Source organism: Haliotis rufescens, unplaced genomic scaffold, assembly GCF_023055435.1.
Source record: "Haliotis rufescens isolate VD_foot unplaced genomic scaffold, xgHalRufe1.0.p SCAF_51, whole genome shotgun sequence".
Taxonomy (NCBI): Eukaryota; Metazoa; Mollusca; class Gastropoda; order Lepetellida; family Haliotidae; genus Haliotis; species Haliotis rufescens.
The window spans coordinates 1,372,940-1,602,925 of NW_025964235.1; the positions used below are offsets into that span (position 1 = coordinate 1,372,940).

The following is a 229,986-nucleotide window of genomic DNA, read 5'->3' on the forward strand; positions in this document are numbered from 1 at the left end:
CGTGCTAAGCGAAGTAGTAGATAGATACGACGTCAGCGTGCTAAGTGAAGTAGTAGAGAGACGCTCGACGTCAGCGTGCTAAGTGAAGAAGTAGATAGATACTCGACGTCAGCGTGCTAAGTGAAGTAGTAGATAGATACTCGACGTCAGCGTGCTAAGTGAAGTAGTAGATAGATACTCGACGTCAGCGTGCTAAGCGAAGTAGTAGATAGATACGACGTCAGCGTGCTAAGTGAAGTAGTAGATAGACGCTCGACGTCAGCGTGCTAAGTGAAGTAGTAGATAGATACGACAATAATGAATTATACCCCTTTCATATATTGTGAAACTTAGACGTTAAACTCGTAATATTCCCCTTAAAAAGCATTTTCGAAATCGATTGTTTTCTCTATCACGGAGTGTGTTATGTTTTTGCTGACGTAGTTTATAATATGTTCAAAATTGAATGGTCCTTAATTAACGTGTCGGGTCCAATAACCCTATCTTTTAGACAAACCGCGTATGTGTATTTATATTCACGTAGACAGATTGTCTACAGGACTGCGAGAAGCGAGGGCCTTTAGGTTTGACGTGCTCCGCGTTGTTATTTAGAAGCGGCACTGATCTCTTCATGGCGCATGAGAACCAGCTGACCTCTTATGAAAATATCAGAAGTTTATGATGCAAATTTGTGATTCCTGCGTCAGCATTTATCTCTTGAGACGGTGAACGCTGAAAACAATCAATGCTTGATACCGACACCGTCTGTGGCGATACACAACAACCCTCTCTAGATAATATCGATTGGTGGAGGGGGGGCCTAATGATTCCAATTATAGAAATATTTCCTGACCAAATATTATCCCAGCATGCCATTTTCTGCCTGTTTGTCTCTTTAACTAAACTAGTCACGGACGTAAGTGTTACTCATTACATAAAGCACATCGTCTGAACTTTATTTCTAGTCTATGTTAATCCACACCCAGTTTTGTGGTCTAGGTCGAGTTGCGGCCATGTTAGCTCTCTATGGCAAATATAAAACTGTTCTTCCTTTTTGTTTCAGTGTTCTTCATCGTGGTGGGTATTGCCGTGTTCGCCATCAAGCTTGGTTACAGTTACCACGTGGGCTGGTCCATGGGCTTCGCCATAGTCGGCGCCATCTTCATGTTCGTAGGTGGAATCATGGGCATCCTACAGTTGACTTGCCGGTAGTTCCGTCACGTGATAGACTTTTAACCAATCAGAGCTCGAGGACATGCGGTGGCGGTTCTGCACGGGACTGTTGGTTGTTTGTTCGCTCATGTGATTTGCTTTGACGTTTACACTCAAGCAAGGAGAGGAAAGTGCTCTTATAACCTTCTTCCGTATTGTCAGAAACTATTTTACTATATTTATACTTTTTTCTGCTTTTCTATTGAATTTTGTCTTTGTAGGTAACTTTTAATATGTATTTTTTATCCAAAGAAATGAAGTGAAATACTCATTTTTGTTAATTGAAATAATGTTATAGGTGGACGCGGGTAGCAAATTGAACTGTTTTATCTCACGTTCATCAGGAACACATGACCGTGAAGGGAAACATATTTCTTCACTTGGTCGGAAATTCAGGTCGGGTCTTCCATTGGTCACGCGCCCTAGGTAAATGAGTCGTTTGTTTGAAGATGTTTTTCTTCCCACGACACATACCTAAATCATCAGGTTTGGGACTGCCTGCAGCAGGGCCAAGAACAGTCGGGTCGGGTAAGGCCAGAGGGTAATGCTAAATATGGATTGCTGAATATTAAAACGAAACTTGTGTTTCTGGGAAATATATCGAGCATCATTTATTCAAGCTGTGTGGCTAACCGTATCATGCCTTCTTTTGTATTTTGTGCTTTAATATTAAAATACCATCGTGGCTTCTTTATAACATACGCTGTTATATTTTTGAAGATTCTAAAAAGCGCACACATTATCATATAGATTTGCATTCGTTTCGATAAATCTAAATAAAATAAAAGTGATATTTAATCCTCATGAATTATTGATTGGTCAGGCGTGCATTGACAATTCAACGTGAATTCCAAATTCATATGTCTGTCGGGTGGCACGGCGGGCCAAGTCGTCGAATGCGCCACAGAGTTGCCTCCCTTGCGCACGCCAGAAACCTATGATCGTTGGTTCGAATCAAGTTCGCCCCCGATTGTTTCTCGGCTTGTCAGCACCATAGTCGTGCTCGTGGATTTCACCGAAGTGGTAAACGTCAGGGACATACATGACTTCGGGTTTTCCTCCCCCGTTAAGCTGACACGCCGTAATATAACTGGAATACTGTTCACAGCGGCGTTAAACGCACGTGTCTGTCTTATGAAGAAAACGGAATGAGATTCGGAATACAAAAACTATTTGATTAAGTATGGTAATTTTCCGTGTCTGTCGTAAGCATAATAATGTGGCAACTCTAGATGTGTTTCCAGAGTAACACCTGATGAGTTCCCTATACTTCTGTGTTAAGATTATGTTCACATTTTCACACGTTCATCTTGATAACAGTTTGTATTTTGTATCGTTATATAAGGATGTAAGTTTTCTTCCGTTATATTGGATCTGCTTGTATACTTTGCAATGATTTTTGTTCTTCTATACATTTACAGCTTGTTATACGTTCTTCCCCTATACCACGGGGGTTTCTGTTCTTGTGATCTCGGTTGTAGCGCTTGTCATAGTGTACTAGATGTAGTCAGTCAACACTGATGTACAACCGGAAGTCGGCACTTGTATCTGTCAGTCTCACACCTTGCCATAATTATTTAGATGTGGTGTTAATTGAAAGCAACTGTTGTCCTAACTTTGTGAGTTGAATAAATGTCTTTTGTAATGGTACGCAATGTTGGTTTTGTGCTCTTCTTACTGAAAGTCAAGTGTACTTGGCGAGTTGTCTGTCGTCCGTCCGTCTGTCCTTCGTTTACTGTTACAGTTTCCTTTGAAACTACAAGGCCTACGGGAATTAAACTTGTATGAATCGTGCCAGTTATGGTGTCGACAAAAGTGCTCACAGAATTCTGATCCAACTAACATGGCTCCCATGGCGGCCATATTGAAAATGTCATTTTTGCTCAATACTCTGCCGTTTCTGCATATCTCATAATGACATTGGATATTCAGCAAATGCGTGGTATGAGTTATGACGTGTTTTTTTGTTGGTATATTTATATTTTTAACTTAAAAACGACCATTGACTTTCACGTACCCCCATTTGTCTTGTGTTACTGCATTTCCGACATCTCCTCTGGAACTACAAAGCCTAAAAAGCCGTCTAAAAACATTACAATCCCATAATCAAAGTTTACAAAAGTTTTAAAATCTTAATCTCAAGAAACATCAGTCGCAGAGTGCTCAAACTGTCTGTGAACGATGATGGCTATGAATAAAACTCAAGGTCGTTCAAGGTATCACGGTTTGCACTCACATTAAAACTTTCACACAGTGTTGTAGTTCTGTGTGTGTGTGTGTGTGTGTGTGTGTGTGTGTGTGTGTGTGTGTGCCCACCAGCAATACAGGGTAGCTGATCCCACGTGGTATATAAACCCACCAGCAATACAGGAGAACTGATCCCACGTGGTATATCAACCCACCAGCAATACAAGAGAGCTGATCCCACGTGGTATATAAACCCACCAGCAATACAGGAGAGCTGATCCCACGTGCTATATAAACCCACCAGCAATACAGGAGAGCTGATCCCACGTGGTTGGTATATAAACCCACAAGCAATACAAGAGAGCTGATCCCACGTGGTATATAAACCCACCAGCAATACAGGAGGGCTGATCCCACGTGGTATATAAACCCACCAGCAATAAAGGAGGGCTGATCCCACGTGGTATATAAACCCACCAGCAATACCTGAGGGTTGATCCCACGTGGTATATAAGCCCACCAGCAATACAGGAGAGCTGATCCCACGTGGTATATAAACCCACCAGCAATACAAGAGAGCTGATCCCACGTGGTATATAAACCCACCAGCAATACAGGAGAGCTGATCCCTCGTGGTTGGTATATAAACCCACCAGCAATACAGGAGAGCTGATCCCACGTGGTTGGTATATAAACCCACCAGCAATACAGGAGAGCTGATCCCACTTGGTATATAAACCCACCAGCAATACAGGAGAGCTGATCTCACGTGCTATATAAACCCACAAGCAATACAGGAGAGCTGATCCCACGTGCTATATAAACCCACCAGCAATACAGGAGAGCTGATCCCACGTGCTATATAAACCCACCAGCAATACAGGAGAGCTGATCCCACGTGCTATATAAACCCACCAGCAATACAGGAGAGCTGATCCCACGTGCTATATAAACCCACCAGCAATACAGGAGAGCTGATCCCACGTGCTATATAAACCCACCAGCAATACAGGAGAGCTGATCCCACGTGCTATATAAACGAACCAGTTTTGGATCTGTTCTGCGATGGAATCTCTACGGGGAGACAAACGAGGGGTACTGGGGTGCTATTCTGCAATGTAATCTCTGCGGGTATAGAAACTTCAATGGGCAGTTGAGTGTACCTTTCTCGATACACGAAACGAAGAGAAGGGATGTTTTGCGATCTACACTTTTACGGAGAAAACAGTGTGAATGTCATTCAATTTTCACACAAGAGAGTCACAGATTTACCTTTTTTTATACTAAACTTGTCAGTCTCAAAACAACTTCGCATTATCAGATTAAACATGGACTTGGTATTATAAACCAAAATTGGGAATCAGTTTGCAAACCATGTGTTGAGCAGACAAGTAGACGCTGTGCAACAAAAACAGATGCAGCACACACACAGGTGGCTGCGGTGTCTCCAAACACGTGTTTGAGCTCACTCTTGGAGAGACGCCGTCCAGCCCAAGTACAGTCAATGGGACATAACTCCGCATAGCTTCGCGCAATATTCATCGCTTAACAAGCAAGTCAAGTCAAAGCCTATGGATTCCGTTCTGACGGTAAATACGTCAGTCTCGCTCCCTCATGATGTGATATCCGGCACATGTGCAAGGCACGTTGAGTAATGTGTCATACGCGCTGGTTTATGAAGAATCCAGTCTGAAGTCTGCTGCCAGGAGTGTTGTGCTAATGATAGGTACATCAGCGTTTAAAATACCCGCCTGCCCGACAGCCCGAGACAGTCTATTTTGCTGGCGGACGGTCAGTTTTTAAAAGTTGCACGCCTGATGGTCGGGAGTCAAAGCTACTAAGTTGACAACTCACCAGTTTATTGTTATTTTCTGAGTGCTATTCTTATGTTTACCCATCAAGCTGTTACCAATGTACAGTTACGCGTGCGTTATCTGAAAAGTAACAAAATACTGAGTAATTAGATTAAAAATACAGACTGAAAGTTAAACTACATCAATAAATAAACACAAATATGCTGCACGGAAATTGCAAGCAATACATTTAATAAACATGAGAATCTTTAACTTCGTGCTTTGATATCGTGCTGTATTTGAACTGGCCTGTATATTCGTACCGCACGTGCAATTTGGGCGAACTGATCGTTGTAGTCGGTACATTTGTAACAATGCACGTGCTTAGATTTATGCATGAACCAAAATTTGCAATGTGTCAGTAAAGTGTCAAATCGTTACAGATAATCTGCAGTTAAAACAATAGAGTGACGTCATAGCTGTATTTTAATTTTGAATACTGACATGTTTTGGAATTGTGTGGTCGGATCTGTTCTTTGAAAATCTCCAGCAGTGAGTTTCACCACGTGGACCTTCTCACACCTGTTTCACTTCTGGATTTCTCTTTTACATGAAGCTGACGCATACACTGGAACATGCATATGTAGTCTACACCCATAACTGGGGTCACCCAGCTACCTATGATTGTCTGCTGTGTATACGAAACGCTTGACTGACTGCCGACATTCTTTATGGAATAAATTGTTTTAGCAATATTCCAGCTGTATGACGGCGGTCTGTAAATAATCGAGTCTGGATCACACAATCCAGTGATTATACCTGGCTAACCCTACGCCCCAACTGATCCCATGGATGCTAGATTGCATTCAGGTCTGGGCTTTGAGAAGGTCTAATGGCGTTGGTCTGGAGATAGCCAGTGACAGCTCGTGCTGGGTGGGTCGGGCATTGTCGTCCATGAAGACGGGACGTGTGGCAAGTGCATGGTTTTCAGTTAAAATGGTGAGGCACAATAAAACCGTCCAATGTGTTATCTTTGTACCTTTGTTCATTTAATGTCCCCTGAACTGTGATCAAATCAAGTTTACAATCAAAGGTGCAACATGCACTATTTCCTGGATGTTGCGCTGATGATAAGATGTCCCCCTTCTGCCTGACACGAGTCCTACCATCAGTGTGGTGCAATATGAACCGACTCTCGTCAGGCCGTTGAATCCTCCTCAATTACCTCAAGTCCCAGTGTTCTGGAGCCTGACACCAGGCTAAACGGTCCAGTATGTGTTGGCGTGAGAGGATTGAACGTCTTATTGGTCTTCTGGCCCTTACTCCTGCTGCCTTCAGTCGACGCCTGATGGCGCTTAGGAACACTGTTGTATGTAGCTTTGACTTTCTGGGATAGTACGCTTAGGCATTTCAGTTACAATCCTTCCAAGGACTGTCAAATTGATAGAACTTTCATTCAAAATTAACAGCAGAATTGCCGTGTAACCCTTTTGTCATCAAACATAAATTTTTCTATAGAGACCCCTTAGGTCTGCATACGGTTCGTAGAAACTCACCCACAAGGTTGGACAGTTAAGGTGACCACCATTCTACAGGCAGATGATTTGTCTACGCACAGATTACAATTCGAAAATCTCTACATTGAAAAAAGAACTCGCAATTACACTTCAAATTTGGCGGTGCAATACTTTGACGAGGTGTCTATAGCTGACTCACTTTCATTGTTCAATTATATAAAAGCGACAAAAGCATTTCCATAGTCATTAACGTTAATGACTGAAAATAACCAGTCTCGATTATCCATTGGCATTAGTAAGGCAAAATAGTAGTGAAACGTATATGAATAGATCACTAAATATCAGAGATGACACCAGGTGTTCATCGCAGTATGGACTGTCCTAACAAGGCCGAGAAACGTCCAGCCCCTGTGGCTACAACCGGAGTCAAACCAGCCAGGCCAGCCTCCCATGAAAGTACAGTGCAGATGACCCCCTGTAGTGGTGCTGTTGAGTGACCACCACCCAACGTGTCTTGCAATTGTGAGAACCCTTGGAGGACCCACAACAACAACAACGACAACAACAACGACAACAACGACAACAACAACATGGTCATGGTCTGGGTGACCTGAGTGACCTTAGCAGCGGTAATAGCTAACATTTTTAGCCCACTAGGCCTTAAAATGATAACTTGTAAGCAAAACCCTTAGAAATGGCAAATTTCTACTAGTCCTGGGGCAGTTTGGCAAGGACTATAGGACTAGTGCCAATTTCTAACGATGCCTTCGTTAGTCAAGCGAGGCTAGCACAGGATCAAGGAAATAGAAAGCATAAAATGCAACCTTAGGTATGATACAAAATGGCTGTCAGAAGGAGAAAACCACCACAGCCTTGTGTATTGCTATAGCACACTAGAGGAGGCAAATACGTGTGTCATTGATTGACAAAGCTGGTGTTGTATCGTATTTATTCAATGCATGTGAAACGACAAGAAGTTGAAATAAAGATTAGAATACCGGGGTCGTAAGAGGCGACCAAGGGGATCAGGTGGTCAGGCTCGCTGATTTGGTTGATGCATGTCATCGTATCCTAATTGTGTAGAACAATGCTCATGACATCAATCACTGGATTGTCTGGTACAGACTCTATTATTTAGACCGACGTCAGATATAGCCGTCAACAAACATTAAACCGAACGTTACATTTTCCTTACACATATCAGAATATCTAATATTAATTGCTAAATAATTGTATTTTACTAATTCAGTAACATGTTTTTATTCATGACTGAATCAATAAATGAAACTATATTTATAATTTGCTCTAAGTATGATGTCAGGCTGCTAACCACTGTATCGCACCCAAGGGGGTAAGTAGGAATGGGCAAGTTTGGTCAACCGAAGTACGGCATGCCCCCGACCACGGATAAACCTGGGCCGTCTAGGGCTTTGAAATAGAATGTAAGTTCAATATTTCCTGTCACCAGCTGGTCACCTACAGCACATATCGTCCTCACGAAAACTTGTGATACTGATTTCTAAAGGTACCCCAAATAATCATATCACTGCTCTAAATAAATCTGCAACAAAGTTTATATTTCCGTTTACTCTATTTTACGCTCACGCAAAGACAAATTTATTTGGTTTCGTTAGTTGTATGGCTCGACTTCCTCTCCGAAACATGAATACAAAATAAATGACTGCTCCCGTAGCAGGGAAAAATAATGGTAGATCCCTAGCTTCGAAGTTCGCGTGGTCTCAATCCATTTTTGCAGATTTCGGTGAAGCTATACACTAATTTTAGTCCACTTCATGAAAAGTAGTTTCCAATAAATTAAAATCTTCACACAAACTTGTCCAGATAAAACATGACTCAAAAATACGAAAATAACAATTTAGCTCTGTGTCACTCATTTCGTCACGTGACAAAAGCTGCAGCCATGATGGTGGGTGTGCTTCTTGTTTCTATTACCTTATCAGACATTTTATTGCTATGTTTATAATACGTTCTCTAATAATTTGACAAAAAATGTATTGTTGTTGTGTTTATAGGACGGAATCGATGACAGTCCTGACCTCTTGGCAGAGGATCATGGAAATAAGGTAAGTGTGAACGCCGGTTTTGGTGGGTAGCAACGCCTACCTGCGACCCAACTAGGAAATAGGATATGCAATAAACGCTAAACCTTCGGTTGACAGGTGCATGCCGTGATCCGCGCATATTAGGTAGATAATTAAAGAAGAGGTCATTCTTGGTTTTGTGTATGTGTTATCAGTGACAGCTTATGACAGGTTTATTGTATGATGCATTTCATTCAGGTTATCGGATGATCACCGAGGTGGGTGGTTTCTGAAGTCAAATATGGATGACTGTCAGTAATATTGACAAAGTGTAAAAAAGTGGAGGTTTGAGAGGCATATTATTATTAAATAAACACAGATTTTATCGAGTGGGTAAGACATTTGCTGTCACTCAAAAAAGATTTCATTATACTAAATTAACATTATTCCAAATAAGCAGTAGTCTCGTGGGTTATTGTGGAATAGTTAATTTCTGTCAAATATCAGAACCAAATAGCACATTTCCAAGCATATGCATACTATTTATTGCTCTTCTATGCATATTTCTATAACAGGTGCCATTTTAGAGAGTGAATTTGTTGTCATCATCTTTTACAAAGTTTATTAACATAATAAACACTGTTCAAGAACACTTGATAAACACTGTTTAAGAAATAAGATCATACTGTACCTATTTTCTGGTCCAATTTTCTTATTAGAAAACTTGTGCATATTTTGTGTCAGTGTTCTGAAAAGGTTTTAATTCCAGTAAATTTCTAGATGTTCTGATATTATTAGACTTAGTCGTTTGATGACAACGAACTTAAAGGGGCACTGATCTAAAGCAAATGTTTACAGTCAAAATGTGCAAAACTTTCACCTAGGAAATTTATTAAATGCCAAAGTATTCAGTTACTTTACAAATTGACTGAAAAATATGTTCATCTGTATTATTATGATTAAGAATTCCAAACATTTTTATGTTTAATATATCACCAAGTCACTGAAAATGTTAGGATTAAAAGTACATTTGGTATATCGTTTGGCTTCTAATCCTAGCATAATTAATCTATTGTGATGTTTTTGACCGTCTTAATAATTTTTAGTCATTCTGTTAAATAAATGGACAGATTGTTCAGTCAATTTGTAAAATGACTGAAAAATCTAGACATTTTATAAATTGCCTGAGTGAATCACATTTTACACATTGACTGTAACATATACACGCTTACAAAGGAAAAGACTTATGAAAACAACGTCTATCGCGCATCGAAGAACTTCCCAACCAAGATGTAAAGGAATAAGAATGATTCTGTTCAATGCTACAGCAAAAGAATGAAAACAAAAGGCAAATATCATAATGACAACCTACCAAAGTTATATATTTTAGGCGGCTTCCTTGTTCGAGGAATGTATCTGTGAATATCCACATAAAGGAACAATATCCCATATGTCTGAAGGTGTACAAAGAAACTTATTTGATGTCACGTGTCTCTTTATTAATCAAATATTTTAAAATATATATATCGTTTCAGGATATTATAACCCATGTTCGTTTCTCAATGGTCAGCTGAGAAAGCCCACGTGACAACTATTTTCATAATATCCACGTTTCTTTTAAAAAAATCCATTGAGTTAGATAACAATGAGCAATCAATCAACATATTATCGGTTAACCCTTTGAACAAGTATGCTGTTTTTACATCTGCACCCCACGCCATGATATGAGTGTATTCCCTTTGCTTTAGTGAACCTACACACTTACTTTGACATATCCACTGTGCAAGATAACTATGATTAATCAATCAATATATTTTCTGTTGATCCTTTGATGGCTAGGAATGATCCATTGATTTACAAAAAAAGTAAATCAACTGATCATTCATCTCTTGCTGGGCTGCCACGTGCATATTACATAACACACATTTCACCTCACTTCAAACATGGATTTAGATTAAATAATTACCCCACACACAAGAAATGCCGAATGGGAAGCTTTATCAAGTAATGTGAGTGGTGCTAACACTCATTATACCTGTAATAAATTCATTAACTGAGCGTAAAGTGAATGACCACAAATATACAAGTGTAGGGTTATACCAGAAAACACAATCTCATTAAAATCAGATGTTAGTTAGCTACTGCTAAACAAAGATCTGAGGACATCCCATTACGGGTCACGTCAGAACAGTACTTATTAAGACAAAATGCTTTTTTTGTTCGATAGCCAGGAGATATAAATTTCAATGATGCCAAACCTCGACTTTACAAAATTGTGAAGCTTAAGTTATGATTCTTAAATGTGGTTCTTTTTGCACCATGCAGTTGTGACAACCTATCAGTACATTTTATACAAATAAAGACAAAAACTGGCACAAGGCATTCAGATCCTTCCGGGTATACAGTCAGCATGCCAATCACTGCTGCTGCTGCTGTAGGGTGTGGCAACAATCAGTGTAAACGCCAGACCCAGTGGTTCCTGGGGGTGGTAGGGTAGGTAGCCTTGTGGTTAAAGCATTTGCTCCTCACGATGAAGAACCGGCTTATATTTCCAACATGTGTACAATGTGTGAAGCCCATTTCTGGTGTCCCCTGCCATGATATTGCTGGAATGTTGCTAAAAGCCGCGTAATTAAACTCACCCTCTCATGCAATCACAGTGATTTCTCCGAGTTTGTGTTTGTTGTTTGTATTCATGTATTGGTCTATCATCAGCATCCCTTGCAGTGTTGGACTTAATCAAGTGACTCGTCCTCGTCTTGAACACTTCCACATGGATCAATGTAGTCCTAATCACAATGTGTACATATTTCTGAAGATTTAATCTATTCTGCTAAAAGAATTGAAATATATCTGAAAAATTGCTCACAAGTCATTGTCGTGAAATATTACAGACAAAATGACAAAACCTAAGCATAAGCTGTTTATTAGAAGTAGGGAAAGACTGATAGATTGATGTTTATTTACCAAGGATAGCCATTCCAGAATGTTCTTTTGTTCAGGTTTCAAATTTGTAATCGAGAATTTCTCAAAATATGTTTTGAAGTGTAGTTACCAATTTAAATTAGTGCCGTAAAGCACGAGAAAGCTGCCTTCTGATTGGTCATTCCATTAGTCGGTCAAACTTCGCGCAAGGTCAGTCCGTAATGGGATGTCCTCAGATCTTTGTTTAGCTGTAGTGAGAACTAAGATCTGATTTTAATGAGATTGTGTCTAGAGGTTATGTCATTTGCCTTCATTTAAAGGGAGGTAACTCAGCCATGGACTATAACATTAACAAACCAAGTTACTGCATTGATAGATTCCAAGATTCCCCGACATTTTCACATCCATTATCTGCTTATACTTGTCCATGTACAGAGTTCCACCTCATGGGTTTCTACGTTCAGCGTCTGTACAAGTAATGGCAATTCATAGTGAGACATATATCCATTAAAAATATCTTTGGTGGAATGAGCACATTTATCTCTTCTTTTCCAGGGTCGATCTGACACTGTGGACTTGACAGACACCTCACTTCTTGTGGACATTTCTGATGCTCTGAGTGAGAGAGATAAGGTCAAGTTCACTGTTCACACAAAGGTTGGTAATGAACTATTTGTTTGGGTGTAGGATTAAGATTGATATGACTTTCTGACATACGAGGAAAAGCCTGTTTTGACAATATGTCCCTACGGTTGGATGCATCACCCAGCATATGGCCATCATGTTAACATCTGGAGTTGTTCGTGTGCATGTTACAAAGCAAGCTCCACCCCATTGCCTGACACCTTCATTTACCTCCCAGATTAGAGTTCAAGGGAGGATTTATTGCTGTGAGGAGCTTTGTTACAAAACTACCGAAGCAGATGTGCTGATGGCAATACTTGACGGATTCTTGTTACGATTGGCTAATGTTGAAATGTGTAAATCCATCAACGGGCATGTCAGATAATTGACGAAGTAAAGGGGGCAACAAGGGTTTTCAGGCTCTTTTTGTCTCCAAATCAAATTATGAAAAATGAAAAGTGGAGATTCAAGCACAAGTTTGTTGAGTGGCATAGTCTAGTCCTGATTCTGAATGTCAGTGAGCCAGACAAGCAAGCCGGTGACTCACTATGCTAGCTGTAGCATCATCTTCTATTGATGTTTTGTTCCAGCCAAGAAAAGAGAAAACTGAATAGTACTTATTTTACTTTCAGACCACTTTGCAACAGTTCAGAAACCCTGAGTTTTCAGTTGTTCGTCAACATGAAGAATTTATTTGGCTTCATGACAGATATGGGGAGAATGAAGAATATGCTGGAATCATTGTAAGTTTTTTTGTGTGTAAATTTTGATTTTAAAATCATTGTTGATGCAACAATAACATGTGTTAATATAACCATGATAACACTAGAAGTTTATCTTCTCATCTTCTAATAATCTGGATCTTCTTGTTTTAACCGCTAACATTGACTGAAGTCTCTTGAAATACATATGTGAGTTTAATGGGAGATAACACAGTGCAATAATGTCTGGTGTAGATCCCCCCGGCGCCACCCAAGCCTGACTTTGATGCCTCGCGGGAGAAGCTGCAGAGACTGGGAGAGGGGGAGGGTACCATGACAAGGGAGGAGTTCACCAAGATGAAGCAGGAACTGGAAGCGTAAGCAAAATCATATTGTCATAAATGATGTACACCCATCACTGCTTTCTGAATCCTGTGCTTGTAAGAGGTGAGTGTCATGAATGATGTACTCCCATCGCTGCTTTCTGAATCCTGTGCTTGTGAGAGGCGAGTGTCATGAATGATGTACTCCCATCGCTGCTTTCTGAATCCTGTGCTTGTAAGAGGCGAGTGTCATGAATGATGTACACCCATCACTGCTTTCTGAATCCTGTGCTTGTAAGAGGCGAGTGTCATGAATGATGTACACCCATCACTGCTTTCTGAATCCTGTGCTTGTAAGAGGCGAGTGTCATGAATGATGTACACCCATCACTGCTTTCTGAATCCTGGGTAGGAGGCGACTTCAATGGATGATTTATACCTAATGCTGCTTTCTGAATTTTTGATCTCTCACTATGCATTCCTTCTTATTTCTCCTTCGATCCTATGTGGAAATGTGCTTGAACAAAGTTTCCAGCTTCTAAAAACAGTTGACCCAAACACACCCAGCATCTGCACGGGTCAACAAATGGGTCACGCACATACTCCTCTCCATTTGTTTCTCAAAAGCTGGGAACTTTGTTCAAGCATGATTTTACATAGGATTGAAAGAAGAAATGCTTAGTGTGAGATGAGATAAGTATTGTGAGGTTGTTCTCGGTACTGGACAGCTTCGCCCGAACGCAACGGTCCCCAACAGTAGTGTGTGGCTGCACGTGGAATCATAGACTATGACGCGTGATCCGATTTCGATTGTAACCAGTCTCGTTATTGTCCTTGTCAAGTAAACGCCTTGTGTTCGTACCTCTGTGTTGTATGTTATGTGGGCTCAAAGACCTTACAGTATATAAACATACAATTTATTGGAAACTTTCAAAATTCTGTGCTTGTAAGAGGCAACTTTAATAAATGTTTTAGACCCATCACTGCTTTCTTATTCTATGCTTGTAAGAGTCGACTTGGTGGATGATTTGCACCTATCACTGCTTTCTGAACTTCATGTACTTGTAAGAAGCAAGTTTAATGGGCTTGCTTATAAGAGAGGACTGGGTACCAATTGGTCACAGTGCTTCCTGATTCATAGCAGGAATGTTGCCAACTGCAGCCCAAACAAATAATCTCTTATCCACCAACATTCTAATGAGGCGCACAGACTGTGCGAGTTCCAGCTGTGTAATTGTGGATGTAAACATGTGTTACAGAGAGTACCTGGCGACCTTCAAGAAGACCGTGGCTATGCATGAAGTGTTCCTGCAGAGGTTGGCAGCCCACCCGGCTCTCCGGAACGATGTCAACTTTGAGGTGTTCCTGGAGTTCGATGGTGATGTATGTGGAATATTTTATGCGAGGAGTTCCTATTCCTGTGCTTATCGAGACATAACAAGAAGGTTTTCCCCCATGTTCATACCAGTTTAAAGTATTTTCATATTTGATTTGTTTAAAGAATGGAATAGATGATTCATTGTTCTTGGCACTGGTTTGTTTCACATGTGGTTGTCATGGTGCTGTATGTTTGGGCTTATTTCTAGCTGAGCGTGCGGGGGAAAAACAAGCGAGAGAAACTAGGTGGATTTTTCAGAACAATAACCAAATCTGCAGACGAGGTGCTGCTGTCATCCCAAAAGGTAAGATGTCCACCATGTATACAGTAATGACAATGTGAAGTAACTTCGGTTGTACGCACTCACTTGATTGGCTGTGTGTCAGGGGAGGCTGCTCATTATATCCACCACTGGTTTGTCTGGCCCACCATGCTACAGCTGTAATATGGCTGACTGGTGTTTAACAACACGCAATAATTGAAACTCTTTCTGTACATGTTCTTTCACGTAAGTGTGTTGATCAAAACTATATTTTATTTGTCATTACTAAAGATCATTTGTGTTTAGAACTTTCTAGAGGGAACAAAGTAAAAATCTTATATCATTTGTTATAGGATGTGGATGACTTTTTTGAAGCTGAAAAAGTATTTTTGGTGGACTACCACGTGAAGATCAAAGACAGCACTGGCAAGTCTGACAGGATGACAAGAACACATAAAAGTAAGTGGAGGCTGGAAGCACTTCACAGTCTGTTGGTTTACTGAAACTGTGAGCACTGGCTTGAAACTGACCCTGCAGCTTTTCTCTGACCCTGAGCCTTTTCTCTGACTATGTAGCTTTTCTCTGACCCTGTGGCTTTTCTCTGACCCTGAGCCTTTTCTCTGACTATGTAGCTTTTCTCTGACCCTGTGGCTTTTCTCTGACCCTGTGGCTTTTCTCTGACCATGTAGCTTTTCTCTGACCATGTGGCTTTTCTGACCATGTGGCTTTTCTCTGACCCTGAGCCTTTTCTCTGACCCTGTGGCTTTTCTCTGACCCTGAGCCTTTTCTCTTACCCTGAGCCTTTTCCCTGACCATGTAGCTTTTCTCTGACCCTGTGGCTTTTCTCTGACCCTGTGGCTTTTCTCTGACCCTGTGGCTTTTCTCTGACCCTGAGCCTTTTCTCTTACCCTGAGCCTTTTCCCTGACCATGTAGCTTTTCTCTGACCCTGTGGCTTTTCTCTGACCCTGTGGCTTTTCTCTGACCATGTGGCTTTTCTCTGACCCTGAGCCTTTTCTCTGACCATGTAGCTTTTCTCTGACCCTGTGGCTTTTCTGACCATGTCGCTTTTCTCTGACCCTGAGCCTTTTCTCTTACCCTGAGCCTTTTCCCTGACCATGTAGCTTTTCTCTGACCCTGTGGCTTTTCTCTGACCCTGTGGCTTTTCTCTGACCCTGAGCCTTTTCTCTTACCCTGTGGCTTTTCTCTGACCCTGTGGCTTTTCTCTTACCCTGTGGCTTTTCTCTGACCCTGTGGCTTTTCTCTGACCCTGAGCCTTTTCTCTGACCCTGTGGCTTTTCTCTGACCCTGAGCCTTTTCTCTGACCCTGTGGCTTTTCTCAGACCCTGTGGCTTTTCTCCGACCCTGAGCCTTTTCTCTGACCCTGTGGCTTTTCTCTGACCATGTAGCTTTTCTCTAACCCTGAGCCTTTTCTCTGACCCTGTGTCTTTTCTCTGACCCTGTGGCTTTTCTCTGACCATGTAGCTTTTCTCTGACCCTGAGCCTTTTCGCTGACCCTGGAGCTTTTCTCTGACCCTGTGGCTTTTCTCTGACCCTGTGGCTTTTCTCTGACCCTGAACCTTTTCTCTGACCCTGTAGCTTTTCTCTGACCCTGTGGCTTTTCTCTGACCCTGTGGCTTTTCTGACACTGTGACATTTCACTGACAGTGGGGCTTTTTACTGACTAATTTGAGATTTTTGTAAAACATGTTTTCGAGGTGTATATCATTTGTCAGTTTCTGAGTAAAGGGGCATGTATTACTTACTATTTGCTTGTATCCTGAAACCCCAAGTTTTTCTCCATGTCGTATATAATGTACAGCGCCCATTAACTTGAGTAGATAAGTACTTCCAAACACTTCCAGTTTACACATCAGCTACCACTCAGTGTTATGTTAACAAATGAAGTCATTGCTTTGTGTTCTTTATTTCAGATGTTGCTGACACATATATTCAAATATCATCCGGATTAGTGCAGCTAGCAACTATTGAAAATACTGAACTAAATAAGTAAGTCATGGAAAACATTTATAATTTCATGTGATCTTCAGCAGCTACCGACTGTTGAAGTGATCATTGTAAAAGTCCTTCAATCCTGATACTGTATGCTTCATTTGAATGTGTAGATGTGATTCCAACTGTTGCCTCTCTTGTGTTTGTTCATGACAACTAAGGATTCTTCTGCCCCATCTGATCCCTCTAATAATCACCTAAATATTTTCCCTTTTCAGAATTTTCACAAAAGTGGCTGAAGCCTTGGAGAAAGCCAGGGTAAGTTGGGACAGGGTGGGACAGGGTGGGACAAGGTGGGACAAGGTGGGACAGGGTGGGACAAGGTGGAACAGGGTGGGGCAGGGTGGGACAAGGTGGGGCAGGGTGGAACAAGGTGGAACAGGGTGGGGCAGGGTGGGACAAGGTGGGGCAGGGTGGAACAGGGTGGGACAAGGTGGAACAGGGTGGGGCAGGGTGGGACAAGGTGGAACAGGGTGGGACAGGGTGGGGCAGGGTGGGACAAGATGGGGCAGGGTGGAACAGGGTGGGACAAGGTGGAACAGGGAGGGACAGGGTGGGACAAGGTGAGACAGGGTGGGACAGGGTGGAACAGGGTGGGGCAAGGTGGGACAGGATGGGACAGGATGGATCATGGAGTGGCATTAAAAGTCTACAGACACTGTTTTAGTGATGTTTGTTGTTTAATGCTGCACTCAGCAATATTTCGGCTATAATTACTGCAGTCTGTAATTTATCGAGTCTGGACCAGACAATCCAGTAATTAACACCATGAGCATTGATCCATGCATTTGGGATGTGAATTGTGTGGATTGATGCTCATGATGTCAATCACGAGATTGTCTGGCTCTTCGTCTGTAGGTATTTGATTTGATAATAAAAGACATGTTAGTGGCATTCTCTTAATACAATTGTGGGATATATGTCAGCACTGTGTTAAAGTCAACGAGTTTCAGTATTCTGTAAGTAGCCTTGTTGTTTGTGTTTTTGTTTGTTTAACCCCCAAACTCAGCAATTTTCCAGCTATATGACGGCAGTGTGTAAATAATTGAGTCTGGACCAGACAATCCACTCACCCACTCAACCACTCAGCTAATCAACTCACTCATGTTAATGTGATTGCGTCAGCTGTCGGAGCAAATACAAACCTGACAATGCAGATTATGTTTTCTAGTTTGAAGATGACACCAATTCACTTTAACACATATCTGTGTCTTGCAGAAACTGGAGGGTCGAGTAGCATCAGACGAAGACCTCAAGTTGAGTGACACACTGCGGTATTACATGAGGGACTCCTCAGCAGCTAAAGACCTCTTGTATCGCCGGACACGCTCACTCGCTGACTACGAAGCCGCCAACAAGGCACTCGAGAAGGCCAGAACCAAGAACAAAGAAGTCCAACAGGTGTGTTCTCACTGTACCTTGTGTTCACGTTGTTCATGACTCTCTATGTACATTGTGTTCACGTTGTTCATGACTCTCTATGTACATTGTGTACACGTTGTTCATGACTCTCACTGTACCTTGTGTTCACGTTGTTCATGACTCTCACTGTACATTGTGTTCACGTTGTTCATGACTCTCTATGTACATTGTGTACACATCATTCATGACACTCACTGTACATTGTGTACACGTCGTTCATGACACTCACTGTACATTGTGTACATCTCATTCATGACTCTCAGTGTACATTGTGTACATGTCATTCATGACACTCACTGTACATTGTGTTCACATCATTCATGACTCTCACTGTACATTGTGTACACGTCATTCATAACACTCACTGTACATTGTGTACACATCATTCATGACACTCACTGTACCTTGTGTACATGTCATTCATGACTCTCACTGTACATTGTGTACTCGTCATTCATGACTCTCACTGTACATTGTGTACATGTCATTCATGACTCTCACTGTACATTGTGTACACGTCATTCATGACACTCACTGTACTTTGTGTACACATCATTCATGACTCTCACTGTACATTGTGTACACATCATTCATGACTCACTGTACATTGTGTACACATCATTCATGACACTCACTGTACATTGTGTACATGTCATTCACGACTCACTGTACATTGTGTACACATCATTCATGACTCACTGTACATTGTGTACACATCATTCATGACTCTCACTGTACATTGTGTACATGTCATTCATGACTCACTGTACATTGTGTACACGCCGTTCATGACTCTCACTGTACATTGTGTACATGTCATTCATGACACTCACTGTACATTGTGTACACATCATTCATGACACTCACTGTACCTTGTGTACATGTCATTCATGACTCTCTATGTACATTGTGTACATGTCATTCATGACACTCACTGTACATTGTGTTCACATCATTCATGACTCTCACTGTACATTGTGTACATGTCATTCATGACTCTCACTGTACATTGTGTACACATCATTCATGACACTCACTGTACCTTGTGTACATGTCATTCATGACTCTCACTGTACATTGTGTACTCGTCATTCATGACTCTCACTGTACATTGTGTACATGTCATTCATGACTCTCACTGTACATTGTGTACACGTCATTCATGACACTCACTGTACTTTGTGTACACATCATTCATGACTCTCACTGTACATTGTGTACACATCATTCATGACTCTCACTGTACATTGTGTACAGGTCATTCATGACTCACTGTACATTGTGTACACATCATTCATGACTCACTGTACATTGTGTACACATCATTCATGACACTCACTGTACATTGTGTACATGTCATTCACGACTCACTGTACATTGTGTACACATCATTCATGACTCACTGTACATTGTGTACACATCATTCATGACTCTCACTGTACATTGTGTACATGTCATTCATGACTCACTGTACATTGTGTACACGTCGTTCATGACTCTCACTGTACATTGTGTACATGTCATTCATGACACTCACTGTACATTGTGTACACATCATTCATGACTCTCACTGTACATTGTGTACATGTCATTCATGACTCACTGTACACTGTGTACATGTCATTCATGACTCTCACTGTACATTGTGTACACATCATTCATGACTCACTGTACATTGTGTACATGTCATTCATGACTCTCACTGTACATTGTGTACAGGTCATTCATGACTCTCACTGTACCTTGTATACATGTCATTCATGATTCACTGTACATTGTGTACACGTCATTCATGACTCACTGTACATTGTGTACATGTCATTCATGACTCTCACTGTACATTGTGTACTCGTCATTCATGACTCTCACTGTACATTGTGTACATGTCATTCATGACTCTCACTGTACATTGTGTACACGTCATTCATGACACTCACTGTACTTTGTGTACACATCATTCATGACTCTCACTGTACATTGTGTACACATCATTCATGACTCACTGTACATTGTGTACACATCATTCATGACTCTCACTGTACATTGTGTACATGTCATTCACGACTCACTGTACATTGTGTACACATCATTCATGACTCACTGTACATTGTGTACACATCATTCATGACTCTCACTGTACATTGTGTACATGTCATTCATGACTCACTGTACATTGTGTACACGTCGTTCATGACTCTCACTGTACATTGTGTACATGTCATTCATGACACTCACTGTACATTGTGTACACGTCATTCATGACACTCACTGTACATTGTGTACACATCATTCATGACACTCACTGTACATTGTGTACATGTCATTCATGACTCTCAGTGTACATGTCATTCATGACACTCACTGTACATTGTGTTCACATCATTCATGACTCTCACTGTACACTGTGTACATGTCATTCATGACTCTCACTGTACATTGTGTACACATCATTCATGACACTCACTGTACCTTGTGTACATGTCATTCATGACTCTCTATGTACATTGTGTACATGTCATTCATGACTCACTGTACATTGTGTACACGTCGTTCATGACACTCACTGTACATTGTGTACATCTCATTCATGACTCTCACTGTACATTGTGTTCACGTTGTTCATGACACTGTACATTGTTTTCAAGTTGTTCATGACTCTCTATGTACATTGTGTTCACGTTGTTCATGACTCTCACTGTACATTGTGTTCACGTTGTTCATGACTCTCACTGTACATTGTGTTCACGTTGTTCATGACTCTCTATGTACATTGTGTTCACGTTGTTCATGACTCTCTATGTACATTGTGTACATGTCATTCATGACTCACTGTACATTGTGTACACGTCGTTCATGACACTCACTGTACATTGTGTACATCTCATTCATGACTCTCAGTGTACATTGTGTACATGTCATTCATGACACTCACTGTACATTGTGTACACGTCATTCATGACACTCACTGTACATTGTGTACACATCATTCATGACACTCACTGTACCTTGTGTACATGTCATTCATGACTCTCAGTGTACATTGTGTACATGTCATTCATGACACTCACTGTACATTGTGTTCACATCATTCATGACTCTCACTGTACATTGTGTACATGTCATTCATGACTCTCACTGTACATTGTGTACACATCATTCATGACACTCACTGTACCTTGTGTACATGTCATTCATGACTCTCACTGTACATTGTGTACTCGTCATTCATGACTCTCACTGTACCTTGTGTACATGTCATTCATGACTCTCACTGTACATTGTGTACTCGTCATTCATGACTCTCACTGTACATTGTGTACATGTCATTCATGACTCTCACTGTACATTGTGTACACATCATTCATGACTCACTGTACATTGTGTACACATCATTCATGACACTCACTGTACATTGTGTACATGTCATTCACGACTCACTGTACATTGTGTACACATCATTCATGACTCACTGTACATTGTGTACACATCATTCATGACTCTCACTGTACATTGTGTACATGTCATTCATGACTCACTGTACATTGTGTACACGTCGTTCATGACTCTCACTGTACATTGTGTACATGTCATTCATGACACTCACTGTACATTGTGTACACATCATTCATGACTCTCACTGTACATTGTGTACATGTCATTCATGACTCTCACTGTACACTGTGTACATGTCATTCATGACTCTCACTGTACATTGTGTACACATCATTCATGACTCACTGTACATTGTGTACATGTCATTCATGACTCTCACTGTACATTGTGTACAGGTCATTCATGACTCTCACTGTACCTTGTATACATGTCATTCATGATTCACTGTACATTGTGTACACGTCATTCATGACTCACTGTACCTTGTGTACATGTCATTCATGACTCTCACTGTACATTGTGTACTCGTCATTCATGACTCTCACTGTACATTGTGTACATGTCATTCATGACTCTCACTGTACATTTTGTACACGTCATTCATGACACTCACTGTACTTTGTGTACACATCATTCATGACTCTCACTGTACATTGTGTACACATCATTCATGACTCACTGTACATTGTGTACACATCATTCATGACACTCACTGTACATTGTGTACATGTCATTCACGACTCACTGTACATTGTGTACACATCATTCATGACTCACTTTACATTGTGTACATGTCATTCATGACTCTCACTGTACATTGTGTACTCGTCATTCATGACTCTCACTGTACATTGTGTACATGTCATTCATGACTCACTGTACATTGTGTACACGTCGTTCATGACTCTCACTGTACATTGTGTACATGTCATTCATGACACTCACTGTACATTGTGTACACATCATTCATGACACTCACTGTACCTTGTGTACATGTCATTCATGACTCTCAGTGTACATTGTGTACATGTCATTCATGACACTCACTGTACATTGTGTTCACATCATTCATGACTCTCACTGTACATTGTGTACATGTCATTCATGACTCTCACTGTACATTGTGTACACATCATTCATGACACTCACTGTACCTTGTGTACATGTCATTCATGACTCTCACTGTACATTGTGTACTCGTCATTCATGACTCTCACTGTACATTGTGTACATGTCATTCATGACTCTCACTGTACATTGTGTACACGTCATTCATGACACTCACTGTACTTTGTGTACACATCATTCATGACTCTCACTGTACATTGTGTACACATCATTCATGACTCTCACTGTACATTGTGTACAGGTCATTCATGACTCACTGTACATTGTGTACACATCATTCATGACTCACTGTACATTGTGTACACATCATTCATGACACTCACTGTACATTGTGTACATGTCATTCACGACTCACTGTACATTGTGTACACATCATTCATGACTCTCACTGTACATTGTGTACATGTCATTCATGACTCACTGTACATTGTGTACACGTCGTTCATGACTCTCACTGTACATTGTGTACATGTCATTCATGACACTCACTGTACATTGTGTACACATCATTCATGACTCTCACTGTACATTGTTACATGTCATTCATGACTCTCACTGTACACTGTGTACATGTCATTCATGACTCTCACTGTACATTGTGTACACATCATTCATGACTCACTGTACATTGTGTACATGTCATTCATGACTCTCACTGTACATTGTGTACAGGTCATTCATGACTCTCACTGTACCTTGTATACATGTCATTCATGATTCACTGTACATTGTGTACACTTCATTCATGACTCACTGTACATTGTGTACAGGTCATTCATGACTCTCACTGTACATTGTGTACAGGTCATTCATGACTCTCACTATACATTGTGTACAGGTCGTTCATGACTCTCACTGTACATTGTGTACAGGTCGTTCATGACTCTCAGTGTACATTGTGTACAGGTCATACTGTTTGGGGGGGGCATGGGTGGCCCAGTCGTCTAAGTTGCCACGATTTGCTGTGCAGAGTTGTGTCCCTTTGGCACGCCAGAAACCTATGATTGTGGGTTCGAATTCCGGTTCGCCCCAATTATGTTTCTAGGTTTGTCAGCACCATACCCGTGCTCGTGGGTTTCACTGAAGTGGTAAATGTCTGAGACCTGCATCACTTCGGGCTTTCCTCCCACATTAAGCTGACACGCCGCGATATGACTGGAATACTGTTAAAAGCGGCATTAAACCCAACTCACTCACTCACATACTGTTTTGGTAGTTCCATTCTGCTAATTGTCTGGTAAAAGCATAAGAAGGTTGTATCAGCAAGCGAGGTGTTTTTGAGCTCTTACCCATGTTCACCCTTTGTTCTTCAGGCTGAGAAAACACAGGAGATATGTTGCAAGAAGTTTGAAAAAATATCTGAGATGGCAAAGAAAGGTATGTGTCAGAATGAACTCTTCCAACATCTGTCAGAATGAACTCTTCCAACATCTGTCAGAATGAACTCTTCCAACATGTGTCATCAGGCCTCAAAGTTGTGACTAAAACGGTTGCCAATGCGACCTAAATTTCAATTTGTCTACTGACTAAAATTCAGAGGTAGCCAAATGGCTACCTTGAAAAATATCTTGTGGTGACTAAATTCTATTGCTTCACATAGATCTACCTTGACACAAGCATAAATAATTTGATTGACATTAATTTTGTGACGCTATTTTCACGATTACCAGTGTTTTCACGGTCCCAATGGTACGCATTTACCGTACTCATCGTTCATTAATATTCCCATATCTCAATGCAGCATTACGAGGAATTCAGTTACGTAAACTCTTTCAACACCAAAGCCTCGAGTCCCCAGACACTGTAGGTCGGTAAGCCGGCCAAGCCGTAGTCACCTCAAAATAGTATATATTATTTTATGAACCTACCTGTCATATCAAGCATTTATTAAATTTGTCACATTTCACAATGTCTGAAATTCGTATTTCATTGCTATTTATAATTTTGTATCGATAGATTAAAAAAATATCCACTATTTCCTGTTATTGAAAATATAATTCTCGGACACACAGTTCACTTCGATAACGGGTCCACATTGATCATGTCAAAGAGCGAAATAAAGACGTTTCAAGCAAATCTTTAATTGTATTATACTAAGTAAAATAACAATCAACAAAAATATTTCTAAAAGTTGTAAAATCGAAGTTATTATTTCGATCTTTTCCTGCGATTGCATGAAATGTCCATGTCAAATGACATCTCAACTTTCGTCACCTCGATTTCTCAGCTTGGACACAATGTTTAATGCCAAAATATATTCATGAAAACTCTTTATCACAGCTCATAACCTAGCGTGATACATCCATGAAGGTCCATATTTTTAATATAGATCACAATTTCCTGCCTCATAACGTTAGGAATAACAAGATTTAACAAAAATCTTTCATCAAAATCTGAAATTCAACACACACGCGGACAGTACCATAGCTGTAGTTTGATTGGCTGCCTCACATGCTCAAATTTGACCAATCACAGACCTTGTAGCATATTTCGACAAGAAAGCATCATTACAAACCAATTTTTATCCAATACAATAGTATGTTATGATCATGTAGATGAATATACAATCTTTGCGGTGTGTCATATGACAGTCTTCGTGGAACATGTTATTCATTAGAAGCTTAGAAAACGGAGGTATTTTTTCATGTTGATGAGCACCTTTTGTCGGAAATAAATTATTTAATTGTTGCTAATTGCTGCTAAGTTGCACACATTTGTTGCTATGTGAACCTGGAACAATATTCATTCCATAATGAAACTGTAACACCATGTACAATACCAGTATTAGCTTTCAATGTCTTATAACTTTGAATAACACAAATGACAAAAATCATGTACAGTTTCCACTAATATACAATTTCAAGCAATTTCAAGTGCTATGACTTGTAAAAATATTATGATAGTTATTTGATAAAAGTTCTTAAAAATGTTTTTGGCTACCTAAAATTTTGGCTTGTCTTGTTAATTTTACAAGTGGCTACCTGGAAAAAAGTACTCGTAGCCATATGGCTACTAGTTAAAAAATTAAACTTTGAGGCCTGGTCACAATGAACTCTTCTTTATGTGTCAGAATGAACTCTTCCAACATGTGTCAGAATGAACTCTTCCAACATGTGTCAGAATGAACTCTTCCAACATGTGTCAGAATGAACTTTCAGTTCTTTGTTTTTATTGTACAAGTCATGACGCTACTGTTGTTTATTACAGAATTAACAGAGTTTAAGACACGGAGAATAGCATATTTTAGGAAAAACATGGTGGACTTAGCAGAGTTGGAAATGAAACATGCAAAGGTGAGAGAACTCGGGGCCAGCAGACGTGTAGACAGTCGGAAGTGTAGAAGTGCAATGATCCATGATCGTCATGCACATATAGTAGGGACAGTGTAACAGAGAATAAACATATAGAGGGACTTAAACCATGTTATGGTTGATGCATAATTTCTATGTGCAGAACAGCCATGGAATTCCAGGCTCAGTATCAACGGCAACGGCACCAGCCTCACTTTATCACAATGGCTGAACAATTAGGAAACAGCTGGTTGTTAGGTAGGCAAGGTGTTCAGTGTTTACTTATCACACTGACAACCAGGGATTAATTTCCCAAATGATCCTGTAAGCTCCTCTATTTCTGGCTGTCGATGCAGGCCAAATAACCGACTAAATCCTCTTCACTTGTTTTTTGCTGATGGATATAGCATAAAATTACAGGAGTTTACTACCTTTTTATCATTGAGGACTGATGCTAGCTTCTCTTCTCCACATACCATAAGTCATGTCTGTCTGGACCCGTGAAGATACAGGGTTGACTAGATCTTCAGCAACCCAGGCTTGCTGTAAAAGGTGACTGTTTGTCGTAAGAGGCAACTAACAGGATCGGGTGTTCAACCCCGCTGACTTGGTTGATGCATGTCATTGTATTCCAGTTGCGTGGATTGATGCTCATGATGTCAATCACTGGATTGTCTGGTCCAGACTCCATTATTTACAGACTGACGTCATATGGCTGGAATATTGCTGAGTGTGGCGTCAAACAAGAAACAAACAAACTACATGTTTTTTCATATTGTTTTCCAGGCTCAAGTCCAGTTACTCAAGAACTGTATCACAGCATTGAAAGAGGAAGCCCAGTGTTGACCTCTCTGTGTCGTGGAGTCAGCCTCATTATAGCTCTGGGTTGCCCCGGAGGAAGTGCTCATCTTGTAAACTTGATAATGACCTCAGCCGCGTTGCATGTTGCTGACTGGCCCCTGTATATAGTGTACATAGTCATCGGTCTGTATAGTAACAGCAAATGCTTCGTCAGTCGATGATCGATCCTCTCTCCTTTATCTGACATGTAGCCTTACAACCAGGAAGTCTTCACTCTAAGAACACAGTCAAACTTAAGCTTGTAATGGACAGATGTGAACAGAGCTATTTCAGAGCAGAACATATTTCCGACTCGAAGACTACATTTGTTTCTCAGCTTGATTATGATTGCTATAGAGTGGAGGGTTACTGTGAAACTATTTTATTCCTTGGAATACAGTGAATAAGATCTTTTATTCCCTGGCACACAGAAATATGATCCTTTTTTTTCTTTGCATACAGTGAATATGACCCACCATCTCTGGTACACAGTTAATATGATCAATAATTCCTAGAGTGAATATGAACTTTTATTCTCTAGCATACAGCATGAACAGTGAATATCCTGGCTGTTGGTTGTTTCTGTCAACACATCTACACACAGCAGTAAACCCGAGAACCCACAGGGAAACAATACCAGGATTATGAACCAGAATGAATTGGTAGCTTGAAATGTACTTCACACTTGTTTTCTTGTATTGTGAAATTGATAACTGATAGCAGAAAATCATTGTATATATGCATATATATATATATACATACAACTAACTATTACTCCAAGCAAGTGGTCAGAATGTTTCCTGGTACATTTGTGTGAAGCTGTCGTCAGCTCATGTTTCTTTGTAATTTGTATATTATGAAATATTTGATTATGGATATCAAAATTGTACAAATGTCTTGACGCTGGTAATAATTTTTAATAAGTTGTTCATGGTATTTTGTATGGCATCATTATAAAACATCTTATGTATGAGTGGAATGAACATTTTTCGTTCTCCTTTTTTATCAGAAATTAATGATTTTCTTCCACATGTTCCCTTTGATATGAACCGAGGGAAGCCGGAGTACAGTCAAGTCAAGAAGGTACATGAATGCTTGGTATTATACAAGGATTTGTTAGAAATGGGTGACCATTTAACTCAGAGAGCCTACAGTTACTGAGGCAAGCTGCCAGCTCTCATGGTACTCGTGTAGAGTTGTGGGCAGGGGAGACTTCACTGAACATGGTGGGGTGGGGGGCGGGGTGGGGTGGGGTACACTTGTCGTGTAGAGTTGTGGGCAGGGGATACTCCACTGAACATGGTGGGGTGGGGGCGGGGTGGGGTACACATGTTGTGTAGAGTTGTGGGCAGGGGAGACTCCACTGAACATGGTGGGGTGGGGGCGGGGTGGGGTACACATGTTGTGTAGAGTTGTGGGCAGGGGAGACTCCACTGAACATGGTGGGGTGGGGGGTGGGGTGGGGGGTACACATGTCGTGTACACATGTCGTGAAGAGTTGTGGGCAGGGGAGATTCCACTGAACATGGTGGGGTGGGGGGCGGGGTGGGGGGTACACATGTCGTGAAGAGTTGTGGGCAGGGGAGACTCCACTGAACATGGTGGGGTTGGGGGCGGGGGGTGGGGCCGGATGGGGTGGGGCCGGATGGGGTGGGGTACACATGTCATGTAGAGTTGTGGGCATGGGAGACTCCACTGAACATGGTGGGGTGGGGTACACTTGTGGGCATGGGAGACTCCACTGAACATGGGTTGGAATCCCTGACTTGTCCTGACTGTGATGTACACAACATACCAAACATGTAGTGTGTAAAACCATGGGATCCTCCGTCAGTTGCAGAGCTGACAACTTGTACATGTTATCGTGTTATTGCCAGAAATGTTACCAAGGCAAGCTGAGGGTCTTAAATGAGTTGACCTAGTTTCCAACTTCATTTGACCTAGTTTCCAACTTCATTTGACCTAGTTTCCAACTCCAACCAACAACTACAGAGATGCACTAAATATGTGGTCATGTTAACTAATAATTGGGGTCATTTTGTAATGAAATTCAGTTTTATAACGTTTGTATTTCGCTATGCTGTCATGGCAAGATAGACAGATGTACACTGTCTACTCACGGCACTCATACTTACACATGACAGTGAGGACACACTGCTGCTCAACATTATTCACGTCATGCTTTCACTCAGTTTAACAACACACCTGCGTCACATCCAGCATCACACTGTCAGCTTAACAACACCTGCGTCACATCCAGCATCACACACTCAGCTTAACAACACACCTGCGTCACATCCAGCATCACACTCTCAGCTTAACAACACACCTGCGTCCCATCCAGCATCACGCTGTCAGCTTAACAACACACCTGCGTCACATCCAGCATCACACTCTCAGTTTAACAACACACCTGCGTCACATCCAGCATCACACTGTCAGCTTAACAACACACCTGCATCACATCCAACATCACACTCTCAGCTTAACAACACACCTGCGTCACATCCAGCATCACACTGTCAGCTTAACAACACACCTGCGTCACATCCAGCATCACACTCTCAGCTTAACACACCTGCATCACATCCAGCATCACACTCTCAGCTTAACAACACACCTGCGTCACATCCAACATTACACTCTCAGCTTAACAACACCTGCGTCACATCCAGCATCACAATCTCTGCTTAACAACACACCTGCGTCACATCCAACATTACACTGCCAGCTTAACAACACACCTGCGTCACATCCAGCATCACACTCTCAGCTTAACAACACACCTGCGTCACATCCAGCATCACACTCTCAGTTTAACAACACCTGCGTCACATCCAGCATCACACTCTCAGCTTAACAACACACCTGCGTCACATCCAGCATCACACTCTCAGCTTAACAAAACGTGCGTCATATCCAGCATCACAATCTCTGCTTAACAACACACCTGCGTCACATCCAGCATCACACTCTCAGCTTAACAAAACGTGCGTCATATCCAGCATCACAATCTCTGCTTAACAACACACCTGCGTCACATCCAGCATCACACTGTCAGCTTAACAACACACCTGTGTCACATCCAGCATCACACTCAGACTCGTGTCATCCTCATCAATGTCAGTTTTTTGCAATTGATTGCCAGTCCACAAGTTAATTATCAGCTTTTGGATGTGGTGTAAATCTTGAGAGCTGCTGCACACCACCAGGCATGGCTGAACACGAGGCACCAGATGGCTGAACACGAGGCACCAGATGGCTGGAACACTAGGCACGGCTGGAACACCAGGCACGGCTGGAACACCAGGCACCAGATGGCTTTCATGCTGTTCTCTTCCTTACAATGTCTGAATGATTTATATAGTTTGGTTGGGGTTTATTTTCTACAACAGTATTTTGTAGATGACTCTTGTATGTAGGCATCTCGGTGGTGTTGCCGATTCCAAGAATGGATTATGCATGAATGTTTTGCAAGTCACTGTGAGAACATTGAATATTATATGCATATATAAGTGTTGACATTCTTTCCCAGCATGTTGTATTTCTTGTGTTTCAATACACCGCAGCAGGTGTAGGTATATCCTCATGTTTACCTCCCCTCTAATTATGGAGGTCAAGATTAGCGGGAAACTGTCTCGGGATTGGTCCATTACCTCTTGGTAACAGATTACAACCTATATTATGTTGTTATTGAATTATTGCAAGATGGATTTGTCTGTGCAGGTGTCCACTTGTGTTGTGGCTATTGTAGGAAGTGACAGGGATAGAGTGAAGAGTATTATTTTGCTGCAAAGCAGTCTTGCAGCTTATTGTGGAGATGTTGTCTTCAAGTTATTGCTACTGTTAACGATACTCCATCATGACTTCAGATGGACTTTATCACCCTCACAAAAGTCTGGCAGAGAAGGAAGTGTTTGTTTTATGATCCAATAAGAAGTCCAGCATTTATGGCAGAGATAAGCCCATCTTAAATACACTTCATTTTAGAAACTATCTGGATGGGGCGTGGCTGGAGAAGTTGGTCAGAGTAGTGATGAACCCTGTTGAGATGCATCAATCAGCAGTAATACTGACCAGTGTATCTTCTTGTGGGCAGACCACGTGGGGATTCCGGGTTAGAACAGGTCCCCAAGGAACTGATGCTGGTCTGAAGGAGTGGTCAGGTTGGGTGACATGGATTGTGTCATCATCATACACCAACAGTGAGGAATGTTGCTTTAAATATTGATCACTGGATTGCCTGGTCCAGACTGGATTATTTCAATGCTGGCGTCATATAGCTGGAATATTGCTGAGTGTGGCATTAAACAAAAACAAAAGTTGTGGGGAGGGATGGGGGGGAATCATGTTTTGTATATATGTCACCATCAGCTGTGATTGACTCCAAGATTATATTTATACGTGGGATCATGTAAACTAGCATACAGGCAAACGATCTGAGATGTTTGGAGCAGACATTGTAGCGCCACCTATATCTGCTTTCTATCTCTTCGTGTTGAGACACTTCTTTAACTTGACTGTGTTGTCACATTTCAGACTTTGGGAACAAATGAATTCAAGTCATGTATGTCTGGTATTCTTTACATCACAAAGTAGGTCATTATTGTAACATAAAGTATTTATATACTGAACGCAATAAATGATGGAAAATATGTGTTGAGTGTGTCATGTGTTGTAGCAACTACTTGAAGAGCATCCAGATGAGGCTATTATTGTTTCATCGTTCATCGTTTCTTTTTTTCTGGGGGCACGGGTGGCCCAGTCGTCTTAGGCGCCATGATTCCCTCTGCAGAGTTGCGTCTCTTGGGCACACCAGAAACCTATGATTGTGGGTTCGCTCCGATTGTTTCTAGGTTTGTCAGCACCATACCTGTGCACGTAGGTTTCACGGAAGTTGTAAATGTCTGAGACCTGCATCACTTCGGGCTTTCCTCCCACATTAAGCTGACACGCAGTGGAATAATGTTAAAAGCGGCGTTAAACCTACTTGAAATACACAACAGTCTTCTCACACATTCATCATCCGTGTACATGACTTAAACAGTTAGTATAAAAATATCAAAAATTGCGGCTCATTTGAAAAGAATATTGATGCCTAACTGATGTCGAAGGTTACTAGTCAGGATATTGAATCTCACCTGATATATGAGTGTCTCTTGATATGAAACACATCATCATGAGTTGATAAAACTCTGAGGTTTGCCAAGGAGTTGGAAAATTTTATCGACAAGTGTTGATATATTTTATATCAAAAGACACGAGAGAGTGAGATACTATTTATCATGCAACTTCAGTGGGATTGGTTGTAACTTTTGATTGTGACGTCATTGTTCGATTCCCCACATGGGTACAATGTGTGAAGCCCATTTGTTGTCTGTGGTAACTAGATTCCAGATGTTTCATGATCACAGTGTCCATGATATTTGCCTGTTTTCATTGACTTGTTTCACAAATGACTGGATTTCAAACAATGAAAAAGTCTGTAGTAGTGGCATGATGTATTAATATCAAATATTGGCAACAAAGCAACACAATTAAAATCTTATAATATTATATAGTACATCACAGCTTGGCTTCAGTATACACATAAAAGTGTTCATGACTTGGAGGACTTGGGTGTTGCCACAGCCCTGGTAGACCGTGGGGTTCTGATGTCGGTCATGCTCTTAGAGGCAGGTCTTGACCCGGACGTGGTTGGTCGAGAGGTCAGACTTTTCTCTGTGTTTGACTGGCGACTGGCTCTCAGGTCGAGACTCGGGGGGTGAGGTGTCCCAGGTGACGCGTGGTTTGCAGCGGCTACTGCTTCGACTGCGCTGCGAGCTCGGTGTGTGCTGCCCGTCGCGGGTCTCCGGGCGGAGGATTTGCTTGGTCGCTGGCCACTTCTCGTTTCTGTAATGCATGTTTAGGGTCACACAGTGATGACAAGTGAGTGAGTGAGATATTATTCAAGGTCACATTGGCAGTTTTTCAGCCATATCATGACAGAGATGACAAGAGGTAGAAGAGTACCAATAAGTGAAGACAAATTAATGGGGCATGTTGTTGGCAAATTCCTAATCTATTACAAGTTTAACATGTAAATAATGTGACTTTTTCTGAACAAATCAATTGATCAATAATACCGACAATATTGATAAACATTTGAGGACAGACAAGAAAATGTAACCATTTATCTTTCATCAAAATACATGTATGCCCAAGATGATATATGAAAAGATTTATGAAATATTGTGAAAAGGAGTGTGATATAAGTATTTGTTACGTTGAGATTGGTCCTGTGAATTAAACAAATGTTAGATGAACATGAGGATGTAAAGAAACCGAACATATCAATTGTACAAACATCCAAACTGGAAGGAAAACTGTTAAAGATTAAGAAGACAATTTGTCAACTTTTGAGTGAGTACTTCTCACATACTTGTAGATATACCACCAACAGAATATCAAGGGACACTTGTTCAGGAGAGGCACCTCAATCCGAGGGAAACATTGTTTGACAATAACTAGAAAACTGTTTCCAAAACAAGCAGCCCCTTAACCAGTATTTCCTGTCACATACCATTATATCCCGTGTGTGGAGATGTATGTCTTCTACAGCCTCAAACACAAATATAGCATGTGCTCGCATTGAAAGTAGGTCATGATGACCTACTACTGTTTTCATAAGACGGGCATTTAGAAGTTGGAAGAACATCAATACATGACACTTCTTTATTCCTTGTCTTCACTTGTCGTACATAAGTATTTAACCACTACAAAAAAAACTTTAAAATATCTGCATGTAACACCATTTTAGTGAAAATGGCAGACCTACTTTGAAAATGACCTTCACTATGACCCTGATGTCTAAGAACAGGATGGATTCAACTACAAAGAGCAGTAATGGCAGTGGCAGTGGCGGCGGGAGCTGTCAAATTCTGCCTAAATCTTAAAGATTGACATGGGGCTGCTTAAATAGGCCTGAAAGATGTCAGACCTGTCACTAATAGCCGTATGAATTAAACTCATTTCACCATCCCCATATTTCTGCAGGTAGCATATTAGTGAATAAATATGACATCTCAACCAACTGGCTCATCCATTACAAACAAACTTCTTCATCACCCAAAATGTTACTTCAATGTTACTTCAATGTCACTTCAATGTTACTTCAATGATTAATTGGTGTTAAAATAGTTTTACAAGAGGCTGTTTTTTTCAATTTTTTATTTCAATTCATATTATTTCAAAGTTTGTAGAAAAACTGTAATCCTGTATGGACCCAGACTATAATACATTTTGTCCCAGAACAGCTTGGTGCCTGGATCAGGTGGTCAAAGTTGCTGACTGGTATGGAAACAAGTATTAACACTTGCATACAGCTGTAATACTGCAGGTATGGAAACAACTATTAACACTTGCATACAGCTGTAATACTGCTGGTATAGAAACGACTATTAACACTTGCATACAGCTGTAATACTGCTGGTATAGAAACGACTATTAACACTTGCATACAGCTGTAATACTGCTGGTATAGAAACGACTATTAACACTTTCATACAGCTGTAATACTGCTGGTATAGAAACGACTATTAACACTTGCATACAGCTGTAATACTGCCGGTATGGAAACGACTATTAACACTTGCATACAGCTGTAATACTGCTGGTATAGAAATGACTATTAACACTTGCATACAGCTGTAATACTGCTGGTAGAGAAACGACTATTAACACTTGCATACAGCTGTAATACTGCTGGTATAGAAACGACTATTAACACTTTCATAGAGCTGTAATACTGCTGGTATAGAAACAACTATTAACACTTGCATACAGCTGTAATACTGCTGGTATAGAAATGACTATTAACACTTGCATACAGCTGTAATACTGCCGGTATAGAAACAACTATTAACACTTGCAAACAGCTATTGTACTGTTGGTATGGAAACAACTATTAACCCCTTCATACAGCTGTAATACTGCTGGTATGGAAACAACTATTAACACTTGCATACAGCTGTAATACTGCTGGTAAAGAAACGACTATTAACACTTGCATACAGCTGTAATACTGCTGGTATAGAAATGACTATTACCGGTAACACTTGCATACAGCTGTAATACTGCTGGTATGGAAACGACTATTAACACTTGCATACAGCTGTAATACTGTTGGTATGGAAACAACTATTAATACTTGCATACAGCTGTAATACTGCCGGTATGGAAACGACTATTTACACCTTGTAACAGCTGTTGTTCTGCTGATTACAATGTAAGACAATCAACATGGACACGCTGTAACAGGAGGAGTAGCAGGAGAATGCCAGACATGGCCAACGGAGGAATCATCATTCTACAGATCAGAGACCTTTACACCTTCAGCCGGTTAGGGGACAGACCATCTATTATTCTAAGGGGTGGGGACGGACTGGGGTGTGTGGGCTGTGGGCTGTGGGCTGTGGGCTGGGATTTTTGTTAGAAACAAAATATTTTAAAGACATTGTTCTCCAAGACTTACTTTACAAAAACAGGAGCCAAACAATTTTCTTTTCACAACAGGGGGCGTGGGTGGCCCAGTCGTCTAAGGTGCCGCGATTCGCTGTGCAGAGTTGCGTCCCTTGGGCACGCCAGAAACCTATGATTGTGGGTTCGAATCCCGGTTCGCCCCGATTATGTTTCTAGGTTTGTCAGCACCATACCCGTCCTCGTGGGTTTCACCGAAGTGGTAAATGTCTGAGACCTGCATCACTTCGGGCTTTCCTCCCACATTAAGCTGACACGCCGCGATATAACTGGAATATTGTTATAAGCGGCGTTAAACCCAACTCTCTCACTCTTTTCACAACACATTTTTGCCAGGACATCCCACTTGAGGCCAGTTTTTTGGTCAAAAAAATCCCAGTAACTCCCAAGAATAACAAATGGTCGGTCCCTAAAGCGTGATTAAACAAACACCTTCACCACACTCTCCCTCTCTAGGAATAAACATAGTCGAGTCTTGATGGCCCACAGTCTCGTATAGCAATGACTTACCCATTGTTTTTATAGTAACAGAATCAAGGTGTTGTATATATTAACAGAATCAAGGTGTTTATACGGTAACAGAATCAAAGAGTTGCAAGGTGAATCAACACACCAATAAACAGACAATGAGAATGTTTATCCATAAAGAGTAACCAATAAACACAAAGTGAGCAAACACAAGCGTCAAGTGTACGTTACCTGGAGACTCGCTGTTTTCCTGTTGTTAGTGCACAAGAAGGACATTAGTAGGAGGTGCATGCAACACACATGCAGCTGGTGCAGGGTAGCATGCTCATACACGTGCACATGAAGGGAGGACTACTGTCAGCACATGCACCCACACGCACCTGCACAACCATACACAGACACACACACAGATGGACACACACAGAGACAGAAACACACAGTCACACAGAGGGAGAGAGAGAGACACACACACACAGTCACACACATACAGAGAGAACTGACACACACACACACACACACACAGACACACACAGTCACACACACATAGACAGACACACAGTGAGAGAGACACACACACAGAGTCACACACATACAGAGAGAACTGACACACACACACACACACACACACACACACACAGAGACACATACAGTCACACACACAGAGACAGACACACACAGTCACACACATACAGAGAGAACTGACACACACACACAGACACATACAGTCACACACACAGAGACAGACACACACAGTCACACACATACAGAGAGAACTCACACACACACACACACACACACACACACACACACACACACACACACACACATACAGTCACACAGAGACAGACACACACAGTCACACACATACAGAGAGAACTGACACACACAGAGGAGAACTGTCATTGTGTGTACATAAATATGCATACACATCACAAGTTTACACACAGACACATGTAAAGAGGACTGTCAGTATGCAGGTACTAGTTATTCTATACTACAGTGAAAGTGCTCCTCGCGTGCATGAGACTGTCAGATCAGATCAACATATTTTAGTGAAATATTCCAAAGTGTTACACTTGTTCAAGGTGAAAATACATAGAGAGATATTACTCGAAACAATCAGATATCTATGTGCACTTTGGCCTGGTTACACAAAGTCGCTCTCATACCATGTCGTGTTTTAGTTCGCAAGTAAATCAGTGTATGTCATGCGCTATCTCAGGACCCATGAAAATCCGAGTTAGAATAGGTCTTCAGCAACCCATGCGATTAATTGGATCAGGAGGTCAGGCTCATTGACTTGGTTGATGCATGTCATCGTATCCCAATTGCGTGAATTGATGCTCATGATGCCAATCACTGAATTGTCTGCTCCTGTCTCGATTATTTACAGACCGCCATAACATAGCTGGAATATTGCTGAGTGTGGCGTTAAACTACAAACAAACAAGCAATGCATCAATGAAACAAAGGTACATGTATTGAAACAGTACGGGAGAGTGTGGACCAGCCACTGCACCATGCCTGGTTCAACACAGACCTCTCACAAACACGACACTTTGATAGACTTTGTGTAAACTGGCCTGCAACCTACATGTTTAGGATCTGACAACAGTTAGACAGTGCCGCTCTACAACGTGCAGAGTCTTGCAGCATCAGGACCAACACCCACCTCGCGGTCGGCGGCTGGACACATTGTCCAGGAAGTTGGCCAGAACGCTGAGCTCGTCAGTCAGTCGCCCTGTCACGTCGGAGATGGTGGTCTCTCGGTTCTCGGTCTTCTCCAGCAGACGTCCGAACGCTTCGACTGTGTCCTTGTCTCGGTCAGCAAACAACTGGGGCATCACACAAGATAGGTTATCATGGGTCTCACATACACAACTTGGGTGACACAAACAGTTACAGGTTATCTTGGGTCTCACATAAACAACTTGGGTGACACAAACAGTTATAGGTTATCTTGGGTCTCACATAAACAACTTGGGTGACACAAACAGTTATAGGTTATCTTGGGTCTCACATAAACAACTTGGGTGACATGATCAGTTATAGGTTATCTTGGGTCTCACATAAACAACTTGGGGTGACACAAACAGTTACAGGTTATCTTGGGTCTCACATAAACAACTTGGGTGACATGAACAGTTATAGGTTATCTTGGGTCTCACATAAACAACTTGGGTGACATGATCAGTTATAGGTTATCTTGGGTCTCACATAAATAACTTGGGTGACATGATCAGTTATAGGTTATCTTGGGTCTCACATAAACAACTTGGGTGACACAAACAGTTATAGGTTATCCTGGGTCTCACATAAACAGCTTGGGCTACACAAACAGTTATAGGTTATCTTGGGTCTCACATAAACAACTTGGGTGACATGATCAGTTATAGGTTATCTTGGGTCTCACATAAACAACTTGGGGTGACACAAACAGTTACAGGTTATCTTGGGTCTCACATAAACAACTTGGGTGACATGATCAGTTATAGGTTATCTTGGGTCTCACATAAACAACTTGGGTGACACAAACAGTTACAGGTTATCCTGGGTCTCACATAAACAATTTGGGTGACATGATCAGTTATAGGTTATCTTGAGTCTCACATGAACAATTTGGGTGACACAAATAGTTAAATTACTGTCAGAAATGCTTGAAAAATGCTTTTCTGGCTTCATTTAAAAAATACGAGTTATGGGGCTATGAAAATGTACATTGCATCAATGTACTGTTTTAGGAGTATCTATAGTAATCTCTGTCATAAGTTTCAGATTTCCTCCTGTTACACGTCATCATCATGACCTACATCACAAAGCAAACAAACACGACATCCGCCTAGGTTAATGTTCAGAGCAAAACTGTCATCCAGGGAGCACTGACAGAACCAGAGGCTTCCTGCTCCATGTGACAAGAGTATGTGTGAGAGAAGCCATGGCTTGTGTCTGTACATAGATAGCCAGTCGTACCTCCTGCATGGTCTTGTCTGCCTCCCAGCTGTTCACCAGGGCCTCTGTAACACACATCACACTCACAGTTGCGTCTTGTTACCACAATGTTCTAAATCTGAGATCATTAAATTGAAAAAAACTGTATTTATAACCATCCCCTCTGCAAAACTACTGCGTCGTAAACATATCTAGATGTAATAGATTCCGCTCCCTAATATACATCGAACATTCTCATACAATGCTCCCTCTTGTAACCGCATGGCGATCATTCCGGTGATCAGCAAATGTGCACGCCAACCTTATGAACTATATAAACTGTTCTAAAGACTGACAGTGTTTGTTATGTGGAGTCACCACACTAGAACTAGAATAGAAGTCAACAGTTTGAAACTAGTGGTCAAAATCATCCTCAAGTACACACTGAAAGTGGATGGGTTCCCTTCCACGAGTAAAATTATGTTTTCATTTATTTCCTGTCATCTACTCTTTTAAGACAGATCATTCCTCCCTAATGCCTCATTTCTACTTAGATTGCTCAACTGTTATATGTAAACCATTTCGCCAACATTCACACACCCTGTCCGTGTACCGACTCGCACTCCTCCACCTCAACAGTGACTTCACACACCCCAGCAGTGACCTCACACCTCGCACCCCCCCCAGCAGTGACCGCACACACCTCTCCCATAACCAGCAGTGACCTCACTCTCCTCATCCCCCAACCTAACAGTGACCTCACACGTCTCCCCCAACCAGCAGTGACCTCACAACTCTCCCCCAACCAGCAGTGACCTTACACTCCTCACCCCCTACCCATGCAGTGACCTCACACACCTCACCCCCACCCCAGCAGTGACCAAACACTCCTCACCCCCAGCCAGCAGTGACCTCACACTCCTCACCCCCAACCTAACAGTGACCTCACCTCCCTCCCCCAACCAGCAGTGACCTCACACTCCTCACCCCCAACCTAACAGTGACCTCACACCTATCCCCCACCCCAGCAGTGACCTAAAAATCCTCTCCCCCACCCCAGCACTAACCTCAAACACCTCACCCCTACCCCAGCACTGACCTCACACCCCTCTCCCCCATTCCAGCAGTGGACAGACTGATGTGATCTTGAGTCCCTACCTTTAGACTGGACAAGTTCTTTCTGTAGCCGCACTGTGGCCTCCTCGTTGATCTCCATCTGAGACTGGATGTCCACAATGTCAGCCTCCAGCTTCTTGCAACTCTACAGACAGGTAGTCAGTGGTCAGTTAAGTCAGTTGGGTTTTACAGGATTGTGAAAAGTTTTGATACAGCTTAATGTGAGGTCATACAGATCACATTTACAACTCATTAGCCTGGGTATGGTGTTGATAAACATTGGTTCATAACTAGGACAAGTCGGTGACTCACCACTCATCTCCTGAAACCTGTGACTCACCAATCACTTCTTGAAACCTGTGACTCACCACTCACCTCCTGAAACCTGTGACTCACCACTCACCTCCTGAAACCTCTGACTCACCACTCACCTCCTGAAACCTCTGACTCACCAATCACCTCCTGAAACCCATGACTCACCACTCACCTCCTGAAACCTCTGACTCACCACTCACCTCCTGAAACCTCTGACTCACCAATCACCTCCTGAAACCCATGACTCACCACTCACCTCCTGAAACCTGACTCACCACTCACCTCCTGAAACCTGTGACTCACCACTCACCTCCTGAAACCTCTGACTCACCACTCACCTCCTGAAACCTCTGACTCACCACTCACCTCCTGAAACCTATGACTCACCACTCACCTCCTGAAACCTGTGACTCACCACTCACCTCCTGAAACCTCTGACTCACCACTCACCACCTGAAACCTCTGACTCACCACTCACTTCCTGAAACCTCTGACTCACCACTCACCTCCTGAAACCTGTGACTCACCACCTACCTCCTGAAACCTGTGACTCACCACTCACCTCCTGAAACCCATGACTCACCACTCACCTCCTGAAACCTGTGACTCACCACTCACCTCCTGAAACCTGTTAACCACCACTCACCTCCTGAAACCTGTGGTTTTCCTCCATGACTTTCTTCAGCTTGCTGCCCTCCCGGTAGATCTGTTCCTCGGTGCCCTGCATCAGCTGGCAGTGAGTCTTCATCTGCGTCAGGAACTCCGCCCGCAGCTGCTTCAGGTCTTCCCGCAGCTTCATCTGTACACAGTCATCAGCTGCATTGTAGCTAGTCAACTAGAGCTATACAGTCATGTCAACCATCTGTACACAGTCATCAGCTGCATTGTAGCTAGTCAACTAGAGCTATACAGTGATGTCAACCATCTGTACACAGTCATCAGCTGCATTGTAGCTAGTCAACTAGAGCTATACAGTGATGTCAACCATCTGTACACAGTCATCAGCTGCATTGTAGCTAGTCAACTAGAGCTATACAGTCATGTCAACCATCTGTACACAGTCATCAGCTGCATTGTAGCTTGTCAACTAGAGCTATACAGTGATGTCAACCATCTGTCCTTGTTTTCATCATCCTCAATGTGACATTTGAATCCAGACATCAATTTACCTAAAGCTACAGACTAAGCTGTCCTATTCCTCAACAATCAAATATATCACTCAATTGTTTACTGGGATAATCAGATATTTCAGATATAAAACTAAAATATACTTGACATATTATGAGAATAATTTTTGTGTACCGTGATGAGATAAAAATATCTTTATTAATAGTGGAGTACAAACTACATGTACAGTCAAATAATGACTTGATCTATTGGTTTATCCAGGTGACACTGTGGTCTCATACTGGATCTCCCCTTGTCTCTACAGATGACTTGATCTATTGGTTAATCCAGGTGACACTGTGGTCTCATACTGGATCTCCTCTTGTGTCTACAGATGACTTGATCTATTGGTTAATCCAGGTGACACTGTGGACTCATACTGGAGCTCCCCTTGTCTCTACAGATGACTTGATCTATTGGTCAATCCAGGTGACACTGTGGTCTCATACTGGATCTCCCCTTGTCTCTACAGCTGACTTGATCTATTGGTTAAGTCCAGGTGACACTGTGGTCTCATACTGGATCTCCCCTTGTCTCTACAGATGACTTGATCTATTGGTTAATCCAGGTGACACTGTGGTCTCATACTGGATCTCCCCTTGTCTCTACAGATAACGTGATCTATTGGTTAATCCAGGTGACACTGTGGTCTCATACTGGATCTCCCCTTGTCTCTACAGATGACGTGATCTATTGGTTAATCCAGGTGACACTGTGGTCTCATACTGGAGCTCCTCTTGTCTCTACAGATGACTTGATCTATTGGTTAATCCAGGTGACACTGTGGTCTCATACTGGATCTCCTCTTGTCTCTACAGATGACTTGATCTATTGGTTAATCCAGGTGACACTGTGGTCTCATACTGGATCTCCCCTTGTCTCTACAGATGACTTGATCTATTGGTTAATCCAGGTGACACTGTGGTCTCATACTGGATCTCCTCTTGTGTCTACAGATGACGTGATCTATTGGTTAATCCAGGTGACATTGTGGTCTCATACTAGATCTCCCATTGTGTCTACAGATGACTTGATCTATTGGTTAATCCAGGTGACACTGTGGTCTCATACTGGATCTCCTCTTGTGTCTACAGATGACTTGATCTATTGGTTAATCCAGGTGACACTGTGGTCTCATACTAGATCTCCCCTTGTGTCTACAGATGACTTGATCTATTGGTTAATCCAGGTGACACTGTGGTCTCATACTGGAGCTCCTCTTGTGTCTACAGATGACTTGATCTATTGGTTAATCCAGGTGACACTGTGGTCTCATACTGGAGCTCCCCTTGTCTCTACAGATGACTTGATCTATTGGTTAATCCAGGTGACACTGTGGACTCATACTGGAGCTCCCCTTGTCTCTACAGATGACTTGATCTATTGGTTAATCCAAGTGACACTGTTTTCTCATACTGGAGCTCCCCTTGTCTCTACAGATGACTTGATCTATTGGTCAATCCAGGTGACACTGTTGTCTCATACTGGAGCTCCCCTTGTCTCTACAGATGACTTGATCTATTGGTTAATCCAGGTGACACTGTGGTCTCATACTGGATCTCCCCTTGTCTCTACAGATGACTTGATCTATTGGTTAATCCAGGTGACACTGTGGTCTCATACTGGAGCTCCCCTTGTCTCTACAGATGACTTGATGTATTGGTCAATCCAGGAGACACTGTGGTCTCATACTGGATCTCCCCTTGTCTCTACAGATGACGTGATCTATTGGTCAATCCAGATGACACTGTGGTCTCATACTGGATCTCCCCTTGTCTCTACAGATGACGTGATCTATTGGTTAATCCAGGTGACACTGTGGTCTCATACTGGATCTCCCCTTGTCTCTACAGATGACTTGATCTATTGGTTAATCCAGGTGACACTGTGGTCTCATACTGGATCTCCTCTTGTGTCTACAGATGACTTGATCTATTGGTTAATCCAGGTGACACTGTGGTCTTATACTAGATCTCCCCTTGTCTCTACAGATGACTTGATCTATTGGTTAATCCAGGTGCCACTGTGGTCTCATACTGGATCTCCCCTTGTCTCTACAGATGACTTGATCTATTGGTTAATCCAGGTGACACTGTGGTCTCATACTGGATCTCCCCTTGTCTCTACAGATGACTTGATCTATTGGTTAATCCAGGTGACATTGTGGTCTCATACTGGAGCTCCCCTTGTCTCTACAGATGACTTGATCTATTGGTTAATCCAGGTGCCACTGTGGTCTCATACTAGATCTCCCCTTGTCTCTACAGATGACTTGATCTATTGGTTAATCCAGGTGACACTGTGGTCTCATACTGGATCTCCCCTTGTCTCTACAGTTGACTTGATCTATTGGTTAATCCAGGTGACACTGTGGTCTCATACTGGATCTCCCCTTGTCTCTACAGATGACTTGATCTATTGGTCAATCCAGGTGACACTGAGGTCTCATACTGGATCTCCTCTTGTCTCTACAGATGACTTGATCTATTGATCAATCCAGGTGCCACTGTGGTCTCATACTAGATCTCCTCTTGTGTCTACAGATGACTTGATCTATTGGTTAATCCAGGTGACACTGTGGTCTCATACTGGATCTCCTCTTGTCTCTACAGATGACTTGATCTATTGGTTAATCCAGGTGACACTGTGGTCTCATACTGGATCTCCCCTTGTCTCTACAGATGACTTGATCTATTGGTTAATCCAGGTGACATTGTGGTCTCATACTGGAGCTCCCCTTGTCTCTACAGATGACTTGATCTATTGGTTAATCCAGGTGCCACTGTGGTCTCATACTAGATCTCCCCTTGTCTCTACAGATGACTTGATCTATTGGTTAATCCAGGTGACACTGTGGTCTCATACTGGATCTCCCCTTGTCTCTACAGCTGACTTGATCTATTGGTTAATCCAGGTGACACTGTGGTCTCATACTGGATCTCCCCTTGTCTCTACAGATGACTTGATCTATTGGTCAATCCAGGTGACACTGAGGTCTCATACTGGATCTCCTCTTGTCTCTACAGATGACTTGATCTATTGATCAATCCAGGTGCCACTGTGGTCTCATACTAGATCTCCTCTTGTGTCTACAGATGACTTGATCTATTGGTTAATCCAGGTGACACTGTGGTCTCATACTGGATCTCCTCTTGTCTCTACAGATGACTTGATCTATTGGTTAATCCAGGTGCCACTGTGGTCTCATACTGGAGCTCCCCTTGTCTCTACAGATGACTTGATCTATTGGTTAATCCAGGTGCCACTGTGGTCTCATACTAGATCTCCCCTTGTCTCTACAGATGACTTGATCTATTGGTTAATCCAGGTGACACTGTGGTCTCATACTGGATCTCCCCTTGTCTCTACAGATGACTTGATCTATTGGTTAATCCAGGTGACACTGTGGTCTCATACTGGATCTCCTCTTGTCTCTACAGATGACTTGATCTATTGGTTAATCCAGGTGACACTGTGGTCTCATACTGGATCTCCCCTTGTCTCTACAGATGACTTGATCTATTGGTCAATCCAGGTGACACTGTGGTCTCATACTGGATCTCCCCTTGTCACCACAGATGACTTGATCTATTGGTCAATCCAGGAGACACTGTGGTCTCATGCTGGATCTCCCCTTGTCTCTACAGATGACTTGATCTATTGGTCAATCCAGGTGACACTGTGGTCTCATACTGGAGCTCCCCTTGTCTCTACAGATGACTTGATCTATTGGTCAATCCAGGTGACACTGTGGTCTCATACTGGATCTCCCCTTGTCTCTACAGATGACTTGATCTATTGGTCAATCCAGGTGACACTGTGGTCTCATACTGGAACTCCTCTTGTCTCTACAGATGACTTGATCTATTGGTTAATCCAGGTGACACTGTGGTCTCATACTGGATCTCCCCTTGTCTCTACAGATGACTTGATCTATTGGTTAATCCAGGTGCCACTGTGGTCTCATACTGGATCTCCCCTTGTCTCTACAGATGACTTGATCTATTGGTCAATCCAGGTGACACTGTGGTCTCATACTGGAGCTCCTCTTGTCTCTACAGATGACTTGATCTATTGGTCAATCCAGGTGACACTGTGGTCTCATACTGGATCTCCCCTTGTCTCTACAGATGACTTGATCTATTGGTCAATCCAGGTGACACTGAGGTCTCATACTGGATCTCCTCTTGTCTCTACAGATGACTTGATCTATTGATCAATCCAGGTGACACTGTGGTCTCATACTGGAACTCCTCTTGTCTCTACAGATGACTTGATCTATTGGTTAATCCAGGTGACAGTGTATTCTGTGTACATCACATGTGTACTCACCTGGGGGGCCCCCATGTCCTCTTTGTCTCGCTTGCTCTTCACTATTGCATCTTCTAAGCTCATCTTCTTGTTCTTAAAGGCTGAAGCACACAAGACATTCATCAAGTCAATCACAACACAGGAGTGTCATCAAGTCAATCACAACACAGGACATTCATCATGTCAATAACAACACAGGACATTCATCAAGTCAATCAAAACACAGGATATTCATCAAGTCAATCATAACAGGATATTCATCAAGTCAATCACAACCCAAGACATTCATCAAGTCAATCATAACACAGGATATTCATCAAGTCAATCATAACACAGGATATTCATCAAGTCAATCACAACACCAGACATTCGTCAAGTCAATCACAACCCGAGACATCATCACGTCAATCATAACAGAGGACAACTAGAAAGTGTTTTTACTCGTAAAAACATATGTCTCCCCCCACTCCCCTAACCCCCATTATTCGTTTACTTCACGTTAAACCCCATCTCTTCATTCCCACCCTCCATTACTAAATAACAGAGACAAAAATAGAACTCCTAGAAATTTCAAACAACTAATGGGCACCACTTCAGCGTCTAATCAACACCACTAATCCCTCAATCATTTACCCACCTGACAGTGTAGTCATCTAAGTCGCACAGTTTTCTTGTTACTGAAGTATTTGTAGAAAATCCACTTAAAGTACTAATAGAGTTTGGACACAAATATATTAATATCCCCAACATATCAGAAATGATGTAGCAATGTTATATGGCACAAAGGAAAGTCTCTGTGATGTTATTGCCCGTGTATCTGACTCTGCAGGTCTTCTACACAATGACATATGTGATGTCATGGAAACTGTAATAGCAAGGCACCACACCAGCTCTCTGATGTGAAAGATCCTTGACATAAATATGGTCAATAACAGTTTCTTTCCTGGTAGTGGACACTTCAATCAGCTGCGTGAAGGGTTCTTGCAGAAGAGGTTGCGCTTTGTTTGTATTGAGGTCAATGTTGAAATATTAAACGGTTTCTGAGTTATGGTCCGGAAACCAAGCTTACCCCCATTCAAAGTCTATGTTCAAGTTATCTCCATGGAAACTAGAAAAAAAAAAAATGTCAAAAATCTCTAAATAGCAAAAGGCACCACTTCAGTGCTGGGTTAATGTGTATACAAAGTTTAGCGAAAAAATATTAAACGGTTTCTGAGTATGGTCCGGAAACCAAGCTTACCCCCATTCAGAGTCTATGTTCAAGTTATCTCCATGGAAACGAGAAAAAATAAAAATGTCAAAAATCTCTAAATAGCAAAAGGCACCACTTCAGTGCTGGGTTAACGTGTATACAAAGTTTCGCGAAAAAATATTAAACGGTTTCCGAGTTATGGTCCGGAAACCAAGCTTACCCCCATTCAGAGTCTATGTTCAAGTTATCTCCATGGAAACGAGAAAAAATAAAAATGTCAAAAATCTCTAAATAGCAAAAGGCACCACTTCAGTGCTGGGTTAATGTGTATACAAAGTTTCGCGAAAAAATATTAAACGGTTTCCGAGTTATGGTCCGGAAACCAAGCTTACCCCCATTCAGAGTCTATGTTCAAGTTATCTCCATGGAAACGAGAAAAAATAAAAATGTCAAAAATCTCTAAATAGCAAAAGGCACCACTTCAGTGCTGGGTTAATGTGTATACAAAGTTTAGCGAAAAAATATTAAACGGTTTCCGAGTTATGGTCCGGAAACCAAGCTTACCCCCATTCAGAGTCTATGTTCAAGTTATCTCCATGGAAACGAGAAAAAATAAAAATGTCAAAAATCTCTAAATAGCAAAAGGCACCACTTCAGTGCTGGGTTAATGTGTATACAAAGTTTCGCGAAAAAATATTAAACGGTTTCCGAGTTATGGTCCGGAAACCAAGCTTACCCCCATTCAGAGTCTATGTTCAAGTTATCTCCATGGAAACGAGAAAAAATAAAAATGTCAAAAATCTCTAAATAGCAAAAGGCACCACTTCAGTGCTGGGTTAATGTGTATACAAAGTTTCGCGAAAAAATATTAAACGGTTTCCGAGTTATGGTCCGGAAACCAAGCTTACCCCCATTCAGAGTCTATGTTCAAGTTATCTCCATGGAAACGAGAAAAAATAAAAATGTCAAAAATCTCTAAATAGCAAAAGGCACCACTTCAGTGCTGGGTTAATGTGTATACAAAGTTTCGCGAAAAAATATTAAACGGTTTCCGAGTTATGGTCCGGAAACCAAGCTTACCCCCATTCAGAGTCTATGTTCAAGTTATCTCCATGGAAACGAGAAAAAATAAAAATGTCAAAAATCTCTAAATAGCAAAAGGCACCACTTCAGTGCTGGGTTAATGTGTATACAAAGTTTCGCGAAAAAATATTAAACGGTTTCCGAGTTATGGTCCGGAAACCAAGCTTACCCCCATTCAGAGTCTATGTTCAAGTTATCTCCATGGAAACGAGAAAAAATAAAAATGTCAAAAATCTCTAAATAGCAAAAGGCACCACTTCAGTGCTGGGTTAATGTGTATAAAAAGTTTCGCGAAAAAATATTAAACGGTTTCTGATTTATGGTCTGGAAACGGTGGGAACGCCGACGCCGACGCCGACGCCGACGCCGACGAGAACCGTGCCAAAAACAATATGTCTCCCTCCATTCTGGGGGAGACATAATTCATCAAGTCAATCACAACACCAGACATTCATCAAGTCAATAATAAAAGAGGTCATTCACCATGTTAATCATAACCCAGGACATTCACCATGTTAATCATAACCCAGGACATTCATCAAGTCAAACACAACACAGGACATTCACCATGTTAATCATAACCCAGGACATTCATCAAGTCAATCACAACACAGGACATTCACCATGTAAATCATAACCCAGGACATTCATCAAGTCAATCACAACACAGGACATTCATCAAGTCAATCACAACACAGGACATTCACCATGTTAATCATAACCCAGGACATTCACCATGTTAATCATAACCCAGGACATTCATCAAGTCAATCACAACACAGGACATTCACCATGTTAATCATAACCCAGGACATTCATCAAGTCAATCACAACACAGGACATTCACCATGTTAATCATAACCCAGGACATTCATCATGTTAATCATAACACAGGACATTCATCAAATTCAATCATAACACAGGACATTCACCATGTTAATCATAACACAGGACATTCATCAAGTCAATCACAACACAGGACATTCATAAGTCAATCACAACACAGGACATTCACCATGTTAATCATAACCCAGGACATTCACCATGTTAATCATAACCCAGGACATTCATCAAGTCAATCACAACACAGGACATTCACCATGTTAATCATAACACAGGACATTCATCAAGTCAATCACAACACAGGACATTCACCATGTTAATCATAACCCAGGACATTCATCATGTTAATCATAACACAGGACATTCATCAAATTCAATCATAACACAGGACATTCACCATGTTAATCATAACACAGGACATTCATCAAGTCAATCACAACAGAGCACAGTCATCAAGCCAATCACAACATTGGACATCCATCAAGTCAAACATAATACAGGACATTCATCATGGCAATCACAACACAGCACATTCATCAAGTCAATCACAACACAGATTCATCAAGTCAATCTCAACATTCGACATTCATCATGTCAATCACAACATTGGACATTGCTGAAACAATGCTACATAAAATCATGTGTGACAAAGAGGAACATCCTCCTCAATTGTTTGTGACAATCAGTTCATGATCATATGTCATCACATTGCTGTTGGCCTCTTTGCAAACATGGAACACAATCAAACAACAAATTGGCGTGTCAGCATAAAGGAAAAATTAGGATTCATAATAATTTCATCCACATCCGGTCCCCGATGGGAAATGTTAATAACTTAGAGGTTAGGTACGAATTTCCATCCAAGTTGCCTGCCATCTCACCAACAACGTCCTTCTTCATCTTGTCGTAGCCCTCTGACCTCTCCTCAAACGTCACCTCCAGCTGCTGAAACACTGGCATCTTCTCACTCACTTCCTTGGACTTGTTCACTTGGTCTGTCTCCATGGAAACTATCTCTTCCTGTAACAGAGTGAGTGAGTGAATCTCTGTATCCTTGTTACACCTGTATCTTTGTTACACGCGTATCACTATGTTACACCTATATCTTTGTTACACGTGTATCACTATGTTACACCTGTATCTTTGTTCCACCTGTATTGCTATGTTACACCTGTACTTTTGTTACACCTGTATCTTTGTGTTACACCTGTATCACTATGTTACACCTGTAGCTTTGTAACACTTGTAGCTTTGTATTACAGCTTTACCTTTGTGTTACGCCTGTACCTTTGTGTTACGCCTGTACCTTTGTGTTACGCCTGTACCTTTGTGTTACACCAGTATCTTTGTGTTACACCTGTAGCTTTGTGTGACATATATAGATATAGGGTCTCTACCTTGATCAAGGAAAGAGTATTGCTTTCTATCTGTTCATTTCCCTTGATGAAAAACCACCCAGTCATTTATGTTATACCTGTATGATATATATATTTGTTATACCATATGATATATACATTGGCGCTATACATTTACAATATATTTCTGTTATACATTTACAATATATTTCTGTTATACCTTTACAAAATATATATTTGTATTATATCTGTAAGATATTTAGATTAGTGTTATACCTGTACGATATATTTGTTATACCTGAACGATATATTTGTTATTCCTGTACGATATATGTGTTATACCTGAACAATATATTTGTTATTCCTTTTCAATATATTTGTTATACCTGAACGATATATTTGTTATACCTGAACGAAATATTTGTTATTCCTGTACGATATGTGTTAAACCGGAATGATATATTTGTTATACCTGTAAGATATATTTGTTATACCTGAACGATATATTTGTTATAACTGTACGATATATTTGTCATACCTGTACGAAATAATATTTGTGTTGTATACCTTTATGATATACCTCTATGTTAAATAAATTGTCTTATACTTGAATGATATAGATTAGTGTCATACCTATACGATATATAGATAAGTGTTATACGTGTATGATATATATACCAGTGTTATACCTGTACAGTATGTAATTGGGTTATACCTGTATGATATACAGTAAACTATGGTTATAACGAACTCAAAGAGACTACAAATTTTAGTTTGTTATAACCGTAGTTCATTATAAGCATAAATACAGCAAATCGCTGGGACCAAAAACCAGTTCGTTATATCCGCCAGTTCGTTATAAGCGTGTTTGTTATAAACATAGTTTACTGTATATATATTAGTGTTACACCTGTATGATATTCATGTTATAACTCTAAGGTATCCCTGTTTTATGTACCATACAACCTTTATACAATCACTTCCGTCTTAATGTCCATTCCTGTTCTTGCTGTTATTTAAGTTTTTGTTTTGGTAGTGTCACAGTAGTGTTACAGTGATATTATAGTGATGTTACAGTGATGTTACAGTGATGTTACAGTAGTGTTACATAATGTTAATTGCTGTGTTTAAATGCTCCCAACCGTGTCCTGCTGTATACAATACACCACTGTCACCTGGCCACCATCTTACCCTCAGGTCCTTGCCTTCTTCATAGAACTGTGCTGGTGTCTGGTATACAGGAGGTGTATCAGTACAAGGGGGTGTATCAGTACAAGGGGGTGTATCAGTACAAGGGGGTGTATCAGGGGATGTATCAGTACAAGGGGTGTATCAGTACAAGGGGTGTATCAGTACAAGGGCGTGTATCAGTACAAGGGGGTGTACAAGGGGGTGTATCAGTACAAGGGGGTGTATCAGTACAAGGGGGTGTATCAGGAGGTGTATCAGTACAAGGGGGTGTATCAGTACAAGGGGGTGCATCAGTACAAGGGGGTGTATCAGTACAAGGGGGTGTATCAGTACAAGGGGGTGTATCAGTACAAGGGGGCGTATCAGTACAAGGGGGTGTATCAGTACAAGGTACGGACAGTCCGTGTTTACATACATCCCAACTAATACTTGATAAAAGTCATCTTGCAATGTACACTGCTATTGGTATACAAAACAGGCAACATGTATAGAATTTCAGTAACAGTAGTATCTTCATTAGGCAATAATACATTATCCGATTTTCTTTCCTGTTTGCCTCACTAACCTATAGTCTAGATACTTTTATGAAAATAAATCGCCTGACATTATTTGATTGTCCCCAAGTACCTACAGATGAAGAGCCAGACAAGCTTGTGATTGACATCATGAGCATCAATCCATGCAATTAGTATCCAAATGCATGGATCGATGCTCCTGATGTCATTCACTGGATTGTCTGGTCCAGACTTGATTACTTACAGACTGCTGAGTCGGAATATTCCTGAGTGTGGCGTTAAACAACAAACAGATGAAGAAATAACAATGTGTTTCCCTTCTATCTTCATGTTGTTTACCACAGCATCCCTGCTTCCTCTCTGTCAACAGTGGGTGAACACAGATACCTGTCTTCATCAGCTTGTTCACAAAATATACATGAAAACTAAACCTGCCTCTTGCCTCAATTATTGAATACATTTGAATGAAAATATACTCAGCATCAATATTGCAGGTTCACCTAGGTATGTACAGTGGTATAGCGCTCTGGTGAGCCACTCTAGAATGGTACACCGCTCTACAATGGAATGCCGCTCTAGAAAAGTATGCCACTCTAGAATGGTATGCCACTCTGTAATGGTATGCCGCTCTAGAATGGTATGCCATTCTGGAATGGTATGCCGCTCTAGAATGGTATGCCGCTCTAGAATGGTATTCTGCTCTAGGAAAGTATGCCACTCAAGAATGGTATGCAACTCTGTAATGGTATGCCGCTCTAGAATGGTATTCCGCTCTAGAAAAGTATGCCACTCTAGAATGGTATGCCACTCTGGAATGGTATGCCACTCTAGAATGGTATGCCGCTCTGGAATGGTACGTCGCTCTGGAATGGCATGACACTCTAGTAAGGTATGCAACTCTAGAATGTTATGCCACTCTAGAAAAGTATGCCACTCTAGAATGGTATGCCGCTCTGGAATGGTATGCCACTCTAGAATGGTATGCCACTCTGGAATGGTATGCCGCTCTAGAATGGTATGCCACTCTGGAATGGTATGCCGCTCTAGAATGGTATGCCACTCTGGAATGGTATGCCACTCTAGAATGGTATGCCACTCTGGAATGGCATGCCGCTCTGGAATGGTATGCCACTCTGGAATGGTATGCCACTCTAGAATGGTATGCCACTCTGTAATGGTATGCCGCTCTAGAATGGTATGCCACTCTGGAATGGTATGCCACTCTGGAATGGTACGACGCTCTTGAATGGTACGCCGCTCTGGAATGGCATGACACTCTAGTAAGGTTTGCAACTCTAGAATGTTATGCCGCTCAAGAATGGTATGCCACTCTGGAATGGTATGCCGTCTAGAATGGTATGCCACTCTGGAATGGTATGCCACTCTGGAATGGTATGCCGCTCTGGAATGGTACGCCGCTCTGGAATGGTATGCCACTCTGGAATGGTATGCCACTCTGGAATTTTATGCCGCTCTTGAATGGTATGCAACTCTGTAATGGTATGCCGCTCAAGAATGGTATGCCACTCTGGAATGGTATGCCACTCTGGAATGGTATGCCGCTCTGGAATGGTACGCCGCTCTGGAATGGTACGCCACTCTGGAATGGTACGCCGCTCTGGAATGGTATGCCGCTCTGGAATGGTATGCCACTCTGGAATGGTATGCCACTCTGGAATGGTATGCAACTCTGTAATGGTATGCCGCTCTGGAATGGTATGCCAATCTACTATGGTATGCCCCTCTGGAATGGTATCCCGCTCTAGTATGGTATGCCACTCTAGTAAGGTATGCCACTCTGGAATGGTATGCCGCTCTATGCCACTCTGGAATGGTATGCCGCTCTAGTAAGGTATGCCGCTCTGGAATGGTATGCCGCTCTAGAATGGTATGCTGCAATGTCATGATGCCATGGATGTCCACAATAACAGAGTCAGGAGAAGAAATAACATCAAATACATCAAAATTATTGTGATAAATATTGACCAAACTTATTAGATAATTAATGCAGAATCCCTTTGTCAAGTCAATTTTATTTCAAACTTCGGTTTGAGAAAAAAAGATCAAGAAAATGATTCAAACTCCGATTATTTTACAAAGCATGTTAGACATTGAGAACAGACCCAAGACTTGTTATAGAGAAAGAGAGACCCCCTCCATTATTCCTCAACAGTTGTTGTAAGGCTTGACTTGTCCCATGTACTCACCTCTCTACCTAAACAGCCACACCCGAAATATAACCGACACCCTAATGACACATATAGCTGAAGTTGTATACACCCACCCACATGAAATATACCCAACACCCTGACGACACACATAGCTGAAGCTGTATACACCCACCCACATGAAATATACCCCACACCCTGATGACACACATAGCTGAAGATGTATACACCCACCCACATGAAATATACCCCACACCCTGATGACACACATAGCTGAAGATGTATACACCCACCCACATGAAATATACCCAACACCCTGATGACACACATAGCTGAAGTTGTATACACCCACCCACATGAAATATACCCGACACCCTGATGACACACATAGCTGAAGTTGTATACACCCACCCACATGAAATATACCCCACACCCTGATGACACACATAGCTGAAGATGTATACACCCACCCACATGAAATATACCCCACACCCTGATGACACACATAGCTGAAGATGTATACACCCACACACATGAAATATACCCCACACCCTGATGACACACATAGCTGAAGATGTATACACCCACCCACATGAAATATACCCCACACCCTGATGACACACATAGCTGAAGATGTATACACCCACCCACATGAAATATACCCCACACCCTGATGACACACATAGCTGAAGTTGTATACACCCACCCACATGAAATATACCCGACACACTGATGACACACATAGCTGAAGTTGTATACACCCACCTACATGAAATATACCCCACACCCTGATGACACACATAGCTGAAGATGTATACACCCACCCACATGAAATATACCCCACACCCTGATGACACACATAGCTGAAGATGTATACACCCACACACATGAAATATACCCCACACCCTGATGACACACATAGCTGAAGATGTATACACCCACCCACATGAAATATACCCCACACCCTGATGACACACATAGCTGAAGATGTATACACCCACCCACATGAAATATACCCCACACCCTGATGACACACATAGCTGAAGTTGTATACACCCACCCACATGAAATATACCCGACACACTGATGACACACATAGCTGAAGTTGTATACACCCACCTACATGAAATATACCCCACACCCTGATGACACACATAGCTGAAGTTGTATACACCCACCCACATGAAATATACCCGACACCCTGATGACACACATAGCTGAAGATGTATACACCCACCTACATGAAATATACCCGACACACTGATGACACACATAGCTGAAGTTGTATACACACACCTACATGAAATATACCCGACACACTGATGACACACATAGCTGAAGTTGTATATACCCACCTACATGAAATATACCCGACACACTGATGACACACATAGCTGAAGTTGTATACACCCACCCACATGAAATATACCCCACACCCTGATGACACACATAGCTGAAGTTGTATACACCAACCCACAAGAAATATACCCGACACACTGATGACACACATAGCTGAAGTTGTATACACCCACCCACATGAAATATACCAAACACACTGATGACACACATAGCTGAAGATGTATACACCCACCCACATGAAATATACCCCACACCCTGATGACACACATAGCTGAAGATGTATACACCCACCCACATGAAATATACCCCACACCCTGATGACACACATAGCTGAAGTTGTATACACACACCTACATGAAATATACCCGACACACTGATGACACACATAGCTGAAGTTGTATACACACACCTACATGAAATATACCCGACACACTGATGACACACATAGCTGAAGTTGTATACACCCACCACATGAAATATACCCGACACACTGATGACACACATAGCTGAAGTTGTATACACCCACCTACATGAAATATACCCGACACCCTGATGACACACATAGCTGAAGTTGTATACACACACCTACATGAAATATACCCGACACACTGATGACACACATAGCTGAAGTTGTATACACCCACCTACATGAAATATACCCCACACCCTGATGACACACATAGCTGAAGTTGTATACACCCACCTACATGAAATATACCCCACACCCTGATGACACACATAGCTGAAGTTGTATACACCCACCCACATGAAATATACCCCACACCCTGATGACACACATAGCTGAAGTTGTATACACCCACCTACATGAAATATACCCGACACACTGATGACACACATAGCTGAAGTTGTATACACCCACCCACATGAAATATACCCCACACCCTGATGACACACATAGCTGAAGATGTATACACCCACCTACATGAAATATACCCCACACCCTGATGACACACATAGCTGAAGATGTATACACCCACACACATGAAATATACCCCACACCCTGATGACACACATAGCTGAAGATGTATACACCCACCCACATGAAATATACCCCACACCCTGATGACACACATAGCTGAAGATGTATACACCCACCCACATGAAATATACCCCACACCCTGATGACACACATAGCTGAAGTTGTATACACCCACCCACATGAAATATACCCGACACACTGATGACACACATAGCTGAAGTTGTATACACCCACCTACATGAAATATACCCCACACCCTGATGACACACATAGCTGAAGTTGTATACACCCACCCACATTAAATATACCCGACACCCTGATGACACACATAGCTGAAGATGTATACACCCACCTACATGAAATATACCCGACACACTGATGACACACATAGCTGAAGTTGTATACACACACCTACATGAAATATACCCGACACACTGATGACACACATAGCTGAAGTTGTATATACCCACCTACATGAAATATACCCGACACACTGATGACACACATAGCTGAAGTTGTATACACCCACCCACATGAAATATACCCGACACCCTGATGACACACATAGCTGAATTTGTATACACCAACCCACAAGAAATATACCCGACACACTGATGACACACATAGCTGAAGTTGTATACACCCACCCACATGAAATATACCAAACACACTGATGACACACATAGCTGAAGATGTATACACCCACCCACATGAAATATACCCCACACCCTGATGACACACATAGCTGAAGATGTATACACCCACCCACATGAAATATACCCCACACCCTGATGACACACATAGCTGAAGTTGTATACACACACCTACATGAAATATACCCGACACACTGATGACACACATAGCTGAAGTTGTATACACCCACCTACATGAAATATACCCGACACACTGATGACACACATAGCTGAAGTTGTATACACCCACCCACATGAAATATACCCGACACACTGATGACACACATAGCTGAAGTTGTATACACCCACCTACATGAAATATACCCGACACCCTGATGACACACATAGCTGAAGTTGTATACACCCACCTACATGAAATATACCCCACACCCTGATGACACACATAGCTGAAGTTGTATACACCCACCCACATGAAATATACCCCACACCCTGATGACACACATAGCTGAAGTTGTATACACACACCTACATGAAATATACCCGACACACTGATGACACACATAGCTGAAGTTGTATACACCCACCTACATGAAATATACCCCACACCCTGATGACACACATAGCTGAAGTTGTATACACCCACCTACATGAAATATACCCCACACCCTGATGACACACATAGCTGAAGTTGTATACACCCACCCACATGAAATATACCCCACACCCTGATGACACACATAGCTGAAGTTGTATACACCCACCCACATGAAATATACCCGACACACTGATGACACACATAGCTGAAGTTGTATACACCCACCCACATGAAATATACCCCACACCCTGATGACACACATAGCTGAAGATGTATACACCCACACACATGAAATATACCCCACACCCTGATGACACACATAGCTGAAGTTGTATACACCCACCTACATGAAATATACCCGACACCCTGATGACACACATAGCTGAAGATGTATACACCCACCCACATGAAATATACCCGACACCCTGATGACACACATAGCTGAAGTTGTATACACCCACCCACATGAAATATACCCGACACACTGATGACACACATAGCTGAAGTTGTATACACCCACCTACATGAAATATACCCCACACCCTGATGACACACATAGCTGAAGATGTATACACCCACCCACATGAAATATACCCCACACCCTGATGACACACATAGCTGAAGTTGTATACACCCACCTACATGAAATATACCCCACACCCTGATGACACACATAGCTGAAGTTGTATACACCCACCCATATGAAATATACCTGACACCCTGATGACACACATAGCTGAAGTTGTATACACACACCTACATGAAATATACCCGACACACTGATGACACACATAGCTGAAGTTGTATACACCCACCTACATGAAATATACCCCACACCCTGATGACACACATAGCTGAAGTTGTATACACCCACCCACATGAAATATACCCCACACCCTGATGACACACATAGCTGAAGTTGTATACACCCACCTACATGAAATATACCCGACACACTGATGACACACATAGCTGAAGTTGTATACACCCACCCACATGAAATATACCCCACACCCTGATGACACACATAGCTGAAGTTGTATACACCCACCTACATGAAATATACCCGACACCCTGATGACACACATAGCTGAAGATGTATACACCCACCCACATGAAATATACCAGACACACTGATGACACACATAGCTGAAGTTGTATACACCAACCCACAAGAAATATACCCGACACCCTGATGACACACATAGCTGAAGTTGTATACACCCACCTACATGAAATATACCCCACACCCTGATGACACACATAGCTGAAGTTGTATACACCCACCTACATGAAATATACCCGACACACTGATGACACACATAGCTGAAGTTGTATACACCCACATGTACAAAGTCTGACTTACCTGTGTCGATGCATCCCTGACTTCAGCAGTTGTTTTATCCTGAGAACACTACGTATGTGTATCACTACATCACCTTCAGCCTACTGGGGACTACATCACCTTCAGCCTACAGGGGACTACTTTACCTTCAGCCAACAGGGGACTACATCACCTTCGGCCTACAGGGGACTGCATCACCTTCAGCCTACAGGGGGCTACATCGACTTCAGCCTACAGGGGACTACTTTACCTTCAGCCAACAGGGGACTACATCACCTTCGGCCTACAGGGGACGAAATCACCTTCAGCCTACAGGGGACTACATCATCTTCAGCCTACAGGGGACTACATCACCTTCTGCCTACTGGGGACTACATCACCTTCATCCTACTGGGGACTACATCACCTTCAGCCTACAGGGGACTAAATCACCTTCAGTCTACAGGGGACTACATCACCTTCAGCCTACAGGGGACTACATCACCTTCTGCCTAGTGGGGACTACATCACCTTCAGCCTACTGGGGACTACATCACCTTCAGCCTACCGGGGACTACTTTACCTTCAGCCAACAGGGGACTACATCACCTTCAGCCTAGTGGGGACTACATCACCTTCAGCCTACAGGGGACTACATCACCTTCTGCCTACAGGGGACTACATCACCTTCAGCCTACTGGGGACTACATCACCTTCATGGTTACTGGGGACTACATCACCTTCAGCCAACAGGGGACTACATCACCTTCAGCCTACTGGGGACTACATCACCTTCAGCCTACAGGGGACTACATCACCTTCAGCCTACAGGGGACTACATCACCTTCAGCCTACTGGGGATTAAATCACCTTCAGCCTACTGGGGACTACATCACCTTCAGCCAACAGGGGACTACATCACCTTCAGCCTACTGGGGACTAAATCACCTTCAGCCTACAGGGGACTACATCACCTTCAGCCTACTGGGGATTAAATCACCTTTAGCCTACTGGGGACTACATCACCTTCAGCCAACAGGGGACTACATCACCTTCAGCCTAGTGGGGACTAAATCACCTTCAGTCTACAGGGGACTACATCACCTTCAGCCTACTGGGGACTACATCACCTTCATGGTTACTGGGGACTACATCACCTTCAGCCAACAGGGGACTAAATCACCTTCAGCCTAGTGGGGACTACATCACCTTCAGCCTACAGGGGACTACATCACCTTCAGCCTACAGGGGACTACATCACCTTCAGCCTAGTGGGGACTATATCACTTTCATGCTTACTGGGGACTACATCACCTTCAGCCTACAGGGACTACTAGTTGTATGAAGTGTATCAAAACTCCAAAGCTCACATTCTGTTAATATTATACATGATTTGTGTATATACCACAGTCATCTATAATTTTAAAATAACTAAGCAAATTCTAGCCGCCATCTAACACTAATTCAAACTAATGTTGATCTACATTCTGTATTCAAAATGGCTGACGTGAGGTTGCGGGTAGAGAATTCAAGACATAAATGACCTGACTCAAGTTTGTCACAAGAACACTTTTTGTCATGTATGATACACGTGACCTATAAATGATAATGAATGAGGACAACTCCCATCCAGTGCTGGCTGCTACACTGATCTACTGATCAAACTGCAAGTATGTTACATATTTTTCTTTATAGTATAAAAGATGAAACCAACATGTTTGTATAATAAACTATAAAAACTATAATCGTATGATGTATTTCTGTCATCAGGACATGATTGCTGACATGTTTTTGAGAAGATGTGCAAAAATGTTGGCCCTATCTGACCTGGCCTTGACCTTACCTCCATTGTTGTTTTCTTTGCATGCATGGCTGAGAACATGTCTTTATACTTCGCTTCCAGCGTGCCCAGTTCCGCTTGCATTTTGTGAATCTCCTCCTCATCTTTCCGTATGTCCTTCTGAATCTGGGCACCCTGTAACCAACACAGAATATGAAAGTTCAACACAACGTGACACACCACCTCCTTGTCTGAACTCCCCGTGGGGATACTGGATGAGAACAGGACCCCAGCATCCTTTGTTGGTTGGAAGAAACAACCAAATGGATGGGTGGTCAGACTTGGTGACTTTGTTGATGGTATGTCATCGTACCCAATGGTGTGGATCACTGTTCACAAAATCAATCCCTGGGTTGTCTGGTCTAGACTTGATTATTGACATTATTGTCATATGTCTGGAATATAACTGAGTGAGGCGTCGAACAACAACACAGTGTGTCTGAACATCATAGCGAAGTACACATCAATCTGTCATTAAGTACGTCGGAATTCATTGACAGTTCCTCTGTCTGGTGCCACAGCTTACCTCGTTAGCAAGCGCCACATGTTTGGTCTTGCCCTCCTGGATCTTCTGGTTGACAGACTGCATGAATCGCTGCTGTTCTGTCTTGAAGTCTTCCAGGTCCTTCTGTACATTGTCCTTCTGGCCCTGCATGTTCAACCTGAGGACACGATCGGGATCAGGTGTTCTCATTGTGTAGTTCCATACCAGCACATGGAGTCAAACTATCTTCCTACAGCTACATCAACATGCATGTCAACACCATCATCATCCACACAGCTACATCAACACACATGTGAACACCATCATCATCCACACAACTACATCAACACACATGTCAACACCATCATCATCCACACAACTACATCATCCACACAACTACATCAACACACATGTCAACACCATCATCATCCACACAGCTACATCAACATGCATGTCAACACCATCATCATCCACACAGCTACATCAACATGCATGTGAACACCATCATCATCCACACAACTACATCAACACACATGTCAACACCATCATCATCCACACAACTACATCATCCACACAACTACATCAACACACATATCAACACCATCATCATCCACACAACTACATCAACATGCATGTCAACACCATCATCATCAACACAACTACATCAACACACATGTGAACACCATCATCATCCACACAGCTACATCAACACACATGTCAACACCATCATCATCCACACAACTACATCAACACACATGTCAACACCATCATCATACACACAACTACATCAACATGCATGTCAACACCATCATCATCAACACAACTACATCAACACACATGTCAACACTATCATCCACACAGCTACATCAACATGCATGTCAACACCATCATCATCCACACAACTACATCAACACACATGTCAACACCATCATCATCCACACAACTACATCAACATGCATGTCAACACCATCATCATCCACACAACTACATCAACACACATGTGAACACCATCATCATACACACAACTACATCAACATGCATGTCAACACCATCATCATCCACACAACTACATCAACACACATGTCACAATCATCATCCACACAACTACATCAACACACATGTCAACACCATCATCATCCACACAACTACATCAACACACATGTCAACACCATCATCATCCACACAACTACATCAACACACATGTCAACACCATCATCATCCACACAACTACATCAACACACATGTGAACACTATCATCATCCACACAACTACATCAACACACATGTCAACACTATCATTATCCACACAACTACATCAACACACATGTGAACACCATCATCATCCACACAGCTACATCAACACATATGTCAACACCATCATCATCCACACAGCTACATCAACTACACCCACCACCCATCCAACTCCATCCCACCCCACCACCCACCCCATCCAACACCACATCCACACCCATCCCACCCCACCACCCACCCCATCCAACACCACATCCACACGCACCCCACCCCACCACCACACCCACCCCATCCCACCCAGTGAACAGTTACCTGTCCTTCTTCTCGTTGTTGAGCATCTCCCTGAACTCCTCGAGCTGCTTGCTGAGCTGCGCCACCACGGCCCTGTCACACAACACAGTACAGTCACTACCTACAACTTGCTGCTCCGTGGACAACTACGGGCCAACTTAAATGGGACGGTTCAATCCATACACCACTGGAATTGCCTACTGAACAAATTGAATACTCACCACCAAAAGAAATGCAAATACCATATTTGTTGGTTAAGATATGAAGAATTACTAATATTCAAGAGATACCAGATTGGTTCGATACACAAACGAACATACTGGTATGTTGTGTGAACCGACAGTTATGAACACATCACATGTGATGTCATAGATCCAGGACTCGAGATGCACCGTTTGTCTTGTGCAGGATTAACGTGTGAAGCTTGGAAATCATGTGCAGCATATTGTGATAAGCAGAAAGACACTCCGTGGTAACACTTGCCTGATTGTTAGTTTTGTCATTAATTAGCCCACACTGGAAACAGTGTATATCATGTTTGTTTCAGTGGAGCAGTTAACGATGACTGACCCCGACTACACAGAGATTTTAGGGATTTAGCATCTGTTCACAATGACCCATGGCTACAACATAGAGGTAGATATTGGGCCACGTACAAGTTCCGATATAGTTATTTGAAAAAGGAGGGGTGCATACAACATATTATGTTAGTTGAAATCTACAAATGACTTGTTTGTATGTTTCTAAATGGGGGTGGGGACACTCCGCCCATCTAGCCCTGCTGGTAGGACGTACTTGTGAGATTCTCCCAGTGTCTCCATCTCCTCGGTCATGTCTATGTTCTCCGCCTGCATGCGACCGACCTCCTCAGCTTTCAGGGCCAAGTTTTGCTTTGCTGTCTGTAATCTTCAAACAAATTGAAACATAAAACTGTAAGTATTTTGATAATGGATTTTCTACCATACAAACTACAACTACTCACAGTATATCACGTAATACACACTTCTCACAGTATTTCACCCAATACACAATACTCACAGTATATCCCCTAATACACAATACTCACAGTATACCACCTAATACACAATACTCACAGTATATCACTCAATACACACTTCTCACAGTATATCACCTAATACACAATACTCACAGTATATCACTCAATACACACTTCTCACAGTATATCACCGAATACACAATACTCACAGTATACCACCTAATACACAATACTCACAGTATATTACTCAATACACACTTCTCACAGTATATCACCTAATACACAATACCCACAGTATATCACTCAATACACACTACTCACAGTATATCACCGAATACACAATACTCACAGTATACCACCTAATACACAATACTCACAGTATATCACTCAAAACACACTTCTCACAGTATATCACCCAATACACACTACTCACAGTATATCACCTAATACAAACTACTCACAGTATATCACCTAATACACAATACTCACAGTTTGTCCACCTAATACACACTACTCACAGTATATCACCTAATACACAATACTCACAGTATATCACCTAATACACACTAGTCACAGTATATCACCTAATACACACTACTCACAGTATATCACCGAATACACACTACTCACAGTATATCACCTAATACACAAAACTTACAGTATGTCCACCTAATACACAATAATCACAGTATATCACCTAATACACAATACTTACATTTAGTACTAACTGCTAAATGACTTTATCGCGGGTATCCAAACCATTGGCTAATTACGCCCGTAACCCAATCACCCCTTGTAACTCAATCACCCCCGGGTCACCACCCTGCACCGTGCCCGGGGAATAATCCCGCGCAAGCATCATCCCGCCTTTGTTATAGTCCATCCATAGTCTCTCTTCAAGTACACACGTGTTTTGCTCTATCTAATCGCTTTCCTGGCGCTTGTTTTGCGCCAGTAAGGATATTATCTCCACAGGTTAGTGTTTCTTTTCAGTACATAGGCAAGCTGGGCAACAATGCTATCTCCGCATATCGCGTGGCCGTGGGTGTGGGGTAGCACTCTGGTGCTTTGTGGTGGGGTTCTTGTGGGCTACACTGCTAGTAACAAATTAACTTGCTTCCAAATTAATACTCGTGCTTAAGGCTACCTGCTTTTCAGCGGGAACCTTTCCGGGGTTTCCTGCTTCTCAGTGGGAACCTTGTCTTTCCCGACTTTTCAGCTGGGGAATCGTAAAATAACATACGTTGGGGCAAACAATTGCCACGTATATGGGCCCGGCGGCGGAAGTCTTCTTGTAAAGCGGTAGCTGACAGTTGGGTCCGCGGTGGTAGTCGCACAATGGTTTTGCTAATGGGGCAAGGCAGTGGGATCTGCTTTGGTCGGCTACCTGGGGCCGGGCAGCGGTAGTCTGACTTAGGCCAGCAGCGGTAGCTGCTTTTGGCAGCGTGGTAGTTGCCAAGCAATGGTAGCGTTTAAATATGCTACCGTGGGGGCCGGACAGCGGTAGCAGTCTCAGGCCAGCAGCGCTAGCTGCAAATCGCCGTTGGACATGCAGTGGCCATGGCAACAGTAGCATTTTGGTATACACAACTAGCAGCTTAGTAGCCCACTAGTACCTGCACACCCTCGGCCATTTAACCCAATCTCATCTTGTGTTTTTATTATAGGCACGGGCATCCACGGCTCGATGGCTCGGTGGCTCGTGCCTCTCCTTGGCATATCGCGGGATAATTACAGTATATCACTGAATACACACTACTCACACTTTGTCCACTTATACACACTACTCACAGTATATCACCTAATACACACTACTCACACTATGTCCACCTAATACACACTACTCACTGTATGTCCACCTTATACACACTACTCACAGTATGTCCACCTAATACACATTACTCACAGTATGTCCACCTAATACACACTACTCACCGTATGTCCACCTGATAAACACTACTCACAGTATGTCCAACCAATACACACTTCTCAGATTGTGTCCACCCAATACACACTACTCAGACAATATCAACCTAATACACACTACTCACAGTATATCCAGTTCTCCAACCCGGGCTGCGTCTGCTTTCCCCTTTGCTTGTTTCTCCCTCAGGTCTGGCAATGAGAAATACTCCAAACTAAACAGATGTATTCATGAAGAAATCCTAAATAGTGGCACCTGCTAATGTTCTAATGTGATATACACATGAACATATCACAGACAGGGGCACCTGCTAATGTTCTAATGTGATATACACATGAATATATCACAGACGGGGGTGTTTGTAGGAGGAGTGTTTGTAGGAGGAGAGTTTGTAGGAGGAGCGTTTGTAGGAGGAGTGTTTGTAGGAGGAGAGTTTGTAGGAGGAGCGTTTGTAGGAGGAGTGTTTGTAGGTGTGTTTGTAGGAGGAGTGTTTGTAGGAGGAGTGTTCGTAGGAGGAGTGTTTGTAGGAGGGGTGTTTGTAGGAGGAGTGTTTGTAGGAGGAGTGTTTGTAGGAGCAGTGTTTGTAGGAGGAGTGTTTGTAGGAGGGGTGTTTGTAGGAGGAGTGTTTGTAGGAGGAGCATTTGTAGGAGGAGTGTTTGTAGGAGGGGTGTTTGTAGGAGTTTTTGTAGGAGGAGCGTTTGTAGGAGGAGTGTTTGTAGGAGGCATGTTTGTAGAAGGAGCGTTTGTAGGAGGAGTGTTTGTAGGAGGAGCGTTTGTAGGAGGAGTGTTTGTAGGAGGGGTGTTTGTAGGAGGAGTTTTTGTAGGAGGAGTGTTTGTAGGAGGAGTGTTTGTAGGAGGCATGTTTGTAGGAGGAGCGTTTGTAGGAGGAGTGTTTGTAGGAGGAGTGTTTGTAGGAGGAGTGTTTGTAGGAGGAGCGTTTGTAGGAGGAGTGTTTGGAGGAGGAGTGTTTGGAGGAGGAGTGTATTGAGGAGGAGTGTTTGAGGGAGGCGTGTTTGGAGGAGCAGTGTTTGTAGCAGGAGCGTTTGTAGGAGGAGTGTTTGTAGGAGGGGTGTTTGTAGGAGCAGTGTTTGCAGGAGGAGTGTTTGTAGAAGGAGCGTTTGTAGGAGCAGTGTTTGTAGGAGGCATGTTTGTAGGAGGAGCATTTGTAGGAGGGGTGTTTGTTGGAGGAGTGTTTGTAGGAGGAGTGTTTGTAGGAGGAGCATTTGTAGGAGGAGTGTTTGTAGGAGTTTTTGTAAGAGGAGCGTTTGTAGGAGGAGTGTTTGTAGGAGGCATGTTTGAAGGAGGCGCATTTGTAGGAGGAGTTTTTGTAGGAGGAGCGTTTGTAGGAGGAGTGTTTGTAGGAGGCATGTTTCTAGGAGGAGCGTTTGTAGGAGGAGTGTTTGTAGGAGCAGTGTTTGTAGGAGGAGCGTTTGTAGGAGGAGTGTTTGGAGGAGGAGTGTTTGGAGGAGAAGTGTATTGAGGAGGAGTGTTTGGGGGAGGCGTATTTGGAGGAGCAGTGTTTGTAGGAGGAGTGTTTGGAGGAGGAGTGTTTGGAGGAGGAGTGTATTGAGGAGGAGTGTTTGAGGGAGGCGTGTTTGGAGGAGCAGTGTTTGTAGCAGGAGCGTTTGTAGGAGGAGTGTTTGTAGGAGGGGTGTTTGTAGAAGGAGTGTTTGCAGGAGGAGTGTTTGTAGAAGGAGCGTTTGTAGGAGCAGTGTTTGTAGGAGGCATGTTTGTAGGAGGAGCATTTGTAGGAGGGGTGTTTGTTGGAGGAGTGTTTGTAGGAGGAGTGTTTGTAGGAGGAGCGTTTGTAGGAGGAGTGTTTGTAGGAGTTTTTGTAAGAGGAGCGTTTGTAGGAGGAGTGTTTGTAGGAGGCATGTTTGAAGGAGGCGCATTTGTAGGAGGAGTTTTTGTAGGAGGAGCGTTTGTAGGAGGAGTGTTTGTAGCAGGCATGTTTCTAGGAGGAGCGTTTGTAGGAGGAGTGTTTGTAGGAGGAGTGTTTGTAGGAGGAGCGTTTGTAGGAGGAGTGTTTGGAGGAGGAGTGTTTGGAGGAGAAGTGTATTGAGGAGGAGTGTTTGGGGGAGGCGTATTTGGAGGAGCAGTGTTTGTAGGAGGAGTGTTTGTAGGAGGAGTGTTTGTAGGAGGGCTGTTTGGAGGAGGAGTGTTTGTAGGAGGAGTTTTTATAGGAGGAGCGTTTGTAGGAGGAGTGTTTGTAGGAGGCATGTTTGTAGGAGGAGTGTTTGTAGGAGGAGTGTTTGTAGGAGGAGTGTTTGTAGGAGGGGTGTTTGTAGGAGGAGCGTTTGGAGGAGGAGTGTTTGGAGGAGGAGTGTATTGAGGAGGAGTGTTTGGGGGAGGCGTGTTTGGAGGAGCAGTGTTTGTAGGAGGAGTGTTTGTAGGAGGGGTGTTTGTAGGAGGAGTGTTTGTAGGAGGAGTGTTTGTAGGAGGAGCGTTTGTAGGAGGAGTGTTTGTAGGAGGAGTTTTTGTAGGAGGAGCGTTTGTAGGAGGAGCGTTTGTAGGAGGCATGTTTGTAGGAGGAGTGTTTGTAGGAGGAGTGTTTGTAGGAGGAGTGTTTGTAGGAGGGGTGTTTGTAGGAGGAGCGTTTGTAGGAGGGGTGTTTGTAGGAGGAGTGTTTGTAGGAGGGGTGTTTGTAGGAGGAGTGTTTGTAGGAGGCATGTTTGTAGGAGGGTTTTTGTAGGAGGAGCGTTTGTAGGAGGAGAGTTTGTAGGAGGCATGTTTGTAGGAGGGGTGTTTGTACGAGTGTTTGGAGGAAAGTGTTTGGAGGAGTGTATGGAGGAGTACTGGAGGAGGAGTGTTTGGGGGAGGAGTGTTTGGGGAAGGCGTGTTTGGGGAAGGCGTGTTTGGAGGAGGAGTGTTTGGTGGAGGAGTGTTTGGGGAAGGCGTGTTTGGAGGAGGTATGTTTAGAGGAGGAGTGTTTGATGGAGGAGTGTTTCGAGGAGGAGTGTTTGGGGGAGGCCTGTTTAGAGGAGGAGTGTTTGGAGGAGACGTCCAGGAGGAGATGGTCCCACGTACAGGTGCTGCTACTCACTAGCTTGTAGGTCCATCTTCTCCATCTCCAGCTCCTTCAGTCTCTCTGCTTCTTCCCCAACCTCTCCGTCAAACTGGAAACAAGCAGTTTCACACAAATCAACAAGATGTGACAATAAGTGGGACACATAAAAATCTCATGGATTATTTCAACAACATCATGTGATGGTTTGAACACCACAGCGTGTGGCTGCTTGGTGCCCTTCATGGCACAGACTTACACAGCTTAATCAACCAGCTTCCTACAAACCTGCTCTATCTTGCTCGCTAGTTTCTTCTCATCTTCAGCAAACCCCTTCTGCTCCTCCTCACTGTCCTTAACAATCTTCTCCCTGGAAAACATCAACACCAACATCACAACAAGGACATCTCTTCCACCTTACTCACAAGTCTCTATCTCTCCTGCTGTCCTTCACACAAGTGTCAACACATACATCCCCGAGGTGTCTGGGCTGAATCTGTACCAGGCCACTACCCGGGACTATAACACATACATCCCCAAGGTGTCTGGGCTGAATCTGTACCGGGCCATTACCCGGGACTACAACACATACATCCCCGAGGTGTCTGGGCTGAATCTGTACCGGGCCATTACCCGGGACTATAACACATACATCCCCGAGGTGTCTGGGCTGAATCTGTACCGGGCCATTACCCGGGACTATAACACATACATCCCCGAGGTGTGTGGGCTGAATCTGTACCGGGCCATTACCCGGGACTATAACACATACATCCCCGAGGTGTCTGGGCTGAATCTGTACCGGGCCATTACCCGGGACTATAACACATACATCCCCGAGGTGTCTGGGCTGAATCTGTACCGGGCCATTACCCGGGACTATAACACATACATCCCCGAGGTGTGTGGGCTGAATCTGTACCGGGCCATTACCCGGGACTATAACACATACATCCCCGAGGTGTCTGGGCTGAATCTGTACCGGGCCATTACCCGGGACTATAACACATACATCCCCGAGGTGTGTGGGCTGAATCTGTACCGGGCCATTACCCGGGACTATAACACATACATCCCCAAGGTGTCTGGGCTGAATCTGTACCGGGCCATTACCCGGGACTATAACACATACATCCCTGAGGTGTCTGGGCTGAATCTGTACTGGGCCATTACCCGGGACTACAACACATACATCCCCGAGGTGTCTGGGCTGAATCTGTACCGGGCCATTACCCGGGACTACAACAATACATCCCCGAGGTGTCTGGTCTGAATCTGTACCGGGCCATTACTGGGACTTCAACACATACATCCCCGAGGTGTCTGGGCTGAATCTGTACCGGGCCATTACCCGGGACTACAACAATACATCCCCGAGGTGTCTGGTCTGAATCTGTACCGGGCCATTACTGGGACTTCAACACATACATCCCCGAGGTGTCTGGGCTGAATCTGTACCAGGCCATTTCCCGGGACTACAACACATACATCTCCGAGGTGTCTGGGCTGAATCTGTGCCGGGACTACAACACATGGCTCGGGAAGAACGTTAATTAGTTGCCCTCCATTACATAATAAAGAGATCGTCCACATGAATTTCAGGGTTATAATGGAACTGTTTCAGTTCACTGTAGGGTTAGTTTAAGGATCTTTAATACAGGACACTTTTCTCTGGATAACAAGAAGCTTCAGGAACTACATGTATTGAAATCCAAATATAGAAACACAACATTAACAGAGAAAGTTACGCTAGTTCCGTGTTATCGCACCAGCCCCATCACTACACCAGCCCCATCACTATACAATCATTACAATTAACTGGCTTCTCTCTCCTCAATACCATTGGCTTTATGTTTGTACATAATCCTACCTGGTGTAAACAGCTTGTATCTATATTAACTCAATAAGCTCACTCTACATTCACCTGATAAAGGGGCAGGAAGCAGCCCTGAAACCTCGTTACAAAGACTAAAGTTATCCATAAACAATAGTGTTATCATATTCATGGATTCAACTTCTAAATGCCTATGAAAGACCTGAAGGATCTTTAAGGTGAGGTGAGATGAAATGCGGTTTAATGTTGTGTTCAAGATTATTGCACTTATATAGCAACATGCATGCACGTGTGTGTGTGTGGCTGCTTGTACTAATCAGACTGATGCCGATTTTGGAGTGCTAGCCCACTGAGATACCATGCTGCAGTTTAACATGACTACGCCACTCAGACAGAGTATACTGACTCCAAGCCGCCCAGTCCTTGTTGTGGCCCCTTAATGCTGAGCGCCAGACAGGGTAACAACAAGTACCATCTTTGAACCCTGACCTTCCCCTGTCCGGGTGGACACTCTACCACTAGACCATGGAGGTGCTCCTTTAAGTACAGAGTTCCAGCTTGGAGTGTCTGCAGTAGGGGATGGTGAGAGAGTGAATCATTCCTACCCCTTGGCCTGCAGCGCCTTGTTTGTCTTCATCTGCTTGGACAGTCGGGTGCTGAGGTTGTTCTCCTCCTCCTCCAGGCGGGACTTGGTCGTCTCAAACCGACGAATACTCTGCAGCAGGCCACAACAGTTGCAGGGAAACCTTCCTTCAAATCTAATGATTTCATAGTATTACTTCTGACTTATCCCCGTGGGGAGTCTGGGTTAGAATGGGTCCGCAGCAACCTATACTGGTTGTAGGAGGCGACCAAATGGATCAGGTGGTCAGGATTGGTGATTTAGTTGATGGCTTGTCATCGTATCACACAGTATGATCACTGGATAGTCTGGTCTAGTCTCCATTTTTTACTGACTGCCATCATATAGCTGTAATATTGCTGAATGTGGCGTTAAACAACAAACAAACAAACATACTGAATTATCAAAATACAAATGACTTGGTCAAGATTAGAAAAATTACACTTGGATGCTCTACGAACCATATGTGGAGTAGTACGAGGAACCAGTCACAAAAAACTTTATGGGGAAACGGGTTTATGCTCACTGTCCGACAGACGACATTACCATAAATTATGTATATTTTACAAAATGGTCAATGGGCTAACTCCTAAATATCTATCTTTATGGGTCCCACCTATTATATCCAGCATAACTGGATATAACCTTCGTACTTCTAATGACTTCCAGACCAGTGCAGGACGCTTATCCCAGTATAATCGATCTTTTTTGCCATCTGTTATACAAGCTTGGAATGCACTTGATATTAATATTAGAAATGTAGATTCCTTATCTCGGTTTAAGCAATTAATTTCTAGAGAATATAAGCTTACTGCAAATTTTACATCGTTTGCTAGTTATGGCCAGCGGCAATGTCAGGTGATTTTATCTAGACTTAGGCTAGGTTGTAGTGATTTAAAATCACATTTATTTGATAGATTTCTGATTGATAATCCCATCTGTCCATGTGGCCTAAATAGAGAAGATGCTTTCCACTTTTTTCTATCTTGTCCACGCTATGCCAAGTTTAGAATTGATAAATACTTTTTTGTTAACCAGCTCAGCATACATACTATACTCCACGGCAATGAAGATTCATCTTCCTCAGACAATGAATACATTATAAAATCAGTTCACAATTACATCATTGAAACAAACCGTTTTAGGTAAGTTTTGTGTCAACTTAAGAATATAAAATGCATTTGGTATCTTGCTTTCCATTTTATTTCATGTTGTGTTATTCCTTAATGTCTGCTCTATAGACTTCATTACAATCTACATGTATAATGTACAATATTAGGAGAAGCATTAATATAGGCCTTTTTGGCCTGTTTGCTTATCCTTTTTCCATTTTGTAATGCTATTTAATGTACAATCTGAACATTAATGGAAATAAAATACTGTTTAAATCACTTGGTCAAGATTCGATTGTTTACAAGCTGCCATCAAATAGCTGAAATATTGCTGAGTTTTTGTGTTGAACTTACAGAATTCTCAAAAATACAATGACCTATTTCTCTACACAGTGAAACCAAATCAACTCATAATCCTAAGTCCAAAAGAACTTAAGTTTTAGACTCATAAACATTGTCAGAATACCCGTTCACCTACTTTACATAAATCAAATGTAACACTAGTGCTTACAGATATATAATTACCGTATTCGACGTAATAAGGGCCCCGCTCTAATAAGCACCCACGGTGACATTTGCTGATATATTGGTTGGTGAACAATCCCAATTAGCACCCCTTCTGATTGATCAATGTACACAAGACTAATTTATTTGCGTATAATACGCACTCGTGTGCTATATGCACCCTTAAATATGGGCAATAAAATTCTGGAAAAATATATCTGTCGTACATAAACATTTCAGGCTGTCAGCATAACCATGAAATTTATCTTTCTACTCTGTTTTTTTCCACCAAAATAATATTCTTATCAGAGCCCCCTATTTCTAATTTTGAGAGCGCCCTGGACGCTTATTACGTCGAATACGGTAATCTTTTAAAAAATAAACACGACTAATTTGGCCAAGCTGGCTGTGTGAGGTCGTCACCTTCCTGAGTGCGTCCAGCTTCCCCTCACTGTCAAACAGCAGCTCATGGTACACGTCCAGTTCTCTGAAACACACAGGGACAGTACAGCACACGGCGGAGGAAGCTGGCACTGACAGCCAGCCCACTGATGTTGCCTACACGTGCAGGCCTGTGTGGGGACTGATGCAGTAGACATCTACATCCTACTTACATCCCAGGCAACAACTGGCATCTCAATTGTCAATTTACATATTATATGTGTATTTGTTCTCATGAAGTGAATATCTCGTCCCTCTGATATGTAAGGTCTGTGTATTGCTCCTGTGGTGTTTTTATCGGATCACTCACTTCTTTTTGCCCATGTTGTGTTCTCGCTGGTCCCTGGTCTTCTCTGTTGTGTCAGCCTGGAACAGACACAAACCTCAGTCTTGGGCACAACCCACACAGGACCACAAGCATCGGGGTTATCACCTTTGACATCCCATTTTCAAATAGTTGTGCTTCTATCTGTACCCATGTGGAGTTAGTTGTACTTCATTTATCTCCCTGTCACATTATCCAGCTGTCACACCTCCCTGTCACATCATCCATCTGTCACATCATCCACCTGTCACACCCACCTGTCACATCCACCTGTCACATCTCCCTGTCACATTATCCACCTGTCACACCTCCCTGTCACATCATCCATCTGTCAAATCATCCATCTGTCACACCCACCTGTCACATCCACCTGTCACATCCACCTGTCACATCTCCCTGTCACACCATCCACCTGTCACACCTCCCTGTTACATCATCCATCTGTCACATCATCCACCTGTCACACCCACCTGTCACATCTCCCTGTCACATCCACCTGTCACATCCACCTGTCACATCTCCCTGTCACACCATCCACCTGTCACACCTCCCTGTCACACCATCCACCTGTCACACCCACCTGTCACACCCACCTGTCACATCTACATGTCACATCCACCTGTCACATCCACATGTCACATCTACCTGTCACATCCACATGTCACATCTACCTGTCACATCTACCTGTCACATCCACCTATCCCATCTACCTGTCACACCCACTTGTCACGACCACCTATCACATCCACCTGTCACATGCATCTGTCACATCCACTGGTCACATCCATCTGTCACATCCACTTGTCACATACACCTGTCAAACCCACCTATTACATCCAACGGTCACATCCACATGCTACATCAACCTGTCACATCCACCTGTCACATCAACCTGTCACATCCACCTGTCACAGGTACGCTGTCCCGCCAACTCACCACGGCTCTCTTCAGTCTCTTCTTCTCGTGTCTGGCCTCCGTCCTCTCCTGGATCAGGTCCTCCTTCAGCTGCAGGATCCCGTCCTCCAGGTCCACGATCTACACAGAGGACCGGGTCAGCACAGAACTAATTACAAACCTTCATGTACAAAACACTTACACTCAGTAACACCATGAAGTGTAGGTCCTCCTAGGACAACCATGTCCTTGTAGGAAATAACCTCTGATAAAGGGCAGTACACATGTTTAGTCTACAAACTGAGTGATGATTTCACACAACTTTAGTCTTATAACATTTTCAAGAGCATTCTAGAGTTTCGTAATTATGATCATCAACAGTATGTATACAATCGTCACCCAAATACATACATTCTGATTGGCCTGGCGAACTTTGTCTCTGGTCTCATTCAAAGCAATCTGCATGCTGAAAGTTAAATGCATTAGATGCATGATTTCATGATGTATGACATGATGTAAGATTAACTTCCCTCTACAACCTAGACATAGCCTGACATCACAAAGTTGGCATTTCGATCACCGTCTCCAAATGGCAAAGCTCGTGTCACGCGGATACATTAAACTGTTGACAACTGAAGGAAACATAAAAGTGATCTGACACAAGTAATTAAAGAGTTATCCATGTTACACTGTAACCATGCCCCCAAAATCATTCCAAAATTCTGAAATAAATAAATCCTTGGTTTTCAAAGTTATATTTGAAGATATGATTGGCACTAAATGACAAGATGTGGCTGAGTGACCAGAGGTGTCTGAGTGACCGGAGGTGTCTGTTTGACTTGGGTCTCACCTGGCTTTCTCTGCCATCCTCTGGTTCAGCTGTGAGATGATTTCCTCATGCTGCTGACGAACCAACTCTCTCTCGGGGCTGGAAAACACAACTGACACATGACATAAACAATCACAAGATAACACAGTCTCAGTTGTTGGCACTTTATCATAGTCATTTCTGTTCCATCAGCGGGGAAGTGATTGAGTCAGTCAGCGGGTTGGGATTAATACCACCATGAACAGTATTTCAGTTATATCACGGTGTGTCTGTTTCGTGTGCCCGAAGTAATGCAGGTCTTAGCCTTTGGTGAAACCCATGAGCACAGGTGGCATGATCAGGGGGACTTGGGATTCTAAACCACGATCATGGGTTTCTGGCAAGCCTGAAGTACAAACAGCCGGAAAAAAATGGAAATTTTCCAAAAAATTGTTAACTTTTATACCTATCCTATCTCACACTGTGCATTTCTTCTTTCAAACCTACCGTATTCGACGTAATAAGCGCCCCGCTCTAATAAGCGCCCACGGCGATATTTGCTAATATATTGGCTAGTGAACAATCCCAAATGGCACCCCTTCCGATTGATCAATGTACACAAGACTTATTTTTTCGCGAATAATAAGCACTCGTCTGTTATATGCACCCTTAATTATTGGCAATTAAATTCTGGAAAATATATCTGTCGTACATAAACATTTCAGGCTGTCAGCATAAACCACGAAATTTATCTTTCAACTCTGTTTTTTTCACCAAAATAATATTCTAATAAGAGCCCCCTATTTCTAATTTTGAGAGCGCCCTGGGCAATTATTGCGTCGAATACGGTATGTGGATATGTGCTTGTGTTTCCAGCATCTAAGAACACACCCAGCATCACCATGGTCACTACCCATACAAATGGATCACACTCCTTGTGCATAGCGATTCACATGACCTGATCATGTGCTTACCCCTGCCATATCATTCCCTTTCATCAGAACGCCGCGATATAACTGGAATACTGTTAAAAGCGGCGTTAAACCCAACTCACTCACTTTCATCAGAGCTAACAGGCTACAGGAGTTGAGATGCAGGGATGGTCGGATGGGCAAATAGCTGTGAGATAGGATAAGTATAGAAATAAAAAAAATTATTAGAAAATACCATGCATTTATCCAACATTTGGAAGGTGGTGAGCAGATAGCCCAAGCCTGTATTATACTATACAACCGTGAGATGTGCACAAGGAAGCTGGTTCTAAACAGTGAAATAAATTTAAGAATTGACCTTCATTTTGTGTGAGTTCATTGGAGTATGAACCTTCACAGAGTCAGGGCCAAACTGTATGAACGTCGGAGATTATCTACACTAATTCATAGATTGCTGGAGACAGTCACTGTCAGCCTAGACACGGATTGAGTCTATACTACGATAGTTTAAATGTGGGCCGTAGCAAGGATATTCGTGAATAATCATGCAGTCAAGCTCTCTGACATTTCTCAATGCATACTGACATGCTGAGACCAAGATTAAAGGTTCTAAAAGATCAGAAAGAAAACCTTATGTATGTTTTCGTGCTAGGGAATTCCCAGGGGTTTCCCCAGGAATGTGGAAGTAGTCCGTCAGTGTTTACGTCATTTCAAGAACACAGTCTTGTGAAAAACGTATGAACGTCAAATTGTATCGTTCATACACTTATGAACGTCAATTTCGTGGTCATGTGACTGACTTCTCATCCAATGGAAAAGCCGTATATCGTGTAAACTTCAAATTAAAAAATTATATAACATTTAACAAACTGCCTACCGTCATAAACAACAATGACTCGCAAAGGGGAAAACACACCAAAGATGGTGATACGATCTCGATACGAGAATCAGACGTGACAGCATGGGATCAGGTAAAACATGTGGAAAATATCTACTCCTTGCAGAGACTTCCTAGATGAAGACAGAAGTCTCTACACACGAGCAAGTCCCCCCTCCAGCTGGGTACTCCGTCATGGAGCCCGAAACTTAAATAATTAGTAATAACACAGAAATGAAAAAAACACCAAGATTTGATTCTGTATATACATCAGGCTTAGAACAATGAACAAGATCGGGTGTATGCCTCGAGTATCTGCACTGTTTTGCAGTAGATAGCTGCTGTGTCAGGACCATGGGACCCAACTTGATGGAGGCCCTGGACGTCTGTAACGGAGATGTCACGGACATAGTGGGAAGTGATGACTGTGTCTGACTTCCAAAAACAGCCTTCCATAATGGCAGAGAGAGAACAGTTGCTATGTAAGGCCATGGTATAAGCGACTGTTCTTCACTATGAAATCCCAGCGACTTTGTAAAACCATCCTGTTCTCTGACCATTCAAACGAGATTCTGTTAACATTCAAAGCATTAATCTTGCTAACATGTGCAGCAGTTGCAAGGGCCAAGAAAACGGTCTTGTAAGTGATTAACTTGAACTCTTTGCCATCCAGTGTTTCATAATCGACCAAAGTGACAAAGGATTATGTTAAGATCCAAGGTGGGAGGCCGGAAATGGGACGTCTAGTCCGCTGTCGTCATCCACCAAGAGTACTGGTACAGTTGATGCAAGAGGTTCAAGGACCATGGAAGGGGTAGGTTGCTTCACCAATTTCTTGACATTCTTAGTAGGTGTTTTCTTTGCCTTGGAAGAACCCCATGGAGTTTTTTCCAGGTCCTTACATTTTGAAAGACGATCCGACTTTCTTAGCGACATTTATGTAGATAGACACTGAAAGATTATTTTTCCGGTAGTGCACGACCCGGTTCATCCATGTTTTCAGACAGATACACACAACACTACATGCCTTGGAAGATTGTTGGATGCAAGAAAAAAACCAACCAAATTCTCTCACTGGAAAAGTCACACCCAGAGCAGTTAGAAAGAGAAAGATATGGCATAGGTAAGCACAAGTCGTGTAGGTCGCTATGCACGAGAAGAATGTGCATGATCCATTTGTTTAGGTAGTAACAATGGTGATGTTGGGTGTGTTCAGGTGAATTGTTTATAGAAGTTGGAAACTTTGTTCGACAATTTTCCACACAGGATCGAAAGCAGAAAGAAAAAAATGCAAATTGTGAGATAGTATCGGTTTAAAAAGTTCACAATTCAGTAAAAACTACTGAAACTCACACATAAACCTATGACAGTTGTGTCGTTAAGATTGCTGTGTACAGTAAATACTAGTTAGAAAACTACAAGACTTGAGCTCTCAATGAATTCTCCAAGGTGAAGGATAAAATAGCAGAAATGCATGCCGACAGACAGTAGTGACACACATCGCTGGGAACCTACTGCAATATGGAGTTTTCCTTCTCCAGCTCCCGTTGGCGCTCGCCCTGATACACGATGTTCGTGTTGATGTTGTCCAGCTTGTCCTGCAGTTCCTGTTGGGCTTTCGCATTGGACTGACGGGCAGAGTTGACCGCAACTGCAAATAAAAAATATATCTTATAATGGCTTTGTTTAGTTATTATAGACATAAAACATGTTGATATATATATGACAATCAGCCATCATGTAAAATATCAAAGCATATATTGGCCGTATCACACAAAGATCACAAAGGTCATTTATTTATCTTTGAAATAATCCCATCATATCACCTAGTCTCATCTAAGATTTCTAACTATAAGTGTTATATGTGCAAAGTTGTATGTGATGCCTGGAGTTTGTATTGCGTGTAAGGAGCTAGTGTAGTAAAGTCACATGACCTACCATGGCGACATCCATGGATTCGTGAGCAGTCATTTTAATAGTGTCAGTATTCTAAACTTGGTAAGTTCCAGGTACTGTGGTGAGGTGGTTGATGATGTAAGTGAAGATAGCCATTGGAGGTGGACTTGTCACATGGGGATGTTGTAGTAAAGACTACTTTGACTGATACGAAGTGTTTGTTGAAGTTTGAGTTGATCTGAGTTGTCAACAAGTGATCACAATGCCAGGCGGAGATATAACAAAAGCATGTACATCAAACTCACCCATAATTTCTTCTTTGATTTCAGCAGGCAGGAATTGTAACTTGTGACGATTAACACTGGCTTTGATAGTTTCTGTCTCCAGTTCATCATGAAGCTGTTTGCGCTCTTGTTCCTACAATGCAGTCAACAACATGATTGTTGTTGTAGCCCTCTACATGTAAAGCTTAAATACTTCATACCAACAGCCTTCAAGATTTATTCAATAACAGATATAGATGTAAATATGTCTGCATTATATAAACATAAAGACAATTTCCACACTGAAAAACAAACATAGATGTTCACGCTGTAGGTGATGCAGTCAATCATGTCAAAAAGATGACTAACGTTTTATCTGAAAATTGCTACATACGTACGTACGTACCTACCTACCTACCCAACCACCCTACCTACCCACACACCCTGATTTTACATGTTGACTGTAACATATACACATACCTGATCTTTGACTTTGTCTAATCTAGCAAATTATACAATGTACAATAACACTGACTAGTGAAATTAAATTCATATCTGAAATTGATACTTACCAGCTCATGAAGTGCTTCAATAACTTTATCTATATTGCTAACATCACTGTTAAGAAATCCAAATTGTTCTGATCTCATTCGATCTCCTGCAACAACAAAAATATTATTTATTATCATTAATACTTGTCGCAAAATCCATGAATACAAAAAATTGAAGGTATTTATGTAAAATCTGTATGACACAAGTCAATGAAATAGGTCAAATGTTATGCATCAAATTTTATAATAGGGAGTAATTTTTTTTAATATTACACCTCAAAATACTAGATCGAGTCAAATCCTGCTTCACCATTGCCAATTTGGTTCTTTCTTATTATACTTTGAGGGGTGCAATTGAAATCGATTCCTTTAATCTAATGCTTTATGAAAATAAGTCAAACCAAAAAAGGGGCATGACATCTGATATTATTTAGCTTTGTATTCTACTTCTACTTCGATATGCATAGTATGCAGCATACTGTGATATCTAGAGGTAAAACGGCCGATAGGTTATCAAATTATCATCAAGCACTATAAAATTCTACTTTCAACAATTAGATTTCAGGGAATTATTGTAAGTTCTACGTTAGATTCTTGTGAAGCATGGATCTACAATTACCAGTCTCTACGACCTTTCTGCTATAGTAGCATCATTCCAAAATAAATATCATTCCCTCACCAAGTTCCTGAAGCTTCTCCACGGCATTATTTACCCCCGGCACTTCTGTTTGAGATGACATTTTGAAGTAACTGCGTTACGGTTCTTTCAGAACGCCTCGGTCGCCATATGTAAACTATTTTGTTGTCAACCAATCATTTCAAAGGGAGGTAACTATTTGTGATAATAGTGCATACCACTACAGATAATATTGTTGCAAGGGGGCAGATAGGTCGTTATTCACTTAAAGTAAACCAATATATGAAAATTATTAAATATTGGACTAGATTGATATTTCAGCCTGATAATCCTATTTTGAAACATGTTTATGATTATCAAGTGTCCTTGGCGGATAAAGGTATTGAATGTTTGGCTTTTCATGTAAAACAATTATTATCATCATATGGTTTTGGTTCTGTCTGGTGTAATCAAGATGTTCCAAATGTAAATAAGTTTATTGTTTGTTTTAAGCAAAGATGTATAGATATAGATCAGCAAACTTGGTTAAGTAAATTAAAAACATTTCCAAACTTACAATGTATTCACAAATTAAACCATGCATTGTATTAGAAAGACATTTAACATCAATACCTGTTAGAGTATATCAATTTGCTCTTAGTTTTTTCCGTTGTTCTAGCCATAACCTAATGCTTGAAGAAGGTAGAAAAATTGGTCTTTCTAGAGATGAACGCTTATGTTCATTTTGTGTAGTCCGTGTAATTGAAACTGAGTATCATTTTTGCATTGAATGTCAATTTTACTCAGATCTGAGCAATAGTCTTATACCTAAGTATTACCATTCACAACCTTCATTTGATAGATTTTGCACTCTTATGTCTTGCCAAAATGAACATGTTATTAATAAATTAGCTAAATATATTTTTCTTGCTTTAAAGAAACGACGATTTTTTTTCAAATGTATGCAATAATTCAATTGTTTCACTATGTATATCACTTGTATTATCTGGCGCCTGCTATTGTATAATGGGCCGGTGGCCTCTCTACTGAAATATACTCACTCACTACAGAAAATATCGAGGGGTACAGCGCAAAGAAACTTCATTAGTTTGTGATTTGCTTTTCAGTAAATCGTTTTGATCTTTATGTTAAGGGACTTTGATGATGGTTAGCTAAAAGACGTACATCTACGATGATTAAATCTATAGCGTAATTTCTGTATGGCATGTGTGAAAACGGAGTGTGATTAAACACAGGACCTTCAGCCTCGTCTGCGAGTGTGTTATCAATAGTAGTTACATGGTCCTGTGGGTTAAAGGTGCAGTTGATGTAAGAGTTTCAGGAGAGATTCCCTTGTTAAAGCGAAGCGTTTACAGATCAGATTTTTGTATGTATATGAGCGCTGATATCGGACAGAATTTAAAGAATTCTTTAATCAGCAATATAATTTTGTTTCTGTGTTTTGTACAAGAATAGATACGATTTATGTATTCAATATTTCTACCGGAACTGCTAAAGAGAAGAGACTGCTGGAAACCTACAGAGGGAGATCCATGTATGAGTAAAGATTTGGTTTTGGGAGAAGGAACACGTAATGCTTGTTTACGTGCGAAATTAAGGCCTCCATCAAGACTAGAAATGTGAAACGATGGGATATACTTCTAACAGGGCGTATTCATCCCCTGGTTAGTTGATGTCAGAGTTTAGGGGGCGTGTTCATCCCCTGGTTAGTTGATGTTAGAGTTAAGGGGGCGTGTTCATACCCTGGTTAGTTGATGTCAGAGTTTAGGGGGCGTGTTCATCCCCTGGTTAGTTGATGTTAGAGTTAAGGGGGCGTATTCATCCCCTGGTTAGTTGATGTTAGAGTTAAGGGGGCGTGTTCATCGTCTGGACAGTTAATGCTTTAGTTTAGGGGGCGTGTTCATCGTCTGGTCAGTTATAATGCTTTAGTTTAGGGGGCGTGTTCATCGTCTGGACAGTTGTAATGCTTTAGTTTAGGGGGCGTGTTCATCGTCTGGACAGTTAATGCTTTAGTTTAGGGGGCGTGTTCATCGTCTGGTCAGTTAATGCTTTAGTTTAGGGGGCGTGTTCATCGTCTGGACAGCTAATGCTTTAGTTTAGGGGGCGTGTTCATCGTCTGGACAGTTAATGCTTTAGTGTAGGGGGCGTGTTCATCGTCTGGTCAGTTGTAATGCTTTAGATTAGGGGGCGTGTTCATCGCCTGGACAGTTAATGCTTTAGTTTAGGGGGCGTGTTCATCGTCTGGTCAGTTAATGCTTTAGTTTAGGGGCGTGTTCATCGTCTGGTCAGTTGTAATGCTTTAGTTTAGGGGACGTGTTCATCGTCTGGACAGTTAATGCTTTAGTTTAGGGGGCGTGTTCATCGTCTGGTCAGTTAAAGCTTAAGTTTAGGGGGCGCGTTCATCGTCTGGTCAGTTAATGCTTTAGTTTAGGGGGCGTGTTCATCGTCTGGTCAGTTAAAGCTTTAGTTTAGGGGGCGTGTTCTTCGTCTGGTCAGTTAAAGCTTTAGTTTAGGGGGCGTGTTCTTCGTCTGGTCAGTTAAAGCTTCAGTTTAGGGGGCGTGTTCATCGTCTGGTCAGTTAATGCTTTAGTTTAGGGGGCGTGTTCATTGATCAGTTAATGCTTTAGTTTAGGGGGCGTTCTTCGTCTGGTCAGTTAATGCTTTAGTTTAGGGGGCGTGTTCATGGTCTGGTCAGTTGTTGCTTCAGTTTAAGGGATGTTTTCACCTCTTGATCCGGTAGCAGTCATGCGTATATGTAACTGGATATTTCCAGTGGAAAGTTATTCCTGGGAATATTTTTCCAAATAAGTATTTTCCCCTGCTTATATTTTCCAGGCCCTGGTTACCTGGACGAATTAGACCTTGTCTCAGAAATGAACACATTTTAGAGAAAAAAAGTTTTCAAATTAACTTTAAAATTATAATAAAAAGGAGACCAGACTTTCTTCATTTTCAGAAACTGCAGTAATCTAGACCTGGCAAATATTATAGACTTGCATGGGCTGTATTGGACATATTTGTTTCAGGGTCTGTATGAAAGACAATTACCAATTCTAAACCTGGAATCAACACGGGTGTTCTAGAAGTTTAACCCTCAACTTACCAGTTCTTGTTGCTTGATTAGTACTGTAAGTGTTGACTGACACTGTGCACAGCCGTTCTGGTCCATTTTGTAAATAATAATACCTACAAAGCTAGTTAACAAGCAGCTTGAAGCTACTGTGCGTTAACTACAATTGTCTGGCATGAATGAACAAGTGAGTGAACTTGAGATGTATTTCAGTGTCAGTCTGATGTTTGAGTGATGCAGTTCATCCATGTTTACCTCAGTGGTGACATCCACAACAATGTATATGGTGCAGACAAACCAGGAATCAAACTCAAGCTGAGATTCGAACCCACAATCAAGGCTTTCTGGCACAAGCCAACTAGGGATGAACAAATAAGACAGCAACATACAGTTATATATAAAATTTATTTTCAGATTGTAAAATATAGTATAACCATATAAGTATAACAAAAATAACACATCACCATCTTTCCCATATCCCAGTCCACATCCACCTTTATCAGTCATGCAATATTATACAGGATAACCTGATCATGCACCATCACACCATTATATATCATTCACCTGGAAAACATCTTGATAATATATACGAAGAAAAAAACATGTTAATGTTGTCGAGATGGCCACAATGTGTCTAACAGCATAGTTATGGTAGAGCAGATAATCTCCTCTAAATGATGTAATATTTGCCTTAACACAACACAGAGAACCACAATGTTCTGAATCACACTTGAATTTTCTGATACATTTTCAATGGCTGTCATTCCTTACAGAAAGGATTTCTGTGAGCAAATTTTCGAGACACTAATCCTGTGATCATCATTGCTTCAGCTTCAAAGGCAATATGGTTTCAGAGTAGGTGTCAAACATGTAAAAGGTTTATAAGTGATGGACAAACAATCTGACTGCAGAGTGGAACAACAGTGGAAATACAAAGCACTCACCAGCTGTTTATTGCACTGTTAACTAAAGTAAAGTAGAACACCACTTCAATACTCTGAAGATCACATACATAAACATAACAACAAAACAACCACTGACACAAAGGTGACTATTTCTGGTTAACAGTTGCAATTCTTCAAACATCTAATTCAGCAATGAGCACAACACTACACCTTGTTTGAAGAAACAGCGGTTCATATACTGGCTGTGACCTAGGATTGCAATACTGATGACAAAAAAACGTTATAAATCAAATCCTGCATACTGAAATTCCACTGCAGTCGGATACACACAATGATATGTGGCAGCATAGACCATTTGACAAAACTACTTATTTCAGTGAATGGTTTCCTGGGTAGTGTATAACTCCTACAATGCTCCTTCACATCTTAGCAAAAAAAATCAAACATCTGTCTTACATGCATGCGTGTTCAGATATAGCAAAGGTATTACCATTGGCAAAACACTGGGGCCATTCCACTGCGCAAGCGAAAGAATGTTGTTGTTGGGTTTGGCGAGATCCTTACATTTGAAATTCGCTTACATTCCCTTATAGAGATTATTTCCAAAACGTTTGGTAAACTTGACAACGTGTTATATCATGTAGCCGCCATGGACAGTGAACCACAGGCTACATTCCAGATCCATTCCTGTCCTTCCATTACCCCGGACTCCAGGGCTGACTAGAGCAGGGTAAGACGCATCTCTACTGTCAGCTTGATGGATTCTTCGTGAAGCAAGTCCTGCTGTGTCTATAGTTGAGCAGCGCCGCCATCTTCAGGTACCCTGTCTGTAATCCACTTACTCAGCATCTGGATCTCTCTGATGCTCATCTGATGGTCGAGTCCCTCGATGCCGTGGAACTCCCCCTTCACCCCAAGCTCTTTCAGGCGGTCCCATGTACTCTCCCCCCATGTGTAGTCCACCAAGGGGTCCTCCTTACCGTGGCATTGAAACAGGGGAGGTAACTGAGATGCATCCTTCTGCAAGGCCTATGGAAGACAAACAGACCACCTGACATCTTCCATTGTTTACATTATCTCCTTTCAATAATGATCAATACCATGGAATCATTTGCTCCCAGTTTCATTTTGTAGCTGTTTCAAAGACAAAAACATATTTTTCAGCTGAAAGATCATTCATTAAACATTCTTCTGATTCGACAATATATAATAATCAATAGAAGTTATAAACACGATTTTTTCATATAACTATATTTAATCTGTCATGGCCATCGGTTAAGTTCTTTTGAGTTGTAGAATGGCTCATGGGAGGCCACAATGTGTTATGTAGATCTGGCCAAAACTCTCATTTAGAAGAGACATTTTGATCCGCTGCTGTTTTCAAGGTCCTGAGCAATAGAAGTACCGTGCCGCCATGTAGGTGGTGAAAAAGATGGAGTGTCAGGCTAGAGTAGTGAATGGGTTCAGGGTGCTCCATTGTGTGGTGGCATAATGCACTGGACAATCAAGACATTATGCTGATACATGGATGCTGGAATTGTTGCCATAGTTACTTTTGAAACTGTGCCAACGGCTGATAAGATAGCTTTTATTTTAATTTGTGCCTAAACTAGTAAAATCCTAGATATTTTTTATATTTGTATACTTATCCTGCATTACTCCTTAATGCATACCGTATTCGACCCATTAAGCGCCCAGGGCGCTTTAAAAAAGACAGAAAGGGTGGGCGCTTATTGGGGACAATTCAGGTCAAATTGGCGTAAATTCATCAGTAAGCCTTACCGTATTTTCTTTTTTTCCACAGCTGTGTAGAAGGGGGTGCGCATTATACACAAATTAATGAGTTTTGATGTTTTTCCCCCCATGGAAAGACATTACTGTGAGCACGTTACACCGGAAATACCATGTCAACAAATCCATACTGAAGTTCGCAAATTATTCATGTCATTACACTGTCTGGCTATAAAAAGTGTTCTTTGAATATCTGGACTTTTGTTTGTAACTTATTTCATTAATTTTATTCAATATACCTTTAAATATTGTTTTAATTAATTTCGGCGAAATCGTGAGTGAAGCGATCGGAAGATCGCACAACTCACCGTTATTAACAGCAACCACGGTCAGATTACTGCTATTGACGCCTTGAAACGAACTTAGGTTGACAGAGAATGGATACATATGTCATAAATGCCATACTTTGAATCGTTAAAAGTCATATTTGTTTTTGTTGGACGATTCTATGTCAAAACGTAATTCCCGCGATCACGTGCACGGGAGCCTTGACGGTGACTGGTCAGACTGGTTCCATGTAAAAAATAATACCCGGCAATAGCGATCAGCTGCTTCGCTTAGGGTTATTATTATTTTAAATATGTTTAGTAAAAGCTGCATCTAAATTAACAAGATATTGGAATATATTATTCCTGATAAAAAAAATAGTTTCAGATACAACTTTTGGTTCCCGGACAATTTTCATTTAAAACGAAATAATTACTATATAAATTTTCGGGGGGGGCGGGGGCGCTTATTGGGTCGAATACGGTATTACTGCTTGTTCTTGACAGAGAAAAGAGCTGTGTGAACGTCTTTGCTTGAAGAAGTTGCTCCAACTAGCTGAGAGACCAGCCCATCACGCAGCTCCCACGTGACCAAAGGAAGTGACGTAATGGATCCTCACATTACTCTTGAGTCCGAAACATCGGAAGGCATGGTGGGGAAGTAGATCTGCGATGGGTGGGTCCCTTGAGACGCAGTAATGCAGGATAAGTATACAGATATAAAAAATATCTAGGATTTTACTAGATTTTTTACTTATCCTGCATTACTCCTTAATGCATCTTTATCGGACGGAACCGGAGGCGGGCATACCTTCAGATGTGGACTTTCATCTTTTACTCTGTTCCCTAGACAATCCTTGGCTGTGTGGTCGGCTTTGGGTGACCACTCCATGTATGGGAACCTCCAATTCCCCCAGCGGAGCTCTAGTTCATCTTCCGCGCCCACAATCGATGAAAGGGGGGGGGGGATGAGAAACGATCTATCGGGCTGACCTGGGAGCTGATTCTTTGCAATGAAGTCCCAGTACAGGCCCAGATGCACCTTCCGTGTGCTCCCTGCTCAAAGCGGATCCGCGGGATGTCAAGGGTGTGTAGCTCACTGACACGGGCTGCTGTGGCGAGCGCCAGTAGGAAGAACGTCTTTTTCGTCAGATTGCAGAATGACGACTTTTCCAGTGCCTCGAAAGGCGCGTCTCTCAGCGAGGTGTGAAAATGACGTTCAAGTCCCAAGCTTGGGGAAGGAACTTCCCCTTTTGGTCTTCCAGTATGAATGAGCGGACCATTGCCTGGAGTTCCGGGATTTTCGTCATGCGTCAAACTTTCGGAACTGCCAGGACGGAGTTGAGCGCCACAAGGTAGGTCATGACGGTACTGCCCTTGAGCTTATGTAGAGTAGCCTTTGGTTCAGTGCTCTCTGTAAATGGACCAGACGTGTAGACATAACCTGTCTGGTCCTGGGTGTGGCTGTCTGCTGTGAGGGTGGATCAGCAGATTTGGCCAATCTGGGAGTGGTAGTGGGTTGGCGTCGGACAGCTCTCTGAGGTCGACGAACCAAGCCCTTGCTGGCCACCAGGGTGCGACCAAAGTCAGATCGAGGTTCCATGTCCATCTGATCTTCTGGACGACTTTGGGAAGGAGAACAGGTGGCGGAAAAGCGTACGCTTTTAGTCCTTCCCAGCGGACACTGAAAGTGTCGACTGCCCAAGCCAGTGGATCCGGCACCGGAGATATGTAGGTCGGGATCTGGTAGTTCTGGCTGGTGGCGAATATGTCTATGTTGGGGAGACTGTGGTCTCGACAAACAAGAGCGAAGGCGTCTGGGTGAAGTTTCCACTCTGTGGGAGCCACTTTGCCTGGCCGAGGTAGGGCATCCGCTAGGATGTTTTGGCAGCCCGGGATGTGGTGGACCTTGAATTACAGGTGAAACAATCGGAACGTCTGTTGAAGGAGCAAAGTCTAATGAGTCGTTCCTTGGTTACGAAGGCACCATACGATAGAGCCGGGCGTGTCTGAGGGCCAAGATAATCGCCTCCAGTTCGAGGTTGTTGATGTGCCATAGACGCTGATTGGCGGACCACAGCCCCGAGACGACCTCCAGGTGTGCGCCCCATCCTGTAGGAGATCAAGCGTCTGTCCGGGGGATAGTAAAGGTGCCGTCTGGTATGTGAGCGCCACGCCGGGCGTCAAGGTGGTCGTCACCGTAAGGATAGACGCTGTTGTGGTCGTCAAAGTGCTCTAGATTGAGACTGCGACCGTGGGGTCCGACATCAAGGTAGCAGTTGAGGTCGAGGGGTAGTCATCCGAGATGGCCGAGATGGTCTGACATCGTGCGCCGGTGTTTCCTGGCCTGCTGTGTTCTGTGTTTTTTACACACACGGAGGTACTGACTGAAAGCTGTGGGTGAAAGCAGTAAACAGTCTTTACATCGGGGACCCTGGAGGCATTGAGATGTACAATTAAGGCACATGGGGTGGGGATCCCACGCCGACATATTACGCCAGCACTTTGAGCAGGAGGGCATTATATCTGCAATGAAGCAGTTTAAAATCACAATGCGTCCCCGCCCGAGTATGTATGCTATAATTTGTTTATCCCACTGTGTGGGTTTATGAAACAAATATTACAACAAATGTAAGACAACATACAACAAAACCAACAATACTTGCGAGGATACGCCAATCGTGGGGTACCAAGCAAAAAGAATATAGAACGCAAACCAGTTCACTAACTGCTGGCTATGTAAAATATTCAAGATGGCTACTTGGAACAACAAGACACCTGGCATTATGTTTTCTTTTGAGAAAACGCCAGCAAGTGTCTAATAACGTTATGCACATGTTTATCATACAAAGAATGTACAAAATACAAACCGTAGGCACAACACAAAGACAAAAAACATTAACTCAGATAGCAAACACATGAGGGTTTGAATCAGTTTATGTTACAACAAAAAACAGGTCTTCTCTCATCAAGTGACAAGAGTAATATGAGGATCCGTGACGTCACTTCCTTTAGTCACGTGGGAGCTGCGTGATGGGCTGGCTTCTCAGCTAGTTGGAGCAACTTCTTCACGCAAAGACCCTCACACAGCTCTTTTCTCTGTCAAGAACAAGCAGTAATATGCATTAAGGAGTAATGCAGGATAAGTAAAAAATTCAAATTATTGGAAAGCATGTTTCGAAACTTGTAACATGAAGTTTGATTTTGGTAAGCCTAAGGTTTGTAGACTGCAGAATCTCAACATTTGGCTGATTCTGTCACATACTTTGTCCTTGTCATTCAGGACTGCTGTGTTGTCTGTAATACTTTACACACATCATGTTTTCAGTTTGCCTTTTAAAGCAAATGATCAATCTTGATATTTTGACCAATTCCAAACACTACCTTATGATTTAGTAATAAATGTTACACCAAAAACTAATTACAAGTGAAAAAGGTACATATTTTCACCCATTGCGGCATACTTGACACCCCCAACAGCAATTTGTTAGTGTACCAGGTATTTGGCCATCCTGTCTATAATAAGATGGCTTATGCACCCCTGATAAGAGCACATGCAAGGTATTGTGATACGTACTGCATCGCACAGTTGCTGTATCGTCCCAGCCCTACCTTATATACAGATGATTCTGTCTGGAGGAAGCTGGAGAGGTTGAAGATGCCAGCTACATCTCTGTGGAACCGGTAGCCGAGGTGAAGAGACAAACAGCCCCCATTAGAAAATCCACCTGGAAACATTTCACAAGGTGTCTTATTCTTACTTCAAGACAAGGTGTTTTACTCTTACTTCAAGACACGGTGTTTTATTCTTACTTCAAGACAAGGTGTTTTATTTTTACTTCAAGACAAGGTGTTTTATTCTTACTTGAGCCAGTGTGTTATATCATTTCTTCAATACAAGGTGTTTTAATATTATTTCAAGACAAATTCACCATATACAAGGAATGAATGCAACTATTGTGAAAAGTACAACATTGCACAAATACCTAGTGGGCATTTTACACAAATAGTAGTATGACATAGCTGTGTGTGTCATATTGTGTTTATGAATTGACTCAGTCACCGGAAACAAAGGCAGGTAATTTGACTCTAAAAATAAGCAGCATCGCAAACAAACAGATGCTGTAGAAATAGCATGTGGTCGATTGTAAACATGTGTTACCCAGTAGAATTCTGTGTTTGGGAATTCCGGCCTGAACCTCTGCATCTATAAGGTGTGATATCTCGTGACAGACTTCATGCACCGAGTCGTGTTCGGCCACGTGTGGAGACACTGCCAGCCGGTCAAACCACATGTGCATACGTGATCCTCCTGCATAGCTGCATGGTCTTAAAAAACAAGATTTCACAGGAGTTCTACAAACTCAGACAACTCCAGTGATATCTGCATGGGGAGTTTTTAGGGTAATCACTGCATGTTAACTCAATCCATAAAACATTACTTCCAAGTACACTCTATTAACAGAGCCCACAGTTTTTAATCTGCTACTCTGAGTCTGTGACAAACTGCAAGTACTGGTTGACTAGTAATTTCTCCCCAAAATGTAGTTACCTTTGTTTCATATATCACTAATCCAAAATTATTAAACTTTCTGGAGTGAGTGAGTGAATATGGTTTTACACTGCTTTTAGTAATATTCCAGCATATCACACGAGGGACACCAGAAATGGGCTTCACACATTGTACCCATCTGAGTCTTTGGCATGACGAGCGAACACTTTAACCACTAGACGACAGCCCTGCCCCATTTAACTTCTGGAGTCTACCCCTGACTGATCACTAGAAACCTGTTGACAATCAATATGATGAGACACATATCCCCAGCTCACTCCAATCCCAACAGGAATATTTTATTCCCATGTTTGTTCCGACTTAGTATCAACAAATGGAAGATATGATAGTAGAAAGAAGATATTAAATATGGTTCTGCAGATCTGTAGAAAACCCTTGTCACCATGGTTACCTCATTGGCGCTGTTGGAAACACAGTTCTGATGTGGGGGAAGTTGAACTGTCCTCCACACAGAGACCCCAACCATTCTTCAATACCTCGTCCTGTGTCACCTGAAGAGGCAAGGAATCAGAGTCAGGATGAAAACAGAAAACTATTTTGCAATAACATCACCAGAACAAATTTATTATGCTGAAAGTTTACACTATCTTGTATCTTTATGGCACATGTCATGTCAAAATGAAAACTCCCACTTACAACCAGTATAAATTACAGGATCAGTACATGTTTCCGCTACAATGCTTTACTGTAAATACAAACATTAACACTGGAATATATTATGCACTAAATGTGAACGTTTAAACAAGTATTATGGCTAAAATGGATAGAATTATCATAAAAATGCCTGCATTTTATCAGAAATCTACGGGCCACTGTAACTAGCAGTCCGCTTTCTCTAACGATAGGCTAAAATCAGTGACCTCCGTTGTGAGCTTTTCTTCTCTATAATTTGTATTAATAAAATCACAAATGTGGTTTCTTTAAAGGTAATCTCTTGGCACATCACAAAAATCCATAAAGGTTGTTACTGACGGTATACAGTCTCATATTAGGTCAGTAACAACCATCTTGGATTTTTACTGACGGTCTATGGGCTCATATGGGGTTCCTAGTTTTGCTATCTAATTGGTCAGTCTCACTTTTAGGCATAATAACATACAATATGAGTGTAATGATATAGCAAACTATCAATGTATTGCAATTCTTTGCCCTACAATTGTACTTAAACAACTGGAATTTAAAAACGCTGATGGTATTTTTGATACTATGCATAACAATCGATAGTCTCAAAAGTCAGGACATGTGTCAAACAACTCAAAACTACAGTCAGATTGCAATCATGCGGTGTGTTGATTAGCAAGGATTATGATATCAGATGAGACTTATTTCCCTTTGGTTTGAGTAGTGACAGGGAGGAAAATGGCCGACTTTGACATTGTGTGCAATATTATATTTATTTCTACAACATTGATTAAAATAATTATCAAGCCTTGAAGTAGGTTTACTACTACCACAATATTATGGAATAGTTGACAACTATTACTATACTATTGCAATAATGTGGGGTACTTTTGCAATACTATCACATTAGTGAAAATAGCCCCATGTAAAAGTCACTCCTATTATATACGACACATGTTGTCGGCTGGAGAGGACCTATGAAACAAATACTTCAAGTGGAAACAGAACTTAATATAATCTTCAAGAAAAAAATGATAACAGATTGGATACAATCAAGTCTAGTTCAGGCGATATTCCAGCCATATTATCAGGATTATAACAGACTAGAACACGGGTACAGCTTATACAAGGAGGTGCTAAACGGCATTGTATCATTAGGCAAGGTGTTGTTGTTGAATGCTACTAAGTAGACTAGTACACGAAGCCTTTGAGGAGAACGTTGTCTAATGGGTCATATGAACGTTTTTTGACGAATTAAATTAGAGTATTTTCAAAAATTTATGTTCTACTTTTTTCTTGTTTATCAGGGCCAAGAGATCCATAAACCAATTAGTTATCAGTACATTACAGAAGACCGCCGAGCTTCAACAGGATGCTAAAGATTTGCGTTCCCCGCTGATAAACACTCAGGCTACAGAGATTGTATTCTTAAGTTAACGGAAAACCCGGACAATTAAAACACTTAAAATCACTAAAACTATAGTCGAACATAGGGCTCACCAGAACCGTGAAAAAAGATTATGGATGCAGTGCATTTTAAGCCAGTTTGTGAGACGACTCTCGGTCTAAACTTCTGAATCACGGGCGCCGCCATGTTTTCCCATCATACCCGGAAGTTGGCAGTGCGCGTGTTCTGTCAAGCTCTATGATTTCACCAGTCGTAAGTATGTAATGCTGTTTTGACAGGTTTTTCATGTTAATAGCCCGAATTTGCCGTACATTCCGAGTTAAAAGAGTTATGTGCGATAATTTCTCATAAAGGTATGTTCAGAATCTGTTGTGTTTTTGTGACTGATCTAAGTGTTTACTTTTGTAGACAGCGAAACAAATTTGTGGTCTTCCCGCTTTATAACGCCGTGGGTCACCGGTAGAAATACCGAGAATCTGAAGGCATACATGCGACTACTTATGCATGTGCATCTTTGAAGTCATTTAAAAAATATCCTTTTACTTTTCATGGTTGTTATGTCATAGTTTGTTCTGTTTTTATGTACGAAATTAAGCTTCCGGTACAGCAACCGCCATATTGAATTGTGTGTCTATGGTTACTGTAAACTATCAAGCTAAAAATAGGTCAACTCCTACATTCACACATTTCGAGACACCCAACTTTGTAGCATTCATCATTACAAACTTGATGTAATATAGACTTCACTTATATCTAGTGTAAAGTTAAAACAATAAAATAAATGAAATATTCACAGAAAATAACAATTAGGCTATGAGACCTACCTGTTCTCAAATCTTGTTTATTTATTTCCCAGCTGGACTGACTTGCAAAGAGCAACCCTATTGTGGCAATATTAACTGCATACCTAAACATATACTTACAACAGACGTACATGTTTGAAAGAGCATGTAGATGATGTAGAATGTTAACAATATTTGTATTACAACCACTTGTCAATAAGTATGAACGTGAAAAAAATTGTTTATGTTGTAGTTTTGTTGATTTGTCAATCACACATCAGCTAATGAAAACCTTGTCATCACTGCTGTGTCGGTACCTTTAAGCCACACCCCAAGATATGTTTGTTTTGGCAACTGGTTACGGAGCGTGTGATTTCAGCACGTTAACTTTGATATTTAAATAATTTTTACTGATGTTATGAATTGTTTTACCTTTGGAAATTGACTTGATACATTTAGGACAATTGATATTCTAAAACAAAATGCAATAATGTTTTTTTTACTTGCCCTTTTATGCTTTGATCCACCTTCAAATATGTCAATGTCTGTCACGTTGTGAGCTCGATAGCCAAATGTTCGGACCCTTTCTTTTCATGGAGATTGATATTACCTTTTTTTCAATTTATGAATCCCAATGAATCATACCGTGCATTTAGCATGTTTGTATTCCATGTTTGTCAAGTTTACATGTTCCTGTCTCCAACGAGCAGACTCATGTTAATTTCGAACTCTTCATGAAATGTACATCATCTCAAAGAATTTTAGCAAAAAATGTTTATGCACTGCAAACATTTGTACGATTAATTATGACTTTAATCTGGAGGTGCTCAAATACAAGTTATTTCAAAGACAGTGATGAATGTGTTGATGTTAAGAATGTTTACCCATTGAACTGGTTGTTTGAACACTGAGGTTTACAATTTGATATGAAAATAGCATTTTCTCCTCAATCGGGCATTGAAATAGAGAAAGAGATCAATCATCAATTATGTATTTATGTTTGGAACACCCCTACCTTATCAAATGATTATGCATCTTCCCTAGGCAAGCATGTCCACTAGCCTGTATCAAAGCCTAGTTTCTACCCTTGCCACATCAAGGTCACTTTTCTTGACTCGACTCTGGCGCCTCCTCACGTAGATCACGAGTTGTGCCCCTTGTAATGAAAATGTGATTTATCCAATCAGATCGCTGTTCTTATCTGGTATAGCTTCACAAAGATGATGACTACCATAGCAATGGACCTAGTCAATCAGTTAATGAAAACATTCATGATTTTATCCCTAACACAAAAACATAGGTTATCGTTTGGAGGTTTAAAAGATCAAAAAGACACATTCGTGTTAACAAAGACAGGCAGGGGTAATCACTTTCATGCGAAGGTGTACAGTCGTGGATGTTGATTTTGTGAAATGCCGTCTGATTGGACTATCGATATGTGAGATAGTCCAATCATATTTAGCACAGGAAAGTGGGCTTGATGTGGTAAGGGTGGAAACAAGATTTCATAAAAAGTCTAATGGGCACTCTGGCCTCGGGATGATGCTGATGTCACAGTGATGTGTCCAATGAATGTTTTTGTTTTAATTTCTAACACTGCAATGGAGCACTTTGGTAATCCATGCATGAACCTATAGTTGCTCTAAAAGGTTTTGGCAGGTACCAATTAGTGGCACCATCATACTATCATGGCTAATTGTTGAGTAGAATTTCAGTGAACCAAATACTATATATTATTCTAGTTATCTTTCTAGTTATCTTTCTCCAGGATTCCTTGTCCTCCGGGTGGAAACAGTTGGGTTAGATGGGGTTGTGCCCATCACCAGTGCGTATGTGCACTAGCAACTAGTCTGGGTCAACACACAAGGGTGGTGCATGATGGCTGCCAAGGCCACAGACTCGGACACAGGGTCACTGACCCCTTCCGAACAAAGTGATGGCGAGGAAAGAAGTGAACATGACTCGGACTATGAAACAGATGAAGAGGAGGAGGATAAGAACAAAGGGTATGTCTCCAAGTCTCCATCCTGTAATGCTTCAGCCTCTAGGGTCTGTTTAACATGGAAGTGTTCTCAATCTTTGGCTGCAGAAGTAAGTTACATCACCATCATAAGTCGAGATAAATACTTCATGCACCTCAGGATTTAGAGTTTTGGTAATATTGCCATAGCAAAATCATACACAATAGTTTACTTATGTGTCTCTCCAAAATATGAATGGATTCCCTGTTTGAATTGTATTGAGCACAAGGAAGTGTCCTGTTGGATAAACCGTAATGCTTGGCACACTCTATCAGTGCATGGTGGAGTTTATTCTCTGATTTGCCCTGAATATATTGTCTTTCAGTTGTTCATCATTGTTAAGCATGATAAGAGTAATTCAATGATTCCTGATGTTTGCCAATGTTGGTTGTTGTGGCTCCAGGTCCGACTCCTCTAATGTGGTGTGGACAGGGTTTGGCAGAAAGACTCCGGTGATTGTGTTCAAAGTTGAAGGTGTCATGCAGAAAAAGCCAGATCTCAAGACTATAGGAGGTACTGTTGCTAGCTCCAGCTTGTTACGTAAAACTCACGTAGCAGAAACAGTGATCCCAATAGCTTGTTGATGTGTCTATGTCATCATTTGTTGAAATCATGTTCACAGTTTAATATAAATATCAACTCATCAGTAAAGTTATTAGATATTATAATGTCAAGCTATTTGTAATAAAGTGATATGTTTGTCATGTGTTTATTACACACTTGTATCCTATGTAATTAATTCCGATGTATGCGATTGTTTACAGAGCGATATCACTTGGCATTTAAATTTGGGACAACCGAGTGCAAGATTGTCCGAAACATTCTCACCTCCCATGGTTTTCATGAGGTAAGAATTAGTTGTGATATTGTTATAGCATGGTATACATATATAGATCACTGATTCAAACCTGTTTATTTTTCTGTATCTATAATTTTAATAGTTAGCAAGAAGCTTTGCATTTGTCATATTCAGTATAGGAAGTATAAATCCGAGATTTTCACAAGCATGGACTCAAACATCATAGTTTATCTGTACAGCTGTAGACATCAGCAGCAACAGGAACTATCATGACTTGTCTCTCGGGAGGTTTGCGACCTTCTGACCTACACTGACACTGATTCTACATCAACTAATGCTTTGATGCAGTCTGTCATCCACACAGCTCAGTCTCCTTAAAATCAGATTGTAGTTCTCGCTACCGCTACACAAAGATCTGAGGACGTCCCAACGCCAGAAAGAGCTTTTGCAAATCAGAACCAACCAATGAAATGACTGAAGTCCAGTCAACATCCACAAATCAGAAAGTAGCTTTCTTGAACTTTACAGTACTAATTTCAAACTGACGACTGCGCTGTGAAAATATATTTTGACAAAGTTTGATATTCAATTTTTGAAAACTGTACAAGAGAAAATTCTGGAATGTCTAATAGATGTCTGAGATTGTATTGCAGTACTCTCTCCAAGGTAGGGAAGGTCTCTCACGTTTCAAATGTTTATCCCTTTGATAGGCTGTACTGCTGTTGTTCGGAATGCCCCATGTTGGTCCTTTGAGAGTTGCATGATTAGAAAACACATTTGGACTGTCACTTTCGCAATCTCGAAAGCGACTCTCTGATTGGTCGGATGAAAGGTTGTTCTAACGCGGGATGTCCTCATATCTATGTGTAGTGGTAACAAGCACTAAGATATGATTCTAATGAGACTGCAATATGGCCATTTCCACAGCTTGTACATAGTATCAGGGAATAAGTACCAGTATTTTTCAAAGCCAATCACTTGTAATTGTGACCTGCCCTAGTTATAGAAGAATGTACAGTGTGTGAGTGAATCCCGACAGGTCCACCCCAACAGTTCTGACTTCAACCTGCTGTGGACCAACGCCCATCTTAAACCATTCACGCTCCGCAGCATGACCGAGTTCCAGAAGATCAACCATTTCCCCAGGTCAGTGAGATAATTGTGTTTTTTAAAGAGTAAATTGAAGATGTACGAATAAAGATTGCTGTGTCATCATTCAGGGAAATATTTTTAATCAATACACTTTTGGGGTGAGCGTTCAATGGTTGCTAGTTGAATGTATCACTGGAATTTCATTTCAAAAGTATAACAGTTTCATAATCAATCAAGCTTTGTTAGTCTAATCATATCTTTTGTTGTGTATATGGTGGAAAATATACTAAGTCAGAGACAATGAATCTATTATTGTAATGATTTGCTATAACATTTCCAGATCTTATGAGTTAACACGGAAAGACCGACTGTTTAAGAATGTTCAGAGAATGCAGCAGATAAAGGTGAGTGCCCAGCGCTACAGCAGTATATACCCCTATATACCTGTTTTTCGCCCCTTTAAATCTGTCTCCCACCCCTATATACCTGTCTCCCACCCCTATATACCTGTCTCACACCCCTATATACCCGTCTCACACCCCTATATACCCGTCTCACACCCCTATATACCCGTCTCACACCCCTGTATATCTGTCTCACACCCCTATATACCTGTCTCACACCCCTATATACCTGTCTCACACCCCTATATACCTGTCTCACACCTCTATATACCCGTCTCACACCCCTATATACCTGTCTCACACCCCTATATACCTGTCTCACACTCCTGTATATGTCTCACACCCCTATATACCTGTCTCATCTCACCTCATTCACCTCACCCACCTAACCTATATACCTGTCTCATCTCACCTCATTCACCTCACCCACCTAACGGGGAACGGGTGGCCCAGTTGTCTAAGGCGCCGGGATTCGCTGTGCAGAGTTGCGTCCCTTGGACACGCCTGAAACCTATGATTGTGGGTTCGAATCCCCGTTCGTCACCATTATGTTTCTAGGTTTGTCAGCACCATACCCGAGCTCATGGGTTTCACCGAAGTGGTATACGTCTGAGACCTGCATCACTTCAGGCTTTCCTCCAACATTAAGCTGACACGCCGTGATATGACTGGAATACTGTTAAAAGCGGCGTTAAACCCAACTCACTCACTCACTCACCCACCTAACTGATATACCTGTCTCATCTCACCTCATTCACCTCACCCACCTAAACTATACCTGTCTCATCTCACCTCATTCACCTCACCCACCTAACCTATATACCTGTCTCATCTCACTTCATTCACCTCACCCACCTAACCTATATACCTGTCTCATCTCACCTCATTCACCTCACCCACCTAACCTATATACCTGTCTCATCTCACCTCACCTCATTCACCTCACCTACCTAATCTATATACCTGTCTCACCTCATTCTTCTCACCCACCTAATCTATATACCTGTCTCATCTCACCTCATTCACCTCACCTACCTAACCTATATACCTGTCTCTCCTCATTCACCTCACCCACCCAACATATATACCTGTCTCACACCCCTATATATCTGTCTCCACTCAATTCACCCACCTCACCTACATACCTGTCTCCACACACCTCACCCACCTCACCTGCACACCTGTCTCCACTCAATTCACCTACCTCACCAACTTCACTCACCTACATACCTGTCTCCACTCAATTCACCCACCTCACCTACAAACCTTTCTCCACCCAACTCATCTGCATACTTGTCTCCACACAATTCACCCATTTCACCCACCTCACCTGCATACCTGTGTCCACACACCTCACCCGCATACTTGTCTCCACTCAATCCACCCATCTCACCTTCCTCACCTACTTACCTCTCTCCACTCAATTGACCCACCTCACCCACCTCACCTACATACCTCTCTCCACTCAATTGACCCACCTCACCCACCTCACCTACATACCTGTCTCCACTCAATTCACCTACCTCACCCACATACCTGTCTCCACTCAATTCACCCACCTCACCTACATACCTGTCTCCACTCAATTCACACACCTCACCTACATACCTGTCTCCACTCAATTCACTCAATTCACACACCTCACCTGCATACCTGTCTCCACTCAATTCACCCACCTCATCTACATACTTGTCTCCACTCAATTCACCCACCTCACCTACATACCTGTCTCCACTCAATTCACCCACCTCACCCACCTCACCTACATACCTGTCTCCACTCAATTCACCCACCTCACCCACCTCACCTACATACCTGTCTCCACTCAATTCACCCACCTCATCTACATACTTGTCTCCACTCAATTCACCCACCTCACCCACATACCTGTCTCCACTCAATTCACCTACCTCGACTACATACCTGTCTCCACTCAATTCACACACCTCACCTACATACCTGTCTCTACACACCTCACCCACCTCATCTACATACTTGTCTCCACTCAATTCACCCACCTCACCTACATACCTGTCTCCACTCAATTCACACACCTCACCTACATACCTGTCTCCACTCAATTCACACACCTCACCCACCTCACCTACATACCTCTCTCCACTCAATTCACTCAATTCACTCAATTCACACACCTCACCTACATACCTGTCTCCACTCAATTCACTCAATTCACCCACCCCACCTACATACCTGTCTCCACTCAATTCACCCACCTTACCTGCATACCTGTCTCCACACACTGTCCCCCACTGCAGCAGAGCCTGATGGCTGGGTTGCTATGTTTCAGGGACAGAGACATTTTGACTTCATCCCCAACAGCTTTGTTCTTCCAGGAGAATACCAGGATTTCTGTGGTAAGAACATGTCCAACACCTATTTTGAAGACCTGTCCTAACATCATTGACGTTTGCTCAAGCTGTTTTATTGAAACAGTAATTACAGGGGAAGTATGTTTGTTTGGAGCCAGTTTTGAATTATTAGCGACACTGTTCTTTGGCACTGGCATCATTATGTCATTTGGAATATTAAAGATTTATTTGGCCGACGTCTTCTTGTTTCAGCTGCATTTCTTAGAGAAAAGGGTCACTGGATTGTAAAACCTGTTGCTTCCTCGCGGGGAAGGGGAGTCTTCCTCATCAACCATGTGAGTAACTAACATTCCTTAGGACACTGGGGGATGTTTGGGTAAAACATTGCTTCATCATGTCATAGACCAGGGCTAACATCAGACTCTAAAAGTTCTCTTGTTCTACCCCCTGTCATATTGTGACTTTTGGAGACATTAGGTCCACTCACTCATTCACCCAACCTCTGATATTCTTTGATGACAAATTACATTAAGTAATACGTTACCACTGTTATACCGAGGCTGTTGCCTCCCACAACTGCTGCTATAGCGAAATCTACCACAGAGATCTCAATTACCTCATGCAGCACGTGCGTAGCCACCTAGCTGCCATGTTACACCCTACACTCTTGTCTCCTTCGTCTGCGTAGCAAGACGTGTATTCCTCCTGCTGAAGCGTTCCTTGAATATTTGGTGATATTTATTATCGATTATTCTCTAATAAACTGTGCTTTTATGGGGCGTTGCGGTAGCTATGCTTGGTTATAATTTTCCCGCCCTTTTTTCTATATACTTGCGGGGTTCGCGTATGCACGTTGTGTTTTACGTTTCCCCTGTTCTTGTATGTTTTGGGGGTTAACATAACTTATGTCTTTAATAAAAGTTATATGTGTATGTTATATGTTCACATTGCTCGTTTATTTTCTTGTGAAAATGCTCGTTTGTGAATCATTGTGGTGCGTGCGTTGTAACCATGTTTTGTTCTTTGTTTATAGCAAACAAACATTGTCTGACATGGATATGTCCCCAGTCTCCACCCCCTCTACCCCTGCTCCTCGGAGTTGCGGGGTGTGCAGAAAGTTTTTGTCGTCCCGGGATCCCCACGATCGTTACCTGCGGTGCAGGGTTCCTTGCGGGGACACCCGGTGCACCCTGTGCGAAGGTCTGGGGCCTGCGGAGTTTGAGCGTTACCGGCTGTACGTACAGTCCGTCTCCACCCCTGTGGTGGCCGGTTCGTCCGGTCGGGGTCCCCGTGCGGGTACCACCTCCTCGGCTGCGGCGGATCCCCTTGCGGCCCTCGGGCTGTCTGGGGATTCCATCGCCGCATTGTTGTCGAAACTTGTGGACTCCAAGCTGGCGGCCTTATCGCAAGATAGGCCGCTGGCTGTTCCGTCCCCGGCCTCTTCGGTGGCCGCGGGTTCCGCTGCCGTGGTTACCGGTCCTTCCCCCGAACCGTTGCTTCCGCTATCGGTTAAGGACCGCGTGGCCATGGTTTATGACCTCTTCGAGGACATGCCAAAGCCCCTGCCGATACCGCGGGGAATCCACGGTTCCATGGGTTTCTCCGAGGTGTACGACGAGACGTCCGACAAGGCTTTCCCGGCATCAACCTTGCTGCGCAGGATTAAGCCTTCTTTGGAGAAGGCCTTCACGGCTGCCTCCGGTCAGGGTCTCCCGTTACCTCCACCGTCGTGGAGAAAAGGGTCTTTCCCGGTACATGACCTTGCCTTTCCCGAGGCTGGTCCTTCCGCGGAAGCCCATGTGGAGCGTTTGGGGGTCCGTGCCCCACCGGTTGCCACGGTACCACAAGGTACCTTGCAACAGCTGGACACCCTCGCTCGACACTCCATGCTGGCAATGTCTCACGGAGACACATACCTGGCTGCAGCGGCCAGTCTGGTCGAAGGTTCTCCTACGGACCAGGACCAGCGCATTTACAACTGCTTACAATGCGGCGATGGAATCCCCAGACAGCCCTCTCGGCACACACTGGATCTTGTGGGTTCCTTGCGGAGCGCGCCCCAGGATGCTGCGTCCAGCAGGCCTAAGGGGTCGGGTTCCTCTTCCTCCGGGAAGAAGCCCCGCTCTGAGGGCTCCGGTAAGGGTTCTCAGCAGCCCTTTCGCGGGAAGAAGGGGAACTGGGGGAAGCCCAAGTCGTCTGACGGCAAGGGCCCCTCCAGGTGACTCTCGTTGGAGGGGTTCGTATGCCGACAGCGCCAACTTCGGTTGGCCCGTAGGCGAACCCGAGTCGCTTGGCCCTGGACAGTTGCGCCTGCCGCAGCCCGTCAGGCCCCCCTCTCCTTCCCCAGTGGGAGCCAGACTCCAGACTTACTGGGAGAATTGGGAACAAGTGTTCGACGACCCGTGGGTGGTCAACACGATTCGGTACGGCTATCGGCTCGATCTCAAAGCGAATCAGCCGCTCACCATTGCCCCGTCGGCAGGTTTCTATTCGGAAACCGATCTTCCCTTCCTCGCCGATGCCATCGGCAGGTTGGTGGAGAAGGGGGCAGTTCGGGAGTTAGCTCTACCAGAAATAACACCGGGGTTTTACTCCAGGATATTTCTCGTTCCCAAGAAGGACAGTGCCGAACTCAGAATGATTCACAACTTGAAATCGTTCAACGAGTTCCACCTGCGCCAGCCGCCCAAGTTCAGAATGTTGAGCTTGACGGACCTGAAAGCACTGATCATGCCGGCCGACTAGCTCGCTTCGATCGACCTGAAGGATGCTTATCTGCATGTTCCGATTCACCCGGATCATCACAAGTATCTCTGGTTTGTCTTTCAAGGCAGGCACTACGAGTGGGTTGTACTCCCATTCGGTCTTTCAACTGCTCCCTGGCTGTTCACCCGGTTAACCACCCCCATAGTGGGGTTCCTCCACCGGAGGGGTGTCCGGTACTTCGCGTACCTGGACGACTCGCTGGTAGCAAATCGAATGACGGACACCCTGTCACGCCATCTCGTTTTCGCACGTCGGCTCTTGGAGCAATTGGGGTGGATTGTCAATCTCCCCAAGAGCGAGTTAACCCCTTTTCAGAACTTGCAGTTCTTCGGAGGTCGGTTCAACACGGTGTCCCATCGCCTCTTTGTCCCCCCAGACCGGTGGCACAAGATTCAGGCGATGATTGCTAAAGTCTTAGTGGTGCAACAGACTGTTCACTTTTGGGAACAGCTGTTAGGGCTACTTGTATCAGCCCAGGACTGCAAAGAACGGGGTCGTCTCCAACTCCGCTCGCTGCAACGTTTTTTAATCCAGTTGTTAGCAACGGAGGTGAACAGTGCGACCGTCGCCCTCCCAGATCGGCTCCGACCGCATCTGGAGTGGTGGACGGTCCCTTACAATGTCTTATCAGGAGTCTCTATGCGGCCCTACTGGGCCACGTTGAACCTGTATACAGACGCCTCTCTAGTGGGCTGGGGCACCCATCTAGAGGGGGAGGTGAGCTCGGGGCTGTGGTGCGTAGACGAACTAGGTCTTCACATCAATTGTCTCGAGTTCAAGGCAGTGATCAACGCAGTCAATCACTGGAAGCATCGTCTCGTCGACGCCCGGCTCATGCTGGCGACCGACAACACAACGGTAGTGTCCTATGTGAACAAACTGGGGGGAACCCACAGTCACTCGCTACTCGATCTCACGTTCGAGTTTTACGCTCTGGTGGACAGTGTCCCGTGCCAGATACGCGCCCGTCACATCCCAGGTGTGCGGAACGTACTGGCCGATGCTCTATCAAGGCCTCAGGATCCGAGCCCCACAGAGTGGATGCTGAACCCAGTAGTGTTTCAGTGGCTGTGCGAACGTTTGAGTCGTCCAATGGTCGACCTGTTCGCAACGCGGTTCAACAATCAACTCCCGTTGTTTGTATCACCAGTCCCGGACCCGAGGGCCATCGATCACGATGCTCTCGCGTTAGACTGGACGGGCTTGGACGCTTTTGCTTACCCGCCGACAGCGTTGATACCACACATTCTAAGCCGGCTCCGAGGAGTTCGCTGTCGAATGTTACTGATCGCGCCCATGTGGCCGAACAGATCGTGGTACCCCGACTTGCTGACCCAGGTCACGCAGTCGCCACTTCCACTGCCTGTGAGACCGGATCTCTTGATCCACCCTCACACCCGTCAGCTTCATCCAAACGCAGGGCAGTTCAATCTGCACACGTGGATGTTGTCACCGAGCGTCTGAGGAGTAAAGGTTTTTCTCGCCGGGCGTCTCGGGCATACGTTAGTATGCATCGTGATTCTACCCAAAAGGTGTATAATGCACGTTGGGTTATTTTCACGAAGTGGTGTTGTAAACATCACATTCATTCGCCAGATAAGGTATCTGTGCAGGATATTGCTCGTTTCATGTCTCACTTGTGAGAGACCCGATACTCTCCGGGGGTTCCATTGCCAACTATGTCTCGTCCGTTGCTACGGTACGGGACGTTGCTATGGGTACCAGTCTCTCCAAAGAGCCGGTGATACGGGGTATTATCAAGGGTTTCAAACAGCACGATCTTAAGAAGGGCCGCCTTCGGGCACTGGCCTGGGATCTTTCCTTAGTGTTGCAATCACTTACGGAAGCTCCGTATGAACCCTTGCATAGTGCTTCGTTCCGGCATGTGACTTGGAAAACAGCATTTCTCCTCTCCTTTGCCACGGCGGCACGTGTATCCGAAATTCATGCACTCGATGTCGCCAAGGTACGATTCGATAGGGGTGACGAAGGAGCGGTCCGCCTGGGTCTGCTCATGGGCTTCGTCGCCAAGAATCAGAGAATCGGGCAAACGGAGAGAGAATTCACTGTAAGATCACTCAAAGAAATCTTACATCCTGCTGATACTGAGGACAGAGCGCTGTGTCCGGTTAGGGCCCTTAAGTATTATCTTAAGGCTTCGAATGAACATAGACAAGGGCGTGACCGTCTGTTCATATCGTGTAACCCTAATCGCACGGTTGACATAACTCGCAACTCGATTGCGTTGTGGCTTCGTTCTGTCATCAATCTGGCGTACCGGTCTCGGGGGTTACCGGTAGCGGGGTCAAACCCGCACAAGATCAGGGCGCTAGCGGCAACATTTGCCCTACACTCGAATATCTCTGTTCAAAGAATATTACGAGGTTGTTACTGGCGTTCTGACTCGGTTTTTGCCAATCATTACCTCAAGAAGGTTTCTGATGAAGACGTGGAGGGGGTGCACCGTCTTGGGCCGCTGATCGCGGCACAAGCGGTCATCTAGGGGGTGTGTCTAGCGCAATTCCAAACTCCGCAGTCGTCAGTCCTTGCACGGTGGTCAATCTGGGTCGTCTCCAATGTTCCCACGCCGTGGGTACAGGAGTGGGGGTCCTGCAAACCAGCGCACTCACACCACAAGTGAGGCAGCTTTTTGTGTGTTTTGTCCTTATTTGTATTTTGACAATTATGCATTTAATTGTCTGTCGTGTATTCCAACCTTGTGATACATGCTTACGAATACTGGAATTAGGTCACGCGCCTATTACATACTTTAAGTAGGCTTGCTCGGGGATATACGGTCTGAATGAAATTAATTTCCCTCTTTCGACTGTTTAACCTGATCTAAGATTTAGCTCACGCGGATACAGTGTTCTCATCCGCTGCGGCGATGAAATACCTATCGAGTTGGGCCGTTTGGAGTCACCAATCGTTTTGGCAATGACGATTGAGCCTTACGGTATGCGCTTGACAGTGCTTTGGTATTCCTATAGGGTAACGCCTAGCTAGGTGCATGCGCATCGAGTGCTTCCGCCTTGGTGTTTACTTCCGCTGGTCGGAAGGAAGGCTAGCAGTCAGGATTCGGGTTGTAGGTGCTCCTCACCGCCTACTGTGGTAGTCAGCCTCGGTATAACAGTGGTAACGTATTACTTAATGTAATTTGTAGAATTTTCCTATTCGGAATATTCTATAAGTAATACGTTACCACTGGGCTGCTGCCCGCCCGTCCGTCCCCCGAGCACTTGCTCTCGCAGGAGACAAGAGTGAAGGGTGTCACATGGCAGCTAGGTGGCTACACACGTGCTGCATGAGGTAATTGAGATCTCTGTGGTAGATTTTGCTATAGCAGCAGTTGTGGGAGACAACAGCCTCGGTATAACAGTGGTAACGTATTACTTATAGAATATTCCGAATAGGAAAATTCTACAATTCAGTCATGATTGAGTCTTCCCCTAGTATATTTTATTTTGAGTTAAAGTTTTAAAGATTCTGTTATTATGAGAAGACATACTGTCAGCTGATCTACTTCATGCATGGCAGCGATGTGAGTAGAATCATTTCTTGGTTCCAGCCGGATCAGATTCCTCTGGATGAAAACATCATTGTGTGCAAGTACCTGGGTAACCCCCTGCTTGTGGATGGTAAGTACAACAGCTGAACCTGGCTATTAGTAACGTATGTAGATTGGTTTGTAGTCAACACTTGTGGGAGAGGAATTTCTTACACCACTCTGTGGACAAGATTGAATTCACGTGATTAGTGTGAGATGCTTTATTGTCGTATGTTACTTTATATGTAACAATATATATCCTTTGCTATAAATTAATTGATTATAACTAGGTCCAGGTAATTATAACACACAGTGCTGCTATGAATAGGGTGGCAGTATACAACAACAGTACACAAGATCAGTACAACACAGCAACAGAAGGCCACAACAACGACAGTACACAACAACATCAGTACAGTACACCACAACAGTACACAACAACAACAGTACACAACAACAGTACACAACAACAGTATGGCTTGTGCCTTTCATGAGATGATGGCATTTATGTTGTGGCCCTTAGCTAGGGTACTACAAGACTTTGGTGATTACTGTGGAAGGGACGGAATAATGTACAGGGAAAGGACGGAGAGCCAATATTATGATATGATATGACTGAGAAACCTGAATTATCCTAGATATGTAATATATTAATTACACTTGTTACCATGTGTTTAAACAAGTATGGGTGAATGGTGAACACAGGGTGAGTTACAGGGTGGACATGGGGTGACTTACAGGGTGAACATGGCTGAGCTACAGGGTTAGTTAAACTGTGAACATGGGCAACTTACAGGGTGAATACGGTGTCATGGGGTGAGTTACTGGGTGAACATGGATGAGTTAGTGGGTGAACACAGGATGAGTTAGTTGGTGAACACAGGATGAGTTAGTGGGTGAACTCAGGGTGAGTTACAGGTGAACAGGGGTGAAGACAGGGTGAGTTACTGGGTATTGTTCCTGTTGTCAGTGCAGCACTCTCCCTCGTACCAATATGTCAGTACTATCACCACGCCAATGATACTGTCTGTTGATACTACATGTGTCCTCGTCTCCAGGGTTCAAGTTTGATGTCCGGTTGTACATCGCAGTCACTTCCTATGATCCACTGACCATCTACCTTTTCGAGGAAGGACTAACAAGGTCAGTGACCCTTCAGCTACATCCATTCTAATGTTTATAGGTCAACCAGTCCAGTGATAGACCCCATCATTACGTATAGTCAATAGAACATTTGGGAGTAGTGGTTTTTTTCTGATAAATAGAAATGGAGTCATCAGTAGTCCGTACACTGGACTAAGATACTCCTGGCTGTGTCTAACACACAAGATCTGTAGGCTTAAATATTGCCAAACTTTCCATCTGTGAGATAGTTAAAAGCAGGATATAGACAGAAGAGTACTGACTGTGAGACTTGTCTGCATTTACATGTAGTTTCTGTTCCTGTCAGATTTGCAACTGTGAAGTATGAGAAGAGCAACAAGCACATCCGCAACCAGTGCATGCACCTCACCAACTACAGCGTCAACAAGAAGAGCCAGGACTACGTGAGGTGAGACAGCTGCCTACAGAGAAAAGGAGATTGTTTTTGTTTGTCAAAGTTTGGACATTTCTAGGATTCTGAGAGATTCTTACAGTTTCCTGTTTGTATTATGATCCCTCTATTTTCTGCCTTATCTTTCTCACCTAATCTCATCTAAGGTGTACACATTTTTGTAGGAAACGTAACGAGAAAAAACACTGAATTCCATCATAATATCTATATTTACATTTATCTTCCACTTATAAGCAGCGGTAGAAACTAACAGTTTTACTCCACTAGTCCTTATAATGATAACATACAGCAAAACCCTCAAAAATGGCCAATTTCTACTACTCCTTATGATACCTTAACTATTGGGCAGTTTGGCAAGGACTACAGGACCAGTGCCAGTTTCTAACTCTGTATGAGCGAGATTGTTGTGACACCAACAGTATGTGTCTCAAGCACACTCATGTTGAAGATGTCCTATCTTGGAATGTTGAACTTCTAACTAATTAAATAAATTTGAGGACAGCCACTATCATTCAAGTATCATCATACACATTGTTTATTTCATAAGGATGTAGGCCATCTGCCCAAATGTACAGCATGCAATTGGTCGGTCCAGTTGTGCATAGTAAAAACGTGATGTACAGAACAATTTTAAGAAATACAGAACATAGTGTGGTTATATCCTAAGATTATTGATAGATACATGTACATAGCAAGGTTTTTTATTATCTTACATAAGATGTAGACATTAACAAATTAAATTGAAACAGTAAAACTTATTGAAGTTTGTTGGCTTGATTTTTATATCACCATACACAATTTGTGTAGATTTCTTGTGTTTGAAAAAGTATTGGTGAATGGTGACCACAGGGTGAGTTAGAGAGTGAAGACGTGAAGTTGGTATGACCTGTTTCCAGGAATGACGACCCCGACGTGGAGGACTACGGCAACAAGTGGTCTCTGGGAGCTCTGCTGCGCTACTTGCGCTCTCAAGGCCGAGACACTGCAGGTGGGTAGTACGTGAACTCCCCTCACTCATGTGCTGTAGTGGCAATAATACAAACATGTGTATTATATAGCCCCACACTTAACATAGGCTCAACAGGAGCAATACCCAAAGAAAGAAAATGCTGTGCTTATGAATTATAGCCATCTATTTCAAAAGTTTGTTTTGTGAGAATTAGGTTGTTATGATGAATTATACAATTCGAAACATGCTCTCCTCCTATCATAGCCAACTGTAGGTATGAATGTACTAACATGACAGTTCTCGGAGTTAATCAGTTGTGTTTTGTTAGCGCCATTCGGTGCCAGATTAGGACAGTTCTGTGAGTTAATCAGTTGTGTTTTGTTAGTGCCATTCGGTGCCAGATTAGGACAGTTCTGTGAGTTAATCAGTTGTGTTTTGTTAGTGCCATTCGGTGCCAGATTAGGACAGTTCTGTGAGTTAATCAGTTGTGTTTTGTTAGTGCCATTCGGTGCCAGATTAGGACAGTTCTCTAAGTTAATCAGTTGTGTTTTGTTAGTGCCATTCGGTGCCAGATTAGGACAGTTCTCTGAGTTAATCAGTTGTGTTTTGTTGGTGCCATTCGGTGCCAGATTAGGACAGTTCTCTGAGTTAATCAGTTGTGTTTTGTTAGTGCCATTCGGTGCCAGATTAGGACAGTTCTCTGAGTTAATCAGTTGTGTTTTGTTAGTGCCATTCGGTGCCAGATTAGGACAGTTCTCTGAGTTAATCAGTTGTGTTTTGTTGGTGCCATTCGGTGCCAGATTAGGACAGTTCTCTGAGTTAATCAGTTGTGTTTTGTTGGTGCCATTCGGTGCCAGATTAGGACAGTTCTCTGAGTTAATCAGTTGTGTTTTGTTAGTGCCATTCGGTGCCAGATTAGGACAGTTCTTGGAGTTAATCAGTTGTGTTTTGTTGGTGCAAATTGTAGGTGGCCTGCTTAGATTCCACATACAACAGATGCTCCTTGTACTGTGAGTCTATAAGCCATGCTCTGTTTTCCAGCACTGATGATGCGTATTGAAGACGTTATAATCAAGACAATCATCTCCGTGGAGCTCCCTATTGCCACGGCCTGCAAGATGTTCATGCCGCATCGGGGAAACTGCTTCGGTGAGATGGTGTTATGGTGATGAGAGATGCTGAGATCAGTAGGACTACTAACCCTGTACCCCATGAGGATCTGTGTTAGAATAGGTTTTCAGTAACCCATGCTTGTCGTAAGAGGCGACTAACGGGATCGGGTGGTCAGACTTGCTGACTAGGTTGATGCATGTCAATATGTTCCAATTGCTTAGGTCAATGTTCATGATGTCAATTACTGGATTGTCTGATCCAGAGTCATTTATTTAACCTGTGAAGATAAGGGGAAGAATAGGTATTCAGCAATCCATGCTTGCTGTAAAAGGCGACTATGTATGTAAGAGGCGACTCACGGGATTGGTGTTCAGACTCAAGTTCAGACTTGTCATCGCATCCCAGTTGCGCGGATCGATGCTCATGGTGTCAATCACTGGATAGTTTGGTCCAGACTCGATTATTTACAGACTGGGGTCATAGATCTGGAATATTGCTGAGTGTGGCGTTAAACAACAAATAAATACTGACATCAGTACTGATAGTGTTAATTAGGCTAGGAACACATAGGAAAACAATATGTTTCAACATGTGTTAGTCCAAGCTATCATGGGTGTAGGCTGTTGTCCAATGATGGATCGTTTCTTGTTACTGTGGAGCAGCTGCGTTTGAACTCATGACAGTGCATTATCAAAAATGTTTTCTGCTTCGGTTCTGCTTTCATGTCCTGATGATGTAGTGTCATTCTTATCCTCTGTTACCATGGTTTCTAAGTATTGTAATGTGTCCTAGTTATTGTATTGATGAATGATGTTCATGGTTGCCCGTGATTGTTACAGAGTTGTATGGGTTTGATATTCTCATTGATGACAACCTCAAACCCTGGGTGCTAGAAGTCAACCTGTCGCCATCTTTAGCTTGGTGAGTCCCACAGAATTCATCTCACTATTGTCTACATGAATAATTGTTTGATTTGATTGAGAATAACTCCACTTGGTAGTAGTAGATAGGTGGATGTTGCTGTTTTATAGTATTGCAAAGTTGGTAGAACTATGATGTACCAGAGAATAAATAACTCTGATATTGTGTTTTCAGTGACAGTCCACTTGATCTGAAGATTAAAGCCAACATGTTGTGTGACCTGTTCTCATTGGCCGGTGAGTGTCAGGAACTAAAATAGGGGTGAGGACATTCACCCAGTTACTTGAGGGATTGAGCCAGACGTGTCATCACTTATTATGACAAAACTTTCCAAAAATATTTTCCTCACAATATGTTTCCTTCAAATTGAAATTCTCACTGATTCTTCAAATTGACGTGAGTTTTCGATGATATTTAAGGATTATAATATTTCCATATAATAAGTTGAGATTGACAGCTAACTGCTGCTACTATTGATGTGTGTTCACTGTCCAGGCGTGGCGTGTCATGACCCGATGATGCGCAATATGCAGCAGAGTCGACGCAATCAGGAAGTTGCATCCAAGATGGCAGCCAGAGCTAAGGTACTTGTTTCTCTGTCAACCAGATCCGAACCAAAGATGATTGATATAAAATGATACAATTGTAAGATATTTTATGAGAAAGGATTTCATGATGAACATGACAGGTGTTTTATGGACATACATATTAATGAGCAACATTTTGTTCCTTTTTTTTACCAATGTTAAAATGTTAGTGACAGACCTATAGGAAGACAGTAGTGGATTTGTTTTCTCTGTTGATGTGTTTCCAAATCTTCATCATACATATTACAGATAGTCAAATCCTCTACAGTAAGTCCACAACTTTGTGTAGATGTCGTCGTAAATCATCTGTGAAGTCTTTATAGAAAAGCTAGACTTTTTACTGGTAGAGTCTTGTCCTCTTGATGCTAACACAGAATAACATACATGATAGCTTCAGTGTTAACGTCTACCAAGTAGGTTTCTTCCGTCCGGTCAGTTACGACAGCCATACTAACATGTTTCCATTGGATCAAGATCATGTTTTTCACTACTTGGTCTAATGATGACAAAGGACTTGATCAGGATGATAGGACGTCTGTGTGTCCATATGACCTTACCATATTTAAATGATGTTATTGTAAATAAATTATCTTTCAGTTCTGCCAGTTTAATATGGGAGATGTTAAGGCTTTAAGAAGACATCTGTGCCCTGTACTTTTGGGGGAATATTAAACTCATGAAATATTGTTGTCAAGATTTAGCATGTTTAATCAACTAACATAGTGTCTACCTCATGATGATAGCGCATATCTGCCTGCTTGGCCTAATGCTTGACTGTGAGCTGAACGGCTTCCTGTGTGAGAAGCTATTGCTTGTAACATGCATAAATGCTTCTTATTGACATGCATGCATGCAGTTGGAATTTGAAAGCTTTTACTAACCTCACAAAGCTTCAAAGCTTCAAATAATGGAAAGTGTTTATCATCTCTAGAGTTGATACTCAAACAAGGGAGACCATTCTTGCCACGTAGGGACTGTAGCTTTAGCATGCGTTCACATGTTAATATGGTGTATTTTCCAGTCAGCGCGCACTAGGCCTGTGTCAGCTACAGCGGTAAGTGTTCCTCGCACCCCTGATGCCTGTGTTCTCCCTGTCCCCCACCTGTCTGACATACATGTGGTTTACTTGCACACTAACCCTTCAAATATTGTGTTGTAAACAGTCTTATATTTCTTACTCACAAAACTGGTTTATTTTATTTAATAACAACTTGATTTCATGTCGTTTATATAATCAGTGTCTTTGTCGTGTCCATCAGCAGAACGTTGGTTTTATGTCGTGTATATCAATGTCTTTGTCTCCCAACATGAACAACTTCAATGTCAACAGTGTGTGTGTATTTCAAATTCTCATTTGAATGCTTTTGTTTTGAGTTTTATGTGTTATTTTTTTAGAACTGTGATAAATATGAGAATATCATTTGATTTGGGTTGAGTTTCTGTGGACATTTAGTTATTCATGAGAATTGATTAACTTGAGTCCTACTGGCCAACATTTGAGTTGGTGAGAATGATGGAAAGTTGGTGAGATGGATGGTAAGTTGGTGAGATGGATGGTAAGTTGGTGAGATGGATGGTGAGTTGGTGGGTGAGTTGGTGAGATGGATAGAAAGTTGGTGAGAATGATGGTAAGTTGGTGAGGTGGATGAAAGTTAGCTGTTGTCCAGATTAAACAAGAACCTTTGTGTGGGTGTTCCTCACTCTCTGGGCCTCTTGTCTCTGCAACATTTTAGAAATGGAAGTTGGATGTGACTGCCAGGCGGCCATCTTCATGTTTTCTGACATACCGGTACTGTGTGACAGGATGCCTCCATGCCCACTGAGGCATTATGGCTGACAAGGTTACGTAGTTGATGGTGAAGTATACAGTGTAATACATCAGCTGGACTGTGAAGTGCCAAGATAGCTTCATTTCTTATCCCTCATCTGTCAGCAAGAAAGCCAGTGCCATGCTTGTAGATTTCACCAAGGGTTTAACATGCACACACACCCTGCATGAGATGACTGCAATACTGTGTTACCTTGGTTACGCTGAGCTCACTCGCCCACTCCTGCGTATCAGCTGAGCAACCTTGTTTTTATGTTGTATTAGATACATACATTGTTCTTCAGACCGAACTCTTTAAAGTTTCATGGCATGGTTTAAAATCTGTTTCCCAGACTGGACTCAAATTAAGCAGCAATAAAGTCAATGTGTTGTCTTTTCCTTCAGTATTTTTACTAGACCCATGAAGATTTGAGGTAGAAGCGATCTTCAGCAACCCATGCTTTCTGTAAAAGGAGACTTCGTTTGTCCTAGGAGGCGACTAACGAGATAGGGTGGACAGGCTCGCTGACCTGGTTGATGCATGTCATCGTATCCCAATTGCTTGGATTGATACCCATGATGTCAATCACTGGATTGTCTGGACCAGGCTTAATTATTTACAGACTGCCGTCATATAGCTGGAATATTGCTGAGTACGGCGTTAGGCAACAAACAAACAAACAACTTTTACCGTGTTTACTGTGTTAATTTGCATTCCTAGATATGCCATCAATTTCTTTATTAGTGATGATAGTGTTATACTTATGTAACTTTGAATTGTTGTTCTGTTCTGTGTAAATGACAATGAATGGTCTTTCAGCCTGTCTTGTTTGTGGTGGGGTATAAGGGATTTATTCTCCCACTGAGAATTATATTTCCATCTATACATAGTATTTTATCAAGATCACGTGGACCAATCAGATCTCATCATTCTGACATGGAGATAAAATAATATGTCTTCTACTAAAGTGGTCATGGATAAGACAATCAGCTTTTACAATGCAGCGTCAGAGACCTCTCTCGGCCGGGCCGGCTAACTCAGCAGTCAGTGGGAAGGACAAGAACGCCAACAAGAATATGGGAGGCCTCAATAGCGAGGAGATCAAGATTATCAGGCGTTCTAAAGAAGAGGAACAACGAAAGGGAGGATGGGTGAAAATATTCCCCACAGCTGATTCTTGGGAGATCTATTCGTAAGTCAGTGACTGATGGTACATTGGTGTGGTGTCCACAGAATTCTTGTAGATCTTCTTGTGAGTCAGTAGCTAAAAGTACAGTTTGGGGTCAAATGTTTCTCCATAGGAGTCTATTTGGGAATTTTCTAGTTACATTTCTCACTTGGATAATGGGAAACATATTGTTAAGTTTAGTTAAAGTGTGCAGAAGTTTGACTTTGATCACATGTCTGATATATTGTCATAGTGCAACTGTATATGTCATGAAAGAGACAAGTAGGCCGGCTGTAGTTCAACATTGTATATCACTAGAACTTAAAGATACACTGACCTAGACAAGTCAAACATTCCAACAACTAAGTCACCTGACCATGACAACCCATACACACAACTCATTCATTCATAACATTTCAAAACTCACCAACTGTCATTCTAACAATTCCAAACATCCCCCATCTTGGTTACAGTTACTTCTCTCAAAGCCTGAGAGTTACCTCCCTTACATCAGTTGCTCAGCAAGTGTTTTCATTGTGCCAGTTCCTTCCCAGCGTCTGGGAGATACATTTACACTCTCTCCTTCAGCCCGTTCCTCCAGTTCAACTCCACCCACAACCTGATGTTGCACCAGAGGCTCTACCCAGAGAGGTGGGTAATCACTGCTTGTTTTCCCTATGGGGAGTCTCTGTTAGAAAATCCCAACAACCTTCGCTAATGGAACGGCATCTTCTCGAGGCAAGAGAGTTAACTGACTTTAAAAGTCCAGTTTCCACCCTTGCCGAACTAGGCTGGAATTACTGGGCTCGTCGTAGCGCCACCAGTGGCTATTACCAGTCATGTCCCTTCTAAGCCTCTCCTATGGACCAATCAGATTCCACCTCTCGTATCACTTGCGTTTGCTTCACCCAAAATGGTGGCGCACGGTCAGTTAGATCTGATCGACAAATTCTGATAAAACGGGTCTTACATTGCGAAATGCATCAAATCACGTGAGAACCTTGATTAAAGACATGAAAACATTTGGAAAATATCTGCTGACAACGAGTTAGCGGTGAACATGCTTTGCAAATCCTGCAATCGACGGAAATCTGTACGACAGTGCACGAACCGGATTTTCGATTTTGGTGCGTGATTTTGATTGGACTATGCATAGACTCGTTAGTCCAGCCAAAATGTAACTCCATAATACTAGCCTAGTTCGGCAAGGGTGGAAACTGGACTTTTATAGTCAGTTAACTCTCTTGCCTCAGGAAGATGATGGAACGGGTGGTCAGGCTGTTACTTGGTTTATTGCAGGTCATTGAACCCCAATGGCATTTGTGGTATCAATCACTGGTTTGTCTGGTCACACATTGATAAACTGACAAGTGGTCAGTAACACCATGTCACTCCGGCTGACCACCCAATCCAAGATAGTCATAACTTAGGCAAGTAGTGGGACCTTGATATTATCGCAACAGATATCACTGATTCAGGTAATCTCCAGACACTCCACTGAACATGCTGACATGTGTTTTCAGACATAAAGGAAATCTTGGGAAGCTGGCCACAGCTGGGGCGACTTCTTTAGGGTCAAGGTCAAGGTAAGACACTGCCTGTGAGATGTATTAACCCCTCTTCACCTTCATTGGGGATTCAAGTGTTCTTGGTTACAATGGTCACATTTTTCATGAATCCCAATTTCCTCTTGTCCAAAATACCTCTGATGAAAGAATTAAACGTGTGTTACATTGTTTGAGAGGCATTACTTAGAAGTTGACGGTTGACACAATTTATGGAGGGCAACTTCTTTAATTACTGTAAAGGCAATGTTTCGGTGTAGATCCTTATACTGTTGTCAAGCAAGGCTGAATAATGAACATGGTACTGAATATATATGGTAGGTGGGGGATTAACAGTAACAACAATTGCATTCAAGAGAGAGGTTAGTGAGTGAGTGAGTGAGTATGGTTTTATGCCGCATTTGGCAATATTCCAGCAGTATCATGGTGGGGGACACCAGAAATGTGGGGAATCAAACCCGGGTCTTCAGGGTGACGAGCGAACGCTTTTACCACAAGGCTACCCGACTGCCCCTAGGAGAGAGGTTTATATGAGTAGGATAACACTGTAACAACATGATGGACGGAGAACACATGATGAGGAAGCAAATGAGACAGAAAGCCAGATAAACAGGATTAAGTGTACATAGGTGGGGGGACTGCTTCATAGGGGGGGGGGGTGGGATGAAATAGCCTTGATCTCTGTTGACTGATGGCTTGTGGTGGCGAATGTGGACTGCTGTCAGTCTTCTTTTACTGAAGTCTCTTCTGTACCATGTTCATGATTCAGCCTTGCTTGACAACAGTACAAGGATCTGTACCGAAACGTCGCCTCCACAGTAAATATAGAAGTTGTTATCCATAAATTGTGTCTCTGTTGTAACTGTGTATTGTTCCTGTCGACATTACTGGTTCACATTGACAACCTGGATACTTGTTGCAGGACCGGCTATCTCCAGATCACCGGGGCGGGCCAGGCTAAAGGCGAGAATGATGTAAGACATTCAATATACTCTCTTTCTCACTGAAACCTCTTCTATTTAACACTTCCTCTGTACAGTATGTATGACGACAGTGGTGTGATGATGTCGTTGTGTTGCAGCATCGTCATGTGGAGGCGTATGCTCAGGCCATGATCAGAACACGGCAGTACGAGAGGCGGCTCGGGCACAAGAGGAGGAGGAGCAAGAACAAGAACAAGAAGAAAGCTAGAGTCTCTAATAAGAAAGGTAAATTTTCAGTCCGCATTTATCCTGGCCCTAGAATTAGCAAAAAAGTTACAAATAGTTATGTGGAACCTTTTTCAGTCTTGTAAGGGACATGAGTGCCCACTGTCAAAGGCCCCGGAATTTGCTGTGCAGAGTTTGCCGCGATTGTGTATCTAGGTTTGTCAGCTCCATGTCCCTACTCTACTCGTGGTAACCGGCGAAGACCTACATCACTCGGGTTTTCTGCCCACGTCAAACTGTCTTGCTGTGATATAACTGAAATACTGTTCAATACTCACTCCCTCCCTCGCACATGGTGTGAGTTGATATGGTGTTGAGATCTGTATAATAGAGTGTTTAAGAATTCATGTGTCACAGAATAGTGTTCTGGAACTAGGTTGAATGTTTTTACACCAGTAACACGGTAAAGATGAAAAGTTTCCCCTCCTTGAGTGCAATTGTCCCTTTTTACCCTTCATTCAGGACGCTGAAGTCCCGGGTTCAATTCCCGACATTGGTACAATGTGTGAAGCCCATTTCTGGTGTCCCCCGTCGTGATATTGCTGGAATATTGCTAAAAGCGACGTAAAATCAAACTCACTCACTTACTTCATACAGATCTAAACATTTCCTAATTCATGTCGCACTGTTTCCTAGAACCCAAGTCGAAACTAGTTCAGGGTGTCCCGGAGGACCTGGAGGAGGACCAGGTGTCGGAGGAGGAGTCAGCCAATCAACAGAAGACGGAGCCCAGCGTGACGCAGGAGGAGAACGTGGAGCCGGTGGAATCAGTGGAGCCGCTACAAATGCTCCACCACACCCAGCCAATCGAGGCTGCTGCTCCAGAGGCGGAGGTGAAGGTCATCTCCCCGCATCAGCCGAGTCCGCCGACGGAGGAGGAGAAGGCGATGGAGACCAAGTGTGAGGAGGCTGAACCTGAAGCTGTTCCCAAGTATAACGTTGTGGAGCTCCTTCTGAAGGGCGGCTCACTCAGGTGAGGCTGGGTCTTGGCTGTGGTTCTCTGTGTTTCTGATTCCTGGTATTGATGAGGTATTCACTAATAATATAGGGCGTGTATCTGTTGTTGAGTCGCAATTAGCAAAATTCCTGATTTGACAGCAGATTGTAAATGATCAAGCCTGGACTAGATAATCCAGTAATTTGAATAATTAGCAACGATCCATGCTGTCAGGCTACATTGATACGCCATTAACCTAGTCAACTAGTCAACGAACCCCACAGTGGTGACTGCTGAGTTCAGAGCTTCACACAGAAGGAATTGTGGAATAGTGAAATGTTTTTTTTGTGGACATTACATGAAATCATAGAGGTATAGCCACAAGAACCTGAGTAAGTGGAGGAAAGTTTTTCCCTGTGACACGTCTGTATAATAAGTAGGTGTGCTTGACCTGTCTCACTGAATGGATGTGCAAATAGATCTGTGTCACTGACTTGAATTGCTAACCCATGAAGATCCGGGGTAGAATAGGTCTTTAGCAACCATGCTTGCTGTAAAAGGCGACTATGCTTGTTGTAAGAGGCAACTAACGGGATCAGGTGGTCAGACTCGTTGACTTGGTTGATGCATGTCATCACATCCCATTTGCGTGGATTGATGCTCATGATGTCAATCACTGGATAGTCTGGTCCAGACTCGATTATTTACAGACCGCCGTCATATAGCTGTAATATTGTTGAGTGTGGCGTTAAACAACAAACAAACGAACAAATGGATGTGCAAATGGATCTGTCTCACTAAATGGATGTGCTAATGGATCTGTTTCAACTGTTGGCAGCAAGGTCCAGGCTCGGTCAGCGTTCGCCATGTACCTGGTACGGGTTCAGCAGAGGCTCATCAGCGACACTGGAGCCTTGTCTCAGGAGGACGTGGAGGCTCTCAATGAGCAGATGGTAGGACATCACTGGCCACGTTGTCATGGAAACTTAACACAAGACTTACTGATTACCTGATCTTACAACATTAAAAATATTTCAGTTAAATTTAATTGTCATTTTTTTGTAGTTTAGTTTCATTTATTACTGGTATCTGTTGTAGGACCTTGTTCTGAGATTCTTGAAGCGGGCGGCTGTTAATCTCCAGCAGTCATTCAAGGTCATCGTTCCCAGTCGGAAACTACCGTTGTCAGATCGCAGACGAATACTGGCTAAACAACTGGGGGATTTTGTACATATCTATAACAAGGTAGGACTTGGCATCGATATTATCATCATTACCATTGCCATATTCTGTATGCAGTTAAATATAAAATCATTTAGGTGACAGCTAGATTCACCATTCTGTCCCCACAACCTGAACATCACCCATACACATGGACGGACTACACATAATGATTTGTTAAGCATTGGAAGAATTCATAGTCATTTATCTACAATGTAATCTCAGGAGACCGAGCAGCTCCGGACGAGGAAGATGATAGACCGGAGACATCTGCGGCGCACAGACAGCATGGAGGGGCTACATGAATCCAAGTTTGAGAAGTTTGTGAACACTGCTTGGTAAGAACTGTTTGTGAACACTGCTTGGTAAGAACTGTTTGTGAACACTGCTTGGTAAGAACTGTTTGTGAGGACAGTTGATGATTTGACCCTCAGTAGTACAGAACTCTATTCCTATAATACGTTCTCATCACAGTAGAGGACAGTTGATGATTTGACCCTCAGTAGTACAGAACTCTATTCCTATAATACGTTCTCATCACAGTAGAGGACAGTTGATGATTTGACCCTCAGTAGTACAGAACTCTATTCCTATAATACGTGCTCATCACAGTAGAGGACAGTTGATGATTTGACCCTCAGTAGTACAGAACTCTATTCCTATAATACGTGCTCATCACAGTAGAGGACAGTTGATGATTTGACCCTCAGTAGTACAGAACTCTATTCCTATAATACCTGCTCATCACAGTAGAGGACAGTTGATGATTTGACCCTCAGTAGTGCAGAACTCTATTCCTATAATACGTGCTCATCACAGTAGAGGACAGTTGATGATTTGACCCTCAGTAGTACAGAACTCTATTCCTATAATACGTGCTCATCACAGTAGAGGACAGTTGATGATTTGACCCTCAGTAGTACAGAACTCTATTCCTATAATACGTGCTCATCACAGTAGAGGACAGTTGATGATTTGACCCTCAGTAGTACAGAACTCTATTCCTATAATACGTGCTCATCACAGTAGAGGACAGTTGATGATTTGACCCTCAGTAGTACAGAACTCTATTCCTATAATACGTGCTCATCACAGTAGAGGACAGTTGATGATTTGACCCTCAGTAGTACAGAACTCTATTCCTATAATACGTGCTCATCACAGTAGAGGACAGTTGATGATTTGACCCTCAGTAGTACAGAACTCTATTCCTATAATACGTGCTCATCACAGTAGAGGACAGTTGATGATTTGACCCTCAGTAGTACAGAACTCTATTCCTATAATACGTGCTCATCACAGTAGAGGACAGTTGATGATTTGACCCTCAGTAGTACAGAACTCTATTCCTATAATACGTGCTCATCACAGTAGAGGACAGTTGATGATTTGACCCTCAGTAGTACAGAACTCTATTCCTATAATACGTGCTCATCACAGTAGAGGACAGTTGATGATTTGACCCTCAGTAGTACAGAACTCTATTCCTATAATACGTGCTCATCACAGTAGAGGACAGTTGATGATTTGACCCTCAGTAGTACAGAACTCTATTCCTATAATACGTGCTCATCACAGTAGAGGACAGTTGATGATTTGACCCTCAGTAGTACAGAACTCTATTCCTATAATACGTGCTCATCACAGTAGAGGACAGTTGATGATTTGACCCTCAGTAGTACAGAACTCTATTCCTATAATACGTGCTCATCACAGTAGAGGACAGTTGATGATTTGACCCTCAGTAGTACAGAACTTCTATCTTCCCTTCAGTAATAAACACAGTTAAGGGAGAATGTGATGATCTACTCATGGCTAGCTACTCTGTATTTAATTCTAGTAAGAATTCTGTATAATGGACTGGTTATTTGCAGTGAGGCCGAACTGGAGGAAGTGTTGACGACTTACACCAAGTTGAACAAGTCGGCCAGCATCTTCCTGGGAAGCAATGCCAAGACCTCCAGTGACAGCCAGGGAGCATCGGCCGGCATGGTGCGCTCGGATAGTTCTCTTGTGAAACGTAGAGAATCCAGTGACCTCCAAGACTCCAACTGGGAGGAGGTCCCTCGAGGTAAGATTCCTGACAAGCAGCAGCGCTAGACTTTGGCCGCAGAGAAGGGTTCATGGCACAGGACGAAGGTTTCAGTAACGGGACATCAAAAATGCTTTTGTAGATCTCATTAGTTATAATCTTGTACAAAAAGAATTTCAATTTAAGTTCTGTTATATTATGACCTAAAAGGGAATAATGTTTGTATTTAGACATTTTTTACCGTAGTCCATGAACCCTTCATTAGCTTTGGCTGTAGCACACGTTGTGGTGATGGCCTGTAGGATGTAGCTTCCTCCTCATCTTCCTCCTCCTTCCTGCACTCGTCAACCTTGGAGTCCTACATCTACAACATTAACATCTTGCACATCCTGTAGACTTAAATCACAAGTGTTACAATAATTGTTGAATTTAACAGTTCCGAATGACTTTCACAAATGTTGGTACACCTGTAATTGAATATGCCATTAACCAGTTTATAGAAAAACAAAGGAAAATATTTATAATCTTTCCACCACAGGGAACCAATAGACAATGTAAATGTGATTTTTAGCAGAAAGAGTTTCAAGATTTTGAAAAAGAAATTGTTTACAATGCTATTTCCTTTGTTTCAACTAAGCATTTAATACTTTCTTTCAGTGTAGTTTAACATACTCTGTGTCATGATACTGTCCCCTTTCTCCACTCAGTGTGCAGTGCTTCAAATGCCGATATTAGATATGAGAGTGGGGGTTCGCACAGCTTGCCGCGGCCTGCTTCCGCCCACCCAGCCCCTCCTTCATCTTACAACAATGCTGTGTCCATATACAGCCAGAAACTGACACGCCCAAGGTCTGCTCTTGTCAGCAATCAGAAAACAGGTACTCCCCTCTACTGGCTCACCACAGATGCACTTCCAGTCTCACTGGTGATGCACTGGCTTCACATATTGCAGATTGGCTAAGAATGATGTTCTTAAACTTGACCAGACAACTCCCAACTCTAGGACTGACAGATTCAAGTTGTATTTTAAGGACTTTTTTCACCTACATCTGATTATTACTTCATGTATGTTGTGTAGCGGGAAATCCCCTAGTATGACCTACATTATGAACTGGGAAATCCCCTAGTATGACCCACATTATGAACTGGGAAATCCCCTAGTATGACCTATATTACTAACTGGGAAATCCCCTAGTATGACCTACATTACGAACTGGGAAATCCCCTGGTATGACCTACATTACGAACTGTGAAATCCCCTGGTATGACCTACAGTGCGAAACAAGTGAAGCTGACTAGGAGATATGAAGACCCTTTCTTTTTCTTTTCATTGATGAAATCATTGTTTTTTGTACTTTTAGCTTTATTAGCCTTAACAGTGCTTATTTGCTTTTAGAAAGTTAGAACATTGTCAATTGTTTAATATTAAAAAACACGTTTTTGCCTGCAGGTTTTGCACTGGTTAAATCTAGAAATGTAGTTTGTAACTATTAGCACAATATTTTAGGTGGTATTACATTTTGGTTAGAAATATCCATATGATTTTTGCTTTTCTATGAGTTGGTCTATGTATGTTCTACAGTAGTTCCAGGTGATGATGCTGTGGTGTTGGCACTACCTGATGATGCATGGCACAGCCACAAGCCTGAACGTGGCTCTTTGCATTATATTGTTTATGTTGTAGTGTTATTGGCTGTATTATTTCCAAAGACTACTTGTGTGCACCGCCATTGTCTGTTCAGAGTTGCCTACTTTGGGCACACCAGAAACCTATGATCATGGGTTTGAATCCTAGATTGCCCTGATTATGTTTCTTCACCTGCATCGCGTTGGCTTTTCTCCCACTTCAAGCTGCCATGCTATCATATATCTGGAATACTGTTCAAAGCGGTGTTGAAATCCAACTCATTCAATAAACCAAATTTTACTAGACTCTGGCTTCGCATAAGTGGTGAAAGTTGCAGACTGCATCCTGCCTGTGTAGATGCACGGGGGACTCAAGGCCATTGTATGTATTGTTTGGTGTATTTCTTGCAGGAGTTTATGTTGAGACCATCCCTTTTACATATGTCCCTAATATGTATGGTGAGTTCTGTAAAGGTAAGCACAGACTAGGACAGACTAGTGTAGCAGACCAACTCACTGTTTGTGTAGGTAGATTAACGTGTAGGGGGAACGTGTCCTGTTAGTGTAGCAGACCAACTCACTGTTTGTGTAGGTAGATTAATGTGTAGGGGAACGTGTCCTGCTGGTGTAGCAGACCAACTCACTGTTTGTGTAGGTAGATTAACGTGTAGGGGGAACGTGTCCTGCTGGTGTAGCAGACCAACTCACTGTTTGTGGAGGTAGATTAACGTGTAGGGGGAACGTGTCCTGCTGGTGTAGCAGACCAACTCACTGTTTGTGTAGGTAGATTAACGTGTAGGGGGAACGTGTCCTGCTGGTGTAGCAGACCAACTCACTGTTTGTGGAGGTAGATTAACGTGTAGGGGGAACGTGTCCTGCTGGTGTAGCAGACCAACTCACTGTTTGTGTAGGTAGATTAATGTGTAGGGGAACGTGTCCTGTTAGTGTAGCAGACCAACTCACTGTTTGTGGAGGTAGATTAACGTGTAGGGGGAACGTGTCCTGTTAGTGTAGCAGACCAACTCACTGTTTGTGGAGGTAGATTAACGTGTAGGGGGAACGTGTCCTGTTAGTGTAGCAGACCAACTCACTGTTTGTGGAGGTAGATTAACGTGTAGGGGGAACGTGTCCTGCTGGTGTAGCAGACCAACTCACTGTTTGTGGAGGTAGATTAACGTGTAGGGGGAACGTGTTCTGTTAGTGTAGCAGACCAACTCACTGTTTGTGGAGGTAGATTAACGTGTAGGGGGAACGTGTCCTGTTAGTGTAGCAGACCAACTCACTGTTTGTGTAGGTAGATTAACGTGTAGGGGGAACGTGTCCTGCTGGTGTAGCAGACCAACTCACTGTTTGTGGAGGTAGATTAACGTGTAGGGGGAACGTGTTCTGTTAGTGTAGCAGACCAACTCACTGTTTGTGGAGGTAGATTAACGTGTAGGGGGAACGTGTTCTGTTAGTGTAGCAGACCAACTCACTGTTTGTGAAGGTAGATTAACGTGTAGGGGGAACGTGTTCTGTTAGTGTAGCAGACCAACTCACTGTTTGTGTAGGTAGATTAACGTGTAGGGGGAACGTGTCCTGCTGGTGTAGCAGACCAACTCACTGTTTGTGGAGGTAGATTAACGTGTAGGGGGAACGTGTTCTGTTAGTGTAGCAGACCAACTCACTGTTTGTGGAGGTAGATTAACGTGTAGGGGGAACGTGTTCTGTTAGTGTAGCAGACCAACTCACTGTTTGTGGAGGTAGATTAACGTGTAGGGGGAACGTGTTCTGTTAGTGTAGCAGACCAACTCACTGTTTGTGGAGGTAGATTAACGTGTAGGGGGAACGTGTCCTGCTGGTGTAGCAGACCAACTCACTGTTTGTGGAGGTAGATTAACGTGTAGGGGGAACGTGTCCTGCTGGTGTAGCAGACCAACTCACTGTTTGTGGAGGTAGATTAACGTGTAGGGGGAACGTGTCCTGCTGGTGTAGCAGACCAACTCACTGTTTGTGGAGGTAGATTAACGTGTAGGGGGAACGTGTCCTGCTGGTGTAGCAGACCAACTCACTGTTTGTGTAGGTAGATTAACGTGTAGGGGGAATGTGTTCTGTTAGTGTAGCAGACCAACTGACTGCTGGTGTAGGAGACCAACTCACTGTTTGTGGAGGTAGATGAACGTGTAGGGGGAACGTGTCCTGCTGGTGTAGCAGACCAACTCACTGTTTGTGGAGGTAGATTAACGTGTAGGGGGAACGTGTTCTGTTAGTGTAGCAGACCAACTGACTGCTGGTGTAGGAGACCAACTCACTGTTTGTGGAGGTAGATGAACGTGTAGGGGGAACGTGTCCTGCTGGTGTAGCAGACCAACTCACTGTTTGTGGAGGTAGATTAACGTGTAGGGGGAACGTGTTCTGTTAGTGTAGCAGACCAACTGACTGCTGGTGTAGGAGACCAACTCACTGTTTGTGGAGGTAGATGAACGTGTAGGGGGAACGTGTCCTGCTGGTGTAGCAGACCAACTCACTGTTTGTGTAGGTAGATTAACGTGTAGGGGGAACGTGTCCTGCTGGTGTAGCAGACCAACTCACTGTTTGTGGAGGTAGATTAACGTGTAGGGGGAACGTGTTCTGTTAGTGTAGCAGACCAACTGACTGCTGGTGTAGGAGACCAACTCACTGTTTGTGGAGGTAGATGAACGTGTAGGGGGAACGTGTCCTGCTGGTGTAGCAGACCAACTCACTGTTTGTGGAGGTAGATTAACGTGTAGGGGGAACGTGTTCTGCTGGTGTAGCAGACCAACTCACTGTTTGTGGAGGTAGATTAACGTGTAGGGGGAACGTGTTCTGTTAGTGTAGCAGACCAACTGACTGCTGGTGTAGGAGACCAACTCACTGTTTGTGGAGGTAGATGAACGTGTAGGGGGAACGTGTCCTGCTGGTGTAGCAGACCAACTCACTGTTTGTGGAGGTAGATTAACGTGTAGGGGGAACGTGTTCTGCTGGTGTAGCAGACCAACTCACTGTTTGTGGAGGTAGATTAACGTGTAGGGGGAACGTGTCCTGTTAGTGTAGCAAACCAACTCACTGTTTGTGTAGGTAGATTAACGTGTAGGGGGAACGTGTCCTGCTGGTGTAGCAGACCAACTCACTGTTTGTGGAGGTAGATTAACGTGTAGGGGGAACGTGTCCTGCTGGTGTAGCAGACCAACTCACTGTTTGTGGAGGTAGATTAACGTGTAGGGGGAACGTGTCCTGCTGGTGTAGCAGACCAACTCACTGTTTGTGGAGGTAGATGAACGTGTAGGGGGAACGTGTCCTGCTGATGTAGCAGACCAACTCACTGTTTGTGGAGGTAGATTAACGTGTAGGGGGAACGTGTTCTGTTAGTGTAGCAGACCAACTCACTGTTTGTGGAGGTAGATTAACGTGTAGGGGGAACGTGTCCTGCTGGTGTAGCAGACCAACTCACTGTTTGTGGAGGTAGATTAACGTGTAGGGGGAACGTGTTCTGTTAGTGTAGCAAACCAACTCACTGTTTGTGTAGGTAGATTAACGTGTAGGGGGAACGTGTCCTGTTAGTGTAGCAGACCAACTCACTGTTTGTGGAGGTAGATTAACGTGTAGGGGGAACGTGTCCTGCTGGTGTAGCAGACCAACTCACTGTTTGTGGAGGTAGATTAACGTGTAGGGGGAACGTGTCCTGTTAGTGTAGCAAACCAACTCACTGTTTGTGTAGGTAGATTAACGTGTAGGGGGAACGTGTCCTGCTGGTGTAGCAAACCAACTCACTGTTTGTGGAGGTAGATTAACGTGTAGGGGGAACGTGTCCTGCTGATGTAGCAGACCAACTCACTGTTTGTGGAGGTAGATTAACGTGTAGGGGGAACGTGTCCTGTTAGTGTAGCAGACCAACTCACTGTTTGTGGAGGTAGATTAACGTGTAGGGGGAACGTGTCCTGCTGATGTAGCAGACCAACTCACTGTTTGTGTAGGTAGATTAACGTGTAGGGGGAACGTGTCCTGTTAGTGTAGCAAACCAACTCACTGTTTGTGTAGGTAGATTAACGTGTAGGGGGAACGTGTCCTGCTGGTGTAGCAGACCAACTCACTGTTTGTGGAGGTAGATTAACGTGTAGGGGGAACGTGTCCTGCTGGTGTAGCAGACCAACTCACTGTTTGTGGAGGTAGATTAACGTGTAGGGGGAACGTGTCCTGTTAGTGTAGCAAACCAACTCACTGTTTGTGTAGGTAGATTAACGTGTAGGGGGAACGTGTTCTGTTAGTGTAGCAGACCAACTCACTGTTTGTGAAGGTAGATTAACGTGAAGGGGGAACGTGTCCTGTTAGTGTAGCAAACCAACTCACTGTTTGTGTAGGTAGATTAACGTGTAGGGGGAACGTGTCCTGCTGGTGTAGCAGACCAACTCACTGTTTGTGTAGGTAGATTAACGTGTAGGGGGAACGTGTCCTGTTAGTGTAGCAAACCAACTCACTGTTTGTGGAGGTAGATTAACGTGTAGGGGGAACGTGTCCTGTTAGTGTAGCAGACCAACTCACTGTTTGTGAAGGTAGATTAACGTGTAGGGGGAACGTGTCCTGTTAGTGTAGCAAACCAACTCACTGTTTGTGGAGGTAGATTAACGTGTAGGGGGAACGTGTTCTGTTAGTGTAGCAAACCAACTCACTGTTTGTGGAGGTAGAATAACGTGTAGGGGGAACGTGTCCTGTTAGTGTAGCAAACCAACTCACTGTTTTGGAGGTAGATTAACGTGTAGGGGGAAGGTGTTCTGTTAGTGTAGCAAACCAACTCACTGTTTGTGAAGGTAGATTAACGTGTAGGGGGAACATGTTCTGTTAGTGTAGCAGACCAACTCACTGTTTGTGGAGGTAGATTAACGTGTAGGGGGAACGTGTTCTGTTAGTGTAGCAGACCAACTCACTGTTTGTGGAGGTAGATTAACGTGTAGGGGGAACGTGTTCTGTTAGTGTAGCAGACCAACTCACTGTTTGTGGAGGTAGATTAACGTGTAGGGGGAACGTGTTCTGTTAGTGTAGCAGACCAACTCACTGTTTGTGGAGGTAGATTAACGTGTAGGGGGAACGTGTTCTGTTAGTGTAGCAGACCAACTCACTGTTTGTGAAGGTAGATTAACGTGTAGGGGGAACGTGTCCTGTAAGTGTAGCAGACCAACTCACTGTTTGTGAAGGTAGATTAACGTGTAGGGGGAACGTGTCCTGTTAGTGTAGCAAACCAACTCACTGTTTGTGGAGGTAGAATAACGTGTAGGGGGAACGTGTCCTGTTAGTGTAGCAAACCAACTCACTGTTTTGGAGGTAGATTAACGTGTAGGGGGAAGGTGTTCTGTTAGTGTAGCAAACCAACTCACTGTTTGTGAAGGTAGATTAACGTGTAGGGGGAACGTGTCCTGTTAGTGTAGCAAACCAACTCACTGTTTGTGTAGGTAGATTAACGTGTAGGGGGAACGTCTTCTGTTAGTGTAGCAGACCAACTCACTGTTTGTGAAGGTAGATTAACGTGTAGGGGGAACGTGTCCTGTTAGTGTAGCAGACCAACTCACTGTTTGTGAAGGTAGATTAACGTGTAGGGGGAACGTGTCCTGTTAGTGTAGCAAACCAACTCACTGTTTGTGGAGGTAGAATAACGTGTAGGGGGAACGTGTCCTGTTAGTGTAGCAAACCAACTCACTGTTTTGGAGGTAGATTAACGTGTAGGGGGAAGGTGTTCTGTTAGTGTAGCAAACCAACTCACTGTTTGTGAAGGTAGATTAACGTGTAGGGGGAACGTGTCCTGTTAGTGTAGCAGACCAACTCACTGTTTGTGGAGGTAGATTAACGTGTAGGGGGAACGTGTCCTGCTGGTGTAGCAGACCAACTCACTGTTTGTGGAGGTAGATTAACGTGTAGGGGGAACGTGTTCTGTTAGTGTAGCAGACCAACTCACTGTTTGTGAAGGTAGATTAACGTGTAGGGGGAACGTGTCCTGTTAGTGTAGCAGACCAACTCACTGTTTGTGAAGGTAGATTAACGTGTAGGGGGAACGTGTCCTGTTAGTGTAGCAAACCAACTCACTGTTTGTGGAGGTAGATTAACGTGTAGGGGGAACGTGTTCTGTTAGTGTAGCAAACCAACTCACTGTTTGTGGAGGTAGAATAACGTGTAGGGGGAACGTGTCCTGTTAGTGTAGCAAACCAACTCACTGTTTGTGGAGGTAGAATAACGTGTAGGGGGAACGTGTCCTGTTAGTGTAGCAAACCAACTCACTGTTTGTGGAGGTAGATTAACGTGTAGGGGGAACGTGTTCTGTTAGTGTAGCAAACCAACTGACTGTTTGTGGAGGTAGATTAACGTGTAGGGGGAACGTGTCCTGCTGGTGTAGCAGACCAACTCACTGTTTGTGGAGGTAGATTAACGTGTAGGGGGAACGTGTTCTGTTAGTGTAGCAGACCAACTCACTGTTTGTGGAGGTAGATTAACGTGTAGGGGGAACATGTTCTATTAGTGTAGCAGACCAACTCACTGTTTTGGAGGTAGATTAACGTGTAGGGGGAACGTGTCCTGTTAGTGTAGCAAACCAACTCACTGTTTGTGAAGGTAGATTAACGTGTAGGGGGAACATGTTCTGTTAGTGTAGCAGATCAACTGACTGCTGGTGTAGCAGACCAACTCACTGTTTGTGTAGGTAGATTAACGTGTAGGGGGAACATGTTCTGTTAGTGTAGCAGACCAACTCACTGTTTGTGAAGGTAGATTAACGTGTAGGGGGAACATGTTCTGTTAGTGTAGCAGACCAACTGACTGTTTGTGTAGGTAGATTAACGTGTAGGGGGAACGTGTCCTGCTGGTGTAGCAGACCAACTCACTGTTTGTGTAGGTAGATTAACGTGTAGGGGGAACGTGTCCTGCTGGTGTAGCAGACCAACTCACTGTTTGTGTAGGTAGATTAACGTGTAGGGGGAACATGTTCTGTTAGTGTAGCAGACCAACTCACTGCTGGTGTAGCAGACCAACTCACTGTTTGTGTAGGTAGATTAACGTGTAGGGGGAACATGTTCTGTTAGTTTAGCAGACCAACTCACTGTTTGTGTAGGTAGATTAACGTGTAGGGGGAACATGTTCTGTTAGTGTAGCAGACCAACTGACTGCTGGTGTAGGAGACCAACTGACTGCTGGTGTAGGATGTGACTAGTAGATCTAAAAGGAGGAACTTATGTAGTGAAGCAACCTACATGTCAGATCCTTGTTTCCCATACTGTCTGTGTTAGTGAACTCAGTATTGTCCCTGATTATTTCTGTTGTTTCACCAGTGAGTGTGACTTACTTCAACACAATCATTCAACAACATCTACTTAAAAAAATTAGTTCCAATAAATGCTTTTTTATGTATGACATGAACTGTTTAAAAATGTTACATGCAAAAATTGTAAACAGCTTAGAAGTTGCCATTGGCATCCATTAAATTAAGCAATTCAGAAGCATGTTGTTGTTGGTGTTGGTCCTCTCCTCATACAACAAGTACAGTATTGTGTAGACTGTGTGAATGTAGTCTTTAACCTAGTCTTCAACTAACCCAGGTGGCCGCCCGCCCTTCGCTCGACCATCATCGGCCACAGTACATTCCCGGCCTTCATCAGCATCAACTTACATCACATCAGAACCCACAGTTGGTAAGTTGTGTGGCCTCCAGTACAACAGAACCCACAGTTGGTAAGTTGTGTGGCCTCAAGTACATCAGAACCCACAGTCGTTAAGTTGTGTGGCCTCCAGTACATCAGAACCCACAGTTAGTAAGTTGTGTGGCCTCCAGTACATCAGAACCCACAGTTGGTAAGTTGTGTGGCCTCCAGTACATCAGAACCCACAGTTGGTAAGTTGTGTGGCCTCCAATACATCAGAACCCACAGTTGGTAAGTTGTGTGGCCTCCAGTACATCAGAACCCACAGTTGGTAAGTTGTGTGGCCTCCAGTAAATCAGAACCCACAGTTGGTAAGTTGTGTGGCCTCCCAATACATCAGAACCCACAGTTAGTAAGTTGTGTGGCCTCCAGTACATCAGAACCCACAGTTGGTAAGTTGTGTGGCCTCCAGTACATCAGAACCCACAGTTGGTAAGTTGTGTGGCCTCAAGTACAACAGAACCCACAGTTGGTAAGTTGTGTGGCCTCCAGTACATCAGAACCCACAGTTAGTAAGTTGTGTGGCCTCCAATACATCAGAACCCACAGTTAGTAAGTTGTGTGGCCTCAAGTACAACAGAACCCACAGTTGGTAAGTTGTGTGGCCTCCAGTACATTAGAACCCACAGTTAGTAAGTTGTGTGGCCTCCAGTACATCAGAACCCACAGTTGGTAAGTTGTTGTACTTCATCTAAGGAAGGGAGGTAATTCTTGGACATACCTATGGACACTCCATGGGGTTTTTCATTTTTTAAAACAGCATGGTTTCATCCAAGTGTTGATGTCCTGGAAATGGGGAATACCTCAACAAGATTAGCGGGATTAACACTTCTAGCAGTATGCAAATTACATTGTTTGCTGTTCAGATATGAATAAGAATGTGTCGAAGACTAACACATTTGTCTGAACATAAAAATCTTCCTACACCAGAAAGCATACTGTTGTATTGTGTTGTTGACACCTGCCACTGCTGTGTGTTGTGTTGCTCATTATATCAACCACTGGTTTGTCTGGCTAAGATTTGTGTATTTTCAGGCTTCCAGGATATTACTGATTGAATACAGAACTACAAACAAAAGAAAATTTATTCAAAAGTAGCTATGTAAAAGTGTGTCTTGCTCTCAGTCGTGTCTGTGTATGTTGACTGATGATCATGTTCTCGTCTACAGACACCTACAATGAGGAGGCAATCCACGACGCTCTGCAACGTTTAGCCGTCCGACAGCAAGCCCGTCAGTACTCGGCCTTTAACGGCACCAGCGCCCTTCAGCCTGACCAACTCATCCACCATCTGACCCCCCCCACCCCCAGCCGGCCCAGCAGTGCCACCCACTCCAGAAAACCGAGTGAAAGTCTACTCAATGGTGGGGAGTTCACTGACAGCTCCTCCAGTATCAACATGATGTCCCAGCCAGGCCGGAGACAGGAACCTGTCCAGCCACTTCAAAGATATTTAACAATGGAGGAACAAATAATTAGATCACGCCCATCCTCATCTTCTGGGTCGAACCGGCCTCGTGCAGACTACAAAGTGTCTGGCAAACACGGCAAGGCAAATGTTAACATGGACAATGCTAATGCGACATTTAACAGTTTCATTGATGATCCTGGTAGTCAGTGGCAGAGTGACCTGATGGCCGCGTACAGCCAGGTGACCGGTGTCCAGCCCCAGAACTACCAGAATGCCTCCGCCAATAGCCGACAGTACCACCTGGCTCAGCAGCAGCACTCCACCAAGCAGCAGCGGCTCATGGAGCAGAGCAAAGCACTTCTGGAGCAGAGTAAGGCTAAGCACCAGGCAATGGTTGCTCAGGCTCACGCCGCTCAGAGGACGCTTAGCTATACTCAACCTGCTGAGGTGCAGCCAGGCAAGCAGACATTCACCCCCAAACCCCCCATTCAGCCGGCGGGAGGACGCAGGATGACCCCGGCACACAGACTAGCCAGGTAGGACGTCTGACTCTTCTCCCCTCCTCTGTGTGTTCCCTGCAGCTTGACAGCATCACTCGTGTAGTCAGTGTTCCATGTACTGTGGATGCCAAATGTCCAGAGACTGTTAAGAGACAGGCCAATGACGTATACTCTTAACCTAAGAACTAATTTAATTTATTGTTTAAATGATGTAACGGAAAAATACTTCCTTATAAGGAGGCAAACACTTTGTTGTAAGCTCTTGGTATTTTATTGTACGGCAGTAATTGGCTACCACAAGTTGTGCTGCACATGTACAACAATGTGCCAGATGAAATTAAATATGATCATATACTGAAATGCCCTTACTCGCACTGATATTACAGGACTCCTTCAAATGATGAAGGAAACCTCAATTTTAACTTCTACAACAGTCTCAAGTATGACATCCACACTGGCCAGATTCGCACATGGAGTGGGGATGGTGAGTTGCCCCGCCGCACTCTGAACTCGTCCTCTACACTCAGGGGGTGGTCTCCATGGTGATTCAGTTAGTACCCGCATCCACAGATTCTGCCTCATGCTATCTCAGCGTACCTGTGAACATGGTGTACATTGGACACTTCTAATCTTCACATGGTGTCTTTTACCAGTGTAATGCCACACTAGTTCAGCACATACACTGGCAAATATGGTAAAATTCAGCTTTAACAGATTTATAAGGGCAGTGTTTTGGTTGATAGTTATTTTGATTAAGTAAATCAGCAGGTTTTTGGTGCAGACATAATGGATGGATGGAGGTATTCGTTGGAGCAGCATTGGAGACTTCCCTGGGTGGGTGAGGATGTGCTGCTCTGTAGTCTACTCCTTCTCCCACAGCTAGTACCTACTCCCACGGCTAGTACCTACTCCCACGGCTAGTACCCCAGCCAGGTGCACAGCGGTCTTCACACGTTTCTTTAGTTCTGTGCACTCAAATTGAATGTTTTATTTGCCAGGTGTAGACTGACCCGATCCAAGACAGGTAACTTGTCTGTGTGTTGTAGAGATTGTGACAAAACACTGCAGGTGGTACACACGCAACCCAGGGACACTTCCTGTAGACGTATCGTTTACAGTGACCTTGGTCATACTAAAGTGGGGTCTTTTTAATGTTGTGCATAGGTGACCTCTGTTTTGAACTTTCATATGAAACTATAAGTCTATAAGTATTTTGTATACAGCCAGACAAGGAAACTTCGGATTCTATGACAAGGTGGCTGTGTTTGTACCATGATGTGTGATAAGGAATGGTTATACCAAGAAACTGTTAGTGGTTGAAAAATCATTGGAAAGTGTTCATGTGATTTGACAGCTTCCTTTTTCCTATGACCACTTTTGTGAAGAACTGCTGAAAAACTTATACATAACTGAAGCATTTTGTGTATTTCTCCTTTGATAGATGAAACATAGAAAGTTTCCGGTACTTCTCCTTTGGCACACAGAAAACTTTGTGTATTTCTCCTTGACAGACCACACTACCCTCCGCCTACCTGCACTGTCTGACACTGGGTGTTCTGTATGTTGTGTTTATGTGGTTCAGGGTGTTGCTAGTTTAGTGTCATTCATATTTATTTCATTTTGTCATTTAAGTTTTACATATAATCTCTCTATTTTGGAGCCAAGTAATGGCAGTGTCAGGTCACCAATACTAAATATATCCTCTGGCCTGGAATCTGCCAATCTTGGTAACTGAAAACAAATCCTCAGTATTATGTATTTTGGTTTCGGTTATAAATTTGAGCAATATCCAGCAATAACTCCCACTGTGTCCAGAACATATGGACAACGATCCTGTGTGACGAGTATTGCGAGTAGACAGAAGTTTGTGTTGTATGAGTGCTTGCTGTGTGTGGACCGGCGTGTCATGGAGCAGTTATCATCTGGATCATGTCATGTCAAGTGTGGAAAGAGGATACGTTATAATATCTCCTTCATCATGACATTGCCCTTGGGAATAATATGTAGTGTAGGTCAAGGTCATTCTACTCTCATCCTCAGTGTCTGTAGAAAGTTGAGGACATTGTGAAGCCAGACACCGGTAAACATGGTAACGTAGTCTCATTACTGTGTGTCTCTAGCTCTAACCGAGAGGTGGCCTGGTCTGGTGCCGCAATTCACTGTGCAGAGTTACCTTCCAGTGACAAATGATCGTGGGTTCGAGGCTCGGGTTTGACCTGATTGTGTTTCTAGGTTTGTCAGCACCATACCCGTGTTCAAGGATTTCACCGAAGTGATTTCACATCTGAGACCTGCGTCACTAAGTGCTTTCTGTCCACATGAAGCTGACACACCATGATGTACATGAAATATTGTTTGCCGGGGAAGTGTGCCGCGGGTCATGGAATGCATCACTCTTCTGGTCATCTCTGTACTAGCAGCATCTCATGCCACGGTCAGATACTGTACACGCTGATGTAGACGATGATGTACACGTTGATATTGATCTACATGGCGATGTTCACGCTGATGCTGATTTTGTGAATGCAGGGTGGTAGAGCTAGAGTACAATGGGTGCTTTGGCCGTTTGTTTCATTAATATTTTAGATTCTTTATTTTGTTTCCTAATATCTCTATCATTATTACCTCTGACTAGACCTGTAGACGTGCTGGCACCATCTGAATGTGTTGCATATATATGTAACTATATTTTTTCAAACAACACATTATCTCTTCAGTTTTTCACATATTTGATGTTATTAACATACCTCATTTGATAACAAACTTCTGTCTGTACAATGTCCCACATGTCTGTACCAACATGAACAGAAGTTAATACATCCCACTTTCTATGGAGAACAACTTCTGTTACAAAGAATAAAAGAAGTTGTAATCCTTAAAAATGTGTCTTGTATTCATGTCCTTCCAACTTCTAATTAAAGACTTCATGAATAGAAATATTAAAGTTAAAATGATTTTGATGATACAATATGTAATATCATTAGCCTGAAATAGGAATCTGATACTTTCTGCTTTATCCTCAGCTGTTTTTTTCAATTGCAATTAAATGTGGTTTGTTCACTTGCCAGGATGGTGATGAAAGAAGCCCTGTGACCAGGACCAGCACCAGTGTACAAAACAACAGGACCAAGAGGCAAGGTCCTCCTCCACGTTGTGCAAATACACAGAGCATTCCTTGATGTTTGTTGCAAGATCAATATATGTTTTAAGTTACACTGACAAGAGTGTCAGGACATTGTCAAGCTGAGCCTGCTGCTGCTGCTGCTGTCTTACTACTGACTGTTCGGCATGAGGATTATGAGGTGACACCCTTGCCCAGTCGTCTTAAGGCCCCGCAATTCGCTGTGCAGAGTTGCGTCCCTTGGGCACACCAGAATCCTATGATAGTGGAATCGATTCCTGGTTCACCCCGATTATGTTTCTAGGTTCGACACCACTATACCTGTGCTCGTGGGTTTCACCAAAGTGGTAAACGTCTGAGACCTGCATCACTTTGGGCTTTCCTCCCACATTAAGCCGTGATATATCTGGAATAATGTTAAAAACAGTGTTAAACCCAACTCACTCACTCTTACCTGGTGTTTGTTAGTGATCACACCATTACAAAGTATTTGACATCTGTCCTGACAAATACAGGGAAGTATTTTGTTAGGTTCCCTTCTACTTTACATCCTCCAATTCCTGACTGACGCAGCATCTTCAGCAGCAGCAGTGGCTACAGCATCCTCATCACTGTGATACACGGCCGACCAGCTGAAACAGCTGCCTGCCTCTGGCAGCAACATTCCTGTATATAAAGACTATTTATTTTTTATAACACATACACATTTTACCTGAATAATTGTAACGTTAGTTTTGTACTAAATGAATTTTATGCATCCTGTACATATATGAGTGAGCATGTCAGTGATCTGTAGGATTTAATTTCAAATTGTGCATTTATTGTCTCAGTCTCTGACATTATGCAGTCCCTATGCTATGCTACATTCCGGTAGCTAGATGGAGTGATGGAGTGTTAACTTGATAATAATCCAACAATGATAGAGATTTGTTAATAAGTATTAAGTTTTTACCTTTGCCTGACACATGATGGCTCAGTGTAACTGATAATCACTGATAGTAGTACATTGTTGAGAATGAGAGGATATTTACTGTCTGCCAGGCTGTGAGACTGCTTAGCCAAATGCTGCACTCCATGACATGAACAAGTTACATAAGTATACAGAGTCTCAAGTTTTAGGCCACCCAGCCTTCACCACACAAGTAACTTTGGTTTGGAATAATGTCTTGAGTTACAGATTGTATATATAACCTCCCCTGGCAGAATGCTGTCTGGATATGAATAAAAGGGATCTGCTTTTGTAATGACCATTACTTACACAATATTCACGTAGCAATGTCTGTGATACTCACTGATCTTATACACTGACCTGGTTCATCCGTCCAATATGAGAGTCTTACAACTCACCACCTAGGTCCAGCATGGCCTCGAAATGATGGCCTTCCACACACTCAAAGACCTGGGACCAACATGGCCTCGAAATGATGGCCTTCCACACGCTCACAGACCTGGGACCAACATGGCCTCAAAATGATGGCCTTCCACACGCTCACAGACCTGGGACCAGCATGGCCACGAAATGATGGCCTTCCACACACTCAAAGACCTAGGTCCAGTATGGCCAATAGTGACTTACACACACTCACAGACCTAGGTCCAGCATTGCCGATAGTGGCTTACACACACTCACAGACCTAGGTCCAGCATGGCGGATAGTGACTTACACACACTCACAGACCTAGGTCCAGCATTGCCAATAGTGGGATACACATGTCCAATAGTGACTAACACACACTCACAGACCTAGGTCCAGCATGGCCAATTGTGACTTACACACACTTACAGACCTAGGTCCAGCATGTCCAATAGTGACTTACACACACTCACAGACCTAGGTCCAGCATGGCCAATAGTGACTTACACACACTCACAGACCTAGGTCCAGTATGTCCAATAGTGACTTACACACACTCACAGACCTAGGTCCAGCATTGCCAATAGTGGGATACGCATGTCCAATAATGACTAACACACACTCACAGACCTAGGTCCAGCATGGCCAATAGTGACTTACACACACTCACAGACCTAGGTCCAGCATGTCCAATAGTGACTTACACACACTCACAGACCTAGGTCTAGCATGGCCAATAGTGACTTACACACACTCACAGACCTAGGTCCAGTATGTCCAATAGTGACTTACACACACTCACAGACCTAGGTCCAGCATGTCCAATAGTGACTTACACACACTCACAGACCTAGGTCTAGCATGGCCAATAATGACTTACACACACTCACAGACCTAGGTCCAGCATGGCCAATAGTGACTTACACACACTCACAGACCTAGGTCCAGCATGTCCAATAGTGACTTACACACACTCACAGACCTAGGTCCAGTATGTCCAATAGTGGCATACACACACTCACAGACCTAGGTCCAGTATGTCCAATAGTGACTTACACACACTCACAGACCTAGGTCCAGCATGTCCAATAGTGACTTACACACACTCACAGACCTAGGTCTAGCATGGCCAATAATGACTTACACACACTCACAGACCTAGGTCCAGTATGGCCAATAGTGACTTACACACACTCACAGACCTAGGTCCAGTATGTCCAATAGTGGCATACACACACTCACAGACCTAGGTCCAGTATGTCCAATAGTGGCATACACACACTCACAGACCTAGGTCCAGCATGTCCAATAGTGGCATACACACACTCACAGACCTAGGTCCAGTATGGCAAATAGTGGCTTACACACACTCACAGACCTAGGTCCAGCATGACGGATGTGTAGTGGACATTTACAGATCCAAGATCCGTGGTCCAATATGGCCATTATGAGAGTCCTGCTGACGATGTCTCATCAGGGTACATACTGACACCAGGTGTTTGATGTAGGTGTTCACATTACATGTCTGTGTGTCCTTCATTGTTTGGGAGTAAACTTGTTTCTCAGTTTGATTGTTTTTCATGTATGCCAAATGAGACCTGCACTTGTTTGTTTATGCAAAATGTTTAAAACAGTATGAAATTTGTGATGTTGCGGTTGATTATGAAAATGTTCAAGTTTCAATTTTGCAGAGATGTGTTTTGTTTTTGCCATGAGATTAAACAATACGCAACCGGAGAGAAGCTGGGTGCTGATATCTTGACAACAGATGATAATCATAGTCAGTGTGTTGCAAATGGTAGTCATAATGCATTATTGACCAAGGTTGTTTGGCTCCCTCAAAGTCACGGCAATAACATGGAAAGATAGTTTGTTTCAATGTTTCCTCGGACAAGTTGTACAGGGTCTCCCTACCATGTTTAGTCACGTCCTTGTCAGCCAGTCCTTATGTACTGTTTATGTAATAGGTTAGTTTCATGAAATGTCATATTTCAGTGTTGCGTAGGTGAAGAAGACTACTGTCAAGGCTGGAGCCGTCCGGGAACAAGACACAGTCCCATCAGCTGCACATTAGCCAACTCTTCATTCAGTGTTATCACATAATCATAACTTCGTAGATTTGGTACTAATTTGTGAGAGTAGAAGTACCGGTATGTATCTTGTCTTGTGTGAGTTCTTATCTCAGGACAGTAGCACATGCAGCTCTAGGTATTGGTGAGAGAATCAATCTCTGAAAACGACTGGTTGCTTCTTGCTGTTTCTTGACAGTTGATGGCGTATTTCCCGTTGTTTATATGGTTTTATGATGACTTTGGTGTGACGGTCATCCTATGAATGGCTGGTCAAGGCAGTAAGTCACTGACCCAGGGGCTGGACATTTGTTGACAGAGTCTGCTGCTGGAGGGATGTATTGCTGTTTATTGACCTTGACGTCCATGCTACACACGCCTACATGTGTGGCCACACCTAACCCTCACTATGCAATGGATATTTGGTTCATGTCGCTCTGATCAGTCCAAGGCTAATATCAATATTTTTATCTGATAATGCATTTAAACAAAACTTTTATTATCAATCTATATAGATATGTAATATGATAGAACAGAACAGATCTGAGTTAACTGATGAGTTTTAGGAAGTGTTTAGGCTAGGAGTTAGGAGCTTGATTTGGGGATTTTGTTTTTGTTTTAGGAACTTGTGTACTGGTAATCCAAATAAACATGTCAGGATGCCAAGGAATTTGACTTTTCTATACAAGCATCATCACAGATGTGAAGCTGTCAGGTGTAAATTAGCTGCCGTATCTTGTCTTTCACTGTGTAGTCACTTGTTTTCATTATGGAGTGAAACTCATGCTGTTTGTAAAGACAGTATCAGCTCTGTCAAAACTGAATAAAACTGATAAATCTAAACAGGCTGTCTGTTATGATTATTGTACTAAACAGTTATCATAGGCTGGCTGTTGTGTGGGCCTGATGTTGTATAGGCCTGGTGTTGTATGGGCCTGATGTATAGGCCTGATGTTGTATGGGCCTGATGTTGTATGGGCCTGATGTCCTATGGGCCTGATGATGTATAGGCCTGGTGTTGTATGGTCCTGATGTTGTATAGGCCTGATGTTGTATGGGCCTGATGTTGTATAGGCCTGATGTTGTATGGGCCTGATGTTGTATGGGTCTGATGTTGTATAGGCCTGGTGTTGTATGGGCCTGATGTTGTATGGGCCTGATGTTGTATAGGCCTGGTGTTGTATGGGCCTGATATATGGGTCTGATGTTGTATATGTCTGGTGTTGTATAGGCCTGATGTTGTATGGTCCTGATGTTGTATGGGCCTGATGTTGTATAGGCCTGGTGTTGTATGGGCCTGATATATGGGTCTGATGTTGTATAGGTCTGGTGTTGTATGGTCCTGATGTTGTATGGGCCTGATGTTGTATAGGCCTGATGTTGCATAGGCCTGATGTTGCATGGGCCTGGTGTTGTATAGGCCTGATGTTGTATAGGCCTGGTGTTGTATGGGCCTGGTGTTGTATGGGCCTGGTGTTGTATAGGCCTGATGTTGTATAGGCCTGGTGTTGTATAGGCCTGATGTTGTATGGGCCTGATGTATGGGCCTGATGTTGTATGGGCCTGATATATGGGTCTGATGTTGTATAGGCCTGGTGTTGTATAGGCCTGATGTTGTATGGGCCTGGTGTTGTATAGGCCTGGTGTTGTATAGGCCTGGTGTTGTATGGGCCTGATGTTGTATAGGCCTGGTGTTGTATGGGCCTGATATATGGGTCTGATGTTGTATAGGCCTGATGTATGGGTCTGGTGTTGTATAGGCCTGGTGTTGTATGGGCCTGATATATGGGTCTGATGTTGTATAGGCCTGATGTATGGGTCTGATGTTGTATAGGCCTGGTGTTGTATGGGCCTGATATATGGGTCTGATGTTGTATAGGCCTGATGTATGGGTCTGATGTTGTATAGGTCTGGTGTTGTATAGGCCTGATGTTGTATGGGCCTGGTGTTGTATGGTCCTGATGTTGTATGGGCCTGATGTTGTATGGGCCTGATGTTGTATGGGTCTGATGTTGTATAGGTCTGGTGTTGCATGGTCCTGATGTTGCATGATCCTGGTGTTGCATAGGCCTGATGTTGTATAGGCCTGATGTTGTATAGGCCTGATGTTGCATAGGCCTGATGTTGTATGGGCCTGGTGTTGTATAGGCCTGATGTTGTATAGGCCTGGTGTTGTATGGGCCTGGTGTTGTATAGGCCTGATGTTGTATGGGCCTGGTGTTGTATGGGCCTGGTGTTGTATGGTCCTGATGTTGTATGGGCCTGATGTTGTATGGGCCTGATGTTGTATGGTCCTGATGTTGTATGGGCCTGATGTTGTATGGGCCTGATGTTGTATAGGCCTGGTGTTGTATGGGTCTGATGTTGTATAGGCCTGGTGTTGTATGGGCCTGGTGTTGTATGGGCCTGATGTTGTATAGGCCTGGTGTTGTATGGGCCTGATATATGGGTCTGATGTTGTATAGGCCTGGTGTTGTATGGGCCTGATATATGGGTCTGATGTTGTATAGGCCTGATGTATGGGTCTGATGTTGTATAGGCCTGGTGTTGTATAGGCCTGGTGTTGTATGGGCCTGATGTTGTATAGGCCTGGTGTTGTATGGGCCTGATGTATGGGTCTGATGTTGTATAGGCCTGGTGTTGTATGGACCTGATATATGGGTCTGATGTTGTATAGGCCTGATGTATGGGTCTGATGTTGTATAGGCCTGGTGTTGTATGGGCCTGATATATGGGTCTGATGTTGTATAGGCCTGATGTATGGGTCTGATGTTGTATAGGCCTGGTGTTGTATGGGCCTGATATATGGGTCTGATGTTGTATAGGCCTGATGTATGGGTCTGATGTTGTATAGGCCTGGTGTTGTATGGGCCTGATATATGGGCCTGGTGTTGTATGGGCCTGGTGTTGTATGGGCCTGATATATTGGTCTGATGTTGTATAGGCCTGGTGTTGTATGGGCCTGATGTATGGGTCTGATGTTGTATAGGCCTGGTGTTGTATGGGCCTGAAGTTGTATAGGCCTGGTGTTGTATGGGCCTGATATATGGGCCTGGTGTTGTATGGGCCTGGTGTTGTATGGGCCTGATATATAGGTTTGATGTTGTATAGGCCTGGTGTTGTATGGGCCTGATGTATGGGTCTGATGATGATGTATAGGCCTGGTGTTGTATGGGCCTGATGTTGTATAGGCCTGGTGTTGTATGGGCCTGATATATGGGCCTGGTGTTGTATGGGCCTGATATATGGGTCTGATGTTGTATAGGCCTGGTGTTGTATGGGCCTGATGTATGGGTCTGATGTTGTATAGGCCTGGTGTTGTATGGGCCTGATGTTGTATAGGCCTGGTATTGTATGGGCCTGATGTTGTATGGGCCTGATGTTGTATAGGCCTGGTGTTGTATGTGCCTGGTGTTGTATGGGCCTGATGTTGTATAGGCCTGATGTTGTATAGGCCTGGTGTTGTATGGTCCTGGTGTTGTATGGTCCTGGTGTTGTATATGCCTGGTGTTGTATAGGCCTGGTGTTGTATGGTCCTGATGTTGTATGGGCCTGGTGTTGTATGGGTCTGATGTTGTATAGGCCTGGTGTTGTATGGTCCTGATGTTGTATGGGCCTGGTGTTGTATAGGTCTGATATATGGGTCTGATGTTGTATAGGCCTGATGTATGGGTCTGATGTTGTATAGGCCTGGTGTTGTATAGGCCTGGTGTTGTATGGGCCTGATGTTGTATAGGCCTGGTGTTGTATGGGCCTGATATATGGGTCTGATGTTGTATAGGCCTGATGTATGGGTCTGATGTTGTATAGGCCTGGTGTTGTATGGGCCTGATATATGGGCCTGGTGTTGTATGGGCCTGATATATGGGTCTGATGTTGTATAGGCCTGGTGTTGTATGGGCCTGATGTATGGGTCTGATGTTGTATAGGCCTGGTGTTGTATGGGCCTGAAGTTGTATAGGCCTGGTGTTGTATGGGCCTGATATATGGGCCTGGTGTTGTATGGGCCTGATATATAGGTTTGATGTTGTATAGGCCTGGTGTTGTATGGGCCTGATGTATGGGTCTGATGATGATGTATAGGCCTGGTGTTGTATGGGCCTGATGTTGTATAGGCCTGGTGTTGTATGGGCCTGATATATGGGCCTGGTGTTGTATGGGCCTGGTGTTGTATGGGCCTGATATATGGGTCTGATGTTGTATAGGCCTGGTGTTGTATGGGCCTGATGTATGGGTCTGATGTTGTATAGGCCTGGTGTTGTATGGGCCTGATGTTGTATAGGCCTGGTGTTGTATGGGCCTGATGTTGTATGGGCCTGATGTTGTATAGGCCTGGTGTTGTATGTGCCTGGTGTTGTATGGGCCTGATGTTGTATAGGCCTGATGTTGTATAGGCCTGGTGTTGTATGGTCCTGGTGTTGTATGGTCCTGGTGTTGTATATGCCTGGTGTTGTATAGGCCTGGTGTTGTATGGTCCTGATGTTGTATGGGCCTGGTGTTGTATGGGTCTGATGTTGTATAGGCCTGGTGTTGTATGGTCCTGATGTTGTATGGGCCTGGTGTTGTATGGGCCTGGTGTTGTATAGGTCTGGTGTTGTATATGCCTGGTGTTGTATGGGCCTGATGTATGGGTCTGATGTTGTATAGGCCTGGTGTTGTATGGGCCTGATGTATGGGTCTGATGTTGTATAGGCCTGGTGTTGTATGGGCCTGATGTTGTGGAATTGTCACAGGACAGCAGGGAAGGTGTGTCTGACAATTATGTTTCAGGTTGTTACTTGCCAGATGATTAGCTTCTGGTGACTTCAGTGTTTGAGTTATATAGAGAAGACATCTGGAAGGTCCTTTTGGAGGTAGTACAGAGGTGCCTGTCTTGGGTGAAATGTTTTTGTTTTGTTTCTTTGTTGTTTAACGCCACACTCAGCAAGAATCCAGCTATATGACGACAGTCTGTAAATAAATTAGTCTGGACCAGATAATCCAGTGATTGACATGAGCATCGATCTACGCAATGATATGATGACATGTATCAACCAAGTCAGCGGGCCTGATCATCCGATCCTGTTTGTTGCCTCTTTCGATAAACATAGTGACCTTTAAATGCAAGCATGGGTTGCTGAAGACCTAGTCTACTCCGACCTTTTGGGGTTAGGTGAAATGTGTCAGATTAAAAAAGCCATAAGCCATATCTCACAAAAATGAAACAAAATTTAATACTATGCATTATAGCTCATCTAACTCACGTGGTTAGTCGTCCATTAACTTTTGCCATGTCTTTTGCTGTGGTGTCCCTAAAAAAAGTGTTGATCTGATTTTCAACCTTGCTGACAAATTGAAAATGTAAATTTTGGTTTTAGAATGACATAAGATATTGTTTTGGCATATTTTGATTTTTGATCCAGCTATGAGTGTTGGCTTTTATGTTACCCCCGCCCCCTCAACATCTCTGGGTCTACAGGCCTATGGAGCTGAAACTTTGTAAGAACTATCCCTGCTATGGGACTGCTTCCCTTATCTAGCAGATACAGTGTCTGCCTGGAGAGCAGAAGGTCGGTGAACATCCTGGTTAGAATAGGTCTTCAGCAACCCATGCTGGTCGTAAATGGCGACTATGCTTGTCTTAAGACAAGGGATTGGTGGTCAGGCTCGCTGATTTGGTTTATTCATGTCATTGTATCGCAATTGCGTAGATCGATGCTCATGATGCCAATCACTGGTTTGTCAGGTCCAGACATGATAATATACAGACCGGCGTCATATAGCTGTAATGTTGCTGAGTGCGACGTTAAACAACAAACAAACTTACCCTGCTTGACGCTCGGCATTTTGGGGATAAACGTGGACTTGTCGGCTGGGAGTCAGTACACTGTGTCTAAGTGTTAAAGTGCCGCATGGTATATCAGTGGGCTGGCACTGTAAAACCGGCACGCATAATACATGTATATACTACCAACCGAAAATAAGGGAACTATTGATTTGACTGCAGCTATTGCTGACGTGTATATTCACATTACGGTGGTGTTGCGTCTAATCAAAATGCATTTTCACATCATGCACGAACGGCACCTGCTGCACGTGCGCACTGAAGCCAAACTGTGCGCCAAAAGGGAAGTCACTCACATTCACTTTTGCAACTGAGATAAGCGCACGCTTAGAAATGCCTCCGGGGCAGTATCTCAACGACCAGACAAAATGGCGAATTGTGGGTACGACAGAGTTGGGGGCATCATCATCCCAAGTTGCCCGAATCAGAAAGTGTACTTTCTCGACTGTACCGACAAGTACCCCAACACGGGTAGGGTTGCAATGAGACCTGGACATAGCGAGCTTAAAATACGACACCTAGACAAGATCGTCTATAAGTGTCAATCACTGGATTGTCTGGTCCAGACTCGATTGTTTACAGACCGCCGTCAAAAAGCTGGGAGCGGCGTTAAACAACAAACAAACATTACATTAATTGCACTACGAAACCGATTCCAATCTGCTCCTGTTATCAGTCAAAGTATTCCGTACAATAAGAGTAAGGCGAAATCAACATCGAGGTGCCCAGGTCGTCACCGAATATCTCCGAGAAGGCATGGATACACTGGACTGGCCCGCTAAGTCCCAAGACATGTCTCCAAATGAGCATCTTCTGGGTCGGAGAGTGTACGCCAGGGACCCAGTGCCGTCAGGTGGGTAATACCAAGGGCAATATAATATATGTTGCAATAATGCTTTGCTTTTTCCAGAATCTTTGGGACCCGTGAAGATCCGGGTTAGAATAGGTCTTCAGCAACCCATGCTTGCCTTAAAAGGCGGCTATGCTTGTCGTAAGAGGCGACTAACGGGATCGGGTGGTCAGACTCACTGACTTGGTTGATTGTGTGCATCGATGCTCATGATGTCAATCACTGGATTGTCTGGTCCAGACTCGATTATATACAGACCGCCGTCATATGGCTGGAATATTGCTGAGTGTGGCGTTAAACAACCATTAAAAACCAAACCAAAACAGAATCTTTGGCACCCATTTCTCCTGCACTCACTGTAGATGTTTGTACCAAAATAATATTGACTTGTCATTAAATTATTTCTTCACAAGCCATGTGAGCTACATAGCCTTTTGGCTCCTCTTTCTATCATTGATAATATATCCGTCGAACACTAAACATTTCAGTGACCAAAACATATCCTAAACTGTCTATTCAAGTGATTCGCGGGTTAATATCTCAGATTTGCCCTGACTGTCATCCTTAGTTTGCGTTGTGGTTAAAGCCCTTGGTCACGTTTTCACCAACACTGAACACTGCTGCCGTGATATAGCTGGAACCTTTCTGAGTGCTCAAATAAACACCAAACAAGCAACTATCCCACTTTTGATATCTGCTAATGTGGTCAGTCGCATTCCTCAGAATGGCAAGATGACTGGGAACTGTCTGAACCAGTCAGACGCATTCCTCAGAATGGCAGGAGTATGACTGGACCTGTCTGAAGCAGTCAGTCGGATTCTTAAGAAAGGCAGGAATATGGCCGGGAACTGTCTGAAGCAATGAGTCGCATTCCTCAGAATGGCAGGGTATGGCTGGGAACTGTCCGAACCATTAAGTCGCATTCCTCGGAATGGCAGGAATATGGCCGGGAACTGTCTGAAGCAGTCAGTCGCATTCCTCAGAATGGCAGGAGTATGGCTGGGAACTGTCTGAAGCAGTCAGTCGGATTCTTAAGAAAGGCAGGAATATGGCCGGGAACTGTCTGAAGCAATGAGTCGCATTCCTCAGAATGGCTGGGAACTGTCCGAACCATTAAGTCGCATTCCTCGGAATGGCAGGAATATGGCCGGGAACTGTCTGAAGCAGTCAGTCGCATTCCTCAGAATGGCAAGCGTATGGCTGGGAACTGTCCGAACCATTAAGTCGCATTCCTCAGAATGGCAGGAGTATGACCGGGAACTGTCTGAAGCAGTCAGTCGCATTCCTCAGAATGGCAGGAGTATGACCGGGAACTGTCAGAAGCAGTCAGTCGCATTCCTCAGAATGGCAGGAGTATGACCGGGAACTGTCTGAAGCAGTCAGTCGCATTCCTCAGAATGGCAGGAGTATGGCTGGGAACTGTCTGAAGCAGTCAGTCGCATTCCTCAGAATGGCAGGAGTATGGCTGGGAACTGTCTGAAGCAGTCAGTCGCATTCCTCAGAATGGCAGGAGTATGACCGGGAACTTTCTGAAGCAATGAGTCGCATTCCTCAGAATGGCAGGGTATGGCTGGGAACTGTCCGAACCATTAAGTCGCATTCCTCGGAATGGCAGGAATATGACCGGGAACTGTCTGAAGCAGTCAGTCGCAATCCTCAGAATGGCAGGAGTATGACTTGGAACTGTCTGAAGCAGTGAGTCGCATTCCTCAGAATGGCAGGAGTATGACCGGGAACTGTCTGAAGCAGTAAGTCGCAATATTCAGAATGCCATTGAACTAAACATGTTTGTGTATTGTAATTCCACATCTCAGGGCGGTGTTTCCAAGCATTATTATAGATTAATCAATTGGGTTCGCTAGGCAAGACGACTAGGTATCCAAAACACCTGCAAAGGCCACTCGCTGGTCGACTTTTGAACTGTGTGTTTATCGATGTAAATATGCTATTTCCCCCCGAGAATCGATAGAACACAGTGTTGTGCGTCAACCAGTTATGTTGAACCCCATGAATGGACAACCATTGAGAGATGTACGGTCAAAGCGTGTGCACTTATTTATTCAGCTGAAGCCAAACGGATGAGAAGAGGGATGAAAATAGACTTACTTCGACGTCCATTCAAGATGAGGATTACTGAATTAAAGATTGGCTTATTTGTTTCACTATCACAAATAAAAGCGACAAAACCCATTCCATAATCGAAAGAAATCTCTGCTAAAAGCAGAGGCACTTGTAGATTGCGACTGCTATAGGCATATGTTGATAAAAGGTGAAAACGTGCAATCCTGTCTTACACACCATTTTTTTAGCAAAGTCTAGCTATTTTGGGGTAACTTGCGTTGCTTGGTGAGCTGAAGTCACTCTGAACAATTAAAATAAAAGCGACGAAACCCTTTTCGTATTGATAAGAAATCGACTATGCGATTCCGAGAAAACCATGAGTATGTGTTTATGAATAGCTATCAAATAGTAATGATATCAGGTGTTCGTATCCTGCCCTACCCGACACAAACACATGCAAAGGCAAGTCACTTATTCACCTGGAAAAAAAACCCACGGGAATAAATGGTACAAATCAAAATAGGGAATTAATTCGGACATCATTCTTGTCACTGATGCGTCAAATTTGGAAATATCCTCCACATGTCTTCCATTACGCTGTTTGAAAGCATTGAATATTGTTAAAACAGCTGAGAAAGAGAAGGTGCGTCTGTTTGTCTGTCCCTTTGTACTTGGATACCTCGCTACTCTTTGTTTGTAATCGAATGTAAACTACCATGCATCAACTCCCAGAAAATAGATAACACGAATGACGTGGTAATGCAGAATGTCTGTAAATTGTGGTGTTTCTAATTCTCTTGTTGTGTAGAAAGGGGATGAGGTGAGGTGAAATGGGGTTTAACGTCGCGTCCAAGATTATTTGTGCCGCAGTTTAACATGAATACCCCACTCAGACACAGTATACTGACTCCGAGACGACCACAAGTACCATCTATAACGTCTTTTGGAAGGACGCGGCAGGGGATGGAACCCCCGACCTTCCGCTCTCCGGGCTGACGCTCTACCACAAGACCACGGAGGCGGTCTAAAAAGGGGATGAACTCTGGAGCAACTACAATATTGACCTTAACTTATGAACTATTTATGGTTTTAACGAAGCCCCAATACCAACGAGTCCGTACCATATACATGTCTTCTGCAATATTCAGAAGTACAGGGCATGGTTTGTCATATTATTCAACCTTCAAACGAACTCGACGTTATTTGTGTTACCTGGAAAATACAACAGTGCTCATAACGATGTTCCAACACAAAACACCAAACCGATCAATAAGAACGAGACATAAAGACGCCATTCCGGTGAAAACATGAAATCAATATAAAATAATCAACATTCCAGTTATTTTTTTAAAACAAAAAGTATAAGCACCTATCTACTTGTGATCTGATGGTGTTTACAGAAAACTGGTCTGAAGCCGAAGATGCTCGTGCGCCTGGAGAAAGACACTGGTGTGTTATTGTTGTAGTATCTCTATGGTAACGAAGTTGCTTCTGAAAACGTCTTTGAAGACTTGACGGAGTGTACAACATTGCCTGCTTGAGTCAGATCGAATCTGATCAACAAAGTCAACAATGTCGCCGCTTCAACTACACACGGCACGGAGCGCGGTGCTTCCGGTTGTCTGTTGATACCGTGGACCGAGATTGTATCGTCGTCATCGTCGTTGATCGGGACGTCGTGAAGAACGCTGTTAGGGGCACTTCTTGGACATAACCCGGGGGCACGGCTGTACAGGCACTTCTGGGACATAACCCGGGGGCACGGCTGTACAGGCACTTCTGGGACATAACCCGGGGGCACGACTGTACACAGTCCATCAATCTCCAGTACGTTAACTATCACATTCAGAAGGCAGACAATGGATGAACAATGGATTTAGGCAACCAGAGCATAAAGATTGTTATTAATATTTACCATTTCCTTTCTGAGACAACATGATTGTTTCAGTGACTGTAGGGAGAGAGTAGTAAATTTTGTGATATGACATATTTCTGCTGTAAACATTTGTCTGAGCGGCATGTTAAACCCTAATGGTAACACATAATGGGGGTTGCAGCTTATTCTGAACTGACTGAACAACATTCTGGCGACATGTACACTTAGACTGAACAATATTCTGGTGACAGATACACTTAGGCTGAACAATATTCTGGCGACACGTACACTTAGACTGAACAACATTCTGGCGACACGTACACTTAGACTGAACAACATTCTGGCGACACGTACACTTAGACTTAATAATATTCTGGTGACAGATACACTTAGACTGAACAACATTCTGGTGACAGATACACTTAGACTGAACAACATTCTGGTGACAGATACACTTAGACTGAACAACATTCTGGCGACAGATACACTTAGACTTAATAATATTCTGGTAACAGATACACTTAGACTGAATAATATTCTGGTGACAGATACACTAAGACTGAACAATATTCTGGCGACACGTACACTTAGACTGAACAATATTCTGGCGACAGATACACTAAGACTGAACAATATCTGGCGACACGTACACTTAGACTGAATAATATTCTGGTGACAGATACACTAAGACTGAACAATATTTTGGTGACACATATACTTACACTGAACAACATTCTGGCGACAGATACACTTAGACTGAACAACATTCTGGTGACAGATACACTTAGACTGAATAATATTCTGGTGACAGATACACTTAGACTGAACAATATTCTGGCGACACGTACACTAAGACTGAACAATATTCTGGCGACAGATATACTTAGACTGAACAACATTCTGGTGACAGATACACTTAGACTGAACAACATTCTGGCGACAGATACACTTAGACTGAACAACATTCTGGTGACATAAGTATACTCGTTATTTAGCGGCTGCGGGCACATCGGTATATGTGCCCCTTGTATCGTCTTTGGGTACGTCTCAATAGTTGTCATATCAGTAGAACACTAGAAACAACAACAACTGCCCCTTAATCCGATGTCGCTTGCTAACTCACTCACTCTCTCACTCACTCCAACATCTTCTACATGCGTCAGTGTTGTGTGGGTACCAGTTGGAGCAGACATAAAATTCATTACTGAATAAATTATGCGTCAAATAAAACACTTGAGCTGCAGCAGTGTTACGTTTATTGTTCAACACTGCAGGTGAATACTGGCGATTGACAAGCGCGGCTTTGAGACGGGAATGTATGTACAGTGTGGAGGATGTGTCCATCACCACTAGGGCATGACATATCGCCAAATAAATAATTTAAATCGTGTTTAAAGAAAACGGTGGGCTTGAAAAGATGATGAATGTCCATATGTACACATAAGTCTTTCTCTGTTCATTCTTTCCCAACTTTGAGAACGGTTTTACAAGTCATATAGGCTGTATTTGTAATAAATAATATATTTTTTATTCTCTGGTCTTGATTAAATATCTGATGAAGGAATAGACCTGATAACTTCTTGTCCGCAATCTGCCAAAAAACGATTTGTTGCTTTAAGCTTTTCACTCAATTTGTGTTAAAATGAAAGTGAGACAATTGTTTCGTTTATTGTAATCAATCCTATTTAAGTCGCGAACTTCGTGAGCAGTAAAAGTTGATATAGAGAATCAGAGCTCTTATGTTGGTAGTACCACCACTCTCATCGATCTCTTAACGCTGATCGATCGAAACCCAGCCGTGTCTTTTTCAGAGAGATCAATCCCCAATGGGGAAAACAGCAGCCCGTGCATAATTTACCAGCCCTTTGTAGTCGGTATAGATCGTTACGAAGCCCGATAATTCCAGGAGTGCGAGAAACCTATGGTGATCGGTGGTGATGGTTGAAAGAAAGAGAATCAGTCGGCCAATCAACATAATCGAAGATCGATACCTTCTGTTTCGGTGTCAGAAAGGAGTGACCATTTGTGTAGGCATTCAGACAACCAGCGCCATCTAGTGACAGCTCAAGAATGTTGATCCGAGATGAGATGTAGTGAACGTTAGAACCCCCGTTGACTGCGCAGAGATAGCCACGGTTTGCCGGGAGACACAAGTGGACGATTTCCCGCCAATTGTGACTACATTCCTCGACTCGGAGTTACTCGGCAGCATGTGACAACACTCGGAGTTCCCGTGTGTCGGAAACATGTGACAGCACTTGGAGTTGGGAGTCGCACAGGCGACACGGTCTCCGGACTCTTAGCGAGCCAGGTTCGATTTTCAAACGACTATTGTGTGTTGGTTAACATGTAAATATTGGATACAGAGTGTTGTTTTATAGATGATCCTGGAGACAAGAACAATGGCGCTACATTGATAAACAAAAGTGCCGTTCCTGACGACATTAAACATTTATGTATTTGTGTTTTTCGTGATCGTTGACAAAGTCTCAAGTGAGTTCAAACCATTTGACATCAGTGGAAGTACACTTGACACGATTCTTTGTGTGAAAAAACACCTTATTAAATATGGAACACGATAAGACACCGCCGACATCAGGTGATGGGAAACCAGAGGGACAAGATGGCGGTTTGAGTGAGCAGAAGTCAGACGACAAACCAAGTGATGTGACAGGCGCTGCCGTAACAGAAGACAAACCAAGTGATGTGACGGTCTCAACCGTAACAGAAGACAAACCAAGTGATGTGACAGGCGCCGCCGTAACAGAAGACAAACCTAGTGATGTGACGGTCTCAGCCGTAACAGAAGACAAACCAAGTGATGTGACGGTCTCAGCCGTAACAGAAGACAAACCAAGTGATTTTGTGACGGACGTCTCCACAACGGTTCTCCCTGTAAGTACAAGAAGTGCGTCTCAGGTGAATCTATTCGATGGGGAAAAGACGCCAGACGCTGCCGAAACGGGAAACCAGAAACCCCCCGAATCTCCAACACCAACTAACAGTTTAAACACTCCGAATGGTGTCCGGGACACTGACGCCTTGATCGCGGGTCCCATGGAACAGAAGGAAGGTGAAGTTAAACCTGACGGAAGTAAGAAACAAGCACCAGAGTCTAAGCCAGGAGGGTTAACGAACAACGAGGCCCCTAGAGGAGTGCTGGACGAAAAGTCCCCAAAGGAGGAAGACGGTGATAACAATGTGAAGGACACTGACCCACTTCTGACAAAAACAGACTCTCAAAAAACGTTACAGTCGGATACTGGTTCCAGTGTTAAGAGTGACTCGTCGTCGGACTCCAAGAAGCCACTGATAGAAAAGAAAAAGTATTCCTTTATACCTATAGTTGGTAAAGAGAAGAAGCAAAACGATTCAAAGAAAAAGAAAGGGGAGAAGTTGGATTTGAAGCGTGATAAGGACAACAAGGCAGCCGTGAGGATGAGCCGGAGTAGCCTGTCAGGGAGCTCGCAGAACATTGCACTGAAGGACAAGAGTGAACCTGTGACGTCATCGGATGCTAAGGGGGAGACAACCTTCTCTGTGGTGAACGAAAATGAGAAGAATGAACAGACCTCTAAGAATGTGAAATGGAAAGAGAATGAACCGGTGTCGAAAGACAAGAAACCCTCCCCAAATATCAAGAAGGAGAGCAAGATTCCCGAACTGGATAAAAAGAAGCAGAATGTGATACAGAAGTCACTACAGAGAGAAAAGGCGGTGTTGTCAAACGGGTCCGTGAAAGCTACTGAGAAGGAAACTGTTAAGAAAACAGATGAAAAACCGAAAGAAAACGAAAAGAAGGCACTTGACCCACCGGTCGTGGAAACCAAAAACGAACCCTTCAAACCTAAATCCATACTCGCACGTGCGATCATGAAGAAGGTGAAGGAAGGGTCGGGTCAAGCGCAGAATAACGCCGAATCTAAACACGTCGTCCTGAACGGCCCGCCAACGACGGTGAAGACGCCAAGTAAGACATCCTTGGCCGTCCCGGCCCCAGTGACTCGCGACATCAGCGACGACAAGGATGACAGATTGTCCATTGGGTCACGCCGAGACTCCACCAAGTTGTCTCTGTCCGACTCCATGTCTCGGAAGTCCGTGGACTTCCGCGTCGCCAACGCCACTACCGTCATCATCCCAGCGTCCGGACAAGATGACGAGAAGCAGAAGTCGGTCGTCGCCAACAACGACTCGTGGATCAGGTCGGCCATCCCCTTCATGCCTCTCAGCCTGGCCATCCTCTGTCTCCTCCTCAACATCGTGGTCCCCGGAACAGGTGAGCAACTCGGGTTGATGCGAGGGTGGGGGGTCGGGGAGGGGGTGGAGTCGGGTGAGCATGGACGGACGGGGTTCGACGTTGTTCTGTGTACTGAGTGAGTGAGTTTTACGCCGCTTTTAGCAATATTCCAGCAATATCACGGCGGGGGACACCAGAAATGGGCTTCACACAATGTACCCATGTCGGGAATCGAACCCGAATCTTCGGCGTGACGAGCGACTGCTTTAACCACTATAATGGGTGTGTGTGATACCGGATGTGTGATGTGTGTAGGTGTTGAAGGACAAGGGATGCGTATTGCGGTGCTCGGGGTGGAGGGCAATATGTGTGGTGTGTGTGGTGTGTGTGTGGTGTGTGTGTGGTGTGTGTGTAGAGTCTGTACTGCCATGTTGGTCGTGATGAGCGACATCTTCCCGAACCAAGAGCGTTAAATGGAAACTGGAAACTGGACTTTTATAGTCAGTTAACCCCTTGCCTCGGGAAGATGGGTGGACCATGTCCTGGACGTATCCTGGAATGCAGTGGCTGTAGCGGTGGTTTGTTCTCACATGTATTATTCATTGCAAGGAATGCAGCAGGACCGGGTGTGATGATGGGCGTTAGTTACAGTTAACGACAGGCCCGTGGCAAGTCAGGCGTGTTGCCCTGATGTAGATAACGTCTCTAAAGAGATGATATTGTGCTTCGACGAACATTAAAATACCTGGCAACTTCGTTATGCGCGAGACCCTGATCTTCGGCAAGTGGTAGCATTGCGTAAGCGTTACTTACTGTTATACAATTTAATGAGCACCTGGGCCCCGTTCCAAAGCGATCTTAGAGCTACGACTGTCGTAAGCCCATGCTAAAAAATGGGAGTTACGGTCATCTTAGCGCTACGATCGCTTTGTGGAACGGGCCCTGATAGTTTAACAATCATTGTATGCAGTTTACATTTAGAAACCACGTATCCATCTCCCATCAAACACGCAAACATCCAAAATGTGCGCCGTGAACATGCACGTGCAATTGTGAAGCACGACCTTAAAGTCGAGTAAACTTCTTCATGAATATGTTTTGAAAAATGCATATTTTATTTCAAAATACATTTATTTGTATTGAGCTGTGTATGAAGCACGGTTTCTTGTTTGCGTGGGTGTATGTCCTTTCTTCAGGAAGTGACAGGTCTGTAGATGGGCAGAGTGGGTCGGGAGATTACCACTACATTTCAGTATAAGTGCTTCTGCCGACTGTACACCAGTACCACTAAGGCCGCTTTTTCCCACCCGTCCTGAGTTTACATTCCGACGTCAAATAATAAATAGTTTGATCGTATCAATATTCCCTGCCCCTGTGGAAGAGTATGCCCCATGTGATACGGATATACTACTACTATTGTACACTCAGTAACACAGGTCAGCTTCGTTTCCGAAGCAAAGCGACTCGATCTTCGTCATACATTAATTTGAAGACTGGTGTCAAGTGTCTTACACTTAAAGATATATGTCATAAAATAAGTTGCGCAATGTTGAAAAACAGTTGTTTATAGTTTTTAATTAAAAACTTCACATTTTAAAAAGTAATCCCATATATGATATACAACGGACAAATGTATCAGAGAAGGTAATTTTTAATCATTAATGTCCAAAGAAGGATTTTAATTAACGGTGGTAACCATAATTTGTTCCAAGCACCTACGGTATTCGGTAATAACATCAACAGTTTAAATCATAAGTCCCAAGCACGAGAATCTGATGGCACACAAGTTCAGTAGCGTGTATGGCCACCATGTGCGTTGACAACTGCCAAACAACGCCTACACATGGACCTTTGTGATGCTTGTGAACACATGATTGGGAAGACGACGCCATTGTTGCTGCAAAATGGTGCCAAGATCTTGCAAATTCTGTGGTTGGTTCTGGAGAGTGCGCAGACTTCTGCCAAGAGCATCCCAGACGTGTTCGATGGGATGGAGTTCGGGAGACCTTGACGGCCAGTCCATGACGTTGACTCCCTTATTCTGAAGGAAATTCCTTGTCAAAATTGCTGTGTGGGGTCTGGCATTATCGCGTTGGAAGATCAAACCGGGTTCATGTGCTGCCATAAAAGGCAGAAGTTCTGGTGCCAGTACCTGGTCGCGGTAAGCAGCAGCGTTGAGGTTGCCACGGATGACAAGAAGCCTGGAACGTGCATTGCCACAGAAAGCACCCCACACCATGACACTTCCGCCTCGAAATCTGTCAACTTCCTGTACACAACACTGGGCGTAACGTTCATGACGGCGCCTCCACACCCTCGCCCTACCATCAGCAAATCGAAGATTAAATCGGGATTCATCACTGAAGACGACTTGATTCCAATGCCTCTGAGTCCATCGTAAGTGTCGCTGTACCCACAATTGACGTTGACGTCTGTATAATTGAGTCAAAATCGGCCCGCATTATGGCCGTCGTGCTTGAAGGTGAGCAGTTCTCAGACGGTTTCGAACAGTTTGCGCACTCAGTCTACCCCTAAACAGTTCATTTCTGGTTGATGTAGCCGTCAAAAATCGGTTAAGGAGGTGACGTAAGACAATCTGACGATCCTCTGCATGTGACGTCACACGTGGTCAACCTGGCCGAGGGCGATCAGCGTTGGTACCCGTTTGCTGTAGACGCGTCTGTAAATCATAAACAGTCCGTCGACTAAAACCCATCGTCCTTGCGACTTCAGCTACGGACGTTCCCGTCTGCAACATGCCGAAGGCACGTTCACGTTGCACATTTGAAAGGCAAATGGCCGTAAAGACTTTTGTTTTCTTGTGTGTTCTTTTTGTTTTTTAATGACTGCTAACAAGTATGGTGAAAAACCACTTTTGCCACTATAGTGCTGTGCACATGATTTTGATCGATTCACCTGCGGGGTGGGGGGTCATCCCTTGTTAATGTTGCCCGCCCGTCCGCTGGTTGAGGTCGGAGATTAGAAACACATACAAAATATGGGTGGCCTAATAACGTCGGCGTATGTGACGTTCCTTTTACACACGAACGTCTGCCGACGTCGATTTTATAGGTCGTCTCCTAGTCTCAGCCTGGTTATACGTCACCGCGCCCTCGTGTTTGCGCTGATGTACTCCCGGCATCCAGAGCCATTGAACCGTAGACATATAATTGTATCGTCGTATCACATTTAAAAGTCACTCCGAAAATGACAATGTGTTGTATGAATATAATGAGTCATGTATTTCTCAAAAACAGATGTTGTGCCATTTTCCCCATAGTCTTGGGGGCGTCGGGGTAGCCTGGTGGTTAAAGCGTTCGCTCGTCACACCGAAGACCCGAATTCAATTCTCCACATGGGCAAAATGTGTGAAGCCCATTTCTGGTGTCCCCCGTCATAATATTGCTGGAATATTGCTAAAAGCGGCGTAAAACTCACTCACTATATAGTCTTGGGGGCCCGGGGGGCCCAGTCGACTAAGGCGCTGCGATTCGCTGTGCAGAGTTGCGTCCCTTGGGCACGCCAGAAACCTATGATTGTGGGTTCGAATCCCGGTTCGCCCAAATTATGTTTCTAGGTTTGTCAGCACCATACCCGTGCTCGTGGGTTTCACCGAAGTGGTAAACGTCTGAGACCTGCATCACTTGGGCTCTCCTCCCACATTAAGCTGACACGCCGCGATATAACTGGAATACTGTTAAAAGCGGCGTTAAACCCAACTCATTCACTCACTCACTCACAATATAGTCTAGAAATTTACCGTTTTATTGAAGGAGAAGCCATGATTGGAAGAAGAGGCGAATGGTTCTCGTGATGCCGCCGCAAATAATGTGTACATAATGACTTTGTATCGTGGCCACTAGTACAACCCGGGTTTATACTCAGTGTCCAACAATACCACCCTCTATAGCTTTTTCCCCAGGCACAGGTGGACCTTTCACAGCTGTAGACTGTAAACCCTGGTGTCAGTAGTCTCTCCATGGGGGTCGGCGTTGTCTCAGTGGGGGTCAGCTTTATCTCAGTGGGGGTCAGCGTTGTCTCAGTGGGGGTCAGCGTTATCTCAGTGGAGGTCAGCGTTGTCTCAGTGGGGGTCAGCGTTGTCTCAGTGGGGGTCAGCGTTGTCTCAGTGGGGGTCAGCGTTATCTCAGTGGAGGTCAGCCTTGTCTCAGTGGGGGTCAGCGTTGTCTCAGTGGGGCTCAGCGTTGTCTCAGTGGGGGTCAGCGTTATCTCAGTCGGGAAGCATGGTAACTATTGGTCCAGGTCAAGAAAAAATAGACTATTTTCCGAAATCAATAAGTAAATTAGAAAATAATTGCATGTGGTTGTTAGCAATGGATTATAAAGACATTACATCTGTTTCGTTTCGTCGCAATAGACATCTTTAATTCAGAAGTGATTTACAAGGCTCGGTGTTAACGAGGGGATCAGCGAGACACAGTGCACTAGACTCCAGCATCGACCGCCGTCGAGAGGATTTACAGTAATGTCCTTAGATTAGGAAACTCAGGAACACGGTATCCACCGCTGGCTACAATAATCTTCATCTTCATCAATACGGTGTAAGAAGCCAGATACATTAAGAAAATATTTTAAACAGCTAATTCAGAATTTCAATGTCCTTCTCCCGGCATTTATTATTGGCCTGATTGTCGCGTGTAGTTCTAAACAACTCTTATGTGGGTTAAAAATATAAAATTGCGGCTCTGGAAATATCCATCCGCCTTTATAGGTGGCGACAGGGTCTCTTTTACAAGTATAAATGAAAAATGAAGAAATGATTAATTAAGCTCTTAAACATTTGTGAGTGCAGTAAAGGAACAGCGAGTGACGGCATTCTGTTATCGGTTTTATCCAATTGTATTCCTACTTGGGAATTACTGTTGATCCCTGCTAGTATTATAGTACTATGTACAAGTATTATAGTATCACCATTAAGTATAATAGTATCATCAGCTAGTATTATAGTATCATCTGAGGTGCGCGTCATACCAAAAGACGTTAAAAGATGGTACTTGCTGTTACCCTGTCTGGCGCTCGGCATTAAGGGGCTAAAACAAGGACTGGTCGGCTCGGAGTCGGTACACTTTTTCTGAGTGGGATATTTATGTTAAACTGCGGCATGGTATCTCAGTGGGCTAGCACTATAAATTGGCATCACTCGGGACTAGTACAAGCAACCACACACACACACGTGCATGCACGTCGCTATATAAGTGCAATAATGTTGGACGCGACGTTAAACCCCATTTCACCTCACCACCTCATCTGAGCCGCAGAACTATAATGACAAAAGAACATCACTTTGCATAACCCATTTAAACAGTTGTATGGCATCTATGCAATTACCATGCTAACAAACACAAACAGAAGCTAGAGATAGAAATTACCAGTTCGATGTCCCATTTTACCTGTTTTTCTATTATCGCCCTTTGTGTTTGTTCGATTGATGGTGGGACATTTAATCAGTATTCAGGCAGCTACTCTTTGTATAGCAAACAGAGAAGTCTCACAAACCAGTCTCTCGTTGCAACTTTGTACTTGGTAGGAGACCTCATGTTTCAGTAATCAGTTCCATGAAAATGGCCACTATCGACAGGTATTGTATCATCTGGTCTGTTATCGACTGGGCGTTTTATGTCCGTGTGTGAATGTTGAGCGTAACATTACAACAAAGCGATTTAATCAAGGGTTTATGGAACATGCAATTATCTTGATTACCCGCTGACGGAGTCGAACTCGGACCGTTTCTTCCGTTCCCACAGGAACACTTCCACGGAACCATTGTGTAACCTCTCTCCGTGTGTCCCGCCAATCATCAGCCACGCCTATCTATTTACAATGGACGTAAAACGCATGACATGAAAAAACTAACGATTTCCTTGCAAGGAAATGCCATTTTGGTGGCTGACTATTTTCTAGTGCGGAAAAAGACTGCATTAAGCTGCAAGAGAAACGCATGATTGAACTGACTTGCCGAGAATAGTCACCATTAACTTAATGCGAAATATTTGCTGTAAAATGTTAAAATGAGGCACGTATCAATAGGTATTCACTAAGAATACAGTGGGCTGGGACTATTGCGGGCATGTGTGTACTGTATTGTGCCGAGGTAGTTGGCGTCGGTGTAGAGCACCAAGAGGACTGTACCTGGGGACTCTGGGCTGGTGTTGTGTCAGTATTGATAAGTACTGATGGCAAATATACACAAAGCAACACATGCACGATCACTAGTTGGTTCTTTCGGGAGGGAACGAATAAGTATGAGTCAAATCTGCCCCATGAAACTAGCATGAGTTAAATCTGGTATATGGCATACATGAAACTAGCATGAGTTAAATCTGGTATATGGCATACATGAAACTAGCATGAGTTAAATCTGGTATATGGCATACATGAAACTAGCATGAGTTAAATCTGGTATATGGCATACGGTTGTTTAAATCTTGCACATGGATGATTAAAATTAAATCTATCAATGGGTGAGTCATGAATACAAAGTTATACTTAAAAACAAATTTGTCATAATTGGACATAACACTATTATCTACATCTGTTTAAAACGCGGACTATGAGCCACCAGTAATAAACGCTGGGCCACCTGGCTGGGGACACGGTGCCTTTGCTTCCTGCACGCTACCCCAGCAGGATTGACGTCATCACCTTAGCTACTGGTGGTTGTGCACAATGCTAGCCAATATAGTACAAAATGCTCAGCAAAGAGTTTGCTTAAAACACTGGTTGATTGATTATACACTCTTCAAAAAAAGAAACGCATAGTAAAAAAATAAGGATATTTATTAAGCGGATGCAAAAGTATCTACACAGAATATGCGTGAACACAATCAAATGAAATTAGACACAGTGATCGACAAAAGCATTGTCGTCATTGTCAGCATTAATTCAGTTCAGTCATTGCACGTGTGTAGCCACAAGGTGGCGTCATGGTCAGTACCTGGTCACACCACCTCTTGCAGCCGTCACTGCTCGACACAACCTTGGCACATATTGCTCAAGTCGTCGGAGTTTTTCGTGGGGAATTCTTCGCCATTCCTCCTGTAAGGCGTTGGCGAGTTGTGCCAGTGTGTGGGGACGCTGGTGACGTTGATGGACGCGTCGATCAAGTTCGCCCAACAAATGTTCAATCAGGGTTGAGATCAGGCGATTTGGACGGCCATGGAAGGACATGATATTCTCATTAACAAGGAAATTAACTGTTGCACGTGCTGTGTGGGGCCGAGCGTTGTCATGTTGGAACAGCTCCCCGAGGATGCAGAATTTGGTCTATGTATCGGTTTGCTGTAAGATTGCCCTGGACAACCACTAACTGTGATCTACCCGTATAGGACATGGCTCCCCACATCATGACACTCCCTCCACCAAATCGGTCCATCTGTCGAACGCAGTTCGGCGCAAAACGTTCATGTCGACGCCGGTATACACGTTGTCTTCCATCCCGTCGTTGAAGAAGAAAAGGTGACTCATCGCTGAACCAAACGCGTCACCAGTTCCTGAGATCCCATGCCTGTACTCTGTTGCACCACCGGACACGCCGTTGACGGTGTAGACGTCGCAAGACAGGTCCAACTTTTGGTCTTCTCGCTCGAATTCCCACTTCCCTCAGACGATTTCTGATGGTTTGGTCGGAAATTCTTCGCATACCAGGCTCTTGTCCTGCAGTGTCTGTTGCTGTAGCAAATCGATTCCGTAGGTGATGCAACCGGATGTACCGATCCTGAGCAGGGCTGGTCACTCTTGGTCTTCCACTTCTGGGATGATCTTGAGTGCGGGTATATCAATCCCATAGTCGAGATATGGTGCTTTGGTGAACGTTGAAGTGTCTTGCAACGGCAGACTTGGACTCCCCTGCTTCCAAACGTCCAATGGCGATATTTCGGTTAGCTGCAGTTAATCTTGGCATTTTTCGCTTACGTCAGAAAATTCGTAATGAACTGATGAATTTTGTACGGTCTTTTATAGTCAGTGGCTCTACTCTTGTTTCCAACATTTTGCACGTGCATTGTGCTGAAAACCTTTTCTGAAAGCAATTTCCGTGCATCCTTTGCATTTTTGCTGATAAACGTTTACAAAAAACATTTTGAGATGTGTTTGCGCGCACTGCACAACAAACATGACATGATTAACTGGAATCAAACATAAGAATAGTCTTTATGACGATTGCTTGGAAAAAAAATATCTAATTGGAATTAAATGTCACACAGGGGGACAATCATTTAACCTACTTTAACCTTCCGGACAGAGCCTTTGATAATGTCTGTTGATAAAAGCATCACACCAAATTTAAAAACAAGCAATTAGTTATTCACATACATATTAATAATTTATGATAGTCATTTAGGCGGCTCAGAAGGAGATGCCCGCTCACACAGGTACAAAATCTTTCAGATTTACTGTGTGAAAATATGAATCCCTTGCGATTGGAAAGCTCTATCCATGGAATAAATATCACTCATTTCTGACTCATCGAATAAGATCAATATGAATTATATCCATACATGATACATAGTACAAAAATAAATTATATCTAGCCATGTAAAATAAGAATTATATCTAACCATGTAAAATATGAATTATATCTCGTTCGTATAAATATGAATTAAATCTAGCTATGTATAAGTATGAATTATATAAAGCCATGTATAAATATGAATAATTTCTAGCCATGTGTAAATAACAATTATATCTTACATGTATAATTTTGAATTATACCTAGCCATGTTTAAATTATATCTAGCCATGTGTAAATAAGAACTATATCTAACGGTGTCAAAATATGAATTATATTTTGCCATATATGAACATGAAGTATATCTAACGATGTGTAAATATGAAGTTTATCTAGCCATGTATAAATATGAACATCTTTCGCAAGTCAGTGTTGCACGGGCCTTGGCAAAAACACAGCATGACTTTAATCAAACCTGGAAATTTCGTTGCAGAAATGTTTTGATATTCTGGTGTTTTAGGAAATGTTTTTGAAATTGCAGGGACCATGCTGAGTGGATTCGCTATCTTGTGTTGCGGAAAGTCCCGAGTATCGACGAAAGATGACCACGTGCCCATCACGGTGTGTGTGAATGTGTGGGTGGGCGTGGCACAGCTGTTCACCGTCACGTTCATGTTGGTGGGGTGGTTCTGGAGCGTGGCATGGGGCATCAAGATGATCATTCTCTCAAGTAAGTAGCTTCAAATAAATAAACATAATCTCAATAAATGATGAATGAATAAATACAGTTGTGAATGAATGAAAATAATGGCTCTGTTATGATATATTGCATGATATTAGTTAAGAAACTAATACGGATACATAGTGAGTGTATTCCACATGGTCGGTGTGTTCCACATGGTCGGTGTATTCCACATTGTCGGTGTATTCTACATGGTCGGTGTATTCCACATGGTCGGTGTGTTCCACATGGTCGGTGTATTCCACATGGTCGGTGTGTTCCACATGGTCGGTGTATCCACATGGTCGGTGTATTCTATATGGTCGGTGTGTTCTATATGGTCGGTGTGTTCCACATGGTCGGTGTATTCCACATTGTCGGTGTATTCCACATAGTCGGTGTATTCCACATTGTCGGTGTATTCTACATGGTCGGTGTATTCCACATTGTCAGTGTATTCCACACGGTCGGTGTGTTCCACATGGTCGGTGTATTCTATATGGTCGGTGTGTTCCACATGGTCGGTGTATTCCACATGGTCGGTGTATTCCACATGGTCGGTGTATTCCACATGGTCGGTGTATTCTATATGGTCGGTGTATTCCACATGGTCGGTGTATTCCACATAGTCGGTGTATTCTACATGTCGGTGTATTCCTAATGGTCAGTGTATTCAACATGGTCGGTGTATTCCACATAGTCGGTGTATTCAACATGGTCGGTGTATTCCACATAGTCGGTGTATTCCACATGGTCGGTGTATTCCACATAGTCGGTGTATTCAACATGGTCGGTGTATTCCACACGGTCGGTGTATTCCACACGGTCGGTGTATTCAACATGGTCGGTGTATTCCACATGGTCAGTGTATTCCACATGGTCGGTGTATTCCACACGGTCGGTGTATTCCACATGGTCGGTGTATTCCACATGGTCGGTGTATTCCACATGGTCGGTGTATTCTGTATGGTCGGTGTATTCCACATAGTCGGTGTATTCCACATAGTCGGTGTATTCTACATGGTCGGTGTATTCCACATGGTCGGTGTATTCAACATGGTCGGTGTATTCTACATGGTCGGTGTATTCCACATGGTCGGTGTATTCTACATGGTCGGTGTATTCTACATGGTCGGTGTATTCCACATGGTCGGTGTATTCAACATGGTCGGTGTATTCCACATAGTCGGTGTATTCCACATGGTCGGTGTATTCCACATGGTCGGTGTATTCCACATGGTCCATGTATTTCACATGGTCGGTGTATTCTATATGGTCGGTGTATTCCACATGGTCGGTGTATTCCACATGGTCGGGTGTGTTCCACATGGTCGGTGTATTCCACATGGTCCATGTATTTCACATGGTCGGTGAATTCCACATGGTCGGTGTCATGGCTATGAATCTGCTTCTGGTGAGTGTCATGGCTATGAATCTGCTACTGGTGAGTGTCGTGGCTATGAATCTGCTACTGGTGAGTGTCATGGCTATGTATCTGCTACTGGTGAGTGTAGTGACTATGAATCTGCTACTGGTGAGTGTCATGGCTATGAATCTGCTACTGGTGAGTGACGTGACTATGAATCTGCTACTGGTGAGTGTCGTGACTATAAAATTTGCTACTGGTGAGTGACGTGACTATGAATCTGCTACTGGTGAGTGTCGTGGCTATGAATCTGCTACTGGTGAGCGTCGTGACTATGAATCTGCTACTGGTGAGTGTCATGGCTGTGAATCTGCTACTGGTGAGCGTCGTGACTATGAATCTGCTACTGGTGAGTGTCATGGCTATGTATCTGCTACTGGTGAGTGTCATGGCTGTGAATCTGCTACTGGTGAGTGTCATGGCAATGAATCTGCTACTGGTGAGTGTCATGGCTATGTATCTGCTACTGGTGAGTGTCATGGCTGTGAATCTGCTACTGGTGAGTGTCATGGCTATGTATCTGCTACTGGTGAGTGTCATGGCTGTGAATCTGCTACTGGTGAGCGTCGTGACTATGTATCTGCTACTGGTGAGCGTCGTGACTATGTATCTGCTACTGGTGAGCGTCATGGCTGTGAATCTGCTTTAAGTGTCATGTCTTAAAGTGTCGACGTATTACATACAAGCTGATTCGCTTTTAGGATTATTGACTTTTGTATATGTTGATGAAATCAATAGACCTTACGTAATACCACACTGTGTCTGGTACGACCATTGCATCTCCCTATGGCTCTATAAACAGGCATAATAGCGACGCAGGTTCTCCATTAACTTTTCATTTTCTAAGCCGACAGCAAGAACGACTGGGTAAAAAACACCTGAAACTACGATCTAGCATCCGTCAGTGTATGCATTGTAAATAATTATTGAGTCAGTGAAAACCCTGTCATCGACCGAGAGTGCTGCTTCCCGTGTCGCATTAGCTCCACGCTGTAGATGACATTGTCGGAGTGGTCGGCAGCGTGCACCTCGCCGCACATGCCCCGTTCACATGGTGAACTGCCATAAATTAAACAACATGCTTTTGTTCTTAAATCAATGAAAAAACAATATGCTTTATCTTCTTGTTTGTACTTCATTCTGCCTTTGTTTGCAAAGATTTCATCAACACGTGTTTTGTCGGTCTATTTCTGTATACTGGTCAAACAAAGGGCTTTTTGTTCAGTCTTGTGAGTACCTGCTCTCATGTCAGGATTAGTGGCTTTCATGACCGCACATTACTTTGTACTGTTGCTTAAATATAATAGACTAAGTATTCAAGGATTTTATCTTTCTTGTTGTTTGTACTGTACGTCTTCGATTAAGTGTAACACAGAACCACACATGTTCACAGCGGTGTTGTCATGGCGACCCTGCATTTGTTCACTCTGGTGTTGTCATGGCGACCCTGCATTTGTTCACTCTGGTGTTGTCATGGCGACCCTGCATTTGTTCACTCTGGTGTTTACTGACATGATCTTAGCTATAGACCCAAACATGATTTTTTAGCTATAGACCCTTGCATGATTTAAGCTATAGACCCTAGCATGATGGTAGCTATAGACCTTACATGATGTTATCTAAAGACCTTAACATGATGTTATCTATAGACCTTAACATGATGTCAGCTATAAACCCTGCATTTGTTCACTCTGGCGTTGTCATGTTCAGGTTCAAGTAGACCCAAATATGATTTAGTTATAGACCAAAACATGATTTAGCTATAGACCCAAACATGAATTTAGCTATAGACCCAATCATGATTTTAGCTATAGACCCAAACATGATTCTAGCTATAGACCCAAACATGATTTTAGCTATAGACTCAAACATGATTTTAGCTATAGACCCAAACATGATTTTAGCTATAGACCCAAACATGATCTTAGTTATAGACCCAAACATGATTTTAGCTATAGGCCCTGGCATGTGCTAACCTACAGACAGTAGCATGATCTTAGCTACAGACATAACATGTTTTCAAGCATTGGGCTTGTAACATGCTTAGCTCACTGGAAAAGTGTATGTGTGTCTTCCAGGGGGGTCGGGATAGATTAACACAAAACTAAGAAAATATTCCAAGAAAGGACTACCCTTTTTTCACAGTTTAAGTGAAGAACATTCATGTAGTGTCGAAATGTGACTGCTTTCCTCTGTTTGGGTCGAACTGTCTTGTATAATCTATAGACTGGCTAATGCCTTCATGAGATGGGGCTGATGGCATCCGTTCCGTCCGGAGGAAACGTAGCCTTGCTCCAAGGCTGTACTGAATTATATCCATGGATGTCGTACAGATAAGCCGACAGTACGGAAGCCGTGTTTTATAGGGTTAACGTGTCCTTATTATTCCCCGCCGCGAGGTATATATAGGTATGTCCTTCCGTCCTTCCCTCCGCTTCTCAAAGGGGACAAATTTTCTCAAAAGCGTTTTCAGTCAGAGAAATGAAATGTTACCCACTGATGCTACTGGTCATGCTTCAAATGAGTTCGAAAATTGGTCCCGTCAATTATTGTTTCACAGAGTAATGGCTCTTGTTCCGTGCTTTTCAACTTAGTGGATATTGTGTGAAATGGAGACAAGTTTTCTCAGAAGCTTCTGAAGTTACATAAATGAAAGTTTACATGCTCAAGATTGAGTTCGAAATTGTTCTCGTAAATTATCTTTTACAGAGTTATGACCCTTGATCCTTGTTATCTCACTTAGTGCATAGTGTGAGCAATGGGGACAAGTTTTCTCAGAAGCTACTCAAGTTAACTTAGATAAGAGATACTTATCTTGACTGAGTTATTTTTTTCCAGAGAAGGGACTGGATGTGTGGATTAGTTCCACATTTTATCATTTTGGTCTGATGACATAAAGCGCCCCAAGTGCCTTTCTCTTCTTAAGGCATTATAAAACTCTCTCTTAAAGGTTATATTGACTACAATATGAACAAACACAATTCTAATGTGCCCCATGGCGGGGAAATAGTGATAACGCTGTTTTCTTGTTATTTATATTATCTGGGAATTTCCTTGGAGTCCTGATCAAGTCTAGATAGACACCTTATGGTGGCCTGTGGTAGGAGATCTCTGAGTGGACGGGCCTTCATGTGGGTCAGTGAGAGATGAGGACACCAGCATCTGTTGTTACAGTGTCTGCTGATAACGGCCGCGGAGTCTACCCACATCCGCGCCACGCAGATCAACGCGAGAGTGGGTGCCACCGGAAGAAACCTTTTGTCAGAATAAATGAGATTGATTCTTCATTTGTAACATATTTGCATCTCGGTTGTTTCCGTCTTACCTGGCCCTGGTTGCCCATAGCAACGGGAGTTCGGCGTGTCTAAGAGCCCATCCTGCATGGAGACAGCTTGACGTCATATTGTGGTTTATTTCCAAACTCCGAATGAACGAACACGAAATTAAGGATGAATAAGAGAGGTTACCCAATCATTTGGAGGAATCTTTTCAACCTAGGAAGACCGTAGGAAAACGTGTGCTTGTTTCTGTCCAAAGAAATCTTTGATAGACATTTAGAAGTTGCTTTTGTCCAACCCTGCTATTGTATATACCATCCCCACCCGTTGCTATACCATCTCTACCTGTTGTTATACCATCCCCACCCGTTGTTATACCATCCCCACCCGTTGTTATACCATCCCCACCCGTTGTTATACCATCTCTATCTGTTGTTATACCATCTCTACCTGTTGTTATACCATCTCTACCTGTTGTTATACCATCCCCACCCATTGTTATACCATCTCTACCTGTTGTTATACCATCTCTACCTGTTGTTATACCAACCCCACCCGTTGCTATACCATCTCTACCTGTTGTTATACCATATCTACCCGTTGTTATACCATCTCTACCCCTTGTTATACCATCCCATCCGTTGTTATACAATCCCCATCCTTTGTTATACCATCTCTACCACTTTTTATACCATCCCCACCCCTTATACCATCTCTACCTGTTGTTATATCATCTCTCCCCGTCGTTATACCATCTCTACCCCTTGTTATACCATCTCTACCTGTTTTTATACCATCCCCACCCATTGTTATACCACCCCCATCCGTTGTTATACCATCCCGTCTGTTGTTAAACCACCTCTACCTGTTGTTATATCATATCTACCCGTTGTTATAATCATCTCTCCCCGTTGTTATACCATCTCTACCTGTTGTTATACCATGCCCACCCGTTGTTATACCATCCCCACCCGCTGTTATACCATCCCCATCCGTTGTTATACCATTCCGTCTGTTGCTATACCATCCCCATCCGTTGCTATACCATCTCTACCTATTGTTATACCATACTCTACCCGTTGTTATACCATCTCTACCCCTCGTTATACCGTCCCATCCGTTGTTATACCATCTCTACCCGTTGTTATACCATCCCCACTCGTTGTTATACCATCCCCATCCGTTGTTTTACCATCTCTACCCCTTGTAATACCATCCCCACCCGTTATGCCATCTCTACCCGTTGTTATATCATCTCTCCCCGTTGTTATACCATCTCTACCTGTTGTTATACCATCCCCACCCGTTGTTATACCATCCCCAGCCCGTCGTTATACCATCCCCATCCGTGGTTATACCATCCCTACCCGTTATACCATCTCTACCTGTTGTTATATCATCTCTACCTGTTGTTATACCATTCCCAGCCCGTTATATCATCTCTACCTGTTGTTATACCATATCTACCTGTTGTTATGTCATATCTACCCGTTGTTATATCATCTCTCCCCGTTGTTATACCATCCCCATCCGTTGTTATACCATATCTACCCCTTGTTATACCATCTCTTCCCGTTGTTATACCATCCCCACCCGTTATGCCATCTCTACCTGTTGTTATATAATATCTACCCGTTGTTATATCAACTCTCCCCGTTGTTATACCATCTCTACCTATTGTTATACCATCCCCTGCCGTTGTTATACCATCCCCAGCCCGTCGTTATACCATCCCCATCCGTTGTTATACCATCCCCACCCCTTATACCATCTCTACCTGCTGTTATATCATCTCTCCCCGTTGTTATACCATCTCTACCTGTTGTTATACCATCCCCAGCCCGTTGTTATACCATCTCTACCCCTTTTTATACCATCCCCACCCATTGTTATACCATACCCACCCATTGTTATACCAACCCCATCCGTTATTATACCACCCCGCCTGTTGTTATACCATCTCTACCTGTTGTTATATCATATCTACCCGTTGTTATATCATCTCTACCTGTTGTTATACCATCTCTACCTGTTGTTATACCATCTCTACCCGTTGTTATACCATCTCTACCCGTTGTTATACAATTCCTACCCGTTGGTATGTCATCTCTTCCCGTTGTTATGGCATCCCTACCCGATCATATATCAACCCCACCCGTTTCTATGCACTCTACGATGACGTGATCCAGGATTAAACGTTTTGTTCGATCGTTAATCAACTCGCGGTCGATGGTCGTTCATTTTAGAGAGTCCGAGGCTAATCTTCGATGCCTGAGTGACCTGTAATAGACAGTTAATTCACACGCAATAATTTCCACCTAAATTACACCAATCAGACAATGTCTGGAAGAAAAAATCAATGATGTTCCACACAAACAGAAAGTTCCTTTTGGCAAGAGTCTTGTAACCTGACGCAGTGGAGAGGCGGTGTTCGATCAGACTTCGAGATGAATGTCCCATAAGAATTCCATGGTGGAGATTAATGAACCGTGCACCGTTTGTTCTAAGAGCTTTCTCTGTGTCAACATGGGAGAGTTGACGATAACTAGGCCTGAAATAGTACGCCGAGCACTTAAGGATTATGTCAATAGTCCGCATCCTCATAGGAACAGGTTGTGCGGGACCGTGGACGATGGGCCTGAGCGAGGAGTCTTTCAAAGAATAACACGTTTGGCCCAACGAACCTGTTATCACAATAATATCAATATTACACTGAAACACGTCCCGTGGTGACACAAGGCTAAATTTAGGATAAACCGATACAGATTTAGACCCATCGTCGATATAATAAGGCAGCGTGACACCGCCTTTTCCGATGTCGCTATATGGATGAATGTTACCATGCACTTTCATTGTGTCATGTGGTCAGGCTCTGTGACTTGGTGGATTGCGTGTCATCGGATCTCGCTGACTTGGTCGTTGCTCATAATATCAACCACTGGATTGGCTGTGACAGACAGACTGACAGTTTTATTTCAGTGTTGGAGACCCCGAAGCCCAGAGTACAATTTTACACACATTGCCAATGGTGTATCATGAATTCTTTGAAGTCACTTTTAAGGTGCCTTTTAAACATTATCTCTTGGTGCCACTGGTAGATATTGCTATTGTATATCATTAGTGGACGTCAAGCTACAAATCCACGTGATTCTGCCCTGATGAAAATCTACGATACTATGTCTATATCATGAATATACAGCAATTGTGGAATTTCCATTAATATTATTAAATTTCTTGTCATGAAAATGTCTAAGCTTTTCTATGTCTTGTTGACATCAAATCTATCAGCTTCTGATTTGATGGATAACGATGATTAGTATATCGGTAGCAACAGATTTCTGCTTGACCTGTCGTAGGGACACACTAGCATAACATGGTATTCATCTTCGAATTCCATCACGTTTTACATTTTTTACAAGTTATGTATATTGAATCATACACTGTTTTACTATAAGCGTTGGATTTGTAGTTTCAAACCATGTAATAAACATCGAAATTTCGCAAGTATTTATTAAACTTGATGTTATATATAATTCAGACTCGAGTAATGTTTTATACCAATGCATCTGCTACGGAACAAACTCATAAATTAAGATTCATCCCCAAATTCCTGGGATATCCAGACGTATAAGAATCTTGTTTGGAATACTAATATGTGACGCCCAGTTTACTTCTCTATTATCCACATACACGTTAAGCATGTCATAGCAATTGTATGTATTATGACTTGACCCGTTACACTGATCCGATGTAGTGACCCGTTACACTGATCCGATGTAGTGACCCGTTACACTGATCCGATGTAGTGACCCGTTACACTGATCCGATGCAGTGATCTGTTACACTGATCCGATGTAGTGACCCGTTACACTGATCCGATGTAGTGATCTGTTACACTGATCCGATGTAGTGATCTGTTACACTGATCCGATGTAGTGACCCGTTACACTGATCCGATGTAGTGACCCGTTACACTGATCCGATGTAGTGACCCGTTACACTGATCCGATGTAGTGACCCGTTACACTGATCCGATGTAGTGATCTGTTACACTGATCCGATGTAGTGACCCGTTACACTGATCCGATGTAGTGACCCGTTACACTGATCCGATGTAGTGATCTGTTACACTGATCCGATGTAGTGATCTGTTACACTGATCCGATGTAGTGACCCGTTACACTGATCCGATGTAGTGACCCGTTACACTGATCCGATGTAGTGACCCGTTACACTAATCCGATGTAGTGATCTGTTACACTGATCCGATGTACTGATCTGTTACACTGATCCAATGTAGTGATCTGTTACACTGATCCGATGTAGTGACCCGTTACACTGATCCGATGTAGTGACCCGTTACACTGATCCGATGTTGTGATCTGTTACACTGATCCGATATGTTAACCCGAAAAAGTGATCCCTTAAATTGATTTGAAAAAGTGATGCGTTATTTTGATCCGAAATAGTGATCCGTTATTTTGATCTGAAATAGTGATCCGATATTCTAGTACGAAATCGGGACCGTCCTCTGTTCAGATGGTGCTTTATTGTATATAATTTGTATATAAGTCTCAGATACAAATCTATATAGGTACTAAAATGAAATTATATTGATGGGTCAGAATTTTCGGACAGAAGGCCAAAAAACCCATGCAGGTGTGATAAGGAACTTATCCTCCAATTACTTCAGACCAAATCTGTAGGGTTTTAGTAGATTGGGGTTACACTGTTCCTATAAATTCACATACATTTACTAACAGACCCATGAAGATGCGGGGTAGAATAGGTCTTCAGCAACCTTTGCTTGCCGTAAAAGGTGACTATGCTTGTCGTGAGAGGCGACTAACGGAAATGTGTGGTCCGGCTCGCTGACTTGGTTGATGCATGTCATCGTATCCCAATTGCGTGGATCGTTGATAATCACTGGATTGTCTGGTCCAGACACGATTATTTACAGACCGCCGTCATATAGCTGGAATATTGCCGAGTGCAACGTTAAACAACAAACAAACAAACAAACATTTGTTAAAGTGATCTGTTACACGAAACGTTACTACATACTGTATGAATGTTGAATGTTGAATGTTTCAGTCGAATATCGGAAGGAGTTAAAGCAGAAGCGGGAGAAGGAACTCCAGGCACTCGCTCTCAGCGCCTTCGGCTCACCCACTCGAGGAGCTAGAGGCCTTTTCGGCTAGCTCTACCGGCGGGGTGATGGAAGCCTCTTTGGCAAACTCTACCAGGATACTCAGATACTCAAGTGATGCCTCACAGCCTTAATGAAACATTTCTCAACCGGTACATACACATCTTCATTACACGTGTGTCTGTGACCCCGGTGACAGGTGCGCGATGGGTGCAAGAGAAGCTGAGGAAGTGATCTTTCAAGGATGAAGGAGTGGATGTGTGGTGGTTCTCGGGCACGGTGAATAGAGTGAGATGGGCTTCTGGACACCCACAAGCAGTGGTCATGTGTGAAGGGCACCCAGGGCGGGTCCAGCTGGTGCGCCCTGGTGCTACATCCTACTGGAATGTCTTGTAGTTCAGGGTGTCGGCTATTCATTGTTGTAGCTGCGTAGCTTCGCGTATTTGGCAGTCATCTTTTTAAACAACACCATCGAAAGGAAAGCCGCGTCAGTGCCATGACATCAGCACCTGGCGAGTGGGGACGTCTGTGGTCGGAGGATGGCCTCGGTAATAACGGAGGGAGATAGACGGATCTGTCATGCCATGTACTACACAAAGTTTGATAGGGATGCGGACATTATTTCAGACAAAAAATATGCACAAACATTAGCTAACTTTTTGTGTCAAGGAATGATAGTACTATCCTCGTCCAGGTTGAGCAAGGACACCGACTTCAAAGAAACATTGTCTTTTGACATTGTCCGTCGTAGATTCACAGAACCTATCAGAAAGCAAGATTCTAAAATGTCTTCGTAGAATATCATATGGCATGCATTAAGTGCAGGGTATAAGTATCAGACTTACTTAACTCTAGTGTATTTAGTAATGGTAAATAATTTCTCGGAACGGGGTCACAAACTTTTTGTCAGTCGCCTTTTCAAGAACACACGTACTAGACCTCAATTCTTCCTTCAACACTACTTAACTTTTGATAGGAGTATTCATGTTATTTTATACAAGCATACACTTGACCTGAGAACTAATTATCTTGTGTATCATGGAATGACAAAAAATATCCGCATCAAAAGTGTAGTAGTAAAATATAACGTACGTATGATATATTGTGGTGTAAGTTTCCACTCCTTTTGACCTGGACGATACCAGCCGTGCGACATGTCAAACTGCCCACTCACATGCTGCAGAAACTAATGGTCACATCCACCCCGTGTTTGAAAGCATGGACAAGAAAATGTGGCGTGGAAGTAGACAGACAACCAGGTCACACATTGTAACCACCTCATTTGTTAGTCATAGATTCATCCAAGTGAAATCCGTAAGACCTGCATAACTTCGGCATCGCCTACATCAAACTCAAAGCTGAGTTAACCCAATACAACAATCCCTCAAGAGATGGCTCCTGCGACAAGTTGGGCTACTGGTCAACTATCATGCACCAGTACCTCCACGTGGATTGCCAGAAAGATTATTTTGGGATCTTATTCTGTGTCGAGAAGTGCATGAAACAAAGGAGTTATCTAGGTCTAACATAGAGAACCGATTTTGGCCTATAGACACTGGGGTCTCACCAACATCTCCGCGGCAACATCTGATATCTCTACTGTGTGAAATATAAAGTTAATATTAAATCAAGGATGAAATTACACGGAGATAAGTTTTCCAAGAAGCACATACTGGTGCACCGGCAGGTGAGAACAGACTGATGGTCGGTTGTGTAGAAGCACCCTGTCAGAGGTATAAGTTCTGTGGAAACAAAAGTGTCGCTAAGTGTGCCTAGGATAGAAAGCACCGATATTGTCGAGTGAAAGCCTGTTATAAAGTGTTAATCCAAACAGTATCTTTACCAGTGAAAAGTGCAAGTCTGGATAAACAGATTTCTGTATAACGAATTGTGGGTACCAAACAATGTTGCTTTGTGTAAATAATGACATAACTGTATACACACCCTACAGAACCAGTGCCTGAGGCTGGTATTCACCGGATCAGCTGGCATATCCCATCCTGGCACTTTACCGCCATGTTAAATTCCATCCATTTCTGAGCCTTACTGTTATTTTATATTACACACCATTCAACTGTGATATTAATACATGCCTTGTGTGTAACATGTAATACTTGTTATAAAACTGTTTACAGTCACAAGTTCTTTTACATACTGTTATCATTGCTGAGGAAACTTAAAAGCCCTGTCAGGTATGTAGGCTGAAAACAGTATTTCCTTCCATATTCGAGACATCATTCTACAATGGTTAAAGGGGCATAACTAGAATTATCCCTCCTGGAATGATGCAAGGTAGACAACTCTGATGTGTTCATTCAGGTGAGTCTGCAATATGTTAGCTTGGCCTGAATCAGTACCTCAGCTATGACAGAAAATCACAAATGACTAAAGTGATGTTAATCCAGGATTGCTTATATGATCAAAGATGTCTCCAACTCGGATGTGACTCACGATGGATGTGAATGTAAGATTTAAACCATAAACTCCAGTCAGCCAACTGACATGACAGTTGTGCTGCCTTACACAAAATAACAACTGTATATAGGTCATACGAGAATTTATTGTGACATGATGTGACAGGAAACATAAAACTTACAAAGGATTGTTCTAGACGTCTCAACTCGGCAAGACTTAGTTGCAAACATGTACAGAGAAAAGTAAAATACATACTTAAAAGTAGCTGTAGAAAAATTTAAAAGGAACTGCAATACACATCCTATGCCGGACGGCTGAAAATACAGATTGATTTATCAATGTCACCACTGAATTACATTGACAAATATACACCTTAAAACAATACAAACCGACTTGCCATTACCACAGGGTGAAGTGATGATCTACCGGTTGGACTCAACACGGTGAATACTAGACAAATGTTGACACTGATCAAACACTAAACTGATAACACAGATTAAAGCAAGGTGCTTGTTACTGTCTGTCAAATCACTTCTCTCAACCTATGATGGGGGCTGACGAGAAACACAGCTTCATGATGAATGGGTTCTTGCCAGCTGAAAACAACAAACAAAGCTTAGACTCTTCATCTTCCTGGGCCTGTTTCACAACACAACCTTAGCACTACCAATGTTGTGACTCCCCTCTTTACCAAATATTTACAAAGACAATTTATGGATAACTTCTTTTCTTGACTGTCATGGCGACGTTTCGGTATAGATCCTTAAACTGTTGTCAATCAAGGATCATAAGGATTTATACCAAAACTTTGCCTTTACTGTAAAATAAAGAAGTTGTTATCAATACATTGCGTCAACTTTTGTCATCCTTCAACTTCTAAGAAATGCCAATCAAACACACACAATTCAAATATTTCCGTCTTATCTGTTTCTTGGAACAGGGCCAAGTACCAATAAAAATGGCTTGCTTAACTACCAACATCTGTTGAAACTAATATGTTGGCATTTTAAGTGTTAGAGTTGGGTTTAACGCCACTTTTAACAGTATTCCAGTTATATCACAGCGTGTCAGCTTAATGTGGGAGGAAAGCCTGAAGTGATGCAGGTCTCATACATTTACCATTTCAGTGAAACCCACGAGCACGGGTACGGTGCTGACAAACCTAGAAACATAATCGGGGCAAACCGGGATTCGAACCCACAATCATAGGTTTCTGGCATGCCATTGGGCGCCATTCCTCACAACGAATCGCAGTGCCTTAGACAACTGGGCCACCGGTGCCCCCCTTGGCATTGTAAGAAAACAAGCACCTTAAAGAACGGGACAGTGCTGACATAAGTCTGGAGTGTTATGAAGATGTCAACCGCCTGACTCCCCTAACAAGGGACACACTACACTTGAAATACAGTGTTGGAGGTTCAAAAAAGGACCAATAGACTGAAAACTGATGTTTACTAGTTCAGGTGGACATAGATGGGTATAATAATAAAATAACAATCTGTACGTACCAACTGAACCTGGGTTTTCAACTGGTGTATGATTACACATCACTAGTGCTTCCACAGCATCGGCTTTGTTATCAAACTCTGCAAGACCCGACGAGCTCCTCTCTGCTGGGAAAACAGCAAATCATCTTCATAGGAATGTACCTGTCATATACTTGTGGTTGGTACAGGTCAAATCAGTGCTATTAAGGCCTTGACAGCCATCTCAAATAAGATGTAGAATTTGTTAAAAGCAGATAAAGCAGTACTCAAATGAAGGAAATACAGACACCTTGCTTTTAATCATCACAAAACTATTGGAATTGCAGGAGAGCAATGTTACTTGACACATCAAAACTACTCCAGGGAATCAGTGCTGAGTGAACAAACATTTTAAACTGACAGAAAAACACTTACTCTTGGAAGGAAACAATTTGACTTGCATTGGTTTCTTTACTTCAGCTTTCTCAAAAATCTGGAAACAATGAAAATGCCATGACAACACATACATGAAGAACAATGCATATGTTCAAACAGAAGACATGTTAACAATTGAGTCCAGACACTTCAAGTCTTTGGGAAGAATCATTAAAAACATTGAATGATGACCATGTTGTAAGCTGTTACACATTGCACAGATCTGGTTTAGTATATATAACAGTGCATAGTAATGAAAGCAAACCTTTTCAATATCCTCTGCTGTGATGCCAGGTGGGGTATTGAAGAAATGCAACACTTTTGCCGGGCCCTGGACTCTTGAAGAAGGTTAAGGAAAGTATCACAGCACATCATACCTAAACATTCCTTCTGTATAGTAAAGATGACCGTTTTACCTAATGTATCTCAAACACTGCTTCTTGGTTTGTTTGTTATTTAATGCTGAACTAAGCAACATTCCAGCTATATGATGACAGTCTGTAAATAATCAAGTCTGGTCCAGGCAATCTGACATTAGCATCAAATCCACGCAATTGGATACGAAACAAAATCAGCGAGACTGACCATCTGTCAGTAGCCTCTTACGACATGCATAGTCGCCTCGTATGGCAAGCATGGGTTGCTGAAAACCTATTCTCTACATAATCTTCACGGGTCTGCTTCATGGTACAGAGATGAATAAAAGCGTATACAAACTTCAATTTGTAGTATTGAGCACATTGATGTATTGTTCCAAGCTTAGATTTAGGCAAAAACATTGGACAACATTTTTCTCTCCAGGGACAAAAGAACATGCTATTTATTTAGTTCCAAACTGTTGTCATGTGGTGACTGCAATTTGTGAAGGATATTGTTCTTCTTGGCTGCCTCTGGGTTAGTGAAGCGGTTGTTCCTGTTGCCCATGAAGTCCATGTAGGAGGGTGTTCCATCGGGCAGCTCATGGGGGTTCATCACATCCTGAAGGAATGCTTGTTTTGAAGGGCTGAAAACACAAAGAAAACATGGTCAGAAACATCGTTTGAAGGACATCCCTTTAATTGCATAAAGACAATAACACAACAAAATCTCAACAACTTAACTTCTTTTTGACAAAATTTGTTTTTTTTGTACCACTAGCTTCTCTTAATTTTTTTCTGACAAAGACGTGCAGTTTAACTTTTAACTGAGGAAATGTATGAGTAGTTCAAGTCAACTGATGCATACTGGTCTCTAGGTCAAGACAATTTGTGATATCAACATCAGGGTTGAGACATACCTGAGCTGCATCTTGTTGTCGAAGAAGAATGTGTTGTGCAGGTTGAGGATCGCTCGTTCCACAGACATGCCGTCACCAAGCTGAACCATGGCAGAACCTTCCTTGCTCTTCAGGAACTTCACCTGCAGGAACAGGTCATGAACAATTTCAGGACACTTGGAAGACATAACTCACATCATATGGATCTTAAACCGATATTACTAATCAGAAGTTGGGAACCTAAGACTTAAGACACTTTGCCTAAATCACTGCAGTATGCATTTGCTCAGCAAATGAGAAAATCACAAACTTTAGGAGTCCTATTCATCCCACTATAAACGAATGAGGTGACTGAACTGAGGACAATTAGAATAACTTACCCTGACAACGTTGCCATAGAGACAGAAGAGATTAAAGAGCCTCTCACAGTTGAGCTTGGCCATGTTGAGACCGTACACCATGACTACAGCTCCTTGTTGGCTGCTGCTTGGGGGGCCCATCATGCCCTGGTCAGGGTAGTGCTGAGGGGGGCCGTAACGATCCTACAACCAACAGTGGCCACATCAAAGAAACATCCTCCAATCTTCACCTGTCTACCCCCTTTGACACAGTTTACCCTCGACTTGAGCACTTCCATATCATAAGATTCTTTAGCATACTCTTAGGACAGAGACCTCTAAACTTTGAATTTGAACCAGGATGACCTCATGATACAACTATCAAAACATATTGCATGACCATCGTACCTGTCTGTGACCGTATCTGTCAGGAGGGCCATTGTATGGAGCACCTCGTGGAGATGGCCCTGGGCCATAGCCACTGTCATACTCCTGTTCATAATAGCCTGATGGACCTGCCCCGTAGCCCCCACCATAGCCACCCCCACTGCCACCATGGGCAGTGTGCCCACTCCCCCCTCGGTTGAAGTCTGGGCCATCTATAAAACAAGTGGACGATTAATAAACAAATAAATAAAACCTATTTATTTCAGTTACTTGAGAAATGGTTGTAATCAACAGAACTGAAGGTTTAATGATTGACTGTATGGTATGATAGTAGAATGTAACTTAAACATTGTCATTGTTTTCCTTTACAGGGTACTTTGTGCAACGAGGTGGTGATGAACACCGAATGTGTGGAATGTGTTGCAACTCAACAGCATGCAGTAACACATATGAGATTTATCACATACCATGCATACCGGGGCCCTCTTCTACCATTCCATCTAAACACAACAGTTAAGGGATTTACAACATACCCCTGACTTGAGATTGCATAGAGATGGGGGGATGGGTTGTGTAGGCTACTATAACCATCATGTTACTACACAATAACTAGGTCAGGAGAATAAATCTTTTCCGAGACTTTTATCTGTTCAATTATTCAAATTTTAAAATGGATGCCAGCTGATGAATATCATAAAACAAATTTAAGACCATTTGGTCAAAATAAACGTGTTATGTAAAAACTTGACGAAGCCGTCAGAATAAAACTGTTAATCAAATTGTTCAACTTTATACAATCCTATAGCTGTTATACACACTGATCTGGCTGTTTCTGAATGTATGTTTCAATGTTCAAGTGATAGATTTATGTAAGCAATACGTACTGTATGGAGTAGGGCCTCCTCCCATCCTTGGGTCCGCCAACAGGGGCTGGCCTCGATGACCTCCCTGGTCCGCACCTGAAAGACACCTTCAGCTTAATTGACATCTAATTCGGGTCTATCAATATTCCTTAGCATTTTCTGGTGTTGGCAAATACAATTTCCTCCAACAACAATCTAAGATGCCCAAAAGGTTGATTTAACAGTTTCTTGGCACCATGCTCAGATCCAAACAGTGGAACCAGAGAAGGGCTTTATTCGAGCCTCATTCTGGATCCTTTAATGGTATAGTACCTGGGTAAACTCCATGACATCAATTACCGGTATGCATCATACTTTCAAAACAGTAGCATTGATGAAACAAATCATTAGGGCACAATGAAAATTCCCAAGTGAGCTGCAAAAAAGATTTCAGCAAATCTTCAAAAATTTACAGTAAGATCAGTATATATGTACCCAGGATTATCAGATCTTCACATTGTTCACACTTTACATGATCATTCTTTACTATGCAGTATTTAATCCAAAGTCTTGAAATTAGGTTATTCATATTTCAATGATTTTTAAGAGTGGTTATTTCACTAAAAGTCTCAGAATTTGGGATGAAACACAAACAAGGCATTTAAATGTGATGCCTGCTGTTGTCAAATCAGACAGTGAGGGAAGGGAGATAATCCTGATGGGAACATATCAAAATCACCATTACAAGTGGAGGATATTTCTACATATGAACATTACAGCAGTACAAAACAGATAGGTTGTACAAGTAGGAAGAGACTGTTACATGAAAGTAAGCACCAGTTTGAGTACCATCTACTGTGACCCACAGCTTAACGAAGGACAGGCTTTACCAGTTATCTCCCTTGATGCAGGAAGTCTACAGAAGTCCCGAGGCAAGAAGCACCTTGAACACACATCCAGGGGAGGGGCACGTAGCACCTCCTACTTACAACCCTCTCCAGGTGCTTGGTTTCATCTCATGCCCTTGGCCAGTTGTGACCGACCCTGTTCAAGGTACAATCAATTGAAATTATCAGTTTTTATCTGTCTGTCAGCCTGTTTGAAGTAAAGTGTGTTTCTGCTGTGAGTCTTGATGTTCTTCGAGTATGAGCTTGCACAGGTTTGCTGACAATTCTGATAGTACTGCAAGATGTATTGTGTTCAGTCTTCAAGTGACTACCTGTGCCAACATGTATATCTCTACTGCATATTTCACACTTGCAGGCATTGTCTTGTGCTTATCCTTCGGTGTCACGTGTAACTGCTACACAGTGATGTATTTCTGTTTGACAAGCTGAGGAGGGTCTTGTGTTCTGTCCTACTACTGTCCTATGTTTGTGTCGTGGCAACCTGGCAGGCTACTGGGGCTGCATTGACTGCCGACACTGCTGAGGCAGTGAATCCTCGTGTGACTGTTATGGAGATGGTTGTTGTGAAGGGCTGCAGGAAGGGTCAAGCTGTACCTAATGGTTGCCCACAAAGTAGGGAAGGAAGCCTGCTGGCCATGTGACAATGTATGGAGCTGTCATCATCTGTCCTATAGCTGTAGGGAGTCTGAGATGGCAGACAGAATTGAGCCGGCTCACAGTATTGGGTCAGCTGTTGCCTCGTGTACATAGGGGTGTATTGTAAAGATAGTTTCAAACATTCTACTTCTGTCTAGAGTAAGGAAGAGCTGTAATGTTAGTAATGTAGTATAAGATCATTGCAAAGCAAAGACCTTTTGTTCATATGCAGTAATCAAAGACAAAGTCAGTATTAGAGAAAGGCAGTTAACAATCAAAGTTACCAAAGAATGTACAACTTGCATAATGTGATCATAACACGTTACATACTTCTTTGGCATGCAATAAAAAATGGACATCTGTAAATATCTGAATGCAAAAGACATGGAGAAATCCACTAAGCTTGTACAATTTAACTCTTGGCCATGTGGTACATCGGACTCGTAGCATGCAAAGAACGACTGAACCAGGTCTACGGCACCCATTACAAGCTGACAGATTCAAAGCAATCTGGGACAAGAATAGTTGGTTGTATGTGATGAGAGCATTTCCCTGGGAAAAACAAATGTTTCCAAATATTGCATGGATTATGGAGAAACTGTTTCAAAAAGGATGTCATTCTGCCTTTCCTCAAACATGTGACTAACACAATGTATGTCTCCCAAATTGATTTGAAATTTGTGATCATGCAAGTGAAAATAAGTTCATAGTAATCGTGACATTAGATACATTCTTGGTGGCCATATTTGCAAATGGCAACTGTGACATGTATATATACAAATATTGCCATGTAAATGTTGCACGAAAAATGTGTTGATCTCAAAACAATAGGGGTAATGTTTCTCATCTGTACACAGGTCCTACAGATGGAAGCAATATGTAGATTCATTGTTGTGTTATGTTCGACATATAATACAAGCGAAGATCATGTACAGTAAAATGTGTGAACTGACAATATTAAAACAAGACATTCACTGACTAATACACAAGAAGCTTAATAAGCCATTCAACACTTATGAAAATGGCAGTATCACTTACATGGTCTACTAATGAAACGAGAACACTGTACTGTTTTCTGTTCAGTTACTTTTCTGTTGCTTAATCCAAATAGGAAATAACAAAGCAGTCCTGACAAATCCATAACTGAACTTACTCAAACTTATCACCACAAAAGCACTAACTGCAACAAGTGCTAAAAGTAATATACATCAAGGTGAAAATATCTAGGACTAACAGGAAAGATTATTGAACATGTCGAAGTGTCTTTCCTTCATGTATTACTTGACAGAAGGCCATTTTAAGTTATTCTTACCTAGGTTGGGATTGGTATAATCTCGGCTCTCGTTATCATTCCGCACAACATTCAGACGTGTTGGCTGCAAGGAAGATTTGAATGATCATGAATTTAGCAATCATTGAAAGATACAGGTATACAGACTTGACTCTTGGCGTCATTGTCAGCTGAAATGTTAGAATATGGACTATCTGAGCTTACATGACCAAATATGTGTTTACTGGAGTCACGTTTCAGATGAGTGGCTGACATCAAGACTAAATGAGACTTGAAATGAATAAAATCAGAAATATAAAGACTACAGTCCATTTCATCATATCATTTCTGTAAATGAGTAAGTGGCGTCCTTGTACTAACATAAGGGAGATTATTGCTTATTGCCAATCAGCAGTCTTGCAACTGTTGACGGCGACTGTACCAAGATAAACAGGATACCTGTTTTTTAAGGACATTATGAAGACATTTAGGCATGCGTAGTTTTCTCCATTTGAACGCTGCTCCTCAAGTACTCACCTTGGCATACTCTATCTTGAGGGTGCAGCACCCAGAGTAGATGTCGGCCCCATTCAGGGACTGTTTGCCCCGCTTAGCAGACTCAACACTGTCAAATCTTGGAAGGTTAAGGGCAACAGACAGACAAGTTTTCTGGACATGGAACTGATCAGTGGTGCATACAATTTATGAGATGTGGGGTTGTAGTGGGTTCAACAGGTCTAGTAGAGCCATTAACATTGTCACAACTACAAAATACAGAAGTCATACACTTGCACATTGATTTTGAGTGAGTGAGAGAGACGGGCTAAATGCCGCTTTGAACGTCCAAGACATTTACCATTTTGATCAAACTTACGAGCATGTCTATGGTGCTGACAAACTGAGAATCATAATTGGGATGAACCAGGATTCGAAAACATGATCATAGGTTTCTTATGTGCCCAAGGGATGCAACTCTGCATAGCGAATTGCAAAGCAAGGAATAATATGTTTTCAGCAATCAATAGATGGATTGAATGGAAGATACCAGGGATGTATCTAGGCTTCCAAACAAAGTGACCTTGGCAGGTAAATTGGGGGGAAACTTCATTTGATCCAAGACTTAAAAACAACAACAAAACAATTGGTTCTCAGGCAATGTTTTTTGAAAATAGAGTGCAGGCGGGGGTTGTATTTCTTTGGGCTTGTTCAAACTAGTATGTAACCATGGTAACCAAATAAACAGTTGTGTACAATTAACCTGGGCAAGGGCCTCCTACATACAGAGCTCCAGATAACTTTTTGACAAATGAGTTTTCACTCTAGGGTTTCTATTTTGATTGGTTATTACATTTTTCATTGGGTAACCAATATTTTTTCACTCATCCATTCATCACTATTGGATATTTCCCAAAATTAGTGAACATTTTTTTTAAGATTTAAAAAAATGAAATAATGTTTTAGATGTATATTACTGTTCTAAATATATAGGCTTGACTATGAAAGTAAATTAGCTCCTTTGTACGCATGCTGAAAAAGCTTAATTGGGTATTTATGCGAGCTATTTTTATACATTTGTGTTTTTCATTTAATGCATGTGTTTCAGTACGCATGTTAATTGAAAGTAATTGGGTTTTGAATATTGGGGATTTTACGTAAATACATTGCTTATCTGTAGCTCTGTACATAAATGTATTCCTTGAGTAAAATACTGGAATACAGTGTTTGACTACCATTGGATTTGGAATATTGAAGGATATTTTTTGGTTTTTAAAAAAAATGGAAATAAAAATGAAACGTGCAATGAACTTTATGATGCGGGCGGTGCCTGAGAACCAAGACTTTTTGTTTGCCGAAATTGGGATTTTTAAAGTAATATTTCCTTAAATTCAGAGGTAGTTAAACATTGTATTTTAACATTGCTTTCAATGAAATGAAGCCTCTTCTACAGGTCACAATCAGTGAAATGCAACATATGCAAAACTTAACATCAGTGATAACTAGATTAATAACATGAATTGGATGTCTTCAAATCATATTTAGGAATAAGTATCAACATTTGCTGAAGACTTGGGACCAAATATCGACCTCTGTGCAGGTTTAGGTAAGTCCCTGGATACAATACAAATGTCAGGAAAACGATTGCTAGAAATTCAAATAGGTGGGAGTGACTTTTGCAATGAGCATTTTCCCATGAATTTATTTTCAACACCAAATCTCATCACCAGCTGAGATAAGACAAAGGATACTCGACCATAGCCTGAACACCATTCTTCTTGAAGATGACAATTCTGAGAACTTGTCCATATGGACTGCAGATAGTGTGCATCACATCCTGAAACCAAGAGTGTTGATGTTGCAACTTGTACATCACACCAGCAATATAACACTTGTGTCACAGCAGCAGGGAAACCAAACTAGGCTCACAGTGGTACATAACTGTCAACACCCATCCATACATTATGACAACTAGACAGAGCAACTGACAGAACTATTCATCTTAGGAGCACAAGACAACCCCGCCCCTCCCAGCTGTCTGTGACAAGCATTGTGGGACATTCTGCTGAATTCCCCAAGTGAACCTGGGAATGCTATATGACAAAGTCATATCCACCGGCAGGATAGAGAGATGAGCGTGTACACTTGCCAACATGTGGTCATTCCAAGTGAAATTAGATGAACCTACCACTGTGATGGGGTACTGAGGGTTGAGGATGGTGAACAGCAGCACGTGGTTCGCAGGTCGGGTATCCTCAGGGTCTCTGCAACAGGATGCAGTCATCTTACCAATACAGGGACACATGTAACATAACTAAACAGATCAGAATTGCTTTAGGCAACATATCCATAAGGCTAGATCACATCAGACAAGTTGTCACATGAGTGACAATACCACACACTGTTCACAGAGCAAGTTCCATAACCACAGAGAACACCTTACCATGCCTTACAAATATTACGGATGTTAGCATTTAATGTTGCTCATTTTCATAATCATCTTAATATAAAATCTTAATATAAAATCTAAACATGCTTTCATGGATTTGCATAAATGCCTTTGTTTATTCGGAGTAAATTACTCACACAGAGTTAAGGAACAATGCGACTATAGCATGGCATGATGGACGATGTCTAGTGTCTGCCCACAACCTTCAGTGTACAAAATGAAGGATGGTCCCTGACGTTTGCTCCTATCATCTGGGAATTGTGGGAGCCCTTAAATTTGTGATGTTTAACATCAGGGTTATGTTAATATTTAACAGGGCATACATACCCAGGTCTCTGAATCTTTTGGCTTGTGGAGAAGTTGAAGAATGCAGGCTGAGCTGCCACGTAAATAGCACTAGTCTGAAATGTCAAAACATGGAAATAGAACCAGAAATATACATCATGTTGACAAAACATTCACGTTAATAGAGAAAAGTTTTATTACATTACTTTCATCTTGATGATGAAATACAAATGAATCATTCAGGCGTATCTATATTGGAAAATAAATCGTACCTGAGCATAATCTACACAGTTCCGTGCACCAGTGATTTTCTGTAACAGAAAACATGCACAGATTAATTCATGGTTATCAAAGAACTCATGTCAAATAAAAACTTAATAGCAAAACAATCTAACTTCTTATCTTGACAGACCCCGAGACAGTGATCTTTTTCATAGCTTTCCCTAGCAGGATAAAGATTCTACTTTCCCAATGGTTGGTCCATATATGCTAATAATACATGATCTAGGGACCTGTACATGCTTTTTGTGGCAAATATCTTATATTCTGATTATGAACCTTATCAATCTGTGAACTACAGAGATTAGTATGACTCTTGCTAGGAACATCAGATATTAACTTGCAAAGACCTCACTCATCTGAAGCATTTTCAGGATACCTTAGTTCACAAAATGTGCTGTAAATTAAAGAAACTACCCCATACTGTACTAGCAGGACTAGGTTCCACACTATCCTCACAGCCTTTACCTCGAATTCTATGAGTGCTTGTCTCTTTCTTGGCATCATAATCACATCTCTGAAAGAAAATGTGAGAATATTTGACAACTTTCATACTTTTACCCATTACAATGAAGCCATTCTCATTCTGAGTAAAACTTGTAGATCAACTTTATAAATCTGTTCCTGTGGAACAAAATGTAATGGATCAATATAAAGGTGCTTCATGAGAATGTCTTAACATTCTGTGTAGCTACATACTTAGTATTCAGTATAGATAAATCTACATTATTTTATGTGATATCAATAATAGCATTATCATTTTCATTACAGATATGTGACACCAGTGTAGAATGCAACATTTATATAACACGGCGTCTATACCTGACAGTTCCAAAGTGCTGGACAGCTTCTACCAGATCTGCTTCTATAGCCGACTCTGACAGGCCTCGCACATGCACCACACAAGATGGTGCGGGTTTATGCGGATCATCAAATTTTTCCTACAACACAGAAACAAATGATGTATCAGTAAACATTGAAGGGTTAGGTAGTTAAGGGAATTCTAGCCTACACCATGTACATGGTTAATGTAGGATTGTAGTAAGAATATTGTTCACATGTTTGCTATTAACAGATCAACTTGATCAACATATAACGAAATCTTAATGTCAATCAGTCAAAACATTTAACATGTACAACTATCAAACATGTCTCAGTGGACATTGTGTAAACCAAGGTTTGTCTGATAAAACCGTTACTGGTACGTTATTGGGAGCACATTTTGGGCATTTTGAAGGAGACCAGCGTTCTCAATCTCAAAGAGAGGGTTGGCTTCGACTTGAAAAACTTCTTATAAAGCATTAATTATGTTAACATGGTTAAGGAGCCACTAGAATAGTTTGTCATAACAATGATAAATGTCTGTGACCATATAAATAAAAACCCTTCATATGGAACTACTGTATAAAATGCAGTTTTAAAAAGAAATATGGCGTCCTGTCCCACATGACAAGTTAGTTGATAGGTGAAATCAATAACAATATAAGAAAATGTGTTTTCTAAGTTACTTGCCAATAAAACAATTATGAAGTGGATATCCTGTTGTGAAAACGCATATGTGAAACTTCATATATATATATATATATATTCATTTTGCAAGAACAAAGTGTGTTGGTTACTGAAGTTGGTCATTGGGAACAATCATCTAGTAGACTCAAGTTTAGGCACAGACCATCTTCCCGGGGCCAAACTAGGCTGGAATTACTGGGCTCGATCGTAGCGCCACCAGTGGCTATTACCAGTTATGTCCCTTATAAGCCTCTCCTATGGACTAATCAGATTCTACTTCACGTGTCACTTGTGTTTGCTTCACACAAAATGGTGGCGCCCAGTCAGGACGATCTGATCGATAATCAAGATCTATATTGTGATAAAATGGGCCTTACATAGCGAAATGCATCAAATCATGTGAGCACCTTGATTAAAAACATAAGATTTGGAAAATATCTGCTGACGAGTTGGCAGTGCACATGCTTTGCAATCCAGCAATCAACCGAAATCTGCACGACAGTTTACGAACCAGATTTTGATTTCAGTGCGCGATTTTGATTGGACTATGTATAGACTCGTTAGCCCAGCCGAAATGTAACTCCATAATACCAGCCTAGTTCGGCAAGGGTGGAAACTGGACTTTTAAAGTCAGTTAACTCTCTTGCCTCGGGAAGATGGGCAGAGACTGATGATTGTTCCCAATGTATCACACCCATTGAATCATATTAATTCCACTGAAACATATTGCTACTTAGATGCATGTGCTGTTTCTAGGTGCATCACAACATCAATTATAAAACACATTTTGACGACCTGGGACTGTCAGTTAGACACTATACCCATCTGGAAATTTGAAAACTGGTTTCAACACGATGGGAATGCCTTGACTAGCCATGTAAGCTGCTATTCCAATCAGGAAAGCATAAATCATAATATTGGCAGAACTAATGGGGCTGAAATGCCTAAGTGGAGCCTTGAATCTTTACTTCATTATTTTGAATGTCGACTGCCGATGTATGGAAGCTAATGCAAAAGCAGTTATTTCAGTTTCAAAGTCTAAAAGATTATACAACTGATTATGTAGGTGTAACAAAAAAATTAAGATTTACTGGCCTTTGGCTTCACTTCCTCTTTATCATCCATTTTATGTGGTCTAATTTTAATTGCCGTCCATCTAAATATGAAATTTAGAGCAAACTTTTATCCACAATCAATGAAGAAATCAATCATTCAGCAGGTGAAAAGGAGGATATCTGAATACGGATTGAACAATGAAATCTTATGACGACCAACATGGCCGGAAACCATGCCGCTCGAAGAGGATCATGGGAACCACTTTCCTATGCAGTCTACACCTTTTACAGATTTTGACCTATTTCTATACCCCTCTACACTATTTTACAAGCATATTCATGAAACATATTGCATTAGACCGCTTTCTTGTTAAGGATGGATTTCAAAGGCATTTACAGGTAGCAAAATCTTCAACCAAATAGAAAAACGTAGATTACTGGGGCGCGGACGACTACCAACGCCTAGACCTGACCTACTTTTACATTTTCAACCAAACAACCGGAAATTTAAAAAAGTGAACGCAGAACATTTAACAACAAGGAAAATCTGTTCTGAACAGCATGTTGCAGATACCATTGATCCAGGCATTCCGAGCATTCCATCATCTGTTCTCTGTCTCTTTGAAAGGTGACCGTCGTACGACATCTTGGAAAATGGATTGTAGGTGGCGCTTTCGAAGAATGGGGAGGTAAGCTAAATAGTCCATCAAATTATACCACTAGAAAATATTACCTCGCACGAAGAGACGGAACATGTATCGTAACGCTAAACAAGTGTACATGTTTTTCGTATATTTCACACTTTCCTTCTATGAACAATAAAGCTGAATTAAGTATTTTGTTTGTTTTCATCCGAACCTTGTATTTATTATTGTCACCCCCAGCTATATACATTGCGTGTTAGTACAGGGGGACTAACTATAATTATGAAAATGAGTATATATACATCATACGTACGGAAAAAATAATCATTGTTTATATAATGGAGATATACACTGGATAATTAAAGCCTATTAACTTCACGTATGTAATATGTATAGGAACTAACTTTATATCGCATATATTTTTGCCACCGGATTGCAGAAAAAACGGCAAACACAATATGTTTTTCAGGTGCAAGATCACACCGCCATTTGGTCATCTACAGACGTGGATATACACTTTCCACTTTTAAACACTGAATTTCCTTTGGTTAACACCCTATGTTTCCACAGAGCAAGGTTAAAATATGTCAAATCGTGAAAAGTGGATCTCCAATAAATGTTGTTGTTCTTAAACTAAACATGGAAATCCAATCCTTCAAGTTTGCTATTGACAACACTGGATGCAAGAACATCATCAATATGTAGCAGAGTCCATCAGTTTCCGAACAGACAAGGAGAATGTTTGATGTTATGAATTAAATGAAAAAAAGGACAGTGCACCGAAGGGAGATAACTGCAATAACTTGTATCAGGCCGGTCGTGCAAGTAGGAAGCTGGGTGCATTCAGAGACATATCGTCTGGTCAGGAGCTAGATCTACGCCACAGTCCGCCACAGTCTGCCAAGTCCACTATGTCGCGCGTTACACAGGACAGCTACGGTCAGACGAGGGACGGAAGCGAGGTGACCAGGTAGGTCTGTGGTAAAGTCAGGTCAGCTTCAGGTCAAGGCATGTCACTAGACTTGCTACACGTCCCGTTTACATACTGTCGTTAAAGAGAGACAAGGCTCTAGTTGGTTGGTTTGTTAAATTGTCTTACGCCGCACTCAGCAATAATCCAGCTATTTGACGGCGGTCTGTAAATAATCGAGTCTGGTCCAGACAATCCAGTTATTGATATCATGAGCATCGATCCACGCAACTGGGATCTATGACATGTTTCAACCAAGTCAGCGAGCCTGACCACCCGATCCCGTTACTCGCCTCTTACGACAAGCATAGTCCTTTTACGGCAACTAGGCACTAGTGTCCAGTCTAGAATGAGTTTCATGTGTACAGACATTGTCACTGTGTAATTACTGAACAGTCGGGGAAAGGGAAGTATACGCTTGGACAGCCACCTTTGACTCTGCTCAATACGGTGTACTGTGAAACTGCGACCCCTGGAACGTCATGTGCACGTGACAACATGCTCAATACGGTGTACTGTGAAACTGCGACCCTTGGAACGCCATGTGCACGTGACAACATGCTCAATACGGTGTACTGTGAAACTGCGACCCCTGGAACGCCATGTGCACGTGACAACATGCTCAATACGGTGTACTGTGAAACTGCGACCCTTGGAACGCCATGTGCACGTGACAACATGCTCAATACGGTGTACTGTGAAACTGCGACCCCTGGAACGCCATGTGCACGTGACAACATGCTCCATACGGTGTACTGTGAAACTGCGACCCCTGGAACGCCATGTGCACGTGACCTGTTGTGAGATTACGATTGAGATGATGCATGTGATATCGCCCATGATATCAAATCAAATACAACACCATCGAATAAACATTCCTTGTAGGGGCGGCCGGGTAGCCTTGTGGTTAAAGCGTTTGCTCGCCACGCTGGAAAACCGGGTTCGATTCCCGACATGGGTACAATGTGTGAAGCCCATTTCTGGTGTCCCCCGCCGTGATATTGCTGGAATATTGCTAAAAGCGGCGCCGTAAAATCGTTTTATTTTACCAAACCATGAAACATGGGTGTATACTTTCTTTTGCCCGACAGGTTATGATGCGTAACAGTTGTGTTATATGGTGATATTGAGGCCACAGTCAGCAGTGTTCGTCCTTCGCCAGGACGGGCGGCCTGTAAAAACGTCTTGTCCTCGTCAGACCATTGGTTGATGTTATAACATCATGAACAACGCTGTCGGCATGTACAATGACCAGCTGATGTTAGTGGGGACTTTTGTCTCCAGGGGATATATTATATGGGTCTGGGTCTGAATTATTAATGGGTTGTAACAGATTTAAAAAAAAGACCGACATTGTTCATTGTGAATTAATTTAACATCCTGTTTTGCATAATTACTTGTGTACTGGAGGATAACCTAGGGTGTGTCATACTTTTTATACGCTGTTAGTTTCACATCACTGACAACTCGTTATACGGGTGATGCTGTTTTTGTGTACCGAAAAGGGTTCTATTTTTGGTATTTTGTAGGTTTACGTTGACCAACAAGAACGACGTCGTGGTCCGCATCATCAACTACGGCGGTACCATCACAGAGATCCGGGTGCCAGACAGAGCGGGGAGGGTCGCGGACATCTGCCCAGGCTTTGAAGACATGGAAGGTGTGAGTGAGTGAGTGAGTGGGTGAGTGTATAGGTGTGTGGGTTGGTGAGTGGGTGAGTGAGTGAGTGAGTGAGTGAGTGGGTGAATGTATAGGTGTGTGGGTTGGTGAGTGGGTGGGTGAGTGAGTAAGTGGGTCTGTGCATTAAATAAATCAAATCCTAGTGTATCAGATACGCGGCAAAAACGATATTGAAATAAAATCAATGCGTATATTACAACTGTAAGATAAAATGATTGTGTATCAGCCGATCGCCACTTAAAGACATGCTGATAGATGCCAGTTGAAAAGCACATTGTGCCAAGTCAATGTACATGTATCTTAAACAGTCACTGATTGGTGACTTAAAGCGCCTTTCACACAATGCTAGGTTTTGCAGACAAAAATGGCTTCCCGGAGAGGGAGCCACAAGCAGACGCAGACAGGTGTACTACTATTCACATAGTTTTTTATGATTTGAGGGGATTGTTTAAGTTAAAATACCCAATTGTGAAGAAACAGATGGGTAAAAATATGAGAATACCCTTGTGGCTACCCTATCTAAATCCAACCCATGAGTAAAATATCCAAATAACCAAAAGGTCATCTAGACGTCTGGTCTTCAGGACTGCTGACCACAATCTAACGTCACCTCTCTCTGCAAGGTTACCAAGCCAACCCCATCTACATGGGCGCTCTTGTGGGCCGTGTGGCTGACCGCATTGCCGGAGCCACCTTCGACCTTGACGGCAAAACCTACAACCTCAACGCCAACGACCTGCAGGAGGCCCCCAACTTCCTGCACGGTGGCACCAAGGGCTTTGACAAGGTACGGCTTGTAACACGGGATACACCCTGTTGTTCATTGAGGGGATGATCTTGAGGGAATGTTAAAGTATTCATCCCCAGACATTAAATACCTAAAATCTTACTGTGAACATCCCCTTTTTAAAATATCCTGGAGCCGCCCCTGTTCATGTATTTTAGCAATTCCTCCGTCCATTAGGAGAGTGGCATTGATTGATCTGAACCTTCCAGTTTATCGATGCCCCTATTCCATCTGAGCATTGTATTTGTTGTCATTCAGTAACGTTATGTTCACTATAACATGGACTCTATTAGAGTCCTGGGGTATTTCTGTCTCTGTATATATCAGACACTCCTTGTGAGTGTGTGAATGTTGTTATACGCCGTAGTCATCAATAGTTTAGCTTTCTAAATCATCAAGTCTTGTTTGTTTGTTTGTTTGTTATTTAATGCCGCATCAGCAATATTCCAGGCATATGACAGCGGTCTGTAAATATTCGAGTCTAGACCAGACCATCCAGTGATTGACATCAGCATCGATCCACGCAATTGGGATACGATGACAGGCATCAAACAAGTCAATGAGCCTGACCATCCGATCCCGTCAATCTCCTCTTACGACAATCATAGTCGCCTTTTAACGCAAGCCTGGGTCGCTGAAGACCTATTCTAACCCGGATCTTCATGGATAATATAATTCTGTCCAGATAGGGTAACTGAAATTCACAAGAACAAGATTATCACCAATTTAACCAGAAAATAAGATAATCTGTAGTAGCTAGGATAGGTACAATACGGACGACAAACAGATGCACATCTCTGCGGCTGACTGTTCTCACTGTTCAGCTACCCTGGTTTTGTGTTCCTGTGTGGGTCGTGTGCACTGTCGCACCCCTGCTCAGCGAGTTCTTCCCCCAGATGGCGCTTAAATAGTCATAAGAAGTCCATACGATCCTGACCATATCTCGAATAGGGTTTGTGAATCACTAGCAAGTAGTAAACATTAACATGATGGTGTTTCGTGCACGATGTCGCATCCCGATGGTTCTAAACCGGACTTGGGGCATGGGTGGCTCCGATTCGCTGTGCAGAGTTGCGTCCCTTGGGCACGCCAGAAACCTATGATCGTGGGTTCGAATCCCGGTTCGCCCCAATTATGTTTCTAGGTTTGTCAGCACCATACCCGATCTCGTGGGTTTCACCAAAGTGGTAAACGTCTGACACCTGCATCACTTCGGGCTTTCCTCCCACATTAAGCTGACACGCCGTTATATAACTGGAATACTGTTAAAAGCGGCATTAAACCCAACTTAGTCACTCACTATAAACCGCACAGTCCACATTCTGCTTCCAACAGATGCTCTGGGATGCCACCATAGAAGGGAATAAGTTAGTGTTGAAGTATGTCAGCCCTGACGGAGAGGAGAACTTTCCAGGGGAGGTAACCACGGTGGTGACGTATGAGTTAGATGACGACAACGGCTTGACTCTCGAGTACACAGCGACCACCACCAAGGCCACGCCCATCAACCTCACGAACCACGTGTATTTTAACCTGGCCGGACATGTGAGTAATGGACGGGAAATGAATCCCTTTCCATAGAGACTGGGATTGGGTAGTTCTTCAAAGTTCAATTGAATGAAGTTTTCGTTATTGTCGTTCTGACCTCACCCGTCATGGGATTGCCCTATTGTTTATGGCGAGATCTGCCTGTAGGGATTGTCCTATTGTTTATGGCGAGTTCTGCCTGTTGGGATTTTCCTATTGTTTGTGGCGAGATCTGCCTGATGGGATTTTCCTATTGTTTGTGGCGAGATCTGCCTGTTGGGATTTTCTTATTGTTTGTGGCGAGATCTGCCTGTTGGGATTGCCCTATTGCTTGTGGCGACATCTGCCTGTAGGTGAGGTGAAATGGGGTTTAACGTCGCGTCCAAGATTATTGCACTTATATAGCGACGTGCATGTACGTGTGTGTGTTTGTGTGGCTGCTTGTACTAGTCCGGACTGATGCTGATTTATAGTGCTAGCTCACTGAGATTCCATGCCGCAGTTTAACATGAATATCCCACTCAGACACAGTATACTGACTCAGAGCCGACCAGTCCTTGTTTTAGCCCCTTAATGCCGAGCGCCAGACATGGTAACAACAAGTACCATCTTTTAACGGCAATTGGTATGACGCGGCCGGGGATCGAACCCCGGACCTTCCGCTCTCCGGGCGGACGCTCTACCACTAGACTACGGAGGCGGTCTCTGCCTGTGGGGATTGTCCTATTGTTTATGGCGAGATCTGCCTGTTGGGATTGTCCTATTGTTTGTGGCGAGATCTGCCTGTTGGGATCGTCCTATTGTTTATGGCGAGATCTGCCTGTTGGGATTGTCCTATTGTTTGTGGCGAGATCTGCCTGTTGGGATTGCCCTATTGTCCTCGCCACTTGAGGGATGAAAACTCAATTATGGTGTTTATTGGCAAAAAAAGTTGGACATTTCTTGAAAAGCGCACTATACAATTTTTGCCAGTACTGTAAGTAATATTCCCTATGAGCGGAATGGCTTGGTTTCACTTTATAAGTATTAGTACACATGCAGCTGTCTTCGTGATTCTATTACAAGTGACCAGGACTGTAGTGTGTCAGGCAAAATGTTCCTTTTGAGGTTGTCGTATTGTTTAGGACGCGATGTATTCGGACAGGCCATGGTCAGATATGTTTTCTAATTTGTTTTCTAATAGTAAACAAAACTTAGATATCAAAACAGAGAAAAGCACATATCTGGTTTTGAACATCCTCACAATCTGACAAAGAAGACACAATTTATGGATAACTACTTCTTTAATACTGTAAAGGCGACGTTTCGGTGTAGATCCTTATACCGCTGTCAAGAAGGGTCCATTAATTGTCTACTTTGTCATCCCTCATCCGCCAAGTACTTCCTATCCAGCAATTCCTCACAATCTGATCTCGCAGCTTTAATCCTTTACACTGTTTCAGGGCGCGGGAGCAGCAGAGTTGGAGAACCACGTGGCGACAGTGAAGGCTGACACATATCTACCTATGAATAACCTCTATATACCAACAGGTGCATACACATAGACTGTATACAGTCTGCAACCACTTTATCTGCATTTAAGACATTGATGGTGGTAATCTGAACCATCATGAATCCGGATGGCACTGCGTCAAGTAAAGTAGTGTGTATTAACCACAAGTAAAGGAGTGTGTATTAACGACAAGTAAAGTAGTGTGTATTAACGGCAAGTAAAGTAGTGTGTTTTAACGTCAAGTAAAGTAGTGTGTATTAACGACAAGTAAAGGAGTGTGTTTTAACAATAAGTAAAGTAGTGTGTATTAACGACAAGTAAAGGAGTGTGTTTTAACAACAAGTAAAGTAGTGTGTATTAAAGACAAGTAAAGTAGTGTGTATTAACGACAAGTAAAGCAGTGTGTATTAACGACAAGTTAAGCAGTGTGTATTAACGACAAGTAAAGTAGAGTGTATTAACGACAAGTAAAGTAGTTTGTATTAACCACAAGTAAAGGAGTGTGTATTAACCACAAATAAAGTAGTGTGTATTGACGACAAGTAAAGTAGTGTGTTTTAACGTCAAGTAAAGTAGTGTGTATTAACGACAAGTAAAGGAGTGTGTTTTAACAATAAGTAAAGTAGTGTGTATTAACGACAAGTAAAAGAGTGTGTTTTAACAATACGAAAAGTAGTGTGTATTAACGACAAGTAAAGGATAGTGTTTTAACAACAAGTAAAGTAGTGTGTATTAACGACAAGTAAAGGAGTGTGTTTTAACAATAAGTAAAGTAGTGTGTATTAACGACAAGTAAAAGAGTGTGTTTTAACAATAAGAAACGTAGTGTGTATTAACGACAAGTAAAGGATAGTGTTTTAACAACAAGTAAAGTAGTGTGTATTAACGACAAGTAAAGTAGTGTGTATTAACCACAAGTAAAGCAGTGTGTATTAACGACAAGTAAAGTAGTGTGTATTAACCACAAGTAAAGTAGTGTGTATTAACCACAAGTAAAGCAGTGTGTATTAACCACAAGTAAAGCAGTGTCTTTAAACATACACGTATGTTCGGATTAATAGGCTTGTAGTTGAAGTAGTATTGTATTCCATTGAAGTATACAATATGCCCCACATTCGTGATCATCGGGGTGCAGACTAGCGGGGTTCGACTGTATAAGATGAGGGTCGGTGGGGTAGTCTAGTGGTTAAAGCGTTCGCTCGTCACTCCTAAGCCCCGGGTTCGATTCCCCACATGGATACAATATATGAAGCCCATTTCTGGTGTCCCCCGCCGTGATATTGCTGGAATATTGCTTAAAGCAGCGTAAAACCATACTCACTCACTCACTGTGTAAGGTGTTCGGGGGGTTGGGATAGCCTTGTGGTTAAATCGTTCGTTCCTCACGCTGAAGGCCCGGGTTCGATTCCCGGCATGGGTACAATGTGTGAAGCCTATTTCTGGTGTCCCCCGCCATGATATTTCTGGAATTTTGCTAAAAGCAGGGTTAACCACACTCACTGGAATTGCGGTTCCACTGTACATGTTGTATATATATATGCAGGTGAAATCAAAGAAGTGGCTGGTCAGCCCCAAGACCTCCGGACCCCGACCCGTGTTGGTGACCGGCTGCACAATCCCGAGCTGGGCAGAGGCTTCACCTGTAATTACAACCTGCAGGTGACGGGGAACAAAGAGTTTGCCGCCAGGTAAGCGGCCGACCACCTGATGTTCATTTGGTAACCCCGACAGTTATTGTTCGCTGGACATGAACAACAAGATAAAAGTAAATGATTCTCCTTTAATAATGGGACCAGGCCTACACACCTCATCACCATGGTTACAGATGCCACATCGCCATGGTTACACAGACCACATTACCATTGGTACAATGTTTCCGCTATTTGCAATGTGATGGTTCATGCCGGAAGATCAGGACCATCGCATCCCATGCTTGTGGTAAGAGCCGAGGAACGAGATCTGTGACGTATTGTGCCTTGGTGGCGTGGAATGAGGTCATGCTATCAGTCACTGGTGTGCCTGGTCCAGACTCCAGTTTATTAACAGATGTAGTTGGAATATTGCTGACTTCGGCGTTAAACAACATTCACTCACTCATCTCACGTTGTTTTCTCCACAGATTCGAACACCCAGGGTCGGGCCGGTACTTCGAGTGTTCCACCACCGAGCCTGCCCTTATGTTCTACACAGGGCACTGGCTCAACAACCCCGGGAAGGGAGGGGCGGTGTATGGGAGGTACTCCGCGTTCTGTCTCGAGGCTCAACACTACCCCGACAGCGTCCACAACGTGAGTTGACACATTTCTGACAAAGTTGGTCACAGATTCATTTTCTTTATGATATAATAATTATTCTTATATGATTGTTTAGCGTTTTCACGAAAACGTATCATTATCCATATGAAGAGATATTCCACCTATGTGACCGCGGTCTGAAAATAATCGAGCATGGGGCAGATGGCCCAGTGATTGATATCTGCAAATGGGATACAAAGACATGCATCAACCAAGTCACCGAGCATGACCCCCCGTTGCATGATTAGAAAACACGTTCCGACTGTGACTTTCCCGATCTTGTAAGCGAGGCTCTGATTGGTCGGGTGAAAGGTCGTCCTCAGATCTTTGGGGAGAACTGAGATCTAATCTTAATGAGTTTTTTGCAGCTGCACTTTATCACGCTATCAATATAAGTCACGTGATCAAATGCCGATCTCTTTTAGGATACCCCTGAATATCCGGGTAGAACTGGTCCCCGGCACCGCATGCTTGTCGTAAGGGGCGACTAACGGGATCGGGTCAGGCTCGCTGACTTGGTTGATGCATGTCTGCGTATCCAAATTGATGCTCATGATGTCAATCACTGTATTATCTGGTCCAGACTCGATTATTTACAGACTGCCGTCATAGATCTGGAATATAGCTGAGTGCGGCGTTACTACAACAAACAACACACTCTCATTGAACAAGTCTTCAGCTTTAATTCTAATTTGTTTAGCCCAAGTTCCCCAGCACCATCCTACATCCAGGAGAGACGTACCGTCAGAGCACCACCTATCGGTTTGGAGTCATGACGTCATAGCTCTGTCTGGAGTGTGACTGGCTGGAGGTGCCATTGTTTCCATGGTTACAGATAAACGACACTTGACGATATTATTTTGGGTATATTTGTATTATATCATTACATGCTGTCATTACTGTAATAAATATATTTTGTTGTAACACCTTTGTAGTTGAGTTAATGAAGTGAGTGAGTGAGTTAGCCGGGTTTAGCGCCACTTTGAACAGTATTCCAGTTTCATCACAGCGTGTCACCGCCTTGGTGAAACCCATGAGCGCGGGTAGGAAGCGTAATCGGACGGGCGAACGGTCATACTTCAATACAGCCTTAATTACAACTCTCATAGCGCTAAGACTAACCGAAATCGTAGAACCGTAACTGCCGACGACCGTAACTGCTATACTTTACCACAGATGTACGACGATCGTAGAACCAAGACGACCGTGACTGCCATACTTTACCACAGATGTACGACGATCGTAGAACCAAGACGACCGTGACCGCTATACTTTACCACAGATGTGCGACGATCGTAGAACATAGACGACCGTAACTGCTATACTTTACCACAGATGTACGACGATCGTAGAACCAAGACGACCGTAACTGCCATACTTTACCACAGATGTACGACGATCGTAGAACCAAGACGACCGTGACTGCCATACTTTACCACAGATGTATGACGATCGTAGAACCAAGACGACCGTGACTGCCATACTTTACCACAGATGTACGACGATCGTAGAACCAAGACGACCGTAACTTCCATACTTTACCACAGATGTACGACGATCGTAGAACCAAGACGACCGTGACTGCCATACTTTACCACAGATGTACGACGATCGTAGAACCAAGACGACCGTGACCGCTATACTTTACCACAGATGTGCGACGATCGTAGAACATAGACGACCGTAACTGCTATACTTTACCACAGATGTACGACGATCGTAGAACCAAGACGACCGTAACTGCCATACTTTACCACAGATGTACGACGATCGTAGAACCAAGACGACCGTGACTGCCATACTTTACCACAGATGTACGACGATCGTAGAACCAAGACGTCCGTGACTGCCATACTTTACCACAGATGTACGACGATCGTAGAACCAAGACGACCGTAACTGCCATACTTTACCACAGATGTACGACGATCGTAGAACCAAGACGACCGTGACTGCCATACTTTACCACAGATGTACGACGATCGTAGAACCAAGACGTCCGTAACTGCCATACTTTACCACAGATGTACGACGATCGTAGAACCAAGACGACCGTAACTGCCATACTTTACCACAGATGTACGACGATCGTAGAACCAAGACGACCGTAACTGCCATACTTTACCACAGATGTACGACGATCGTAGAACCAAGACGACCGTGACTGCCATACTTTACCACAGATGTACGACGATCGTAGAACCAAGACGACCGTAACTGCCATACTTTACCACAGATGTACGACGATCATAGAACCAAGACGACCGTGACTGCCATACTTTACCACAGATGTACGACGATCGTAGAACCAAGACGCCTGTGACTGCCATACTTTACCACAGATGTACGACGATCGTAGAACCAAGACGTCCGTAACTGCCATACTTTACCACAGATGTACGACGATCGTAGAACCAAGACGACCGTGACTGCCATACTTTACCACAGATGTACGACGATCGTAGAACCAAGACGACCGTGACCGCTATACTTTACCACAGATGTATGACGATCGTAGAACCAAGACGACCGTAACTGCTATACTTTACCACAGATGTACGACGATCGTAGAACCAAGACGACCGTAACTGCTATACTTTACCACAGATGTACGACGATCGTAGAACCAAGACGACCGTGACTGCCATACTTTACCACAGATGTACGACGATCGTAGAACCATAACGACCGTAACTGCTATACTTTACCACAGATGTACGACGATCGTAGAACCAAGACGACCGTGACTGCCATACTTTACCACAGATGTACGACGATCGTAGGACCAAGACGACCGTAACTGCCATACTTTACCACAGATGTACGACGATCGTAGAACCAAGACGACCGTAACTGCCATACTTTACCACAGATGTACGACGATCGTAGAACCAAGACGACCGTAACTGCCATACTTTACCACAGATGTACGACGATCGTAGAACCAAGACGACCGTAACTGCCATACTTTACCACAGATGTACGACGATCGTAGAACCAAGACGACCGTAACTGCCATACTTTACCACAGATGTACGACGATCGTAGAACCAAGACGACCGTGACTGCCATACTTTACCACAGATGTACGACGACTGTAGCACAAAGACGACCGTGACTGCCATACTTTACCACAGATGTACGACGATCGTAGAACCAAGACGACCGTAACTTCCATATTTTACCACAGATGTACGACGATCGTAGAACCAAGACGACCGTAACTTCCATATTTTACCACAGATGTACGACGATCGTAGAACCAAGACGACCGTAACTTCAATACATGACCATGCATGCGCACAGATGTACGACGACTGTAGCACAAAGACAATCGTAACTTCCACACGTCGACACATATTTGAGACAATCGTAGCGCTAAGACGACCGTAACTGCCGTACTTCCTGACTTTTGTGACGCCTGTGCAGGAGCCACCCTCTGTTGTATTGTTCATCAATTCACTGATATATTTGTATAGCGCACTTTCCATTGTATAACCTCTCAAATGCGCTTGGACCATGTTAGATCACATTATTACATGTGTCAATTGATCAATGTGCGCTAGATATTCATTCTCAGCTTCCTGGGGAGTATACATCCAATGTTGTCTAGTGCGCTAGACTGTTAACATGTACCCATTTCCTGTTTAATGAACAGCGGCCTATTTCGAACAAAGTCACCTGTACATGTCCCTAATGTGCTTCTGTGATGGGCGAGACCGAAGCTGAAGAAACTCCCAAGAGTCAAGCTGGTGTGTGTGGCCCGTGAACATCCGGGGTAGAACAAGTCTTCAGCAACCCATGCTTGCCGTAATAGGCGGCCATGCTTGTCATAAGAGGCGACTGACGGGATCGGGTGGTCAGACTCGCTGACTTGGTTGATGCATGTCATCGTATCCCAATTGCTTGGATCGATGCTCATGATGTCAATCACTGAATTGTCTGGTCCAGACTCGATTATTTACAGACCGCCGTCATATAGCTGGAATATTGCTGAGGGCGGCGTTAAACAACAAACAAAAGAAAACAACACCCTACACACGTAAGTATCTCTATACAGGACGCATGTGTTTACAGCTGTTTGTGTGTCAGCTACTTGCAGGTTCAACAGTTCATCGGATTCTAACCCACGATCAGTTGACTCGGGCACAACTAAGGGAGACAACTGCAATTTGCATCACCTTAACCCACTGGCCCCAGTTACCTAATACAGAATGGAATTCCTTGCTACTAATTATAGAAACCTGGGGATTCCGGGTAAGAATATAGGTCCCCAGCAATCTATACTTGTACATGGCGACTAAATGGATGGGGAAGTCAGGCGTGGTGACTTAACTGAATGCATGCCATCTATCGTAATTTCGGGTCATTAGATTATTTAAAGAGCGCCGTCATAGAGCTGATCGAGGCGTTAAACAAAAAGCAAACAAACCTAATATAGCCACCCATATCGTTTTACTGAATAAGTAAGGATAGGGTATATGGATAAACTTTTTATTACAATTAGGAGCCACGTTTCGGTGTAGGTTCCAACACCGCTAACAAGCAAGTGATGCACTAAATACAGAAGGCAATATCCTGCTACCACACAGACGGTTATACCCTGAGAGTGTAACGCTATGAGCAGCCACTTGGTGAATGGAATTTGGCGCATTATAAATGCATATATTATTGTTATACTCTTCTGGTAAATACAGAAGGCAATGCCCTGCTACCACACAGACGGTTATACCCTGAGAGTGTAACGCTATGAGCATCCACTTGGTGAATGGAATTTGGCGCATTATAAATGCATATATTATTGTTATACTCTTCTGGTAAATACAGAAGGCAATGCCCTGCTACCACACAGACGGTTATACCCTGAGAGTGTAACGCTATGAGCAGCCACTTGGTGAATGGAATTTGGCGCATTATAAATGCATATATTATTGTTATACTCTTCTGGTAAATACAGAAGGCAATGCCCTGCTACCACACAGACGGTTATACCCTGAGAGTGTAACGCTATGAGCATCCACTTGGTGAATGGAATTTGGCGCATTATAAATGCATATATTATTGTTATACTCTTCTGGTAAATACAGAAGGCAATGCCCTGCTACCACACAGACGGTTATACCCTGAGAGTGTAACGCTATGAGCATCCACTTGGTGAATGGAATTTGGCGCATTATAAATGCATATATTATTGTTATACTCTTCTGGTAAATACAGAAGGCAATGCCCTGCTACCACACAGACGGTTATACCCTGAGAGTGTAACGCTATGAGCAGCCACTTGGTGAATGGAATTTGGCGCATTATAAATGCATATATTATTGTTATACTCTTCTGGTAAATACAGAAGGCAATGCCCTGCTACCACACAGACGGTTATACCCTGAGAGTGTAACGCTATGAGCATCCACTTGGTGAATGGAATTTGGCGCATTATAAATGCATATATTATTGTTATACTCTTCTGGTAAATACAGAAGGCAATGCCCTGCTACCACACAGACGGTTATACCCTGAGAGTGTAACGCTATGAGCATCCACTTGGTGAATGGAATTTGGCGCATTATAAATGCATATATTATTGTTATACTCTTCTGGTAAATACAGAAGACAATGCCCTGCTAGTAAATTCAGGAGTACATTACATCCCACTCGTCGTTTATTTCTTAAATATAACGTGTCCAACTGTCCGTGTATATTCAAAGTAATAATGTACTCTGAGGCGCCGTTTTACTATTTATTCCCTATTTTATGATGTCAATAATACATGAACAACGTGCACATCCTGGTTGAATTATTCTCATTTATACTGAAGAGTTGGCATACTTGTTGTAACAAGCTTGCCCCGCTCTCTTGAGATGAGGACCCGCCTGTCACTGGATCCTACTCCCCTGCGCGCGGGCACGGCTCATGTCGGTTTCTTTAATGCAACTGCTGAACAACTGTCACACTCCACAACAACTCGGAGTCAACGACCACGGCCTCAGGGAAAGATTTCATTTCAACCAATTAATTAACATTTTGTTTCTCCGTCAGATACACCCTGACAAACAACAACGTTCTTGTCCGCGTCATAAACTACGGCGCCACCGCCACTGACATCCCGGCCAAACATGACGTATACTGCCAGGCTAACGTATTCTCATTTTGACCGATAGACCAGTTCTCCCCGCTCCTCCTCGGCCATATGTCAACCGAAGAGCAAACACGTAGATTCAAGAGGTAGAGCCGAAACTTCCAAACTCCTAGACATGCCCTACTTTTGCATGATCAACTTAACAACCTGTATTCTTCTAAACTTCTAATGTTATGTTTTTTAAACGGAAGGGAAGTAACTGCAATTGGTCTTCATTGACCTAGAAGAGATTAAAGATTATGGGCAAGTGGGTAGCTTGGTGCTTTTAGCGACATCTCCTGGTCAGAAGCCGTGTTGAGCCGGGCTTGTAACACAGTCTACCACAGTTCGCCAAGTCCACCACAGTCCGCCACAGTCAGCCAAGTCCACCACAGTCCACCACAGTCTGCCAAGTCCACCATGTCGCGCGTTACACAGAACAGCTACGGTCAGACGAGGGACGGAAAAGAGGTGACCAGGTAGGTCTGTGGTAAAGTCAGTCAGGTCATTTTCAGGTCAAGGCATGTCACTAGACTTGTTACACGTCCCGATATTATAAAGCCGTTAAAGAGGGACTAGGCTCTAGAGTCAGTCTAGACGATGTAATGAGTGCTCTTGTGTCAAGACATTGGCAGTGTGTAATAACGATAGTTAATCTGTCATGACTGGGGGGTATTTAAACACACAGCCTTCTTGATGGTGATCTTTGACTACTTTTGAGTAGTATATGCTAGTAATTGCTTTCACGTGGTTGTATTGAACTCCACAGTGTTCGAGGTTAGGTGAGTCGGAATCCACGTCGCGTCCAAGATTATTGCACTTATATAGCGACGTGCATGCACGTGTATGTGTCTGTGTGTCTGCTTGTACTAGTCCGGGCTGATGCCGATTTAATAGTGCTAGCCCACTGAGATACGATGCTGGAGTTTAACATGAATACCCCACTCAGACACAGTATACTGACTCCGAGTCCGTGTTTTAGCCCCTTAATGCCGAGCGTCAGACAGGGTAGAAACAAGAAACATCTTTTTAACGTTTGTTGGTATGACGCGACCGGGGATCCAAGCCCGGAACTTCCGGTCTAGACTCGACAGACCTTTGGTTGATATCCTGACATGCGCAGCGCCCTTACAGTACAATGCCGTGCAAGCACTTGTTATTGGGGACCACAATCGGAATCTCATGAGATACAACCTATGTGTCTGAATTATGTATATTATTTGTGACAGATTGTTGAAGAACATCCGTACGATATTAATGTAAGAAAGTAGTTGCATTGTGAATTCAACATCATCTTATAAATTTTTTTAATACTGACTTGTCTAATATAAAATAAAGGATAGGAAATATAAATCGTTAATTTGAAGCGAATAACCAGTCTTGATTATCCACCGATTTCATAAAAGCAAAATAGCTGTGAAAATTATATGAACGGACCAATGAAAATCAGTGATGACACCAAGTGTTCGCGAAAAGGGTATGATTTTAATTTCAATAGACAACTGTTATGCATTTTTGGTATTTTGTAACCGGTTTCAGGTTTACGTTGACAAACAAGAACGACGTCGTGGTCCGCATCATCAACTACGGCGGTACCATCACAGAGATCCGGGTGCCAGACAGAGCGGGGAGGGTCGCGGACATCTGCCCAGGCTTTGAAGACATTGAAGGTGTGAGTGAGTGAGTGAGTGAGTGAGTGAGTGAGTGACGCTACCTTCATCAGTATTTTCAGCCATATCATGGGGGCTTCACACATTGTACCAATCTGGGGAATCGAACGCTGGCCTTCGGCGTGACGAGCGAGCACTTGAACCACACGGCTATGAATTGATATTTAAATTGTGTAAGGAGGTATGGCGGGAAGCTAGAGAGGAGGTTTCACACTCTGAAGACGGAGGGGGCCGACACTGAGGCGGTCTCACTCCCTAGTCAGTATCCCTGCGACATCTTGGCGGCCTACGGTGTGAGTGAGTGAGTGAGTGAGGCAGACCAGTACATGGTTGACGGTATTTGTCGCTGGCCCTCCGTACAATCGGGACACCCTACACAGGCCGGGACACAGATGAGTGTCAGACTCTATAGTTCATGGACCACAATATGTTTTGTTACACCATAGGTATTTCTATTGTTTGTTTCAAACCATGACCAAGTCCAACGTTAACTGGTTGGGACATGTCTTCAGGACTGTTAACCACATTCCAATGTCACCTCTCTCTGCAAGGTTACCAAGCCAACCCCATCTACATGGGCGCTCTTGTGGGCCGTGTGGCTGACCGCATTGCCGGAGCCACCTTCGCCCTTGACGGCAAAACCTACAACCTCAACGCCAACGACCGCCAGGAGGCCAACAACTTCGTGCACGGTGGCACTAAGGGTTTTGACAAGGTACGCCTATTAACACGTGATACACTCACTTGTTCATGTATGCCACCAATTCCGTGCATCAAGAGGGTGCACGTATTGACTGGAAGCGTCCTGTTCACCAATGTCCCTGTTCCATTGAAGCATTTGCTGTCGTTCGTGAATACATGAGCAGCTGTCCAAGCCGTCGTGACATGATGGCACACAATCAGCCAGGTCACAGACCGACCAGCAAGTCCTAACATTTCTTAGGTTATTATACTCCGCACTCAGCAATATTCCAGCTATATGATGGCGGTCTGTAAATAATCGTGTCTGGACCAGACAATCCAGTGATTGATATCATGAGCATCGATCCACGCAACTGGGATACGATGGCATGCATCAAACAAGTCAGCGAGTCTCACCACCCGATCCCGGTAGTCGCCTCTTAGGACAAGCCTCGGTTGCTGGTGACCAATTCTAAACCGGATATTCAGGTGTATCCAATAAGAGATCGTCATTTGATCACGTGACTTACATTTATAGCGTGCTGAAATGCAGCTGAAGCAACAATCTCATTAAGCTTAGTTGTGGGTAATAATATTGCAGCGCTTGGAGCATACATTTCGCATGGAGCTGTAATTTGTTATATTCACATCATAACCACGAAGATGAGTTAGAACTATCTTCAGTAACCTATCCTTGCAGTAAGAGGCGACTATTGGGATTGGGTGGTCAGGCTCGCTGTCTTGGTTGATGCATGTCATCGTATCTCAATTGCGTGGATCGATGCTCATGATGTCAATCACTGGATTGTCTGGTCCAGACTCGATTATTTACAGATCGTCGTCATAGAGCTGGAATATTGCTGAGTGCGTCGTTATACAACGAACAAACAAACGAACATGGAGGAATATGTGTTTATGGTGTTTTTAATAGATATCATTAATTCATGACTGACGTGATTTGGTTTGTAGGTTAGCTCGAAGACTAAACGTGAAAAAAACATGTGCTTTGCGAGAACCAACACGGCAAAAAACTTTCCGTTTTCACTTTTCCAATATAGGGACAGAAGAGATTATCATTTAATTTGATATGTAATTCCTGTAAGAACATAAGACTCCTCTATCATCCGAATATGTATACATTGAGAACGCTTCTGTCTGAATATGTATACATTGAGAACGCTTCTGTCTGAATACGTATACATTGAGAACGCTTCTGTCTGAATATGTATACATTGAGAACGCTTCTGTCTGGTGACTAAGAGACTCATGTAAATACCTATGTCAAAGTTATTCAATGAGACAAAGATTTTGCAAATACTGGAATAATATAATGCAAGTTATGTATGAATTCATATACCATTGCAATATGTACATATGCACTTTCCCTGTACACAAAAGACTTGACTTGACTAATCGTATGAAATCCCTACTACTAGTACATCATAAGTATGGGTTTAAGAATCACAAGCCAATAGTAAACATTAACATGATAGTGTTTCATGCACGAAGTCGCATGACGATGGTTCTAAACCGCACTGTCCACATTCTGCTTCCAACAGATGCTCTGGGATGCCACCATAGAAGGGAATAAGTTAGTGTTGAAGTATGTCAGCCCTGACGGAGAGGAGAACTTCCCAGGGGAGGTAACCACGGTGGTGACGTATGAGTTAGATGACGACAACGGCTTGACTCTCGAGTACACAGCGACCACCACCAAGGCCACGCCCATCAACCTCACGAACCACGTGTATTTTAACCTGGCCGGACATGTGAGTAATGGACGGGAAATGAATCTTTCCATAGAGACTGGGATTGGGTAGTTCTTCAAAGTTCTGTTCTGCCTGTTGGGATTTTCCTATTGTTTGTGGCGAGATCTGCCTGTTGGGATTGCCCTATTGTTTGTGGCGACATCTGCCTGTAGGTGAGGTGAGGTGAAATGGGGTTTAACATCGCGTCCAAGATTATTGCACTTATATAGCGACGTGCATGTACGTGTGTGTGTTTGTGTGGCTGCTTGTACTAGTCCGGACTGATGCTGATTTATAGTGCTAGCTCACTGAGATACCATGCCGCAGTTTAACATGAATATCCCACTCAGACACAGTATACTGACTCAGAGCCGACCAGTCCTTGTTTTAGCCCCATAATGCCGAGCGCCAGACAGGGTTACAACAAGTACCATCTTTTAACGGCTATTGGTATGACGCGGCCGGGGATTGAACCCCGGACCTTCCGCTCTCCGGGCGGACGCTCTACCACTAGACCACGGAGGCGGTCTCTGCCTGTAGGGATTGTCCTATTGTTTGTGGCGAGATCTGCCTGTTGGGATCGTTCTATTGTTTGTGGCGAGATCTTCCTGTAGGGATTGTCCTATTGTTTATGGCGAGATTTGCCTGTTGGGATCGTCCTATTGTTTATGGCGAGATCTGCCTGTTGGGATCGTCCTATTGTTTATGGCGAGATCTGCCTGTTGGGGTTGTCCTATTGTTTATGGCGAGATCTGCCTGTTGGGATCGTCCTATTGTTTATGGCGAGATCAGCCTGTTGGGATCGTCCTATTGTTTGTGGCGAGATCTGCCTGTTGGGATCGTCCTATTGTTTATGGCGAGATCTGCCTGTTGGGATCGTTCTATTGTTTGTGGCGAGATCTTCCTGTAGGGATTGTCCTATTGTTTATGGCGAGATTTGCCTGTTGGGATCGTCCTATTGTTTATGGCGAGATCTGCCTGTTGGGATCGTCCTATTGTTTATGGCGAGATCTGCCTGTTGGGATTGTCCTATTGTTTATGGCGAGATCTGCCTGTTGGGATCGTCCTATTGTTTATGGCGAGATCAGCCTGTTGGGATCGTCCTATTGTTTGTGGCGAGATCTGCCTGTTGGGATCGTCCTATTGTTTGTGGCGAGATCTGCCTGTTGGGATCGTCCTATTGTTTGTGGCGAGATCTGCCTGTTGGGATTGCCCTATTGTCCTCGCCACTTGAGGGATGAAAACTCAATTATGGTGTTTATTGGCAAAAAAAGTTGGACATTTCTTGAAAAGCGCACTATACAATTTTTGCCAGTAATGTAAGTAATATTCCCTATGGGCGGAATGGCTTGGTTTCACTTTATAAGTATTAGCACACATGCAGCTGTCTTCGTGATTCTATTACAAGTGACCAGGACTGTAGTGTGTCAGGCAAAATGTTCCTTTTGAGGTTGTCGTATTGTTTAGGACGCGATGTATTCGGACAGGCCATGGTCAGATATGTTTTCTAATTTGTTTTCTAATAGTAAACAAAACTTAGATATCAAAACAGAGAAAAGCACATATCTGGTTTTGAACATCCTCACAATCTGACAAAGTAGACACAATTTATGGATAACTACTTCTTTAATACTGTAAAGGCGACGTTTCGGTATAGATCCTTATACCGCTGTCAAGAAGGGTCCATTAATTGTCTACTTTGTCATCCCTCATCCGCCAAGTACTTCCTATCCAGCAATTCCTCACAATCTGATCTCGTAGCTTTAATCCTTTACACTGTTTCAGGGCGCGGGAGCAGCAGAGTTGGAGAACCACGTGGCGACAGTGAAGGCTGACACATATCTACCTATGAATAACCTCTATATACCAACAGGTGCATACACATAGACTGTATACAGTCTGCAACCACTTTATCTGCATTTAAGAAATTGATGCTAAGATGATAATCTGAAACCGTGTTATCCGAATGGTACGGTAAGTAAGATTGTGTGTATTAACATATGTCCGGATTAATAACGACATGGGTTGGTAGTTATCTCCCTTGAAGTATAGAAGACATCCGTGGGGTGGGGTAGCCTCGTGGTTAAAGCGTTCACACCTCACGCCAAAGGCCGGGGTTCGATTCCTCACATGGTTACAATGTGTGAAATCAACACCTAGTGTCTCCAGTTGTGATAATGCTGGAATATTGCCACTACTCACTCACTACTAGACGCCCCATGTCCGGGATGTACGGGGTCCAGACCAGCGCGGTTTCACTGTACATGACCTTGTTGTATATATATGCAGGTGAAATCCAAGATGTGACTGGTCAGCCCCAAGACCTCCGGACACCCACCCGTGTAGGTGACCGGCTGCACAATCCCAAGGTAGACAGAGGCTTCACCTGTAATTACAACCTGCAGGTGACGGGGAACAAAGAGTTTGCCGCCAGGTAAGCGGCCGACCACCTGATGCCCAAACTGGAAAAAAGATAATTTGGTCTCCCCGAAAATGTTCGGTGGACATGAACAGCAATATGTAAGTTAGTGATTCTCGTCTTTAAGGAGGAGTATTAAACAAATATCGCCACTCACTCACGTCACGTTGCTTTCTCCACAGATTCGAACACCCAGGGTCGGGCCGGTACTTCGAGTGTTCCACCACCGAGCCTGCCCTGATGTTCTACACAGGGCACTGGCTCAACAACCCCGGGAAGGGAGGGGCGGTGTATGGGAGGTACTCCGCGTTCTGTCTCGAGGCTCAACACTACCCCGACAGCGTCCACAACGTGAGTTGTTCACAGATTCATTTTCTTTATGATATAATAATTATTAAGGAAGAGAATGTATGGATGTCAACTTCTTTGTTATGAGGAACAAAAAACGTTTCGGAGTATATTCCTACTCCTTTATTCCTGTTCTTTTACCTATCAGCGCTAATTACCCCCGGCCTGATGAAGGAGTAAGTATATTTTCCGAAACGTTGTGTTCCTCATAATAAAGACCTTGACATCCATAAATTCTCTTGCTTATGTGTATCACTTCTTAATGCCTTTCTAAGACTTGATAATATTTATTCATATGAAAACAACCAACAAACGGTAAATAATGTTTCTGACAGAAATATAACGAATGAAATACCCATCGAAACCTGGAGGTAAAGGTCGTCTTGCTTTTCACGAAAACTTTGCATTGTTTATCGGAAAAAGTCAAACTGATAAACATGAAATCATGTTCAAGTGGTGACTTCATATAACAGCAATCTCCACGAAATATAACGTTTACGACAAAGCAAATTCCCCATAAAGGAGTGAGTGAGTGAGTTGAGTTTGACGCCGCTTTTAACAGTATTCCAGTTTAACACAGCGTGTCACCTAATGTGAGAGGAAAGTTTACCACTTCGGTGAAACCCACGAGCACGGTATGGTGCTGACAAACCTAGAAACATAATCAGGGCGAACCGGGATTCGAACCCACAATCATAGGTTTCTGGCGTGCCCAAGTGACGCAACTCTGCACAGCGAATCGCGGCGCCTCAGACGACTGGGCCACCCGTGACCCCCATAAAGGACAACAGCCTTTATTACAAAATGGCTGTTTACAGTTGTATCAAGTTGAGTTTGATATGAACATTAAGTTTATTACACTTTGTTAGATTGGCTACTTTTCTGCCTGCCACGTCCCGAGGCAAGGGAGTTAACTGACTATAAAAACTAAACTTTTAAGTCAGATGCCTCCCTTGCCTATGGAAGATGGGCGGATGGTTCTCTGGGTCACAGAACCACGCTGCTTGTCAGACAGGCTTTCTCCTGTGATATACCGCTTTGTCTCCCATCTTCCTCCTGGGATATACCGCTTTATCTCACAGTTGTTAAATTATAGTATAAAATATAATATAAAGGAAGCAAGAGACGGTTCATTATCCTGACACTGCATCTAGACTTGTCAAATAATATAGACTTGCATGGGCTGTGTTTCAGGGTCTGCGTTTCAGGGTCTGTGTTTCACGGTCTGTGTTTCAGGGTCTGTATGACAGACTACCGCTTTATCCCAAAAACTTGAGTAAAGTTCTGCGATTATCTGACCTCAGAGTCCCTCTTGTTTTTACTGCTGTACATTTTTCAAGATTTAACTATAGGTAACGTGATCGAATGCTGATCTCTCATTGAACAAGTCTTCAGCTTTAATTCTGATCTGTTTAGCCCAAGTTCCCTAGCACCATCCTACACCCTGGAGAGACGTACCGTCAGAGCACCACCTATCGGTTTGGAGTCATGACGTCATAGATCTGTCTGGAGTGTGACCGGCTGGAGGCGCCATTGTTTCCATGGTGACGGATAAACGACACTTCCATTAAGAGATGATCTGCATCCCTTATGCGTGTAAAATGGCATTCGTATCTCATGACATATTCAGACATTTTTGGGGGTAGAATTTTGAACCTTACTATATATTCCAGATCGTGAAGGTGACTGATATCATTTTGGAGGTATTGATGTTATAACATTTCATGAACTCATTACTGTAAGAAATATATTTTGTTGTAACACCCTTGTAGTTGAGTTATGGAACCTAAGAAAGACGTCCATGTGACCCTACCCCAACTACCTCAAGCATGTCGCGTGAACCAGCTGAGATAAGATCACACTATTACCGGGACCTGTGGTTATTTTGTCACACATCTCTATAATCCCAGTTGTTACACACTTTGGGAGGAGGACAGAAGGACAACGTCGCTAAGGCGAAGCAAGTGTCATACTTAAACACAGACTTACAGCATCCAGTGTCCCATGTCTTGTTTAATGAACAGCGGTCTATTTCGAACAAAGTCACCTGTACAAGGTGATACCACATGTACTGAGTGTGTTTGAGTGTTGGGCAAGAACCAAGCCTTTTAAACTCTCAGGAGCCAAGCTGATGTGTGTAACCTAGGTGCGGTTGTGTGTAACCTAGGTGCGGTTGTGTGTAACCTAGGTGCGGTTGTGTGTAACCTGGGTGCGGTTGTGTGTAACCTGGGTGCGGTTGTGTGTAACCAGGGTGCGGTTGTGTGTAACCGAGGTGCGGTTGTGTGTAACCTGGGTGCGGTTGTGTGTAACCTGGGTGCGGTTGTGCAAAGCGATCTTAGCGCTAAGGTGATCGTAACTTCCATACCCTAACATGGACTTACGACAGTCGAAGCCCTAAGGTTGTTTTGTACCACGGCACCCTGAGCCCTGGACACGCGCCACGTGACTTGTTTAGGTTTTTGTCATCTTGCTTGCTTATCTAACTGATCCCGTGACCTTACATAATCTATACTGTCTTGTACTCAGAGGTAGCCTTGACCTGAAGACGTCTCCTGACACGGAACGCATGCCTGCTGAAAAGAGCGAGTGAGTGAGTTGAGTTTGACGCCGCACTGCACAGTATTCCAGTTATATCACGGCGTGTCAGCTTAATGTGGGAGGAAAGCTCGAAGTGATGCAGGTCTCAGACGTTTACCACTTCGGTGAAACCCACGAGCACGGGTATGGTGCTGACAAACCTAGAAACATGATCAGGGCGAACCGGGATTCGAACCCACAATGGTTTCTGACGCGCCCGAGGGACGTTGCTGAAACGAAGTCGCGAATGTGAATATACACTTCCATGTACCCAACATCTCTTACACACTTAAGACCCGTGAAGATCCGGGGTAGAATAGGTCTTCAGCAACCCATGCTTGCCGTAACAGGATCGGGTGGTCAGGCGCACAGACTTGGTTGATGCATGTCATCGTATCCCAATTGCGTAGATGGATGCTCATGATGTCAATCTCTAGATTGTCTGGCCCAGACTCGATTATTTACAGACCGCGGTCTGGAATATTGCTGAGTGCGGCGTTAAACAACAAACAAACAAATACACACTTAAGTATCTCTATATATGATGCATTTCGTTACAGCTCTGTGTGTGTGAGCTAGTTGACGGTGTAACATTTGGACAGTTCCTACAATGTCGTGACCGCTAAATGTGCGATAATTAGGTTTTCTAGTATAAATACAAGGCTCGTTCATTTAAAAAAAATGTACTAACAAAATGGACTACATTTTAATTTTTAAATTAAGGACCACCTGATTCTTTCACATTACTAAGCTAATCTGCCATGCCATGACACACTAACTGTAGCTGATCTGCCATGCCATGACACACTAACTGTAGCTGATCTGCCATGCCATGACACACTAACTGTAGCTGATCTGCCATGCCATGACACACTAACTGTAGCTAATCTGCCATGCCATGACACACTAACTGTAGCTAATCTGCCATGCCATGACACACTAACTGTAGTGATATGAAAGCATTGGGTGGTCCTTAACTTCTTTTGAGTAGTATATATCACGAATGCTTTATCTGGTTTCTAGAACAGTAGTAGTTGTTGTGACACTTAAAAGACAACAACGAAGGGAGGTTATCACTGCGCGGCGTGTATTAGGTAACATTTGCGAGTTGACGTTTCAATGGCCCCTGTCACAGAGGAAGAGTTCGGGAAGACGGAGGCGGGAGAAAATGTCAGCAGGTAAATGAACTCACTATCACACGACTGTTACACACAAGTGACAATTCCTTGTTCAGACACGCTAAAGATTCACACTGGTTGGAATAATGTATCAAGAATTAGTCTAACAGCCAGACTCTCTAACTGGGTCAGTGGTTGAATCATACGCGTGTGGCTGTATGGTGGCCTGGGGGACGTCTCAAAGACGTTTTATCAAGTAGGCGGAGACACACATGAATGGTTGCCTGCTTTGTTAGTCAGTCAGTCATTCGTCTCACCCAAGATCCCTTCGCCCGAATGAAAACTTCTTAATCCTTGATACAAAGTGTGTGCCTCGTGTGTGTCAGGTACAGATATGGAATACCCAATGTGTGTGTGTGCGCGCGCGCGCGCGCGTGTGTGAGAGAGAGAGAGAGAGAGAGAGAGGAACAGAATATTGACACCCAATGTGTGTGTATGTGTGTGTGAGAGAGAGAGGAACAGAATATTGACACCCAATGGGTGTGTGTCAGGAACAGAATATTGGCACCCATTGTGTGTGTGTGTGTATGTGTGTGTGTGAGGAACAGAATATTGACACCCAATGTGTGTGTGTGTGTGTTTGCCAAGAAACAGAATAATGTCAGCCAGTGTATGTGTGTGTGTGTGCGTGCGTGCGTGTGTGTGTGTGTATGTGAGGAACAGAAAATTGTCAGCCAGTGTGTGTGTGTGCGTGTTTGTGTGTGCGTAGGAACAGAATATTGACACCCAGTGTGTCTGTGTGTGTGTGTGTTTGCCAGGAACAGAATAATGTCAGCCAGTGTGTGTGTGTGTGTGTGTGCGTAGGAACAGCATATTTGCACCCTAATGTGTGTGACGTGTGTGTGTGTGTGTGTCAGGAAAAGAATATTGGCACCCATTGTGTGTGTGACGTGTGTGTGTATGTGAGGAACAGAATATTTGCACCCATTGTGTGTGTGACGTGTGTGTGTATGTGAAGAACAGAATATTGACACCCAATGTGTGTGTGTCTGTGAATGTGTGAGTGTGTGTGTGTGTGTGTGTTGACACCATGCATGCATAATCAATAGTGTCCTTGCCTTGACCTGTAGACGTCTCTTGACACGGAGCGCATGCATGATATGAAGAGGCTCCACAGTCCGATAATGAAAATACATGTAACCAATATCTCTTGCACATGTAAGTATCTCTATACGGGATGCATTTCGTTACAGCCGTCTCTGTGTGAGTGACACGGTAGTTTAACTTTTGGACAGTTGATACTATCAGGTGACCGCTGATAGGTGATAGGTGAATGTCGAATTCAATGCTCGTGATGTCAATTACTGGCTTGTCTGGTCCAGACTATATTTATTTACACTCCGCCGTCATAGAGCTGAACTATTGAGTGTGGCGTTAGCAAACAAACAAACTTAATTTAGACACCTACATCATTTTACTTAATACAGAAGGCAATACCCTGCTAAAAAATAAAGAAGGAATACCGTACAACGTGTATATCCCGGTTGATTTATTTAAGAATTAACTTCAATATTTTTTGCGTTTATATAAGTATAAAGGTATAAAGCGGAGTGCATACTGTGTTAATAACCAGCGTATATAACTCCAAAAAGGCAAAAAACATATCGAAGTAAGTTCTTATAAATAAATACGGCAACAATAATATCTTCACAAATTGCGTAATAAATCATTAACCCAAATACTGTAGACGACTGTTTGCGATTAGATATTCAGCTACAGCTACAAATCCAGATATGTTTTTATTTTATTGAAAACTTTTGAACCTCTTTTGAAGGAAAACACCTTGCAACAATGTCATTTTTGTCAACAGTCTAATTACATTTTTCAAGACTTTTCGGTAACAATTACATTTTTTGTCGATAAAATGCCCGGCGCCACCCAGAATGCTCTCAGTTGGCGTAGCCTGATATGCTTTCCGTTTATGGAAACGTAAACACACACATTGTCTTCTGTCATACCTGTTCTCAGATTCTTAACAACGTTACCCCGTTTTTGAAATTAGAACCCACAGTTCACTGGAACATGTTCTACAGCCCCGCTGCTGCCGGTCTGCTTGATGTGTGCAACCAATTACCCCTTGTTTCTCCACCAGATACACCCTTACCAACAACAACGTCCTTGTCCGCGTCTTGAACTACGGCGCCACCATCACTGACATCCTGGTTCCAGACAAACACGGCAACGTTGACGACATCAGTCTCGGCTTCGACGACATAACAGGTTGGTAGAGGTGACGTGTGTTGCAGGACAGGCTACGCCCATTTTGACTGACAGACCGGAAGTCCTCCCTGGTCGCCCTCTCAGATGTCATGTGACTGTAGTACTGTTCAAAATGGCGGTAGACCCAACTCACCCAATGCATTGGCTCATCGAATATGGGTGTATGACGAAGAATACCAGTGTGTAACATGTGTCCAGTAGTTTAAATGACAGGTGTGTGTTCAATAAAATATATTGTTATGGATGACAGTAACAACGAGCTGTGCGCATGCGCTTTACACACATGAGGTGCCTATAGATATATTCACATAGTAAAATGCAAGGAACCAGTAGCTTGGTCGGATGAACGAGGCAAGGTGACAGTAGCTTGGTCGGATGAACGAGGCAAGGTGACAGTAGCTTGGTCGGATGAACGAGGCAAGGTGACAGTAGCTTGGTCGGATGAACGAGGCAAGGTGACAGTAGCTTGGTCGGATGAACGAGGCAAGGTGACAGTAGCTTGGTCGGATGAACGAGGCAAGGTGACAGTAGCTTGGTCGGATGAACGAGGCAAGGTGACAGTAGCTTGGTCGGATGAACGAGGCAAGGTGACAGTAGCTTGGTCGGATGAACGAGGCAAGGGACAGTAGCTTGGTCGGATGAACGAGGCAAGGTGACAGTAGCTTGGTCGGATGAACGAGGCAAGGTGACAGTAGCTTGGTCGGATGAACGAGGCAAGGTGACAGTAGCTTGGTCGGATGAACGAGGCAAGGTGACAGTAGCTTGGTCGGATGAACGAGGCAAGGTGACAGTAGCTTGGTCGGATGAACGAGGCAAGGTGACAGTAGCTTGGTCGGATGAACTAGGCAAGGTGACAGTAGCTTGGTCGGATGAACGAGGCAAGGTGACAGTAGCTTGGTCGGATGAACGAGGCAAGGTGACAGTAGCTTGGTCGGATGAACGAGGCAAGGTGACAGTAGCTTGGTCGGATGAACTAGGCAAGGTGACAGTAGCTTGGTCGGATGAACGAGGCAAGGTGACAGTAGCTTGGTCGGATGAACGAGGCAAGGTGACAGTAGCTTGGTCGGATGAACGAGGCAAGGTGACAGTAGCTTGGTCGGATGAACGAGGCAAGGTGACAGTAGCTTGGTCGGATGAACGAGGCAAGGTGACAGTAGCTTGGTCGGATGAACGAGGCAAGGTGACAGTAGCTTGGTCGGATGAACTAGGCAAGGTGACAGTAGCTTGGTCGGATGAACGAGGCAAGGTGACAGTAGCTTGGTCGGATGAACGAGGCAAGGTGACAGTAGCTTGGTCGGATGAACGAGGCAAGGTGACAGTAGCAGTGGCTGCGGTTGTGATATGGGTGCCCCTCAACACCCAGTCTAATCCCAGCTGGGCTGTGGTTGAGACCTTCTCATTCTGTCGTCACTGGACCGATGCTTATATGGATGAGTGAGTGAGTTTGGTTTTATGCCGTTTTTAGCAAAATACAGCAATATCACGGCGGGGAACAGCATGAAATGGGCTTCACACATTGTACCCATGTCGGGAATCGAACCCGGGTCTTCGGCGTGACGAGCGAACACTTTAACCACTAGGCTTCCACACCGCCCCGAAGCTTATATCACACGTGACAAAGATAAGTGTTTTATTATGACAAATGACGCAGATGGTCGTTAAGGGAAAAGCGTATGTACATTTCATTGGAGATTAAGATCAACAATAAGCACCCGTGTGGGGGTTCAGGATTGGAACTGCTTCCTAACAACCTATGCTTGTAAGAAGCGAGTAAAGTGATCGGGTGATGAGGCTTGGCGACATGGTTGCTAGCGTGTCATCGTTCCCGAAGTCGTGCTCATGATATAAGTCACTGTTTTTCTGGTCTCGGTTATTTACAGGCCGTTTTGCGTGTTGTGGTTTTCTCACTTGTATCTCTGTATGACACACCATGAGTGAGTATGGTTTTACGCCGCTTTTAGCATGATACAAGCAATATCACGGCGGGGGACACAAGAAATGGGCTTCACACATTGTACCCATGTCGGGAATCGAACCCGGGTCTTCGGCGTGACGAGCGAACGCTTTAACCACTAGGCTACCCGACCGCCCCGTATGACACACAGCACAACATATATAAACTAACCATGAACACGAGAAACTGACAATGTTACTTTAGCAACACCTGCACATCGTCGTTGTATACTCTTTTGACGATGATTGGTTGTTCTATTCATGTCACCAGGTTACCAAGACAACACACCCTACATTGGCACTGTCATTGGACGAGTCGCTAATCGTATAGCAGGAGCTAAATTCTCTTTGGACGGAAAAACTTACAACCTCGCTGCCAACCACGGGTCAAACTTTATACACGGCGGCGTGAAAGGCTTCAACAAAGTCGTGTGGACCGCCAATGTCGTGGACGGCAAGAAACTTCAACTGAGGTACGTCAGCGACGACGGTGAAGAGGGCTTCCCGGGTGAGGTGACGACAACCGTGACGTATGAGCTGACGGATGACAATCAACTGTTCATTCAGTACGAGGCTCGCACCACCAAGACCACGCCCATCAACCTCACAAACCACGCCTACTTCAACATGGCCGGACATGTAAGATTTCTAGGGTTTCAGTTCTGTCAGAAATACTGTGTCAAAGAGTAGTTACTGAACGCTGGCCAGTGGCCCATATACAAGTGTACGGATGATGACAATGTAACCAATACTGCAAGTAATTACAATATCTGCAGCAATCAACGCTCATAAACGAAGGGTATATCATATATCTACAGTATGAGGGCGCGACCTTACTTATTTACATTTTGAACTGGTCGCTTTAAATTCGTTTTCGAGAAACACATATCTTTACGCAATCATTTAAAGACATTGAGGGGTCACAATCTACACATAGAAACTATGAAATGAAGAAAGACAAAAAGTTTTAAGTTCACTACAACCGATTTGATTAGAAATTTGCTTAATTTAAAACAGACGGGAATACCCTTTTGCTAAAAATGGAAGTGAACACACCGCTACTAAATATGGCACTGAATATGTTGATTTGGAGGGTAGCGATCTTTCCTGGTTAGTTGTAAATACTGGCGGGGAAGATAGTTATGTTACCTCTGTTTTCATCAGTCTGCAGGCCACATTGACGACCACGTTGTCAGAATCAACTCTGATGCCTACGCCGTCCTCGACGACACCTTCATACCGACAGGTGAGGTGACTACCTGAATGACGTCATACCCCAGGTCGTGGGTCGAATCTGTTATACGTCACTACAGTTTATAAGAGTGATGACCCAGAGAAGTTGCAATCAGTTTTAAATGCTGTTCATGATTAGTGCTCAATGTGGAAAGTGGATGTTAATGTATTTAAACTAAAATTGTCATCTTTGGTAGCGGCTCAGTAACAAATCTAACTTGTCGTTCTACCTCGGTCAAGAGACTATTGAATTGGTAGATAACTATACTTATCTTGGGATTATATTAAACAGACACAGAAGACAATTAGGAACCTTATTACTACTGCAACAAAAGCAGTATATGTTCTTCTTAAGAAGGCTCGTAATATACATCTTCCATTAGATTCAATACTAAAGCGTTTATGTCATGACATCACCAATTCGTATGTATGGCTCTGAGGTTGCGAATCAGTGGAATCTATTAAAAGTGTACAACTAAAGGGTATCTTTTAAAATGGCATCGGGTCTCCGGGCGTCAACCCCCGGATTCATGGTATATGAAGAATTGGGTCGTTTTCCTTTTCACATAACCATAGCTAAAAGAATTATTAATTTGTGGCACAAACTGGAAATTCATGATAACCCTATATAGCTGGTTGAACAATGTCCAGAAAACGTGTAAACAACCCGTATTTGTACAACAGCAAGTAGCTAGTCTCTAATGTAGAGTAACCGTTGAAAAATCAAGTTACACAGTCATGGTGGAGTACTCTGCGCAATAGTTCAAAAGGATCTTATTTAATTTACTTAAATCCTCCCCATCCTTTGAAAAATATCCCCCCCCCCCCCCTTCCTAGAACAATATCTTTCCCGCTTCTAACTTTTAGAACGTATACCTGTAGAGACTGGCCGCTGGCTTGCTATACACAGAGAAGAAAGAACGTGTATCTGTAGAGACTGGCCGCTGGCTTGCTATACACAGAGAAGAAAGAACGTGTATCTGTAGAGACTGGCCGCTGGCTTGCTATACACAGAGAAGAAAGAACGTGTATCTGTAGAGACTGGCCGCTGGCTTGCTATACCCCGAGAAGAAAGAACGTGTATCTGTAGAGACTGGCCGCTGGCTTGCTATACACAGAGAAGAAAGAACGTGTATCTGTAGAGACTGGCCGCTGGCTTGCTATACCCCGAGAAGAAAGAACGTGTATCTGTAGAGACTGGCCGCTGGCTTGCTATACCCCGAGAAGAAAGAACGTGTGCCTGTAGAGACTGGCCGCTGGCTTGCTATACACAGAGAAGAAAGAACGTGTATCTGTAGAGACTGGCCGCTGGCTTGCTATACCCCGAGAAGAAAGAACGTGTATCTGTAGAGACTGGCCGCTGGCTTGCTATACCCCGAGAAGAAAGAACGTGTGCCTGTAGAGACTGGCCGCTGGCTTGCTATACACAGAGAAGAAAGAACGTGTATCTGTAGAGACTGGCCGCTGGCTTGCTATACACAGAGAAGAAAGAACGTGTATCTGTAGAGACTGGCCGCTGGCTTGCTATACACAGAGAAGAAAGAACGTGTATCTGTAGAGACTGGCCGCTGGCTTGCTATACACAGAGAAGAAAGAACGTGTATCTGTAGAGACTGGCCGCTGGCTTGCTATACACAGAGAAGAAAGAACGTGTATCTGTAGAGACTGGCCGCTGGCTTGCTATACACAGAGAAGAAAGAACGTGTATCTGTAGAGACTGGCCGCTGGCTTGCTATACACAGAGAAGAAAGAACGTGTATCTGTAGAGACTGGCCGCTGGCTTGCTATACACAGAGAAGAAAGAACGTGTATCTGTAGAGACTGGCCGCTGGCTTGCTATACACAGAGAAGAAAGAACGTGTATCTGTAGAGACTGGCCGCTGGCTTGCTATACACAGAGAAGAAAGAACGTGTATCTGTAGAGACTGGCCGCTGGCTTGCTATACCCCGAGAAGAAAGAACGTGTATCTGTAGAGACTGGCCGCTGGCTTGCTATACCCCGAGAAGAAAGAACGTGTATCTGTAGAGACTGGCCGCTGGCTTGCTATACACAGAGAAGAAAGAACGTGTATCTGTAGAGACTGGCCGCTGGCTTGCTATACACAGAGAAGAAAGAACGTGTATCTGTAGAGACTGGCCGCTGGCTTGCTATACCCCGAGAAGAAAGAACGTGTATCTGTAGAGACTGGCCGCTGGCTTGCTATACACAGAGAAGAAAGAACGTGTATCTGTAGAGACTGGCCGCTGGCTTGCTATACCCCGAGAAGAAAGAACGTGTATCTGTAGAGACTGGCCGCTGGCTTGCTATACCCCGAGAAGAAAGAACGTGTATCTGTAGAGACTGGCCGCTGGCTTGCTATACCCCGAGAAGAAAGAACGTGTGCCTGTAGAGACTGGCCGCTGGCTTGCTATACACAGAGAAGAAAGAACGTGTATCTGTAGAGACTGGCCGCTGGCTTGCTATACACAGAGAAGAAAGAACGTGTATCTGTAGAGACTGGCCGCTGGCTTGCTATACCCCGAGAAGAAAGAACGTGTGCCTGTAGAGACTGGCCGCTGGCTTGCTATACACAGAGAAGAAAGAACGTGTATCTGTAGAGACTGGCCGCTGGCTTGCTATACCCCGAGAAGAAAGAACGTGTGCCTGTAGAGACTGGCCGCTGGCTTGCTATACACAGAGAAGAAAGAACGTGTATCTGTAGAGACTGGCCGCTGGCTTGCTATACACAGAGAAGAAAGAACGTGTATCTGTAGAGACTGGCCGCTGGCTTGCTATACCCCGAGAAGAAAGAACGTGTATCTGTAGAGACTGGCCGCTGGCTTGCTATACACAGAGAAGAAAGAACGTGTATCTGTAGAGACTGGCCGCTGGCTTGCTATACCCCGAGAAGAAAGAACGTGTGCCTGTAGAGACTGGCCGCTGGCTTGCTTTACACAGAGAAGAAAGAACGTATATCTGTAGAGACTGGCCGCTGGCTTGCTATACACAGAGAAGAAAGAACGTGTATCTGTAGAGACTGGCCGCTGGCTTGCTATACACAGAGAAGAAAGAACGTGTATCTGTAGAGACTGGCCGCTGGCTTGCTATACACAGAGAAGAAAGAACGTGTGCCTGTAGAGACTGGCCGCTGGCTTGCTATACACAGAGAAGAAAGAACGTATATCTGTAGAGACTGGCCGCTGGCTTGCTATACACAGAGAAGAAAGAACGTGTATCTGTAGAGACTGGCCGCTGGCTTGCTATACACAGAGAAGAAAGAACGTGTATCTGTAGAGACTGGCCGCTGGCTTGCTATACACAGAGAAGAAAGAACGTGTATCTGTAGAGACTGGCCGCTGGCTTGCTATACCCCGAGAAGAAAGAACGTGTGCCTGTAGAGACTGGCCGCTGGCTTGCTATACCCCGAGAAGAAAGAACACGTTCCCTTGTCACTCGCCAGCTTTTGCTCACGAGATCCACTATGTATTTAAATATCAAGCTTTTGATACAATCCGTAGTAGACATATGCCAGAAAATGTATATTTATGGCCTAATCTTTATAAACCCAAACAACTACAACTGAAATAGCAGAAATGAAGAATTTGTCAAAGTTAATTTCCAATACTACAAATTCTTTAGAAATCATACTTGAGTGTTTTCTTCCTGTCTGAATGATCACTTTTGTTGAACATAATATTTGTTTGACAAAGTAGACACACTTTATGGATGACAACTTCTTTAATTACTGTAAAGGCGACGTTTCGCTGTAGATCCTTGTACCGTTGTCAAGCAAGACGCTACTACGTTGTCAAGCACGACGCTACAACGTTGTCAAGCAAGACGCTACTACGTTGTCATCCGTCAACTTCCAAGTAATGCCTATCAAACAATTCATATAGTTGTGGTTGGTTCCATAAGAATGAAGAATTGAACGCTATCTCACTGACATGAAATCTCATGGACATGGGGCTGGTATGGAGATTCCATCGCTTCTGCTAGTTTTCTGATGGTGATGTATTTTGGTTGGAGTCGAGGATAATGGGCTTGTCCACTGGATCTGGTTGCTTGGATCCACTGGATCTGGTGGCTGGGGTCCACTGGATCTGGTTGCTTGGATGCACTGGATCTGGTGGCTGGGGTCCACTGATCTGGTGGCTTGCATCCACTGGATCTGGTTGCTTGGATCCGCTGGATCTGGTGGCTGGGGTCCAATGGATCTGGTTGGTTAGATCCACTGGATATGGCTGCTTGGATCCACTGGATCTGGTGGCTGGGGTCCACTGGATCTGGCTGCTTGGATCCACTGGATCTTGTGGCTGGGGTCCACTGGATCTGGTTGGTTAGATCCACTGGATCTGGCTGCTTGGATCCACTGGATCTGGTGGCTGTGGTCCACTGCATCTGGTTGCTTAGATCTACTGGATCTGGCTGCTTGGATCCACTGGATCTGGTGACTGGGGCTCATTGGATCTGCTGGCTGGGGTCCACTGGATCTGGTTGCTGAGGTCCTCTGGATCTGGTGACTGGGGTCCAATGGATCTGCCGGCTGGGGTTTTGCTGGCCTATGGTTCTGGTGGTTGGGATCCGCTGGATCTGGTTGCTTAGATCTACTGGATCTTGTGCCTGGGGTCCACTGGATCTGGTTGCTTGGATGCACTGGATCTGGTGGCTGGGATCATCTGGATCTGGTGGCTGGGGTCCACTGATCTGGTGGCTGGGGTCCATTGGATCTGGTTGGTTAGATCCACTGGATCTGGCTGCTTGGATCCAATGGATCTGGTTGCTGGGGTCCACTGGATCTGGTTGGTTAGATCTACTGGATCTTGTGGCTGGGGTCCACTGGATCTGGTTGGTTAGATCCACTGGATCTGGCTGCTTGGATCCACTGGATCTGGTGGCTGGGGTCCACTGGATCTGGATGGTTAGATCCACTGGATCTGGTTGCTTGGATCCACTGGATCTGGTGGCTGGGGTCCAATGGATCTGGTGGCTTGGTTCCGCTGGATCTGGTTGCTTGGATCCGCTGGATCTGGTGGCTGGGGTCCACTGGACCTGGTTGCTTGGATCCACTGGATCTTGTGGCTGGGGTCCACTGGATCTGGTTGGTTAGATCCACTGGATCTGGCTGCTTGGATCCACTGGATCTGGTGGCTGGGGTCCACTGGATCTGGTTGGTTAGATCCACTGGATCTGGCTGCTTGGATCCACTGGATCTGGTGGCTGGGGTCCACTGGATCTGGTTGCTTAGATCTACTGGATCTGGTTGCTTGGATCCACTGGATCTGGTAGCTGGGGTCCACTAGATCTGGTTGCTTCGATGCAGTGGATCTGGTTGCTTAGATCTACTGGATCTGGTTGCTTCGATGCACTGGATCTGGTGGCTGGGGTCCACTGGATCTGGTTGGTTAGATCCACTGGATCTTGTGGCTGGGGTCCACTGCATCTGGTTGCTTAGATCTACTGGATCTGGCTGCTTGGATCCACTGGATCTGGTGACTGGGGCTCATTGGATCTGCTGGCTGGGGTCCACTGGATCTGGTTGCTGAGGTCCTCTGGATCTGGTGACTGGGGTCCAATGGATCTGCCGGCTGGGGTTTTGCTGGCTGTGATCGGCTACGACGCATTAAGAGTCGTATTTGTCGGTTCATCTGTGGTGTTCTGTGATGGGGATGTTGAGAGGTCTTGATGTTTCTCCGATGTATCTGCATGTAATACTGCATATAATCTTGTAGACTGTATGGGTGATCTGTGGTCGGGTGGTTATCGTCAGTATGAGGTTGCTGGTGCACACGGTGTCAAAATTGATGATGTATATTGTAGTAATGTTTGAAGAGTTTTTGTAATTGTCTGATTATATTTTGCATATGTCGAAGGTGAAATAAAAGATGTCGCTGGAACCCCATACGACCTGCGGAGCCCGGTGCGGCTGGGTGATCACATGACGTCAGTTCCGGGAGAGAAAGGATACACTGTCAGCTATAACTTGGAGGATTCGGGGACCCTGAAACACGTGGCAAGGTGGGAGTGACAAACGCAGTACCTCAGACAGTGGATATCTACGGAAACACTGTTGATATTGCTTTGTTTATTTCTTATAGGACTCAGCTGATGCCGAGGCAAGGAAGTTAACTGACTCTAAGAGTCAAGTTTCCACCCGTGCCGAACTAGGTTAGAAATCCGACTTGGACTAACGAGTCTATGCAGAGTCAGTCAAAATCGCGTCACAAACTAGACATCTTGTTCGTAAACAACATGGATTTTTACCTTACAGATTTCGGTCGACTTCAGGTTATTTTGTCGGTCGACAGATATTTTGCAAATATGTTCATGTTTTTAATCCAGGTGCCTGGAAATTCCAGCCTAGTTCGGCAAGGGTGGAAACTGGACTTTCATAGTCAGGTAATGCCTCTGCCACGGGAAGATGCTGATACTGATGGACACACGCTTTCTTTGTGTGAAATAAGGTATAAGCAAGTCAGCGAGCCTGGCTACCCGATTAAATGGAATTCTCAAATGGAATTATTTTATCATTCCTATAATCAGCTTCAGTTTCCCGCTGTGTCTCCTCATTTACAGAGTGGAGCACCCCCCATCAGGCCGTGTCCTAGAAATGTCCACAACAGAACCTTCTGTCATGTTCTACACCAGCTACTATCTGGATGCCACGGGCAAAGGTGGCGCCACCTACGGGAAGTTTGGAGCATTTTGTCTTGAAGCCCAGCATCACCCGGACAGTGTAAATCAGGTGGGTGGACACAACTGTCTTGAAGCCTAACGTTAACCAGACAGTGTAAATCAGGAGGGTGGACGCAACTGTCTTGAAGCCTAACATCAACCAGACAGTGCAAATCAGGTGGGTGGACACAACTGTCTTGAAGCCTCACACCAACCAGACAGTGTGAATCAGGTGGATGGACGCAACTGTCTTGAAGCCTAACATCAACCAGACAGTGCAAATCAGGTGGGTGGACGCAACTGTCTTGAAGCCTAACATCAACCAGACAGTGTAAATCAGGTGGGTGGACACAACTGTCTTGAAGCTTCACACCAACCAGACAGTGTGAATCAGGTGGATGGACGCAACTGTCTTGAAGCCTAACATCAACCAGACAGTGCAAATCAGGTGGGTGGACGCAACTGTCTTGAAGCCTAACATCAACCAGACAGTGCAAATCAGGTGGGTGGACACAACTGTCTTGAAGCCTCACACCAACCAGACAGTGTGAATCAGGTGGGTGGACGCAACTGTCTTGAAGCCTAACACCAACCAGACAGTGTGAATCAGGTGGGTGGACACAACTGTCTTGAAGCCTAACACCAACCAGACAGTGTGAATCAGGTGGGTGGACGCAACTGTCTTGAAGCCTAACATCAACCAGACAGTGTAAATCAGGTGGGTGGACGCAACTGTCTTGAAGCCTCACACCAACCAGACAGTGTGAATCAGGTGGGTGGACGCAACTGTCTTGAAGCCTAACATCAACCAGACAGTGTAAATCAGGTGGGTGGACGCAACTGTCTTGAAGCCTAACACCAACCAGACAGTGTGAATCAGGTGGGTGGACGCAACTGTCTTGAAGCCTAACATCAACCAGACAGTGTAAATCAGGTGGGTGGACGCAACTGTCTTGAAGCCTCACACCAACCAGACAGTGTGAATCAGGTGGGTGGACACAACTGTCTTGAAGCCTCACACCAACCAGACAGTGTGAATCAGGTGGGTGGACGCAACTGTCTTGAAGCCTCACACCAACCAGACAGTGTGAATCAGGTGGGTGGACACAACCTTCTTGAAGCCTAACACCAACCAGACAGTGTGAATCAGGTGGGTGGACGCAACTGTCTTGAAGCCTAACATCAACCAGACAGTGTGAATCAGGTGGGTGGACACAACTGTCTTGAAGCCTCACACCAACCAGACAGTGTGAATCAGGTGGGTGGACACAACTGTCTTGAAGCCTCACACCAACCAGACAGTGTGAATCAGGTGGGTGGACGCAACTGTCTTGAAGCCTAACATCAACCAGACAGTGTAAATCAGGTGGGTGGACGCAACTGTCTTGAAGCCTAACATCAACCAGACAGTGTAAATCAGGTGGGTGGACACAACTGTCTTGAAGCCTCACACCAACCAGACTGTGTGAATCAGGTGGGTGGACACAACTGTCTTGAAGCCTAACATCAACCAGACATCAAGACAGGTGCGTCCACCCACCTGATTCACACTGTCTGGTTGGTGTGAGGCTTCAAGACAGTTGCGTTCGCTCGTCACGCCGAAGACCCGGGTTCGATTCCCGACATGGGTACAATGTGTGAAGCCCATTTCTGGTGTCCCCCGCCCAGATATTGCTGGAATAATGCTAAAAGCGGCGTAAAACCATACTCACTCACTCACTCAACCAGACAGTGTGAATCAGGTGAGTTAACGCAACTGTCTTGAAGCCTAACACCAACCAGACTGTGTGAATCAGGTGGGTCAACGCAACTACCAGGTTAGAAACGTTTTGTCATCTGCTAGCCCCTTCCACGTGGGCTGACCGAGTAAAAAATCGTACTTTTGATATTTCTACTGAGGGAATATTATTAGTAGTGTAATTCTTTTCTGTTATTCATATTTCATCAGGCGCAGGGCAAGTAGTTTGCTCAAGAAACACCGGTGGTTCCATCATGCGTCATATTTCCTCCGTTGTTACAGCCCAGCTTCCCCTGCACCGTCCTCCGTCCCGGCGAGACCTACAGACAGACAAC

General features: G+C 43.3%; 10 protein-coding genes and 1 long non-coding RNA gene across 27 annotated transcripts in view; 8 read left to right on the top strand and 3 right to left on the bottom strand.

The window, feature by feature from the left end:
- The window catches only part of LOC124140651, a 16,658-nt gene extending 13,817 nt beyond the window's left edge, over positions 1-2,841 (top strand). The window contains exon 3 of the mRNA XM_046508327.2: positions 1,043-2,841. Coding sequence (XP_046364283.1) covers positions 1,043-1,191 — 149 coding nt within the window. The 3' untranslated portion in view covers positions 1,192-2,841. The remainder of the gene's footprint in view (positions 1-1,042) is intronic.
- Positions 2,842-8,480: 5,639 nt separating this feature from the next.
- LOC124140650 (sorting nexin-6-like) lies at positions 8,481-28,010 on the top strand. Its single transcript, XM_048384863.1, has 14 exons — positions 8,481-8,615; positions 8,722-8,772; positions 12,211-12,312; positions 12,912-13,022; positions 13,236-13,357; positions 14,563-14,686; positions 14,890-14,985; positions 15,297-15,402; positions 16,876-16,951; positions 17,173-17,212; positions 18,173-18,355; positions 24,211-24,274; positions 26,105-26,190; positions 26,974-28,010. The coding sequence occupies exons 1-14, from the start codon at positions 8,538-8,540 to the stop codon at positions 27,031-27,033; spliced, it is 1,299 nt and encodes a 432-aa protein (XP_048240820.1). The 5' UTR covers positions 8,481-8,537; the 3' UTR covers positions 27,034-28,010.
- Positions 28,011-32,513: 4,503 nt separating this feature from the next.
- LOC124140728 (myosin heavy chain, striated muscle-like) lies at positions 32,514-80,783 on the bottom strand. 3 transcript variants are annotated; one of them, XM_048384819.1, is made up of 26 exons: positions 80,656-80,783; positions 79,998-80,083; positions 79,468-79,579; positions 78,782-78,917; positions 75,500-75,577; positions 75,061-75,115; positions 74,692-74,790; positions 73,741-73,796; positions 73,413-73,476; positions 71,357-71,466; positions 69,206-69,287; positions 68,957-69,029; positions 66,041-66,104; positions 63,788-63,898; positions 63,014-63,085; positions 61,494-61,629; positions 60,971-61,102; positions 51,514-51,552; positions 49,849-49,987; positions 45,871-45,950; positions 41,018-41,170; positions 40,099-40,201; positions 38,983-39,026; positions 37,685-37,847; positions 36,244-36,262; positions 32,514-32,919 (listed from the first exon to the last, which is right to left on the bottom strand). In XM_048384819.1, the coding sequence occupies exons 1-26, from the start codon at positions 80,714-80,716 to the stop codon at positions 32,697-32,699; spliced, it is 2,490 nt and encodes an 829-aa protein (XP_048240776.1). In that variant the 5' UTR covers positions 80,717-80,783; the 3' UTR covers positions 32,514-32,696. The 3 variants fall into 3 exon arrangements, with proteins under 3 accessions (XP_048240776.1, XP_048240774.1, XP_048240775.1); XM_048384817.1 differs by lacking the exon at positions 36,244-36,262; XM_048384818.1 differs by lacking the exons at positions 36,244-36,262; positions 51,514-51,552.
- A 3,286-nt stretch (positions 80,784-84,069) lies between these two features.
- On the bottom strand, positions 84,070-93,465 carry LOC124140644 (lysophospholipase-like protein 1). The gene is made up of 5 exons (XM_046508319.2): positions 93,340-93,465; positions 91,610-91,709; positions 90,808-90,974; positions 90,258-90,373; positions 84,070-85,617 (listed from the first exon to the last, which is right to left on the bottom strand). Exons 1-5 carry the CDS (start codon positions 93,431-93,433, stop codon positions 85,378-85,380), a joined length of 717 nt encoding a protein of 238 aa, XP_046364275.1. The 5' UTR covers positions 93,434-93,465; the 3' UTR covers positions 84,070-85,377.
- LOC124140642 (tubulin polyglutamylase TTLL5-like) lies at positions 93,458-136,703 on the top strand. 9 transcript variants are annotated; one of them, XM_048384880.1, is made up of 32 exons: positions 93,458-93,499; positions 95,798-96,035; positions 96,454-96,563; positions 96,815-96,897; positions 97,889-97,995; positions 98,282-98,345; positions 100,654-100,720; positions 100,928-101,010; positions 107,010-107,079; positions 108,047-108,131; positions 108,439-108,540; positions 109,440-109,531; positions 110,534-110,641; positions 111,445-111,526; positions 111,701-111,762; positions 112,022-112,110; positions 113,135-113,167; positions 114,926-115,113; positions 115,678-115,740; positions 116,613-116,675; positions 117,577-117,628; positions 117,736-117,862; positions 118,499-118,835; positions 119,638-119,752; positions 119,898-120,044; positions 120,246-120,358; positions 121,895-122,091; positions 122,760-122,930; positions 131,253-131,345; positions 132,524-133,301; positions 133,652-133,749; positions 136,334-136,703. In XM_048384880.1, exons 2-32 carry the CDS (start codon positions 95,905-95,907, stop codon positions 136,339-136,341), a joined length of 3,918 nt encoding a protein of 1,305 aa, XP_048240837.1. In that variant the 5' UTR covers positions 93,458-93,499; positions 95,798-95,904; the 3' UTR covers positions 136,342-136,703. The 9 variants fall into 9 exon arrangements, with proteins under 9 accessions (XP_048240837.1, XP_048240839.1, XP_048240835.1 ...); XM_048384882.1 differs by lacking the exon at positions 133,652-133,749 and adding an exon at positions 134,264-134,289; XM_048384878.1 differs by lacking the exons at positions 113,135-113,167; positions 133,652-133,749; positions 136,334-136,703 and adding exons at positions 112,363-112,380; positions 134,264-134,289; positions 134,777-136,327.
- Positions 136,704-136,714: 11 nt separating this feature from the next.
- LOC124140647 lies at positions 136,715-140,652 on the top strand. Its single transcript, XR_007218522.1, has 2 exons — positions 136,715-138,024; positions 138,069-140,652. It is a non-coding gene; the product is annotated as an uncharacterized LOC124140647 (long non-coding RNA).
- An 11,647-nt stretch (positions 140,653-152,299) lies between these two features.
- On the top strand, positions 152,300-175,842 carry LOC124140641 (triadin-like). The gene is made up of 3 exons (XM_046508315.2): positions 152,300-154,699; positions 163,666-163,854; positions 173,644-175,842. The coding sequence occupies exons 1-3, from the start codon at positions 152,989-152,991 to the stop codon at positions 173,748-173,750; spliced, it is 2,007 nt and encodes a 668-aa protein (XP_046364271.2). The 5' UTR covers positions 152,300-152,988; the 3' UTR covers positions 173,751-175,842.
- Positions 175,843-176,242: 400 nt separating this feature from the next.
- Positions 176,243-190,427, bottom strand: LOC124140640 (heterogeneous nuclear ribonucleoprotein L-like). 4 transcript variants are annotated; one of them, XM_046508314.2, is made up of 20 exons: positions 190,297-190,411; positions 189,763-189,823; positions 187,981-188,099; positions 187,627-187,675; positions 187,152-187,190; positions 186,922-186,995; positions 186,334-186,409; positions 185,897-185,982; positions 184,188-184,284; positions 183,693-183,756; positions 180,879-180,953; positions 180,462-180,494; positions 180,016-180,206; positions 179,650-179,811; positions 179,291-179,412; positions 178,887-179,017; positions 178,280-178,353; positions 178,015-178,072; positions 177,622-177,726; positions 176,243-176,709 (listed from the first exon to the last, which is right to left on the bottom strand). In XM_046508314.2, exons 2-20 carry the CDS (start codon positions 189,790-189,792, stop codon positions 176,651-176,653), a joined length of 1,644 nt encoding a protein of 547 aa, XP_046364270.1. In that variant the 5' UTR covers positions 189,793-189,823; positions 190,297-190,411; the 3' UTR covers positions 176,243-176,650. The 4 variants fall into 4 exon arrangements, with proteins under 4 accessions (XP_046364270.1, XP_046364267.1, XP_046364268.1 ...); XM_046508311.2 differs by lacking the exon at positions 189,763-189,823 and having other exon boundaries at positions 190,297-190,427; XM_046508312.2 differs by lacking the exon at positions 189,763-189,823 and having other exon boundaries at positions 177,622-177,723; positions 190,297-190,394.
- Positions 190,428-191,152: 725 nt separating this feature from the next.
- On the top strand, positions 191,153-213,860 carry LOC124140739 (galactose mutarotase-like). Of its 2 annotated transcripts, XM_048384874.1 has the most exons (9): positions 191,153-191,267; positions 205,622-205,710; positions 206,771-206,901; positions 207,453-207,616; positions 209,142-209,351; positions 211,116-211,203; positions 211,620-211,764; positions 211,932-212,100; positions 213,514-213,860. In XM_048384874.1, exons 2-9 carry the CDS (start codon positions 205,652-205,654, stop codon positions 213,595-213,597), a joined length of 1,050 nt encoding a protein of 349 aa, XP_048240831.1. In that variant the 5' UTR covers positions 191,153-191,267; positions 205,622-205,651; the 3' UTR covers positions 213,598-213,860. The 2 variants fall into 2 exon arrangements, with proteins under 2 accessions (XP_048240831.1, XP_046364409.1); XM_046508453.2 differs by lacking the exon at positions 191,153-191,267 and having other exon boundaries at positions 205,464-205,710.
- Positions 191,247-200,040, top strand: LOC124140639 (galactose mutarotase-like). Its single transcript, XM_046508310.2, has 8 exons — positions 191,247-191,336; positions 192,866-192,996; positions 193,640-193,803; positions 195,139-195,348; positions 196,773-196,860; positions 198,366-198,510; positions 198,942-199,110; positions 199,817-200,040. The coding sequence occupies exons 1-8, from the start codon at positions 191,278-191,280 to the stop codon at positions 199,898-199,900; spliced, it is 1,050 nt and encodes a 349-aa protein (XP_046364266.2). The 5' UTR covers positions 191,247-191,277; the 3' UTR covers positions 199,901-200,040.
- A 1,880-nt stretch (positions 213,861-215,740) lies between the features above and the next one.
- Positions 215,741-229,986, top strand: part of LOC124140637 (galactose mutarotase-like) — a 14,638-nt gene continuing 392 nt past the window's right edge. For 2 of the 3 annotated variants that reach the window (XM_046508305.2, XM_046508306.2), the window contains exons 1-7: positions 215,741-215,852; positions 217,945-218,072; positions 220,297-220,664; positions 221,190-221,271; positions 227,112-227,256; positions 227,815-227,983; positions 229,934-229,986. The exon at positions 229,934-229,986 is cut by the window's right edge. In XM_046508305.2, the coding sequence (XP_046364261.1) occupies positions 215,794-215,852; positions 217,945-218,072; positions 220,297-220,664; positions 221,190-221,271; positions 227,112-227,256; positions 227,815-227,983; positions 229,934-229,986 (1,004 nt within the window). In that variant the 5' untranslated portion in view covers positions 215,741-215,793. The remainder of the gene's footprint in view (positions 215,853-217,944; positions 218,073-220,296; positions 220,665-221,189; positions 221,272-227,111; positions 227,257-227,814; positions 227,984-229,933) is intronic. The other variant, XM_046508307.2, reaches the window with a different exon arrangement.

Bases quoted from the DNA above. Each gene is read 5' to 3' on its own strand.
- LOC124140650 (XM_048384863.1), top strand. From the start codon at position 8,538: ATGACTCAAAAATACGAAAATAACAATTTAGCTCTGTGTCACTCATTT. The intron at 13,023-13,235 runs GTAAGTTTTTTT...TGTCTGGTGTAG, and splicing joins AAGAATATGCTGGAATCATT to ATCCCCCCGGCGCCACCCAA. The intron at 16,952-17,172 runs GTAAGTCATGGA...TTCCCTTTTCAG, and splicing joins GAAAATACTGAACTAAATAA to AATTTTCACAAAAGTGGCTG.
- LOC124140739 (XM_048384874.1), top strand. From the start codon at position 205,652: ATGTCGCGCGTTACACAGAACAGCTACGGTCAGACGAGGGACGGAAAA. The intron at 205,711-206,770 runs GTAGGTCTGTGG...AACCGGTTTCAG, and splicing joins GACGGAAAAGAGGTGACCAG to GTTTACGTTGACAAACAAGA. The intron at 207,617-209,141 runs GTACGCCTATTA...TGCTTCCAACAG, and splicing joins GCACTAAGGGTTTTGACAAG to ATGCTCTGGGATGCCACCAT.
- LOC124140639 (XM_046508310.2), top strand. From the start codon at position 191,278: ATGTCGCGCGTTACACAGGACAGCTACGGTCAGACGAGGGACGGAAGC. The intron at 191,337-192,865 runs GTAGGTCTGTGG...GGTATTTTGTAG, and splicing joins GACGGAAGCGAGGTGACCAG to GTTTACGTTGACCAACAAGA. The intron at 193,804-195,138 runs GTACGGCTTGTA...TGCTTCCAACAG, and splicing joins GCACCAAGGGCTTTGACAAG to ATGCTCTGGGATGCCACCAT.
- LOC124140728 (XM_048384817.1), bottom strand. From the start codon at position 80,716: ATGTCATCTCAAACAGAAGTGCCGGGGGTAAATAATGCCGTGGAGAAG. The intron at 51,553-60,970 runs GTAAGGTCAAGG...CCTGTATACCAG, and splicing joins CAAAGAAAACAACAATGGAG to ACACCAGCACAGTTCTATGA. The intron at 45,951-49,848 runs GTGAGATGGCAG...TGTGTGCTTCAG, and splicing joins GATGAAGAAGGACGTTGTTG to CCTTTAAGAACAAGAAGATG.
- LOC124140644 (XM_046508319.2), bottom strand. From the start codon at position 93,433: ATGGCGGCGCCCGTGATTCAGAAGTTTAGACCGAGAGTCGTCTCACAA. The intron at 90,975-91,609 runs GTAACCATGGTG...TTGTTTTTTAAG, and splicing joins TTTCCAACAGCGCCAATGAG to ACCATGCAGCTATGCAGGAG. The intron at 85,618-90,257 runs GTAGGGCTGGGA...TGTCTTCCATAG, and splicing joins CAGAATCATCTGTATATAAG to GCCTTGCAGAAGGATGCATC.
- LOC124140642 (XM_048384875.1), top strand. From the start codon at position 95,905: ATGATGGCTGCCAAGGCCACAGACTCGGACACAGGGTCACTGACCCCT. The intron at 108,132-108,438 runs GTCAGTGACCCT...TGTTCCTGTCAG, and splicing joins TTCGAGGAAGGACTAACAAG to ATTTGCAACTGTGAAGTATG. The intron at 111,763-112,021 runs GTGAGTGTCAGG...TTCACTGTCCAG, and splicing joins TGACCTGTTCTCATTGGCCG to GCGTGGCGTGTCATGACCCG.
- LOC124140640 (XM_046508311.2), bottom strand. From the start codon at position 190,368: ATGTCGTACGACGGTCACCTTTCAAAGAGACAGAGAACAGATGATGGA. The intron at 188,100-190,296 runs GTATCTGCAACA...TCTGTGTTGTAG, and splicing joins TCGGAATGCCTGGATCAATG to GAAAAATTTGATGATCCGCA. The intron at 178,073-178,279 runs GTTTGCTTTCAT...CATTGTTTCCAG, and splicing joins CAGCAGAGGATATTGAAAAG to ATTTTTGAGAAAGCTGAAGT.
- LOC124140641 (XM_046508315.2), top strand. From the start codon at position 152,989: ATGGAACACGATAAGACACCGCCGACATCAGGTGATGGGAAACCAGAG. The intron at 154,700-163,665 runs GTGAGCAACTCG...TTGAAATTGCAG, and splicing joins CATCGTGGTCCCCGGAACAG to GGACCATGCTGAGTGGATTC. The intron at 163,855-173,643 runs GTAAGTAGCTTC...TGAATGTTTCAG, and splicing joins CAAGATGATCATTCTCTCAA to TCGAATATCGGAAGGAGTTA.